At 46.4% G+C, this 288,358-nt stretch overlaps 3 protein-coding genes across 7 annotated transcripts in view; all 3 read right to left on the bottom strand.

The window, feature by feature from the left end:
• Positions 1-43,230: 43,230 nt before the first annotated feature.
• On the bottom strand, positions 43,231-67,862 carry REEP2 (receptor accessory protein 2). 2 transcript variants are annotated; one of them, XM_075009424.1, is made up of 9 exons: positions 67,814-67,862; positions 67,143-67,215; positions 60,666-60,742; positions 58,569-58,689; positions 57,560-57,673; positions 54,992-55,139; positions 53,023-53,183; positions 48,665-48,819; positions 43,231-47,644 (listed from the first exon to the last, which is right to left on the bottom strand). In XM_075009424.1, exons 1-8 carry the CDS (start codon positions 67,843-67,845, stop codon positions 48,745-48,747), a joined length of 801 nt encoding a protein of 266 aa, XP_074865525.1. In that variant the 5' UTR covers positions 67,846-67,862; the 3' UTR covers positions 43,231-47,644; positions 48,665-48,744. The 2 variants fall into 2 exon arrangements, with proteins under 2 accessions (XP_074865525.1, XP_074865526.1); XM_075009425.1 differs by having other exon boundaries at positions 48,685-48,819.
• Positions 67,863-98,496: 30,634 nt separating this feature from the next.
• KDM3B (lysine demethylase 3B) lies at positions 98,497-272,440 on the bottom strand. The gene is made up of 24 exons (XM_075009330.1): positions 270,594-272,440; positions 251,793-251,960; positions 231,610-231,723; positions 230,908-231,007; positions 222,593-222,717; positions 221,164-221,235; positions 219,309-219,875; positions 213,292-214,540; positions 212,283-212,484; positions 191,794-192,008; positions 182,443-182,595; positions 179,156-179,263; positions 178,452-178,579; positions 164,316-164,583; positions 160,794-161,050; positions 130,983-131,249; positions 130,274-130,445; positions 128,747-128,837; positions 128,501-128,631; positions 122,627-122,746; positions 122,083-122,222; positions 117,858-118,034; positions 111,192-111,326; positions 98,497-99,771 (listed from the first exon to the last, which is right to left on the bottom strand). The coding sequence occupies exons 1-24, from the start codon at positions 270,882-270,884 to the stop codon at positions 99,691-99,693; spliced, it is 5,331 nt and encodes a 1,776-aa protein (XP_074865431.1). The 5' UTR covers positions 270,885-272,440; the 3' UTR covers positions 98,497-99,690.
• A 10,026-nt stretch (positions 272,441-282,466) lies between these two features.
• Positions 282,467-288,358, bottom strand: part of LOC142020992 (C-terminal-binding protein 2) — a 13,901-nt gene continuing 8,009 nt past the window's right edge. For 2 of the 4 annotated variants that reach the window (XM_075009333.1, XM_075009335.1), the window contains exons 9-10: positions 287,635-287,755; positions 282,477-285,708 (exon numbers count right to left, since the gene is read on the bottom strand). In XM_075009333.1, the coding sequence (XP_074865434.1) occupies positions 285,537-285,708; positions 287,635-287,755 (293 nt within the window). In that variant the 3' untranslated portion in view covers positions 282,477-285,536. Of the gene's footprint in view, positions 285,709-287,634; positions 287,756-288,358 lie in introns of all 4 variants that reach the window. The other 2 variants (XM_075009331.1, XM_075009332.1) reach the window with 2 other exon arrangements.

Raw genomic sequence — 288,358 nt, 5'->3', positions numbered from 1 at the left:
CAAATTGTAAGAGGAATTCAGTATTACAGCCCGATTCTACTTCATCTTCGGCTAAGAGAACAACAGGAACACGCCCAAGCTACTCGCAGCTGATTAAAGAGGTCAGAGAGGAGGAAAAAGGGAGGCTGCCAGTGAGTTTTGGGAAGCCCGGATGCTTGAGCCAGCCAGTACAGCACCCCAACAAACAGCCGGTGTACTCATGGTAAACACCAGAGAAGACTTTCTCTGACAAGTTCGGGTCCTGACAGGACTGATGGCTGAGTTACAAAGCACCATTGACCAAGCTGAGATTTGCAGCGATGAGGAGCCTCATACTGTGGTGATGGAGAAGTCAGCATCTGGAGCCAACATCCCACACAGGAGGTGAGAACAGATCTTCTGTTACCAGTGTGGTCAAGGTGGGCAGAGTGCTGCCAATTGCCAAAATGAGGAAAATTCCGCTTTAGTTTATGGAAGGCTGAGGATCAGTTAGGAAGAAGTTGGGAAATAACCACAGTGTTTGGGAAAGGAGCAACATAAGCCCTCAGGAAATGAAGGCTCCCCTAGAAGAATCAGACTCACCGCAATCCCACAAGGACTGATTTTCTTGGCAGTCACTCGATAATGAGTAGCACTTCTTCATGTCATCTCCCCCGGCTCCCCCCGCCATTTGTGAGTCTATTCATGGCTGATCATTCTGCTTCTGGAGCCACAGATCTTCTCACACAAAAGGCAGAGGTTGGTAGCTGTTGGAGGAGGGTGGGGCAGTTTTTGACACTCTTTTCTTCTTCTCTGCTTCTCATCTGCACTGCGATGGAACTTCTCAAATTGTGCCAAGCCTCACAGATTACTGTTCTCCACTGGGGACTGTCTTGGGCAAGGTTCTCCCAAGTGTTAATGCCGATGCTGCAGTTTTTTCATGTGTGCCTTCAGTGTGTCCTTGTGTTGGTTTTGCTGGCCCCCATGCTCCTGTCCTTCCTCTAATTCGGAAAAGAGAATCTGTCATGGGAGGAGCTGGTCACACATCTGAACCACATGATCAGTCCAACAAAATTGTTGATGAATGATAATGGTTTCAATGCTGGTCATGTTCAACTCTTCCAGGACGCTAGTATTTGTGTGCCTGGCCTCCCAAGAGATATTTAGGATTCTCCTGAGGCAGCATTGAGATATTGTTCAAGTGCCTTCAAATGCTTCTTGTATGTTGTCCAGGTTTCACATGCATACAGTAGAGCTGGAACAACCACTGCATGGTATACAAGGAGCTTTGTCTTGGCATAGATGTCCCAGTTCTCAAAAGACCCACACTTCCGAAGCCCCTTCTTCCTAAAACCAAACAGAAAGAAGGGGCTTTCAAAGTCCAGGAGGTCCTTCCAAAAGGCTCTCGTATACACGGGTTGCATGCATTCCAAAAGCAGCACTTTCAAATCATGCACAGCTGCTATTATACTAATGAGGCACTGCATATTTATGTCAGCACCTCATTAGCATCTTCCAAACTGCCTCATTAACATGGCCCTTTCAAAAGGAGGGGGCTAGTGTAGACATAGCTCCTTTTTCTCAAGCGGGTGAAAGCAGAGCTTGCATGGGTCAAACAATGCTGGATTTCTGCATCAACGTCAACTTTAGCAGAAAGATGACTTCCAAGATATGGGAAGTGTTCTCCATTTTCCAGCAGCTCTCCATAGACTTCAACAGAAGGTGTGTGAGATTGTCCCGTCGGTGAATGTTGGTGGAGCACCTGAGTCTTTCTGATGTTCAGTGTGAGGCAGAGATTTTCATATACTTCAATGAAGGCACTTAAGATGGTCTGAAGAGCTGTGGGAGAAAATGCAGCAATCATATTGTCATCCATGTGGTGGAGCTCCATGACTGAGGTTGTAGTGATCTTGCTTTTAGCCTTCAGTCTCCTGAGACTGAAAAGCCAAATTTCATGTTACTCGGGAAAGCCAGGAAACTGATCAGAGCAGCACCTCTGGTCAAGTTTCCTGTCACCTGTGAGCAGCGGAGAGCTGAAGGCTGTGGGAGCTGGAGCCTGGCTCTCAGCTCCCTACTGTTCACAGGAGACTGGAAACTGACCAGCACTGCTGCACTGGTCATTTTCCCGGCTCCCACAAGTAATGCGAAATTTGACTTTTGTGGGGTTGCACAGACAACATGGGCCTTTAGTATGTGTGGATTTCCAACACCCCATCCCAAACATCTGCCACGGATGCATCATTAGCTTGACTGCTGTTCTAACTGATATGTGACAACTTGCATGTAAACATTCTCTCAATTAAGTGTCTACCTTGGCATAGTCTTGTGGATGCCCTCGTGAGTTTTCTCAGGCCCTTAGAGGGGAATTCACATGGATGATATAATCAGAAGTGTGATTTGCCTGGACAATAAATTCTTGGCTAGTGGGAGGATGTAAGGAATGTGTCAGAAGGAGCTCCATACTACTGAAGAAATTTGAGGAATGTGTCCTTTAGCGATCATTTGCATGAAAATGCAAAGGTCTGCATATACCTTGCAAACAAAGCCTAATGTGTAGCAGGTAAAGCAATGGCTTTGCATCTATTGTAGACAACACGTTGTTGTAAAGTCACAATTTATGTAAGAATTGTGAAGTCTCACCAGTTCTTGAAGTTGTTGTGGGGGAACAGGGTAGTCATCTTCTTTGTGTAAGATATGGATTGCACAGGGCTCCCTTCCTCTGAGCATTGCAAACCAGCAGGTGGGAGCTGGTTGAACCAGCTGGCTGGAAGCCTTTGGCCAAGCTGAGCCTTAGCCATATAGCCCTAAGACGGGTTAGACTAGTCCTTCCCCCCACTGTTCAAAGCTAAAACTCAAAGCTGGATGCTGGAGTCTGTATGTTTTGTGTGAGAGTCCACCCCAGTGGACACTGAGACTGGCTGTGTCTATGCTAGAGAGTTTTATCAAAAGAAGGGGCCTTCTGTCAACATAACTCAGGGACCACCTACACACATAAAGCATGCTACTGACAGAGTCTTGACAGAACTCAGCATTTGCCTTGGCAGTGTTGTCCCTCCAAAATTTGAGGAATAACAGTACTGTCAATAGACGCGCGGTGTAACCACGTCTGTCGACATAAAGGGCTACCAGTTGGCAGGCAGCCCTGTTTCCAGAGCTGCCGTTCCATTTTCTGTCATCAGAGAGCAGTGCAGACCAGAAGTTCTCTGTCGACACAGCAAGCTGTGTGCAGCAGCAATCTGTTGATAGAGGTTCTTTGAAGATTTCTCTATCAACAGTAACTTCTGTCGACAGAGGCTTCTAGTGTAGCTGTAGCCTTTGTGTGTAGATGCTCCACAAGTTTTGGTAATAACTGTTCTACTACTGACAGAAATTACAAGCAGCAACCAAATTTCTGAGAGGTTTGTAAGGAAAGCCCATTGCCCTAAGCTGCTCTTCTGATGCCTGCAAGATACCCCTCCAAAAGGACCCCAGCTCAGCCACAGAATTCTCTTTCATCCCCAAGAGTATTCCCCATCTCTCCCATGCAGGTGGCCCAGCACATGAATGTTATGGCCCCACCCATACATTTTATGAAAATTGGCTTATGAATACAAATATGCATATTTCTGAGATGCTTTGGACAAAATATCTAATGTACCCTATCAATGTTAATGTTAAAATCTGCTGCATCTGTGTATTCCATTTAACGTTTACAGGAAATGCAAGTCTGTGTATACTTTTAAAAGTGCTAAGGAGAGCCATGACTCTACACCAGAACCATAATGACTTGGTGATTAATAACTTGTAAACCACCTTGTTTGTTCTGTACTTCTAGAAGGTGGTTGACGCTAGAAAGACATGTGACCACACTACTTAGTACGGGAAGTCATATGAATCCAGTGATTTTTCCATGGGAAGTGGGGAAGCTTATTGCAGAGCAAAGGATTCCCATCCTTGGGAAAGTCAATTGAATCAAGGAGAAGCTACATTTTTGTCTTCAGACTGTATTGGAATATGCCCTTAGAGCCAAAGAACTATGAAAGGCCACTGATCCAAATCTGAGGAATTAGAAGAGCTCTGATAAGAAGATTTTAGCTGACATGAGAATAGCTCTTTAGGGTAAGAACTCTATGTAACATAATGAGTTTCTTCAGTGAAGTTAGAACTAGTTATGCATTTTCTTTTCATCTCATTTTAGAAACTAACTTTTTTCTTCTTATAACCATTTAAATTCTAATAAAAACTCTTTTGATTATGACCAAGCCCAGTATAAATAATTATTACCTGGGGGAGCACCACTACACATCACCCTTTCACTGAAAAAGGGCACTCACTTGATGAGCCTTCTCTGTGCAAAATTTTTGTGCAGAGAGAAATAGATTTACTTGGCTTTTTGATCCCTTTGGGAGGTTGGTTTCTTGAGTGCTGGGCCCTAGAACTATATCCTCCCAGAGCTGAGGTGGATCTGTGTCTCCATTGCTCTGCAGGGGGGCAATAACCCAAATTCTGTGCCTTGTCTGGAGAACAGAGGATCTGGCCCCGTAGTACAGGGTGGTGAGGAAGCCCAGAGAGCAAGAAGGTGGATGTCAGTGAAATTGTCAGCATACGGGGAAACAATCCCAAGGGGTCTTCTGTGATTGCACCCTGTCACAATCAAATCTCATAGATAGCCTGTATAAATCCAGGACCAGCTCAGACAAAGAGAATGCCAGGCTTATGATAATCCACTACACATCCAAGTCTGGAAGCTGAGATTCTTTTCAGTTCTCATGTGTCAGATAAATTCACCTTCCAATACTATTTTGGGTTGTTTTTTTGTTTGTTTTTTTTAAATTTTCTCTCAGTGAGCACAGAGCTTGCCTCAGCACAAAATTTTATGGTTGGAAATTCATTCTCAACTCTCAACTTGACGATTATCATTCTGTCCTGGCTATGCAAAGATTTACATATTCCTCTGGTTGAATGAAAGGATCAGAAGGGGATAGGTTCTATACTGCAGATCAGTCCAAAGAGAGTTGTTAAAAATGCAAAGAAAAGAAGAATTGGGTTTCTTTTCTTGTGCTGGTAACAAGGTATTTGCATGCTACACTATACTCATCAGTGCAGTGCTGTAAAAGCTTATAAATAAGATTTTAGCTGTTAGGAGTCCAGACAAACAACTGTACTAAGAATTGACAGCACAGTGAAGCTGATATTGTGTTTTAAACTGTACACGTGGTTTAAAATGGAAAAAGATTAAGTTTTCTGAGGGCACACTCCTTAAATCCACTGTTTCATAGAATCATAGAAAATAGAGCTGGAAGAGACCTAAAAAAGCCGTCGAGTCCAGCCCCCTGCTTTAAGCAGGACCAAACCCATCAGATCAGCCCAGCCAGGCAGGCTGTTTGTTCTGGACATAAATGATGGAGAGTGAACACAGCCGTGTCTACATGTGCACGCTACTTCGAAGTAGCGGCACTAACTTCGAAATAGTGCCCGTCACGGCTACACGCGCCGGGCGCTATTTTGAAGTTGAAATCGACGTTAGGTGGCGAGACGTCGAAGTCGCTAACCCCATGAGGGGATAGGAATAGCGCCCTACTTCGACGTTCAACGTCGAAGTAGGGACCGTGTAGTCGTTGCGCATCCCGCAACTTCGAAATAGCGGGGTCCGCCATGGCGGCCATCAGCTGAGGGGTTGAGAGATGCTCTCTCTCCAGCCCCTGCAGGGCTCTATGGTCACCGTGGGCAGCAGCCCTTAGCCCAGGGCTTCTGGCTGCTGCTGCGGCAGCTGGGGATCCATGCTGCAGGCACAGGGTCTGCAACCAGTTGTAGGCTCTGTGTATCTTGTGTTGTTCAGTGCAACTGTGTCTGGGAGGGGCCCTTTAAGGGAGTGGCTTGCTGTTGAGTCCGCCCTGTGACCCTGTCTGCAGCTGTGCCTGGCACCCTTATTTCGATGTGTGCTACTTTGGTGTGTAGACGTTCCCTCGCAGCGCCTATTTCGATGTGGTGCTGCGCAACGTCGAAGTTGACCATCGACGTTGCCAGCCCTGGAGGACGTGTAGACGTTACTCATCGAAATAGCCTATTTCGATATTGCTACATCGAAATAAGCTATTTCGATGTTGGCTTCACATGTAGACGTAGCCCATATGTGAATGTGAATCCTTCATGGTACAGGAAGTGCTAGAAAGACATTCCAGGTGCATTTCCAAGCAAAGGTTTGCATTATTCTTATGGTTTGTTCTAAAGTCATATCTAGGTCAGAGAAGGAGCAAAAATCTACCATGATTGGAACATTTAGTAGGCCTGATTCTGTCTCTCTTCTCAACTGTTCCAACTCTTGCAATCAGAGATCTGGAATTACTTTGAAAATATTTTCCTATTAACAAAGGTCTGAAAGGGAAGAGAAGCATAAGCTCCAAGAGAAGAAATATTTCCTAAGCATATTAGCTTACATCAAGCAGCCTGTGGGCGCCCTTGAGACAGTTTTAAATCTGCAGTACTATCGTATTCATAGAGAATTCCCATTTGACCTATAGATCCTGCAGTTGGAATTCATCATTTTTCCTGAAATATTTGCAAAGAATTAGTTTGATTAAAAAAAAAATCTGTCCATCAAATTCTTTGCAGCGCTATGTCTCAGTTGCCATGATCACCAATTACCATGGCAACCATTAGATACATCTACATTGTTAACCTATATTTGTTAGGGTGCCACACTGTGCAGTTCCGAGCAGTGATGCTGAAATACCAAGAAACACTTCACAATGAATGCAATAAACTGAAAACAAAGCCATGTACAAAGCTGCTGATTGAAAAGGCAGTTACCCTGCCACTGTCTGACAGGGCAGTAAAGGAATCTGAGAAAGGGTATCCTTCCAACCCCACATTCTAGAAGCAGAACTAACTTTCCAAGCAAGGGAATAATGGCAATTTCACTTGATGTTGCCCCATTAAAGCCCCAGATGCTTCACTATTTATAAATTGCAACCAATTTTACTCTTAAGTGTCCAGTCTTTACTTGAAAAGACATTGTGGCAGGGCCAGGGCGGAGGGAGCCCAAACAAGCAGAAGGGACTGCAGAGCACAAGCAGGGCAGTCACAGGCAGCTGGGCAGGAGATGGGCCAGCTGGCTCCATGATTGGGCTAATAAGAGGGCTTTAAAAGCCCTTCACAGGGGGAAGGGTAGGGGAGAGAGGACAAGAGGGGAGCAGAGAGATGCAAGGAGACCAGAGGAGTGGGAGAGAGCAGGTTTGAGAGGAGTAGAAGAGAGGATCAGGAACACCAGAAACCACAGAGGGAGTGAGGAGCTTCAGCAGATCAAGAGTGGGGATTTGCTACTGCTGCGGCCTGGAGATGGTACCAGGGGGAATCGTCTGGGGAAGTAGCCCAGGGAGGACAGAGGCTGTGCCAAGGGCTAAGGGAGTCAGCTCTTCCCACTAGCAGCTGTGTAGGGTCCCTGGGCTGGAATCTGGCATGAGTGGGCGGGGGTTGGATTCTCCCAAGACCAGCCCTCACCCCAGTGAGGGCAACCGAGTCTTTAAGTGGGACCAGTGGACGGAATAGAGGCCAGAGGCCCCGGAATAAGACTTTGTTGCAACATAAATTCAACCCTGGTTAAAAGTCAAATTCCAAACCAGTCCTTGACAATCATTTTGGCAAATCTCCTATCACAACTGCTTTAGTTGCTGTATCTGCACCATTTGCACTGGTGGACAAAAACCAGTGCTTTCCATCAACTTTTTATATCTGATCTTTGAGCTAGTTAAGTAGTTGGGGACTAACTGCTCAAACATCTGGGCCACAGGTAGGCTTACACGAGCTTTGTTAAGTATTTCCATACCAGAGTGGGAAGACAGTATGACTAAAAGGGTAACACCAAATCATTTACTGCTATGCTGTCTCATTCAGGCACTCAGTTATGTCTTTTCTGTTCCCTCTCATATTGTCAAAGCCATGACAGAGGCAGTATGTCTCCATATTTCCACAGCTCTCATGTGTTTCCCCTGGGGTTTTGCAATTCAAGGCATCCCATCCTAGAAAACAACACTTTGAAGTTCATGGCTTGGTGAAAGGATCACGATAATGTCTACACAGAATTCATCACTGCTTAAAATGTTGGGGAAATAATAATCACAAAATTAAAATAGGGGCGTATGTCAACTTAAAAAGCTGTGATAAAATGGCAGCGAGAATATAAAAGCTGTCATCTACTAAAGATTTAGACATCTCCTACCCACTGAGTAAAAATGTTCAAAGAGAGGATACATCTATACCTACTGAATGATTGACCTGGTTAGGTTCGGTCTTCCAGGGTTCAATTTAGTGTGCCTACTGGGATGAACTAAATCGAATCATCAGGGCTCAACAGCCGACCTTGGTATTCTTCATTTTCATGAGGAGTAAGGGAGGTTGACAGGAGCATTTCTCCCATCAATTTCCCTTTGTGAGGACAGCCTGATAAATTGTCATAGCTGGAATTGTGTATCTAAGATTGACTTTCAGATCTAGTATACACCTGCCCCAGACACAAGTGAATCTAATTCTGTACTCCTTCCTGATAAGGCTTCAGCTGGAGTACTGTGTTCAGTTGTGGGTGCTACATTTCAGGAAAGATGTGAATAAACAAGTCCAGAGGAGAGAAACTAAAATAAATAAAGGATGAGCCAGAGGGAGGATACAATAACAGTTTTCAAGTACATAAGATGGTTACAACAAGGAGGGTAAAAATTTTTGCTCTTAATCTCTGACACTAGTACAAGAAACAATGGTATTACATTGAATCAGTGCAGGTTTTGGCTGGACATCAGGAAAAACTTCCTGTCAGGATAGTTAAAAATTAGAACTAAAAGCCTAAGAAGGCTGTGGAATCTCTGTAAATAGAGGTTTTTAAAGAGAAAATTAGACAAAGGATGGTAACCTTTCCATACTAGTGCTCTTCAACATGTATTGCTCATGTCCATGCCACAGTAGGCATGTTTGCTCGCCACATACACTGGTGCTGGAAGTTTTTTGTTGAGCAGTAATAGTAGAGGAAGAGACCTAGTGACCCTGGGAGTGGTGCCTTTGTGGTGCAGCATGAGGAGCATAGCATGATTCCTCCACCCTCAGTCCTGTCTTGCTGGAAACTCCAACAGCAGGAAAGCGGGTGGGATGTGGAATGGTCTTAAGCAACACATCCTGAAGAACATCAGCTATGAAAAGGTAATGTTTTTTCTTCTTGGAGTGCTTACTCATGTCCACTCCACAGTGGATGATGCCAAGCCATTCCCCAGGCAGGGCAGGTAGGAGTTCAGGCCATGTTGACTATAGCACAGTTCTGTTGGGTAACGGCAGAGTGGGACGTGAATACAGTGACTGATGACCTCATTGCAGCCCTGCAGGTCTCACGGTTGGTGACACATGCTAAAGACTGCCAATGAGGCCAGAGCCCTGGTCAAGTGAGTTCAGATAGCAACTGGGGGGGAAGACCTTTGTGAGCTCATAACAGGAGTATACAGAAATTAATCCACCTGAAAAGCCACTGAGCTGGCACTGGCAAGTCTTTCAGTCTATTGGCAGTAGCCACAAAGAACTATGTTGATTTATGGAAAAGTTTGGTGTACTCCAAATAGGATGCCAACACCCTCCTAACATCCAGGGCATGGAGCCACAGTTGTTCTTACTTACGGGGCAGAAGACTAGAAGGAATATGTTCTTGTCAATGTGAAAAGCAGACAAGCCTTTGGCAAGAATGTCAGGTGTAGCTGCAGCTGAACCTTGTCCTTGTGAAAGGCTGTTTATGGAGGGGCCAAGTCTCTGAAGACACTCGGAGATTGGGAGAGATCATGGCTGATTGGAAAAAGACAAAAGTAGTGCCCATCTTTAAAAAAAAGGAAAGAAGAACATTAAAGCTACATCTAAACTGGGATGCTACATCGAAATAGCTTATTTTGATGTAGTGAAATCGAAATAAGCTATTTCAACAAGTAGTGTCCACACATCCTCCAGGGCTGGTGCCGTCAATGTTCAACTTTGACATAGGACAGCACTACATCAAAATGGGCGCTGCAGGTGGGGTGTCTACACACAAAAGCGCCCCAAGTCAAAATAAGGGTGCCAGAAAAAACTGCGAACAGGGTCACAGGGTGGATTAGCACTTCTGGGGCAACAGCAAGCCACTCCTTTAAAGGGCTCCTCCCAGACACACTCAGCCTGCACAGCATGCAGTGTGCAGAGCCACAAGCACGCACCCCCCGTGTAAGCAGCATGGACCCCCCAGCAGCAGCAGCCAGAGGCCCACACACCCACTCCGGGAGCAGTGTCCGCCCTGCTCAGTGCCATGGAGGAGACAGCTCAGCATCTTCTACTTTAGGAAGATGAGCTGTCCTCGGGGGACGAAGAAGCAGCCCCAGACCATGCTGCCCTCCCAGCCTTCCCCAGCCGGACACGCGGCCAGCTATGGAGGTACCCCACTAGCACAGACTGGTGGGAGCGGCTGGTGCTTGGCGAGTGGGACAATGACTGCTGGCTCTGGAATTTCCAGATGAGCAGGCAGATGTTCCTTGAGCTCTGCCAGGGGCTCACCCCTGCCTTACGGCACCAGAACACCCTCATGCGACACGCCCTCACCGTAGAGAAACGGGTCAGCATCGCTGTCTGGAAGCTGGCCATTCCAGACAGCTACCGATCCATAGGACAGCAGTTCGGTGTTGGCAAGGCCACCATCGGGGTTGTCATCATGGAGGTAAGGGAACCCTGGGGGAGCCCGGGGGAGGGGGAGCTTGGGAGGGAGCCCTGGAGGGAGGGAGGGAGGGAGAGAGAGAAGGCCAGACACAGCCTGCACACCCCTCACAGGTGCTCTCATGTACTTCCCCTGCAGTTGGTCTATGCAATCAATGCCCTGCTGCTCCACAGGTTCGTGCGGCTTGGGGACCCGGCTGCAGCCATTGCAGGGTTTGCCAGCCTGGGCTTACCTAATTGCTTCGGGGCTCTGGATGGGACCCATATCCTCATCCATGCCCTAGAGCACAGTGGAGGATGCTTCCCGAATAGGAAGGGCTACCATTCCGTGGTCCTCCAGGCCTTGGTGGACAGTTGGGGCCATTTCTTGTACATTTATGTTAGCTGGCCTGGCAGCACCCACAACGCCCAGGTGTTTAGGAACTCGGGCCTGTGCCACCGGCTGGAGGCGGGGACCTACATCCCCCAGCGGGAGATCCCTCTGGGGGACACCACTGTGCCCCTCTGCCTCGTCGCAGACACGGCATACCCCCTCCGCCCCTGGCTCATGTGCCCCTACACAGGCCACGTCAGTGCCACCCAGGAGCGGTTCAAAACCCGCTTGAACCATGCGCGCCAGGTGGTCGAGCGGACTTTCAGCCACCTCAAAGGGCGCTGGAGGTGTCTCCTCACCCGCCTGGACGCAGGTCTCCCCAACATCCCCCAGGTTGTGGGCACGTGCTGCGCACTCCACAACCTGGTGGAGAGCAAGGGAGAGGCATTTGTCCAGGGCTGGGCTGTGGAGGCTGGCAGGGCCTACGCCCAGCCACCTGCTGCCCCCCAGTCGCCAGGTTGACCCTGAGGGGATCCGTGTCCGGGAGGCCCTGAGGGCCCATTTTGAGCAGGCTGTGGGGTGAACGCGGGCAGGGCCAGCTGCTGGTGAGCCACCCACCACCCCCTCAAGCCCCTACTTGTAGCACCTCCTTCTTGCCCCAGAGCCCCAGCAGGTCCTGGATCTCGGTGTCGGACCAGGAGGGGCCCCACTGCCTCTTCCCCCACTGGCTGAATGGCTGGGAGCCCTGGGTCCCCTTGGGGAGGTGCCCTGTGGGTGCTTGGGGGGCTGGCTGGCTGCCATGGGTGCTGGGTTGGGGCTTTCTGGAGGGTGTGAAGGCTGTGCACGTGTCTATGCTGCTGCCTGCATGCTCTCAGCTTCCTGCCACAGGAAATAAGGGGGTGGGGAGCTTTAAGGGGCTTCCGTACGTGGTCACCAGAGAGCTCTGGGGCTGGACAGAGCATCTCTCAACCCCTCAGGTGATGGCCACCATGGAGGAGCCCGCTATTTCGATGTTGCGGGACGCAGATCGTCTACACATGCCCTACTTTGACGTTGAACGTTGAAGTAGGGAGCTATTCCCATCTCCTGATGAGGATAGTGATTTTCACATCTCGCTGCCTTACTTAGATTTCAACTTCGAAATAGCGCTCAGCACGTATAGACGCAGCAGGTGCTATTTCGAAGTTGGCTCGGCTATTTCAAAATAGCTGGCTAGTGCAGACGTGGCTTAAAGGAAACTATAGACCAGTCAGCCTTACCTCAGTCCCTGGAAAAACAATGGAGGGGATCCTCAAGAAATCCATTCTGAAGCACTTTGAAGACTTGTGGGTATGAGGAGAGATCCTGGATGATTGGGAAAAGGTAAATGAGCTGCCCACTTTTAAAAAAGGAAAGGAGGACAATGCAGGGAACTATAGACATAAGAACATAAGAACATAAGAATGGCCATACTGGGTCAGACCAAAGGTCCATCAAGCCCAGCATCCCATCTGCCGACGGTGGCCAATGCCAGGTGCCCCAGAGAAGGAGAACAGAAGACAATGATCAAGTGATTTATCTCCTGCCATCCATCTCCTGCCCTTGTTATGAAGGCTAGGGCACCATACTTTATCCCTGGCTAATAGCCATTTATGGACCTAACCTGCAAAAATTTATCAAGCTCTTTTTTAAACCCTAATAGAGTCCTGGCCTTCACAGCCTCCTCGGGCAAGGAGTTCCACAGGTTGACTGTGCGCTGTGTGAAGAAAAATTTCCTTTTATTAGTTTTGAACCTACTACCCATCAATTTCATTTGGTGTCCCCTAGTTCTTGTATTATGGGAAAAGGTAAATAATTTTTCTATATTCACTTTCTCCACACCATTCATGATTTTATATACCTCTATCATATCGCCCCTCAATCGCCTCTTTTCCAAACTGAAGAGTCCCAGTCTCTCTAGCCTCTCCCCATATGGGACCCGTTCCAAGCCCCTAATCATCTTAGTCGCCCTTTTCTGAACCTTTCCTAATGCCAATATATCTTTTTTGAGGTGAGGAGACCACATCTGCACGCAGTACTCGAGATGTGGGCGTACCATAGTTTTATATAGGGGAAGTATGATATCTTTTGTCTTATTATCGATCCCTTTTTTAATAATTCCTAATATCCTATTTGCTTTACTAACTGCCACTGCACACTGCGTGGATGTCTTCAGAGAACTATCCACTATAACTCCAAGATCCCTTTCCTGATCTGTCGTAGCTAAATTTGACCCCATCATGCAGTACGTGTAATTTGGGTTATTTTTTCCAACATGCATTACCTGACACTTACCCACATTAAATTTCATTTGCCATTTTGCTGCCCAATCACTCAGTTTGCTGAGATCTTTTTGTAGTTCTTCACAATCCCTTTTGCTTTTGACTGTCCTGAACAACTTGGTGTCATCTGCAAACTTTGCCACCTCACTGCTTACCTCATTTTCTAGATCATTGATGAACAAGTTGAACAGGATCGGTCCCAGGACTGAGCCCTGGGGAACACCACTAGTTACCCCCCTCCATTGTGAAAATTTACCATTTATTCCAACCCTTTGTTTTCTGTCTTTTAACCAATTCCCGATCCATGAAAGGACCTTTCCTCCTATCCCATGACCACCTAATTTACATAAAAGCCTTTGGTGTGGGACCGTGTCAAAGGCTTTCTGGAAATCTAGGTATATTATGTCCACTGGGTGCCCCTTGTCCGCATGTTTATTAACCCCTTCAAAGAATTCTAATAGATTAGACAGACACGACTTCCCTCTGCAGAAACCATGCTGACTTTTGCCCAACAATTCATGCTCTTCTATGTGCCTTGCAATTTTACTCTTTACTAGTGTTTCTACTAATTTGCCTGGTACTGATGTTAAACTTATCGGTCTATAATTGCCAGGATCTCCTCTAGAGCCTTTTTTAAATATTGGTGTTATATTGGCCGTCTTCCAGTCATTTGGTACCAAAGTGGATTTAAAGGATAGGTTACAAACCACTGTTAATAACTCCGCAATTTCACATTTGAGTTCTTTCAGAACCCTTGGGTGAATGCCGTCTGGTCCTTGAGACTTGTTACTATTCAGCTTATCAATTAATTCCAAAACCTCCTCTAATGTCACTTCAATCTGAGTGAGTTCCTCAGATTTGTTGCCTAAAAAGGCTGGCTCAGATTTAGGAACCTCTGTAACATCTTCAGCCGTGAAGACTGAAGCAAAGAAATCATTTAATCGCTCCGCAATGGCACTGTCTTCCTTGATCGCTCCTTTTATATCTTTATCATCCAAGGGCCCCACTGCTTTTTTAGCAGGCTTCCTGCTTCTAATGTATTTAAAAAACATTTTACTATTGATTTTTGAATTTTTGGCTAGCTGTTCCTCAAACTCTTTTTTGGCTTTTCTTACTACATTATGACAGTTAATTTGGGAGTGTTTATGTTCCTTTCTATTTTCCTCACTAGGATTTGACTTCCACTTTTTAAAAGCTGCCCTTTTCTCTCTCACTGCCTTTTTAACATGGCTGTTTAGCCATGGTGGTTCTTTATTAGGTCTCTTACTGTGTTTTTTTATTTGGGGTATACATTTAAGTTGGGCCTCTAGTATGATGTCTTTAAACAGTTTCCATGCAGCTTCCAGGGATTTTAGTTTAATTACTCTACCTTTTAGTTTCTGTTTAACTAGCTTTCTCATTTTAGTGTAATTCCCCTTTTTGAAATTAAATGCCAGAGTGTTTGACCGCTGCGGTGTTCCTCCCAACACAGGAATATTAAAAGTTATTATATTGTGGTCACTATTTCCAAGCGGTCCAGTAACAGTTACCTCTTGGACCAGATCCTGCGTTCCAGTCAAGACTAGATCGAGAATCGACTCTCCCCTTGTGGGTTCCTGTACTAGCTGCTCCAAGAAGCAGTCATTTAAGGCATCAAGAAATTTAATCTCTGAATCCCGTCCTGAGGTGACATGCACCCAATCAATATGGGGATAATTGAAATCTCCTATTATTACTGTGTTTTTTATTTTGATAGCCTCTCTAATCTCCCTCATCATTTCAGCATCACTATCACTGTCCTGGTTAGGTGGTCGGTAATATATTCCTAATGCCATATTCATATTAGAGGAATGAATTGTTATCCATAATGATTCTATGGAACATTTTGATTCCTTTAGGATTTTTACTTCATTTGATTCTATATTATCCTTCACATATAGTACCACTCCGCCACCCGCACGACCTGTTCTGTCTTTCCGATATAATTTATATCCCGGTATGATAGTGTCCCACTGATTTTCCTCATTCCACCATGTTTCTGAGATGCCTATTATGTCAACTTCCTCCTTTGATATGAGGTACTCCAGTTCACCCATCTTATTAGACAGACTCCTAGCATTAGTGTAAAAGCATGTTAGAAAACTACCACTATTTATATGTTCGCCTTTCACAGACGCGTTGGATTTTTTTATGCACGATTGTTTCACATCTGATCTTGCCCATATATTATTTCCCACGTTCCCTATCTGACTAACTTCTAGGGAATCCCTGTCTATGGAGCCTCGTGTAAGAGAAGTCTCCGTCCGATCCAGGTGCTCCCCCGCACCAATCGGCTTTCCCCCACCTCTTAGTTTAAAAACTGCTCTATGACCTTTTTAATGTTTAATGCCAGCAGTCTGGATCCACCTTGATTTAGGTGGAGCCCATCATTCCTGTATAGGCTCCCCCTACCCCAAAAGTGTCCCCAGTTCCTAATAAATCTAAATCCCTCTTCCCTACACCATCGTCTCATCCACGCATTGAGACTCTGAAGTTCTGCCTGTCTATCTGGCCCTGCGCGTGGAACTGGAAGCATTTCAGAGAATGCCACCAAAGATGTTCTGGATTTCAGTCTCTTTCCTAGTAACCTAAATTTGGCCTCCAGAACATCTCTTCTACCCTTCCCTATGTCATTGGTACCAACATGTACCACGACGACCGGCTCCTCCCCAGCACTGCCCATAAGTCTGTCTAGATGCCTCGAGAGATCCGCAACCTTCGCACCAGGCAGGCAAGTCACCATACGGTTCTCCCAGTCATCACAAACCCAACTATCTATATTTCTAATGATCAAATCCCCCACTACTAAAACCTGCTTCTTCCTAACAGCTGGCGCTCCCTCCCCCGGAGAAGTATCCTCGGCACGAGAGGATACAACATCACCCTCTGGAAGGAGGGTCCCAACTATGGGATGGTTTCCCTCTGCTCCCCTTGACTGCTCTCCTTCCCTGAGCCTTTCATCCTCCGTAACAGCCTCAGGACTGTCAGATTGGAGGTGGGACAGCCCTACTATGTCCCGGAAAGTCTCATCCACAAACACCTCTGCCTTCCTTAGCTCCTCCAGTTCAGCCACCCTGGCCTCCAAAGCACGCACTCGGTCTCTGAGGGCCAGGAGCTCCTTGCATCGAGCGCACACATACGCCACCCGCCCACAGGGTAGGTAGTCATACATACTGCACTCGACACAATAAACAGGATAGCCCCCACTCTGCTGCTGGGCTTCTGCCTCCATTTCCTACTCTAGTTATATATGAGGGTTAATTAAATGTTTCAGATAGAGGTTGTTATAAAGGATTTAGTTTAAGGGCAACAGAAGTCACTGGCTCCCTCCAAGCTCCCCCTCTAAACTCCCCTCTCCAAACTCCCTCCTGTTAGCACGCACCCTGTTCGCAAGCACCCGGTCGCAAAGCTCCCTGCTCGCTTACTAGCAGGGTTTAAGTGCTCGGCCTCCCTGATAGCTCCTCCCTCTGCCTACAGCTCAGCCAATCAGCACACAGTGTTTCAATTCAAACCTAATCAGCTTCCAACTGCCTGCCTGCCTGAGCACACGGCCTTTCAAACAAACAAACACTCAGCTCAGCACTCCAAACAAACAAACTCCAAACTCCAAACAAACAAACACACAAGCCCAAAACCTCCAAATATAAGCAGCCACTTACCCCAAGGTGCTTTTTAGTTTGCTCCTTCCTTCTCCTCCTCCAGGAGAGCCTCTCCAAACTCCCTCCTGTTAGCACGCACCCTGGTCGCGAGCACCCGGTCGCAAAGCTCCCTGCTCGCTTACTAGCAGGGTTTAAGTGCTCGGCCTCCCTGATAGCTCCTCCCTCTGCCTACAGCTCAGCCAATCAGCACACGGTGTTTCAATTCAAACCTAATCAGCTTCCAACTGCCTGCCTGCCTGCCTGCCTGCCTGAGCACACGGCCTTTCAAACAAACAAACACTCAGCTCAGCACTCCAAACAAACAAACTCCAAACTCCAAACAAACAAACACACAAGCCCAAAACCTCCAAATATAAGCAGCCACTTACCCCAAGGTGCTTTTTAGTTTGCTCCTTCCTTCTCCTCCTCCAGGAGAGCCTCTCCAAACTCCCTCCTGTTCGCGAGCACCCGGTCAGGACAGGTGAGCTTTTCCTCAGTGCCTGGAAAAATCATGGAGGGATACTCAAGGAATCCATTTTGGAGCACTTGGAAGAGGGGAACGTGATCAAGAGTAGTCAACATGGATTCACCAAGGGCAAGTCAGACCTGACCAATCTGATTAGCTTCTATGGTGAGGTAACAGGCTCCATGGACATGGGGAAGCCAGTGGGTGTGATGTATCTTGACTTCAGCAAAGCTTTGGTACAGTTTTCCACAACATTCTTGCACATAAGTTAAGGAAGCATGGATAGCATACATGGACTATAAGATGGATAGAGAGCTGGTTTGACAGACAGGCCCAACCGGTAGTGGTCAATGGCTCAATATCTCAATGGTGGTCAGTTTCAAGCGGCGTGCCCCAAGGCTCGGGTCTGGGGCTGGTGTTGTTCAACATCTTTATTAATGACCTGGATGAGGGACTGGATTGCACCCTCAACAAGTTTGTGGATGGAACTAAGCTAGGAGGAGAGTAGATAGGATCCAGAGTGACCTGAACAAATTGGAGGATTGTGCCGAAAGAAATCTGATGCGGTACAACAAGATGTGTAGAGCCCTGCACTTGGGACAGAAGAATTCCAAACATTGTTGTGGGCTGGGGCCCCAGTGGCTAAGCAGCAGTACAGCAGCAAGGGACCGAGGGATTATAGTGGATGAAAGGCTGGATATGAGTGAACAGTGTGCCCTTGTAGCCAAGGCTATGTCTACACTAGCACCACCCCTTCAAAAGGGGGGTGCTAATGAGACACTTCAGGATAGGCTAATGAGTTGCTGCATATTCAATGAATATGCAGCTCTTCATTAGCATAACAGTGGCCATGGCACTTCAAAAGTGCTGCTTTCGATTGCACACAGCTCGTCTATACAGGGTCCTTTGCAAAAGGACCCCACACGCATCAAAGTCTCCTGATTCCTATAACTAAATAGGCATAACTGGATTTCAAAGTGTGCAAGATTCTTTCAAAAAGGACCCCGTGTAGATGAGCAGCACGCGACTGAAAGCAGCACTTTCAAAGTGCCACGGCTGCCATTATGCTAATGAAGCACTGCATATAAATTGCATTACCTCATTAGCATATCCTGAAGTGGCTCATTAGCATTCCCCTGTCGAAAGGGATGGTACTAGTGTAGACACAGCCCAAGAAGGCTAATGGCATATTGGCGTGCATTAGGAAGAGAATTTTGAGCATATCTAGAGAAGTTGTTGTTCCCCTCTATTTGGCACTGGTGAGGCCACATCTGGAATATTATGTCCAGTTTTGGGGCCCCATTATAGAAAGGATGTGGATGTGCTGGAACAGGTTCCATGAAAGGCAACAAAAATGATTAAGGGGCTGGAACACAAGACCTGTGAGGACAGGCTGAGGGATTTGGGCTTATTTAGTTTGCAGGAGAGAAGGCTGAGGGGTGATTTAATAGCAGCCTTCAACTTCCTGAAGGGGAGCTCTAAAAGGAATGGAGAGAAGCTGTTCTCTGTGGTGACAGATTTCAGAACACTGCTCCCTCTTCTGCTGTTACAGAAGGAGAGGAGTAGGCTGAGTATTAAGAAAAACTATTTCACCAGGAGGGTGGTGAAGCACTGGAATGCGTTGCCTAGAGAGGTGGTGGAATCACCCTCCCTAGAGGTTTTTAAGTCCTGGCTTGACAAAACCCTGGCTGGGATAATGTAGATGGGGTTGATCCTGCTGGAAGCAGGGGACTGGACTCAATGACCTCCTGAGGTCCCTTCCAGCCCTATGATTCTATGATTCTGTAAGGTCAGAGTCACACCCTCTGTGCCAAGGTAATCACCACCAAGAATACCACCTTCCAGGACAGGTGAGACAGAAAGCAGGAACCAAGGGGGCTCAAAGAGAGGACCAGTGAGCTGGGAAAGGACAAGACTGAGGTCCCATTCTGGGACAGGATCCCCTAACTTACAGATAAAACTGTTCAAGTCTACACAGGAGTACACCATCAAGTTATTCAAGAAAAGTGTTTGTCCTTGGATTGGTTCATGGAAAGTGGAGAGTGTGGCCAGGTGTATGCTGATGGAGGGGTGTGCCAGCCTCTGTTTCTGGAGATACAGCAGATAATCAAGGATGGCCCAGACCAGGGCATGGCCCAATGAGATACCATGTTTGATAGGGTGTGGCCAGAAGACCTCTGGGGATTGTTTCCAACATGATCATCGTGCCACAGACACCCAACTTTTTGCTCTCTGGGGCTCCCCACCACCCTGCCCTGCTTGGCTAAATCCTCTGATCTCCCCCCAGTCAATTCACAGAGTTGGAGTTACGGCCCCTAGCAGAGCAACTCAGACACTGATTTACTGCAGCTCTGGGAGGATGCAGCTCTAGGGCTCAGCACACAGGAAACAAACCCCAAAAGGGATCAAAAGGCCAAATAAATCCATCTCTCTGTGCAGATGTTTGGCTTAGAGAGGTTTGATTGCATGAGCCCCTTTTATCAAAGGAAGGGAGCTAGGCACAGTGTAGCCCTTCCTTGTGGATTATTACCCTTCCTAGTCCTCCATGTAGGAACTAATGACACAGCCAAGAACACCCTTGAGAAGATCACTGCAGATTATGTAGCTCTAGGAAGAAAGATCAAGGAATATGGAGCACAAGTGGTGTTCTCATCCATCCTCCCTGTTGAAGGAAGGAGTCCAGGTAAAGATCATTGAATCATGGAGGTAAATGTGTGGTTGTGCAGGTGGTGTCGAAGAGAGGGCTTTGAGCTCTTCAACCATGGGACTCTGTTTTGGGACCAAGGATTGCTATATAGAGATGGGATCCATCTAATGGAAAAAGGAAAGAGCATCTTTGCAAGCAAGCTTGCAAACCTACTGAGGAAGGCTTTAAACTAGGTTCATTGGGGAACAGTGACACAAGCCCCAAGGTAAGTGGGGAAGGAGGAAGGAACAAAGGAGGACCCCTGATTCAAAAGGAGAAAGTCGGCCAATCAGCTGTCTAAGGTGTTTGTACAAAAATGCCCAAAGCCTGGGAAACAAACAGGAAGAATTAGAGGCTTGGCAGAGTCAAAGAAGTCTGAGGTGGTTGGAATAATGGAGACTTGGTGGGACGATTCGCATAACTGGAGCATGGTCATGGAAAGGTATAAACCATTCAGGAAGTACGGACAGGGGAAAAAAGGAGGAGGAATTGCACTGGATGTGAGAGCAGTATGATTGCTCAGAGCTCCAATATATGGAGGGAGAAAAGCCAGTTGAAAGTCTTTGGGTTAAGCTTAGAGGTGGAAGCAACAGAGGTGATGTTGTGGGTGGCATCTGCTAAAGACTGCCAGATCAGGTAGATGAGGTTTTCTTCAGACAACTAAGAGAAGCTTCCAGATCAGACCCTGCTTCTCATGGGAGACTTTAATCACACTGACAGACAGGATCCCTTGGGAAACAGATCTGAATGGGAAAGGAGTTCAGGAGAACTGGCAGTATTTTAAAGAAGTCTTATTGAAGGCACAGGAAAAAAACATCCCAACGTGCAAGTAAGAAAAGCAAACATGGTCGGCGTCCAGTTTTGCTTAACAGTGGAATCCTTGGCAAGTGCAAACTCAAAAAGGCTGTGTATAAGAAGTAGAAACTTGGACCGATGACTAAGAAGGAGTCCAAATACATGGCTGGAAAATGCTGGGGAGTAATCAGGAAAGCAAAAAGCACAGTTGGAACTGTACCTAGCAAGGAATGTGAAGGGTAATAAACAGTTTCTACAGGCATGTTAACAATAGCGGAGTGAGCAGAGAGGGTGTGGGGCCATTACTGGGTGAGGTAGATAACCTAGTGTCAGATGATGCAGGAAAAGCTGAAGTACTCAATGCTTTTGGTACCCCACTCCTCATGGACAAGATCAGTTCCCAATCTATAGCACTAGGCAATGCAATGTGGGAAGGAGCAGGGCAGCCCTCGGTGGGGAAAGAACAGGTCAAGAGCTACTTAGAAAAGCTAGCGGTACATAAATCCAAGAATCCAGATTTAATGCATCCCAGGGTACTGCAGATGTCATTGCAGAACCTTTGGCCACTGTCTTTGAAGACTTGTGGAGATGAGGGGAGATCCTGGATGACTGGGAAAAGGTAAATGAGTTGCCCATTATTAAAAAAGGAAAGGAGGACAATGCAGAGAACTATTGACAGGTGAGCCTTCCCTCAGTGCCTGGAAAAATCATGGAGGGATTCTCAAGGAATCCATTTTTGGAGCGCTTGGAAGAGGGGAAAGTGATCAAGAGTAGTCAACATGGATTCACCGAGGGCAAATCAGGCCTGACCAATCTGATTAGCTTCTATGATGAGGTAACTGGCTCTGTGGACATGGAGAAGTCAGTGGATACCTTGACTTTAGCAAAGCTTTTTGACAGTCTCCCACATTTTTGCCCGAAAGTTAAGGAAGCATGGATTGGATACATGGAGTGCAAGATGGCTAGACAGATAGCACCAATGGGTAGTGGTCATGGCTCAAAGTCTGGTTGGTTGTCGGTTTCAAGTGGAGTGCCCTAAGGACTGGTTCTAGGGCCAGTACTGTTCAACATCTTTATTAATAACCTGGATGAAGGGATGGATTGGACACTCAGCAAATTTGAAGATGACACTAAGCTAGGAGATCAAGTAGATATATTTGGAGAGTAGGGATAGGGTCCAGAGTAACCTAGACAAATTGGAGGATTGGGCCAAAAGAAATTTGATGAGGTTCAAAAGAAGTGCAGAGTCCTGTACTTGGGACAGAAGAATCCCACACACTGTTAGAGGCTGGGGACCAACTGGATAAGTAGTAGGGAATCAGAAAAGGACCTGGGCATTACAGTGGATGAGAGGATGGCTATAAGTCTGTGTGCCCTTGTAGCCAAGAAGGCTCATAGCATATTGGGATGCATTAGGAGAGGCATCTCCAGCAGATCTAGAAGTTATTTCCCTCTACTCAGCACTGGTGAGGCCACATCTGGAGTCTTGTATCCAGTTCTGGACACACACACCCCCCGTATAGAAAGGATGTGGACACATTGGAAAGGGCTCAGCAGAGGGTGACAAAAATGATTAAGGGGCTGGAGCAAATGACCTATGAGGAGAGGCTGAAGGATTTGGGGTTGTTTAGTTTACAGAAGAGTAGGCTAAAGGGTAATTTAATAGCCGCCTTAAACTTCCTTAAGGGGATCTCTAAAGCAGATGGAGAGAGGCTGTTCTCAGTGGTGACATCAGCAGAACAAGGTGCAATGGTCTCAAGTTGCAGGGGGGAGGTGTAGGTTGGTGTAGCCAGTTTGGGCTCCCAGAGAAGTTCCTCCCTCTCCAAGGCAGCGGGCGGCCACCCAACCCTGCTACAGGAGGGTGTTCTTCTCCTCCTGCTGCTGTCCCAGAGGAGACCCCTCCTTCCTGCCATCTGTCTGTCCGGCTGGACTGTTACCCTGATGCTGACCCTCTTCCCTCACACTGCTGCACCACCACAACCTCCACCTGCTGTTGCTGCTGCAAGCACATGGGGGGGGGGGCTTGCTGGCTGCTCCTCCTCCAGAGGAGGAAAGAGCAGAAAGAGGACCCCATTGCCTGCATCAACACCACCTCCACTCTCATTAGCAGTGCCCTGGGGTCCTGGCCAGCCCCCCAACACTGCTCAGGGGCCAAAGAGGGCCTTGCCCCTGGACTGTGGAGGGGGTTAGGGACTTTGTCTGCTTCTGGGGTGGTGGTAGGGACTTTGTTTGCTGAGTCAGGGGGTGGGAGAGAGGCAGGGAGCCCTCCCCCCAGGCCTAGCTGTCCCCCCTTGCACTTACACCCCCCAATGCGTCCTCCACCACTGCCCAATTTACCCCCTGGATGGCCTCTTTGCCCCTCAGCAGGGCTGGCTTCCATGCCCTCATTTTCCACCTAGGACTGTTCCTCCTGCAGCAGCGAGTGAGGGGCTCCATGCCTGCTTGTGGGTGCTCCCTCTCCTTTCTCCTGGACTTGTCCTCCCACCAGCCTCTGCTACATTTGGCTGGCATGCCCCATCCCTCATCTTCCCACTGCAGCAGTTTGTCCCCCGGTTTCTTTCCCCACCCTAGCCTCAAAACTTGTGTGCTTCTTGCCTCCCCTGTCCAGTCCCACAACTTGTTCCTGTCGCCCCGCCCACTCTAAGTTTGCATTTGCTGCCCGGCCCTAGCACCTGGTCACCCCTCCCCTCGTCTCTTCTGAGTCTGTCCTCCTGCCTCCCAAGCCTGCTGCTAGACCCACCCTGCCCAGTCCTGCCCCCGCTCAGCTTATCCCCAACCCCCGCCCATGCACCCCATCCCTTCCCCACAAGCCCTCATGCCCCCTTTGAGTTGCTCCCTCACTGCACTCCCTTGATCAAAGTTGACCCACCCCACCCCAGTGCAGCTGGAGAAGCTGGCCTCCTGCCCTGCACCCATTTGTGTTCCCTGAGTTCCCTTGCTTTCACCAGCACACTCCTCCTCCACCTTCAGCCTAGCAGGGAGCAGTGGTCCCCTCCTCCTGCTCTCCTGAGACACTGCTTCCCCCTCTTTTGGTGCCCTGCTCCACTGGAAGCCATTAGGCAGGGAGGAGTGGGCAGCCTTCCCTCCCACCTGTTTCACACCTTCCTCCTTCCCTTCTGCTTTGCAGGGAGTAGCAGCTGATCCACACCTATCCGATCTGCCCCTGCCCCATGATGGTGGACACTCCCACCCCCAGCTCTGCCCCCAACCCTGGTGACCCCCCCAAAGCCTTCCCCACCACTGTCCCCCAAAACCCCTGCAGCAAACGTCTCAGCCCCTAGTTTGGACTCTGCCACTGCCATATCTGATGCCCCCTCCACCTCTGGGGAGTCCCCCTCCCACCTGCTAAGAAGGGCTGGGGAAACAGAAAGGGAAGGGCCCAGCCCTACCTCCCAACCCCCCAAACAGTTGTGGCCCCTGCCCCCTTCTTCCCCTGCAGTCCCCTCCACCAGTGTGCCACCCGCAGCCCCCTGTGCCTATGCCCGGGTAGCCACTGCTCCCCCAAACACCGCCAAACCATCTGCCCTGCCCGCTGCCTCCATTTCCACCTTGAGTAGCTGCAGGCCCTTCCCAAACCTCCCCAGGAGGTTTGGAGTCCATTGCCTCCTGGTGACTGCTTCACCCCATGTAGAGACCTATGTGCAGGCTTTGGTGTGGATGCGAGTTCTGTTACCCTGGTGGTGGCCTCCAAAATGTATGATAAGATAGTGTTCTTCCTTGCCTCGAAGGCTGCAGCCCAGGAGGTGGTAGAGAGGGGCAAAGCAGTGGCGTGGGAGGGGTCTTTTCACCCCTGGAGCCACTAAAAGACCTGGCCTTCCAGTGGTCCTCACCTCCATTTCACCCTTCCTTCCCACCTCAGCCCTATTGCCTGCCCTCTCCACCCTGGGCAGGCTAATATCAACCATTAGCTCCCTCCTGCTGGGCTGCAAGGACTCTGCCTTTCACCATGTCCTGTCATTCTGCCAGCAGGTGCAGCTACAAGTGCCACTGGCGGCATGTGGCAGAGTGGCTTGGGTCCTTCCTGGTGCCTTTCCAAGGCACTACATACCAGGTCCACTATTTGACAGGGGAGACCCAGTGCTTCCTGTGCTAGGCAATGGGGCACATCTGGAGGGACTGCCCCATGGCATGGCCGGACAAGGAGTCCAGGCCCCATGGGACCCAGAGGGGCACTGGGGAAGTTCCCACCAGCAGTGGTGGCCTCCACAGCTGCCCCTCCTCCTGCTGCTTCCAGACCTGCCTGGGAATCAGGGGCAGCCCCCTGGTAAACCCCAATGGGTAGGTGGAGGAGACAGTGGTGTGATTACCACCAAGGGAGAGGGTGGGCCTGTCCCCAGGGCAGATTCCCCCCTTCCAGGTTGCCCCCCACCATCTTGCCCCCCTGGCCTGATGTCAACAGCCCCTGGCCCTGCTCAGCCCTCCACCTCGGAGGGCTGAATGCTTGTCCAGGGGAGGAAGAAGATGACCCGTGGCTTGAGGGCCCAGTCCTGCTCTCAACACAGAGGAATGGGGGAAGCCCCGCAAGCTAGGCCGGAAAGCTGCCTCCCTGGCCGAGTATCAACCGCCGGCATCCCCTGAGGTGGATGTGGCAGCAGAGGGGGAAGACACCAACGTCCCCCTCATGGTGTCCAAACCTCAGGAGGCCTCTAATGGAGCCCCCCTTGTCTCCATTTCATCTGTGCGCCCACTGCCATTGCCAGAACAATTGTTGCCTTGGGGACTGGTGGGGTGGTGGGGACCCAGGGACTGAGTGGATGAATTTTTGCCTCCATTTTCAAGAAAATCGAGGCCCTGGGTCTGACCCTGCTAACACAAGGCAGGGATGACCCTCTGCCAGGGGTCCTCTGTCTGGGTGGTGGCCCTCTTCCACTCCCCACTCCTGCCCCTGTTCCCCAGGTGGCTACCCCTAGCCTTGGGGAGCCCCGACCCTGCCTGCTGACCCGGCCATGGTTGGCATAATCATCTGAGGCCACTGAGCCCCTTGGAGCAGCAGCTGACACTGAGTGGCCAGGCGGCAGGACCCCACATTTGCCCTCGAGGAGGAACAGTCACTGTCTTTCCCAATGGAGGGTCCAGAACCTTTCTCCACCTCAGCTGACACCATAGCTTCTATGGAACCACTCATGCCTGGCATCAACAAGGACCCACCCCCGTCCCTGTGCCTGACCAAGAGGTGCCACACCCCAGGGACCCTAACCCTGGAGAGATGTTCCCTACCACAGACCCTGCTCCCATCCTCACTCCTGCTCCTACTGTCATCCCTAGCCCTGCTCCACTTCTGCCCTAAGACCTGCCCCAGGCCTGTGGCCATTGATGCACCTACACAGACCCCCATAGTTCCCTTCCTGAGCCCTGCCCCACCCCCAGCCCTCCCCCTCATCTGACAGCCCCCACCCCACCAGTGCCACCCCTGGGGTCCTAGTGTTTCTGCTTCCTGCAGACAACTCCTGCGAGGCAGTTTTCATTTCCCCCATCCCCAACACAACATGGGCTGCCATGTTCCCCAAGCTGCTCCATCCCATGCCAGGGTCAGGCCATGAAGCCTGTGCTGCCTGGGGAGCTGTGCCAGTTCCTCAAAGAAATCTGAGGAACCAAAGACAAGGTGCGGCTCTTCCTGTGGCACTGGAGTGACTTGGACAGCGTTTTACAGGTCACCAAGGCCTTGTTGCAGGTGGGGAGAGGGACCAGGAGGGAGGATCTAGTGGCTTAGCAGCAGACCTGCAGGTTCTACAAGGCTCTCCTAACCTTTAAAGCTGAGGGAGGCCAGCTGCAGGACCTGCCGGAGATTGACACCCCTCTCACCCGTGAGGATCCACTCCAGCCGTCATCATTAGCCCCTTATCCATCACCACCCTGAACACCCAAGGCTGCTCAGTGGGTCTCAGCAGGAGCCAGGTGCTCTCCTTCCTTAAGGAGTAGGAGTACTCTGTAATGCTCCTGCAGGAGACCCACACAACCCCAGCCGTGGAAACCACCTGGAGGCTGGAGTGGGGAGACAGGGCATTCCTTAGCCATGTTGGCACCTGCTGTGCCAGGGTGGCTACCCTGTTCTCCCCCAGCATTGGGCCTGAGCTGATGGGTTCAATAACGTAGTCCTAGGCCACCTGCTGCACATCCAGGTCCATGTAGACAGGGTGATAATGAATCTTATTACCATCTACATCCTCCCATGTGGGCCTGGAGCAGGTGGCTTTCTTCCAGCAGGAAGCCTCCTTTCTTAATACCTTGGATACTCACAAGTGCCTGGTCCTGAGTGGGGACTTTAAAACCACCCTTGAAGACCAGGATTGGCAAACAGCCAGGCGGCCACAGGCATCCTCAGGGAGATCAGACCATCACTCACTGGTGGACGTCTGGCATGACCACCACCCAGACAACACCATCACCTTCGTCTGGATGGGGGACAATCCATCGTGCCTCTCCTGGTTGGACTGCATTTATCTTTCCTGTTTCCATCTGGCACAGGCCCACTCCTCCAGCATTCAGCCGCCCCATTTTCTGACCACCACTTGGTGGTCATGATGGCCTCTCTCGTCATGCAGGGGCTGGGGCCGGCCTACCGGCATTTTAATAACAGCCTGGTGGAGGACATGGGCTTCACAGCAGGCTTCCAGGAGCTATGGCTGGCCTGGCATGCACAGCAGCCCGCCTTTCCCTCGGCGCAGGAGTGATGGGATCTGGGGAAGGTGCGTGTCAGGCTCTTCTGCCATGACTACACCAGGGCACCAGCCAGTGGAGGGATGTGGCGGTAGGGCAGCTGGAGTAGGAGGTCTTAGAGCTGGAGAGGCCTCTGGCAACCAGCCCCAAGGATTCACTCCCCTGCAAAGTGTACCAAGAGAAGCGGGAGGAGCTCCAGGCCCTGGAAGACCACTGGGCCCAGGATGTCTTCCTTTGGTCTTGCATCACTCTCCTTTGGGAGATAGAAGAAGCGGGAGCTGTGATCCATGTCCTGGAGAAATGGAGGGGAGCCCAGAAGCATGTCACCTGCATCCTGGTGGAGGACGGCTCCCCTTTGACAGAATCGGATATGCGTGGAAGGGCCAGGGCTGTCTACACCAGCCTCTTCTCCCAGGATCCAACTGACGCCAATGCCTGCAGGGTGCTCTGCAGCGAACTCATGAAGCTCAGTGTGGGTGACCAGGACTGGCTGGAGCTACGTCTCACTCTGGCCGAGTTCTCAGAAGCCCTCCATCTCATGCCCAACAACAAGACCCCAGGCATGGACGGGCTGAGTGTGGAGTTCTACTGTGAGTTCTGGGATGTCCTCAGCCCAGACCTGGCTAGTCTCTGGTCTGAGTCCTTACAGAGCAGGGTCCTCCCTTTGTCTTGCAGCCAAGCTGTGCTTGCCATGCTGCCCAAGAAGGAGGACCCCCGCAACCTCAAGAACTGGCGTTCCATCTTGCTCCTCAGCATGGACTACAAAATCATCACCAAAGCCATCTCCCTATGGCTGCAGTCTGTTGGTGGACATGCTCCAGCCCAACCAGACCTACACCATCCCGGGCTGTCCCATCTTTGATAATTTGTATTTGTTCTGGGATCTCCTGCAGCTTGGGGATGGGGATGGCTTGTTGTTTGCCCTCCTGTCCCTGGATCAGGAGAAAGCATTTGACAGGATGGACCATGGGTACCTCCTGGGCACTCTGCAGGCCTTTGGCTTCAAGCCCGCTTTTGGGGGCTTTCTCCGGGTGCTGTACACTTCACCAGAGTGTCTGGTCAGGCTCAACTGGATCTGGATCAAGCCAATCAGCTTCAGGCAAGGAGTAAGTCAAGGCTGCACGCTGTGGCTGCGTCTACACGTGCACGCTACTTCGAAGTAGCGGCAGTAACTTCGAAATAGCGCCCGTCACGTCTACACGTGTTGGGCGCTATTTCGAAGTTGAAATCGACGTTAGGCGGCGAGACGTCGAAGTCGCTAACCCCATGAGCGGATGGGAATAGCGCCCTACTTCGACGTTCAACATCGAAGTAGGGACGTGTAGACGATCCGCGTCCTGCAACATCGAAATAGCGGGGTCCTCCATGGCGGCCATCAGCTGGGGGGTTGAGAGATACTCTCTCTCCAGCCCTTGCGGGGCTCTGTGGTCACCGTGGGCAGCAGCCCTTAGCCCAGGGCTTCTGGCTGCTGCTGCTGCAGCTGGGGGTCCGTGCTGCATATACAGGGTCTGCAACTAGTTGTTGGCTCTGTGTATCTTGCACTGTTTAATGAAAGTGTGTCTGGGAGGGGCCCTTTAAGGGAGCGGCTTGCTGTTGAGTCCGCCCCGTGACCCTGTCTGCAGCTGTGCCTGGCTCCCTTATTTCGATGTGTGCTACTTTGCCGTGTAGACGTTCCCTCGTTGTGCCTATTTCGATGTTGGGCTGAGCAACGTCGAAGTTGAACATCGACGTTGCCAGCCCTGGAGGACGTGTAGACGTTATTCATCGAAATAGCCTATTTCGATGTCGCAACATCGAAATAAGCTATTTCGAAGTTGGGTGCACGTGTAGACGTAGCCTGTCAGGCCAGCTGTGTGCTCTTAGGATTGAGCCCTTCCTCTCTCTCCTCCACTGGAGTTTGGCAGGGTTAGTGCTTTGTGAACCGGGCTGTGGCTGGTCCTGTCAGCGCATGCCAACAACATGCTCCTCATGGTCCAGGATCCAGGGGACCTGGCGCAGTTGAAGGCCTGCCAAGCTGTGTACTCAGTGGCTTCCTCTGCCCTGGTCAGCTGAGTCAAGATCTCTGGCATGATGGTCAGGGCTGAGTGGCAGTCGAGCCACCTCCCACTCGTGCTTCAGGCTATCCAGTGGAGTGTGGGTCTGCTGCTCTATCTGGGTGTCTCTCTGTCTCTGCCATGCATCCCCCCGTGCCGGAGAACTAGCAGTGTTTAGAGGCCATGGTGGGCAAGCAGCTGCAGAGAGAGACAGGACTGCTCCGGTGTGTCTCCCTTTGGGGGAGGGCGCTGGTGCTGAATCAGATAGTCCTGTCCATGATGTGGCACTGGCCCAACACCCTGATGCCTCCCCCGGGGCTCCTGGCCTGGCTCCAGAGAATGGTCTTGGAGTTCTTCTGGCCAGGACTGCACTGGATCTCTGCAGGGGCTCTGAGGATCCCCCCAGAAGAGGGGGTCAGGGCCTGGTCTGCATCCACAGCCAGGTCCACACCTTCCACGTCAGGCCATGCAGAGACTCCTTTATGGTGCAGGTGGTCCAGGTTGGAGCATCTTGGCACACACCTTCCTCCACTGCCTCTGAGGGCTCCAGTACAACTGACAGCTCTTTTTTCTCAGCCCGAGAAGCCTTGTGTGAGACCCCTCAGAGCTGCTGGAGCTCTACCAGGACCTCCTCCAGCCTGGAAACTCTCTGCAGCAACCAGATCCTTTGTGGCCACCGAGGGGGTGGATCTCCTTGCGGATCCCCTGCTACACAATCTGTTCTTTCACGTGCAGGTGGCCGAGCCTCCCTCAATGTCCCAAGGGTTGGTCCTGGCAGCAGCCACTTGTGTCAGAGGCCTCCTGGACTATCCTGGGAGGTGCTGGGTGGGTCCCCAGGTAGTCACATGCCGCATGGGCTCACCACCATTTGCACCCCCTTCTACGTGCTCCAGAATGTACGGGCAGCATGGCTGCACCCTTCGCTTGCCTTCCTGGAGCAAGCCCCATGAGAGGGTATGGCCCACCCCCCACTCACTGCAACTCCTCTGGTGCTGGTTTTGGGGCTCCAATTCCACAAGCCCCCTGGCCTTGTGTCCCCCACCCCACAAACTCCCAGCCAGCTGCGCCAATTGCAGCTGGACTGTTTTTAGAACTGCACCAAGAGAACAGCTGTACATGCTCATGCTTCATACTGTCCATTTCCTCACCCTCCAGTCCCACCCTGGCACCAAATGGCAGGACTGCCTGACACCTACAGAGGGTGAGGAGCCCAGGTGGGCCAGCCTGTATTTCACCTTGATCCTGAAGCCCACTGGGGACATCAGTTGGCAGCTCCTTCACAGAGCTGAGCACGGGCCTGTACTAGTTGTGTTTCACCCCATCCTTGAAGCCTGACCCTTTTGTGGGATGAGGGAAAACCTGGCACATGTCTACCTAGAGTGTGCCAGGTTGCAGCCCTTGTTCAGGCTCCTCCAGAACCTCCTATTGAGGTTCTGGCTGCACTTCTCCCCACACCTGTTCCTGTTTGCCCTCCCTATCTGTGGCCCCACAAAGTTGTGAGACCTCCTTGTCCACCTCCTCTTGGCTCTCACCAAAGCTGCAGTATATAACACCATGAGGAACAGAGTGGATGAGGGGGTGCTCTGCAACTGTAGGGCCTACTTCCATTCCTCCCTTACCTCATACATCCAGGCAGAGTTCTCCTGGGCAGCGTCCACAGCCTCCTTAGCCAGCTTTGAGGAGCAGTGGGCACTGTCTGAGGTCCTCTGCTCAGTGTCCCCTTCCAGTCCCCTAGTTTTAAATCTGTGACCCACATTGCCTGCCCTATTTTTTTTTCTAATTTGTTCCCTGTATTTAGTTGAGTCTGGGTCCAGTAGCCCCTCTCACTACCACCAACACTAGCACTCAAACAGTGCCCCACTACAGTTGGATATTAGGAATATCTATTTCACCAGGAGGGTGGTGAAGCACTGGAATGCGTTGCCTAAAGAGGTGGTGGAATCTCCATACCTAGAGGTTTTTAAGTCCCAGCTTGACATAGTCCTAGCTGGGATGATTTAGTTGGGTGCTGATCCTGCTTTAGGTGGGGGCTGGACTAGAGGACCTCCTCAGGTCCCTTTGAGCTCTAGGATTCTATGGTTCTTGGTAATAATTACTTACACTTGGCTTGATTATAAACAAAAAAGGTTTTATTACGCAAAAATAGTAGGATTTAAGTGTTTGTAAGTGAAAACAGACCAAAGTTAAGTTACTAAAATGAAACAAAAATGCATAGCTACATCTAACTACCCAAAGAGACTTACTGCATACCCTAAAAAGCTGTTCTCAGGTCAGGTAAAATCTTCAAACCAGAGTCGTTCTTCTTTGATTTGAGTCCACCACCTTTCTTAGCTCTTTATTTTGTCTTAGGGTGCATCCAGCAGATTCAAAAGCAGACTAAAGACAAAAAACTGGTTGCTTCCCATTGCTTAAATAGACTTTTTCATGGGGTGGGAAATTTTTGTTTTATAACCCCTCCCCACCCATGGAAAAAACACTAGATCAAAATAGGTTTCAATAGCAGGTGGTATAAGCACGTCTTTCTAGCATCTTCTAGACCTACAGTACAAACAAATCTGCTTACAAAAGTTGTTAAGTTGATCATCCTGTCATTAGGGTTGGGCCCTTATTAGCACATTTAACCCTTCAAACAGACATACATGCCATATTTCTAACTTCACAAAGAAGAATGATACATGCACCAAAATAGAATATACCAAATCCAGCAGATGGTAACATTAAACTGGTGGGTTGCATGAAGTATTTTGTCCAAAGCATCTGAGTGATACATATTTATATCCTTAATCATAAAATATGGGGAGAGGAGGGTGTCCATCACACTTGGCTCCAATGCACACAGTGTGACTCTTGCCCACTTTGTTGGCTCTATCGAGCATTTCAATAGCTTCCTGCTACCCAGAAGTCTGCAAGGTCTGGTGCACGCTTGGCACTGCAGCCAGCAGTGTCAGGATCAGCGAGCTCTTCCCACCGTGGGAGGGTGAAAAGCAAAAAGTTGCAGCCTGCTGATGACCTGTGTCCTCATAAGTCAACCCCACCTCCTAGTGGTGCAGACTGGCAACTGCCTCCTTAAGGAGGTAGGCTAACAGGGCTCTGGCCGCCTTGAGAGGGATGGGCTCCACCAGGTTTGAAATCTGCCCAGGACAAGCCTCATGACAATTAACATAACTAACTCCATACTGGATCAGTCGTCACCCGGGTTAACAAGGACCACGCATTCCGTTGCCCACCAGGACGGTTGTGTTAAGTCAGCTACTGGTGAACCAAAAACCTTGAGCACAAGAAAATACCTATCCATAAGCATATGGAACGTAAGATCACTAAATCAGACAGGTAAATTTAAAGAACTAACCTATGAAATGAAAAACTACACCTGGCATATCCTTGGACTCTGAAGTAAGATGGAAAAATTTGTGGGAGCTCAGAACAGATGAAGGCCATTTGTTCTATTACAGTGGAGAAGAAGATAAACACCTTCATGGAGTAGGTTTCCTAATACATAGAGGCATCAAGAACTCAGTTCTAGCTTGCTGCCTGATATCTAGCAGGATCATGTACATATGCCTGAAAGCTTCACCATTCACCATTACCGTCATTCAAGTGTATGCACCGACTACTGACCATGATGATGATTACACAGAAAGTTTCAACAGTCATCTTCAGGACATTATAGATGCAATCCTGAAAAAAGATATTGTAATTGTACAAGGTGACTGGAATACCAAAATAGGCATGGACACCATAAACAACTGGCAGAATCTCATTGGGCTCTCCTGCAAAGAAGTGACTAATGACCGAGGCGTCCGATTTTTGGAATTTGCTGGCTACAACTTAGAAGTAGCAAACACACTGGCAGCCCATAAACCATCAAGACGTTGGACCTGGCATAGCCCTGATGGACGACAACATAACCAGATAGATTACATCCTAATTAAAAAGCATTTCTGGTCAGGTGTGAATGCACACAAGACATGTAGCTTCCTGGGAGCAGACATCGGGAGTGATCATAACCTGGTCCTAATGAGTTTTAAGATACGACTGAAAAAGATTATCAAACCAAAGAACAGTCACATTAAGTTTAATCTGGACCGGCTTAAAGACCCAAATACTGTCAATGAGTTCCAAGCTATGATAGGAGGGAAATTTGCTCCCCTGATTACACTTGAGCAAGACCTAGAAACACTCACTAAAAGCTTCAAAAACGTAGTCACAGAAACAGCTACAGAGATACTAGGAACATATCATCCCAAAAAGAAACAATGGATTACAAATGAGATTTTGAACCTTTGTGACCAAAGAAGGGACCTTAAGAAAAAGAAAAAATCAGCTGAAGGAGCAACACAATATAGGATAATTAACAACAAAATAAAAACCAGTATGAAAGCAGCAAAAGAAAATTGGATCAAAAACTGCTGTTTAGAGATTGAAGAGAGCCGAACACAAACAACAGTAAGAAAGTTACTAAAACTATTAAAGGGTTAAACACAGAATAAGCACTATACAAGACAAAACTGGCAACTGCCTCCCTGAAGAGAAAGACATTATAAACAGATGGACGGAATACTGCTCTGAGCTCTACAGCCATAACTCCCATGGAGATCCCAACGTTCTGAAAGTTAACAACCCAACAGAAGAAACAAACTTTTCCATCCTACAGGAGGAAGTTGAAGCAGCCATTAAAATCGCTACAGGCAGGCAAATCACCTGGCATAGATAACATCCCATCTGAACTTGTAAAAAATGGAGGCAGCAGTATGGTTGACATACTCATGATGATTTGCACCAAAATATGGCAGAGTGGAGAATGGCCAACAACTTGGATTCAATCACTAATTATAACACTTCCTAAAAAAGGAAGCATACAGTTATGTGAAAATTATAGGACCATCAGTTTAATTAGCCACCCTAGTAAATCATACTGAGTAGACTAACACCCCAGGCTGAGAAGACTATTTCTGAAGAACAAGCTGGTTTTCGATCAGGCAGGAGTACCATTGAACGGATTTTCAACCTATTTGTACTCTGTCAGAAATATAATTTACATCAGCAAGACCTGTACCTTGTTTTTATTGAGTTTAAAAAGGCCTTTGACAGAGTTTGGCACACAGCACTGTGGACAACAACGAAGCAATTTAACATGAACAGTAAACTCACTAACATAATTAAAAATTTGTACGAAAAGACCAGTAATGCAGTATTATTCAGTAGTGCCACTGGTGCCTGGTTCTGTACCACTGTAGGAATACGACAGGGCTGCATACTCTCTCCTACCCTTTTCAACATCTTTCTGGAACGCATCATGATAGATGCTCTAGATGACCACTCTGAAACCGTAAGTATTGGCAGTCAATCTATAACCAACTTACATTTTGCAGATGACGTTGTTGGACTGGCAGGGAGTGAAAAAGAACTAGATAACCTTGTTAAATGCCTAGATAAAACTTCAATAAAATATGGCATGGAAACAAACACAGAAAAGACAAAACTCATGACTAACAATCCTAGGGGTATATCCACACAAATATCCATAAAACAAGAAATTGGAAGTAAAAATTTAAATACCTAGGGTTGATCATCTCTGATGCAGGTTGCAAACCAGAACTACTCACTAGAACAGCAATAACAACCGCAGCAATGGCAAAGTTAAAACCAATCTGGAAAGACAAAAACATCCCTAAAGTCAAAAGTAAGGCTCATGCAAGCTCTTGTAGACTCCATCTATATGCTTGTGAGACCTGGACTGTGACAACAGAACTAGAGCGCAAGATCAAGGCCCGTGAGATGAGGCTATACTGCAAGCCTCTTAACATCCCCTACACAGCACATATAAGTAATGAAGAGGTCAGAAACATCATCAACTCAGCAGTAGGACCTCATCACGACCTACTATCCAGAGTGAAAAAGAGCAAACTAAGATGGTATGGACACACAACGAGATCATCAGGCCTGTCCAAGACCATACTTCAAGGCAGAGTCAATGGCAAAAGGAGACAGGGCAGACAGAAAAAGTAATGGGTAGACAACATTAAAGAATGGACAGGGATGAGCTCTGCTGCAACTCAAGGATTGGCGCATGACCGCCAAAGATGGAGAGACACTATAAAGAACGTTGTCATGAAAGCGCCCCAACGACCTCAGTCAAGGGACTGATGATAATGATGACAACAACCCAGAAGCTGCTGCACTTCCTCTAAACAGGTGTGCTCCTCATTCAGCCAAGGAGCATCCATGCTGAGAAGTGCAAAGACATGAGACTGGGCTGTAGATGTTGACCATGATCCTCTATTCTTCTATGCCTAAAGGTAGGTAGGATTATCGACACATGAAAATAGGTCTATGTCTAAATAGCAGCGTTGTTCCTGAATAAACTTCTGGGAAGGTATTCAGGAATAGCTTATTCCAAAATAGCACAGCTACACACACAATACATTTCAAAATAGCCTTCAGCTACTTCAAAACAGAGCATATACACACAACAGATCCTATTTCAAAATAGAGCCATTGGATGCACTATGGCTTATTTCAAAATAGGCTCTATTCCCTGTCTACTCAGCACTATTTTGGAGGAGGTGTTATTCCTCATGCAGGCTACGTCTACACTAGCTCCTTCCTTTCAGAAGGGCCATGGTAATGGGTGAGGGTGGAAGATGCTAACGAGGCACTGCCATGAATATGCAGCACCTCGTTATCATAATGGCAGCCATGGGAATTCGAAAGTGCCACTTTCAAATAGCATGCTGCCCATGTAGACAGAGTCCTTTAAAAAGGACCCCCCAGTCTTTGAAATTCCCTTATTCCTATTTGGCTTTAGGCATAAGGGACTTTTGAAGACTGGGAGGTCCTTTCGAAAGGACCCCATCTACATGGGTGGTGCATGATTCAAATACAGCACTTTCAAATTGCCGTGGCTGCCATTATGCTAATGAGGTGCTGCATATTCATGGAAGTGCCTTATTAGCATCTTCCACCTTCACGCATTACCATGGCCCTTTGGAAAAGAAGAGGCTAGTGTAGTAGTAGCCACAATGAGGTTTACCAGTTTCGCAGTAAGACATCTGCTATTTCTAAATTATTTTGAAATAGTGGTTGCATTGTGTAGATCCTCAGTTATTTTGGAATAGAGACTGATATTTTGAAATAACTTTGCTGTGTAGACATACCCTAGGGCTCCATCAACATTACAGCAGTCTTCCAAAAGAGAGTCTTCTAGAAGATACTCTCTGGAAGATTGTCTTTTGAAAGAGCACATCCACACACAAAAAGGGGATTGATCTTTCAATCTACTTTTTCAAAAGATCAGTCTGCTCTTTTGAAAGCATGTGGCCACACAGCCCTGCCTACTCTTGCAAAAGGAGCAGGAAATGTCATGGATGGGATCACATGGCTGCCAAGCCCTTCCTGGAGCCTCAGCCAGCCTCCCCCTTGAAAGCCCCCTCTCCAACACCCCTGCACACACTGAGACCTGCCCTGCTGCAGACAGCACAGCAGACCTTGTACAGGGACTGGATGCTCAGTGGAGAGCCCCATGGATCCCCAGCAGCTCTCCAGTGGGGAACCTCCTAAAATCTGTGGTCCACCTGCTGACTATGGTGGTTGGTGCCACCCCCCAAACCTCGTCCAGTGGGTGACCCACCCCCTACCACAGTCCTGCAGGGCTACCCCCATGGGGCCCCATCCACAACCCCTCCCCAGGTGCTCTGGCACCTATGGTGCTATCCCACCAGCTCAGAGAGCTCTTGGGCCAGGGGACCCTTGGAAACCAGAGGTGGGGGTGCCAAGGCCCTGGAGGGGACAGGGGCCCTGAAGGGAGGGAGCCAGGGGGGCTAGAGCACCCTGACACACACTCACAAGCATGTTCACTCTCCATCCCATGCAGGTCATCAGGGCTCTCAACACCATCTTCCTATGGAGGGTCATCCACTTTGGAGACCTTGACATTGCAATCTCAGGATCTGCTATGCTGGGGTTCCCCAGCTGTTTCAGTGTGCTGGATGGGATCCATATTGCAATGTATGCCCCAGACCACAGCACAGGCCATTTTATCAACCACTTGATGATGCTTCAGGCCCTGGTGGATGCAAAAGGATGCTTTATTGACATCTATGTGGGCTGGCTGGGCCAGGACCCTGATGCCCAGGTGTTCTGGAACTTGGGGCTCAGCTGGAGGAGGAGCTCGTGGTTGGTGACTTCACCATGCCACTGTGCATGGTGGCCAATGCCACCTACCCCTGTTGCTCACAAGGCCTACACCAGCCACCCAGACCCAACATAGGACCTTTTTAATATGCAGCTGAACCAGGCCCACAACCCCATGGAGTGTGCATTCAGGCACCTGAAGGGCCATTTTACATGCCGCCCCATGCACCTGCAGGTTGGCCTGTACAGGGTGTTTACCCTTGTCAGGGCATGCTGTGCTCTCCACAACATAGGGGAGAGAAAGAATGACCTTTTCACCCAGGGGTGGGCGCTGAGGCTGGCCCGGTTATGAGGAGCTAGCCGCTGCCTTGTGACTTGGTGCACAGGGAGAGGGTGCAGGTCAAGGATGCCTTCCACGAGGACTTCACTCAGGGGCCCCAGTGACACTCCCCCAGGCACCCCACTTGCATAGCTACATATCACTCCCCCCCGCCACAACACCCCACCCACCAGCACATCCACCACTCACTGCTCCTCCATCATTCACAAGGGACATGGGGGTGGTGAAGAAATAAACACTTTAACATAAAAATGTTGTGTGAATATAAAAGTTTGCACGCAGCTATGTATATTGTAGAACAGAGTAACTATGTATACTGTAGAATGGGAGGTAACGATTGTGGCAGGGTCAGTCTTGTTCTTGTTCCTGGGCCCGGGCCCGGGCCCTTTGTTCAGTCCACTGGCCCCACGATAGGAACCCCATCAGACTTGCTGAGGCAGAGGGGGTGATCTGAGGGGAACCTGATCCCCACCCACTCATTCCAGGTTCCAGCCCAGGGACCCTGGAGGGCTGCTACTGGCAAGGGCTGACTCTCTTCACCCTTGCCCCTGCAGCTGTCTCCCCTGGGCCAGTTCCCCAGATGATCCCACACACACACGTACCTCCTTCAGGTATTGAAAGCTGTGGCAGCAAGTCCCCTTCCTTGATTAGCTCCACTACCACCAGCTGACCAGTTCTCCACAGTCTCTGGTTGAGCCTCTGGGTCCCCTGCCCAGGATCGGGTTACTGAGGCTCTTCTCCTTCTCTACTGCCCCTGTTGTCCCTCTGAATCTCCTTCCCTCTCCTCAACCACCTCTCACTCTCCCCCCTTGCTCTGCATGGGAAAGGGTTTATAAAGTTAGCCCTGAGCAGGATCAGCTGGCCCTAACTGACAGAGGGCTGCCTACTCCCCAGCTGCTCCCACTCTGATTGTCAGCTCCAAATCTGCTGTTTTTACTTGTCTTTCCTCCCCTGGCCTCACCCTGCCACACTATGTACAGGGGTGGGTGCATGAGACAGAGGCTGGGTGCATCGGACTGGGGCTGGGGGACCTCAGTCCTTCAAGGGAGTGAAGGGCCATGAGCTGTGTTGGCCATGGGAACCCATATCGCCCTGGGTCTGGGGTCCTCCTTGGGGATGGGGCTGGCACCACAGGGAGATGGGGTGTGGGACAGGTGCAGCAGGCTTGGAGCATGGGGGAGTGAGGGGGCAGGGCCCACCTTGCCCATGAGTCTGTGGGCTAATTCCCACACGGCAGCCAAGAGGAGAGCTGAGAGGAGCGGGACAGGGGTAATGCGGGTCTGGAGCAGCAGGTTGGCGATGGCCTGGGTGAGGGTGTGCAAGGTTGTTGCCACCTCAACCGAGGCCATATCAGCCCTCCCTAGTGCCAACCAGTCCCTCAACGTAGCACTGTGCTGGCGCAGGGTAGCCATGTAGGCAGCAGCCTCCTTGTCCCACCCAAGGCGATATTGTTTCTGGCTGCAGACCTGCCTGGGCAGTGGTGTTGGGGGCACCCCAGCCCCCTCCACAGCTGCTGCCAGACTCCCTGGTTCCCAGTCAGGGCTCACCCAGACCTCAGACACTGGAGCTGTAAGGATGGAAGGAGAGAGATGACCCATCAGTCTTGCAGCCCAGCCCAGCCCAGCGGGCCATGCCCCCCAACCTCTGTGGGCAGGCCCCACCCCGTACCCCTGTCCAATGGCCCCATAGCCCTGTCGGATCCCAGGCACTGAGTCATCCCCACATAGGTAGGGCATGCACCAGGCATGGTCCAGCCTCCTCCACCCCCTCCCTGGGCATGCTGCTGCCAGTGCTGTCCACGGGAGCGGGTGCTCAGAGTTGCCAGTGGCCATCCCTGCAGGCTGGGAGGCCCAGCCACTTGGGGTGTGTCCAGACTGGGGTTGGTGGCCGTGTGACTGACCTGCTTCCAACTGTAGCAGACCCCGGCACCACTTCCCCATGCACCAGGGTGTGCAACATGCCAGGTACCTACTGGAGGGTCCCTTAAGGAATCTGGGGGAGACCCTGCTTGAGGGTGCCAGGCTGGAAAACCCCCACAGGATGGCTATGAAAAGTGCCCAAGACCCAGTCTGGCTCCATCTCCTGGGGTGTGGGGATGGTCTGGATGGAGGGTCTGGGCTGCTCCTCCACCTCTAGCTGTGGCTGTGGCTCAGGCTCTGTGGTGTCCAGCACTATGATGCAGCGGGGGCAGGGGTTAGTTTTCTTGGCTCCAAGGCAGCTGTCCAGCTCAGAGAAGGGGCAGGGAGCAGGTCCTTCCCTGACCTTCTGCCTGCTTCCCAGGCCCAGACATTTACCCCTGCCTCAGCTCCTCGACCTTGGAGCACACTTGCTCTTGTGTGTGGTCAAGGTGTCCCCTAGCACCAAGGCCAGCAGCCAGCTGGGCAAAGGCCGGGGTGTTCCAGTACCTGCCAGTGGTCTCAAGCAGGACCTCCTTGTCTCCTGAGGAAGTCCTGGAGCTCTGGCTGTGACCACTATAGGGCCCAAAGTTTGGTGTCCTGGTCCAGCTTCTAGGAGCCCCGAGCTGCTGGCCATTGTGGCGGTGCAGTGGCACTGTCTGCTCTGAGGGCATGCTCCAGGAAGCTCATGCTTTTGCTGCTGACAGCACGCTCTCAGCTTCCTGCCATGTGGTTTCTGGGTCCCTGCATCTTTAAACACACCTGGACGCAGGGAGCATGTAGCTCCACTAATGCTAGCCAGGGCATCTCCCCACGCCAGCTGGCCAGTGCCACAGAGGACTCCTCTTTCAAAAGAGCGGCCCATAGAGCATTTACACATTTTTGTTTTTTGAAAAATTCTTTCAAAAGGAGGTGCTCTTCCTGATCTGGGAGCAGAAATGTGCTTTCGAAAGCAGTGCCATATTTTTCCAATTTACTTTAGAAAGAATGCATTTTGTGTGTAGACAGGATCCTTTGAAAGAGCCCCCCTCTTTCAAAGGAACTTTCAAAAGAACTTGTTAGTGTAGATGTGGCCTAGGTGGCCTTCAGGTTGAGGGCAGCATACCAGTCTCCAGAATCCAGGGCAGATATGACAGATGTCAGGGAAACCCTGTGAAACTTGAGCTTTTGCAAATACAAGTTGAAGCCCATCAGGTCCAAGATGGGCTGCTGGTCACCCTTGGCCTTCAAGATTAGGAAATATCTGAAGTACAGCCCCCAGTTCTCATACGGAGCCAGGATGTCTTCCACCCCCACCCCCACTTGCACTAGCTTCTGGAACTCGAGTGAAAAAGATCATAAGAAGAGTCCCTGAAAAGGAATAGGGAAGGGGAATGGGTGGGGGAGATAGCTAGCAGCTGTTGGGTATACACCCCTGAGCAATAGTACTGAGAATCATGCACTCCAAAGGGATGGAGGCCCATTTTGGGAGAAACTGTGAAAGGTGAGAAATGAACAGGGTGTGTGTGGGGAGACAGTGGAGCCACAGGTGAATCTAGTATGTCACCCTCAGGTGTACCCTCAACACTTTTTCTTTCCCCCTTGCTTGTGGAGGGTGGAGCCCTACTGGACAGGTACTGAGGATTGGCTTGGCCTGAACTTGTGCCCCTTACCCTTTCTGACTGTGGACTCTTGCTAGGCCTGGCTGCCTAACCATCAGAGTGTACAGGCTTCTAGTGCTTTCTAGTAGGGGGAGGAAAGTATGACTCCCAGTGACTTCAGGGTGCAACGGGAGTTCTTCAACTCATTTAACTTGGAGGTTGTCTATTCAGCAAAGAGCCTGATTTGTCAAAGGGGAGGTCCTTAGAGTTCTGAGCTTCTGCTGACAGGACAGAGAAGCAACCAAAACGCACTGCACGTGGCGATTGCCAACACCATAGTGCAAGCAGCCGAATCCAGCACATCAGACACAGCTTGCAAGACAGCCTTGGCCACTAAAGCAACTTCCTTCAGGAGGGACTTTGAACTCTCTTCTGGACCTCAGACATGGCCTTCCACCTACTGAAGTCATGAGCAGTGAAGGAAAGCTTGGTGGTTAGCCATCTGCAACTGTAAGCTGCCTTATGAATAAACTTTTCAACCAAATGATGTTAATCCTTGGAGATTTTATCCTTGGGAGCTGCCTCGGGTTGTCCTTGCCTCTCCTTTATGTCAACTATCTTCTTCCATTATCAAGACAACGTCAGGAACAAGAATTCTATGGTGGTCTCCTACATGGCAGTATAGAGCAGTCCAGCCTAAGAGCTCAGCTCTGAATAGATGAAAATATTTTAGACTGAATTAATGTTACTAAAGTACAATTAACCTTTAAAAGACTCATTTTTTCAGCTTGCCAGCCAAAACAATAATTATGAAAGTAATTGGGTATAGACACTTAAGAATTAATTTCAGTTAAATCATTCACTATAGTTGAATTGCTGCTGGTAGCCACACACTTGCTCATTCACCTTGTCTTGACTACTACTTAAGCTTGTTCAGAGAAAAAATTCCCTGTACATCTTTGATGGAATTCAACATACACAAAAGTTATTTCTAATGCTTCTATTATCCCTATTAGGGACTTTTTTTCTGAAAAGGGTTATTAGGGGATGGGGTGGCAATTAGCAATAGAGGAGGTTCACATGTAATAGGGGTTAGATCACAAGTCTATCTCCTCATCTTTGCAGAAGGTTGGCAGCCCTGCAAGGTCATCAACTATACACTGATAGAAGTAAACAGAAAATTGTCTTCATTTCCTGTGGAAGCATTTGCAATAAGTAAAATTCACCCAGAACCAAAAGTTGCTATGAGAGATTCCAGAGCTATAGGCTGGTGCAAGAGATGCTGAAATTCAGCCCTAGGCCAAGCCCGAAGGCCATTCTTGTAGAATAAATGATGATGCATCCAATGACAACAGAATAGGACTGGAGACTACCATCTGGAAGATTGAACTTGGATGCTCACAGTGAAGCAGTGGGAGCCTGGCAGTGAGTGGCACAGACTCAAGTAGGAAAACGGTAAGCTGATAGGCAGAGTTTGTACTAGACTCTGTGTCTCAAACAGTATTAAAGTGGATTTTTGGTGCTGTTATCCAACAGACTAGATGTGCTTGTTTAGTATAAGGAAGAATGTCAGAAATGGACCTAGGAGATGAGAGGATGCAAAAAGAGCAGTACAAGTCCATGAATGGAAGAGTGTGTACATGAAACTTAGGAAAAGTTAGCACACAAACCAACAGCAGATTCACATTTACCTGCAACATTAAAAAGAAACAGAGGCAGATGTAGATTTTGTCTGTATTCCATATTATTTCTGATTTCAGCTCATCATTGCAAACAGAACAGTGGCAGTTTTGCTATTTGACTTTGTACACTTGTTCAAACATGATTCAACCTCAAAAGCCTAAAACTGAAGCATTACAGTTCATCATTTGGCCCCAAATACAGTTGGAGGTTTCCCCAGGAAAAATCCATTTTACAGTTTAACATTGTCACTGGGCATTTCTTCCTTCCTCTCAATATTTGCCCAGCATGATGTATCTGCTATATATAGTAACAGAAGAGACTCAGACCACCCTGCCCTCCCTAATTAGGGGTGAGGTCGGTAGTTAGGATCTAACCAGTGGGCTGCAGTGTGAAGGGCATGGTTAAGGCTCAGGATGATTCAGATTCATTCTTTGGATATACCCTTAGAGTTATTGTGACTCATTTTCCTGTCTCCACACACTATGCAAAAAGGTCACAGCCAATATATAAACTGAAAGGCTCACTCAGTCACCATACAAATCAGTTGCTCCCAAATACACACTGTTCTGGTCATCTTTAAAGACCTCTCTGTGGCCCCTTGGCCTTGAATTTGAAAGTCTTTAGGGACTCTAGGATTACTAACATTTATAAACAGTATTTCTAGAAGTCTTCCAGAATTTTTGCATAAACCTTTTCAGCTGAAATAGCATAAAAGACTCAGGAAGTAACACTGAGGGGTGTACATGCATACACTCTGGAACACAAACATGAACACTGACATCCTCTCCTCCTCTCCCCATGCACCCTCTAAGCACTTATACCAGAGATAGTCATATGCTGCTTCAGATTGCCAATACCATCACCTGGGCTTCCATTAGCCTATTTTACACACAAAATCATGAAGTAGCATGGTATGTGGAGTCCCAGTGGCCTGAGATAGTGATGTGGTGAGCAAAGCTGAGGTGCATCCCAGACAGAGGGATGGATTCTAATAGGGCATGATACAGCATTTTCCCATTAGGCTGCAGCAGATTTTCTTGCAGATGGACGATGGTACAGTACTCCCATTAGGAAACAGGCTGTAAGTACTGGCAACTGAAATACGGAGTTTCCTCCTTACACAGCAGCCCACAAGTTTCCTACAGTTCTTAAGAGTCATGAGGACTTGTATTTTCCCTATCAGGTAACAGAACGGGGGCTCTGAGAGTCTCACCAACATGCGGCATAGCATTTCCTAGTTAGACTACAGGACAGGGTGACTCGTGGGATGTTTTGTGGGCCAGCATTATGCTCCATACTGTTCAGATGGACACACTCAGGCAAACACTAAGGTGACAGGTATTTTTGTGGCCCCTAGACAGATGGGTGGATTTTATAGCATTGGGATGGGGAAAGAGAGGAGAGCTCTTTGGAAAAACCCTTACTACCATCAGAATGACAGTACTAATACACCCCGTCCACCTGACATACCCTACCATTAAATTTTTTATATATTCAAAGTCCATCTACAAACCAAAATTCCTCATCCATCAGATTTTTAAATAAAACAGGAGATGCCACAGATAATACAAAATGCACTAGGACCTTTGCTATCAGCAGTGATTTTATGTGGAAAGTGCTAAAATACAATGATAGGCAGCTATCTAAAACCTTCAGACAGATGGGCACAACATTTCCTCCTCCTCACGCTGCAGTGGACATGGCAAGGAAGTGTGAAGGACATATGGTAGTTGGAACGGTAGCATGCCTTTCCCATGAAGCAGGATGCAAGATCTCCATGTTTCATGTGTAAAGGAAAACATGGCTCAAGAGTTCTTTCTCCAGCAGCATGACAGAAACTCAAGGTGTGGAAGTATGGCATGTCCCCTTTATGAGTAGGAAGCAGCTTCACTGGTGGATCCTGTGCAGACAGCATGTTGTGTGCTATAGCTTACTCATTCTATGATTGGGTGCAACAGATTCCACTGCAAAGTAAAACTTTAACATGTAACAATTTACCTGCAACATTCTGAGACATGAGTAAATTATAGAACGTAGGGCAATCTCACCATTTTCTGCCATATAATGGTATTGTAGGCACAGCGTAAGTGTGTTATTGAAGTAGAAAACTTTCATTAAGGGAAGAGGTTATACACACTGCCACCTGTCCAGACTTAAAACCAAGGCTGGAACTGACAGTAAACTGCCACGTACATATTCAATGAGATTTTGACCTATCTGGACAAAGCCTTTACATTCCACATGAAGATCAGGACTAGTTCCCCTATGGTGCTCACTTTGGATCTACCAGCAGTGGACAGAAGCCATGCTGGAATTGTATTCTTGCTAAGAATAAGTATCCCTCTCTGTCACCTTCTGGCCCAAGACAGAAGTTACAAGGTTCTCATGGGTCAGAAAACGGTTAAAGCTACGCACTCAACAATGTGGGTGTGCACAGAATCAAAAGCAATATTTAACTGCATGATTACATACCAATTTGCTCAGAGAACCACTGCCCCATTCAACACACAGAACCGACAGTGCACAGTGAATGAAGCAGCTCTTTCACGGTTTTTTTTTTTATTATAGTTGTTCAGCTTATGGTCTCTTTCCCATATACTGCCACATCAGCCATCCCCCTTTGCCTTATTCATTGGATAAACTTACCTCTTTCAGGTCACACTCTCCAGCTTCTGGAGTGAGCAAGTCAGAGGTCTTGTGGAAAGCGACAGTGTGAGGATCATGTAATTACAGACTGCATGGCAATTAATATGTATCGAGGACAATGGGGTTGGGAAGTAGAATATAGGCTGCTTTATCCTTGGCATTCCCACACTTGAGTCCTTCACAGCTTTTAACACAGCATTTGGTATTAAGTTAAAAACAAAACTGATGAAATTTGATCATACAAAATATACTTAACTATATACAGCATAATTGCTCTGTCCTGCCTAATACAGAACACGGCTCCTTCACAGTCAAGTGTCTTTTCAAATGCACCTCCACATGTCATTACAGATCATAAAAAGCTCCTCTTCACTTTCGCAGTCCCAGGTCACAAAATGGTAAGAGATTGCATCCTGAATGAGAATTTCCACTTAGATACACACACATGCAAGTGCATTGCCAATGGAACACTGGCAGATCATTATTAATTAAGAAAAAATGCAAAATAATTTTTTAAATCTTAATGCCTCAGGCAAATCAATAATGACTTTCATCAGACCAAGTGATCCAGTCTTAGGGCTAGCATCCCTGACAAATTACAAGATTCTTCCACAGCCTGCTAAGATTTTAGGATGGGTCAAAGTGCTTGTTTGTTTGTACAGGCAAAAATTTTATCCCTTCACTCTTTGTACTTGAAAGATGAGCTTTTCATAAAACTTATGCCCAGGCCAAGAACAAACATGCAAAATTTTAGCCCAACAGGTGGCAGTCTTGACAAGTTATAAGGAAGCTATACTGGCATTCGTGCAACAACATAACTTGGTGACAAGTATCAGAGGGGTAGTTGTGTTAGTACATATCCACAAAAACAGTGAGAAGTCCTGTGGCACCTTACAGACTAACAGATTTTTTTGAGCATAAGCTTTCATGGGCAAGGACACACTTTGTCAGATGCCTTTGATGAAGCTGTCTTTGTCCACGAAAGCTTATGCTCCAAAAAATCTGTTCGTTTATAAGCTGTCACAGGACTTCTCGTTGTTAAAACAACTTGGTATTTTGGCTGAGCTGTCCCACGGGTTTAGAAGTTAGAAAGTAGGTTACAGAAAACAGGGGAAATCCAAACTCCTAAAATACAGAGAAAATGGTCTTTAATTGGCAACAAAACTCTGTTGGCAGCTAATCTCTCTTAAAAACCTAGACCACCAAATATTTCTCTCCAAGACTTTAGTCAGGAGACAAGATTCTACTCATCTTTTGGACTCTCCCCACTTCCCCCTCCAACACCAAGAAATATTAAGAAAGATCTACTGATGTGTGCAAGCTAGGGTGTATTCTTACCCAGAAAAGGGGTCAATCCCTTCATCTGTTCTCAACATAGTGGCGTCCAGTACAGACTGCAGTGACTCACCTCAAGGCCTTTCTTTATGTGGGAGCTACTGAAGTCCAACCCTCTCATTACATATCCAAATATTCAAATTTATTTCTGGCTTGAATCTTACATGTTGCTCAGGTTCCAGGAGACTGATGGATTTGGCACATTGTTAAATATATGAAGAGTTGTTCAAGGGCTGAAGTGTGATGCAGCAGAAGGATCAATCTCAGTACTGTATTCCCCCCCACACCCCCCAACTGAAGAGAAGGAGTCCTGGGATCAGGATAATGAAGTTTCCATACTTTAGTTATCTGTAAACTCTCATGGTCTGCGGATTGGCTCTGCAGGAGCCTTCTGAGTTGGGACAGAAAGGCCTCTGGATTTGTTCCACCTCACACTTACTCAAGTATGTCTGCAGACTGCATTGAGCCAGGTTTTCCAGTGTCATCTGTTAGAATGAAAGAATTTGTCTGATTAGTTCTAGTGTAACTACCAACAGGACACTGTGGAAATCCTCATAGTACACCCAACACAGTGCAAGGAAAGACTCATTAGCCCCTATACGGGGGGGTGTCTCTCTCTCTCTCACACACACACACACACCCCACACACGTTTTACATCATCAATACAGGAAAATGACTAGACTATGGAATCTGAAATAAAATTAGAGCAATTCTAGAGACAGGACCACAAATTCCAGGATAGCCAAGTAGTCAGTTCTCTAGCAGAGATACTTGCATAATACTCCAACATCCCATACACCCACTCATGTCCTCCTAGTCACTGGAGACTCAATTCCCTCCCTGTGCCTCCTTCTCCCTGAAAAAACAAAGCAAGCCATTCATCCTCACCTCCTTTGACTCCATCTGCAGCATATGCTGGAACCCTGACACAATCCCACTCCTCCTTCACGTCAATCATGACTGAAACTGGAAAGAATTGCCACATATTGCTTCAGTCCCCTTCCTGACAAGAATGGGCTTGAATTATTAAGAAACTGCTACCAGCCACTTTGCCATAGGAACTTCAGGGACTACAGGGACTGCTACCTTCCCCTCAGTAGCCGCAGGATGCTCAGGCTGATCCAAGACACTTTCAGGAGCTCGCCACACCAAATGGAACTTCGGTGACCCCATCCTAATTATTTTTTTCGGCCTCTGCCCAAGGGATGGCTCTAACTCTAATTAATCAACAGACCAAGTTTGGGGATGAATCCCAGACATGTGCCATTTGAGGCACATTGCACATATGTTAAAAAGAAGAATGAGTTCATTGAATGGAGTTTCCCTATTAGGTTATACAAAGAGGGATCCCAAAGCAACAGGCTACATACAGATAGATTGGCATTCCCTCCAACAGAGAGATAAAGACTACATTTCTGAGGATGTGCATCCTCCACTCCATGTGCTGAATCCCCACCACCCGCTTCTTTGGAATGTGCTCTACAAAGCAGTAGCTGTTATGTACATGTGTCTCAGCTCCTTTACTTTGGAAAGCGTCCCTTCAAAGTGACAGCCAAATCCTGGGACAGACAGATGGGGGTGTCCTTAGGCTGACTCCCCTGCAGCGATAGAGCCTGCAGCTTTCTTCTTGGGGCGAGCTTTCACACTCTTTAGTGGTGGCTGCAAAAGAAAACAGAGAAGCTATCAGTTCCATTCATGCAGGACGCAAGTACAGTGCAGAAAGGAGAGAGAGCACAGATCAACCAACACAGCAAGGAGGATTGTTAAGGTTCACTACCTGTTCAATAATTTGATATGTGACGCCTTTCAGGAGGCAATTGTCCAAATAGGGGAATATAGCCACTCCTGCCTTATGTTGAGGAGCTGTCACTATTGCAAGGGTCTTGGAGAACACTTTTGGGGCTGTCAACAGTCCAAAGTGAAGCGTCCCTGCACTGAAAATGCTGCTTATGTACTACAAATACTAGTCTAAAGGTTACTCAATGCAGAAGGAAAAGCTAACTATTGAACTATCTAACACAAAAATTTGGTGAGAAGGCACTGTGTTCTGACCAAAGGCAAAGGAGGCTGAGAAGGAACTGAGGGGCCAGTAGGCTGTGTACGCATATTAGTGGCACAGCTCACCAAGGACACTGCTAACATAAATCTCCAATTAGAAGCGCAGGGGCATGTACACGCACACACATACACACTTCTCAAAGAAGAGCAGAACAGGTCTACCACAGGGAGAAACTTACTGATCACAACACCACTGCAAACATGTACATACAGTGCTGAGAGCCATGAACCACACATCTTCCTGTAGGGGATTACTGATGCTAACATAACCAGACCACATTTTCAGCTGCTGAAGGACCAGAAGGAACTCCACCTCTCACCTTTCTTTGGGAATGAGGACATACAGAGAATAAAACCCCTCCTTCCTTGATACTGCGGGGAGACCCTCTCTATTGACTGTCATTGAAGAAGGGCGTCCTCCTCTTCCTGAAGAATACTGTGTGAAAGTGGGAACCAGGAAGGAGATTTGTGAGGGAAGGGAAACTCTACAGTGTAATCCTTAACTATTAATTTCCCAGACTCAACTGTCTGTGGTGATCAACTCCCAGTTGTGGGTGAAGAATGTAAGATGGTCATTCAAATACCTAAAAGGATATTACAAGGAAGAGGGAGAAAAATTATTCTATTTAGCCTCTGAAAATATGACAAGAAGCAATAGGCTTAAATTGCAGCAACGAAAGTTTACACTGGACATTAGGAAAAAATTCCTGTCAGGGTGGTTAATTACTGGAGTAAATTGCCTAGGATGGTTGTAGAATCTCCATCATCGGAGATATTTACCAACAGGTTTGATAAATATATAACAGGGATGACATAAATGGTGCTTGGTCTTGTGACAAGGGCATGGAACTGGACTTGATGAACTCGTAAGATCCCTTCCAGTTCTATAGTGACAGAGAGAAAGCCGTGCTAGTCTGTATACTATCGAAACAAAAAAGCACTCTGCTTTTTTACTTCCAGTTCTAGCATTCTATGGCCCCAAAAATGATGGAGTAAAAAGTGGGCAGTAGCAGTGGTGGCAAGCATGTCTCCTTGTTAACAGGAAATGACACTTTGTTCCTGTAGGTATCAAAATATACAGAAGACAAAGTTGTGGGTCCTGGACCTCCTCCACTGGCATCAGGAGGTCATTGGCAATTCTTTGCAGTAACTCCTGATATTAATTATGCTTGTCCAACAGAGATGAAGAGGAAAGAATGATCACTTAATCCAGGGGCAAGGACCTGATTCCTGTTGGCACCATCAGTATCCTCAGATAAGGGTTAGTATCTGCCTTCTTAGACAAATTTGAGAATCCAACGGTCCCTGATAAGGCCAGTAAAATGAATCAACCATTTGTAGGGAACCTCACAGGGTGGAGTACCTGCAGTCCCTGGGCAATTTTTATCTGCAGGGATAGTGACCATAACTCCTCAACTACCTGTCAGGGATTAGACTTGCCAAGAAGATGTAGTTGCAAACACCACCAAATTCAAAAACTGCTTCCCTTATAATGCAGGACACTGCTGCCTCATGGCTGGACATGAGAATTTCACAGGCACCAAAAGAATAATGTCCCTCTGGAATGCTGGGCCACAGAAGAGAGGAAAGGTGAAGATAAGGTGTTCTTGAGGCCAGTTGGTGCCAGCAGTTAAGAGGTGCCATGAGGTAGAATGGTGGGATGGATGGCTTCTGGAGTCTGATCAGTGCTGCAGAAAGTGGGTTTCAGGAATGGGATCAGTATTACAAGGTCGATATCCAGGATTGAGGTCTCAAGCAGCACCAGAACTTGCTGACTGCAGAGCTCCTCAAACCTGGAACAGCTCTGAGGGTCCAGGTTGCAAGACATGCTCAGAGCCAGACAGGTGACACTCCCAGGAGTGGTGGTGGGATTCAGAGTAGCACAGCAAGGAAGGATGGGAAGCAGATGGTCCCAATATCGCTGGTTTGCCTGCAGACAGAGCCTGGCAGAGGAGAGGCTGAGGCTCATCTCTGATGGTGGGAGACTTCACCACCATCATTACAATGAGACCTTTTGTGGCCTCAAAAGGTATCAGGTGTGGCAGGCACAACCACCTCCTTGACCTGTAAGTGCAGGGAGTTCAGAAGAATGGGGGTCTCAGGGTGGTCTGAAGCATGCAGGGTCAGGAGTAAGCAGGTCAATGGTCACATGCCCAAGGGCCTCCTCCACTCAGCGTCATCCCTGGACAGAGAAGTGGACATCAGAGCTACTGGTGCTCGCCTCCTCCCTTTTGTGTGCTTGGCCAGGGGAGTCAGAGCAGTGTGCCGAGTGGCTGGCAACTCTGGCACTGGAAAATGGCAATGCCATGACTGACGAGCTGAGTCCTTTCTTGGTACCACTCCAGGTGCTGCTGGGGATGTGCTCTGGACTGAGGCCCATGGTGCTGGATCCTGCAGCTGTTTGGGGTACAGTGCTGAATCCCTGAGGAGCTGTTTGACTCAAAAATCCTAGCACTTTCTGGAAAGTGGGTTAAAAGCCTTAAAGACCTTGCACTTGTCTAACTGGTACACCTCCCACAGACACTTAGGACAAGAATTGTAGGGGTCACTTCTAGGCACAGGCTTTATGCAGGTAGTGCAGAGTTTAAACCCTTGAGACGTGAACATGCCTTAAGTCCAGGGGGAACGCAAGTGGAAAGGGAAAACCCTCACACCTTCTTGGACTAGCACTATAGCCAACTGTAATTACTAGAAACAGACAAACACACACGAGAAATACTAGGAAGGAATGGAGGACTTGCTACACCAGAGAAAAACAGGTTCAACAACCAACCATCACAGGCAGGAAGGAGGAAATGAAAGTGGTCATATATTGAGTACCATACTGGTGATACTCCAGGGCCTCAATGGCCAGTCTCAGAGTTAGCAGCTAGGGAAAAACAGTCAGTCTTACACATGATGCATATACACCTACCTGGAATTTACTTGAGCAAGCACTCAAAGAAGAGTGAACACCACTTCCCTATTCGCTTCCTTCACACTTCATGATTTGATGGACTAGTCAACTTACAAAAGATGACCAAGCGGTACAAGTCTTCTTAATCCCTCCTTCATATGGAAGCTGTTCTATACCTCTGTTTTTCCCTTCTCTGTAATTTTCCAAGTCTACCTTTTCTGAAATGGGGCAACCAGAGCTGCATGGCCACACCTTGCATGGTGCATACTATGAGTTTATATAGTGGCTGCATGATATTTTCTGTTTTATTCTGTGTGCCCCTCTGTTGGCTTTTTGTTTTTGACAGCTATTACAAATTGAGTGGATGTTTGCAGAGAACTCTGCGGTCTCCAAGAACTTTCTTGAGTAGTAACAGCTAAGTCAGATGCCTTCTTTTTTCCACATATAGCTGAGATTATGTTCCTCAATAGGTATTCCTTTTCACTCATCAACACTGAATTTCATGTGATTTTGTTGCCCATTCTCTTTAGCAAGGTCCCTTTGTAACTCTTCACAATCAGTTTTCGATTCAAGTATGTTAATTAATTTAGTATCACCAGTTATTGATCTACAGGAGGACCTTCTAATGTACTCATGACCGCTTATTTTGTCTTTGGCAAAAAACCGTGTCTATGGCTTCCTGAAAGTCCAAGTACACTACTATATCACACTTGTTTACATGTTTGTTGAGTCCCTTAAATAATTCTAATGTCTGATGTGGCATGATTTCCCTCTACAAAAACCAAGCTGACTCTTCCTCAACATACTGTGTTTATGCATATGAAAAGACCATTCTTTACTATCATTTCAACTATATGAACTAGCTCCAGTCCAAGAAGTCATTTATACAACTTTATACAAAAGCTCACCTCCACTTTTGTCACTTTCTTAGGAGTTTTGACACTCTGCGTGCGTTTTGGTGTTCTTTCCCCTGCATCCTCATCTGAAGGTTCTGTTCTAGATTCAGACTGGGCCCCATTTGATCTTTGAGATGAACTGGCCTCTTCTCCTGAGGAGTAACACAAAGCCGCTAAGGACAAGAAGAAAGGAGAGCAGTATTAATAGCTCTTACTCAGAACTTAGGGGATACATGGCAAACATGCCCATAACCTGGAAAGGAAAGAGACGCATGCCCCACAACCAGGATGAATTGATTTGCAAACAATTTCAACCACTAATTTTCAATGTGATTTAAAATCAGCAACAGGAAATTAATTTTCCCCGCTCCTGTCAGGGATGATGAGAGTCAGACTGCTGCTCCTGAGAGGAGTGGCTTCCCAGCTGCTGTCGGGGCAGCAGCCGCTCTCTCAGTGGCAGAAGCCGAGAGTCAGGCTCTAGTCAGTTTTAATGCAGCAGCCTTGGTCAGTTTCCCTGCTCCTGTGAGAGGCAGAGAGCCAGCATGCCTAGCTCCTGGCAGCCCCCCACTCACAGGATCCAGGAAACTGTCCCAGGCTGCTGCTCTGGTCAGTTTCCTGGCTCCTCTGAGTGGCGGGCAGCCCGGATCCAGGTGCCAGCTCTCTGCCACTCAGAGTCGCATTAACCCGAGATTCGTGCAACTTGAATGCGTGTACCTCGGGGTTCTACTGTAATTTATTTTCCTAAACAAGAGTGGATTCTCACTGACAGTAACCACTGAAAACACAACTGTACTCTAAATATGGTATGCTTTGCTAAGTAAGTAGGATATACTACAGCTATATACGTGTATTTCAAGTTTAATTTTAAAATTTTGGATTTGAAACTGATTAAGCAAAGAAGGTATTACCTATAATTTGTGAATTGATCTGTGGTTTCTGTTCACCATATTCAAGATTTTAGACTTATTAGAGCTCATACATTAAAACACAGTGTTTATTCTTAGATTGGAAAAGGAAAATAAGCTTTCCTGACTTTACATTTTCCCAACTTTTCTTAATCTTGAAGGAACTAAACATTGAACTGAACTAATTGAATAAACTGCAACAAAGAAAATTATTTGTACCTGCCGAAGAGGATATTACTGAAAAAAGCTAGTTTAGAGCTTCAAAAACACTCTGGTTCCAAGTGCATAGCCAGCAACTTCCACTAGTTCAGTAATCTGGCATTCTTTAAAACCACTCCAAACACCCCCTTTTCCCCCATATAACTCATAATTCTGTGTTACACACAGCTTTGAAAACAAAATTCAAAGCTTTAGCAGTACTTAAATCACTATGCTGAAGCCTCTAGACAGCAGTGGCCAACCTTTTTTCATCAGGGGTCACATGGCATTTTTTTACATGTTCCAGGGGCTGAACACCAAATATCCCCCAACTCCCGCCCCCATCCCCAGGCTTAAACCCTCTGAGCCCCAAACCACCCCAGGCCCAGGATTAACTTACCTCACACAGGAGTTCTGCATGCTTCTGCCCTCTGCTGCACCTTTGCCAGGCTGCCATCGCCTCTTCACCACACCTGTGTGGCTCCCCACTGCCACCCTTCTACTCCCTTCCCCCCCCGCATACACTGCGTGGCTCTCTGCCCTGCTGCACTGAAATAAAGGGACTCAATTTAATTGGTTGAACAGCCAGATCCCTCCTGCTGGCCATTAAACCAATTAAATTGATTTCTGCTCTTTCAGTGCAGCAGAGCAGGAAGCTAAAGGAGTGAGCGAGCAGCGGCAGCATCTGGAGCTGCAAATGGCTCCTTAAATAGCCATATGTGGCTACTGAGCCTGCTTTCAAAATGGCGCTGCTGCTGGCTCCACCGGTCAGATGAAAAGGCTCCACAGGCCACATATTGGCCACCTCTGCTCTAGACCCTCCCCTTATTCCTGTTATTCAGCACGTCATAGAATGGTCTAACAGGAATACTATGTACCTGAATCCTCAATAGTTTCAAGAAGGCCACTACTGGAGGTGCGCAGCTGTGGCTTGGGACTCCGTAGATGCACAGTATCTTCACCCTGGATCAGAGTCAAATCCTGCATGCTGAAACTCCGTAGCTTCTCCGACAAAACTCCCTGACCCTTACAGGACACAACAGGTAAGAGCATAAGAACAGCTATAATAGATCAGACCGAAGGTCCATCTAAGCCCAGTATCCTGTCTTCTGACATACCAGTACAAGATGCCCCAGACAAAATGAAGAGAATTGGTAATTATCAAGTGGATAGATCCTCTTGCTCATTACCATCCTTGATAACCAGAAACTATGAACGCTATCCTTTCACATCCTGGATATTAGCCATTGATGGATGTATTCTCCATGAATTTACCTAGATCTTTCTAGAACTCTGTCATAGTTGCAGGCTTCACAAAATCCTCTAGAAAAGAGTTCCACAGGTTAACTGTGAAGAAATACTGCCTTTTGCTTGTTTTAAATCTGGTGCCTATTGATTTCATTTGGTGACCCCTAGCCTTTGCATTACATGGGGTAAACACCACTTCCTTAGCTACTTTCTCTACACCAGTCATGATGTTATAGACCTCAGTCACATTCCTACTCAGCTATCTCTTTTCCAAGCTGAAAAATCCCAGTATTAATCTATCCTCATACAAAAGCCATTCCATACCCTACTCAGTTTTGCTGCTCTTCTCTGAACATTTTCCAGCTCTAGTATATCTTTTCTGAGATGGAGTGTCCACATCTGTACATTGTATTCAAGATGTGGGTGTAATACGAATTTATAAAAAGACAATTCTATCTTATTACCTACCCCTTTCTTAATGATTCCCAACATTCTCTTTGCTTTTTTGAGTGCTGCAGCGCATGGAGTAGATGTTTTCAAAACTCACCACAATGACTCTTACACCACTTTCCTGAGGGATAACAGCTAATTTAGACCTCATCAATTTATATGCATAGTTGGGATTATGTTTTCCAATGTGCAACAATTTACACTGATCAACATTCAATTTCATCTGCTATTTTGTTGCCTAGTCACCCACTTTTGAGCAATCCTTTTATAACTATCTTGAACAGTTTTATGTCCTCTGAAATTTTGCCACCTCATTTTTAAATTCTCTCTCCAGTTCATTCATGAATTTTGAAAATGACTGGCCCCATAACAGTCCCTTTGGGGGACATCACTATTTATCTCCCTGTAATCTAAGCATTTATTCCTACCTTGTGTTTCCTATCTTTTAGCCAGTTACCAGTCCATGAGAGGACCTTCCTTTGCATGCCATGGAAGCTTACTTAGCTTAAGAACCTTTGGTGAGGGGCCTTGTCAAAGGCTTTCTAAAAATCTAAGTACACTATATCATTGGATACCACTTGTCCACATCATTGTTGATTTCCTCGAACAACTCTAGTAAACTGGTGAGGCATGATTTCCCTTTACCAAAACCAATTTTGACTCTTCCTCCACAAACAAGCAGTTCTGTAGCACCTTAAAAACTAATGAATTTATTAGATAATGAGCATTTGTGGGCACATTCTTCAGATTATTGGAGTAGTATTCCAATAATCTAAACAAATGGGTCTTACCCCACTCCATACACACACCAGGGTCAGTTGAGCAGGGCCAGCAGCTTGACTAACTGGAAGACTTGATTATCTAACATTCCCTGTTCCCCAGCTTTTTACTGCATTTGTCAAGCTACAGACTAACATGTCTACCCCTTTGAGACTATCCACAAATTATGGTCACCTATATGTCTGATGATATTACTTTTTACTATAGTTTCAACCAGTTTGTCCGGTAATGAAATCAGACTTATCAGCCTGTAACACCAGGATTACCTCTGGAGCCCTTTTACAAATTAGCATCACATTTGCTTTCTCCCAGTCATTAAATTGGCTTGTATACCCAAATGAGAGATTACAGACCACAGGTTAATAGTTCTGCAATTTCACTTTTGAAGAAACTCAAATCTCTTGGATGAATACCATTTGATTACGGTGACTTATTACTGTTCCAGTTATCAACTTGTTTCAAAACCTTCTCTAATAAAACCAGGGGTATCTCAGACATGATTTCTTTCACCTGGGATTCTTCAGAGACAAACTGGAAAGAGAGGGAAAATGTCCTATTTCAGACAAAGAGACTCATGAAGAGGAGAGATGTGCATGCACCAGCGACCAACAGAAAAGAAGACTGTCCTGGGACAGTCTCCTGCTCAGCCACTCCACAAGCTGACGTGCTGCATGAAGAATAATGCAAACTGAAGGCAGGCAGAAGAAAAGTGAAGTCAGCACTACCTGCTAGCTTCCGTCCAAGTTAACAGGGAATCAACTGGAGGGACACAGCAACAAAAACAAAAATCGCTTTCAAGCAGAATTTGATAAGATCATGAATGGGATTATAGACATGGTGGACTATGACAGACAGCAGGAAACTGCAGATGATGTGATCCTTTCCAATCCTATGTTCCTATCTGCCTCCTGGAGACAGAAAGGTGTTTCAGAGGCTAAGAAAGTGGATGCAGCACCCAGTTGTGTTACCTTTGCAGCTGCAGTAACTGCTGCATTGGCCGCCAGGTTTAAACCTTTCTTGCCGACTCGCATCATGGTTTCATAACTCTTGTCACGTGCCTGGGTAATATACTCATCAATCTCCTAGGACAGAAATTGGGAAACCCAGAGTGTAGATGACTGGTTACGAGCATGGACAGAGATACTCTGCATTAAAAATCTAAACCCATCAGGCACATTTCTCCAAGACTAAAGGCTCTAGCTACTAAGAAATACTTCTCTGTCATTCAGGCACTGTTTTCCGTTTTCTATTTATAGCAGGCTTACACCCACTGGAAAATTGCATTAGTAACTTGTCAGCAAGCAGAGAACTAATACCTAATTTACATAAAATGAAGCAAAAGGTAGCTGTCCTATCAATAACTTGAAGCTGTAGCCCACAGAGGTTACAGTTTCTGGAATGCAAGGTTTCCATCTTGAGTCAAACAGTCCATCACATCTGCAAGCCACACAGCTATACTAAAAATTACAGCTACAGGTAGAACCTTCCTAGTCCGGCACTGTCTGTAGTCCAGCATGATTTTAGTTAGCTGGATGTCCACTTATCATGGGTACGGTTAAGTTTCCTGTGGTCCCATAAAGTTTGTTTATAGCCGCCATTCCTGGCTCTCAGTGTTCTGTGCTGTTTTTGATCTATAATTTACTCCTAAATGTCTTCTAAGAGCCATGTAAGCAGTAGGAATGTTGGCGATGCTCCTAGACAATATTGACCTCCCATGGTTCGGTAAATTCTCTGGTTTGTCACTGGTCAAGTCCCAAGACTGCTAGACTAGAGAGGATCAACCTGTAGTACAGGTCAGATTACAATATTCCACAGGGTGCACTTTGTCCACCTTCTTTTGGAGGAAGTAACATCCTACAGCCTCTGTAGGCAGCACAAATACGACTTGATGCATCAGAATATTTATTAATGGTATAAAAAGGTCACAGGTTATCCATCTTCCACGGAAGGTCTATACCCATAACAAAGGAAAAGTACCTTCTCTTTACTGGAGAGTGTTGGGTGCACAAACTTCCTATAAAGGACACTGGATCCCTTGGTGTAAGGAGAGAGCAGCCAGATCACAAATGCGATTTTCAGCTCAAAATAAAATGGAAACCTGACAGAGATGAAACAGCTAGAATCAAAAGCAAGTCAGAGGCAGCTGCATATAGACAATCCAAAGCAGAACACACATAAGATTAGCAAACAGATGATTTAGAAATTGAATAGAATGACCATCACAAGGCCAGCAATGGAACAAAATCCTACATGAACCTCAGGATCACGCCTCCTTGAAAACACTCTGGATATATCTGCAATAGACTTGGGTTTGGGCTGCACAGACAGTGTTTGTAGTTATGTCTCAGGCTGCTTGAGCTCTGAAGACCACCAGGCATTTATTGCTAAATAAGGCAAAATGGTTAAATCAAAGCTACCTGTCACAATGTCTACAAAATGTACATATATATCTCCTTGGGTGGAACAGAGGTTACCGAGGTAACTGGCTCTGTGGACATGGGGAAATCAATGGATGTGACATACCTTGACTTTAGCAAAGCTTTTGACACAGTTTACCACAACCTTCTTGCCCATAAGTTAAGGGAGTACGGATCGGATACATGGACTGTAAAATAGACAGAAAACTGGCTTGATGTGGGTCAGCGGTTTGAGCATTGGCCTGCTAAACCCAGGGTTGTGAGCTCAATCCTTGAAAAGGCCATTTAGGCACTGGGGCAAATAGATGCCAGGGATGGTGCTTGCCCCTGCCAAGAGGACAGGGGACTGGACTAAATGACTTCCCAAGGTCCCTTCCAGTTCTAATGTGTATCTCCAATTATATTTATTTGATGGATGGGCCCAATGGCAAGTGGTCAATGGCTCAGTGGCTGGTTGGTGGTCGGTTTCAAGTGGAGTACCCCAAGGATCAGTTCTAGGGCCAGTACTGTTCAACGTCCTTATTAATGACCTGGATGAGGGGATGGATTGCACACTGAGCAAATTTGCAAAGGACACTAAGCTAGGAGGTCAGGTGGATACACACTGGAGGGTAGGGACAGGGTACAGAGTGACCTAGGCAAACTGGAGGATTGGGACAAAAGAAATTTGATGAGATTCATCAAGAAGTGTGGAGTTCTGCACTTGGGATGGAAGAATCCCAAGCACTCTTACCAGCCGGGGACTCACTGGCTAAGTGGTAGTGCAGCACAAAAAGGACCTGGAGCTTACAGTAGATGAGAGGCTGGATATGAGTCAACAGAGTGCCCTTTTAGCCAAAAAGGCTAACGGCATAGTAGGGTGTATTAGGAGGAGCACTTCAAACCGATCTAGAGAAGTTATTATTCCCCTGTACTCTGCACTTGTGAGGCCACATCTGGAGTATTGCATCCAGTTCTGGGCCTCCCCCAGTATAGAAAGGATGTTGACATATTGGAGAGGGTTCAGCTGAGGGCAACAAAAATAATTAGGGAGCTGGAGCACATGAACTATGAGGAGCACCTGAGGGATTTGGGCTTATTTACTCTGAAGAAGAGAAGACTGAGGGGCAATTTGATAGCAGCCTTCAACTTTGTGAAAGGGAGCTCTAAAGAGGACTGAGAGAAACTGTTCTCAGTGTATCAGAGGGGTAGCCGTGTTAGTCTGGATCTGTAGCAGCAACGAAGGGTCCTGTGGTACCTTATAGACTAACAGAAAAGTTTAGAGCATGAGCTTTCGTGAGTTAACTCACTTCTTCAGATGCTGTTCTCAGTGGTGACAGGTGGCAGAACAAGTACCAATGGTCTGAAGTTACAGAGGGAGAGATGTAGGTTTGATATTAGGAAAAACTACTTCACCAGGAGGGTGGTGAAGCACTGGAATGCATTATCAAGAGAGGTGGTGGAATCTTCACCCCTAGAGGTTTTTAAGTCCCTGCTTGACATAGTCATGGCTGGGATGATTTAGTTGGGATTGGTCCTGCTTTGGGCAGGGGGCTGGACTTGATGACCTCCTGGGGTTCCTCCCAGCCCTGGAATGCTATTATTCTGCTCATCCTAAAAGAGTATTTGAGTGCTTTCCATCCCTTTCCCATATGGAATAAATAACTAAGGTACTCACCAAGAAAGAACAATATCTGTTAATGTTTCTGCTGTGGTGAAGAAGGCAAACACTATCCAATACATCATCCACTTCACCTGTAAAAGGAAAGCTATTTAATTAGAAACCAAAACCCACAAACACTAAGATACAACCCCAAAGTCGGGATTTCTTTCTGGCCAAATGACTTTTCACATAAAAGATGTTAATTTTATTTTAAGAGTTAGGGTATGGCTCAGTAATTTAGGTTAGAATACACTGAATTGCTGTCATAACTTCCATAAAACTGAAAATTACGAACACACAAAATTGTCAGCTAAGGTTAACCTTACAAGAAATTCAAACTAATTAAGATATACAAATACACAGGAGCACCCAAAACAACTTTATCTCTATTACGTAGTAACACAATGAAATAACCAAGTGATTATAGCACTTTAATATTTGTAGTCCTAAACTAAATTCAGACTTTTTGACTGAAAGTTAGATTTTTTCCTCTTTTTGCCAGAAGTTATGACGTTTGGATTTCCTTCTCATTTTAACTTTGACCTGGAATATCCCGGATTTGTCAGTTTTGGGGATATATACAACAGCCATGTTACAACTTTCAATCTAAATTGATATGCACTCAACATTAATTCCATCCTTAAATGCAGTTGGTTTCAGAATTTTCATTTTAGTTAAAAGCTCTAAGTGACCGTTGAACAAGAAACCTATAGAAACTGCTACTATGCAATATTTCTGATTGATTTTTAACTTTAACTTTTAGACATATCTTTCTGTGGATCTTGTTTTTTGACACGGGAAGCCAAAAAATTTTCCACTCCCTGTTGAACTCGTCTACTGGATAATTTTTAAAAGACTTTTAGGATTAATGATTATTTTTACTGTTGTTCATAAGAGAAAGAACTGCTCTTTTTCAAAATTACCACTATGTCCTATTGTTTCCAACAGGAGCAAAGTCAAGATGCCCTCAGAAAAAAAGATAGGACTCCTGGGCTGTCAGGCACACTGCAAGAAACAGAAAAACTGAGGCCATGACCATCTTTGCTCTAGGTAACACGTAGTCTCACTAACCATTGTGAAATTGGGGAATTCTGCATGCAATTATCTATAAGAAGGATATATGCTGAAGTTTACATCTTCCTCTCTGATGAAAGAGTTTGAAGAATCATTTGGGAGAAACAAAATTAAGATCTGATACAGGAAGCTAACGAACCATCTTGATTTTTTTTATACTAACTTATGGAATTACTTGTAAAGTCTTAGAAAATTCATCCTATGTTCAACTAGTAAGTACTGTAATCCAGGATACACTGTATTTTTCTCCAAAAACAATAGAGAGTGAATCCCTGCAAATCTCAACTCAGCCTTAATTATGGAGCTACAGATGACACACCCCTTGACAATAGATTGAATGCCACTGGTTTCAATATAGAACTTCAGGGTGCCCCATTTAACCTTTTATCATGTTGCAAATTGGCCCTTTAAAGTTCCTACACTCTATTTGCCAGAACTGGGGAATGGGCAACAGGTGATGGATCACTTGATGATTAACTCTTCTGCTCATTACGTCTGAAGCACCTGCATTGGTAAGAGTGCCAGCTGTCCAGTTTTTGGTTTTTTTTTTTAACCAGAACACAGAATCAAAAATGAATCCTGGAGGATGTTAAACCCCCAGTGAGTGGAGAAATGGGGCAGGCAAGCTCTTTACCCAGTTCCCAGGAAGCAACTAATATGCCCAGCTCCTAGTCAAAAGCATAGCCATGAAAGCTGGATGTGATACCCGCATCTGCAGGTGCCTCCCCAAGTGCCGGTTCTGCCATTCCACATGGCTGGGAACTGTGAACAATGGAAGCTGCAAAGGTGGTACCCACAGGATGAGTCAGCACACAGTGCCTCCATCTAGGAATCAGAGAGAGATGTTGCTGCTTCTTGGCAGCTACCTGTGGTCAGCACCCCTGCGTCCCTGGCCCGGAGCCCCATCCCACATGCCAAACCCCTTTGCCCCACATGCTCAGCCCAGAGTCCACACCTGCACAACAAGCAACAGAGGGACTGGGATGGAATGGGCAGGGCCTCAGAGAAGGCAGAGGGTAGTCATGGAGCCTCAGGGCAGAAGCAGTTTTTTGCATTCAGTTTTTTGCAATCAGAAAGCTGGCAATCCTGGGCATCGGCCACTGTCAGAAGACAGGATACTGGGCTAGATGGATCATTCTTACACATTCCTATTCTTATTTTCTGACAAATCTTCTTAATTAGTTCCTCAATAGTCCCTTGAAGAGATTTTCAATCAAAGCCATTTTGAAAGCTGTAATTGGCCACAACTATGGTACAGCGATCTTTTGAAAGATGATCTTCTGGAAGATCATCTTTCGAAAGTGTGTGGCCACACACAAAAAAGCATATTGAAAGATTGATTCCCTCTTTTGATAAAGCATCCACACAGCTCCAGCTCTTTTGGAAGAGCAGGCCAGGGACCAAAAAAATCAAGTGCCATGAGGACTGCTCTTTTGGAAAAAAATGCCCACAGAGCAGCTATACATGCTTTGTTTCCCCCGAAAGAAGGTTTCGAAAGGAGGCACTCTTCCTGATCTGGGAATGGAAGAGAGGTTCTGGAGAAAGAGACGCATTCTTTCGATTTCAGATTGAAAGAGCACATTCTGTGTGTGGACATTCTGCATCTTCTTTCAAAAAAGGCCTGATTTTCCGAAAGAATTTGCTAGTGTAAACACAACCATTAAGTTTCAGTGGCTGGTTCTCTTTTACCCACAATTCTGGTGACTCAAAATTCTACAAAGACACAAATTTTTCCTTTAAAGAAACTGGGCTGCTTCATCCCAATCATTACTCCTAAAAGACAAATTGTGGGGCTGTACCAGAATAGATGACTTCACACAAACTGCACTCATGTTAACAGAACAAAGCAGCAGAAATGTAGCACTTTAAAGACTAACAAAATGATTTATTCAATGATGATTGGTTATCTGCCTGGACTGTTCAGTGTTGCAAAGGCAGAAGGTTTGGTGGAAGCTGCAGGGAGAAAAGCCAGCAGAGAAATTAGAAATCATTGACAGGGGCAGGAGGCTACAAACTAGAAGAAAAAGTATTGGACGAGTGGGTGACAGTAGACAAGTAAGGTACATGGAACATGTGAGGCAGGAATAAAAAATGTCAAACACAGGCAAAATTCTTCTTTTTGCTCTTTCCCTTGCCAGTATTATCTTTTTTTAGACTCAGTTTCTGCAAGACAAAGACTAGTTTTGCATTTTGTTTTTGCAGGTCTAAGTAACTGGCAGAATACTACTTGACAAGAACAAACAGAATTGTGTACTTTAGACCACCACTCTTTTAGGCAGTGTAAAAATTATAAACCAGAACCTATACTATAAATATTAAGGTTGTATAGTCAAACATTCACAAGTTAGAAATTGCCAGTTATTCAGATTCATAGGTCCACAACAGCATTTCCTAACTTCTGAGTGCTTGAATTTCCATTAACACATTTTTATAACCTATATTTGTAGAACAACATGTCTCGTGCTGGCAGTATTAGGATAGCCTTAGAATTTCTAAATATTAAAACGACAATTTCTCAACTCAAAGTATTGCATCCAACATGAGCAAATTCTATATGAGACACCACCTTGACAGCTAAGGAAGAACTGACAACAGAACCATAAGTTAGTCATAGCTTAAGTACAAGTGCTCATATCTTGATCACATTTGTTTTGTGCCAACAGACTGATATCCAAATCAATAATACTTGGTGCTACAAAAAGACTCCATTTCCCAAACTGAAAAAAATCATGAGCCAAATCAATTGGGTGATAATTTAAATAAGAATGTGATTATCAAACTGAGAATTGTTTAAGAAAATTTTACTAAATGCTCTCAAAAGAAACTAATCAAGACAGGCATCCATGTTAATTTAAAAAAGACCAAGTAACCAGGTTATAGAGGAAGTGAAAGCAGTTACAAAATATAAAAATACATTAAAGTGAAAAATATGGGAAGCTGATGGTAACAAATACAAATAAATTAGAAATTGTAAAAAACTGATAAGGGGAGCAACAGGACACAAGGAAAACTCTATGGCCAGCAAGAAGTAGGAACTTTAAGTGCTCCTTTTTATGTGTATTAGGAACAAAAATTCTTAACAATAGCACTGGTTCCTCATTGGATGAAAATGGCAGAATTGTGAAGTTACTACAAGATGGTTTAACAAGTGTTTGAAAGACCCTATGCAAAAGTCAGCATTTATCCAGGACTTGCTGTCAGACAGGGAGTACATATTAATGAAAGGTCCCAAAGGGATCTGTCCCATATACAGCAATGTTACATATTATTATTTAGACCAGGATGGAGTGGGAATATTTTAATAACTTATCTTAGCCACAGGCCATTGCACATAATAAATATGGAGTGGAGAGTATGTGTACAAAATCTGCAGATGACACAAAGCTTGTGAAGGGCTGTAATCCATTGGGAGGATAGGATTAGAATTCAAGATGTCTTGATAAACTGGAGAGCTGGGTATGAAATCTTCTGAACTTCATCTTAAGTGCAAAGTATTACTTAGGAGGAAAAAGTGAATGTAGAATGGTTTTTAATTCATTTAATGTGTGCCATGTTAATTCTGCATTATTCCATTGCCAATCATTTCTCTCTCAAACTGGCACTACTGAGTCACTACTGAAGTGTTCTGTATCCCATACAGTAGACCCCCGCCCCCAGTTACATGGAGGTTCCATTCTTGGCAAACTCCATATAAGTTGAATTTTCACCTAACTGGAGAGCCAGAAAACTGATCAGCGCAGCAGCAGTCCTGGTGCTGGTCAGTTTCCCAGCTCCCACCCTCAGGTGGGGAGCCAGGAACCAGGGGCAACCTGGCTCCCAGCTCCCCTCTGCAAGCAGGAGCCAGGAAACTGACAAGCACATCCATGTATGGAGGAACATGCAGATCTCCTTCAGGACTGGACCTTGATGGGTTTCAAGTGGAAACATAAAATGTGCTGCCAGAGCACTGCTGTTTTGATGAAGCATACTTGCCAGCTCAATCTAGTCTCTGCAGACAGGGCTTTTCTGTTTGACCCCATTAGAATATATTTATACCCCCCATCCCTTCCTCCCTATAAGCAAATCTGAAATACCACAGCTTTTTAAATGATTCATTAATGCAGGGGCAGGCAAAATATGACCCATGGAATAGATATGGCCTGCCAAACATTTGGATCTGGCCTGCTGTGGTCCAGCAAGATCCTCAGGTAGGCTTGCTGGATGCTGCAGACACAAAGAGGTCAGCTGCTGGGAACGTTCCTGGGGAGTGGGGCAAAAGCAATCACCAAGCCCTGCCCCCACCTCCTGCACCATCCTCAAAGCTTCCCATTAGCCCAAACGCAGACAATGGCAGCTGCAGGTACAGTGCTTGTAGGCACGTGCAACACATGGAGACCCACTGCCCCTGTGGCACACCACACACACTGGCCCCAGCAACCAAACACTGAGTGGAGTGTGGAGCTGTGGGAGCCAGGAAGCCTGTCCAAAGATCCTCTGGGCCACCAGCTAGAAGCTGCCTATCGTAACTGCTTTCTGTTCAGAGCGAGCACCTGACACCCTACCCCACTCCCTCCCACATATAAGCCCCCTACCCCAGGTTACAACCATCTACGCTCCCTCATTCAATGTTGCCCCAGGTCAGAAGCCCTTCCTGTACCCAAATTCCTTCCCAGATCCTGCATTCCCTCCATTACTATTGTAGAAAAGCACAGCTACTGACCACTTACCAAATTCCTGAAGTGGTTCACCACTGAAAATTATTGCCTACCCCTGCATTCACACCATCAATAATGGGCACCTGCAGAGCCACATGTTCAAGTGCTCAGCACCCATGGGTTTAGCCTGATTTTCAAAAGCTGTCTGCTTCCTTATCACCACATACACCAGATTTTCAATACTGCTCATCAGTCAACAGCTCCCCCTGTAATGCTTAAGGCCAAGATGCTTACAACACCTAATGCACCAAGCTCTTCTGAAAACCTGCCTCTTTGTTGCTTAGTGGAAGCTGAGGTCTTTTGAAAATCTTGTCTCAACTGTGTCAGCAGAATTCTCTTTGGAATGCTGGCCACAGTGCTTTACCAGACAACAGATTACTTTCACAGGTTTGTAAGGGTGGTATTCTCATTTTAAAAGCATAAGCAAATGGAGATGCAAGACAGCACAGACAGAGGAAGTTATTATATAAACTTAGGCAGTCTTAATGCAATCCATCTTTGCCTAGCCTTGTGAGTTTGGCCTCTAGTTCACTACACCCCATTGAGTGACAAGAGACAGGGTTTGCCCCAGCCAGAGAAGAAAAAGGAAGCTGGTGTTAGGAGGGAGAAAATGGTGGGATGGTGGTGGCGGGGGCAGGGGAGAGAAGCCTAGTATTCTCGAAGAAAGGATGAGTCAGGTTGTGGGGATTGCCAATGGGAATACAACATGGGGACACACACTTACATATTCTTTCACATTTTTTGTCTTCACTGCCTTGTAAGAGGAATATGCAGGGTACAAAGTGCCGAATATCAGCCTGGAATAAAACAGAGCCCATAAGAACTATTACACACTTTTGCCTACTTGATGGTGCTCCTCTTCTGGCTCACCACATTTAATTTTGCTTTACCCCCGCGCCCCCAGCCCTGCCTTTACTCTCAGACATCGATTCAGCAAGTGGATGTCACGGGCTCACAGCGTCTGACGGCCCTGCAGACTTCCACGGGCAACAAGGCCTCTGCCCATCTGGCCGGGGGACGAGGTCTTACACGGCGGTGACAGGCACGTCGCCAGGCGACTCACCTCCGGAGAAGCAGAAACACGCGTTCTGCGGCACTCGGGCAGCGCCTGCCCGGCGCGGCTGACAACCAGCAGCCGCATGGAACCACCAGCGTTGACCTAGAAAGCTCCCAGACACCGCCCCTACTGCCGCCGCCGCCGCCGCCGCGCCCTGCCACGGGCAGCTGATGCCCGGCTGGGGCTGCGCGAACGGCTGGCGCTCACCAGAGTCGCTTGCCCTGCTCCTACGGAGCCCCCTCCGCTCCGCTCCGCTCCCCTCAGCCCCGCCCGGCCGCCCTTCCCGCAATTCTGACAGGCCCCGGGATGCCGCAGAGCCGCCCGCGCGCCGCACTCACACCACGAGCCGGGAGATGATCCACGAAACCATGGCGGGGCCGGGGCAGCTGGCGATCCTTAAAGGGCAGGTTCCTGCAGCAACGATGGCCCTGCCGCTGGCTTTTAAAGGGGTGGTTTTGTCGGAGGGAAACGGGCCTAGGGCTCCTCAGCGCGAGACCCGCGCGGTGCGGTAGGTCTGTTACGCACCAGCCACGCAGCGTCCCGCGTACGCCCCCTGCGTCCACATAAACCCTTACGCGCTGCTACGCGTCGTCTTCTCAGCCCTCTGCGCACGTGACGAGGCAGCGGCCCCCGCCAGGGCCGCCCTGAGGTGGGCCGGGGGTGAGGGGCAGGTTTAACACGGATTCTATTCCTGGGGCTACTTAGGTACCTGTGTGGTCCCGCCGCCCCCGCAGTTGCTAACTTACCTGGCAGGAATAGTTTTCCTACTTCTTACATAAAGAAAAACAGCTGACACCACACTCCCCCCATTCGGACTCTTCGAGCATAAGATATTCCCAGTTCCAAATCTTGAGTTGTCAGTTGTAGGGCAGTAACACATCTGACATTTCGCACACTCCTGGAGTAGAGATCCATTAAACCAGCCGACCCTGGCACTCATTTTTAAAATGTCTAAAGGTACAAATCAAAGTCAAGAATGAGATTTCTTTTAGGAATGTTTAAAAGAATATAAATTTCTGAAAAATAACAATCCATAGGTCAGCTAAAGCGCTGGTCCCATCTTGGCAAACCTGTAAATGGCCTTACTGCTATCCAGGTATTGTCACGTTTCAATTCACAAGCCAAAGTTACCAAGTTGCTTAACACCCATCTCCCATTGTGGATCTTAAGTACTCCTTCACTCTCTTGAGCACAGAGAAGTACCTCTCCCTTGACACAAGAAAATGGAAGGTTGAAGGGGGAAAAGTGATCAGGAATAGACAACATGGATTCACCAAGGGCAAGTCCTGCCTGACCAACCTGATTACCTTCTATGATGAGGTAACAGGCTCTGTGATTCTATGATCTTCTGGACTAGCTCCTGCTGTACCTTCACAAACAGTTGGTAGTGTTTTTAACTACTGCTAAAGATGAAGTCCTGAACAAATGCAAGGACTTCTGACACTTGGGGATGCTGGAACATGTATCTGCAATAACAAGATTAAGTCTATGAGCATAGCAGTGTATGTAAATGTCATGTATTATCCAGTCCTCAATGTGTGCTTGCACTGCTATTAAATGCCTACCCAGCACAAAAGCTCCATCACAGGACTGAGCAACAATATACTTACCGTCAAGCTTCAAATGCTGTAGTTCTTCAATAATCTTTCTTGAAACAGATTCAGCATTTAGATTTGCTATGTGGAAGCAGCCCAGCACTCTTTCCTGAACGATTTGTCTGAAAATTACAATTCTTCCAAATTTCAGCTGGAAGCAAGTCAAGAACTACCACCAAGAGTTAATAAACTTCCTGAAGTGAAAAACACCACAAAGTAGGATTTATATGAACGAACAGGCTGGGAAAAATCAGCAAACATAGAATTGCCAGATTTCTAATGAATCAATAGCCCAGTCAAACAAAAAATTGTAGCCCAATCTATTTATTCTTTATTGCCACATGGGTATATACCTTTTAAAAGAATTACGATCAAGAGCATAATTAAACAATGAATGTTAGTAGCATAGATTTATAGAAAATTGTCAGCCAAATCTTGGCTTGAATTTGTTTATGTGCACTAAATGGTTTATGCAAATAATTATGAATAAAGGGTGGGAAGGAGGTACTAAGTGTGTTGCGCTAAGGACGTGAGTATAAACATCACCTCCTTAAAATGCGTTCTGGGAAAAAGTCCTAGAATTAAAAAGTGCAGTTCCAACCCTGCTGAGGAAGCAACATTTGCATCTAACAGTCTGTGTGGGTCCTACCTGGTAACCTGACCCAAAGCCCATTGTAGTCAAAGGAGAGATTCAGACAAGTGGGACTGAAAGGAAGAATAGATGGCCACCTGGGGTACTCCTATTCCCCTTCCCCTGCCCCAAATGGGAAAGTTGTGAAAAAATGAGAATGTTTTAAGTGTAACTTAAGCAATGCTTGTGGTCTGACAAGCTCATGTTTGTTTCTTGACAACAAGGAAAGGTCCCAGGTGGTCATTCTTTAGCTCTGCTGCTCTTGCAGCGAAGCCTTGAAACATTCAAAGGTGGGCTAACTTGACTATACATGGAGCAGCAGCCTGCTTCTCTGCCTGAGTGGCCTTGTCTTTTGGGAGCTTGCTCCTCCCAGACTTTGCAACACAGCAACTGGTGAGGATGACAGATCATGATGAATTCTGTAGTAATCTAAGATTCCTTTCCCCTCCACCACTCCCTGAGTCTGCTTGTTTCAATGAATTTGAAAAAAGTGCTGTAGAAGCTCCCAGCCCTGGTATTGGATCTGCCAGACACACTTCTGCATTCCTGTTGGTACAGCAAAGAGCCTGGGGATGGTGGGAGAGAAGAGTTGAAGTACCTTTTCAATTACTGTGACTGAGAAGGGAAAAGTGGGAGCCTGGAGATGAAGAGCTGCATAGCTAGCTTTTGGATGGCTAGTGAAAGGAGAGAGTAAGCCAAAGGAGGTAAGCAAACGTATCGTTAATTAGCTTGTATTTTGTATTTGCTCCCACAGTTTTGTTCTTGCCAGTAATGTGACTAGTATCTCAGGATCACTGTTTCTAACCTAGCTGTTCCTGATTTCAGTCAAAGGCCAAGTAGCAGTTTCGCATGGGTACTTGGGCCTTTTGTTCTGCTTAAGAACATAAGAACAGCCATACTGGGTCAGACCAAAGGTCCATCTAGCCCAGTATCCTGTCTGCCGACAGTAGCCAATGCCAGGTGCCCCAGAGGAGGTGAACCGAAGACAATGATCAAGTGATTTGTCTCCTGCCATCCATCTCCCGCCTTCGACAAAAGGCTGGGCACCATACCTTACCCCTTGCTAATAGCCATCTATGGACCTAACCTCCAAATATTTATCGAGCTCTTCTTTAAACTCTGTTAGAGTCCTCGCCTTCACAGTGTCCTCTGGTAAGGAGTTCCACAGGTTGACTGTGCGCTGTGTGAAGAAAAATTTTCTTTTATTAGTTTTGAACCTGCTACCCATTAATTTAATTTGGTGTCCTCTAGTTCTTATATTATGGGAACAAGTAAATAACTTTTCTGTATTCACTTTCTCCACACCATTCATGATTTTATATACCTCTATCATATCACCCCTCAGTCTCCTCTTTTCTAGACTGAAAAGTCCCAGTCTCTCTAGCCTCTCCTCATATGGGACCCATTCCAAACCCTTAAACATTTTAGTTGCCCGTTTCTGAACCTTTTCTAATGCCAATATATCTTTTTTCAGGTGAGGAGACCACATCTGCAAGCAGTACTCAAGATGTGGGTGTACATAGTTTTATATAGGGGAAGTAAGATATTCTTTGTCTTATTTTCTATCCCTTTTTTAATTATTCCTAACATCCTATTTGCTTTACTGACTGCCACTGCACACAGTGTGGATATTTACAGAGAACTATCCACTATAATTCCAAGATCCCTTTCCTGATCTGTTGTAGCTAAATTTGTCCCCATCATATTGTATGTATAATTGGGATTATTTTTCCCAATGTGCATTACCTTACACTTACCCACATTAAATTTCATTTGCCATTTTGCTGCCCAGTCACTCAGTTTGCTGAGATCTTTTTGAAGTTCTTCACAGTCTGCTTTGGTTTTGACTATCCTGAACAGTTTGGTGTCATCTGCAAACTTTGCCACCTCACTGCTTACCCCTTTCTCTAGATCATTGATGAATAAGTTGAACAAGATTGGTCCCAGGACTGACCCTTGGGGAACGCCACTAGTTACCCCCTTCCATTGTGAAAATTTACCGTTTATTCCTACCATTTGTTTCCTGTCTTTTAACCACTTCCCAATCCATGAAAGGATCTTTCCTCCTATCCCATGACCACCTAATTTACATAAGAGCCTTTGGTGAGGGACTGTGTCAAAGGCTTTCTGGAAATCTAAGTATACTATGTCTACTGGATCCCCCCCGTCCACATGCTTGTTAACCCCTTCAAAGAACTCTAATAGATTAGTAAGACACAGCTTCCCTTTACAGAAACCATGTTGACTTTTGCTCAACAAATCATGTTCCTGTATGTGTCTGACAATTTTATTCTTTACTATTGTTTCTACTTATTTCCTGGTACTGACGTTAGACTTACCGGTCTATAATTTCTAGGGTCTCCTTTTGAGCCCTTTTTAAATATTTGTGTTATATTAGCTGTCTTCCAATCATTGGGTACCAAAGCTGATTTAAAGGATAGGTTACAAACCACTGTTAATAGTTCCGCAATTTCACATTTGAGTTCTTTCTGAACCCTTAAGTGAATACCATCCGGTCCCAGAGACTTGTGACTGTTTAGCTTATCAATTAGTTCCAAAACCTCCTCTGACGACACTTCAATCTGGGACAGTTCCTCAGATTTGTCACCCATAAAGGATGGCTCAGATTTGGGAATCTCTCTAACATCCTCAGCTGTGAAGACTGAAGCAAAGAAATCATTTAGTTTTTCCACAATGGCATTATCTTCCTTGATTGCTCCTTTTATGTCTCTATCGTCCAGGGGCTCCACTGCTTTTTTTTAGCAGGCTTGCTGCTTCTAATGTACTTAAAAAACATTTTACTATTGTTTTTTGAATTTATAGCTAACTGTTCCTCAAAATCTTTTTTGGCTTTTATTACATTTTTACACTTAATTTGGCAGTGTTTATGTTCCTTTCTATTTTGATCACTAGGATTTGACTTCCACTTTTTAAAATATGCCTTTTTATCTCTCACTCCCTCTTCTACATGGTTGTTAAGCCATGGTGGCTCTTTTTTAGGTCTGTTACTGTGTTTTTAATTTGGGGTATACATTTAAGTTGGGCTTCTAATATGGTATCTTTGAAAAGTTTCCATGCAGCTTGCAGGGATTTTAGTCTAGTTACTCTACCTTTTAATTTCTGCTTAACTAACCTCCTCATTTTTGTGTAATTCCCCTTTTTGAAATGAAATACCAGAGTGTTGGACTGTTGCGGTGTTCTTCCCAACACAGGAATATTAAATGTTATTATGTTATGGTCACTATTTCCAAGTGGTCCTGTAATAGTTACCTCTTGGACCAGATTCTGTGTTCCACTCAGTATTAAATCAAGAATTGCCTCTCCCCTTGTGGGTTCCTGTACCAGCTGCTCCAAGAAGCAGTCATTTAAGGCATCAAGAAATTTTCTCTTTGAATCCCTTCCTGAGGTGACCTGTACCCAGTCAATATGGGGATAATTGAAATCCCCCATTATTAGTGAGTTTTTTTATTTTGATAGCCTCTCTAATCTCCCTTAGCATTTCAGCATCACTATCACTGTCCTGGTCAGGTGCTCGATAATATATCCCTAGTGCTATATTCCCATCAGAGGAAGGAATTGTTATCCATAGTGATTATATGGAATATTTTGATTCATTTAGGATTTTTATTTCATTTGATTCTATATTATCTTTCACATACAGTACCACTCCACCATCCACTCGACCCATTCTGTCCTTCCGATATATTTTATATCCCAGTATGATAGTGTCCCACTGATTGTCCTTATTCCACCAGGTTTTCATGATGTGTATTATGTCAATCTCCTCTTTTGATATAAGGTACTCTAATTCACCCATCTTATTAGACAGACTTCTAGCATTTGTGTAAAAGCACTTAAAAAACTACGACAATTCATATGCCTGCCCTTCCCTGACATAATGGATTCTTTTATATGTGATTTTTTTTCATCTGATCTGGCCCATACTCTATCATCTCCCTTCTCTTTCTGACTGAATTCTAGAGAATCTCCATCAATGGAGTCCTCGTCTAAGAGAAGTCTCCGTCCGATCCACGTGCTTCTCTGCACCAATCGGCTTTCCCCCATCTCTTAGTTTAAACACTGCTCTACGACCTTTTTAAAGTTTAATGCCAGTAGCCTGGATCCACCTTGGTTTAGGTGGAGCCCATCCTTCCTGTGTAGGCTCTCCCTACCCCAAAAGCGTTCCCTTGATGAGCTTGCATTCCTTTCACTCAGGTGAGCAAAGGGGAGGGAGAGAGCAGTAATCAAAGAAAATATCAGAGAGGTAGCAGTATTAGTCTGTAGCTTCAAGAACAACAAGAAGTCTTGTGGCACCTTGTAGACATGCTCCAAAATATCTGTTAGTCTGTAAGGTGCCTCAAGACTTCTTGTTGTAAACAAAGAAAATACCTGCATTCCCCTTGCTCCTGGCCAGAGTCTCTACTATGTCCTACTATGGTACAAGACTTGGAGTGGGGGAGAGGGGTGCTGCAGTCTTCCTAACCTGCCCCAAATAACAGCTTTGCTGTTCTGTGCTGCCATATGGTAGGCTGAGGGGCCACTGTAAGTGCCACCACACAGTACCCCCAATTCCTCCCTCCATGCTGCCATGCAGTACTCCTATACACCCCAGTGCCCCCTACTTCTTCCACATCACCACACAGAGCCCTCCACCATGCACTCCTTTACCCTCCCTTTGCCCACTATACAACAGTACCCCCTGTACTATCCTCCACACTGCCATGCAGCACACTTGTATACCCTCCGCACCCCGTGCCCTCCTCTGTGCTGCCAGCCTCCCAGTTCCCTATGTGACTACACAGCATCTTCCATACTCCCTCCACCAGTGCCCTGATGAACCACTCCTCCTGCGTGCCAGAAGAGCACCCCACTGAACCACCTGCAATACCACAGTGCTCCCCATACTCCTTCCCCAATTTACCACAGAGCACCCCCTATCCTCTTCCACTCCATATCCTGCTGAATCCTCCTGTGCTACCATACAGCACCCCACTATACTCTCCACCACATTACCACAGCACTCCTCATGTCAAAACAGAGTGCCCCTTGTATATCACCTCTGTGCTGCCACACAGCACCCTGTACCCCATCCCCATCACCATACAGCATCCACATTGCCACAATGTACCTCCCCCACTTCCACATACACCTATCTGACAGAGCTGGAAGGGACCTTCAGAGGTCACTGAGTCCAGTCCTATGCCCTCTTGGCAGGACCAAGCACCATCCCTTACAATGTTTTTTTTTTATTCTGTTTGCCCCAGACCCCTAAATGGCCACCTCAAGGATTGAGCTCACAACCCTGGGTTTAGCATGCCAATGCTCAAACCACTGAGCCACTCCTCCCCCCAGGATGGGATTTGAACCCACCTATGCAGAGTACAAGGAACTAGTAGTACATTGCCTTCACCACGCAGACACCTCACCTGAGCCACAATGCAACGACCTGCCTGGTACTCCCTACCAGTGCAGCCAAATAGCATAACCCTAATATTCTCCTCTATGCCTCCACACAGGGCCACCCATACAACCATCCATGCCGCCACACAGTTGCCTCCATACCTCAGACCTCTGCCTCACCATGCAGCACCACCTGTAGTCCCTCTGCCCATGCCACCACACAGCACCCCCCGTAACTTGCACACCCATTACCATCTGGCACCCTGTGCACTACCATACAGTGCTCCCTGTGCCTTCTTTCCCTGTGTCACCATACAGTGCCCTGGTACTGCAGCATGCCACCTCCATACAGTGATTTCCTTATGTACCCCTCTGCCACCATACAGAGGACCCCAATACCCTCTTCCCATGCCATACAGCGCACTCCAAACAGCTCCCTCTGCACCACCACAGTGCCAGCTGTACCTCTTTCTTGTGCCACCATGCAGCAGTTCCCCAGTACCAGTCTCTCCTGTCCCTCATGCAGCACCGTCCCAGCATCCTGTTCTGCACCATCACATAGCTTCTCCCAGGCTTGCTCTTCTTGTGCCATCACACAGCATCTCCAGTTCTACCCTCCACACTGCTACACAGCAACACAATACTTCCAGGAGTGTTCCTCCTCTTCTGTCACCACCCATACATCCCCCTCCACTCTACCACACAGCTCTCCCTGCTTGCCTCCATGTTACCACAGTGCCCCTGTGGAGGTCTAGAAGCTTAACAGACAAAATTGTTTGAAGTGATAATTACTTTTAGAAGTAATATTTACTGTATTAGTATATTTTGATTAGCAAGAAGAAATAATGCTTGGGTTAGTTTAGTTTTAGTAATAGTAAAACTGTATTAACAATTACCCCTCCTCTACTTAAGATACATTGATGACATCTTTATGATTTGGACCCATGGTACAGAGACTCTAGAAGAATTCCACAGAGACTTTAACAATCTACACCCCACCATCAACTTATGCCTCAATTACAACATACAAGAGATGCATTTCCTGGACACTACAGTACTAATCAAGCATGGCCCAATCAGTACCACACTGTACTGAAAACCTACTGATCGCTATACTTACCTACACCCTTCTAGCTTCCATCCTGCACACATGACTAGATCCATTGCTTACAGTCAAGCTCTTAGATACAATCACATTTGCTCTGATCCAACTGACAGAGGCCAAAAATTACAAAGATCTTTACCAAATATTCATAAACCTGAATTACCCACCAGGAGAAGTAAAAAAACAAATCGACAGGGCCAGACGAATACCCAGAGACCAGCTACTCCAAGATCGGCCCAAAAAAGCCAAGAACAGAACACCACTGGTCACCACCTACAGCCCCCAACTCAGACCACTGCAACGAATTATTAAAGACCTACAACCTATCCTTAATCAGGATGCCACTCTCCAAAAGGCCCTGGGTGACATGCCTGTTCTCTCCTACAGACAACCTCCCAAACTTATGAGGATCCTCACTAACAGCCACAGTCTATACCCCAGGAATACCAGTCCTGGAACCTTTCCCTGCAACAAAGCCCGCTGCCAGCTTTGTCCACATATCTTCTCTGGAAATACCATCACTGGACCTAATCAGGTTACTCACAGAATCACGGGCACTTTCTCATGCTTCTCTACTAACATCATATATGACATCATTTGCCAACAACCCCCAGACTTCTAACTCCCTTAGACAAAAGGTTAATGGGCACAAAACAGACATCAAAACACTCCAGATCCACAAACCAGTTAGTCAGCATTTTAATGGAATGGGGCATTCTATTAATGACCTAAAGGTATGTGTGTTACTGAAGAAGAATTTTCGCACCGGTCTTCAAAGGGAAGCAGCCGAGCTGGCTTTTATATTCAAATTTGGCACATTAACACATGGTTTAAACCAGGACGGGAACTTTCTGAGTCACTATAGGGGCTCGTCTGCATACTTGGCTTAATCTAATTCTTGACCTCCCCCCCACCCCTCCACTCTCTGATTTGCTCACCTTGACTATCTTTTTCTGATTTGTCCTCCTTGCTTACTGTTTTTGGTTCTCTGTGCCTTAAATATTGAGTCTGTTCTGGTGTGGCTGTGGTCTGAAGAAGTGGGTCTGTCCCACGAAAGCTCACCAAATAAACTATTTTGCTAGTCTTTAAAGTGCTACTTGACTGCTTTTTATTTTGATAGTGTATAGACTAGCACGGCTTCCTCTCTGTTACTGTATTAACAACTGCTTTCCTTTGCTCTGTAAGAAATCTTTGCTACTGTTTTTGTGAGAGTGGAGGAACATGATATGCTAACAGACGAGTAGGAAGTGCAACTTTCAGATCAGGAGGGAACTGAAGATTTGAAAGGCACAACTCCCACTTACTGGAAGGACTGAAGAAATGCAGATTGATGATCCTAAAGCAGAGGCATACACCCCCAAAGATGAGATAAAGAGTGAAGCCAGAGAGATAAAGATGATCTGCGAGAATTCCCAATACCCAACCGAAAATAATGCTGATTGGGAATAACCTTGTGGTACCAGCCAACATGACAAAACAGGGCCCACAAACTTTCAGGGTAAACCTATTAATATAAAAAGGCATATAACCACCAGGTCCTTGGATTCATTCTGCATCAAAATAGCAGAATCATACAAGTTCGACAGAGGCCTCAGCTCCTGACCAAGCAATGCTGAGGACTGGTAACTGTAATATCCAGCTGCAGAAACTTTTGTGCATGCCTAAATGCAAATTGAAGCATATGCATATAAATTGTATTCTTAATAAACATAATATGTTGTCCTATCCCCTTGAAAGAGAGTACATGCAGTTTTTATAAGCATAAGCATGAACAGCCATATCCCTACTCCCCATATGCTATGCAGAACCCCACACCCTCCCCTTCACACCACATCTCAGCCCTCCCCATACCTCCAGAACTTTACCCTCCCCATGTGGCTACAGCGCCACCCATGTCCCCTCCATGGTACCATATAGAGTGCTCACTGTACCCTTCCCTGCCACCACACAGCACCATCCCAGCACCACACCGCTCCCTGCATCACCACATAACAACCCCCGTGCCACCAAACAGGACACCCAATACTGTACCCTACTTTGTGCCATAGCACAGCACAGCACCCCATAATACTGTACCCCTTCCTGCACCAGCACACAGTGCTCCTTCCCTCTTTTGAGATACCTATGCCACTCTACCACACCATGCCCCATTCCACCTTCAGATACTCCCCATGCCGCAACCCAGAGGCCTCCCGTTCTGCTCTGTGCCATCTCCCAATATCACTCCATGGTGCCACACAGCACCCCTCTCCAGCTACCCTCCACATCACTGCAGAGCCCCCTCCTTCCCTCAAAGAACTCTGTGTTACCCCACAGCAACTACTTTCTTGAATTCCTCCCATTCACACTTCTCCGCACCACTACACACAGCTTCTACAGGATACCATTCAGCACCGTCCCACACCTTCCATGTTACCACAGAGTGCTGCTCCCAATATCCCCCTCCATATTACAACACACCCCTTCTCCTCTCCGGAATACAGCTTGAATGTATACAGGGGACCAGGGAGCAAAGCTTAAAAGTATTGAGGCGACCAGGGGAGCGAAGCCGACAGGGAGCTGCAGACAGGGGAGTTTAAGAGGGAGTTTGACACAGGGAGGCCTACCATGGTTAGGAAGACCTGCAACACATGTGCCAGCACTACTACTGTCTTCTCCACCTGTGCCTGTAGCCAGACAGACTGCCTGACCATGGATGCCTCTACCCAGATCCTGGTGTGGCTTTCCAGGGACTGTGGCTTGCAATTCCCACTCACTGATATCCAGGCTGGGGGGACCATCCAGTGTGAAAGGTGCCTGCTGGTGGAATCTCTCAGGCAGCAGATGGGAGAGCTACAGGAGGAGGTAGCCAGGCTGAGGAGTATCCGACTGCATGAGCAGTTCCTGGATAGTATGCATGTGGAGACAGCTGAGGTAACTGTCCCAGTACACAGGACAGCTGATAAACCACTGGTGGAGGAGATAGGTAGATCACTGGCAGCTTGTTACTTCTGGCAGTAGGCAGTGTTCCACCCCTGCTCAGAACCCTCCCACCATGGTACTATGAAACCATTATGCTGTACTTGATACAGGAGACAAAGAATCACCCCATACAGCAGAGGAGAAGCCTCGTGCCCCCAAGGCTGGGAAGTCTGCTGCCACCACTGCGATGGGGAAATGTAGAGTAGTGCTGGTCAGGGACTCTCTTCTGAGGGGGACGGAGATACACATCTGTCGCCCTGACACTTCATCTCGGGAGGTATGCTGCCTGCCAGGGGCCCGTATCCAAGATGTTACGGAGGCGCTGTCGAGGATTATTCGGCCATCTGACTACTATCCCATGCTTCTCATCCATGTGGGCACTAATGATACTGCAAGGTGTGCCGCTGAGCAGGTCAAGAGTCACTTCAGGGCTCTGGGGGCATGGGTGAGGGAGTTTGGGGTGCAGGTGGTATTCTCCTCAATCCTGCCTGTCAGTGGTAGGGGCCCAGGCAGAGACAGGTGAATGCCTGGCTTCGAAGATGGTGTTGCCAGGAAGGCTTTGGCTTCCTCGACCACAGGAAGCTATTCCAGGAAGGACTGCTAGGCAGAGATCAAAAAGTCTTGTGGCACCTTACAGACTAACAGATATTTTGGATCATAAGCTTCTCGAAGCTACAGACTAACACGGCTACCTCTCTGATACTTTCATTAGGCAGAGATGGCATTCACCTTTCGAGGAGGGGAAAGAAAGTATTTGGACACAGACTGGCTAACCTAGTGAGGAGGGCTTTAAACTAGGTTCGACAGGGGGCAGGGGAGCAAAGCCCATAGGTAAGTGGACAACATGGAAACCTGGGAGATGGGTCAGAAATGGGAGGCAGCATGGGCAACAATGTCAGAGTAAAAAGAGGGTCAGGGCAAAACATGGAGACAAGATCAAATCAATATCTTAGATGCCTATATACAAATGCAAAAAGTATGGGTAATAAGCAGGAAGAACTAGAAGTGCTAATAAATAAATACAACTATGACATCATTGGCATCATGGAAACCTGGTGGGATAATACACATGATTGGAATATTGGTATTGAAGGGTACAGCCTGCTTAGGAAGGAGAGACAGGGAAGAAAGCAGGGAGGCATTGCCTTATATATTAAAAATGTACACACTTGGACTGAGCTGGAGATGGACGTAGGAGATGGACATGTTGAGGGTCTCTGGGTTAAACTAAGAGGAGTAAAAAAACAAAGCTGATGTCCTGCTAGGAGTCTACTACAGTTGGCCTATCCAGGTGGAAGAGGCGGATGAGGCTTTTTTTAAACAACTAGCAAAGTCATGCAGGGCCCCGTATTTGGTGGTGATGGGGGACTGCAACTATCCAGATGTATGTTGGGAAACTAATACAGCAGGGCACAGACTATCCAGTAAATTCTTGGATTGCAGTGGAGACAATTTTTTATTCCAAAAGGTTGAAAAAGCTACCGGGGGGAAGCTGTTCTAGATTTGATTTTAACAAATAGGGAGGAATTGGTAGAGAACTTGAAAGTGGAAGGCAGCTTAGGTGAAAGTGATCATGAAATCGGAGTTCACAATTCTAAGGAAGGGAAAAAGGGAAAACAGCAAAATAGAGATAATGGATTTCAGGAGGGCAGATTTTGGTAAACTCAGAGAGTTGGTAGGTAAAGTCCCATGGGAAGCAAAACTGAGGGGAAAAACAGCTGAGGAGAGTTGGCAGTTTTTCAAAGGGACATTATTAAGGGCCCAAAAGCAAGCTATCCCACTGTGTAGGAAAGATAGAAAATATGGTAAAAGACCACCTTGGCTTCACCAGGAGATCTTGCACGATCTCAAAATAAAAAAGGAATCACATAAAAAATGGAAACAAGGATAAATTACAAAGGATGAGTATAGGCAAACAACACAAGAATGCAGGAGCAAAATTAGAAAGGCTAAGGCACAAAATGAGCTCAAACTACCTACAGGCATAAAGGGAAACAAGAAGGCTTTTTGTAAATATATTAGAAACAAGAGGAAGACCAGGGACAGGGTAGGGCCATTGCTCAGTGAGCAGGGAGAAACAGTAAACAGGGAACTTGGAAATGGCAGAGATGCTTAATGACTTCTTTGTTTCTGTCTTCAGTGAGTAGTTTGATGAAGGAATGCCTAACATAGTGAATGCTAGTGGGAAAGGGGTAGGGTTAGAAGTTGAAATAAAAAAATAAACAAGTTAAAAATCACTTAGAAAAATTAGATGTCTGCAAGTCACCAAGGCCTGATGAAATGCATCCTAGAATACTCAAGTAGCTGATAGAGGAGATATCTGAGCTGTTACCTATCATCTTTGGAAAATCACGGGAGACAGGAGAGATTCCAGAAGACTGGAAAAGGGCAAATATAGTGCCCATCTATGAAAAGGGGAATAAGAATAACCCGGGAAACTACAGGCCAGTCAGCTTATCTTCTGTGCCAGGAAAGATAATGGAGCAGGTAATTAAAGAAATCATCTGCAAGTACTTGGAAGGTGGTAAGGCGATAGGGAACAGCCAGCATAAATTTATAAAGAACAAATCATGTCAGACCAATCTGATAGTTTTCTTTGATAGGATAATGAGCCTTGTGGATAGGGGAGAAGTGGTAGATGTGGTATACCTAGACTTTAAAAAAGCATTTGATACGATCTCACATGATATTCTTATCAAAAAACTAGGCAAATACAATTTAGATGAGGTTACTATAAGGTGAGTGCATACCTGGCCGGATAACCGTACTCAGAGAGTAGTTCTTAATGGTTCTCAATCCTGCTGGAAAAGTATAACAAGTGGGGTTCTGCAGGGGTCTGTTTTAGGACCGGTTCTGTTTAATGTCTTCATCAACGATTTAGATATTGGCATAGAAAGTATGCTTATTATGTTTGCAGCTGATACCAAGCTGGGAGGGGTTGCAACTGCTTTGGAGGATAGGGTCATAATTCAAAATTATCTGGATAAACTGGAGAAATGGTCTGAGATAAACAGGATGAAGTTTAATAAGGACAAATGCAAAGTACTCCACTTGGGAAGGAACAATCAGTTTCAGTTTCACACATACAGAATGGGGAGAGACTGTCTAGGAATGACTACAGCAGAAAGGGATCTAGGGGTTTAGTGGACCACAAGCTAAATGAGTCAACAGCGTGATGCTGTTGCAAAAAAAGCAAACATGATTCTGGGATGCATTAACAGGTGTGTTGTGAACAAGACATGAGAAGTCATTCTTCTGCTCTACTCTGCGCTGATTAGGCCTCAGCTGGAGTATTGTGTCCAGTTCTGGGCACCGCACTTCAAGAAAGATGTGGAGAAATTAGAAAGGGTCCAGAAAGAGTGACAAGAATGATTAAAGCTCGAGAGAAAGTGACCTATGAAGAAAGGCTGAAAGAATTTGGCTTGTTTAGTTTGGAAAAGAGAAGATTGGGGGCGACACAATAGCGGTTCTCAGGTATCTAAAAGGGTGTCATAAGGAGGAGGGAGAAAACTTGTTCTTTTTGGCCTCTGAGGATAGAACAAGAGGCAATGGACTTAAACTGCGGCAACGGAGGTTTAGATTGGACATTAGGAAAAAGTTCCTAACTGTCAGGGTGGTCAAACAGTGGAATAAATTGCTAAGGGAAGTTGTGGAATCTCCATCGCTGGAGATATTTAAGAACAGGCTAGATAGATATCTATCAGGGATGGTTTAGACAGTACTTGGTCCTGCCATTGGGGCAGAGGGCTGGACTCGATGGCCTCTTGAGGTCCCTTCCAGTCCTAGTATTCTAAGAGTCTATGAAAATACATATTTGCTTGCACCCAAATCATTCTGTTAGTGACCTTTCCTCTCATTTATCATTCCCTGAAACTTTGTGTCATCTGCAAACTGTATCAATGATGATTATAATGTTTTCTTCCACACCCTTGATAGGGATCTACTACAGAGGTCCAGATCAGAAACAGGAGATGGATGATGCATTTCGAAAACAGACATATCACAAGATCTGGTTGTTATGGGGGACTTTTACTACCCAGACATCTGTGGTAGAAGTAACACAGCAAAGCACAATTTCCCATAAGTTATTGGACTTTACTGGGGATGCTTTGTTTTGGAAAGTGAAGAAAATAACTAGGGGACAGCCATTTTTGACATGATTCTGACCAACAGGGCAGATTGGTTATAATTATGAAGGTGGAAGGCTATTTGGGTGAAAGTGATGTTGAAATGATAAATTTCATCATTCTAAGGCAAGAAAGGGGGGAGAGTAGCAGCAGCAGGACAAAGACTAGATAGTAATTAATATATATCAGAAATTAGGACTGAAAGGAAAGCTAAGGGTCATGAAGGAAAGATCTATGTCTAGCAGAGCTAAAACACTACGGAGCACATTAGCAATGAAAACAATATTTACAATGATATTGGTCAGTTAGTAGCTGGAAATGGTAAAATCATCAGCAATGCAGAAAAGGCACTAGTATTTCTGTTCTATTTTTGAGGGGGGAAAAGGGCATAGGAAGCAGAGGATATAGTTTCATCATGTGATGGTAATGCTCTTTCCATTCCATTAGTATCTCTGGAGGATGTGAAACAGAAGCTACTGAAGATAGATGTGTTTAAATCATCTGGTCCAGACAAACTGAATCCAAAAGCTTTTTAAAAAGCAAGTTGATGAGCCCACAGAACCACTAGTGTTGATTTTCAATAAGTCTTTTAGAACCAAGCAAGTTCCAGAAGATTAGAGAAAAGCTAATGTTCTACTTTTTAAAGGGGTCAACAAAATGACTTGTGGAATTACAGGCCTATCAACCAGATGTCAATTTTGCCCAAAGTAATTAAATGGTTCATATGAAAGAATTAAAGAATGAAAGGAGAGTAATGTAATTAATGCAAATCAGAATGAACTTATGGAAAATATATCCTGTCCAACTAACTTGGCATTGTTGGTTGTGATTAGAAGTTTGACTGATAAAAGATAATAGTGCTGACATAAAATACTCTGACTTGGTATTGTATGTCCTTTTGATCAAAACACAAGAAAGATATAAAATCGGGGGTTCTCAAACTGATGGTGGGGACTACTGGAGGGTGCGGGGAGAGTCGCAAGATTTATTATCTGGGGGTTACAAGTGTCAGTGTCAAACACAGTGTCAGCTTTGCATCCAGTATTTATCATGGCACTGAAGTATATTTAATACATGAGGGGAAGAGGGTTGCACTCAGACTTGCTATGCGAAAGGGGTCAAAAGTTTGAGAACTGCTATATAAAAGATTAACATGGTGCACACAATGGGTTAAAAATTGACTAATGCATCTCAAAAGGTGATTGTAAATGGGAACAGTAATCAAAGCAGGTGTGTTTCCAGCGGGGCTCTGAAGAGAATCATTTCTTTGCCCTAGTCCAAGGGTAGCCAAACTCTCTTCATTGGGGGCAACATGGCAATTTTTTACATGTTCGAGGAGCCAAACACAAAATAGCCCCAAACTGCTCCCCCCCCACCTTAACCCCTCTCAGCCCCAAACTGCTCCCCCGCCCCAGCCTTAACCCCTCTCAGCCCCAAACTGCTCCCCCGCCCCAGCCTTAACCCCTCTCAGCCCCAAACTGCTCCCCGCACCCCCCAGGCTTAAATGCATAAAAAGTCAAACAAGTCACTTTGCTATAACATGGTTGGATCTAATTTCCTCCACATGCACATTTTTCAAGCATCATTGTTCAATTAGTATTTCATATTGTAAACAAGTAACAAGCATTTCAAGCTGACCCCACTCTCACCCCCAGGCTTAACCCCTCTCACTCCCAAACTGCTTACCCCACCTACCTCACTCAGGAGCTCTGCGCGATGCTGCTGCTGCCCCGACTGTACCTTCACTGGGCTCTACCTCCTCCTGAGGACAGCTGTGTGGCTTCCCCAAGCCCTTCTACTCACTTCCCCCACATACAGCACGGGCAGCTCCCTGCCTTGCAGAGCTGAAATAATGAGACTCGGTCTAATGGCCAGATCACTCCTGTTGGCCCTTAAACCAATTAAATAAGGTTCTATTAATTCAGCACAGCAGGGCAGGGACCTGGAGGAGTCATCAGTGGCAGCAGCATCCAGAACCGCAAGTGGTTCTTCAAAGAGCCACATATGGCTCTGGAGCTGCAGCTTGCTGACAACTCACCCCACAGCTGGCTTTCAACATGGTGCCGGTGCTGGCTCCATGGGCTGGATGAAAAGACTGCATGGGCCGGATTCTGGCACACGGGACACATGTTGGCCACCCCTGCTCTATTGTATTTAACATTCCTATCAAACATATAGGAAGAAAAAGAGAAGTTATTCGCTTCAAGTTGTAACAATGGTTCTTTGAGATGTGTCCCTATGCATGCTCCACAGTAGGCATTGGGCTCTGCCAGCATCAGAGCATGGAGACTTTTCGTAGCAGTATTGAGTGGGGCTGCGCATGCGTAATCCCAGTGTGCATCATTTGCAGCCCCGCTCTCTCCTCAATTGCTTTATTCATACCCTAACTATAGCTATTGCACCAAGTAGGGGGGAGGTGGGTGTGATGAAGAGCGCTTACTGGGGGATACAGCTTGAAAAACCATCCTTACAACATGAAGTGAGTAACTTTTCTTTTTCGAGTGCTGTCCCCATGGGTGCTCCATAGTAGGTGATTGTAGAGCAGTGCCTCCCTAGTTGGATGGTGGGTTTTGATCTGGCACATCTACCGTGGACAGTACTGCCAGACCTACTGCCATACCTCTGTATTGCAGTGCCATGCAGACATAGTGAGTCATGAACACGTGGTTAGAAGACCGCATGGCTGCCCGACAAATGTCCTGCCCTTTAGAAAGGCTGTGAATGTTGCTACCGATCCTGTGGAGCATGCCCTCGGAAACACCGACAATGGTCAGTTTTGGATGGAATAGCAGTGCGCTATGCATGTAGATATGAGCCTCGATATATGTTGGGCTGCTAGAGGCAATCCCTTTGATCTTTCTGCAATGGATAAGAATAATCTCTGTGATTTCCTGAACAATTGTGTTCATATATGTAGAAGGATATGGCCTTTCTAATATCTGGGGTGTGCAGTATGGCCTTCATGTTGGAAGTATGCAGTTTAAGGTAAATAAGTTAAATTATCGGTTCATTGATATGGAATTTGGAGCACACTTCCAATAGAAATGCCGCATGAGGTTGTAGTACCACTTTGTTTTTGTGGAAGGTTGTATATGGTGGGGAGTCGGGCAGGGCTGCTATCTTGCTCACTCTTTGAGCTGATGTTATTGCCGCTAAAAATGTGTGTTTTCATCATTTGCATGGCCAGAAAGCATGTGGCCATTGACGCAAATGGTAGTCCCATGAGTGTGTGAAGGCCCAGTTCCAAGTCCCAAGCCGAAAGAGGTACGTGAGGGGGAATGATGTTTTCTAGGCCTTTCCAGAATCTCTTTACAGTCAGGTGAGTGAACATGGAGAAGCCTTCTAAAGGTGAACGGAAGGCTGAGATCACCTAAAGGTGGATCCGAAGTGAGGACAGAGAGAGATGAGCATCTTTTAGGTAAAGGAGGTAGTCAAGGAACACATGCAGCAGGGCTTCTGTGGGTTGTCTGCCCCTTTCAGGGCAAAAAGGACGAGAAGTGCTTCCACTTGGAAAGGTAAGTTTTTTTTTAATTGTTTCTCATCTGCTCTATAAGAGCACAACTCTCACTTGCTGTGAGTAGAATTGTGCATGCTCTGGGATTCAGAGAGAAACCAGGCTGTCAGATGGAGGGTTTGTGACCTAGGGTGAATTATGGAACCCTCGTTCTGGGAGAGCAGGTCCAGATGGCTGGGAAGCAGGTAAGGAGGATGACAACATAGATGAAAAAGTAAAGGAAACCAGATCTGTCTGGGCCAAGCTGGAGCAATGCCGATGGTTCGTGCTCCATCTGGATTTTCCTGAGGAATCTGGCGATCAGAGGAATAGGTGGAAAAGCATACAGGAGGTGAGTACTCCAGGAGAGGAGAAAAGCGTCCCCTACAGACTTGTGCCACTTGTGGGCTCTCGAGCAGTACTGACTGCATTTGAAATTCTCCTATGTTGCAAAGTAGTCTACAGCCAGCTGGCACCACAGCTGGAAGAGGTGTTTGGTCACTTTGTGGTGGAGCTTCCATTCATGCTCCAGGAAGAAGTGAAGACTTAAAGCATCTGTGAGTGTGTTGCTCGTGTCTGGCAGGTATGACAATGCGAGGATGATATTGTGACCGATACACCAATTCCAAAGCTTTATGTCCTCTGCACAAAGGGACTGTACCCAGGCCCTTCCCTGACAATTGATATAAACCATTGTTGTGGTATTGTCTGAGAGGATCCAGATGGTCTTCTTTTGAATGTGCAACAGAAAATATTTGCAGGCATTGAAAACTGCACATAACTTGAAGAAGTTGATATGTAAACTCTGCTCATCTCTGGACCATCGACCTTGGAAATAATGTTGTTGATAATGCGCTCCCCGGCCAAGAAGCCAGGTGTCCATTGTCATTTGATAGACTGGTTGGGAGCGATTAAACTGGACCCCTACTAGAATGCTCTGTTCCTGAGTCCACCAGCGTAACGAATTGGTTACCTTTTGAAGTACCAGTACTTGTCTGTGAATTTGACATCTGCCGGGGGTATTCAGTGATGCTAGCCAATGCTGCAGGCAGCAAAGATGTAGCTGAGTATTGGGAAAACATAAGTAGTGGCTGTCATGTGGCTGAGGAAGTGAATGCATGTAAGCGTGGGAACTGGGGAGCTGATGGCAAGCTCTGATATCAAGCCCTTTATAGCCTCCTGGCACTGTGTAGGGAGATAAGCTTGAGCAGTTGTGGAATCGAGCCATGCTCCTATGAATTCGATGCATGTGGTGGGTTTCGTGATCGACTTACTACTACCACTACTGCTTAAACCTTGTACTCCGCGTGGAGCATAGGTCATCTGCAAGTCTCCTCCACTTCACACTTTCTTGGGACAAAACTTCTAGCTGACTCCAGGAGCACTCCAGTTGTTGTTCTTCAATCTTAGTAGACCTTCTCCATGTTGTCCAAGGTCTTCCTTTTTTGCATTTTCCTTGTGGGTTCCATGTGAGAGCTTGACAGACTATACTGGATGATGGTTTTCTGAGAGAGTGGCCTAGGCATCCCCACTTTTCTCTTGATTTCAGTGGCAATTGATTCTTGTCCTGCTCTGTTCCAACAGGCCTCATTTGTGACAAAGTCTTGCCATTTGATACGAAAGATAGCTCAGGCATCTGTTTGTGAATGTCTGTAGCTTGTGATTAGAACACTTTTTAAGTACACCAGGTATCACATCTGTACAAGAACGTGCACTTCACATTTGTGTTGAAGATCAGCAGTTTCGTCTTTGCAGATATTATTTGTGAACTCTATATGGGATGTAGAGTCTTGAATGCAGCTATTGCTTTACCTTTCCTGGCACTGATCTCCTTGGCTATGTCTACACGAGCCCCAAACTTCGAAATGGCCACGCAAATGGCCATTTCAAAGTTTACTAATGAAGCGCTGAAATGCACATTCAGCGCTTCATTAGCATGCGGGTGGCCGCGGCACTTCGAATTGACGTGCCTCGCCGCCGTGCATCTCGTCCCAACGGGGCTCCTTTTCGAAAGGACCCCGCCTACTTCGAAGTCCCCTTATTCCCATGAGCTGATGGGAATAAGGGGACTTCGAAGTAGGCGGGGTCCTTTCGAAAAGGAGCCCCGTCGGGACGAGGCGCGCGGCGGCAAGGCGCATCAATTTCGAAGTGCCACGGCCGCCCGCATGCTAATGAAGCACTGAATGTGCATTTCAGCGCTTCTTTAGTAAACTTCAAAATGGCCATTTGCGTGCCCATTTCGAAGTTTGGGGCTCGTGTAGACACTGTCCTTATCTGTTCATGCATCTATGCCCATAATACTCCCCAAGTAGGTGAACTCACACAGAGTCACAGAATCATAGGGCTGGAAGGGACCTCAGGAGGTCATCTAGTCCAGCCTCCTGCTTCAAGCAGGATCAGCTCCCACTAAGTCATCCCAGTCAGGACCTTGTCCAGCCAGGACTTAAAAACCTCGAGGGATGGAGAATCCACCACCTCTCTAGGCAATGCATTCCAATGATTCACCACCCTCCTGTAGTTTTTCCTAATATCTAACCTACACCTCTCCCTCTTCAACTTCAGACCTCCTTGTTCTGCTGTCTGACACCACGGAGAACAGTTTTTCACCCTCCTCTTTAGAGCTCCCCTTCAGTAAGTTGAAGACCGCTATTAAATCACCCTTAAGTCTTTTCTTCTGTAAACTAAACAAGCCCAAATCCTTCAGCCTATCCTCATAGGTCTTGTATGCCAGCCCCTTAATCACTTTTGTTGCCCTCTGCTGAACCTGCTCCAGCAAATGCACATCCTTTTTATACTGGAGAGCCCAAAACTGGACACAATATTCAAGATGTGGCCTCACCAGTGCCGAATAGAGGGGAATAACTAATTCTCTAGATCTGCTCGAAATGCTCCTCTTAATGCACCCTACTATGCCGTTCGCCTTCTTGGCTACAAGGGCACACTGTTTACTCATAACCAGCCTTTCATCCATAACCCTTAGGTCCCTTTCCATCGTACTGCTGCTGAGCTAGCCAGTGCCCAGCTTGTAACAATGCTTGGGATTCTTCCACCCCACGTGCAGGACTCTACACTTCTCCTTGTTGAACCACATCAGATTTCTTTTGGCCCAGTCCTCCAATTTATCCAGGTCACTCTGAGGATTCTGTCTCTACCCTCCAACATATCTACCTCTCCCCCTAGTTTTGTGTCATCCACAAACTTGCTGAGGGTGCAATCCAGTCCCTCATCCAGGTCATTAATAAAGATGTTGAACAACACTGGCCCCACAACCAAGCCTTGCGGCACTCCGCTGGAGATTGACCACCATCCAGATATTGAGCCGTTGACCACCATCTGTCAGGCCCGACCGTCAAGCCAGCTTTCTATCCATCTTATAGTCCAAGGATCCAATCCATATTTCCTTAACTTATGGACAAGAATGTTGTGGGAAACCACATCAAAGCTTTGCTGAAGTCAAGGTATATCACATCCACTGACTTCTGCATGTCCACAGAATTTATCATCTCATCATAGAAGCTAATCAGATTGGTTAGGCAGGACATGCCCCTAGTGAATCCATGTTGGCTACTTTTGATCACTTTCCCCTCTTCCAAGTGCTCCAAAATGGATTCCTTGAGGATTCCCTCCATTATTTTCCCAGGGATTGAGGTAAAACTGACGGGTCTATAGTTCCCTGGATTGTCCTCCTTTCCTTTTTTAAAAATGGGCACTATGTTTGCCTTCTTCCAGTCATCCAGTATTTCCCCCAATTGCCAAGAGCCTTCAAGGATACTGGCCAAAGGTTCAGCAATGACCTCTGTCAGTTCCCTTAGGTGCATTAAATCCAGACCCATGGACTTGTGTACATCTAGTTTTTCTAGATAGCTCAGAACTTGTTTCTTCCCCACAAATGGCTGCGCTCCACATTCCAATACAGCATTGTCTAGCACTGTCACACAGAAGTTGACTTCATCCTGACTGCTTCATATCTTCCAGGTCATCCCCTCCGACGGTGACTGTGGTGTTCTTGGACTGGTTGATTCTCATGGTCTTGGTCTTTTCCTTGTTAATGCTCAGTCTAGTCACTGAGGCAGTTTTATCTAGTGTTGTGACCTTTCCTTTCATGTTGATGTGAAAGGAGGTCGACATCATCAGTAAAATCAATGTCCTCTAGCAGTCTGAAAAGGTCAACTTGGCAACATTGATAAGGGACCCCAGAGATTGTAGTAGATGTTTCACGGCTCTGGTGATGTCTTGAGCTGGTCCCTGATGGAGGCAGTTGTTAAGGTATGGAAATATAATGATGTCTTGATGCCTGAGGTATGCAGCTACTGTAAAAAGGACCTTGGTAAATACCCTGGGGGCAGTTGAAAGCCCGAAGGGCAGAAATCTGTATTGGTAGTGTTGCGCTCCAAGAGCAAAGTGCAAAAAGTGTCTGTGAGCAGAGTGAATAGTTACGTGGAAATAAGCCTCTTGGAGGTCGAAGACCGTGAAACTTAGTCCCCCACCTCCGAGGTGCAGGGATTATAGCAGATAGAGTGGTTATCTTGAATCACTGCTTGCGAATGATTTGTTCGACTGCTGTAGGTCTAGGATGGGTCTCCAGCCCCATCGTCTTTCCCGTTAGAAAGTAGTTCGAGTAAAACCATCTTCCTTGCTATTATTGTGGAACTTAAATCTATGGCTCCTATTTGCAAGAGGTGTAGCACTTCAAGACATAGTAAGTTCTTGTGGGAGGGGTCCCTGAAGTGGGATGGGTAAGGGGGGGATATTTGTGGGATAGAGAATAGAGGGATAGTGTTTCCTTGGGCAATGCTATCTAGCACCCATCTGTCTGTGATTATTGACGTCCACTGATGGTAAAAGGGACGTAGGCATTGGTCAAATACTTGATAGTTGTGCACTGGAGTGTGTGGGAGGGTCAATGAGTCCTTGACCAAAACTTCAAACCCACTGTTTCGAGGTCAGTGGAAGGGCAGAATGGTTGTTTGGACTTTTGAGTTTCTGATTTCTTGGTTTGTTGACATTTGTACCAATCTTTGTGCCTCTGGAATGGACTGTATCTTCTTTTTCGGAATTGGGAAGCGTACATCCCCAGGGTATGCAAAGTAGCTCTTGTGTTCTTGCTAGAATGTAACATTTCATCTGTATTCGCTGCAAATAATTTCACTTTATCAAATGGTAAGTCTTCAACCTTTGTTTGGCACTCTTTTGGAACACCTGATGCCTGAAGCCATGATTATCTACGCATCGTAATCAATGTGGCCATGGGTCTGGCTGCTGTATCAGCTGAGTCCAATGCCATCTGCAATGATGTTTTTGTTGCAGGGTGGCCTTCTTGAGTTACAGATTTTTAATCGAGAGAGCTTGGAATAATTATCAATATCATGATTGGCTAACAGCACTGAGTAGTTGGCTATATAGTTAGCTATATGCAGTTGGAGGGCAGAAGATGAATAAGCCTTCCTACTGAATCTAGACTCTTAGGCTCCTTATCAGCAAAGGTGTTTTTGTATAATGAAGACTTTGCTCTGATTGGCAGGCATCTATTATTAAGGAGCTAGGTTGCGGGTTTTGAAATAAAAAGTCTACGCTCTTCACTGGAACAAAGTATTTTCTCTCAGGTTGTTTGTTTGTGGGTGTTGCTGTGGCAAGGTGTTTCCAGACCTCATCTGCAGCCTCCAATATAGCCTGGTCCTGGGGTAGGGCTACTTTTGCGGTTATAGGGAGTTGTAAATTCTTTAAAAGCTTGTGTTGTTTTTGCAACATTACTGACAAAATAATTTCTTGGCTGACTGCCACTCTCCTAAACAGATCTTGGAATTGTTTCAGGTCACCAGGAGAAGTCTGGTGAATGGGCAGAAGAGCTTCTCCATGGAAGGTGGCAGATTCAGCTGGTGGTGAGTCTGGGGGGGAAGTCATGACTCAGTATTGGCCAGCAGGTGTGTATCGTACAATTCTCTCTCTCTCACACTGTGTGAAATGGATAAAACAAGACATGGTGGTTGTTGTACAGAGGAGGGTGCTTGTGAATGACACCTAGTGGGACTGTTGTATGGGCAGGGAGGTTGATGTAATTGGGACCTGGAGTAGTACGATTCGTGACAGTAATGATTCGTGAAGGTAATGATGATAATGATGATCGTAGTGGTATTGTGCTGCCCAGGTAACACTCGAAGATGAATATTGTGATGAAAAGGTGTTTCTACAATCAAAGTATCTATTCAGTCTAGAAGACCATGGTGATAAAAGGGGGTTCACAAAATTGACCAGCCCTTGTAGGTGAGTGGTCCCGGTATTTTGCAGAGCCATGGGAAGGAGGTGAATGGCAATACCCTGGTGACCTGCAGTAATGGTGATAGTAATTCAGTGTGTCTGTGGTAGGGAGGACTGGGGGATGTGGTGTAAACACCTCCATGTTGACCTGATTAGTGATCTAGAGCTATAGTTCCCTGAGAGAACTCTGTCTTAGTTCTTGACTTCCATGGTGCCAGGGATGATCACTGCTGCAACTTATCTGTTTTCTGCCCTGGTGCTGGAAGACAGCACAGCACTGCAAGTTATTCAGACTTCATCTCTACTGGTGCCTGCTGCGCGCTCATCATGGCAGCTCCCACTGAGTCTGCCAGTGCCAGTAATAGCCGTAGTGCCGTGTCAGGAGCGGCTGGCACTGCAGGTGCTGAATCTGCTTTTACAGAGGAGCAGCTTTTAGATTTAGCAGCGTAAGCAGGCTTGGGCTTAGCTCATGTGCCTGAAGTGCCCAGTTTGTCCCCCCTGCTCACTCTGGGCAGGGAGCATATGGGGGATGGTTTTGAGTGGGAGTGGGTCCTCAATGGCAAAGAGGGAGCGTCCCTGACAGAAGGGACGCTTCCCGAAAATGGCAGCTCTGACAGTGGCTCGAGGGCTTCATCAAAAAGGTGCATTTTGAGCATTAGCACCCTGTCTTTCCTCACTATAGCCGTGTCTACACGTGCACGCTACTTCGAAGTAGCGGCACTAACTTTGAAATAGCGCCCGTCACAGCTACATGTGTTGGGCGCTATTTTGACGTTAACATTGACGTTAGGTGGCAAGATGTCGAAGCCGCTAACCCCATGAGGGGATGGGAATAGCGCCCTACTTCGAAGTTGAACGTCGAAGTAGGGCACGTGTAGACGATCCGCGTCCCGCAGCATCAAAATAGCGGGGTCCGCCATGGTGGCCATCAGCTGAGGGGTTGAGACACGCTCTCTCCAGCCCCTGCGGTGCTCTATGGTCAGCGTGTGCAGCAGCCCTTAGCCCAGGGCTTCTGGCTGCTGCTGCCGCAGCTGGGGATCCATGCTGCATGCACAGGGTCTGCAACCAGTTGTCGGCTCTGTGGATCTTGTGTTGTTTAGTGCAACTGTGTCTGGGAGGGGCCCTTTAAGGGAGCAGCTTGCTGTTGAGTCCGCCCTGTGACCCTGTCTGCAGCTGTGCCTGGCACCCTTATTTCGATGTGTGCTACTTTGGCGTGTAGATGTTCCCTCGCAGCGCCTATTTCGATGTGGTGCTGCACAATGTCGATGTTGAACGTCAACGTTGCCAGCCCTGGAGCACGTGTAGACGTTATTCATCGAAATAGCCTATTTCGATGTCGCTACATCAAAATAAGCTACTTCGATGTAGGCTTCACGTGTAGATGTAGCTTATGGCTGTTAGACTTTTACAGTCAGAGCAGCGCTATGGTATATGTGCCTCTCCAAGGCATTGGACACATTCAGCATGCCTGTCAGAAGCAGGCACGGGGTCCCGGTACTTTAAGTGTTTTTTTAAAACTTACCAGTGCCATGTTGTGTTCTTTCTTAATACTTTGTAGTTGACTGTTGTTGCATTCTTCTATTTTTCAGTCTCCTTCATCTCCCGCCCCCCACCCTGCTTTTTTTTTTTAAAAAAATGAAAAGGTCAGGTCAGGAAACTGACTATAAGCAAAATGAAACTGATATATACATAAAACATGCAACAACTGACTGACTATAATCAAATCTATCTACAGATCTGAGGGGAGAGGAGAGAAACTGTGCTCCATGTATAGCTGAGGGCAGCAACGAAGCAACCGAGGAGAAGGCAGGGCCGCATATGCTACCCTACTGGTATGAACAGCATGTGCCGGGATTGTGCGCACACAGGCCCACTCAATACTGCTACAAAAAGTCTCTGTGCTCCTGTGCTGGAGGAGCCCAACACCTAATGTGGAGCACCTATGGGGACAGCACTTTAAGAACATAATATTATTATAGGTAAAATTTGCAGATGAATCAAAGAATAAATAAGTAAGAGGACAGGTCACTAATCCAGAATAGTACGGATTATTTTGGAAATTGGATGGAGGAAAACAAAATGTATTTTAATATGACCAAGTGTAAAGTTATATGCAGTGTTATTGTAAAAAAATTGGTCCTAGGATATTTGAGAGAGGTGGGTGAAGTAACATCTTTCATTGACTCATCTTCTGTTGGTGAGAGAGAGAATTTCAAGCTTACACAGGGTTCTTCTTCAGATAAAGTGTAAAGTTAATACCAGGGAACAAATACCGTATGTTCTACTCATAGCATGAGGGACTCTACATTAGGAAACAGCAACTCTGACAAAGATTTAGGAATTGTGGTAGATAAGATGAACAAGAGGTTCTGGTACAATGAGGTGGCCAAAAGGACTAATGCAATCCTGAGTTGTTATAAACAGGCAAATATTCAGTAACAGGAAAAAATGGTTACTCACCATTGTAACCGTTCAAGATGGGTTGCTCATATCTAATTCAGATTACATGTGTCCCTGCACAGCTGTGGAAAGATCTTCCCTAGCAACTAGCCAGCTGAGGAACACCCTGGAGTGATGCCTATACAAAACCTATACATGACCCAGCTGACCTTAAACTCTTCGGTTCCTTTTATGATGACCATTTGAACAGTGGGACAGGTGGGAGGGTTTTCAATAAATAAGAGCAACAAAGCTCAAAGAAGTTACAAGAGTGAGTAACCACTACTACTTCAAGGGCTTGCTCATATCTATTTAAGTTACGTGATTCCCATGCTAAGCCCTGGAGGGGGAGTTCATAGTCAATGCATGGATGACTTTAGGACAGCAGCCCTAAAGGCTGTGTCTCATCTAGACTGCTGCACAATGGCATAGTGAGATGTGAAGGTATGCATAGAGGATCATGTAGCAGCACCACAGGTCTCCTGGAGAGGCACATGTTCCAGGAAGGCGAACAAGGAGGCCTGAGCTCATATACAGTGTGCCATCCCTGGCGGCATGGACACTTTTGTTAAGTCATAACACACCCATACACAGGATGTGATCCAGGAGGAGATGTGCTGTGATGACGGCAGGAGTCCCTTCATGTTCTCAGCAACAGCCACAAAGAGCCATGTGGTCTTAGGGAACGCTTAGTCCGGTCAATATAGAACACAAATGTTCATCTCACATCAAGGGAGTGCACCTGTTACGCCAGCTGGGAGTTATGAAGTAGAACACAGGCGGGAAAACAACGAACATGGAACCTGGAGACCACTTTAGATAGCAACACCACATGAGGGCAAAGTTGGACCTTGTATTTATTGAATACCACGAGGTCCCAGAGTTCAAATACCTTTCTGGGCAAAGGTGATAGCCAACAGAAAGGCCACTTTCCAGGAGAGGTAAAGGAGAGAATAAGTGGTCAGTGGTTCAAAGGGACGGCCCATAAACACCTGGAAGACCAGATTAAGGTCCCAGGCTGGGACCATCCAATGAAAAGGTTGGTGAAGTCCATGCCCTTGAGAAAGCACCCCAGCATGGGGTGTGCAAACACAGAATGCCTGTCATCCTGAGGGTGGAAGGCCGACATGCCTGCCAGGTGCACCTTGATGGATGAAGAAGCAAGGCTTTGCTACTTCAGGGACCCAAGTTAGTCTAATGACTGTGGGACAGACGTAGATAGAGACACTAGATCATGCTGGGTGCACCAACAGGAGACGCATGTCCACTTGGCCATGTAGGACTGTCACATAGACAGTTTGCAGTTGCTGAGGAGGATCTGCTCCATTGGTCCTGAGCAAGCCTCCTCAGCGGGTGTCAAGCACGAAGCTGCCACACCTTGAGGTGAAGAGACCAGGGGAAGTCAAATGGGTGGAAGCACAGAGAGCTCCATCAGTGTGAGGTACCACTGCTGAGAGGTTTTAATTGCATCCTCCTCAGATATAAGCTGTTATTCATATGGATCTGTATATTAAGTAGGTTTTCAAATTTGGAAAGATTTGCATGCACAGTCTGACAACAGATATTCACTAGACCAGGAGCAGGCAATAATTTGTGATGGGGGCAGGGCACTCCAAGATTCTGGTAAGTGGTCAAGGGCCACACTTTTCTATAGTCAGGTGCAGAAGGGAGCTTGGGTAGGGGACGGAGACGCGGGAGAGTGTGTGTATGTGCGGTGGTTGTGCCAGAGGGAATTTGGATGAAAGAGTGGGTTGTGACCTAGGGCAGGAGCTTGGGAGGATTCTGGCCTCAGGGAGGGGCATAGTAGGAGGTGCAGGGTGTGGGCAGGAGTTGTGACCTGGGGAGGAGGGATGCAGAGGGCTTGGCTTGGCTGGAGACCTGGGGCAGCTTAATGTGGCTTCCTGCTGTGTGCCTGAGGGTCCCAGCAGAGTGGTCCACTGGCTGGATATGGTGGCTTGGCAAGCCAGATCTAACTGCTAGGTTGTATCTCACCAACCCATGCACTAGACACTGGGGCATCGGAACAGATGCTGGAATCACCAGATCAGACCACCCTGCCTGGCCAGTTTCCTAGTCCCTTTGAGAGTGATGTGTCAAGCAAGACCATGGCCCTGAACTGCCCTGAGCCAAAGAAGCTCTTAGACAGATGCTTTGAAGGGAAGATTACAGAGGAGGCAGACACAGCTCAGAAACGAGTCACTCACTACCTGGAACACAGCAAGCTGCACAGAAGTGATGCAGCTGCCACCATCATCTCCCAGACCATGACCCTGTGGCACTCTGCGGAAACAAACAAGATGACCCATATCATGTAAAAATGGGCTGGGGGCTATAGAAGATGAACATGGGGGCCAGTACAGTGGGTAGAGGAGAAAAGGAAATATCACCCAATCTGAAGGGGAGATGGCAGAGTAGCAGCTACCTGTCCTGAGAGGGCAAAAGGGGTGTGCGTGGAAGCAGCCACCTGGCCTGAGTGGAGAGAGACAGGGCAGGCAGTGACAGGGCAGAACCAAAAGCAGAAGGACAAACTGTGGTCACAAGCACTGCCCCTAGCCTAGCTGGTCATGGAGACTCTGTATCCTAAACTCAATAACAGCTTCACTCCGCAAGCCAATAGTGCCTCCCCTCTGCCCTGTGCAGTGGTGGCCTTGCACCCATTTAGACCACTTGCAGAAGCAGACCTAGCATTCCTGCCATAGGGATGGAGCTGATCCTATCCTGTCTCTCTAGCTGTAGTGTAGAGAGCCAGAGCCCAGGGTGCATCAGGGCTATGACTGGTCCTGTAGCTCCCATTCAGCTGGGATCTGTGCCAGCTGGCGCACCCAGCCTTGGAGCACGACACAGGCAGCACAGCGTTCAGATGCTCTGACAATGAGCCCAGCTGGTGTCATGAAGGACTGTCCCCTGTGCAAATCCCCTCCCATGCATAAAATGGCAGCCTGCCTGTGTGGGGTCTGATCACTGTGAAGGCCAAGGCAAGAGACTGGCAGAAAGGTACAGGGACCAGCGGTACAGTAAATGATTTTTATTTTAAAAAGTGAACATATTAACAGGCCTGCAGGTGGTACTACAGTACAGCTGGGCACAAGGTAGATACATTTCCCCATGAACCCGGACAATGAAATCAGCGCTTCAATGCTGACATGTAGTTAATTTTGAATACATTTCTACTAAGCTGAATTTATTGAAAATATTTCTGGATAAAGCCAGTACTGAAAGTTAATTTTTCATCAGTTTTGGGAAATGAGACATCCCGAGCTACCTCTGATGCTTACTATTGCCTGGAGCTGCCTGCGTAGGGGGAGATGAACAGCATCTCCAAGTCACGACAAAATACATGTTCTGGTTTGCTTCTCACTTTGTGGAATCTGTAGGGAGTGAGAAGTCATTTTCTATTCCTCTCCTTTGGCTGATTTTGTGCTATTTTAGACTGATTTTTAGAAATCATTTCTTGATTTTATTGGAAGGAAGACTAAATGTAACATGCCTTTCCTTGTAAATCCAGTAACAGTTGTGATATTTCAAAAATACTAAAAATATCTACTTTCATGAAATATTAACTTTCACTACAAACCTAGTTTTTCACTAAATACACAGTTCTCCTACTCCTAGAGCCTCCTTGGAAAAGCAGTGGGTTCTCCCTGTATATCTGTATTCTACAGTGTATAGAGAAATGCCTACAAGAAGGGGAGTGTGAAGATCAGCTATAGCCCCTTTCTTTGTCCTGTATCACACTAGGGAGAGTTAATGTATCTGTGTCTCTGGTTGGACTCCTGTTGATCACACTCATTCAATTCAGCAGCTTCTCTATATAGGTCTGCAGTAGGATACACCACCTCTAGCACATTCCTTAAAATTTCTTGGAGACTAACTAGGCATGAGGAAAAAATGTTCACACTCTTATACCACTTCTAATCATAATATGGAGGAACACCACATGGTTTCCAGGCAATTCCAATTCACAAAAGGCCACAGGAAAGGGACATGGCACCTTTCATTAGAATAAGGAATTCTGCATCTGACAGTGTGATCTTCCATTAGACCTTCAATAGTGAGGCAGTGTAGAAAACAGTGGCTGTAGAGTATGTAATACTGACCACACCAGCTCTCAGTGAGAGGCCTCTGCTTCTGCAGAGGCAGTCATGTGCAGTCCCTGTATGTACTGTGAGAAAAGGCTTACATCACAGGGGTGGTTAGAATTAGCAACTCCTAAGACCTAGACAATTTGGATTCATGAGCCTTCAGTGTGCCAACAGCATCTTTTACAGCATGGTAGATAATGTTCTTCACCTGTAAGTAACAGAAAAAACAATCAATACAATCTTTGAAACCTGGCATAATGCGCAGCATCTCCACTCTACAGGAAGTCAAAGAACCACTGGATCACTCAGTCTGATCTGCATATTATAGGCCACCAATCCAATTTAGCACCCATGCACTAACCCAAGAACCCTTACTGCTCTATACATTTTTATTAGGCTTGGGGGCAGGAGGGCTGAAGATATAATAGATTTAAATGCTCATATGAAGATGTCAGAGAGAGAGGATCACACCAAAAATAGTGAATTTAACTTCTTGAAGTTTCAAGCAGCACTGTTATATAAATGTCAAAATTAGACTCCATTAAAAGTTAAATATTAAACAACTGCACTGTTATTTACCATGCTATAGCAATCCAAGAGTAATTTATTGGCTACTACCTTTCTTTTTAGATTTTAAGTTCCTCTTAGCAAGACCGCTAGATCAGACAAAATATTAAGTCTTTTATAGTAAACTCTTGGCCAAATGGGTTTGTGTGATCAGGATGCAAATTTCTCATAAATTCACACATTAACATCAGAATGGACTATGAAATCATTTGGTCTGACTGCTATATCACAGACCTACACATTTCATGCATTTTTCCCTATCCTGAGTATGAGGTTTTGACTAACGCTTCTCTTCTGGAATTAAATCATAACTGTCATTTTGGGTCAGACCAAAGTTCCACCTAGCCCAGTATTCTGTCATCTGACAGTGGCCAATGCCAGGTGCCTCAGAGAATGAACAGATCAGGTAATCAAGTGAACCAATCATTCTGCATGACTACCCTTGTCAACATTATCTACTAACTCTCTAATCCTTCGTCTTCCACCAGTTTTCTACATCAGGAGAGATTTTGTGTATTTACGTCAGATCATTGACAAGAAATTGTTGAATAGTTTGGGGCCTAGCACATGGCAACCCAAACAGAACATCCTCATCTGATGACAACTTCACACAGATAATTACTTTTTGAGCTCTTTCAGAAAAGTTTGTCTATCCATTTAACACGTATTTTGATGTTGTGCAGTGCTAGTTTTTGTAATGAGGACATCATAAAGTATTAAATCACACACCTCACAAAAGTATTTTACATCTATGGTTTCCACTTTCATCGATAAAAGTTGTAATAATCAAAAAGTTAAACTGGGTTTGTTTGACAAAACCTATTTTCAATCTCCTCTCTTGGTGGTCACTCGATAATGAGTAGGATATCTTCATGTCACTCTTCTATTTGTGAGCCCATTCATGGATGATCAGCCCAAATCTGGAGCCGCAATCTTATCACAAAAGGGGTAAGCACTGGAAGCTGTTGGAGGGGCGCAAGGCAGTTTTTGCCACTCTTTTCTTCTTATCAGCCTCTGCTGGTCTGCACTGTGGCAGGACATCTCAAATTGTGCCACCCCCTCACAAATTACCGTTCTCCAGTGGGGATGGTCTTGGGCAAGGTTCTCCCAACTGTTGGCACTGATGCTGCACTTTTTCATGTGTGCCTTCAGCATGTCCTTATATTGCTTCCGCTGGCCCCCAATGCTCCTCTGTCCTTCCTCCAATTCAGAAAACGGAATCTGTTTTGGAGGTGCTGATCAGATATCCAATCCATGTGACAAGTCCAATGAAGTTATTGATGAATGATAATGGTTTCAATGATGGTCATGTTCGAATCTTCCAGGATGCTAGTGTTCATGTGCCTTTCCTCCCAAGAGATACTTACGGTTCTCCTGAGGCAGTGTTGACGATATTGTTCAAGTGCCTTCAAATGATGCTTGTATGTTGTCCAGGTTTCATATGCATATAGTATCGCTGGAACATATCTTTATCTTGGGATACACGTCCCGGTTCCCAAAGACCCTTTGTCTCAGCGGTGCAAAAGTAGAGCTTGCACTGCTCAGATGATGCTGGATTTCCTCATCAATGTCAACTTTAGCAGAAAGATGACGTCCAAGGTATGGGAAGTGCTCCCTGTTTTCCAGCAGTTATCCATAGACTTCAACAGAAGGTAACAAAGAGGAAGCCGTGCTAGTCTATACACTATAAAAACAAAAAGCAGTCAAGTAGCACTTTAAAGACTAGCAAAATAATTTATCAGGTGAGCTTTCATGGGAGACCCACTTCTTCAGTGGGTCTGTCCCATGAAAGCTCACCTAATAAACTATTTTGCTAGTCTTTAAAGTGCTACTTGACTGTTTTTTGTTTCAATAGAAGGTGCATGAGATTGTCCCATCAGTGAAGGCTGGTGGAGCACTTTGGTCTTTTTGATGTTCAATGCAAGGCTGAGATTCTGATATGTTTCAGTGAAGGCACTTAAGATGGTCTGAAGGGCTATGGTAGAAAAAGCAGCAATCCGCTGGCTTGGCCACGTCCACAGGATGAATGATGGAAGGATTCCAAAAGACATCCTGTATGGTGAACTAGCCTCTGGCAAAAGACCTCCCGGATGCCCCCAATTGCGTTACAAAGATGTCTGCAAGAGAGACCTCAGAGAGGTAGACATCGAGCTGGACAACTGGGAAGATCTAGCAGACAACCGCAGCAGATGGAGGCAGGGGTTACACAAGGGCCTTGAGAAGGGCGAGCTGAAGATCAGACAGCTAGCAGAGGAGAAGTGAGTGCACAGAAAGCACAATAAGGACTTGCCAGACACCCACTACATCTGCAAGAGATGCAGCAAGGACTGTCACTCTCATGTGGGTCTTTATAATCACAACAGACGCTGTAAATGAAGTCCTCAATTGAAACTTTAAAGGGCGCGATCCATAGTCTATGCAGACTGAAGGATGCCTACTACTACTACTACTACATATTCTCATCTGCACAGTGGAGCTCCATGATCAAAGTTGTAGAGGTCTTGCTTTTAGCCTTCAGTCTCCTGAGACTGAAAAGCTTCCTGTCCATTCTACAGATAATCTTCACACCACCTGGAAGCTTGCCATCAATGAGGTGAAGGGTCATGGTCATGAAGATGGCAGTCTTGTTGTCATGAAGCAGTCTTAAAATGCTGATGATTTTTTGGGGGCAGACGATCTTTGAGAGGATGCTCTACAAGGTGCTATGGCTTACTGACAGTCAAATGCTTTGGTCAGGTTGATGAAACTTATACACAAGGCTTGGTTGTGTTAATGACATTTTTATTGCAGTTGCCAGGCAGTAAAGATCATATCCGCTAATGAAGATCATGTCAGCTGTTCCTTGGAATGGTCAGAAGCCACACTGGGGTTCTGGAAGCATTTCTTCCGAGAGTGGCAGGAGTCAGTTTGTGAGAATTGGAGCTAAGATTTTCCCTGCTGTTGCTGGGAGGGAGATGCCGTGATAGTTTCCACAGTCCGACTTGTTGCCCTTCTTGAAAAGGCTGATGATCAGTGTGTGTCTGAAATCTTGTGGTATCTACTCCCTACTCCAGATCTTGATAATCAAGAGATGGAGCTGTTTGTGGAGCTTTGGCCTGCCCTTTTTGAAGACTTCAGTGGGGATTCCATCTAGTGCAGTTGCCCTGTTGCACTTCATTGCCTTGATAGTAGCTTGGACCTCACTCAGGTTAGGAAGCATTGCAAGATTGTCTCAAGGCGGTTGCTGAGGAATTTGGTCAACGGGCAGTTCAAGGGGGAAGGACGGCTCAGTAGTTTGAGCTTTAGCCTGCTAAACTCAGGGTTGTGAGCTCAATCCTTGATGGGGCCATTTAGGGATCTGGTGCCCCACTCCCTGCCAAAGAAAAACCACACCAGGGATGGTGATAGGTTCTGCTGTGAGTGCAGGGGACTGTGAAGGTCCCTTCCAGATAAGACAGGTATATCTCCAGATATCGTTGTTGTTTTATTTAAGAGCTCATTAGAGTGCTCCCTCCAGCAAGAAGCAATGGCTTAATTGTCTTTCAACAGTTGGGTACCATCCTTTGATATTGGGGGATTAATTCCATGATTTCTCAGTCCATAAACAGCTTTGGCAGCCTTGAAGAAACCTCTTGTATCATTGATGCTCCGAGATGCTGGAGTTCATGTTCATCTTCTCAGTTCACCACTGGTTTTTCAGAGTCTCTCTTTTATATTATACTTCTGCCTTGGCCTTGACAATGCGCTTCCCTCCATCATGCAATTGATGTCACTTTGCCAGGCCCTAAAGTCGGAACTGTTTCCTCTGGATTCTATGTTTGGTGACAATCCTAATCACCATGGTGGATCAAACAAGGCAATGATTGGTCCAGCAGTCATCAGCCCTAGTCACTACATGTGTACAAAGAACATCACGCTGATCCCAAGCACAGATGACATAGTCTATGAGGTGCCAGTGCTTCGATCAAGGATGTTGCCATGAGGTCTTAAATTTTTCTGGCAGAACTGGGTTATCATGATGAATAGCTCATGTTCCACACATTCTGTAAGGAGGAGCACTCCACTGAAGTTGCTGTTGCTGACTTCTTTCCCAAAGGTGGTCTGCCAGTCTCTTCCAACCCTGGCATTGAAACTGCCCAAGAAAATAATCTCGTCTTCTTTGGGGGATGTCTTTCAGGACTGTATCTAGTTGTGTGTAGAACTTCTCCTTCACTTCATCTTCGGTTTCTAGAGTTGGTGCATAAGCACTGATGACAATTGCCTGTTTGTTTTTAGCAAACTTGAAGCAGAGAGTCATGAGATGCTCATTCATGATGATAGGGACTTCAGATATGATCTCTGTCAGTTCATTTTTTACGGCAAATTCTACTCCATGAATTTGTTTCTCTTCCTTTGGGGTTCCTTTAAAAAAAAAAAGCGTACCCTCTGCCTTCTTCTCGTAGCTGTCCACGTGTTTCTGCCGGGACAGTGATATTAACGTTGAATCAATGCAGCTCGCTAGCAATAATTGCTGTGCACCTTTCAGACTGCTCAATGTCCATTAGAGTCTGAATATCCCATGTTCCAAAGTTAACTGTTTGATTTCAACTGCATGGAGGTGAGCCCACTGGACACGGTTATCCAGTTGGGGGACTGAGGTGGACTATGGTTAGGGCACCTTTTCTAGCTCCCTCGCCATGTGGGGTGAGCAGAGTGGATCCTAAATAGGGCTGCTCAGTCATGGATGCAGAGAGCCAGAGCATTCTACTGCCTCAGTCCTCAAAACGGAATGACTAATACATATATCCACTGCCTACACGGTGGTTCACGACTAAAAGCTTCCGCATTTCACAACGTCACCATTCACCAGTCTTTGTAGGGCTTAAGTTTAGGAGAGTGGTACACAGAGGAACATGCCTGTGCATAACTTCTTTTAATGTGGGGCGACTGGTCCACTGCAGCCACCACATGGTTCTTGATTTACAGAAAACTGAGGTCCACTGGCATGGAATCCATGACAACTGGGAGTCCCTGTCTGCTGCACCCTTCATCTGCCTTCACATCTGCTGCAGCATTACCTTTGCTATCCTCCGCCTGTTCTGCTGTTGAAGACTTTTAAGATCATTCTTTGTCTGGACCCTCACCCTTGATCTTGTCACCACAGGTGATCCTGTTGGGAGCATGAGACTCCCTGCAGCATTGCTCTTGGGTTCACTGGAACACACAAGCCCACTCACCAAGACAAGATGATGATCTGGAGAGTAGGTATTTTCAATAAAACCATAGTGACTTGCACGATATTCTCATCCTTTAAATCTTTACTGATTGACTCCCATCAGCTTCTCCTTCATTTGTCAGGGACTAACAACACTCATTATTGCCCTTCTGAAATTTTCCTAGCATGCCAAAATTTATTAAAAATTAGCACTGGTAGACCACAGACCAGTTTCATCCTACTCTTGGATGACTTTTGTGTGCAAGTTATTGAGGCCTGCTAATTTAAAAATTATGTTCATGCCTTACGAGGTGCTTATCATTACCCTGATTTACTAATGGGTTGGAGAGTACATCAACCTTGTATGACAAGATTTAATCATCCCGCTTCTTTTAAGAAACGGAACAGAAATTTTTATTGAGCAAGTCTGTGTCATTAACAATTTCACCAGTGCCATCCTACAGACTAAGTTACCTAACAGGTAACTTATTTCATTATGCAACCTAATAAATTTATTCGTCTTTAAGGTGCTACAGGACTGGGGTGGTGGGGGGATGGCTGTGTCTACAGACTAACACAGCTGCCCTCTGAGACTAATATATTTGAACACCTTATGGCCCTTAGGATTTTTTCCCTAATGTCTTCCCTTAATTTTCTACCCTTCTTAACTTCTAATTAATACTGACTACTATCATTTTCCCTTTTTCTCAATTATAATGTATCAATTTTTATTTCTAATTTCACGGTTCACTTTACTGCTGAAACAGGTATGTTAGGCAACTCAGTTTAAACAAGTCATACCTTTTTAAAAAGCAAGTAAGTACCAGTATAAAAATAGAAGAGCAAGAAGGAATAAAAGTACTATCAATTCTAAGGCCTGTAGGATAGTTAATTTCCTCATGAATCACAGAATTTCACAGAATCATAGAATCACAGAGCTGGAAGGGACCTCAAGAGATTGAGTCCGGCCCTCTACTCCAAGCAGGATCAACCCCAACTAAGTCATCCCAGACATGACTACGTCAAGCTGGGACTTAAAAACCTCTAGGGAATGGAGATTCCACCACCTCTCTAGGCAACACATTCCAGTGCTTCACCACCCTCCTGGTGAAATAGTTTGTCCTAATATCCAACCTACTCCTCTCCTTCTGTAACTTCAGACTATTACCCCTTGTTCTGCTGTCCGTCACCACTGAGAACACTTTCTCTCCATCCCTTTTAGAGCACCCCTTCAGGAAGCTGAAGGCTGCTATTAAATCACCCCTCAGTTTTCTCTTCTGCAAACTAAATAAGCCCAAATCCCTCAGCCTCTTCTCATAGGTCATGTGTTTCAGCCCCTTAATCATTTTCATTGCCCTCCGCTGAACCGGCTCCAGCACATCAACATCCTTTCTGTACTGGGGGCCCAAAACTGGATGCCCATGCCCTGGCTAACCACCTAATTAAGTTTTCATAACTGCATTATGAAGCATACACACGTGCATAATCTCTTTGGTATGAGCTGTAGCTGACAGGTTTTATTTTGATCATGTGCTTACTTAATTTTTCAAGCCCTATGTATAACTTCCACATGATCAGCCATTACTGCCACAAAAGAAAATCATAAATCAACAGACATTCACTCTCCAATTCCTTCTTGACTTTAAGGCTATGTCTACACTCCAGCGTGCTTTCAAAAGGTGATCTTTCGAAAGCCACTCTTCAAAAGATCGCCTTTCAAAAGCCCACGTCTACACACAAAAGCGGATCAAGATTGCGATCTGCCCTTTTGAAAGATCGGTCTGCTCTTTCAAAAGAGCGTCCACACAGCTACAGCAGCCCTTTTGAAAGAATGGACCAAGGAAACACCACGGATGGGCTCGCATGGCGAACAAGCCCTTCTGGGCCCTGCAGCTAGCGACTCCCTTAAAGGGCCCCTCCCAAGCACCCTAGCCCTACACACACTGTGGCCTGCAGAGCTGTCACAACCCCTGCAGAGCCTGAAGCTGCCTGGAAGTAAGTTGTCATGGATGGCCAGCAGCAGCTCCTCATTGTCAAGGAGGCCACCTTCTCCTGGGGGCAACCCTCCACTCATGCTGGGATGCTGAAGCCCCTTGAGCCAGGATCCCGCCAGCATTCCTCCCAAGCACCCAGCTGCCTCTGGAGCCACTCCAGCAGCATGGACTGGTGGAAGTGGTTGGTGCTTGGGGACTGGGACGATCCCAGGTGGGTGCAGAACTTCTGCATGAGCAGGCAGAGGTTAGAAGAGCTCTGCCACTGGCTTGTTCCCATGCTGAGACACCAGGACAGCCACATGTGACCCAACCTTTCCCTCAGAAAAAATGGGTAGCCATCGCCATCTGGAAGCTGGCCACCGTGGACAATTAGCAGTCAGTGGGTCGCCAACCCGTGGTCGGCACGGCCACTGTCAGGGTTGTCACCATAGAGAAAAGGCATGCTCAGGGCATCAGTGCCTTGGCAGGATGCACATCCCTATCTGTGCCTCAGAACACAGAGCCAACACCTACATGAATAGGAAGGGCTACAACTTGGTAGTGCTCCAGGTGTTGGTGGACCCAAGGGGATGCTTCTGGGACTTTTAGGTGGGCTGGGAGGGCCGGACACAGGAGGGATGGGTGTTCTGGAATTCCAGCCTCTGCCGCCAAATGGAGGCTGGGACATACATCCCACCACGGTAGCACAAGTTCTGGGACATCACCATGCCCCTGTACATGGCTGTGGAAGCCACCTACCCCCTGCAGCCCTGGTTAATGCAACCCTATATACTGGCCACCCCAACCCCTCTCAGGAGCTGTTCAACATGTGCCTGAGCGAGGCCTGCCATGTGGTGGAGAGGGCCTTCAGGGCACCTTAAAGCCTGGTGATGGTGCCGCCTTGTGAGGATCAAGGTCGGCCTCCAGAATGTCCTGCAAGTGATGGGCGCCTGCTGCATCCTTCACAACACTGTGGAGGGCAAGGGTGAGGCATTCCCTCCGCAGTGGGCAAATGAGTCCAGCCCTGCCCCAAGTCCCACCAGGACAGGATCTACATTACAGAGGCGCTCCGGGGGGGACTTCACACATGGGACACAGTGACACCCCACCCCCAGCACCCCCCGCAGGCCCTACCGCACATACACCTCTCACCATCCCCTCATCACATCCCCCCCTCACCATCCCCCAAACAAGAGGACAGGACTCGGGGTGGTGCAAAAATAAAACTTAACAATAACTGTGTGGTTTGTATAAACAGCAACATAAATCTACCTACAGTGGGGAGCAGGGAGAAACTATGTACAATGGGGGGACTGGTCAAGGGAGAGGCGGTGCAACTGGAGGTGGTACTCAACTTGGGGGGACCTCAACGTAGGGGTGGGGGTGGATGGCCATGGATCCATCAGCCCCAGAATACCCTCCCACCCTGGCCCCGGGTCCCTGGTGGGGCTAGGAAGTGGAGCAGCACGGGGGGGGAAGGGGCATGGGCAGGCCTGGCAGAGAGGGTGGGGGCGGGGAGGCTCAGGTGGGAAGCAGGCGGGCCAGGAGCCCCAAGTGCTCCTGCAGGACCGTGGTCATCTCCCGCAGGTGGCTCAGCAGGTCATCCCATGTGGCTCTCCACCATCCATGCTGTGCCTTGTCCATGCAGAGATGTCACTCAGCCAGCTCTGTCTGGTAATGGGTGGCACTGTCCTTGCTGGACCGTTGTTGGGCCCTCCTACTCCAGGCCCGTTGCAGTGCAGGTGGGGGTGGTGAGTGATCCCCCATCTTCACTGAGCTGTCCAGGACCAGGGATGGGTTGGGGCTCTCCCGGCCCTCTTCTGGGGCAGCTGCAGGGATGGAGAGGAAGACACAGTCTGTCCTGTGCTATGGCACAAGGGCCATATCCCCCTCACACCCCACGGGCACCAGCTCCTGTCCAGCAGCAGGGGTATCATGCTTGCTGCAGGCGTCCCCACCCACATGGGGTGGTCCCCAGCCACAGTCCATCCCCATGCACACCCACCCACCCCCCCGTGCGTGTGGCTCACGGCACTGTCCAGGGGGTGGGTGCTGAATGTTGCCAGGTTTTAGTGTGCTGGGAGCCACAGCCACCTCAGCTGTACCCTGCCTGGGTCTGCTGGGCATGTGGTGTCCCACTGGCAGCTGTGGTGTCCCCACCCCATGGGCTGGGATGTGTGCCCAGCTGGGTGCTTACCGTAGGGTCCCTCACCAAGGTCTGGCAATGCCTGGCTGCCCATTGCCTGGCTTGATGAGCAGGATGGGCGCTCAATCACAAGATCCCCCTCGGCACTCGAGACCTCGATGGCTGTTTCTGGCTCCGGGTACATGGGGCATTCTGTGGGTCTGGGCTCCTCCTCATCCCGGGGTGCAGCTCATCTGCCACAGAATCCAGGACGAATGGCTGGGGGAGCTGTCGCTGGGCCCCAGCAGGCAGCAGAGCTCCCTGTATTAGGGGCAGGATACGGGATCTGTTCCTGGGTGTAACCCTGCCTCAGATCCTTCACCTTGCTGTGTACTTGCTTCAGGGTACGGGTAAGGTAGCGTCAGGCAGACATCCCTTTGCTAGGTGGGCGAACGCAGCATTCTGCCACTTCAGCCCCAATCTCCTTTAGGACCGCCTCTTCTTTCCAGAGCCCAAGCAGGTCTCTCAGCTCAGGCATCCTTCTTTTCGACGGCTGCTCAGAGTCCTGTGAGGGGGAACCTTGGGGCTCCTGGGGTGGCTGAAGGCTAGCATAAGTAAACGTTGCTGCTCTGTGGCTGCACTGAGGGCATGCTGTGGGAGCTCATGGGTTTGCTGCTCCTAGCACACACTCAGCTTTCTGGGTCCGTGCGGCTTTAAACATGGTTGGACGCAGTTACCAGAGAGCCTCACTGCCACTGGCGAGGGCATCTCCATGCACCAGCTGGCTGGCACCATCGAGGACTGCTCTTTTGAAAGAGTGGCCCATGGAGCGTCTACATGTTTCCTTTCAAAAGACCCTTTCGAAAGGCGCTGCTCTTCCTATTACGGAATCAGAGGAACACTTTCAAAAATGCCACCGTGTTCTTTTGATTTTGGATCAAAAGAGCATGTTTTCTGTGTAGATGCTCCATGTGCTCTTTCGAAAGAGGGATGGATTTTCTGCATGTACTTGCAAGTGTAGACAAAGCCTTAGAGACAGGAACCAGGTCCATTCAGACCAGTAAAAAACTCCTGTTTTAAAGAATGCAGAAACCATCTATTTTCACTAAATCTGTGCCATCTTATGTACCAAAAGATGAACTTGCACATCTGCATTATTATACCTGAAGAATAACAATCTACTACAGCAGTTCTAATCTGGGCATAAATGTATCCCTGAGGGTACAAAGAGGCTTCCAGGAGGTATATCAACTCATTCAGTTGCCTTCTTTTAAAAAAGGCTATAGGAAAAGCACTAGAAAAGTCATTACAAACTACAATTCCACTCAAGCAGTGTATTTTTTTATACTGCTCTATATACTCTATCAGTACTTATCAACTTGGGGTTTACAATTTATTTTATAATTATAAACAGAAGAGTCTTTGTAATGAAACAAATGTAAAATCCTTCTTGCCACAATGCTTCAGAGATTTAAATAGGTGGCTTGTGCCTTCCACAGTTTCCCCTCCTCAGAGTTTAATGACCTATGAGCAAAGCATTACGATCCATCCAGTAAAGTGAGAGTTGTCCCTGGAAAGTAACTCCAAGGCTAGTGCAAGTCCTTTGCTTAAATAGCTAAATCTCAAGATGTAGATTTTTGCCAAAATAGGGAACATGTCTATAAAATTAAAAGCTCCAAACTTGTGAAGTATTCATTTTTCCTGATTCACTAGCCTTATGCATGTTCAAAAACTTCCAACATAATAGATTTACCCAGAAAGTGTTCCCTTCAGATGCACTGATAGTTTACCTGCAGTTTATCCTCATGGTTTGTGTGAGTGTTAGATAGGTGCCTGAATTCCTGGGTCAGGCGGAAGCAGTGCTTAACATGTTCTGGAGATACAAAATCTTCTGCTACTTTAATGCAACTGTACAGATTATGAACCTGAAAAAAGCAGTTGTATTAGATCAGTGGTTCCCAACCTGGGGTCCGTGAAAAAAAGATGATAAATAATAATAATCAGAAAAAATAAGTTTTAAATAAATGGCAAAATTACAATCATTTCTTGTTTTTAAATTCCATATTTTCCAATAATGTTACTAATTGCTGTCTGAAAATCTATGCTATGGTTTCCTTTTTCATTTAGTGAAGTGTACAGAACGCCTAGAATTGACTTTGATGGGTGGGGAAAGGGAGCTGTGAAGGGTTTGCAGGGGGTGATAAGCAGCTGCACTAATGAAAAGGTTAGGAACCATTGTATTAGATGTTACATTCACAACAAAGACTGAATGGCCCAAAACAGAACTAATGCAAATGAATTCCACATGCAGTGAATTCTTACACACATACACACCCCTCTACCAGAAAGAGAAGGAAACACTTCCATTTTCTGAATGACAATTCACAGAATAGTATCGGAGGGGTAGCCATGTTAGTCTGGATCTGTAACAGCAATGAAGGGTTCTGTGGCACCTTATAGACTAACAGAAAAGTTTTGAGCACAAGCTTTCGTGAGCACAGACTCACTTCATCAGATGCTGGTCTTGGAAATCTGCAGGGCCAGGTATAAGTAAGCCAGAGCAAGGGTGGGGATAACAAGGTTAGCTCAGTCAGCAAGGGTGAGGCTTACTACCAGCAGCTGATCTGGAGGTGTGAACACCAAGGGAGGGGAAACTGCTTTTGTATTTAGCCAGCCATTTGCAGTCTTTGTTTAAGCCTGAGCTGAGGGTGTCAAATTTGCAGATGAATTGTAGCTCAGCAATTTCTCTTTGGAGTCTGGTCCTGAAATTTCTTTTCTGTAGGATAGCTACTTTTAAGTCTGCTACTGTGTGGCCTGGGAGATTGAAGTGCTCTCCTATGCGTTTTTGAATATTGCCATTTCTGATATCTGCTTTGTGTGCGTTTATTCTTTTACGTACACCCTCTCAGCAATCTTCTGGAGTCTGCCAAGGATGACGCGAGCGAACAGTTTACCAGTGACGCTTAGGAGGGAGATTCCACGGTAGTTGTTGCAGTCACTTCTGTCTCCTTTGTTCTTATACAACGTTACAATGTTAGCGTCACGCATATCCTGTGGAACCTCACCCTCTTTCCAGCACAGGCACAGTAGCTCATGTAGGGGTTCCAGGAGTGTGTCTGCGGCACATCTGATTACCGCTGATGGTATACCATCCTGACCGGGGCCTTTCCTGCTGCAATGCTGTTGATGGCTCTCTTCAGTTCATCCACAGTCGGTTCTTGATCCAGTTCGTTCATAACTGGTAGGAGCTCGACGGCATCGAATTGCAGTGCGGATTCCGCGCAGAGAGGTCTACCGTCAACATGGTCTTCTCTCTAAGGCAGCTACAGCAGAAGTGCAGGGAGCAGAGAAAGCCACTCTACATAGCCTTCATCGACTTGACCAAGGCTTTTGACTTGGTCAGCAGGGATGGTCTGTTCAAACTGCTCCACAAAATAGGCTGTCCTCCACGGTTACTGAAGATGATCCAGTCGTTCCACGAAAACATGAGAGGAACCATCCAATATGACGGCGCATTATCGGATGCTTTCAGAATCAGGAGCGGCGTCAGACAAGGATGCATGCTTGCTCCAACATTGTTTGGGATCTTCTTCGCACTCCTCCTGAAGCACGCCTTTGGATCTTCAACAGAGGGCATCTTGCTGCACACAAGATCTGATGGGAAACTGTTTAACCTTGCAAGGCTGAAAGCTAAGTCTAAGGTGCGAGAAGTCCTCATCAGAGACATGCTGTTCGCAGACAATGCTGCTGTAGTGTCTCACACAGAAGACCAGCTTCAAAAACTGCTGGATCGGTTCTCCAAAGTGTGCAAGGACTTTGGGCTTACCATCAGCCTAAAGAAGACAAACGTACTCCGTCAGGATGTTGCTGAATCCCCATCAATCAGCATTGACAACTATACGTTAGAGGTCATCCACGAGTTCATTTACCTTGGGTCCACCATCACTGACACCCTGTCGATGGACACCAAGCTAAATAGGGGGAATCGGAAAAGCAGCCACAACTCTGTCCAGACTCAGCAAGAGAGTGTGCAATAACAACAAGCTGTACACTCACACCAAAATGCAAGTCTACAGAGCCTGCATCCTCAGCACCCTCCTTTATGGCAGCGAGACTTGGACCCTGTATGCCCGCCAGGAAAAGAGGCTGAATGTCTTCCACTTGCACTGCCTCAGGCGCATCCTTGGAATATCATGGAAGGACAGAGTGACCAACACCGCCGTCCTCGAGCAAGCTGGAATCCCAACCATACACACCCTCCTCAGGCAGCGTCGACTCCGCTGGCTTGGCCACGTCCACAGGATGAACGATGGAAGGATTCCAAAAGACATCCTGTATGGTGAGCTAGCCTCTGGCAAAAGACCTCCCGGACGCCCCCAATTGCGTTACAAAGATGTCTGCAAGAGAGACCTCAGAGACGTAGACATCGAGCTGGACAACTGGGAAGATCTAGCAGATGACCATAGCAGATGGAGGCAGGGGTTACACAAGGGCCTTCAGAAGGGCGAGTTAAAGATCAGACAGCTAGCAGAGGAGAAGCGAGCGCACAGAAAGCACAATAAGGACTTGCCAGACACCCACTACATCTGCAAGAGATGCAGCAAGGACTGTTTACTCTCGTGTGGGTCTTTATAGTCACAATAGACGCTGTAAATGAAGTCCTGAATTGAAACTTTAAAGGGGGCGATCCATAGTCTATGCAGACTGAAGGATGCCTAAGAAGAAGAAGAAGAAGATTTTTTTATGTAGAGACTGTCCAGTTTGTCCGATGTATATAGCACAGGGGCATTGCTGGCACACGATGGCATAAATTATATTGACAGATGTGCAGCTGAATGAACCCACGGTGGTGTGGCTGATCTGGTTAGGTCCTGTAATGGTGTTGCTGGTGTAGATGTGTGTGCAGAGCTGGCAACGAGGTTTGTTGTATGGATGGGTCCCTGAGTTAGAGTGACTGTGGTGCAGTGTTTTGTTGCTGGTTAGGATTTGCTTCAGGTTGGCAGGTTGTCTGTGGGCAAGGACTGGTCTGCCTCCCAAGGCCTGTGAAAGTGGGGGATCATTGTCCAGGATGGGTTGTAAATCCCTGATGATGCACTGTGGAGGTTTTAGCTGAGGACTGTAGGTGATGGCTAGTGGTGTTCTGTTGGTTTCTCTCTTGGGCTTGTCCTGTAGTAAGAAGCTTCATGGCACACGTCTGGCTCTGTTGATCTGTTTTTTCACTTCCTCAGGTGGGTATTGCAGTTTCCAGAATGCTTGGTAGAGGTCCTGTAGGTGTTTGTCTCTGTCGGAGGGGTTGGAGCAAATGCGGTTATATCTTAGTGCTTGGCTGTACACAATGGATCGTGTGGTGCGTCTGGGATGGAAGCTGGAGGCATGAAGGTAGGCGTAGCGGTCAGTGGGTTTACGGCACAGGGTGGTATTGATGTGGCCATCGTGTATTAGCACCGTGGTGTCCAGGAAGTGGATCTCCTGTGTGGACTGTTCCAGGCTGAGGTTGATGTTGGGGTGAAAGTTGTTGAAGTCCCGGTGGAATTCCTCCAGAGTCTCCTTCCCATGGGTCCAGATGATGAAGATGTCATCAATATAGCGTAAGCAGAGACGGGGTGTTAGTGGACAAGAGCTAAGGAAGCACTGTTCCAGGTCAGCCATGAAAATATTGGCATATTGAGGGACCATGCAGGTACCCATAGCTGTGCCGCTGATTTGAAAGTATATATCGTCGCCAAATCTGAAATAGTTGTGTGTGAGGATAAAGTTACAGAACTCAGCCATCAGATGTGCTGTAGCATCATCAGGGATACTGTTCCGGGCAGCATTTATTCCATCTTTGTGTGGGATATTGGTATAGAGAGCCTCTACATCCATGGTGGCTAAGATAGTGTTTTCTGGTAGGTCATCAATGTATTGCAGTTTTCTCAGGAAGTCAGTGGTGTCTCAGAGATAGCTGGGAGTGCTGGTGGCATAGGGTCTGAGGAGAGAGTCCACATAACCAGACAGTCCTTCAGTGAGAGTGCCAATGCCTGAGATGATGGGGCGTCCAGGATTTCCACGTTTGTGGATCTTGGGTAGTAGGCAGAATAGCCCCGGACGGGGCTCTAGAGGTGTGTTGGTATAAATCTGTTCTTGTGCTTGTGTAGGGAGTGTCCTGAGCAGATGGCGTAGTTTCTTAGTGTATTCCTCAGTGGGATCTGAGGAAAGTAGCCTGTAAAATTTGGTATTGGAGAGTTGTCTGGAAGCCTCCTTCTGGTAGTCAGACCTGTTCATGACGACAGTAGCGCCTCCTTTATCTGCCTCTTTGATTATAATGTCAGGGTTGTTTCTGAGGCTGTGGATGGCATTCTGTTCTGCATGGCTGAGGTTGTGAGGCAAACGATCCTGTCTCTCCACAATTTCTGCCTGTGCACATCGGCGGAAGCATTCTATATTTAGAGGTTAGGGTTAGGCACAACTATTTCAGATTTGGCGACGATATATACCTTCAAATCAGCAGCACACCTATGGGTACCTGCATGGCCCCTCAATATGCCAATATTTTCATGGCTGACCTGGAACAGCGCTTCCTTAGCTCTTGTCCACTAACACCCCATCTCTACTTACGCTACATTGATGACATCATCATCATCTGGACCCATGGGAAGGAGACTCTGGAGGAATTCCACCGGGACTTCAACAACTTTCACCCCAACATCAACCTCAGCCTGGAACAGTCCACATAGGAGATCCACTTCCTGGACACCACGGTGCTAATACACGATGGCCACATCAATACCACCCTGTGCCGTAAACCCACTGACCGCTACGCCTACCTTCATGCCTCCAGCTTCCATCCCAGACGCACCACACAATCCATTGTGTACAGCCAAGCACTAAGATATAACTGCATTTGCTCCAACCCCTCCGACAGAGACAAACACCTACAGGATCTCTACCAAGCATTCTGGAAACTGCAATACCCACCTGAGGAAGTGAAAAAACAGATCAACAGAGCCAGACGTGTGCCACGAAGCCTCTTACTACAGGACAAGCCCAAGAGAGAAACCAACAGAACACCACTAGCCATCACCTACAGTCCTCAGCTAAAACCTCCACAGTGCATCATCAGGGATTTACAACCCATCCTGAACAATGATCCCCCACTTTCACAGGCCTTGGGAGGCAGACCAGTCCTTGCCCACAGACAACCTGCCAACCTGAAGCAAATCCTAACCAGCAACAAAACACTGCACCACAGTCACTCTAACTCAGGGACCCATCCATACAACAAACCTCGTTGCCAGCTCTGTACACATATCTACACCAGCAACACCATTACAGGACCTAACCAGATCAGCCACACCATCGTGGGTTCATTCAGCTGCACGTCTACCAATATAATTTATGCCATCATGCGCCAGCAATGCCCCTGTGCTATATACATCGGACAAACTGGACAGTCTCTACGTAAAAGAATAATTACGCACACAAAGCAGATTATCAGAAATGGCAATATACAAAAACCCATAGGAGAGCACTTCAATCTCCCAGGCCACACAGTAGCAGACTTAAAAGTAGCTATCCTACAGAAAAGAAATTTCAGGACCAGACTCCAAAGAGAAATTGCTGAGCTACAATTCATCTGCAAATTCGACACCCTCAGCTCAGGCTTAAACAAAGACTGCAAATGGCTGGCTAAATACAAAAGCAGCTTCCCCTCCGTTGCTGTTCACACCTCCAGATCAACTGCTGGTAGTAAGCCTCACCCTTGCTGACTGAGCTAACCTTGTTATCCCCACCCTTGCTCTGGCTTACTTATACCTGGCCCTGCAGATTTCCAAGACCAGCATCTGATGAAGTGAGTCTGTGCTCACGAAAGCTCATGCTCAAAACTTTTCTGTTAGTCTATAAGGTGCCACAGGACCCTTCATTGCAATTCACAGAATTGTATACTCAGGGATGCAAAAACCTCACTACATCGCCTATCTCTCCATAGTATATTCTATAGCAAATGTTACCAGTTCACATATTACCTTCTTAAAAATGTGCTGTAAAGTAAATTCATGGAACATCAAGCTCATATACCTGCAGCTTGGGACATCATGGTATAGTATTCTAGCTACCATAGATTTAGATGGTCAAAATGATGAGGCTCCTACTACTTCCTTTGGTGTCTCTTTGGTGGCCTAAGGAGATCTCCATATCAGAAAATTTTTCATTCACATTAATCCTAACTGTTTCCTTTCTTAATTTCATCCCATTATTTTATACATCCACCCACAATATACTGCATAATTTAGTTAGTTATTTATAATGCGCTCAATATGATGCTTTAGAACTATCAAGTAAGTCGTGTAGAACTACCAACAGCCTTATTTCAGAGTTCTTTCGGGATCCAAAATATAAGTCCAAACTACTACTGCTCTGTAGTGTTCCAAATTTACTTGCTGTCATCTTTATGTCCTGTAAAGCATGACATTTACCTGGTGGGGGGCACCTGCAGGAATAAACACAGCATCTCCCAGGAACTGCACTATTGCCCAGCCTTGTACTCCATACTCCTCATAAAGACGTTTACGTAGGGTTTGGTCCAGGTACCAACTTTGGTCATGAATTGGATCATGATCCGGGGGATTTTCTTGGCCTTGTTCTTCACCAACCTAAAACAAATACACAAAAACATTTATAGTTATAGCAGTTGGTGCTACTTCTCAAAGTATTTTGCATCAACACACTGGGGACAAACAGGATTGTAAGCTACTTCACTATGTGACACTACCAGCTCTCACCATAAACACTTTTAAGGTCAAGGCATATGTACCAGTAATCATCCCTTCCACACTCACCCAAGGCGTTAGCCTAGGGTGGAAGGTGAGGTTACCCTGTGAAGTAACAGGAGTTCTTTGAGATGGCTGTCCCTGGGAGTGCTTCACCTTAGGTGTGTCAGCACTACTGTGCACATGGGCCGAAGATTTTTGCAGAAGTACCCCTCAGCCAGATGCCCGTGTGCACACAGCACAGGCTCGAAACGGCTGACAGCTATTGCGTATACATGGGCAGCCTGTCACCTCTGTTCTTCTCCGATCCAGACACCTAGGTAGAAATCCAAAGCAGAAGGGAGGTGGATGGGGGTGGAGCACCCACAGGGATAACTAGCTCGAAGAATGCCAGTTACCGCACAGGGCAAGTAACCTCTCCTTCTTTGAGGGGCCCTGTGGGTGTTCCACCTTCGGTGACTACAGAGCAGTTTCAAGGTTCGGAAGTGGAACCTTCGGCTGCTGTGTGTCGGCTGATAATAGTATGGAGTGGCCGAACTTAGTCTGAGTCACAGTAGGGTTGTATGGCATAGTGACATGTAAAAGTATGCACGGAGGCCCACACTGCTGGCTCTGCATGTCTTCTGTGGATACTTCCTGGAGAAAGGCAGTAGATGCAGGCATTGCCCTTGTGAAATGTGCCTGAAGGTTCACAGGAGGCCACTGATTAGCATTAGAGTAGGAGAGTCTTATGCAGCCGGAAATCCACTTAGAGAGTCTCTGCTTGGAAATGGGCATGTCATGGGACCTGTCGGCCATGGAGGCAAACAGTCGAGTCATCTTATAGAAATCTTGTGTTCTTTGCAGGTAAAAGGCCAGTGCTCACCGGACATCCAGGGCACATAGGGACCTGTGCTTGTCACTGGCTTGTGGTTTGGGGAAGAGTACCAGTAGGTAGACTGGCTCATTACTATGGAACAAGGTGAGCACTTTCCCAAGAAACTTAGGGTATGTATATAGTACTATTTTGTCTTTGTAAAAGATTGTGTAGGGAGGCTCTGACCTCTCGCACCCTGCATGCCAGTGTTATTGCCACACAGAAACCTACCTTCATGGAGAGATGTAGCAGGGAACAGGCGGCCAATGGTTTGAAGGGTTTCCCTATGAGAGATGTGAGAACTGAATTAAGGTCCCATGCTGGTGTTGGGTCCTTAATTGGGGGAACAAGTTTTGAAGACCCCTCAGGAATCTTTTGTCTGAAAGGTCAGACAAGACTGAGCAGTCCTGAATTGGTGGATGGAATACCAATATGGCAGCTAGGCGGACCCTAATGGTGCTTACTGATAGGTTCATTTGTTGCAAGTGGGTCAGGTAAGCGAGTACTTGTGGAATCCCTGATTCATAGGGTCGCATGATTGTGATTGGCATGCCATAAAATGCTGCCATTTTTGAGAATAAGTCTTTCTTGTTTTTGGTCTTCTGCTATTTTCCAGGAGTATGCGAATATGCAGGGGGCATAGGAGCTCCAGATCCATCAGCCAACCAGGTACAGTGCATGCAGGTGTACGTGGTCGAGAACTGGGTGATGAATTGAGCCACTCTGCTGAATGAGGAGTATCAGAACTGGAGGGAAGCAGCAAGGATACCTGGAGAGGAGCAGCAGGTTGGAGAACCAGGTTTGTCTGGGCCATCTGACCATCTTTGTCCCAGGGCTGACCCTGTAATTGTGTTGCTTTCCCCTCTGCTTTGCTACATCCATTATCAATGAGTTGCAGCATGGGTGAGAGGAAAGGAATTCTCACCCAATGAGGCAATGTAGTATTTGCACTCTAGCCTCTCTGAAGTGGGCATGATCAAGACTGGGGTACTCCAGAGGAGTATGGCTGGATCTAGCAGAGCCTCGTTAATTGGTATTGCCCATCTGATGTGTGTAGATGTCTGGAGATTGTCAAATTGTGTTTGACGTCCCCTGATGTTCAAAGGGGTATTTCAAGCTTGTCTGTGACTCTCCTAAACATGTCCTGAAAGGACTTGAAATCATCACCTGGGTGGCAGGTTGCACCACTGTAGCAGCCAAAGCCAGAGAGGACAGGTGTGAAGGAAAGGGGGAGGATGAGCGATCCTCCCCCTTGAATGTGAGGCACATTCTTCGGTATCAGATAGCCTAGACTTGGTAGATGAATGCTTGCTGGTGCTGGGTCTGCCCCTCAGTGCCAGGAAGGGTTGTTGCATGGGCTATGGCAAAGGCTGCTGTCTCTGAATGCTGCCCTGGGGTCTCAATATGACCAGCTGGGTGGGAGAGGTCGGAGTGCCCAGTGGCATTGCCAGTGTTGTGGCTGTGGCAACTTAGGGCGCCTCATTGTACTCTTCTGAGGACGAATGTTGTCCTCTGCATCTGAGGAACTAGAAAATCTAGCTGCCTGGGTGTCAGGATAGGAGAGCCTTGGGCTATGTAAAAAACTCTCACTCCGGGAAGGAGTGCCTGGAGCAGAGGTAACAAACAGCTCTTCCATAGAAGTGTAAGGTAGGACTGGGGGGTGTGGGAGGGGCACGGATACCGGAGGCCCCTGTGCCATTGGTACTGAGAGAAGCGGCTATAATGACTGGCAGAGTTTTGGTGCACTTCTCCGGTACCGGCTTCTCAGTGCTTCTCCCTGCACACACTGGAGAAGTGAAAGCAGATGCCAGTGTACTCTGGTAAATTACCAGCTTATTCTGCTGATCTGAGGCAGAGGGCTTATCAAAGAGCCTCACTGCTTTAGATAAGGAGAGTTGGGACCTCTCCCCTTCTTTCACCTCTTGGGCAAGGATACCTGGGCTGCCCCCTTAACTGTAGGGAGGGCGGCAGCGCAGTGTTTTGAGGCAGTCCATTGCACTCTCAGGGACACAGAGCCCGATGAGACATGAGACCTCTTCTTGCCTCTAAAGGATTCCCTCTCTTTGTAGGGCTTGCCCAAGGCAAAGCCCTGTCAGTGCTCTCGACCCCCTGTGGGATGCACCTGAGCGGGGCTGCGGGAGCCAAAGCCTGCTCCATGAGCCAGATGCAGAGCTGCTGCTCTCTGGCTCTGCGAACCGTTCTGAAAGTCTCCTGCAGTGAGGACAGCCTTCCCTTTTATACTGGTGTCCCAAACACCGGACACAGCAAGAGCGGCAGTGTCACAGGGATTGAGACGGCGCAGGCACAGTGCCTTTTAAAGCCTGGAAAACCAGATATGAGTGAATGGCTGGCTGCACTTTAAAGAGGAGCTATCAAACGGCTGTAGCCACCTGAGGAGAACTGTGTCAGTGGCTCTCTTTGTTGTCAGCTTTTTCCTTCTCCTCCTTTGTTTGAAGCTTTCAGAGTGTGTCTGATGTTTACAGAGTCTGTTTCAAGACTCTTCTTATCTCTGATTGATTGTCTGTTTTTTGGGTCTGTGGTGGCTGAGGGAGCATGAGGGAAGCACGATCAGAGCCCGCAGCAAGAAGAGAAGAACCGGGGTGACAGGCTGCCCATGCATGCACAGTAGCTGTCACAGGCATCTCAAGCCTGTGCACTGTATGTGCAGGCAGCTAGCTAAGGGGCACTACTACAAAAGTCTTTGGCTCGTAGGCGCAGTGGTGATGACACACCTAAGGTGGAGTACGCACAAGGACCCTCGAAAAAGTAATTTATATTTCTCATGTTTGGGCATAAACTCATTCACAGTTTTCTCAAATTGTGATATGGTGCCCACAGAGATTTACTAATACAAATCATATCCAGGCAGCGTGATAGAAATTTGTCAGTGAATACAGAACCAGACGTACATGTCATGCACTCAAAACACATTAACCAAAGAGGGAAACATTAGGGATTTCTGTACATGCTTATGAACATCAACTGCAACAGACTCAACTTGAATCTTAACAATCCTTCACTGTGAAACTTTCCAGGACCCTGTTATGCCACAAACTCCTTCAAATCACCATCTACCTTTCGGAGAAGCTCCCGGATCTTCTCAGCATCCTTGGCAGCATAGATGTGCCACAGTGCTCCAGGCTTCTCTTTCCCTTCATGGATACGCTGTTTTGTCACATCATCAGCATCTCCCTCATCAATTGTTTTCAGCACTTCTGAAAGGAAGACACACACAAAAGCTGAACGAGGTTGCATGAACTTACAGCTCCTGAATTTAACATGCAAAAGTCCGCATAACAATCTTTGACCTTGCGCCTGCTAACAGTTAACTGGAAGGAAGCAAGATAATTTAGTCATAAGAAATCTCTAGTTTGAGACTACATTAATTTTTATTTCCCTCTCCCCAACCCAAAACAAGATATCGATCACCACCATTGTTTTCATAGTAATATCCTGGAAAAACCATTAACAAGCGCACCTGTGGATGTTTACTGAGATATAGCCCAAGTAACTAAGGCATTTGTTATAGCTGGAAAAGAATTCAAGGCCCTTTGAATGACCCATGAATGACCTCCTTCCATACCCCAAAATGTCCAAAGACAATTATCTAAAACATTACCATCATCATGGGCTCCATCCCCAATGGGAATGCCAACATATACCATGACGTTAACAGCATCAGACACATCCAAGTGGAGATTGGTTGTACCAACTCGTCTGTCTTCTGCAGTTATTAACCCTATGGAAAAAGAGGGTGGTGAAATGATAACTATTGTAAAACAAGCAAGCTCTAATTCCTACAAAAATGCCATAGGCTTAGAAAGGTGGGAATGCTTCCCACTATGGCTGTGTCTACACTAGCTCCCTACTTCGAAGGGAGCATGGTAAGTAGGGTGTCAGGAGATTATTAATGAAGTGCTGCGGTGCATATGCAGCACTTCATTAAGCTAATTCTCCCCCATGGCAACTTCGAAGCTGGCTTGTGTGTAGCTGCAGCTAACCTGCCGGTACTTCCGTGGAGGAGAATTAGCTTAACAAAGTGCTGCATATGCACTGCAGCACTTCATTAATAATCTCCTGACACCCTACTTACCATGCTCCCTTCAAAGCAGGGAGCTGGTGTAGACACAGCCTATGCGTGCTAATCTAGCGTTCTGCTATCACCTCAGCAACAATGGTTAACTTAAAATAGAGCTGAAAATATTTATTTTTCATACTTGGATCAACATGAAAAAATGCAAAATTTACCAAAGGCAAGTTAAAAGTTTAATACAAAAACAGTATGTTAGAAATTTAGTCTGTCCCTGTTTACAAGAGGGATAATTAACTCTTTGAAGATAGAAGTCTGAATTTGTGCTCTGCAACTTTTTGCATCTTCAGGTGATGTGTTCCCAGCTATAGCTAGACTTGCTTTAGCAGTGCTGGAAGCAAAAATTCCTTCTCCCCTGCTTTATTGGGTACTTGCATTTACAACCTCATTTTCTTCTCTTCTCCCATTTTCTGTCCCCTCCCCTTCTTTTTTCTTTATCTTCATTCAGGAAACCTCCTACCAAAAAGCACTATGCAAAATTTTTCAAAAAAGAAAAATTAACAAAGCCAATTTGATACTTGCAGATCATCATGGTGTTACTCTGTTTATCTTCTTCACAGAACTCTGTGTTTCCTGTCTATTTAAACTGTACATTCTTGAGAAGAGCTTTTCTTAGGGCTTGCCTTCATATACTGCACAGCTGCACTACTCAGGGGTGTGGACTGATAACTTTCTAACTTCCTTGTCTCTGAATGTTAACTGAGTGTTGATGTCTTCAGGCCACTGTTTTTGATTAAGCACACGAGTACATTGCGTTAAATCAACATCTTAACTATTGAGCAACCTTTTTTCAATCAAGTCTTTTTTAACTGTGTGTTAAAACCATCTGGACCAAATCGGAAGATAATATTTGTCAGCTTTGATGGCATTATCAGAATAAGGGCCCAGGATTGTGTGTCTTTCTTCAAACACTTGTACAAGGGGTTTTCTCTTTTGATCTACTCTGCACGAGTCCATATTTTGCTCTTGCAGGTCCCAAGCTCAATTCAGCTAATTCTTGGGAGAGCATCACACATCTATCCTAGATCCAATATAAATTCTGTAGATATAAAACTTTTCACTGTAATCCCTCATATGTACATTTTTCTGTTTTGTCTCTCGTAGAATCCTGCTTTGCTTCTTCAACATGTTGTACCAAAACTTCATAGTTTTCCCACACTGCTGAAGCTGACCAGACACTAGGCGCCACCATTTTTAACAACCGAACCTCCAGCAAGCTCGCACACACTTGCAATTCTTTGGCGATATGTGAAATGGAACATAAAGCCTATCAATAAATACTTTAACTCCTGTTGATTCCTGAGACTCTCTTTTTTACCATACCACCAATCGACAGTTCTAATCTGTGATTAGCACAGTTCAACACTAGCAAAGGAAATTTGTTCTTCAGTAGTTTATTATGCCACTGTTATACCCCAACATCACAGATGCACCATAACATACAACACCAACTAAATAATTTTTCTAGTCGTCTGTAATCCCATAAATCTGACAACAATCAAGTAAATCAAAAATTCCCTTTGCACTAACACTTTGAAGTTTGACCAAACCCAAAAATAAATTTACTGGTGTGTTCATTCCACTATCTATGACACAACTCTAACGTACACAGTTAGGGTAGATTTTTGGCTTAGGGTAGTTGACTCATCAATTATCAATGAAATTTTACTTTGTGAGCTGATGGGTTTTTTTAAAACTAAATTTTTCCTCATCTCATGTGATTTACTATGTTAATACACATGTTGGTTGAATGAAGCAACCCATGCCAATTCTGTGTAGTTCTTGCAAAACACCTTCAGATTCAAAATTATTAAATCATTGGTTTTCTTTTGCCACTTTGTGTGCCATACAAAAATTTGTCAGGGTAATCACTTTTTCCATGAACAGTAAACAGAGAGGTAGCTGTGTTAGTCTGTAACCCACTTTTTTTTAAAAAAAGCACCACTCTCAAGGGTTTCTGTCCGCTTCTGCAACCAATTTTAATGCAGCTTTATGTCCCATGGTTTCCTCGTGACCAAAAAAAATATTTTTGCAAAGACATAAGCAGTTGCTGTTGATTTTCACCAAAGCATGTTACTTCATTGTTTGCCCATTTTTTAGATACTTTCGATTCTGGTCTTTTTTTTTTTCTTCCCAAGAGTTCCAACTTTTCGGAGGGCATACAGCCAAGTATATTATTGAAAACAGATACCCAAATGTATTTCATACAAAAATAATGTTTTGATCCAAAGTCCAGCCATTAAGCCTAGCTTCTGAGGGAAAGAGCTCCTGAAACTTGGAAAACATGATCCAGTAACTGAAGACATACCAGCTGGGGCCCACCTGTTCATCTGAGACCTGCGACTGGTGAATAAACCTTGTGCACAAACAAGTCCCGCATCTTGGCATCTTTATTTTATAGGACAGCAAAGGGCTGACCTTGATGCTCATGGTGATTTACAATGTCAATCACCATTGACAGAGGAAGGGTGTGTGTGTAGAAATGCTCCTAATCCCTCTGAGGCATGAAGTAGTGCTGCTCACCCCCTTTGGCTGGGAGCACAATGGAGGCTGGTATCTGCAAGAGCACTTGGTGGTGTTCTACATGGACCTAATGAGGGGCAAGGCAACCCACGCCAAACCCTCAGGAAAAAGAACATTCATAATTGGGTTGAACACTTCAACCACTTCCTCTGCCAGTAAGTTATGGTCCTGGGCCACCCTCCTTCACAGGTCCTGTTGGGGCTTAGCCATGGAAGGAGGGGACAAGGAGGATCCAGCTGCTGTCTCATCTGGTGACGATAAGAACAAAGCCACTGGGGGCAGGAATAGGGGCTTCTGGGCCCAATGGTCTATTAACATCCACCTCAGGTAGAAGGTCAGGGAGAGTTGTCTGCAGCCATGGAAGGTATGTTCCCACTTTACCCCATAGAGCAAGGAGGAGAGTCATGGGCCACTGAGGAAGCAGAGGGTAGGGCTTGAGCTGAAGGCTTGCGCTGGACGTAAGCTCAGAGTCCAAAAGGGCCATTGAATGGACACTGCCTTTTGCAGGAGGCCACGACTGTGTGTCACAAGCACCTCTGGATACCAGTGAAGAGCGTTCTACTGGGAGCTCTGGGACATTACAGACTCGGCCTCCAATTCAAATGTGTTCCAAGACGCTGACCGAGGAGGACTGGAACCAATGGTGCCACTGACCAGTATCGAGGGGAGTGTCCATGGCTACTCATGACAGCAAGATTTCCACAGTGCTAGCAGTACCAAAGACATCCCTGGTACTGGAGATGGAGGCTTACGTGGTGTCCCGTATGTGGGGAGAGGCACCGTATGTGGGGAGATGGAAAGGCGCCAGTGCCAGGTGAACTACACAGGGCGGTACTGCTGGTGCTGACACTGAAGGCCCAGCAGAAGACACCACAGTAGACAATACCACTCATGCCACAGGAGTAGGGGGCAGGTGTGCCTCGAATGGAGCCTGTTCAGTGAGTTTGATAAGGTCTCCAGTGGCCTCAAAAGTGTCCAATATAGAAGGAAGATCCAAGTCTTCTTCCACCACTATTGGAGACACCGTAGATACCAGACCTCAACAGACGCATCCATGGGCCTGGAATCAACAGTGCTGGGGCCAAGAGACCTGCTCTTGGTAGGCTCAGTACAGTGCAGGCTGACTCTGGGTCCTTACTAGGTTCTCCTGGAGGAGGAAAGACCCCAGTCAGTTCTCTTCTTTTTCCATGGCATCAAGAAGTAATTTTGGTGCTGAAAGAAGTTCATCTACCACATAGGAGATTGGTGCTAGTGATCTCTATGCTTGTCTGCACCTGGTGCTGAGACTTCCAGCACTGAGGACAGCGCACTATGCGCTAATGGAGCTGGGGTTTTGACTTTGGCCTAAGTGCCAATCTCATGAGGGCAAGTTTAAGCCATTGGTCCCATTCTCTTTTAGTCCATACCTTAAGCACCCTGCAAAGACTACACTTATCTTGCAGGTGCCTGCTCCCAGACACTTTAGGCAGGCAGCGTGTGGGTCACCCCACACATATGCTTGCCACACATCACAAACTGAATTTCTGGGGCTTCTGCATGCCCCAGGAGCATGAAAAACAGAAGGAGGATCCCCCACCCACTCACACCTAACTACTGCTAATAGAAACAAACTAATCTAAGATAGTGGCAAAGAGCTACTAAAAACTGCAATGCTAGAGGCTAACTACTTACACAGGCAGAAAGATGGAACTGAGCAGGAATTGGTTTGGGGCTGGGACGGTTATATATGCAACGCTGGGAGTCATCACAACAGGGGCCACCACAGCCAACCAGACAGGTATTGCTAGGCAAAAATCCTCAGATGGCCATGCACATGGTGCACGCACATGCACATATTGGAAAACACATGAGTAATCACTCAAAGAACAGTTCACTTTGTGTTGGACATGAGAACAGACATTGATATATTTGCAACTAATCACCACTTATGATATAGTGAACTTCAATAAGTAGGTTATAAAGTTGTTCAGTTCGGCTATATTTATCCATCAGTGTTTGTAGGCTAAAGTGGGACTTATGCTCCTAAATCACATAGGTGACTGAAAATTCCACACTCCTCTGTCTAGATATGGGATCAGGAGTCTAACTTCATTTTTTCTGTTTGTGTTTTTTTAATATTTTGGACACTAAAAAGTTTTAAATAACTTCTTTAATGTAATGAAGACCTAAACTTTTCATTGTTAACACTGAAGACATTGTTTTGGGAAGATGATGATTTTAGAACATTAAGAAAAAAATTGGATAAATACACAGTTCTCGACTGATACGTGGAAACAGTTCCATAATACTTAATTTTATGCACATAAGCACTTCAATCACCAAAATCCGCATCTGCAAATACTAAGAGAAGTCCTCTGGCACCTTATAGACTAACAGATATACTGGAGTATAAGCTTCCATGGGCAAAGACCCACTTTGACAGATGCATCAGTAGGTCTTTGCCCATGGAAGCTTTGTCTCCAAGCATTTCAATGCTGCTATTCCCTGTGAGTAAAGGTATTTGTATGGACTTGCAGAAGTATCAAATTCTCAATACGGAGGTCACCAGGTTCTCCCAGTGCCTTAAAAAGAGTTGCAGACTATAAAGCTACATATCACTATTCTTGTGCACATTAATATTGTTTTTGCGTCACTACAAATTTAAACACCTTTCTAAGGCGTTAAAATTATACTTGAGATCTTTTGGAGAAAGAAAACAAGAAAAATTGAAGGCACAAATCTCATATTCAACCAATTATGATAAAAGTTGACACATTGCAGGACAGCTTATTGCACTCATTTCAGTCTGTTCAAATTATTCACTGGCAACAGATCAAAGGATAGAGACAATGTGGCAAAGAACAGTGAAAGCAAGCCATCTCCAGACCTTGTCACACATACCATATGCATTGTACATTTTGGGACCCAAATCAGGCCGTACGAAGTAACTTGGCAGCCTAGAGGCCAGATTCAATCTGCCATCCCTCTTGGTATATTCTGGGAGAGGGAGGTTCTCCATCAAATCCTCAAACCTGAAGAGGAACATCAGAGAGAACACGTGTAGGGCAACAGCACCAACAGAACTATATTGCTGAATAACCAAGTATAACAAAGGATCCAGGAGGCACTGCTGTTCAGTTCACTTACCTCGTAGGCATCATGTCTCTAAAATCCTCCCCTGGCGGCCAGTCCTTTAGCTTCAATACCATTGGCTGCCCATCATCTGACCTCAAACGCTCTGCAAGAGACAACGTTTACTAGGCAGGTTACATCCCTTTCCACTGACCTTTGTCTTATTTGTTTAGATTGGAAACTGATTTTGAGCAGATGTTTTGTATATTGCCCAACGTACAACTGACCCTGACCTCAGTTTAGGCTCTCAGGCACTACTAAAATATAGAAACAAGAACAAAAAGAAGTTTTGACTAATCAAAAAAGGGGGAGAAACACCCCACTCTCAAAGCAGAGGCTGAGGGATCCCACTGACCTGCTAAATCTCATCCTGTAGGGTTTGTCCTGTGTCTGAAAGGTGTAGTTATTTTTAAACCATTCATTCAGCCTTACTGTTGTTTCCATTGAGTCCAAAGATATTTACTACTGACTTCCAACAGCAGAAGACACAGATTGATGTTGAATGACTTTGAAAATCCCATCTTACGAAATTTTTGCCAACTTGGACTGGTTCTATGCCACCCGAAAATCTTTTCCTCCTCGTGCAAAAAACAACCGTATATCTGAGTGACGCTCTTACTCAAACATAAAAACCAATACACTGAACACAAATGGAGTGTATAGTTCCCTGTTTCCCAGAACACAGCATATTCACAGAGCAGGACATTTTAGAATTAGACAAGGACACTAAGTCATATCTTCTGATGTGAATGCATGCCCATTGTGGCACATGGAAGATGTTAGAGAGCGCATCCCTTGTGACAATATGATTCCTGCTCTATAGTTTGCTGCCAACATACCATAGTTTGCCCAAGAAATCATTCCTTCCTGTTGCCAAACCTCCCACATCTGAAAGAGGTATTCAATAAACTAGCAGAAAGCCACTCCAAAATACTTGTGCTCCACCAATATGCCTTGACTACCACATACAGAGCTCTGCAGTTGCCTGCGTCAAGGATGAAGAGTGGAAGACAGCGACAAAGGCAACTTTTGGGAACTTACTACCAGTGAAAGCAAAAAATAGAGGCAATGAGCTTTGTTATCAATGTAAAACGTAAAATTAACTTCAGTGTAGCTTACTCACTATAACAGCACAGAAGAAAGGAGGTAAAGACAAAAAAGCTGTGAGAGAAATTAGAAGCCACTGCCGCTCCCCACCCTCTCTGCCTCTAAGCAAGAATATTAGTATACTGATAACCTAGGATAATGAACCTTTGTTAGGTGCATCAACATGCAGTGTTATATTGTTGTAAGACTGAGTTCTCTGCTGTGTGAAATATTTTGATAGCCTAAGCTACACTTGGCTGAGCCTTATTTTCCACCATTCCATCATCCACTCTGCAGTGAACCCCACAGAAGGGAGCAGCACGGAGTTTACAGCAAGAGGGGGCATCTGTTAGAACACAAAACAACCCCCTACTTTCAGGGGGAGCAGAGAAGGGGGGAAGATGGAAGAGGGAAGTAAGATAATGAAATGTGCCACTTTGCCAGGCCTGCACTTACTGGAAATGATTTCAAAGCCATCCCAGAAGTCACGCACTTTCACATCTGAAATTATGGCGCAGTTCCTGCAGTTCACCAGATCAACATCCTGGTCTCCAAATTCCAGGCTGAAGGCCTCTGGTTTCCAGAGCTCTGACTTCAGCTTCTTATGGACTCCAGAAACCAGCACAGGCTGAGGAAAGACAAGCATGTACTCATTTCACAATTTGCCAGATTTATTACATACCCAGCCAAATCTTTCTCATTCTCAAATCCTATGAAATGTGTGACCACCATCACAAAGAAGAAAGGCACCAGAAATCATCTCTCTTTTGAATGTACATTTAATCCTTGCATCTCAAGCACAAAAGCTATTGAGAGTAAAGTCAGTAAAAAAAAAAATTAAGTTTCAGACCTTGGAGGTTAGTCCAATTACACATCCTCCCCAACCCAAGTGGATCTGATAAAGCAATGCAATGCAATTATATGAATCTACATTTCTAATCTAATGGTATCTGTTGCTATATGATAAGAAATATTCCTGTCAAATAATCATATGGAACGCCACAAAATTCAGCTCCATTTTATACCCTTCCTCATGCCTCACACAATCTCAGACCTTCAAGAACAGGAGTAGAATACCTTTTAAAGCACCTTATAAGCTATGAACACAATTCTACTTTCAAAATATCTGTATCTCCAATGAGTAAATCTAGCTATTTTCTCTTACCTGGCCTTGCTTCCAACACTCTCTGAAGATCTTCCAGTTGTTTTTGTTGCTGGGGTCATGGAGACACAAGAGCCTTCCATCACAGAGCCAAGAATGGGAAGTATGTGGATCCAGCACATTTAATCCCATTACCATTTCCTTCACCTCTCTCTGTGTATCAACCAAGTTACTTGCTCGTTTTGCAGTATCAGATGTCTTCTTATTCTCCACCACAGAAGCAATTATATGATCCAGGAAGTTGGGGAGACTGGCTTTGCTCTTGGCCCCCTAGAAGATACAAATCCACAGGACAAGTTTAGTCTTACATAATGTATATAAAGATAACATCTCTTTGGTGTAACAGTGTCTTGTCTTTCAGCCAAGGAAACTCAGTTAGCAGAAGAATCCGTGAACAAGTCAGCATGGAGTGCTATGGGTCATCCTATGCAGTTAAAGCTTGGAAAAATTTCTGAATCGTTTGTTAACCTAAGTAGTAAGCCTACCAACTAAGATGAATAACACCTATGCCTGAAGCCAAATCTCAGTCCCTTTTTATTTTTAAAAGTTCTGACATGTTCACTGTCCACTGTATCCAATTGTATCATTTTTATAAAAAATTAAACACACTAAGTGTAACTTAGATTTTTTGCTTTGTTGTTCCTACTCCCCCACAACACTCAGGTAAGAGAACATATGTGACCCTTGTATGTATAAATAGGGAAACACCAAGTAGGAATAAAGAGGCAGTATTATTTCTGAACACAGCATTAATAAGACCATTACTTGAATACTGTGTCCAGTGCTGGTGCTCACATTGCTAAAAGGACTTTGAAAATTTGGATATAGTTTCAAAATAGATTAAAAAAATGACCTTAATTCTGAAAATCATGGCCTACAGCAGGAAACTTAAGATCAATCTAGTTAATGTATGCAAAGGAATATGAGATCAGTTGATCATGTTATACAAGCAACTTCATAAAGAAGACATTTCTGATAGCAAATAGTCCTTTAGAAGACAATGCATAAATTGGAAGCCGAAGAAGACAAATGTAGACTTTAGAAACAAGACCATATTTTTTTACAAAAGTAATTTGTCACTGGAACAATTTTATGATGGACATGGTGGATTCTCCATTAGATTAAATTTTTAAATCAAGCCTGGAGATGACATTAAAACAGAGTTACTCAAATAGATGTTTAGACTTGATAAAGAAATAACCAGTAAGATTTTATGGCTTGTGTTATGCAGATCACAAGATCATTCTAAACAAAATCTAAACGATTTTCCCCTTTTTGGCTTTAAAATTAATCTGTCCAGAAAAGGGACTATTCAACAATAATTTGCTCCTCCGAATGCATTATGAGAACAGGTATTAAAGGCTGTAACACACTATGTTTTAATTTGACAGGGGCGGGGGGAGGAGATGAGCCCCACTTTTGGAAGATCAAGTGGACAACGCGAATCAGCCACTCACAGAAGTGGCAACCAAGGTGGTACACCAACTGGTTCTGGACTGTCAAGTAGATAGGGTGCCTCCAAGGAAAATCAAGTGGACTATGCACAGCTCTTCAGAGCAGAGTGGGAGGAATGCCTCCTCCCCAGTTGATGTAATACATGGCCATGGAACTATCAAGACAGACACAGCAGTCATGGAAATGAAGTAGAAATGCCAGGCAAGCGAGAAACAGCCTGGAGCCTGCACATGCTGATGTAGAGAGAACTCCTCCGCTGTCCACATTGTCTGAATGGTAAGACATCCCAGGTGGGGCTCCCAGCCCAAAGTGAGGGGTCACGGGGCGTGAAAGGGAACACCCATAAGAATTTTCTGTGAATATAAGAACTAGCAAAAGGAGTTGTAGACGTGGGAAGGCATTGTGACGACCATGTCTAAGCCATTCCAATCATGACAGCTTGCTGAGGCCAACCACAACTGAAGATGGGGGAGACAGAGCCTGATGAACAGAACCACGAACATACATGCTGCCATATAATCCAGCAGCTGAAGATGTGTGGAGCACAATGATGGGGACCTTGGAGAGAGTGTGGGAGCTAGTTGAGTGCTCCAATGAACTCTATGCGCTGAGTCAGGATCAACGAGCACTTTGCTGGGTTAAGCAGTAGACCCAGCTTGTCCAGAGTCTCCCTGGTGAATGCCACCTGAGCCCACAACTGTCAGAGCAGCCCTGCAGGAGGCAGTCATCCAGATATGGGTAGACCTGGACACCACTGTGATGGAGGAAGGCGGCCACTACTGCTTAGCCAGTCAGTCCCCAACCTTTAGCAGTGTTTTGGATTCTTGTGTCCTAAATGCAGCCCTCATCAGATTTCCCATGGCCCAATCCTCCAATTTGTCTAGGTCACTCTGGACCCTATCCTACCCTCCAGCGTATGTACCTCTCCCCCACCTTAGTGTCATCTGCAAATTTGCTGAGGGTGCAATCCATCCCTTCTCATCCAGGTTGTTAATGAAGATGTTGAACAAAACCAGCCCTAGGACCAATTCTTGGGAGAGACTGCTTGAAACTGCTCACCAACCAGACACTGAACCATTGATCACAAGCCATTGAGCCCAATGATCTAATCAGTTTCTATCCACCTTACAGTCTATCCAATCCGTACTACTTCATATTGCTGACAACAATATTGTGAGACACGGTATCAAAAGTTTTGCTAAAGTCCAGGTAATTTCACATCTACCATCTTCTCCATATCTACAGAACCAGTTACTTAATCACAGAACGCAAATCAGACTGGTCAGGCATGATTTGGCTTTGGTAAATCCCTGTCGACTATTCCTGATCACTTTCCTCTCCTCCAAGTGCTTCAAAATGGATTCCTTGAGGAACTCCTCCATGATTCTTCCAGAAGACAGGTCTGTAGTTCTTTGGATTCTCCTTCTTCCCTTTATTAAAGATAGGCACTACTTTTGCCTTTTTCCAATCATTTGATAACTCTCCCAATAACCAGTTTTCCAAGACAATGGTCAACGGTTCTGCAATCACATCAGCCAACTCCCTCAGCACGCTCAAAAGTGTTAGATCCAGACCCCCTGGATGTGTGTATATACAGCTTTTCAAAAGAGTTCTGAACCTGTTCTTTCCCCACCAAGGGCTGTCCACCTCCTACACATACTGTGCTGCCTGATGCAGCAGTCTGGGAGCTGACCTTGTCTGCAAAGACAAAGGCAAAAAAATATTTGATTATTTCAGCTTTTTCCACATTATGGCTATGTCTATACTAGCCCCCACCTTTCGAAAGTGGATGCTAATGAGACACTTTCGCACATGCTAATGAGGTGCTGCAATGAATATGCAGTGTTTCATTAGCATAATAGCAGCTGTAGAACTTCAAAAGTGTTGCTTTCGATCATGTACAGCTCATCTACATGTGGTCCTCTTTGATAGGACCCCACGCACTTCAAAATGCCCTTATTCCTATAACCAAATAGGAATAAGGGGATTTCGAAGTGTGTGGGGTCTTTTTGAAAAGGACACCGTGTAAATGAGCCAGGCACAATCAAAAGCAGCACTTTCGAAGTGCTGCAGCTGCCATCGTGCTAATGAGGTGCTGCATATTCATTGCAACACCTCATTAGCACACCCTGAAGTGTCTCATTAGCATCCCCCTTTTGAAAGGCGGGGGAGCTAGTGTAGACATAGCCCATCTGTCACTAAGTTACCTTCCTCCTTGAGTAACAGTTCCTGCTGTTACAACATAAAGGGTTTGCATAGCTGGGGTGTGCATGCCCAAAGACCTCATGGTACTGTACGAATCCTTCAGGCTATGAAGACAGGAATTTCTTGTGTGAATAACCCTACGCAATCAAAGTGGAAGTTTTGGATCATTCGCTGGACCTCTGTCGGAAGGCCCGATGATGGTGTTAGCCAGGCACCAAATGCATGGTGATAGATCGGGCTGCCACATTATCCACATCTAGAGCCGCTGGCTGGCAGGTTTGCAATAGTACTTTACCCTCCTACATAAGAGCTGGAAACTCCACCCTCAGGTCCCTGAGGCAAAGATTTCTTGAACGGTGACACAAGCCCTGAGGTAAATGGGGAAGGAGGAAGGAACAACAAAGGAAGACACCTGATGCAACAGAAGGTCGGCCAATCAGCTAAGTAGCTAAGGTGTTTGAACACAAATGCAAGAAGTCTGGGAAACAAACAGGAAGAATTAGAGGCCCTGGCACAGTCAAAGGAGTATGAGGCGACTGGAATAACAGAGACTTGGTGGGATGACTCACATAACTGGAGCACGGTCATGGAAGGCTGTAAACTGTTTAAGGATAGGCAGAGGTGCTTCAATGTATGTGAGAAAGCGAGCCCCAGTAGTTGGAGGGAGAAAAGCCAGTTGAGAGTCTTTGGGTCAAGCTTAGACACAGAAGCAACACAGAGATGTTGTGGTTGGTGTCTGCTACAGACTGCCAGATCAGACAGATGAAGTAGATGAGGATTTCTTCAGACAACAAAAAGAAGATTCCAAATCACAGGCCCTGGTTCTCATGGGAGACTTTAATTACCCAGACCATTTGTTGGGAGACCAATACAGCAATGCATAGACAATCCAGGAGATTTTTGAAGAATGTTGGGGATAATTTCCTGGTACAAGTGCTGAAGGAACTGATCAGGGGCCATGCACAGCTTGGCTTACAATAGGAAAGAACTAGCAGGAGAAAGAGATGTGGGTGGCAAAATCAGCTTCAGCAACCATGAGATGGTAGATTTCAGGATTCTCACAAAAGGAAGAAAGATGAGCAGTAAAATGCAGACCCTTGATTTCAGAGAAGCGGCCTTTGACTCCCACAGAGAATTGACAGACAGAATCCCTGGAAAGCTAACATAAAGGGAAAAGGAGTTCAGGAGAACTGGCAGTATTTTAAAGAGCTCTTACTGAAGGCACAGGAACAAACCATCCCAATGCACCATAAGAAAAGCAAATATGGTACGCAACCAGCTTGTCTTAACAGGGAAATCCTTGGTGAGCTCAAACTCAAAAAGGGTGCATTTAAGAAGTGGAAACTTGGACAGAAGTCTAAGGAGGAGTACAAATATATTGCTGGAGAATGCCAGGGAGTAATCAGGAAAGCAAAAGCACAATTGGAACTGCAGCTACCAAGGAATAACAAGGGTAGCAAGAGCGGTTTCTACAGGTACGTTAACAATAGAAGGCTGATCAGAGAGGGTGTGTGGCTGTTACTGGATGAGGGAGGTAACCTAGTGACAGATGATGCAGAAAAAGCTTTTTTTCGCCTCAGACTTCACAGACAAGATCAGTTCCCAACCCAGGGTACTAGGTAATGCAGTATGGGAAGGAGGTAGACAGCCCTCGGTGGAGAAAACAGGTTAAGACATACTTAGAAAAGCTTGTGGTACACAAAAATCATGGGTCTGGATTTAATGCACCCAAGCGTACTGAGGGAACTGGCAGATGTCACTGCAGAGACTTTGACTATTACCTTTGAAAACTCATGGAGATCAGGAGAGATCCCAGATGACTGGAAAAAGACGAATGTAGTGCCCATCTTTAAAGAAGAAAAGAAGGAAAATCCAGGGAACTACTAGACCGATCAGCCTTACCTCAGTTCCTGGAAAAATCATGGAGGGGATCCTCAAGAAATCCATTTTGGAGCACTGGGAAGAGGGGAAAGTGATCAAGAGTAGTTAACATGGATTCACTAAGGGCGAGTCATGCCTGACCAATCTGATTAGCTTCTATAATGAAGTAACTGGCTCTGAGGACATGGGGACGTCAACAAATGTGATATACGTTGACTTTAGCAAAGCTTTTCATACAGTCTCCGACAACTTTCTTGCCCATAAGTTATGAAAGTATGGATTGGATACACGGACTATAAGATGGACAGAAAGCTAGCTTGATGGATGGGCCCAACGAGTCATGGTCAATGGCTTTCTGTCAGGTTGGCGGTCGGCTTCAATTGGAGTACCCCAAGGATCAGTTCTAGGGCCAGAAGTGTTCAACATTTTTGTGTGTGACCTGGATGAGGGGATGGATTGCACACTCAGCCAATTTGCAGATGACAATAAGCTAGGGGGTCAAGTAGATACACATTGGAGGGTAGGGATAGGGTATAGAGTGACCTAGACAAATTAGAGGATTGGGCCAAAAAAACATGATGAGATTCAACAAGGAGAAGTGCAGAGTCCTCCATCTGAGACAGAAGAATCCCAAGCACTGTTACAGGCTGGGGACCGAGTGTCTAAGTAGCAGTGTCGTAAAAAAGGACCTGGGGATTACAGTGGATGAGAGGCTGGACATGAGTTAACAGTGTGCCCTTGAAGCCAAGAAGACTAACGTCATATTGGGGTACATTAGAAGGAGCATTTCCAGCAGATCTAGAGAAGTTATTATTCCCCTCTATGCCGCACTGGTGATACCACATCTGGAGTACTGGGTCCAGTTATGAGCCCTCCAGTATAGAAAGGATGTGGATGCATTGGAGAGGGTTCAGTGGAGAGCAACAAAAATGATTAAGGGACTGGTGCACATATGAGAAGAGGCTGAGAGATTTGGGTTTATTCTGTTTGCAGAAGAGAAGACTGAGGGACGATTTGATAGCAGCTATCAACTTCCTGAAAGGGGCTCTAAAGAGGATGGAGAGAGACTGTTCTTAATGGTAACAGATGGCAGAACAAGGAGCAATGGTCTCAAGTTACAGAGGGAGAGATGTAGGTTGGATATTAGGAAAAACTATTTCATCAGGAGGGTGGTGAAGCACAGAAATACATTACTGAGAGATGTGGTGGAATCTGCATCCCTAGAGGTTTTTAAGTCCTGGCTTGACACAGTCACGGCTGGGATGATTTAGGTGGGGTTGATCCTGCTTTAGACAGGCGGCTGGACTAGATGACCTCCTGGGGTCCCTTCAAGCCCTAGAATTCTATGATTGAGGGCCATAACCCAGGAGTCACAGTTGTACTAGCTTAGGATGACCAGCTGGTTAACAGTATTCACATCCAAGAAACAGGGCAGAGGGGTGGCTGTAGATGTAATCATACCCCTTGACAGGAGTAAATTATTTACACTCCACCCCATGAGCAGTGGGGGAAATGGAGGCTGGTGTTTGCCATACGCTGGAAGTGCTGGCCATAATGGTCTTGGTAAAAGGGAGGACCACACGTGAGGGTCCCTCCAAGGTAAGTATTTGCAGGTAGGATCAATGGACTCAGCAACTTCCTCTGCAGTGAGATTGAGGCTGGTGGCGGCATGCGAAAGAAGGTCCTGGGGCACTCAGAAGTCCCTGGTCGGAGGCCCCGAGACTGATGCACCTACCACCACCACCTCCTCTGAAGAGAAGCTGAAAGATGTCAACAGATCTGGCTGATGAGGTAGGGTACAGGGTGCCACCTCTGGAGGAGTAAGACAACAAGAACGTGTAGGTGGGTGGCTAACAGTAGCCTCAGGACCCCTTGAGGTAGCTATTGTATGCGAGTGAGCAGGGGCCATGGTGCCCTGCACCCATGGGGTCCAAAACTGCCAATGGGAGAGGTGCCGGAATCCTATTGCAAGCCAGGCCTGCACCAGGCCAGAAGGGCCAGACACACAAAGCCCTCTGGAAATGAAGCAGGAGAGATTGACTAGGAAGGCCATGGAGGGGCTGACCTGGCTGGAGCCATTGGAGGAATGTGGACAGCATTGAGCTTGGGTCGCGTGAGCCTGAGACTGACTACAGTGAGTGAGAGCAGCGAGAAGAGTGCCACAGAACAGAGTAGTACTGCAACAAGACAGGAAGAGAAGAAGCAGTTTAGCATCGGGACAGGGACTAGCATGGGGAATGAGATTGGTGCTCAGACAAAGAACGGTGTTGAAGGCTAGCGTGGCACTGAGAATAGGACCTGTGCCAGGGTGAAGACCTGCGTCAACAGCAAGATCATCCCTGTAACCCCTCTGAAGGGAAAATGGCAGGAGGAGAAACTTTCCACACCAGAGGACTACCTGACACTGACTGAGCTGAAACAGGGGTTATGCTAAATAAAACTATTTACAACTTATTTACACAAGAGAACTAGGGAGCTGTGGGTAGGAACAGATACTCAAGCCACAATACTAACACCTACATTGGCAGCAAGAAAGGAACTGAGGGGGCGCTGGGTCAGCTAGGTCACATACAGGCTCCGCACAGGCGCCACTCCAGGGGGCTCCCTAGCCATCTGGACTGGCATTTGCTAGGGAAAAACTTTCCAACAGCTGTGCATGCACGTATACATGTGCACCTAACAACCAGATACAAACACAAAGAACTAGTAAACATTTTGGGAAAGGAGGAGTCAATACAGCAAGGATGGGAACTTATCTAAACTAAAACAGACACAGACTGCTGCCATGTAAATTTAAAAGCTACTAGAATAGCTTGAAAACTATGAGCTAAGAGAAAGCCAATAGGTGTGGAGTAGCACACAGCTGGGACAGAGACATCCCTGAGGAACTGACAGATTGTGAATAGGTTACAGAGTGTTCAAAGACAAGATAGAAGCTAAAAGTGCAGACAAACTGAAGAGAAACAGTCAAATGAAAGTGTCTTAACATTCTATTACATCATGTGAAGGAAGACAACTAAACAGACACCAGTTTTGTAAGTGTTTGCATACATATACAAAGATACATAGATGGGTGAATTTGGTTCTAAATGATTATACTGATATGATGGGCATCCCCAAAACTTGATGGAATGAGGATTATAGGTAGGAAATAGTAACAGCAGTACACAAAATATATTAGAATGACAACACAGGTCATACTTCTGGAAGAATGGCACTATATGTGAGAGAAAGCAGAATTAACTGCTGTTTGTGATTTTGCTCTGCGAATATGTAAACCACCATGGTATGTAACCAGGCCTGATTTCTGCTAACTTTACTTTATATCAGAGCCAGATCACTGCTTTAGTTCAGCTATCACATATCAGGCCTCATAGGTCAGGACCCCTTTCTACTACAGTAAGTATAACTTCTTCAGTACCAGGCAAAATTGTTAAATATAATAAAGAACAAAATTGTCAGACATATAACTAACACAGCATGTTGGGGAAGAGTTCATACAACTCTTGTAAAGAGATTGCTCAGGCACAGTTTCCATAATTCTTTGAGGCAATCAGCAAGCGTGTGGACAAGGGAGATCCAGTCATACAGCGTACCGAGATTTTTGGCAAGCCTTTGTAAAGGTTCCTCACTAAAGATTCTTAAGCAAAGTGAGCAGTCATGGGATAAGAGAAAAGGTCACCTCAGAGACTAGTAACTGGGTAAAAGACAGGAAACAAAGGGTAGCAATAAACGTTCATTTTCATAACTGAATGATGTAAATGGGGATAAGTGTAAAGTAATACACATCGGAAAAAATAATGAGCCAACAATGCCCAGATGCTTTGTATATTGGACAGACTACAAACTCTCTTGGGTAAAGAATTAATGGGCACAAAACTGACATAAAAACACTCCAGATCCACAAACTAGTCAGCTAGCATTTTAATGGAATGGGCCATTCTGTTAATGACCTGAAGGTTTGCATCTTGCTGAAGAGAAATTTTCACAACAGATTGGAAAGAGAGGCTGCTGAACACTCTTATATTCAAATTCGACACATTAACGCGTGGTTTGAACCGGGTGGGAATTTTCTAGGTCATTATAGGGGTTCTTTTGCATACTTGGCTTTATCTAATTCTTGACCACCACCCCCACCTTTTGTCCCTCTGCTCTCTGATTTGCTCACCTTGATAATATTTCTCTGATTTGTCAACCTTGATTACTATTTTTGGTTCTCTGTGCCTTAAACACTGAGTCTGTTCTGGACTGGCTATGATCTGAAGAAGTGGGTCTGTCCCACGAAAGCTCATCACCTAATAAATTATTTTGTTAGTCTTTAAAGTGCTACTGGACTGCTTTTTTGTTTTCAAGGAAAAAATAACCTCAAGTATACATACAATATGATGGGGGCTAATTTAGCTACAACTAATCAGGAAAGCAATCTTGGGGTTATCATGGATAGTTCTCTGAAAACAGCCACACAGTGTGCAGTGGCAGTCAAAAAAGCAAATTAGATGCTGGGAATTATTAAAAAGGGATAGAAAATAAGACAAAGAATATTTTACTGCCCCTTTATAAAACTATGGCACGCCCACATCTTGAACACTGAGTACAGATATGGTCTCCTCACCTCAAAAAAGATATTTTGGCATTAGAAAAGATTCAGAAAAGGGCAACTACAAGAATTAGGGGTTTGGAATGGGTCCCATAGGAGGAGAGGTTAAAGAGACTGGGACTTTTCAGTTTAGAAAAGGGGAGACTGAGGGGGGATATGATAGAGGCATATAAAATCATGAGCAGTGTGCAGAGGGGTGAACAAAAAAAAGTTATTTACTTGCTCCCATAATATAAGAACTAAAGGACACAAAATGAAATTAATGGGTAGCCCGTTTAAAACTAATAAAAGAAAGTTCTTCTTCACAGAGCACACAGTCAACCTGTGGAACTCCTCGCCAGAGGAGGCTGTGAAGGCTAGGACTATAAGAGAGTTCAAAGAAGAGCTAGATAAATTCATGGAGGTTAGGTCCATAAAAGGCTATTAGCCAGCTGGTAGGAATGGTGTCCCTGGCCTCTGTTCGTCAGATGCTGGAGATGGATGGCAGGAGACAAATCGTTTGATCACAGTCTTCAGTCCACCCTGGGGCACCTGGCACTGGCCACTGCCAGCAGATGGGAATGCTGGGCTAGATGGACCTTTGGTCTGACCCAGTAATGGCCATCCTTATGTTCTAAACAGCAGGTTCTCACAAAAACATACAGCAGGACCTATGCTGTTCAACGTATTCATATATTATGTGAAAAAGGGGAACAACAGTGAAACGGTAAAGCTAGCAGATGATACTAAGCTATCACAGACAACGGTGCTCAAAGTTAATCGCAAACAGTTACAAAGGGATCTCATTTAAACTTGGTGACAAGGCAACAAAGTAGCAAATGAAATCTAGTGTTGGTAGGTGTGAAACAACGTGTAACCTACCCCCGACCCCCCAAAAGTCCTCAATGGCAGAACAGGCAGAGGATAGCAAGGGCAATGCTGCAATGGCTGCAAAGGCGGATGAAGGCTGCAGCGCACAGGAGACACTCGACTGTCGTGGATCCCATGCCACTTGACCTAGGCCTTCTATTCACCAAGGATTGTGTGGTGGCTGCATTGCAACACCCCCCCCCCACCCCCCATTAAAATAAGTCACAAACAGCCGCCTTCCTCTGCATACTACTCTCCTCAACTTCAGCCCTGCAGGGACCACCAATGAGAGTAGGGCTGTGAAATCTGGAGCTTTTAGTCATGTACTAGCACGTGGGTAGCGAATGTGTGTAACAGTCATTCCGTTTCAAGGACTGAGGTGGTAGAACTGCCTGACTACTGCACCCATGACTGAGCAGCCCTATTTAGGGTCAGCTCTGCTCACCCCACATGGGGAGAGGGCTAGACAAAGTGCCCTAACCATAGTCCACCTCAGTCCCCTGATCAGGTAACCACGTCCAGTAAGTTCACTTCTATGCAGTAAAAATTGAACAGTAAACTTTGGAATATGGAATGTTCGGACTCCAATGAACAACCCAGCAGTGGGCGACCCAAAAGATAAATGGCAACTATTGCGTATGAGCTGTGATGACTGAACATTGATATAGCTGTCCTGGCAATATGGGCTCCACTCACCACTCGTGGTGAACAGGAAACCGCATTGTAGTGAATGGGGCTCTTGGAGCATGAGGCCACAGCCCAAGCCTTTGCTGCAGGGCTGCACCAGAGTGCGGTGCTGGGGTCAGAGCCCAAGCCCCTGTCACAGGCCCCTGCTGGAGCCCGGGGCTGTGACTGGAGCCCGAGGCCTTGTCATGGGGCCCCTGCCAGACCGTGGGCTGGGGGCAGAGCCTGAACCCCTGTTGCGGAGTCCCTGCTGGAGAGTGAGGACAGAGCCTGAGCCCCAAGCTGTGAGGTCCCCTTTGGAGCACAGGGTCAGAGCCTAAGCCTCTGTTACTGGAGCTCTCTGCAGTGGATCCCCCACTGGTAATGGGAGATGCAGGGCAAAGTGGTGGGGAGGCCTAGGCAGGCACTCTGTGTTAGAAAGGTTGCTGACCCCTGTATCTACGGGTGCCTCACAGTGGGAGGTGAAGGGCATTTATTGGGGGGTGGGGAGAGGGGAGAAATGTGGTGAATAAGGAAAGATGACTACCACAAGTGTGGCGATATTCGAACTCCTATTGGACACCACTGCCACAGAAGGACAGCTAAGAGAAGAAGGCAAAGGACATACCTTTTTCTGGCAAGGAACCCCAAAACAAAACAAAAAAAATCAGGGAGGCAGATTTGCAATCAAGAACAAATACAAAGATCCTAAGTGACGTCCCTGTTGGTATCAATGAGCAGCTCATGAACCTCCATTTGAAGTCTGCCAAAAATCAAAAGGGAACTGTCATGACTACTAATGCACCAACTCTAGACACCTAAGATGACATGAAGGAGAAGTTCTTCACCCAATTGGATCTAGTCTTGAAAGACATCTACAAAGACGACAAGATTTCTCTCTTGGGGGATTTCAATGCCAGGGTTAGAAGACACGAGGACCTCTGGCAGACTACAAATGCTAAAAGAGTCAGCGACAGCAATTCCAATGGAGTGCTCCTCCTCATGAAATGGATGGAACACAAGCTTGCCACCATGGACACCCTCTTCTGCCAGAAAAACAAATTTAAGACCTCATGGTGAATTCATCCTCGAGTGAAGCACTGGCACCTCATAGACTATGCCATCATCCATAGTCAGGATCGGTGTGATGCCCTTCTCACATGTGCAATGGCTAGCTCAGTTGACTGCTGGACTGATCACTGCCTTATTCGATCTACAATGGCAATTACAATTGTCATCAAATGAAGAACTCAGAGGAAACTGATCTGATGAATGATCAACGTCCAAGGCTTGAGGGACCCCATCAGACAAGCTGACTTCCACACAGCACTCCAAAGCAAGCTGCTGACAATACACCCAGAAGATATGGTAGAACACTGGCGCCAAATGAAAACTGCCATCATTGGAACTTGTGGAGAAACCACTGGCTATCAGTCCAGCAAGCATCAGGACTGATTTGATGAGGACAATATGGAAATTAAATGCCTGATTGAGGCAAAAAAGGAAAGCCTTTAGGGCCTGGCAAAGTGGCATCAACTGCACAATGAAAAGAGAAGTACAAGTAAAGGCAGAAATCCAGTGTGAAACAAGGACTCTGAAAAGCCAATGGTGGACTGAGAAGGTGCGAGAACTCCAGCATTTCGCAGACAACACCACAAAAGGATTCTTCATTGCCACCAAAGCTGTTTATGGACCAAGAAACCATGGAATCAATCCCATGACATCAAAGGATGGTACCCATCTCTTGAAAGACAATCCCCCCTCACTCTTCTCTCTTGTGTACACTAGACTTCCATAGATAACAATGAGAGGACAGAGAATTTGAACAGGAGTAACTGAAAATTTTAGTTACTAAAATAAAAAGACCATTAATTCCTTTTTTTTTGCTCCAAAAAATGACCCATTACACAAGCAACAAGTAACAAAAAAATTGAGACACTAAGACACAAAATGAATTACACCTAGCCATGGACATAAAACACAACAAAAAGCGGTTCTATAACATGATGGGCAACAATTTCGATAGGCAGACTACTCCATGAATTTGGAAAGTGGTCAAGGACCACACTCCTTCCATGAGGATATGCGGAGTCTGGGATGGAGGTTGAGTGCAGAATGGAGGTTGGGGTAAGGAATTGGGGTCCAGGAGGGAATTTCATGACAGAGGTGGTTGTGACCTGTGGCATGCGCAATGGTTTGGGTTGTGACCCAGGGAGGGGTGGGTGGGTGTGAGAGAGAGAGAGAGAGAAAGAGAGACAGACAGACAGACAACTGGAGTGCAGGAATTTGGGCTGTGACCTAGGTGCAAGGTCTGGAAGGGGTGTGGGTACAGGAGGAGAGGCAGAGGGTTTGGGTTTTGTGAAACAGGGAAGCAAGGGGTGGGGGGGCAGAGAGGGATGACCTGGAGTGCCAGAGACAGGCTCTGGCCAGGAGGCTTATCCGAGAGGCTCCCAGCTAGCAGCCTTATGAGGACAGCTCTCTGCCTGCTGCAGCACCCAAACCACTCAGAAGTGTTGCCTGACTCATGTAGCTCTCTGCTCCAGGTGCTAGGGGGAGGGGGAGACTTTGCATGCTACCCCCGCCCCCCTCCCAGAAAAATCTCTCTTCTACTATTAGTTGGAAAATGGAAAAGAAAGGTTACTCACCATAGTAACGGTGGTTCTTCGAGATGTGTCCCCGTGGGTGCTCCACATTAGGTTTCGGGCTCGCCCGCAGATCGGATGTTCCAAGCAGTTTCTGCCGGACCGCGCATGCGCTGGTGCGCGCCGCTCCCTTGCGCGCTCCTGGCCACGTCCGCAATCCAGTCCCCGCCAGTTCCTTGACCAACCGCCTCGGATGCTCCTGCAAAACACTAAACAGGGATCCGAAGCGGGGAGGATGGGCAGGTAGTGGAGCACCCACGGGGACACATCTCGAAGAACAACCGTTACTACGGTGAGTAACCTTTCTTTCTTCTTCGAGTGTCCCCGTGGGTACCCCACATTAGATGACTACCCAGCAGTAACCCAAGATAGGAGGTGGGTAATTGGATTATGTGCAGCTTGTCCCCGAGAGGACCGCTGTCGAGAGACGGGTATCCTCTTGGAATACCCTGTGAAGGGCGTAATGTTTGGCGAAGATGTCATAGGATGACTAGGTCGCCGCTCTGCAAATGTCTTTTAGCGCAACGCCCTTGAAAAAGGCTATTGATGCCGCCACCGCCCTAGTGGAATGAGCCCTGGGCGTGGCCAGTAAAGGAGTCTTTTTGAGTTCGTAGCACATTTTTATGCAGGATATGATGTGCTTTGAGATTCTCTGCGAAGAGAGAACTTCTCCTTTCGATTTGGGAGCGAGAGAGACTAGGAGTCTATCCGTTTTCCGGAAGGCCCTGGTCCTGTCTATATAGAAGGCTAGCGCCCTCCTCACGTCCAGGAGATGTAGGCGCGCCTCTTTGTTAGAGTTATGAGGCTTTGGATAAAACGAGGGTAAAACGATAGGTTCGTTAATATGAAACTCAGAAGAAACTTTAGGAACAAAGGATGGATGCAGCCGTATGGTTACCGCCTCCTTGGAAAAAACAGTGCAGGGTGGCGTTGCCATAACTGCCGCAAGCTCACTCACCCTGCGAGCTGACGTGATTGCGAGAAGAAAGGTCGTCTTTATCGTAAGGAGGCGGAGGGAAACCGTGGCCAAAGGCTCGAACGGTGGTCCCGTTAGCGCATTTAAGCACCAGGTCCAAGTTCCACGAAGGTGGAAGCGGTTTCTGAGGGGGGTATACGTTTACCAACCCTTTGAGGAACCTGGTAACCATGGGATGGGCGAACACCGTGTGCCCTTCCTCTTCGTGTCTGAACGCCGAAATGGCGGCAAGGTGGACCTTTAACGAGGATAGTGAGAGTCCTCCTCTCTTGAGGTCCAGTAAATACTCTAATATTACAGGTATAGGCACCGAAAGGGGGGCTAGCTGTTTGGTAGAACACCATGCCGTGAAGCGAGTCCATTTCTGCTTGTAGGTCTTCCTGGTGGAAGTCCTCCTGCTACTTTCTAGGACTTGTTGCACTTCCTCCGTACATGTGCTCTCTAGGGAGCTGAGCCATGGATTAACCACGCTTGTAGTCGCAGGCCTTGGGGGTGCGGGTGCACTATGGACTCCTGGGCTTGCGTGAGCAGATCCGGCGCCACCGGAAGGGGCATCGATGGACGGTCCGACATGCGCAGGAGTAGGGGGAACCATTGCTGTCGATCCCACGTTGGGACTATCAGGATCATTCGGGCTCCTTCCCTCCTGGCTTTCTGCAAGACTTTGTGGATCAGCACTGTGGGAGGAAAAGCGTAAAACAGGGGGCCCCTCCAGGAGATCGCGAATGCGTCCCCCAGGGACCCCCATCCCAGTCCTGCCCTGGAGCAGAATCATGGGCACTTCTTGTTGTATTGAGTAGCAAACAGGTCTATCTGGGGAAAACCCTATGCGTGAAAAATCGGTCGTAGCAGATCGGGACGGATCTGCCACTCGTGCATGAGTGCAAAACGCCTGCTCAGCTGGTCTGCCTTCACATTGTGAGCGCCTGGTAAGTACGAAGCTTTCAAGGCTATATTGTTGGCGATGCACCAGTTCCACAACCGGACTGCTTCCACACATAAGGCACGGGACCGAGCTCCTCCTTGCCGATTTATATAAAACATGGTGGAGGTATTGTCTGTACTGATCCCGACTACTTTGCCTTGTATATGGTCTCGAAAGCGTCTGCAGGCGTTGAACACTGCTCTGAGCTCCAGTATATTTATGTGCAGTGACTGCTCCGTGGAGGACCACAGCCCTTGCGTCACCTCTTCGCCCATGTGCGCTCCCCACCCTATGAGGGAGGCATCTGTAGTCAGAAAAACCGACATTTGTGGTTGGTGGAAGGGTACCCCTGTTAGCAAGTTCTTGGGGTTTACCCACCATTTCAGGCATTTGCACACCTCTGTTGTGGGCGACACCACCCTGTGAATGGTGTGTGCTGCCCGTCTGTATACGCTCGCCAGCCAGTGCTGCATGCTGCGCATGTGTAACCTGGCGTTCTGTACTACGAACGTCGCTGCTGCCATGTGGCCCAGCAGCTGTAAGCATGTCAGAACCGGCACCGTAGGGCTGAAGGTGATGACTTGCACGAGGGAGCCGATGGCCCGAAAGCGTGTCTCTGGTAGATACACTCTCACTGTAATAGAATTTATGCGTGCCCCTATGAACTCTATGTCCTGTGTGGGGTCTATCTTTGATTTTGCCAGATTGATAACCAGGCCGAGCGAAGAGAACGTGCCTGCTGTGATGCGTATCATGCGTAGTACTTCCTCCTTCGAAGCCCCTTTGAGTAGGCAGTCGTCCAGATATGGGAATATAAATACCCCCTGTCTGTGCAGGTAGGCTGACACCACTGCCAAGGTCTTGGTGAAGACTCTGGGGGCCGAGGAGAGGCCAAACGGTAGGACCTTGTATTGAAAATGTTCTTTGCCTACCATGAACCGGAGGAATCGTCGGTGAGCCGGACGGATAGTTATGTGAAAATAGGCGTCTTGTACGTCGAGGGCTGCGAACCAATCTCCATCGTCCAGTGCCGTAAGGATGGAGGCGATTGTGATCATCTGAAAGCATGGCTTGCGCAGGTACCGGTTGAGGCCTCGAAGATCTAAGACGGGCCTCCAGCCTCCTGTCTTTTTCTCTGTGAGGAAGTACCTCGAGTAGAACCCTTTCCCTTGCAGTTGTTCTGGCACTCTTTCCACTGCCCCTATGAGCATGAGATGGTCTACCTCCTGCTTGAGCCTCGCTACATGGGAGGCCTCCTGGAGGTGGGGCCTGGGTGGAGGTCGTGGCGGTGGGAGCGACTGGAAGGGGATGGCATACCCCATGGCTATGATCTCCAGCACCCATTTGTCTGTGGTGATCCTTTGCCACTGGTCGCAGAATGGTCGGAGGCAATGGTGGAATAACCGCTTCGGATGACCTTGTGCGATGGTAGTGATGGCGCAGCCCCGGATCTGTGTGTCAAACTTGTGGCCTTTGGCCCTGTCGCGAGGACGCACGGCTCTGTTGGGAACGTCGCCTGGGAGTTCTGTACTGCTGGTGCTGTTGATGTCGCCCTTGCTCGTAACCCCTGTGGTACTGGGGACGCTGTTGCTGGTACTGGTACCGTCTTTGTTGAGGGTAGTACTTCTTTTTTCTGTATGGAGGGGTGTAAATCCCCACGGTCCTCAGTGTGGCTCTTGAATCTTTACTGGAATGAAGGACCGAGTCAGTTGATTCAGCAAACAGCTTCTGCGAGTCGAAGGGAAGATCGACGATCTTTGCCTGCAGATCCCTCGGTATACCCGAAGTCTGGAGCCAGGACTCCCTTCGCATCACCACTGCCGTAGCTGTGGAGCGTGCTGCTGTGTCCGCAACATCCAGGGCGATCTGAACTCCCGTCCTCGAGGCCGCGTAGCCTTCTTGCACGATGGCCTTGAGCACCGGTTTCTTGTCCTCTGGAAGCGAGTCCATGAGGGAGGTTAACCTAGTGTAGTTGTCGAAATTGTGGTTCGCTAGATGCGCTGCGTAATTTGCCATTCGCAACAGTAGTGTGGAGGAGGAGTAGACCTTTCTGCCGAACAGCTCTAGCTTCTTGGCATCTTTGTCTGTTCCCCCTGTCTTGAATTGAGATGTCTTTGACCTTTGTTGCGACGAGTCTACCACCAAGGAATTTGGTTGTGGGTGGCTGAACAGGAACTCCATGCCCTTTGCCAGCATGAAATATTTCTTGTCCGCTCTCTTGTAGACAGGCGGAATAGTCGCAGGGGTCTGCCATATCATAGTGGCGGACTCCAAGATTGCTTCGTCAAGCGGTATTGCTATTTTGGAGGAGGCCAGAGGTCTCAGATTTTTGAGGAGCTTATGGTGTTTCTCTTGCACGTCTGCTGTCTGGATGCCTTGCGTGAAGGCCACCCTTTTAAACAGCTCTTGAAACTGTTTGAGATCGTCCGGAGGATGGACGTCGCCCGGGGCCGTAGCCTCATCCGGGGAGGAGAGCGAGGAACCACTAGGATACGCCTCTCTGGACCCTTCCGGTTCCTGTTGGAGATGGTACATCCGCTCGCTGGAAGCTTGCAAGGGAAAATCTCGGGGTTCCATAACCAGTTCCCCCTGAGATAATTGAGTCTCTGTCCCCGTTCGCGATTGCCCTTGGGGATACGGGACCATCTGTGTGGATCTTTCCCTGGTAGATTGCCGGTGATGTCTATGCCCCGCGTGACAGGGACGACCATGGCAGCATGGGCACTGTTCTTCGGAAGGTGACCTGGACCACTCCCTTGGTGCATACCCTCTGCGTCTGGGGGAGCGAGATTGTCGAGAGTCCTGGTACACTGGAGAGAGCGATTTGTGATAGTACTCCAGCGGCTCAAACTCAAACCCCAAGAAGGGTGAAGGTGGTCCCAGCCAGGGCGAGGCTGGTTGTAAAAATGAAGACGGGGGCTCCGGGTAGGCTAGGGGGGACCCCTGCCTTCTAGTTGGAGTCTGCAGCATGAGCGGAGGGCTGAGAGAAAGCAACTCTGCAGCCCTGTCTGGAGAGGGGCTGCGGTGCCTTGTTTTCTGTGCAGCCTTCCTCCTCCCTTGAGGGGGTGGCTCCGCCCCCTGACGTGCAGGGGATCTCGGCCCCATCCGCGCCGTGCTCGGCACGCTCATGGGCGGCGTCCTCCGGTGCCTGCAGGCTGCGTGCCTGCGCACTCTGCACCGCCGGTTCCCCGGGGGTCGGTGCCACTGCCTGAGGTGCCGCCGGTACCGGCGCTTGTTTAGCCGCCGCCCTGCCTGCGGTGCGGGGCGGCTGTTTGATCATCCGAGGCTGAGCCGCCTCCACGTGGTTCTCTGTGCCGCCGCCGATCAGCTGTTGCTGCGGCTGGGGGCTGTGCGCTCCTCCCGTCCCACTCGCTGTTGCTGCCGACAGGGATCGGGTTGGGGAGACTTTCCTCCGTTTTTGCGCTGATAGGGTGAGGGAGGCAGCTTTCCTTTTGTGGGCCCCAGAGGGTCCCTCCTGCTGCGGCCGCTCCGGCATGTCCGGCTGGAGGGCCTTGTCGAATAGCAGCATTTTAAGCCGCATCTCCCTGTCCTTCCTTGCTCTGGCTGTTAATTTTGCACAGAAGGAGCACTTCTGCGTGACATGGGACTCCCCAAGGCACCTTATACAGTGACTGTGCCCACCAGACGCTGGCATTGCCTCTCGGCAAGACTCACATTTCTTGAATCCTGAAGAGGACATTGTTGGTGAGTCTTTTAGTTGTTAATGGGGTACTTAGCACCTTCTCGGTGCTGTTTTCCCCCTCTCCGATAGCCTGCCGTGGCAGGAGGGCTAATGGCCCTAGGCTCCTGGCCTCCGGTGCTCCGCTTGTTACTAGGACCGGACTGAATTCCGTCCCGCTTGTTGTTTCTTGGTTTTTTTTTTTTTTTTTTGAAAATAACAACTGGCTAACTTAACAATAGACTAAGAACTTGAAAACTTTAAAGAAAACAGCTAAAAATCATTGAATACGCTAACTTGGCCGTAGCCTAGTCGGATTCCGTCTGCAGCCAACGGTGGTTAAGAGGAACTGGTGGGGACCGGATTGCGCACGTGGCCAGGAGCGCGCAAGGGAGCGGCGTGCACCAGTGCATGCGCGGTCCGGCAGCAACTGCTTGGAAGATCCGATCTGTGGCGCCGGGCGAGCCCGACACCTAATGTGGAGCACCCACGGGGACACTCGAAGAAGAACTAGCCATTAGGAGCTGAAATATTTTGCAACAAGAAGGGAGCAGGTCAGATCTGATGGCTTGACAGGCTGGATCCAACCTGCAGGCTGTATTTTACCCACTCCTGTTCTACAAAGAAATTAGTAACAAGAGAAAGACAAAGACAAAGTGTTGGTCCACTACTTGGAAGGAGACCTAATAGCGGCAAAGTTTGCAGATGACACCAAGTTGTTCAGGACAGTCAAAACCAAAACAGATTGTGAAGAACTACAAAAAGATCTCAGCAAACTGAGTGACTGGGCAGCAAAATGGCAAATGAAATTTAATGTGGGTAAGTGTAAGGTAATGCATGTTGGAAAAAATAACCCAAATTACACGTACTACATGATGGGGTCAAATTTAGCTACGACAGATCAGGAAAGGGATCTTGGAGTTATAGTGGATAGTTCTCTGAAGACATCCACGCAGTGTGCAGCGGCAGTTAGTAAGGCAAATAGGATGTTAGGAATTATTAAAAAAAGGGATCGATAATAAGACAAAAGATATCATACTTCCCCTATATAAAACTATGGTACGCCCACATCTTGAGTACTGCGTGCAGATGTGGTCTCCTCACCTCAAAAAAGATATATTGGCATTAGAAAAGGTTCAGAAAAGGGCGACTAAGATGATTAGGGGCTTGGAACGGGTCCCATATGGGGAGAGGCTAGAGAGACTGGGACTTTTCAGTTTGGAAAAGAGGCGATTGAGGGGCGATATGATAGTGGTATATAAAATCATGAATGTTGTGGAGAAAGTGAATATAGAAAAATTATTTACCTTTTCCCATAATACAAGAACTAGGGGACACCAAATGAAATTGATGGGTAGTAGGTTCAAAACTAATAAAAGGGAATTTTTCTTCACACAGCGCACAGTCAACCTATGGAACTCCTTGCCCGAGGAGGCTGTGAAGGCCAGGACTCTATTAGGGTTTAAAAAAGAGCTTGATAAATTTTTGCAGGTTAGGTCCATAAATGGCTATTAGCCAGGGATAAAGTATGGTGCCCTAGCCTTCAGAACAAGGGCAGGAGATAAATCACTTGATCATTGTCTTCTGTTCTCCTTCTCTGGGGCACCTGGCATTGGCCACCGTCGGCAGATGGGATGCTGGGCTGGATGGACCTTTGGTCTGACCCAGTATTGCCGTTCTTATGTTCTTATGACATCAGTAAGTGTTTAAAACTTGCTTTGCTTCAATCCTCATTAAAATAGTTAATTGTGAACCAATATTCAACACAATATTGACAAGAAGACAGACAAGACAAAATAAGGAAACCACAAATTAAAGAATATTAAGATAAACAAAAATTGGTGGGCCTCATAAATTTCATACTAGGATACTTAAAGAATCTCAGAACTGCTTGTGATTATCCTTGAAAAATCATGGAGGGCTGATAAGACCTGAGAGGACTGCAGAAGAGCAAACAGAGCATGTATCTTTGAAAAGAAAACCCAGGTACTAACAGGCCAGTCAGCTCAACTTCTGAACCTGGAAAGAAACTGGAATTAAACAATTCTTAAACACCTGAAACTGCAGTTTGACCCTTTCCATTCCCTTCATGAACCCTTTCACCACAGGGTCCAAGAAGACAATGACAAACCCAGTCCTGGGTGAAAAGCCAAAATGGCTGCTAAGTGCACTTTCAGAGAGGATAGTGACAGCCCTTCCTGGCTCAAGGATATCAAGCAGTCTAGAATACTTGGTATCGGGGCCTGCCCCGGGAATAGTCCCCTTTGAATTGCCCAGACACCAAACCTTTTCCATTTGGCTACATAGGTTGCCCTCATGGAGGGCTTCCTGCTGTTTAACAATACTTCCATGTCAGATTCGGAGCAGGACAGCTAGACCACACTCAGCCATGGAGCTTCCATGCTGTCAGATGTAGCACCAGAGATTGGGGTGCTGCAGTCACCCCTCCTCTTGTGTCAGCAGGTCTGTGCGTGATGGAAGAACCACTGGGTCACAGATAGCCATCTCCAGGAGGGTTAAGGACCAGTGTTGTTGAGCCCATGCTGGGGCCACGGGGATAACCAATGCTTGGTCTGACCGAATTTTGAGTAGGATTTGGTGGATGATGGTATTGGAGGGAAGGAGTACAACAGAGGGCTCGACCGGTGAATGCTGAAGGCTTGCTCCCAGGAGCCTGGGCTTCGGTTCTGGTAAGAGCAGAATGTCAGGCACTTTGTGTTGAGATGGGTGGTGAAGTGGTCCACCTGGGGACATTCCAACTTCTGGAAAATTAAATTCAGTATTTCTGTGTGTAATGACCACTCGTGGTCCATGAAGGACCTGCTGAGATGGTCACTAGGGAGTTGTGAGCCCACGGTAGGTAGAACGCTTTCAGGAGAATCTGTGCTGGGTGCAGAAGTCCCAGAACACAAGGGCCTCAAGATACAGGAGGGAAGAATGTGTACCCCCTTTGTTTGTTTATATAATACATTGTCGTGGTACTGTCTGTGCTGACTGCAACACACTGCCCCTCTAGGTTGCTCTGAAACACTTTGCACACCAGCCGAACAGCTCTGAGCTCCTACACATTTATGTGGAGCTGGGTGTTGTTCTTGCTCCACAGGACCTGGGTCTGGCGGTCCCCCAAGTGCGCTTCCCAGCCCAAGTCTGAGGCATCTGCAACTAAGGAGAGGGAGGGTTGAGGGGGACTGAAGGGCACTCCCATGAATACCAGCTGGGCATCCAACCACCAGTGTAGTGCCCCTAGCACTCATGAAGGAGCTGTCACTAATTTGTCTATATTATCCTTGACAGGTGTGTATACTGAGGCGAGCCACAACTGGAAGGCGTGCATTCGCAACCTAGCATGCTGGACTACGAATGTGCATGCACCCATGTGGCCCAGCAGCCTGAGGCATTCCCTGGCCACTGTGGTTGGGAACCTGATTAGTTTGAGGATGCAAGAAGCCTGGGCTTGAATCCCGCTCTGAGGCAGTAAGGCCCTGGCTTGCTCTGCATCTAGTCAGGTGCTCCATAACCTGAGCTGGGGTTAGCACTGACTTTGCCTCGTTTACAATGAGGCCTAGTGTGTCAAATGTCTGTTGTATCAATTGCATGTCGCGCCACCTGGCGCTGCGATCGACCCTGGATCAGCCAGTCGTCCAGGTAGGCGAAAAGGTGCAGCCCCTGTCTGCGCAGTAAGGCTGCCACTGCTAACATACATTTGGTGAAGACCCTTGGGGCCAAGGAAAGGCCAAATAGAAGGATTGTGAACTGATAATGGTCCTTCCCCACCACAAAATGGAGGAACCTCCTGAGAGGTAGATAAATTGCTATGTGGAAATATGCGTCCTGTAAGGCGAGAGCAGCAAACCAGTCCCCTTGTTCCAGCATCAGGCTAATTAGGCCCAGGGATATCATACGAAACCTTATTTTTCTCACAAATTTTTTCAGGTTTCGCAGGTCCAAGGTTGACCGCAATCCCCCTTTTGCTTTCAGGATTAGGAAATAACAGGAATAAAACCCCTGCCTCTGGAATTTTTGGGGGACTTCTTCTATAGCCCTCTTTTGTAGGAGGGACTTTACCTCCTGCCTGAGCAATGTCTCGTGAGAGGGGTCCCTGAAGAGGGACAGAGAGGGAGGGTGGGAAATGTGGTAAGAAGAAAATTGGATAGCATATCCCTTTTCTGCTCTGCGAGGTACCAATGGTCCAATGTTATGTTGCACCACACACAGTAGAAAGGGAATAGGCTGGATGAAAATAAAAGCTGAGCTGGAACTGAGGTGGCAGCTGGTGTGTCGCTCCCAACCACGCTATGAAAACTGTTGTTTAGACCCCACTGGGGTTTTTTGATGACCCTGGGTCTGGGTCTGGCAGCCCTGATGTCTCCTATTGGAGCAGCCCCTTCTCCGGCTACTGTGCTGGTGTTGTTGCAGGAATTGCCTGAACTGGGGGTCTCAGGGTAGAGCGCCTTCTCTGGGTCGCCAGTGTGTGTAGATCCAGCAAATGCAGCGTGGCCCCAGATTCCTTCATACTGTGAAGTCTCTTATCCCACTTTTTCGGAAAACAGGGAGGGCCCCTCGAAGGGAAGGTCCTGTATCAACTGTTGCACCTCATAGGGGAGCCCTCAGACCTGTAGCCATGCTCCCCTTCGCATGGCTATACCAGAGGCCATGACCCTGGTGGACGCATCTGCTGCATCTAGCGCGGTCTGCAGTACTGTTTTAGATATGAGTCTCTGCTCCTCCACCAAAGCATCAAACTCAGTCTTGCTCTCTGGTGGGACCAGTTCTGCAAAGCGACTCAGGAGCTGGCCATATTATATGCATATCTGATAACCAGGGCCTGCTGGTTAGCGATCCTTACCTGAAGGCCACCTGTAGAATAAACTTTCCTACCATACAGGTCCAGTCCTTTGGCCTCTCTGTTTTTAGGGGAAGGCCCTTGAAACACCTGTCTCTCTCTGTTGTTGGCTGCATCTACCACCAGGGAGTCAGGAGGAGGATGGGTGAACAAATGTTCATTACCCTGGGCCAGAACAAAGTACCAGCGCTCATTCTTTCTGACCATGGGTAGGGTAGACGCTGGGGTCTACCACACTGCTTTCACCATGTTGGCAATTGTCTTAATAATGGGCAGTGCTACCCTAGTGGGTCCAGATGTTGACAAAATGTCTGTGACCGGGTCTGCTTTGTCCCTGACCGCCTCCGCCTGTACTCCCCAGGCCCTGTGCCACCCTTCTTAACGGCTGGTATGCCCTTCCATCCTCCATTACTGGGGATGCTGAGGACCCAGCCAACGCCTCCGAGACCACCAGCCCAGGGGGTTCAAGTTCTTCTGTTTGAGTCCCTGGCACCATGGTCTGCAGTGCCGTGCTCGGTACCTGGGGTGGGGTGCTCCATAGCGATGAATGCTGCGGTGCCATCAAGGTGGAATAGCTCAGCACCTGGGACAGGCACTGGGCCTGCCAGTGCTGACACCAACAGCACCATAGGTTGGTGCCAACTGCACTGGTGCAGGTGCCAACGACTCTACAGGCACCTCTTACACCATCAGCTCCTGAGCCTACTCTTGTGGGGGCGCTCCCAGCAATGCAGATGGTGCTGATCTTGGCACCTGGGGAGTGCCAGACACCCTAACAGGGAGTCCCACAGCCTGCCCCTGTGCCTCGTGGATCGCCCATGGAGTCTAAAAAGGCCATTGGATGGCACCCTGAGGGGGCATCTGCTAATCCCCCACCGCGGGGAGCCGGGACTGGTGCCAATGTCCACTGTGCTGGGATGACCTCGTACTCCCGCTCTGAACCAAGCTGGAGTAAAAAGAGTCCGATTCTGACACCAACGACCACAGCAGTGCCGTGGGGCCCAAAGTGCCTGCCGGCTCCTGTGTGCCTTGCACCGTGAGACACAGGACACTGAAGGAGGTAACCGTCTACAGGGGTCACATACGTTGCAGGAACCGTGCTGGTGACCTTGCAGACTGCTCTGGTGCCTGTGTCTGAGGTGGCAACGAGGACTGCTGGCACAGCGTCGGAACCGGCATTATTTGTAAGAGGCCCTAGTAGTAGCCATCCTTCAGTCTACGTAGACTATGGATCGCACCCTTTATAGTTTCAATTTAGGACTTCATTTACAGCGTCTACTGTGACTATGAAGACCCATGCAAGAGTGACAGTCCTTGCTGCATCTCTTGCAGATGTGGTGGGTGTCTGGCAAGTCCTCAGTGTGCTTTCTGTGTGCTCGCTTCTCCTCTGCTAGCTGTCTGATCTTCATCTCGTCCTTCTGAAGGCCCTTGTGTAACCCCAGCCTCCATCTGCTGTGGTCGTCTGCTAGTTCTTCCCAGTTGTCCAGCTCGATGTCTACCTCTCTGCAATGCTGTCAATGGCTCTCTTCAGTTCATCCACAGTCGGTTCCTGATCCAGTTTGTCCATTACTGGTAGGAGCTCGACGGCGTCGAGGGCTGCGTCAACCACAACGTTCTCGCGTGAGTACAGCTCGAAGTAGTGCTCAACCCTGTGCTCCATCTATTTGGCTTTGTCAGCGATAACTTCACCAGATTTGGATTTCAGAGGTGCCATCTTGTTCTGGGTGGGTCCTAATGCCTTCTTCATACGCTCGTACATTCCTCTGAGATTACCAAAGTCGGCACAGGTCTGGATGCTGCTGCATAGCTGGAGCCAGTGGTTGTTGGCACAGCGCCTGGCTGTCTGCTGTACTGTTCTTCTGGCCGCTCTAAGTGCTTGCTGGGTACTCTGGCTCAGTGAGCGTTTGTACTCCAGGAGTGCAGTGCGCTTCTTTTCAATGACTGGAATCATCTCATCGGAGTTAGCTTCGAACCAGTCGTTCGTGTTTCTAGCTTTTCTTCCAAACACTGACAAGGCCATGTTGTAAACTGTATCCCTCAGATGTTGCCATTTGGATGTCACATCAGCGCCCCCGGGGCCGCTGCGCAGATTTTCCTGGAAGGTCTTTCTGAACTTTTCAGCTTTCTCCGAGTTTGCCGTCTTTCTGGCGTCAATGCAGGGCCTTCCAGCAGGTTTAGAGCGGTACAGCTTCTTGGATCTCAGCTCGAGCTTGGAGCAAACTAGCGAGTGATCTGTATCACAGTCAGCACTATGATAGCTGCGTGTCAGAAGGACATTTTTGAGGTTATTACGCCTAGTGATGACCACGTCTAGTTGATGCCACTGCTTCGAGCGTGGGTGTCTCCACGACACTCTGTGCTGTGGCTTTGTTTGGAAGAATGTGTTTCTGACGCACAGATTGTGGTACGTGCACAGTTCAAGGAGACGCTGTCCATTGTCATTCATTTTTCCCACAACGAAGTGTCCTAAGCAGGAAAGCCATGAGGCCCAATCAGCTCCAACTCTTGCATTGAAGTCACCCAAGATGTACAGTTGTTCATGAGCAGGTATTTGCGCTACAGCAGCACTAAGCACGTCAAAGAACTTGTCTTTTACTTCTGGTGTAGCGTACAGGGTTGGAGCATAAGCGCTAATCAGGTGGACAGGACTGGCGCAAGTTTGAAGCGTGATCCGAAGAAGTCTTTCTGATCCGCCCATCACTAATTCCACCATTTGTAGAAGCAAAGCCAACACCATGCTCTCTGGGTTCTTCTTGGGCTTTACCGTGCCAGAAAAAGGTGTAGTCCTTTTCCTTTAAAGATCCCGAATCTGCGAGTCGTATCTCTTGCAGTGCAGCGATATCAACTCGGAGCCTCTTCAGTTCCTCGTTGGTGACAGCGGTCTTTCAGGTGTCACTGATGGCCTGAAGATCTTCAGTCAAACCGGTCAGCATGGTCCGCACATTCCAGCAAGCAAGGTTAAATTGGTGATGTTTCTCATTTCTTGTTGATTGTCTTATTTGTTTGCCTGGTGCCCAAATTTCAGTCACTTGTCAGGTTCAGGAACCTTAAGCCTCACGCACCCAGCGAGGCAGGTGAACTGTGGCGGGACGGTACCCTACTGGCTGGGGGCTGCCCAGCTTGAGGCGGGCGGTGACTGTCCAGTGAGATTGAAGGATCTCCCCCACCATCGAAGGCAATCCCTGGTGCTCGTTCTCTACGCCAATCGAGCAAGAGCTTATAACTGGTACCTGTTGCCTCCCATGTTGATGCAACGCTGTTCAGCGATGCCAGAGTACCTCTCCGGGCGCGAGCCTGGGCACTTATTATGGAGACTCTGGGCTGCCCAGACACCAGTGTCCCCCTCTCGGCTTTACTGATATAGTCCAAAGGAGAGGATAACCTCCACGTCTCAGCTGCAGGAGTTGCTGGGACAGTGCCAGAAGTTGACACCGAACCGCCTTCAGACTCCACTCCGGATTTTCTGTCAGGGTTTACTCCCTTAGCCTTGGATAACCCACAAGGCAGTGGGGTGTGGAGAATGTGGTTAAGGATCCCACTACTTCATACCTCCCTGTCACCTCGAGTCACCATAGCTCCCTGTGGAGCAATAACCTCATATCCCTGGGACCCTCCTCCCCACCTTTCGTGCCCCCCCCAGCTACCATCACCATAGGACCCTCCCCAACCCACTACCCCCATCTGCTCCCATGCCCACCCTCCTCACTGCACTGGCCCCTCTCCCCCCAGCTGCTCTCAGTGCCCCCAGGTCCACCTTCCCCCATCGCTCTTCAGAGACTCTTCTCTTCAGAGCCTCCTTTTCCTGATAGTGCTGCCTTGCAGGGCACAGGTGGCACACCATACCCAAGCGCTGAAAGCCCCTGGAGTTGAGGGCAGCCTCAGAGAGCACGGGCTTGCGCCAGAGTCAATGCCAGCACTTCGCAACCCCGGTCACGGTGCGATCTGGCGGACTCCTCAAACGGTTGCTGTCTTTTTGCTCTCTCGTGGAATCGACCCCAATCTCGCCTCTTCTTCTCGCGAGGCACTGGGGATTGGCTCCTATGGCATTGAGTAGCGCTAGGTGTCAAGTCCTGTTCTCGGGGTCGGGAGCTCCCTGACAGCACCAACGATGCACCACTCTGAGCTCCCACTGGGGAAATGCCTGGACACAAGGCTGCCTTCAGCAGCAGCACCTTCAGCCACTGAGCCCCATATTTCAACGTTCTAGGCTAGAAGGCCTTGCATATAGAACATAGCTCCCGGAGTTGAGCCTCACCAAGGCAGCTCAGACAAGTCTTATTGTGGGTCACTTTTGGGCATTTATTTGTCGCATTTTGAGCAAGTTTTAAAACCTGGAGAGCTGAGCATCCCCTGGCACCGAAGCGCCAGGGGTTAGAGTCCCGCCTCGGTTCACTAACTGTTAAGTAGAACTATTTACAAGTAAAAGACAACTATCTAAACTATTTACAACTGTTTACACTAACTATCAACTAATTTACAAGTAAAGACTATCAGTGATACACAAGAAGTGAGAGAGCTCCAGTAACCAACAGCGAGGGGAGAAGGAACTGAGCGGGGGGGGGGCAAGGCAGGCAGTGCATATATGGGCCACTATACAGGCGCCACTCCAGGGGAAGCTGTGCTAACCCTAGGGCTACTGGCTAGGGCAAAAAGCTTCCAGCAACTGGGCATGTGCCAGAGCACACCCAACTTGGAATGCACATGAGCAATCACTTGAAGAAGATTGCCTGTTCCCTGAAGAACATGAAGGAACAATAATGCACCTGGTCTGCTGGCAGGATTACCAGGGAGCATATATGATTAAGGAAAATGGGTTGAGTATGGGATATTACTAGCTGAACCTTCAAGCAATCATCTTTGCTTTGAAGCACGTGATCAGATCTGCACTACTGTTTAAGATATGTAAAAAAGTATAAGTGGGAAACTGAGTTTAAAATCAACTTTTTTTTTCTTGTTGATGTAAATCAATCCACCCTGGTTTCTACCAAGTGTCCTGAAAGAATTCTGTTATATGCAGATAAAACTGAAAGACACCAAAGAATTCACCTTAAAACAATCCCCTCTGCAGAAAGAAAGGCAGTAAAGACAACATTACTCACCATGGAAGCTGCAGAAAAGACTGGAGGAAAAGGGATTCCTGTATCCAGTGGGACCTGGGGCAGCTTTCCTGGCCCAGAGTGTAGCAGATCTCTGAGACTGGAGCCTTCAGCTTTGTTACTAGATGCAACTGGTCCCAACAAGAGACTATTAAACAGTTTTGGAGTTAATGGAGAAACCTTTGTACTGGAGTTGAAGGAATCCAATCCAAAGGGCGAATGGGATTCTTTACTGAGCACCGATCTCAGGGATCCAGCTTCTGTACGGAAGATAAATCACAACTGGGTGAGACCAACATAATTAAATATCCACAAAAGGGGAAGTTCTGTGAAGATGACTGTCCAAGTATTATCCCCCAATATAAACATGGCTACAATCCTGTGCAAACCACTGTACAATTATTTGGATGAGGCTCAAGAAAGATACTGTACAATGCTGGCTGAGATACTGAGGCATCTCTCGTAAGCTAAAGCATCCTATTTCACCCATGCCTCGCCAACAGCCTTAGTGCACTATGGTGGGCTAAGAATCTGAAGGGTCCAGCAAATTAGCAGCACCTGAAGTATTTAATTCACAATTAAATGGGAATTACTATTAAAGAAGAATCATATTCTTGTTCAAATCAGATGCTCACTAACCAACCCTTTTGCCTTCTAAATTAGTTCTTGATTCTTTAGACTGAACAAAGAACTGCTTTGCAGGATGTTAACCCGCAGAGAAAAAATGGTTACTCACATTCTCTTAACTGTTGTTCTTCAAAATGTGCAGTTTATGTCCATTCCAATCAGGTGTGTGCACATTCACAGAAGCCAAAAGATTCTTCCCCTAGCAGCTAGCTACAGAGTTAGTCCAGGCTCCCCTTGGAGCAAGGCCTTCATAGTGTCCAAAAGAGAGCCCAGCTGACCTACCTCTTCCTAAGCTCCTTCTTGCCAACTACCAGATAGGGGAAGGAGGGTAGGAATTGTCATAAGCATGAACATCACATCTTGAAGAACCACAGTTACAAGAAAGTGAGTAACCATTTTACTTTGAGTGTTTGTACATATGTATTCCAATCAGGTGACTCAAGCCCAAGTTCAGGTCAGAATCTAGCACTGATGAGTGATTGCAGTGTGTGTAGCAAAGGTGTAGATAGAAGACCAGACCACCACTCTGCAGATCTCCTGAGTACAGATCTGAGCCAGGAAGGCTGTGGGTGAGGCTTGCATTCTGGTGGAGCGTGCAGTGAGTGCACATGGAGGCATTCACGCAAGATTGTAGCATTCCCAGATACAGATACACGCAACTATACATGATGAAACATGCTGGGCCAGTACTAATTGACCTTTCATTCTGTCTCCCGCTGCTAGGAATAACTGTGTTAATTTCCTCAACGGTTTTGTCCTCTGAATATAAAAAGCCAATTACCTACGAACATCAAGGAAGTGTAATCTCTGCTCCCAGGTGCTAGAGTATGGCTTGGGGTAGAAAGTCGGGAGAAAGATATCCTGATTCATGTGGCATTGTGACACCATCTTAGAGAGAAACACGGGATGTTAGTGCTGCAACTTGTCTTTACAGAATACAGTATGGAGGTTTCTGATGTGAGGGCCTTAAGCTCTGATACCCTCCTGACCAAAGTTATCACCACCAGCAATTAGACCTGTAAGTGAGGTAGAGGAGGAAACATGTAGAGCAGAAGTGGGGAAATTAATGCACCAGTTCCAGCTTGTGACTTGCCTTGATCTGGCCTGCAAAGCTTGGGGCTTGCCCCCTTGCCAACAGTGACGTGAGCCAGCACTGGAACTCCAGTTGTGCAGGGGGCATTGTGGCTGGAATGATGGCACTGGCTCCCCGCTGCAGAAAGGGGGAACTCCAAGGCTTGGGAGGCCAACCAAATTAAGCTTCTGGCTGGATTTGGCCCACAGGCTCTGCCTGGCCGGGGGAGGAAGCAGCTCTGGGAGCTGCCAGGAAGCACACTGTGCAGGCACTGCCCCTCACAGGTCCCACTGGCTGACAACTGTGGCCAATGGGAATGAAGCCACATAGGCACCCCTATACCCTACCTCCTCCCACCCAGACTCCACAGCCCCACACCCAGCCCACTCCTGCACCTATTTCCCACCCCGTCTTCAAACTCCCACACACTGTCTGCTCCTGACACTACCCTCCAGCCCAGACCCCATGCCCTCACCCTGAGCCTGCTCCTCAGCAGCTCTCTCTTGCATACTGAAATCCTCATTTTTGGCCTCACCTCAGAACCTGAGGAGTCCCACAAAATCTACTAGCCCTGAGACCCCAGAACAGTTAATCTGGCCCTGGGGGGTAAGCCCTAAGTGTCAGTGCCTCCCTGCCCCCACCCCAGAGCCCACACCCCCAATGACAGCCCTCATCCCAATCTCTCCCTAACATTTTAAACACAAAGGTTGAGAACCACTTCTGGTCATACACTTGCCACAGTTAACTCCAGGCTTCAAAGCCTGTGTAATGTGGGAAGAATAGACCTCCCAGAGGGAAACTTAATTGTGACACTAGATAGCTAACAACTACAACAATAGGGAATGAAATAACAGAGTCAACAGATTGTTGCAGCACTCAGTTCCAACTAACCATCACCTGCAGTAAGAAGGACCTAAGGAGGGGCAGGTCCACTGGGCTCTCAATTGGGTGCCACAAAGATGCTGCTCGAGGACACACCTCGACTAACCCTCTGGCTAGCTACTAGGTGAAAAATCTTCCTGTTACTATGCAAGTAAGCATGCAAACACCTGACTGGAATGCACAGGAACACACACTTGAAGATGAATGCTACTGCCTAAAGAATTAGGGAAACATTAGTGAACATGACAATGAAAAGCAAAAACAAACGATTTTCCAGGATTGTTAAAACAATGTCTGCATCACTGATAATCATGAACAAAATATAAAATTGTGTTATAAAAACCCGTACTTCAAGGTAGGTACAGTATTTAAGAGGTAACCCAAACTGTCTTGAATGTAATGCTGCCTTTGTGAACAGCCAATACTCTTGATAGTTATATCCTGTACAACATATTTCTGCAATGAAATGTTTCTCTGTGTTTAGTTGTATGCGCTTTGTGGGTTGTTTTTTTTTTTTAATCTTCAGCTGGAAAGAATGTTTACACCCCTTTCTTAAATATACCTTCAGCCTCCAGATACTTAGGTAATACACTCTTTATATTGCAAGCCAAATACTTAAATTAATTTTACCACCAATTTTCAAAAAACAAGTAATTCTTATCCAAAGTGAGCATTAGTCAGATTTATATCAGATTACTTTTTATATTCTCTCTCAGAAAAATGCAGCATATGTAGCAGAATAAGTACCAGATAAATATGCCCACCCCTCCAGATTCCCTCCCCACTCCCATATGACTCCAATAGTTTACAGTCTCTCAGAAGGTTTCTACATTCTTAATGCCTCTTTAAAGAAAAAAGATCTAACAGGCAACTGCAGAGGAATGGATGGTAATAAGCACAAACTCCTTTGTTCCCACACATTATGGGGAAGATCTTTTGCTCACCTTTTGTTTCTTCTTTTGCTTTTTGTGTTGCTAAATCTGCAAGCCAGTGCAAGGCTGATGAAGGGGATGTTTCTGGACACAGAGGCCTACTAGATTTTGTTTCATTGGGGCTGCTGGAAGTCAATGTCTCTGTTTTTGAAGACTCCTCAGTTCTTCCACTTGTGGCTTCAAGTTTAGGATCAGCGTCCATTTCTAGTTGCTCCAACCCCGCTGCCCCTGCCCCACTGGAGAAGGTGCCCTCACTTCCAGAGGTTGATGCACTGGGAAGCTAAAAATAAAGATAAAACATTCTGGCTTTGGGGAAGGAGTTACATTTTTGACAGACTAGAGAAAAAATGAACCAAACAAGAATATAACATGGTAAGAGTCTATTATTAGGGTAGGGTATAAGGTTGGGTAGAGCTTAAAATGTTTCATCATAAAAGAATGCATATTGATTTTCTAGCTCCAAAGCCACAGAGATCTTTGAAATGGCTTGAGGACCTTCATGACTTGAATATTCTGTAACCCATCAGATCTTAACTTTTGTAAACACACTTTAAAATAGTGAATTTTTAGAATATACAATGAATCATAGGGCTGGAAGGGACCTTAGGAGGTCATCTAGTCCAGCCCCCTGCTTCAAGCAGGATTAACCCCCACTAAGTCATCCCAGCCAGGACCTTGTCATGCTGGGACTTAAAAACTTTGGGGGATGGAGAATCCACCGCCTCTCTAGGCGACGCATTCCAATGCTTCACCACCCGCCTGGCGAAGTAGTTTTTCCTAATATCTAACCTACATCTCTCCCTCTTCAACTTCAGACCATTACTCCTCGTTCTGCCATCTGACACCACTGAGAACAGTTTCTCACCCTCCTCTTTAGAGCTCCTATTCAGGAAGTTGAAGGCTGCTATTCAATCACCCCTCAGTCTTCTCTTCTATAAACTAAATGAGACCAAATCCCTCAGCTTATCCTCATAGGTCTTGTGCTCCAGCCCCTCAATCATTTTTGTTGCCCTCCGCTGAACCTGCTCCAGCACATCAACATCCTTTTTATACTAGGGGGCCCAAAACTGGACACAAAATTCCAGAAGTGGCCTCACCAGTGCCAATTAGAAGGGAACAATCACTTCTCTAGATCTGCTCAAAATGATCCTCCTAATGCACCCTACTATGCCATTCGCCTTCTTGGCTACAAGGGCACACTGTTTACTCATATCCAGCCTTTCATCCACTAAAATCCTAGACCCTGTTCCGCTGTACTGCTGCTTAACCATTCAGTCCCCAGCCTATAACAATGCTTGGGATTCTTAGAGTCCCAAGTGCAGGACTCTACACTTCTCCTTGTTGAACTGCATCATTTTTCTTTTGGCCCACTCCTCCAATTTATCCAGGTCACTCTGGAATCTCTCTCTACCCTCCAATGTATCTACCTCTCCCCCTAGTTTTGTGTGATCCACAAACTTGCTGAGGGTGCAATGACCTCATCTAGGTCATTAACAAAGATGTTGAACAACACCGGCCCCACAACCGAGCCTTGTGCAATTTTTTGTTGTGTTCACCATTCTAGCTCTCAGTATGCTATTTTATACTGTTAGTACTCTGGGGCAGAGATTATAAGTACCCATCTCTATCACCTGATACAGTGGTGATAGGTGGTATGAGACTGGGAGATCCAATCCCAATAAATATTAATATTGTTCAAATGTTACAAGATAGATGGAGGAAAAAAGCAATGGGTCAAATTGCAGCAAGGAAGGTTTAGACATTAGGAAAAACTTCCTGTCAGGGTAAGAACATAAGAATGGCCATACTGGATCACACCAAAGGTCCATCTATCCCAGTATCCTGTCTACCAACAGTGGCCAATACCAGGTACCCCAGAGTGAGTGAACCAAACAGGTAACAATCTGTCTCCTACCACCCATTTCCACCTTCTGACAAACAGAGGCTAGGGACACCATTCTTTACCCATCCTGACTCACAGCCATTTATGGACTTAACCTTCATGAATTTATCTTGATCTTTTTTAAACTCTTTATAGTCCTAGCCTTCAAAGCCTCCTCCAGCCAGAAGTTCCACATTTTCACTGTGTGTGGTGTGAAAAAGAATTTCCTTTTCTTTATTTAAATCTACTGCCCATTAATTTCATTTGGTGTCCCCTAGTTCTTATAGTATGGGAACAAGTTAATAATAATAATAATTAATTAGTAATAATTTTTCCTTTTTCACTTTATCTATGTCTACACCACATCACGCTTTCGAAACGAGATCAACTGGAAGAGCTCCTTTCGAAAAAAACACATCCATGCACACAAAAAGTGGATCCCTCTTTTGACCTGCTTTTTCAAAAGATCGCGTCCACACACAAGCTGCAGACTGCTCTTCCGATCTGCTCTTTTGAAAAAGAGCATCTGCACAGCTAGAGATGCTTTTTCAAAAGAGCGGAGCAGGAAATGTCATGGATAGAGTTGCATGGCTGACAAGCCCTTCCAGTGCCCACAGCCAGCCGCTCCCTTAAAGGGTCCCACCCAAGCATCCATGCCCCACAGGAGGGCTGCTGAGCTTCCACAAGGCATAGCAGACCCAATGCACCAGCAAGATGGACCCGCAGGAGCAGCTAGACATCATTAAGGCCCTAGCCATGGTCCTTGTGGCTGCCCCAGACCTCCTCCCAGCAGTGGTCCTCCCTGTCAGTGTTCCAGAGCCCTTCAACCCAAATAAGTACCCCTCTCCCCCTGGAAAAGAGGGTAGTAATTGCCCTCTGGAAGCTGGCCAACCCTGATAGCTACCAATCTATGGGGCACCAATTCAGGGTGGGCAACGCCACCACTGGGGCTGTCCTCATGGAGGTAAGGCCTGCCCAGGTCAGGCACCTGCCACGGGGAGGGGGAAGGAGGCTCCCAGGAATTAGGGATCCCAAGCTGTTGAGGGCCCAGGGAGAGGGTGCCCAGCACAGCCAGGCATGCCCTCCATCCCATGCAGGTCATGAAGGACATCAACACATTGCTGCTCCAGAAGGTCATCCATGTAGCACACCTGAAAGCAGCCATCCCCAGCTTCAAGGAGCCTGGGATCCCAATCTGTTTCGGTGCCCTGGACGGGATGCATACACCCAACCTTGCCCCAGAACACAGCACTGGGACCTATGTCAACTGCGAGAGCTACCACTCAGTAGTGCTCCAGGCGCTGGTGGGCCCAAGGAGACACTTCCGGGACATCTATGTGGATCTGGCCCATCCAGCCCACAACACCCATGTGTTTTGGAACTCTGGCCTCTGCTGCCATATAGAGGCCGGAACATACGTCCCTGCCATGGGAACTCTCTTTTGGGGACCTGACCACGCACCTTCTGCATGGTGGCAGATGGCGCATACCCCCTGGAGCCCTGGCTTATGCAGACTTACACCAACCACCCCGACCCCAGCCAGGAGGCTTTTAATGCCAAGTTGAACCAGGCCCGTAACATGGTAGAACGGGCCTTCAGGTTCCCAAAGGGATGGTGGCACTGCCTGCTCACGTCGCTGGAGTTCGGGCTACGGAACGTCCCCCAGGTGGTGGGTGCCTGCTGTGTCCTCCCCAATATCGTTGAAGGCAAGGGTGAGGAGTTCCCTCCAGGTGGGTGGCCAAGTCTGGCCCCAGCTACAAGCAGCCGGCCCCTGCCCCAAGCTGCCAGGCCCCCTGGAACGGGATCCTTCATGCAGAGGCCCCAGTGATTCCCACCCACAGGCACCCTGCGTAGCCACCACTGCACATACATCCTTCACCATCCTCCCACCACGATCCTCTCTCTCTCTCTCTCTCTCTCTCTCTCACACACACACACACACACACACACACACCCCTCCCCATGAAGAACACACAACACAGGGGTGGTGCAAAAATAAAACTAAGAATTGTGTTGTGTGTCCAACCAGCATACAAAACACTACTTACAGCAGTGAGCAGGGACAAACTATGTACATTGGGGATTGGTCAATGGGGGGCCTCAACCTGGAGCAAGGTGCTACTCCAGGGCAGGGATGGATGGCCACAAGCCCTGTCAGCCCTAGGATCCCCTCTCACTCCTGGTATAGCATCTGCAGGGGAGCTGGGAAGGGGTGGGCATCATGCGGAGGTAGGGCCATGGAAGGTGGTAGGAAAGGGGTCAGCAGGAAGGGCAGGAGCAGGCCTCATAGTGGGGCCAGAGCAGGTGCAGCGGGGTGGAACAGGTGGGCTAGGAGCCCCATCTGCTACTGCAGGTTCCCCATGATGTTGCCCAAGTGGCACATCAGGACGTCCCCAGTGGCCTCTGCTGTGAGCGGTCATCAACCTCGTTCATGCGGAGGTGTCACTCCGCAACCTCCGCCTGGTCACCCACTGTGGGCCACCGACACCCCTTCCTGCTCCAGGCCCCTGGTGGAGACTGGTCCTCCTCCTCTGCTTGGCTGTCCGGGATAACAGATGGGTCAGGTCTCTCCTGGCCCTGCTGCAGTGCAGCTGCAGGAAAGGGGAGGTAGATGGTCAGTCCTGTGTTACTGGTAAGGGGAAAAGCCCTCCCACCCCTTTGCGGACACCAGCTCCCATCCAGCAGCAGGAGGCCATAGGGTCTCTCGCATGCTGGGAGGGTCCCTGCCCATGTGGGGTGGTCCCCAGGCGAGGTCCGGCCCCACCCACCTGCTCCCCACACATGCAGCTCACGATACGGTCCACGGGGGTGAGTGATGAGTGTTGCCAGTAGCTGTGGTAGTATGCTGGGAGCCACGGCTGGCTGGGCCATGTGCAGGCCTGGACCCACTGAGCATGGGGGTGGCCCGCTGGCAGCTGTGGTGCCCCCACCCCGCAATCTGGGGTGTGTGCCCCAGTGGGTACTTACTGGAGGGCCCCTTGCCGAAGTCTGATGACATCTGTCTACCCGTTGCCTTGCTCGAGGACCAGGAAGGCAAGTCGATAACGAGGTTCTCCTCCTCACTAGAGGCCTCAGTGGCCTACTCCAGCCCCTGGCGTGTGGGGCAGTTCTAAGCTCCCAGCTCCTGCTCCTCCCCAGAGTACGGCTTTGTCCACCGAGGTGTCCAGGATGGAAGGCAGGGAGCAAGCTGTCCCTGAGCCCCAGGAGACTGCGGAGACCCCAGTAGTAGGGGTACAATGGGGATCCTGCCCCAGAGAAGCTGTCAGTGTCCTGGGCCTGAGCATAGCCCTGCCTCAACTCCTTCACCTCATTCTGCACCTGGTCAGGGTTGCAAGCAGGATGTCCTTGGTCGGTAAGGCTGGTGGTGAGCCAGGCGAAGGAGGATGCATTGTGGCACCTGGTGCCCACCTCCCTCAGGAACTCCTCCTCCTCCTCCCAGGCTGAGGAGGTCCCACAACTTACAGTCCGTGCAGCAGGGGGCCCTTCATCTAGGGGCTGCCCAGCTGCCTGCGAGCCTGGTGAGGCCTCTCGGGGGACAGGGAGGGAAGGAAAGAGCACGATGAGGATGACTGGGACTCCCAGGGGGCTGAATGATGGCCATGTGGAGTGTCTGGCCTGTGACGATGGCTTGGAGTGCATGCTGTGCCAGGCTCGTAGTCTCCCTGCAGCCAACATGCGCTCAGATTCCTGCCACAGGGTTTTGGGGTCCCTTCAGCTTTAAACATGGCCAGAGGCAGGGAGCATAGAGCTCTGCTGCTACCAAAACAAGGCATCTCCATGCACCAGCTAGCCAGCGCCATGGCGGACTCCTCTATTGAAGGAACAGTCCGCGGTGTGTCTACACACATTTGTTTTTCCAAAGAAGCTGCTCTTCCTGATCCAGGATCACAGGAGCGCTTTCAGAAGGGGTGCCGCATGCTTTGTGTGTAAATGCTATGGGCACTCTTTCAAAAATGCCCCGTTATCGATTTTCCTTTCGAAAGACCATGCTAGTATAAATGTAGCTTTTCTCCTCAGCACTCATAACTTTATATACCTCTATGTAATATCCCCGCCTAGTCTCCTCTTTTCTAAGCTGAAAAGTTCTAGTCTCTAATCTCTCTTCAGAGGGGACCATTCCAAACCCCTAATCATTTTAGTTGCCTTTTTCTAATACCAATGTATTTTGTTTGAGATGAGGTGGCCCCATTTATACACAGCATTCAAGATGTGGGCGTACCATGGTTTTATATAAGGGCAATAAGACATTCTCCGTCTTATTGTCTATTCATTTTTTAATGATTCCTTAAATCCTGTTTGCTTTTTTTGACTGCCTCTGCACACTGCATGGATGCTTTCAGAAAACTATCTATGATGACTCCAAGATCTCTCTCCAGCTTAGTTGTAGCTATAGTAGTCCCCACCACATTATACATATAGTTGGGGTTTTTTCCAACGTGCATTACTTAACATTTATCCACATTAAATTTAATTTGCCATTTTGTTGCCCAATCACTCAGTTTGGTGAGATCTTTTTGAACTTCTTCACAGTCTGCTTTGGTCTTAACTATCCTGAGCACTTTAGTATCATCTGCAAACTTTGCCACCTCACAGTTTACCCCTTTCCCCAGATCATTTATGGATAAGTATCAGAGAGGTAGCCGTGTTAGTCTGTATCTTCAAAAACAACAAGTCATCCTGTGGCACCTGATAGACCCACTTCATCAGATACATGGGCGGGGGGGGTCAGAGCTTTTTGCCCACGTCTTTGTCCACGACACCTTATGCTCCAAAATATCTGTTACTCAGTAAGGTGCCACAGGACTTCTTATTTATAGATAAGTTCAACAGGATTGGTCCTAAGACTGACCCTTGGGGAATGCCATTAGTTGTTACCCCTTTCCATTCTGAAAATTTATCAGTGTATCTTATCTAATGCTCAATCCATGAAAGGATTATCCCATGACAACTTAATTTATGTAAAAGCCTTTGGTGAAGGAACTTGTCAAAGGCTTTCTGGAAATTTAAGTACACTATATCTACTGGATCCCTCTTGTCTACATGTTTGTTGACCCCTTCAAAGAACTCTAATAGATTAGTAAGACATGATTTCCCTTCACAAAAACCATGTTCACTTTTGTCCAACAAATTATGTTCTTCTATGTGTCTGACAATTTTATTCTTTACTATGGTTTCAGCTAGTTTGCCTGGTACCAACGTTAGACTTACTGGCCTGTAACTGCTGGGATAGCCTCTAGAGCCCTTTTCAAACATTGGTATTATGTTAGCTGATTTCCAGTCACTAGGTACAGAAGCTGATTTAAACAATAGGTTACAAACCACAGTTAATAGCTCCACAATTTCACATTTGAGTTTTTTGAGAAGCCTGGGGTGAATGTCATCTGGTCCTGGTGACTTATCACTGTCAAGTTTGTCAATTTGTTCCAAAACCTCACCTAATGACACCTCAATCCTGGACAATTCCTCAGATTTGTCCCCTACAAAGGATGGCTCAGGTTTGGGAATCTCCCTAACATCCTCAGCAATGAAGACTGAAGAAAAGAATTCATTTAGTTGCTGCGCAAGGACTTGATCATCTTTGAGCACTCCTTTGTTATCCTTTCCCACTGCTTGTATAGCAGGCTTCCTGCTTCTGATGTATTTAAAATATTTTGTTACTGCTTTTTCATTTTTTTGCTAGCTGTTCTTCAGACTCCTTTTTGGCTTGTCTTATTACATTTTCACACTTAATTTGGCAGTATTTGTGTTCCTTTCTATTTTCCTCACTAGGATTTGACTTCCACTTTTTAAAAGATGCCTTTTTACCGCTCACTGCTTCTTTTACATGGTGGTTAAGCCACTGGGGCTCTTTTCTGAGCTTCTTACTGTGTTTTTTAATTTGGGATATACATTTAAGTTGAGCCTCTATTATGGCATCTTTGACAAATTTCCAGGGATTTTACTTTAGTCACTGTAACTTTTCATTTTTGTTTTACTAACCTCCTCATTTTTGCATAGCTCCCCTGTCTGAAATTAAATGCCACACAGTGTTGGACTGCTGAGATGTTCTTCCCACCATAGGAATGCTAAATGTTATTATATTATGATCACTATTTCCAAGCGGTCCTGTTACAGTTACCTCTTGGGCCACATCATGCACTCTACTCAGAACTAAATGAAGAATTGCCTCTCCCCTTGTAGGTTCCTATAACAGCTGCTCCATGAAACACTCATTTAAGGTATCAATTGTTTGTAATATGGAGATATACCTAGTGCATAGAACTGGAAGGGACCTTCAGAGGTCACTGAGTATAGCCCTCTGTACTCACAGCGGACCTATCACCATGCCTGACAGATTTCTTTTTTAATCAATTTGCCCCAGATCCCTAGATGGCCCCCTCAAGGACTGAACTCACAACTCTGGGTTTAGCAGGCCAATGCTCAAAGCACTGAGCTACCCCTCCCCACAAGAAAGTTTATCTCCATATCTCATCCTGAGGTGACATGTACCCAGTCAATACAGAAACAAATGAAACCCCACACTATTCAGCTTTTTCATTTTTATTGTCTCTCTAACTGCCCTTAGCATTTCATAGTCACTATCACTGTCCTGGTCAGATGGTCTTTAATATACCCTATTACCATCGACTTATTTGGGCATGGAATTTCTATGCATAGAGATTCTATGGAATATTTTGATTCATTTAAGATTTTTAATTCATTTGATTCTACATTTTCTTTCACATATAGTGCTACTCCCCCACCTGCACAACCTGGTCTGGCTTTCCAATACATTTTGTACCCCAGTATGATTGTGTCCCATTGATTGTCTTCATTCTACCAGGTTTCTGTGATGCCTATTATATCCATATCCTCCTTTAATAGAAGGCACTCTAGTTCACACATCTTACTATTTAGACTTCTAGCATTTGTGTATAAGCACTTTAAAAACTTGTCACTATTTGTTCGTCTGCCCTTTCCTGATGTGTACGATTCTTTTTCATGTGATTGTTTTTCTGATCTGGCCCATGCTTTGTCTTCTTCCATCCTCTCCCCCAACTAAAACCTAGAAAACCTCCATCAGTAGACTCTCCTCTAAGAGAAGTCTCTGTCTGATCCACGTGCTCCTCTGCACCAATCGGCTTTTCCCCACCTCTTAGTTTAAAAACTACTCTACAACCTTTTCAAAGGTAAGTGCCAGAGTCTGCTTCCATTTTGGTTTAGGTGGAGTCTATCCTTCCTGTATAGGCTCTCCCTATCCCAATAGCTTCCCCAGCTCCTAATAAATGTAAATCCCTCCTCCCTATACCATTGTCTCTCTCTCTCTCTCACACACACACACACACACACACACACACACACACTCTCTCTCTCTCACTGGCTCCTCCCAGCACTAAGCATAAGTCTATCTAGATGCCTCAAGAGATCCGCAAACTTCACACTAGGCTGGCAAGTAACCATACAGTTTTCCTGATCATTGCAAACCCAGCTAGCTACGTTTCTAATTACTGAATCTCCCATTACTAACACCTGCCTTTCCCGACTGACTGGTAAGCTCCTTCCCATGGAGCAGCATCCCCAGTGGGAGAGAACACCACATCATCATCTGAAGGAGGGTCCCAACTATGGGATGGTTTCCCCACTCCTTCCATTGACTGCCCTCCTTCCCTGAGCCTATCATCCTCCTTAACGTAGGGGCTATCAGATTAGAGGTGGGACAATTCTACAGCATCCCAGAAAGCCTCATCAGCATATACCTATCCGCATGTCTTAGGCCTCCAAAGCACGCACTTGGCCTCTGAGGGCCAGGAGCTCCTTGCTCCAAATGCACAAACAGGCCACCTGACCATGGGTAGGTAATCAAACATGTTACAATGAATGCAATAAACAGGATAGCACCCACTCTGTTGCTCGGCTTCTGCCTGCATTTTTTATGGATAATTAGATTATATATGTGGTTATTATTTAAATAAGGTAGTTTGGGAAATAGTTTTTAGCATAAAAGTTTCAAAAAGACTGTCAAAAGTAAATAGCTCCCCCTCAACTGATCCTCTAAACTACCATCTCAAAACCCCCTCCTGTTTGCAATCATCCTATTCACAAGTTCCCGTGGTCGCTTCCTACCAGGTGTTATATAGCTCTGGCCTTCCTTAGGCTAATGATCAGAGGGAGCGCGACGAGCTGGAGCTGCAAACAGGTGGCTGCTAACAAGGGAGTTTGCCAGGGAGAAAAGGTGAACCCCCACTGAACCAGGTGAGAGCTACTGAGTATGTTTGTTTCCTTGTCTGTCTGTCTGAATTTGATTTTCAGTTACTGATCGATCTCAGCTACTTGTGGGTGAGTTTGACTGCTAGGCTGATTTTTTGAATTTGAATTTCAGTTTAATAATCTGACTGCCTATGTGAATTTGAACTTGAATTTCAGTTTGCTAGGTTGATTGTCTGTGTGAATTTGAATATCAATTTTGATTAGTGATTGAGCTCAGTTACTGCAGCGGTTAGTAGTGTGCCTGATTGAGCCTCTCCCCATTTGACTCACCCAGGGTATGAGGGAACAAAGGACAGAAGGCTTCACAAGCCAGGGCTAGCAACTAGAGAGATCGTGACCAGCTGCAAACAGTGGGCTGCTAACAAGGAAGTTTCCCTTGGGGGAGTCCCGTATTATTTGGTCTTTTAAGTTTTTTTCTCTTCTGCCCTTCAAGGCATCACTAAAATCATCTGAGGGAACTCTCTGAAGAAAGGGAAAAATGGATACTGACAAGTCTAATGACAAATCAGCTGTTGTGACCTGCACAGAATGTGCCACGTTTGTCTTTCTCACGGAATATAGAAGGGATTTCATCCACACCAAGTGCAAGCTGATTGCCATATTGGAAAAAAAAATTAGAGGACTTGAGGCGCAAATATCAGCCCTCTGGTCCATTAGAGAAGAAGAATTCCTCAATAGAAGGTCCTCCAGGCACAGCAGGCTGGGCAACCAGTGAAGGTGTATAGAACAAGGAAGAAAATTGGCAGAATGTAACCTCCAGGAGAAGAAAGCCAGTTGAGATATCTCCAATTCCAGCTGAGGGAAGCAACCGCATTCAGGCTCTCTGCACGGATGATACAGTGGAGAATGCTGTGGCAAAGAGGTCTCATGGATGGGATCACAAAAAGACACTACTGACTGGAAGGCATGGGATGCATAATTCTAGGGATCGGGAGTCCTATGATCACCACCCCCAAACAAAGATGACTGGAGGTGGTGGCCACGGTCTCCCTCCCGAGAGGGAGGCAATCATCCATCTGCCATCCAGACCTGGAATTTCAGGAAATTTGCTGCTTACCAGGAGCTAGAATCCAGGATGTGACACAGACTTCCAAAAAATCATCAGACCTGTGGATTATTACCCACTTCTACTTTTCGATGTAGGAACTAATGGCACAGCAAAAAATGACCTTGAGCAGATCACTGCAGATTATGTAACCCTGGTAAGGAAGAGTAAGGAATATGGTACACAAGTGGTGTTCTTGTCCATCCTCCCTATTGACAGAAGAGATCTAGGAAGAGATTGTCAAATCATGGAAATAAATGCATGGTTGCACAGCTACGGTCAGAGAGAGGGATTTGCTTTCTTCGACCATGAGATTCTGTTTCAGAAATGAGGATTGTTAGGAAAAGATGGGATATACTTAAAGAGAGGAAAGATCATGTCTGAAGGCAGGCTTGCAAACCTAGTGAGGAAAGCTTTAAACAAGGATCAGTGGCACAGGCTTGGTGACACAAACCCTGAGGTAAGTGGGGAAGAAGGAAGGAACAACATAGGAGGACCCCTGGTTCAAAAGGAGCAAGTAGACCAATCAGCTAACCTTAATCACTCATTAACGTGTTTGTACATAAATGCAAGAATCCTGGGAAACAAACAGGAGAATTAGAGGCCTTGGCACAATCAAAGTAGTATGAAGTGATTGGAATAATGGAGACTTGGTGGTATGACTCACACAACTGGAGAACTCTCATGGAAGGGTATAAACTGTTTATGCAGAGGAGAAAAGGAGGAGGAGTTGCACTGTATGTGAGAGACCGGTATGATTTCTCAGAGCTCCGGTATATGAAAGGAGGAAAACCCAGTTGAGTCTCTTTGGGTTAAGCTTAGAGGTGGAAGCAACAGAGTGAATGTCGTGTTTGGTATCTGCTATGGACCACCAGAGCAGGTGGATGAAGTAGACAAGATTTCTTCAGACAACTAAGAAAAGCTTCCAGATCACAGGCCCTGGTTCTCATGGGAGGCTTTAATCACCCAGACATTTGTTGGCAGACCAATACAGCAGCACACAGACAATCTAGGAAGTTTTTGGAGAAGGTTAGAGATAACTTCCTGGTACAAGTCCTGAAGGAACTGACCAGGGGTCGTGTGCCACTTGACCTACTACTCACAAATAGGGAGGAACTAGTGGGTGAAATAGAGGTTCATGGCAACCTGGCCTGCAGCGATCATAAGATAGTACATTTCAGGGTTCTGACAAAAGGAAGAAACATGAGCAGTAAAATACAGACCCTTGTTTTCAGAAGAGCAGATACTGACTCCCTGAGAGAACTAACAGACAGGATCCCCTGGGAAACTAATACCAAGGGAAAAGGAGCTCAGGAGAACTGTCAGTATTTTAAAAGTAGTATGGAAAGGAGGCGTGCATTCCTCAGTGGGGAAGAACAGGTTCAGAGCTATTCAGAAAAGCCACACACCCACACCCCCCCCCCACCCCAGATTCAATTCACTCAAGAGTACTGAAGGAGTTGGCAGACATCATTGCAGAGCTTTTGGCTATTTTTGAAATTTGCAGAAGATCGGGAGAGGTCTGATGACAGGGAAAGATGCAAATGTAGTGCCCATCTTTAATAAGGGAAAGGACGACAACCCAGGAAACTATAGACTGGTCCACCTTCCCTCAGTTCCTGGAAAAATCATGGAGGGGATCCTTAAGGAATTCATTTTGGAGCACTTGGAAGAGGGAAAAGTGATCAAAAGTAGTCAAAGTGGATTCACCAAAGGCAAGTCATGCCTGTCCAATATGATTAGCTTCTATGATGAGGTAACTGCTTCTGTGGACATTGGGAAGTCAATGGATGTGATATACCTTGACTTTAGCAAAGCTGTTGATACCATCTCCAACAACATTCTTGCCCATAGGTTAAGGAAGCATGGATTGGATACATGGACTGTATGACAGACAGCAAGCTGGCTAGAAAGTCAGAGCCAACAGGGAGTGATCAATGGCTCTATGTCAGATTGGCAACCAGTTTCAAGTGGAGTGCCCCACAGACTGGTTCTAGGACTAGTACTGTTCAATATCTTTACTAATAACCTGGATGAGGAGATGGATTGCACGTTCAGCAAATTTACGGATGACATTAAGCTAGTGGGAGAGGAGATACACTGGAGGATGGGGATAGGGTCCAGAGTGACCTATATAAATTGGAGGACTGGGTCAAAAGAAATTTGATGAGGTTTACCAAGGATGGAAGAATCTCAAGCATTGCTACAAGCTGGAGACCGACTGGTTAGGTAGCACTGCAGCAGAAAAGGACTTGGGGATTACAGTCGATGAGAGGCAGGATATGAGTCAACAGTGTGCCCTTGCTTCTCCTCCGTTTCTCTTTTCCTTCTTTTCTTTTTACATAACTAATAAATGTGTGTTAACAATAAACTACGTGTATGTCTACACACACACACACACACACACAGAGAGAGAGAGAGAGAACCAACTGACTGCCTATAACCTAAATCCTATCTACAGGTCTCAGGGGAAGGGAGAGGAGAGAGGCCGCGCTCCATGTGTAGCCAAGGGTGGTAATGAAGGAGATCAGGAGAAAGTGGAGCTGCATGCACTACCCTAGTGGCGCGAACAGTGTACATGGGGATTGTGCATGCACAGCTCCACTCCATACTGCTAGGAAAAGTCTCTGTGCTGTGTGAGACCAACACTTACCATGGAGCACCCAGGGACAGCACTCAAAGAACTACTATAACATCTACAGAAGGAAAAGAAAAGGGGGTGGGGGGAAACCCTAGCTCAGACATTCAGGTAGCAAAGATTGGGCACAATATGCTCCTCACAACTCTACAAACTTCTGGGTGCTAGGAGCAGTGATGATCTCTGAAATCCTGAATGAGACAAGACATTCAGCAGAACAGGCTGAGATTCTAAGGCCCATGCAGTACAGAGGTCAGACTAAATCATCTAGTTGCCTCTTTGGCCTGAAAAAGGTAAAGCATGGGAATTCTATCCACAGATTCCCAGCTCACATACCTGTGAGATCCCATTTGTGACAGCAGGTCTCAACACAGATTTGTTCTGACGGTTAATACATGGACAGTTGGCTTTAATTCCCCATTTGCCTCGGGCTGCATGTACCATGTCTCCTATGTTGTAAAGAGCTAAAAAGAAAATTTCAAATTTTAGTATTATATTCCCATGAAAACTAGGAAGAGATGCCTCGACTGAACTTCAGGACCTGGTTTTCTCCACATCCACAACAAGAATCCCAAATTTTGAGGCTTCCATGATAAAGACGTGTGTGTTAATCTGACAGCACTACACAACCAGCTCACATAGGACTGTCTTTCAAAATCCACTCAGAAATGTAAGTATTCAGTCTTATAATGGCATTTTCCTTCAGAGGACGAGGACACACACAGCTTCCTCACTGATCAATCATCTTTTGAAAAGCCTTCGGAAAATTAAAACAAGAATTGTGTCCTGCCTCCCTGCAAATCTTAGGAGCAGCATATTGGAAATATTTTATTACCTTGGATTACCAACTCGTTCTCATCTATTTCTCCCCACCTTCCTAAGAGAATGTGTCCCCCCTCCCCACTGCCCATATTACTTCCTCCCTGATCTCTCCCAAATACAGAGACTGCTAGAAAACAAAACTATCACACAGCCTTATCTCCTGCTTCCCAACATAAAGAAGGTATCTAGACACCAGATGAAAGCAGTTCAAGTATTACCTGTACCAGGGATGATCTGTGTTGGCATAAGATTCTCTGGTTCGTGGGACTGCCCCTTTGCACACTTTAGCCACGAGAAAACCTCCTCATCACCAATCTCCTCTGTCTCTGAAATGGATAGAACAGCATTCAGTGAAGGCCCTCAGATTACAGAAAATATGTGAGCACACTGGAGAGTGTCCAGTGGAGGGCAATAAAAACGACTGGGGGGGATGAAGCATATGATTTAGAAGGAGAAGCTGAGGGATTTGGGCTTGTTTAGTCTACAGAAGAGCACAGGGAGCGGGGATTTGATAGCAGCTTTCAATTACCTAACGGGGTCGGAGCGGGGTTCCAAAAAAAGGATGGGGAGAGGCTGTTCACAGTGGTGACAGATAACAGAACAAGTAGTAATGGTCTCAAGTTGCCATGGGGGAGGTCTGGGTTGAATATTAGGAAAATCCATTATACTAGGTGAATGGTGGAGCTCTGGAATGGGTTACCTAGGGAGGTGGTAAATATTCCTTCCCTAGAGGTCTTTAAATCCAGGCTTGACAAAGTCAAGGCTGGGATGATTTAGATGGGATTGGTCCTGCTCTTCACAGTGGTTGGACTCAATGACTTCCTGACGTCTCTTCCAAACCTAGGATTCTGTGCACTTTGCACACTGAGCCAAGTACTATCAGCCCTTGTGCTCCAGCAGGGCCACTGATCATGTTATCAAAACAGCACTGCAGAAGTCGGTACAGCCTCAGGTGCCCAATCTCACCAGTGATTCTTCAGCAAGAGCCTGACTTTCTTTTCTATTATGGCAGAATAGCCTTGTGGGGACCACGTGGGGCTTGTTCATGCCTGTGTCCAGCACCTAATTCTTATGCTGCAGACTCATGTTTTGAACAGGAGGACTGGTATCTGAGTTTGGGGAGATTGGTACCACAATGGAGACTGTTTCCTCAGTGGAGGGCACAGGGATCTGCACTGCGGAAAGGGTCAGTGGGAAGATGACCATTTCTGGTAATATGGTGACGATCTGCATCACAGGGAACTGACCGCAATAGGGTGCCACTGATCTAAGACAACGTGCACAGGAGCTGTATCACGAAGCTGGAGATCTGAAGCACAGATACTGAGCACAGGGGAGCTCATTATTATTGTACAAAGCCTTGGCAGCTTCCTGCACTACACGACGTTAGCAGAGGCCTCTTCTCACTGGACACAGGAACAACCTGGGAAGACAGGAGTCCCACTGCAAGCATAGGTCCCTTTCTGCTCCCAAGAATCAGCAGCAGATCCTCTGAGAGACTACGGAGGTGTATCCACGTGGCTCTGGTGTGGGCGTGCAACCCAAACTGGATCCTTTGCCTGATGTCCCATGGTCTTTCTTGCTCGGTGCTGGGGAACCATCTTTCTTAGATTTCCTCTGGGGCTCTAGCAATGAAGAGCAGAGGTACTCACTGAAACCAAAGTGCTAGAGGGTAGAAGCTGGCTAAGAAGGCTCGGAAGATAGGCGGACAGCTGTCTTCATGAAAAGGTTCCTTTCAGGGTCCTGGCTTGAACATTTTTACAGATGTGACGCTTGTCCTTCACATGCCATTTCAGACAGCTGCTACAGGAGTCACTAACAAGCATAGATCTGTTCAAGTCAGAGCAGGGATTAAAACCAGGAGACTCAGGCATGCCCTGCCCAACGTGAAGTATCCCTTGAGACTCTAACTTGTAACTTAACAGCTACCTAAACATGGACTGCAACAAACTATTTACAAAGCCCTAAGGCTCACAGACAGATGAAACTGCTAGCCCTTCCTAGGCAAGAAAAGGGGACCCTAACTAATCTCCAGGGGTGGCAACGAGCAGAGAAGGTGCAGGGCCAGCAGCACGTAGCATATAAATGCATGAGCGAGGCACTCAAGAGAGCACTAGTCAATCCTACTGATACCTTTAAGGTAAAAATAAAAAGCCATGCAACATGGGTGTACATAGACCTAGAATGGAACTGACATGAGCAAGCACTGGAAGAAGAACTAAGCATTATGACAGCTTTATCTTTCAGGTAAGACACAGAAGTTAGCTTTGTAGTCCTCTACGTATTCTGTTCGGTGCATCCATTGAAACCTTTCTGAAGCAGAACACTTACTATCCTGAAGAACTGTCTATTAGGTAACTCCCCATAAGAATGTGGGTCAAACTTATAGTACAGGTAGTCCAGTATCCTTTCTTTTGGCAGTTGCTCGTGCCAGATGCTTCAGAGGGAACGAACAGAAGAGAATATAACTATAGAGCAATCCAGCCAGTCACCCAGTCCCAGCTTTTGGAAATCAGATGCAACCTGCATCTCTAAGAGTCACTTGAAACTCTGGATGCTGCCACAGCTGACTCCTCTCGTGGTTCCCTGCTCTGCTGTGCTGAAATAATGGAACTAATTTTAATTGGCTTAGTTCCATTATTTCAGCATGGCAGGGCAGGGAGCCACCCATGCTGCATGTGGGGGAACTGAGGAGGACAGCTGGAGGGAAGGGGAGGCCAAGTCTGCTCCTTCTGGAGCCATGCAGCTCCACTGAGAAGGAGGCAGGGGAGAAGCAGCAGAGGAGGCGGCAGGAGTGGACAAGTCTGTCCCTGCTGAATCCACACAGTGCCACTGAGGAGGCAATGGGGGAGCAGCAGCAGCTGGAGAAACTCATCCATCTGAGGCAGGTTAATCCTGGGTTTGGGGCCGAGAGGAGTTAAGCCTACAGACTGGGGGAGGTGTGAAAGTAACAAACTTTCTAATTGGCACAAATCATTGTGTATGTGCTGTTCTTAAAATAGGAATTACAAAAAGTATGATTGGATGTTATTTATTAAGAACTGTCTCAAATTCACTTGCATCGTGGTTCTTGAAATATTGATTTTGTAACTAAATTTGAAAAAGAGGCTCTTCTCACTATTTCGGTTGCACAGCCCTGTCCATGCCCAAGACCTCTCTTATAACTGAAACCAGTTTTCATAACTTTTTAATCACCTGCAAAAAATGCTGTTCTCCCTTCCACAGCCCCTGAAGCTACACGAACTCAACTGAGCATCCTTTTTTTTCTGGCTTCAGAGGCAAGTCAAGAACAGACAGGGACACACTGTATGTACCATTCAGGTAGTCTGAAGAACAGAAAAGATAGGATAGCAGCATGGAAGGACAGGGGAGAACAGAAAAAAAAAACCTCCCATAGGCACCTTCACCACTCTATCAAATCCCTCCAAACTCACACTAGTACTCCTTAACTCACCCTCAAAAACCCAGTCAGTTAAGGAGGGGCCATGGCAAATCCAGAACTCACCACTACGTGGACGGTTTTTCCTCAGCCGATAACAGTCCAGACAGACTCCAAAACCACATTTGCGACAAACCCAATGAATATTGAAGAGGGTTGTCTCACATACATCACACATCTCCCTCACACCCCGAACAGCACGCTTCCAGGCTACTTTCTCTACAAAGAAAAAGAGGAATATTTCAGGAATTAATACTTAGCTAATGGATTGTACAGCTCAGTGCATAACCCCATATAACCAAGCATAGGACAGTCTTCACTAGAGTATGTCTCTATGCAAAAAGCAATTCAGAATTACTGAAGGAGACCCATGGGCAGCAAAGCTTCAAAGAGAGTGCTTTAATTCCATTTCTCCAAAGTGAATTTGGAAATATTTTAAGAACATCACAAATTGAACCTTTTGTGTCTCAACAAGAGTTTCTGAGAGGGGAACATGGGAGAGAATAGTTTGCTGTCAGATACATCTAAAGCGCTGGTTTTGTGACACTTATTTCTACCATTGGAAAAGGGAGGGAAAAAAAAAAAAAGAGCCTTCAAGAGCTTTAAGCCATCCAGGGGTATTTGTGCGATACAGTTTCAGTAGAAGGTACATGTAAATTTAAACTATTCCAAAATTAGAACACTTTATATTAATTAATAACTGTAAATGAAAGTTTTGAAGCTTTCTGCAGATGATAACCAGATGGGTTTAGTAATTTTTTTCTGAGTTCTCAGACTCACACCTGCACAGAGAATTTTCTGCAAGTGGCTACTTTTCTCCCTTCCCCTGTATCAGTGGTTCTTAACCTTTACTGTAGCCTGAACCCCTTTGGTTCTCAAAATATGTTCTCACACCCCTTATCAAAAATCAAATATGTTCTCGCACCCCTTATCAAAAATGGAGATGGGGGGCCTATACAATTTTAAATGACTATTAAACGTATGTAAAATAGTTTTATGTTATTGCTCGCCACAAATAACAGTACAGTAGAAATACAAAAATACACAAGTACCACCCAGAGATGTTGTGGAGTTTTGCTGTGGAAGTAACAGTTAGTGGCTAACTGAATTCAAGGAAAGCCAGTGCACTGCCATATCATCATCATCTGTTTGCATATTATAGTAATCATTAAAAAATGCATAATGTTAATAAACACAGATTTGATGAAACTAAGTAGTTGTATTTACATGCCTGTGCTTAATTCGTGTTTTCAATGATTCAACTTTAAAACACATCTGGCATGTCTCACACTCCCAAGAAAGGGCATCACACACCCCAGGTGAAGAACCACTGCCCTATAACCAACCTTCACGTTTAATCATGTGATTGATTAAATCCCACATATCAAAAGGAAAGCTCAACACAGGAACGGAACTTCCCCTTGCAGGCAGTGCTGTATCTAACATAGCACAGTCCATTAGCCAAACCAGACTTTACTGGATGTGGGAAGTAGTGTGTGTTTCCCCAGAAGATCCTGGTGCTGTTTTAAGATGTGGCTGGAGTCACACAACAGGGCTACCCACCTAGAGATACCAGGATGGGAGAACACAGGTCTTCACACAAGAGAAGGGATATGGGAGGGGAATAGGAAGCATACCAAAAACAACGCAAGCGGTAAAGATTTGGCGGTTAAGAGAGGGGAGGAGAGTCACCAGGCAACAGCCACATTTGTTTCAAGTTTGGAATCTTGTTCTCCCTTCTCCCCCTTGACAGAAAGGTCACAAAGAGGAGGGAGTGTTCTAGGAAATTTACCAACTGACTAGGATATCAGGGGTTAAGCAACAATTTCACTAATGAGGCAGGCGATAGAAGTATTTTCACTCTCTTCATCATCCCCAGTGAGACCAGAGGCCGAAAGAGACAAAGATAGGGAGTGTCAACGTGAACATTTCACCAGCACTCCTGTCTTTTGTTTATATGTCTAGAAGACAGGAGCTTCACCTGCTGCACATGTTGAAAGATAAAGTTGTTTATCAGCATATGCAGCAGCTCCCATTTGCTGCCCCTTCCTTTCAAGTAGGGGAAAGGCAGCCAACTGATGGAGATTACACATACTAAACCAGTGGATGGATGAGTAAAGCACTGTCTCTGGGTCACACACAGGCTGTGTCTACACTTGTATGCCTCTTTTGATAGAGGAATGCAAATGAGGGAAATCGAAAATGCAAATGAGGTGCAGATTTACATATTATAAAATAGCTTCTTTCAAAAGAAGAAAACCAGTGTAGACACTGCACTTTCGAAAGTAAACTCCATCTTCGAAAGAATCCTTCTTCCCTTTATTTAATGGGAAGAAGGATTCTTTCGAAGATGGTGTACTTTCAAAAGTGCAGTGTCTACACTGGTTTTCTTCTTTTGAAAGAAGCTGTTTTTGTAATAAGAATATGCAAATGAGATGTCACATGTAAATTTGCACCTCATTTGTATTTTCAATTTCCCTCATTTGCATGCTTCTTTTGACAGAGGAATGCAAGTGTAGACACAGCCATACAGTAAACAAACAGGGGAATGGGTAGGACAGTAAGCTAATATGAATAAAAAAACCCATGAGTTTACCTGAATGTATGTAAATATAAACTAAAACCTATAGGAAAAAAGTCTGTAAATTTTGGTAAGTGAGCCAAATAACTTGGCGCCAGTTTTGAAAAAGTGAAGTTATTTGCCTCAGTGCAGTAACTATTGTTCTCTGAGATGTCCCCCCGTGCTCCACTGTAGGTGCTGGGCTCATCCTGGGGCCACATATCAGAGACTCTTCAAAGCTATACCTAGCTGGTCTGAGCATGCGCTGCCGCCACGTCTCTGTTCATGCTCTTTTAATCATTTGCGCAGACTGGCTCAAGTCCATTCCTCAAAACTGCTCTGGAATCTGAAAAACAGACAGATAAGGCAGACTCCGAAGCAGGGAGGAAGGTGGGTAGTGGAGTGTTCACAGGGGGGCACATCTCAAAGAATGACAGTTACTTCAACGAGATGAGTAACTTCACTTTCTTCTTCAAGTGATGAACCTGTGGGTGCTCCACTGTAGATGACTGTCCACCACTTCCCCAACAATAGGGGAAGGGAGGAGTCGTCATGTAATTGAAGTGGAGAGGACCACTGTGGCTAGTGAAATGTCCATAGCCCATTGGTTCTGGATAGTGTAGTGCCTCACAAAGGTGTCATGGGATGGCCAAGCAACCGCTCTGCGGGGGAACTCTCTTCAGAAAAGCCAACGAAGCCTCCACTACTCTCATGGAATGAGCCTGTGGGTGCATCGGGAGAGGCATCTGGCTGGAAGAGCAGCACTGGAAGATGCATGCAGTAATGATATCAGTTATCCACTGGGACGACAGAGGTTCACCCCTGGAGTGCTCCACCAATGAAACCAGAAGGCGGTCTGCTTTCCGTAACGTTTTCATCCAGTCTATATAGAAAGCAAGTGCCCAGCGTATGTCTAGAGTATGAAGCGCTGTTTCCTACAGTGATGAATGCAGTTTAGGATAAAAACGGAGGTAAGACTATTGGTTTGTTAATGTGGAAATCCAAACAAATTTTAGGACTGAAGACTGGGTGATGTCTGAAGGTTACTCTGTCCTTAGAGAAGATTGTGTACGGAGGCCCCGCCATAAGTGCTGATATTTCACTGACTGTACGGACGGATGCAATGGCGAGAAGAAAGGCTACCTTCATGGTAAGTAACTTCAGATGGGTAGTAGCCAGGGCTTCATCAACGCCTGAAGTAGTAAGTCAAGGCTCCACGGGGGAGGAGATGGTTTGCGTGGAGGGTACATGTTCATGAATCCTTTGAGAAATCTTTTAGGTGGTTGAGTGGGCAAACACTGGAGAACCGGTCTATGGGCTCTCTGAATGCTGTAATGGCAGCGAGATGCACTCTTAGGGAAGTTAGTGCCAATCCCAAATCTTTTAGGTGCATTTTGTAGTCCAAAATAGCATGAAAGGGAGACATCAGCAGTTTCACACACTGTACTGAGCACCAGGCTGGAAACTTGCACCACTTAGAAAGGTAAGTGGTCCTAGTAGTTTGCTTCCTGCTATACTCTAAGATTTCCCTGACCTGTGTTGAGCAGAGGAGTTCAGATTCACTGAACCAACTAAGAACCAAGCCATAACGCATAGCCTGCATATCCAAGGATGTTGTAGGATTCCCTGGTTCTGCGTTATAAGATCTGGTAGGAGGGGCACAGGATCACAGGGCTGGAAGGGACCTCAGGAGGTCATCTAGTCCAGCCCCCTGCTTCAAGCAGGATCAACCCCCACTAAGTCATCCCAGACAGGACCTTGTCCAGCGGGGACTTAAAAACCTCATGGGATGGAGAATCTACCACCTCTCTAGGCAACGCATTCCAATGCTTCACCAACCGCCTGGTGAAGTAGTTTTTCCTAGTATCTAACCTACAGCTCTCCCTCTTCAACTTCAGACCATTACTCCTTGTTCTGCCATCAGACACCACTGAAAACAGTTTCCCACCCTCCTTTTTAGAGCTCCCCTTCAGGAAGTTGAAGGCTGCTATTAAATCACCTCTAAGTCTTCTCTTCTGTAAACTAAACAAGCCCAAATCCCTCAGCCTATCCTCATAGGTCTTGTGCTCCAGACCTTTAATCATTTTTGTTGCCCTTCGCTGAACCTGCTCCAGCACATCCACATCCTTTTTATATTGGGGGGCCCAAAACTGGACACAATATTCCAGATGTGGCCTCACCAGTGCCGAATAAAGAGGAATAACTACTTCTCTAGATCTGCTCAAAATGCTCCTCCTAATGCACCCTAGTATGCCATTAGCCTTCTTGGCTACAAGGGCACACTGTTTACTCATATCCAGCCTTTCATTCACCATAACCCCTAGGTCCCTTTCCATCATACTGCTGCTCAGCCAGTCAGTCCCCGGCCTATAACAATGCTTGTGATTCTTCCGCCCCAGGTGCAGGACTCTACACTTCTCCTTATTGAACCACATCAGATTTCTTTTGGCCCAGTCCTCCAATTTATCCAGGTCCCTCTGGATTCTCTCTCTACCCTCCAACGAATTTACCTCCCCCCCTAGTTTTGTGTCATCCACAAACTTGCTGAGGGTGCAATCCAGTCCCTCATCCAGGTCATTAATAAAGATGTTGAATAACACCAGCACCAGAACAGAGCCTTGCGGCACTCCACTTGAAAGAGACTGCCATCCAAATATTGAGCCATTGACCGCTACCCGTTGGGCCCGACCATCAAGCCAGCTTTCTATCCATCTTATAGTCCAAGGATCCAATCCATATTTCCTTAACTTATGGACAAGAATATTGTGGGAGACCATATCAAAAGCTTTGCTGAAGTCAAGGTAAGTCACATCCACTGACTTCCCCATGTCCACAGAGCTTGTTACCTTATCATAGAAGCTAATCAGATTGGTCAGGCAGGACTTGCCCCTGGTGAATCCATGTTGGCTACTTTTGATCACTTTCCCCACTTCCAAGTGCTCCAAAATGGATTCCTTGAGGATTCTCTCCATTATTTTCCCAGGGATTGAGGTAAGGCTGACCGGTCTATAGTTCCCTGGATTGTCCTTCTTTCCTTTTTTAAAGATGGGCACTACGTTTGCCTTCTTCCAGTCATCCAGTATCTCCCCTGATCTCCAAGAGCCTCCAAGGATAATGGCCAAAGGTTCAGCAATGACCTCTGCCAATTCCCTCAGTACCCTCGGGTGCATTAAATCCAGACCCATGGACTTCTGCACGTCTAGTTTTTCTAGATAGCTCAGAACTTGTTCCTTCCCCACAAATGGCTGCCCTCCACCTTCCCATACTGCATTGTCTAGGACCGTCATGTGGAATTTGACTTTGTTCGTGAAGACTGAGGCAAAAAAAGCACTGAGTACTTCAGCTTTTCCTGCATCATCTGTCACTAGGTTACCTCCCTCATCCAGTAATGGCCCCACACCTTCTCTGATAACCGGTTTATTGTTCACATGTCTGTAGAAACTCTTCTTGTTACTCTTCACATCCCTTGCCAGCTGCAGTTAAAATTGTGCTTTCGCTTTTCTGATTACTGCCCGGCATTCTCCAGCCGTATGTTTACACTCCTCCTTAGTCAACTGTCCACGTTTCCATTTCTTGTATGCATCCTTTTTAAATTTAAGCTGACTAAGGATTTCCCTGTTAAGCCAAGCTGGTTGCCTACCATGTTGCATTTCTTACTATGCAGCGGGATTGTTTGTTCCTGTGCCTTCAGTACGACTTCTTTAAAATACTGCCAGTTCTCTTCAACTCTTTTCCCCTTCACCTTCGTTTCCCAAGGGATCCTGCTCATCCATTCTCTCAGGTAGTCAAAGTGTGCTCTTCTGAAATCAAGAGTCTGTATGTTACTACTCACCTTTCTTACTTTCGTCCGGATCATGAACTCGACGATCTCATGGTCGGTGCAGCCCAAGTTCCCTCCCACTTCTATTTCTTCTATTAGTTCTTCCCTGTTTGTGAGCAGTAGGTCAAGTTGCGCATTACCCCTGGTCAGTTCCTTCAGCACTTGTACCAAGAAGTTATTCCCAATATTCTCCAAAAACTTCCTGGATTGTCTGTGTGCTGATGTATTGGTCTCCCAACAAATGTCCGGATGACTAAAGTCACCCATGAGAACCAGGGCCTTATGATTTGGAAGCTTCACTTAGCTGCCTGGAGAAAGCCTCATCTATCTCATCTCCCTGATCTGGCGGTCTATAACAGACACCAACTACAACATCACCTCTGTTATTTCCACCTCTAAGCTTAACACAAGGACACTCAACTGGATTTTCTCCTTCCTCATACTGGAAGGATATGGAGGGTAACGTGACATTCCCTGCAGGACGGAAACCAGTGCTGCCGAGCCCATGCCGGGGCCACTAAAATCATGGTGGTCTCGTCCACGCTGGCTTTGAGAAGTACTCTCGGGATCAGTACTGTGGGGAGAAAGGCATAAAAAAGAGGGCCCTTCTGTGTCCTTAAGAATGTGTTGCCTAGTGACCTGTGCCCCACTCCAGCTCCGGAGCAGTAATGGTGACATCTCTTGTTGCGATAGGTGGTGAAGACGTCGAATGTAGGAGAGCCCCAAGGTTGGACCAGGGAGATGACAACTCCGCTGTGAAGTTCCCACTTGTAATCTGGTGCGAAGCATCTGCTCAGCCAATCTGCCCCAGAATTGTTGAGCCCAGGTAAGTAAGATGCCACAAGTGTGATGTCAATCCAAATGCACCAATTCCACTGTCGGATTGATTCCACACAGAGGGAGCATGAACAGGCCCCTCTCTGGAGATCAATATAGTACAGTAGGGTCTCAACATCTGCGAAGCTATGGTTTGCGAATTCAAGTATTTGCGAGCGGCTGCTTCCCCGGGACTCGGGGGGGGGGGGGGGGGGGGGGGCACAGAGCACCAGCAGCCATCACTTCCCCCGGGGCCCCAGGCAGGAGCCCCAGGCTCCTGGTAGGAGCCCCAGCAGCCAGGCTCCAGGTGGGAGTGGCATTCGCAAAATTCAGTGTTCTCACACAGAACCCTCGCAAATGTTGAGACCCAATTGTACATTGCTGCCACGTTGTCTGTTACTATTTTTACTGTAATACCATCTGAGGCATTTGATGCATCTGGTGCATCTGATGAAGCAGGTCTTTGCCTATGAAAGCTTATGCTCCAAAATATCTGTTAGTTAATAAGGTGCTGCAAGACTTCTTGTTGTTCATCTGAGGCAGACATTGCTTTGCTGCACTGTTCACATTTCTTAAAACTTTGTGAGCCAGGCACAGTGAGAAAGTTCAACGAGGGCCAGTTTTTGTCACGGTTATGTAACTGGCAACAATAAATGGCAGACAACTGAAATCCAAACTTTAACTTGGGTCCATAACAAAATCTTAACTGTAGACTTGTACCATTGTTCAACTTTAAGGTTTAAGCACTACAAACAGACAAACTTTGAACAGTAGCCTATCTTTTCTTTTCTTTCTTTTTTTTTAAGGAAACAACTAACGAACAACAACTGAGGAACTTAAGTAAGAAGAACTATATGCAGAAAATGGAGAGCTTTTTGAGTCTCACGGTATCAAAATGAGGAGAGGCAGATAGCTCCATCTGCAGCCTGGGGCAGTTGAGAGGAACTGACTTGAGCCGGCCTGCACACGTGATTAAAAGAGCACAAACAGAGATGCAGCAGCAGCACATGCTCACACCGGCCAGATACAGCTTTGAAGAGTCTCTGATCTGCAGCGCCAGGATGAGCCCAGCACCTACAGTGGAGCATCCACAGGGACATCACTTGAAGAAGAAAAGGCAAGTTATTTAAATCTAGGTGACATTTACATCTCTGCTGAAAAACTATGTATAAAAATTGGACAGAAACTAAAAGCCCACTATTACTAACTCTTAAAGAGATAATACTGAATTACAAAATATTATTTCCCCTTTAATATACTCAATTTCTTGAAATTATTCTTTCAAAAGCTTTCTGTTCATGGTTTCTGCACAAAAGCAAAGCTAATTTATGTAAGTGTGAAGAAAATTTTGAACCATTCAAGTGAAAAAAAGTGCAACTTTAACACAGAGAAATAAGTGTTCAAGTATATTCTGACAGGGTTGAACCAAAGCATCTTAAAATTTGGTGCTGAATCCCTGAATGGAGTTTAAACAGAGAAATGTGCTGTTCTGCTACACTTGATATTTCTTGGTTTTGAGGAAGGTTCAATGAATGCATTCTGAACACATGCCATTGAAAGTTTGCAACTGCAGATGAGCACTTCAGCAGACATACACTGACATATCAGACTGTCAAACCCAGAACCCTTAGCCTCCCAACAAATTGCCAAGTTCAGATGCCCAAGAAAAAGCTGAGGTGGCAAGATAGTGTAGAGCAAAGGAATGAATTCTGGTCATACAGGCAGTCAGCAGTGGTTTCAAGAAGTTCAGCATAATTAGTCACCATGTATTACTTATCAGAAAAGGTTACTAGAACTTAGGAAGAGCATTGTAACTGTGTAGCAAATAAGAAAATCACAATAAATAGCATATGCATCCATGATCAGTGGTCCAAAGTCTAACTCCATCTCAAAATAGAGTTTCCAATGTGACCAGCACATTACATTCATTTCTCTTTCATAATGGTCTTGCGTCAGTTACAGAAGGAAGATGATTTTAGCATTTTCTTATTTAACATTCAATGAACAGTTTGACAACTTTTTTGATCTTTCATGGGACACAAACTGTTCTGACTAAAGAGAATACCCTGTGAACATGGCCCTAGCCTTTAACACACAACTTTCTCTTCAAAAGAAGGAAAGCAGACGTGTTACAAAAGGGCCCTAAGTTTAATCTTCAAGTCCCATTCCACTGCACTGTACACGTACTACATTACATAAAGAAATAAAACCAACAGCTTACGATGTGGTTCCACCATCATCATTGCTTCCTTCTCAGACATAACAAGTTGGCAAAACTGGTCCCCAACATTGGCCAGGATATACTTAGAGGTCTCCAGATCAATACCCTCTGCAGGAGAAGATGATGGAACCCACAGGCTCATGGCATCAGGGTCACTCTGCTGTGGGTTTAAGAATCCCTCCACTCGTAGAATACCTTTCCGAGTAAATATCAGTCTGAAACAAAAGAGGATAAGCGAGTCAACAAGAGCACAATGGTTCCTATCTACCTTCTTCAACCATTCATATTAAAATATGCACCCAGAAAGGAGAAGAAAGGTTTCCTCTACACTGATCTTCTCAAATCAGTAAAATTAATTTCTATGCCCAGAACGGCATAGCAGGTTATGCTAATGCAACAGCAGTAGACAGCAAATACATCCACAAACAAATGGTGATGGGGACCTCAATGTGAGAAACATCCAGGTTTTGAAAAAACAGTACTGAAAAGTGTTGAGGAACAAAGGTGAAACAAGTCATCCGGAACAACAAGAAGTCTTGTTGCACCTTATAGACTAACAGATATTTTGGAGCATAAACTTTCATTGGCAAAGACCCGCTTCATCAGATGCATGAGTGGGGGGGGGGGTTTCCCAGAGGTGTATTTAAAGAGTGGGGTCCCAGTAAGAGGGAGCGCCAGAGCTGACAAGGTCTGTTCAGCAAGGTAGAAATGGCCCAGTATCAACAGTACTTATCAAAAGAGGAAAAAAAAAGTCAGATTAGACAGGGGGATGTGAGCCTTTGTCAGAGTCTAATGGGGAGATATTAACACCCAGAGCAGAGAAGCTGTCTTTGTAAACTGAGAGCCACTCCCAGTCTCTGTTTAATCCATGGTTAATGGGGTCAAATTTGCAAATAAATTGCAGCTCACAGATTTCTCTCTCCATTTGATTTTTGAAATTTTTTTGTTTCAGGACTGCCACCCTTAAATCTGCCACTGAGTGTCCAGGGAGACTGAAGTGCTCTCCCACAGGCCTCTGTACATCACCGTTCCTGATGTCTGATTTATGCCCATTTATTCTTTTACGGAGAGACTGTTCAGTTTGGCCAATGTAAATTGCAGTGGGGAATTGCTGGCACATGATGGCATATAAATCATCTGGAGTTATCTAGTCTGGTAAGTGACACTGTCTGAAGTCCTCTTCCGGGCACACCCTTCTCCATTCTCCCTCTTTCCAAGACAACTGCAGTCCTCTGTCCACAAACTGTGGGGCACCAGCTGTGTCGCTTGAGGGTGCCCTGCAGGACTGCACGAATTCCCAGAATGGTCAACAGGAGTTGACAGCAGCGATTACCACACTATAATAATGACTCACAAGCAGCACCTCAGGAGGTGGACTCTGAGTTCATGGATACACTGAATATAACACTGTTCTTCCGAAACAGTTTTTGTCTCAAGCCTATTGTGTCAGGGTGTAGTAGGATGCAATGGTAACCATCAATGATGAAGTCGCCACCCTGCAGATGACTTGGATTGGGACTTGTGTGATGAATGTCACTGAAGAGGAGTGAGTAGTTAGGATAGCCAGATGTGTGATGTTTGCCTGAACATCTGAATACCTGAAAGCCTGAATACAGGAGGTTACCCAGGACAAGATTCTCTGGACTGATACAGGAAGTCCTTTCTTCTTTTCTGCTGCTGCTGCTGCTGCTACTACAAAGAGCTTTGTAGATTTGTGAAAGGGTTTAATCCCCTCAACATAGAAGGTGAGCGAAAGCCTAATGTCTAACGCAGTGGTTCCCAAACTTTTCGGCATCATGCTCCCGCTTTTGATTTTTGAGAAACCCTCATGCCCCCCCACCTTTTTTTTTTTTTTTTTAAACTGTGGGCCAGCCACCCCAGCCTCCCGTCAGCTGCCTGCCTGAGCCCCTCCCCTCCCCTAAATCCAGGCACCACTAGCCCCTCATCTAAAAGAAAGGTTACTCACCGTAGTAACGGTGGTTCTTCGAGATGTGTCCCCATGGGTGCTCCACATTAGGTGTCGGGCTCGCCTGGCGCCGCAGATCGGATCTTCCAAGCTGTTTCTGCCGGACCGCGCATGCGCTGGTGCGCACCGCTCCCTTGCGCGCTCCTGGCCATCTGCGCGATCCGGTCCCCACCAGTTCCTTGACCAACCGCCTCGGATGCTCCTGCAAAACACTAATCAGAGATCCGAAGCGGGGAGGATGGGCGGGTAGTGGAGCACCCACGGGGACACATCTCGAAGAACAACCGTTACTACGGTGAGTAACCTTTCTTTCTTCTACGAGTGTCCCCGTGGGTACCCCACGTTAGGTGACTACCCAGCAGTAACCCAAGATAGGAGGTGGGTAATCGGATTATGTGCAGCTTGTCCCCAGGACGACCGCTGTTGAGAGACGGGTATCCTCTTGGAATACCCTGTGAAGGGTGTAATCTTTGGCGAAGGTGTCATAGGATGACCAGGTCGCCGCTCTGCAAATGTCTTTTAGCGCAACGCCCTTGAAAAAGGCTGTTGAAGCCGCCACCGCCCTAGTGGAATAAGCCCTGGGCGTGGCCAGTAAAGGAGTCTTTTTGAGTTCGTAGCACATTTTTATGCAGGATACGATGTGCTTCGAGATTCTCTGCGAAGAGAGACCACCTCCTTTCGATTTGGGAGCGAGAGAGACTAGGAGTCTATCCGTTTTCCGGAAGGCCTTGGTCCTGTCTATATAGAAGGCTAGCGCCCTCCTCATGTCCAGGAGATGTAGGTGCGCCTCTTTGTTAGAGTTATGAGGCTTTGGATAAAACGAGGGTAAAACGATAGGTTCGTTAGTAAGAACTCAGAAGAAACTTTAGGAACTAAGGCTGGATGCAGCCGTATGGTTACCGCCTCCTTAGAAAAAACAGTGCAGGGTGGCGTTGCCATAACTGCCGCAAGCTCGCTCACCCTGCGAGCTGACGTGATTGCGAGAAGAAAGGTCGTCTTTATCGTAAGGAAGCAGAGGGAAACCGTGGCCAAAGGCTCGAACGGTGGTCCCGTTAGCGCATTAAGCACCAGGTCCAAGTTCCACGAAGGTGGAAGCGGTTTCTGAGGGGGGTATACGTTTACCAACCCTTTGAGGAACCTGGTAACCATGGGATGGGCGAACACCGTGTGCCCTTCCTCTTCGTGTCTGAACGCCGAAATGGCGGCAAGGTGGACCTTTAACGAGGATAGTGAGAGTCCTCCTCTCTTGAGGTCCAGTAAATACTCTAATATCACAGGCATAGGCACCGAAAGGGGGGCTAGCTGTTTGGTAGAACACCATGCCGTGAAGCGAGTCCATTTCTGCTTGTAGGTCTTCCTGGTGGAAGTCCTCCTGCTACTTTCTAGGACTTGCTACACTTCCTCCGTACATGTGCTCTCTAGGGAGCTGAGCTGTGGATTAACCCCGCTTGTAGTCGCAGGCCTTGGGGGTGCGGATGCACTATGGACTCCTGGGCTTGCATAAGCAGATCCGGCGCCACCAGAAGGGGCATCGGTGGCTGGTCCGACATGCGCATGAGTAGGGGGAACCATTGCTGTCGATCCCACATTGGGACTATTAGGATCATTCGGGCTCCTTCCCTCCTGGCTTTCTTCAAGACTTTGTGGATGAGCACTGTGGGGGGCAAAGCGTAAAGCAGCGGGCCCCTCCAGAAGATCGCAAATGCATCCCCCAGGGACCCCCGTCCCAGTCCTGCCCTGGAGCAGAATCGTGGGCACTTCTTGTTGTGTTGAGTAGCAAACAGGTCTATCTGGGGAAAACCCCATGTGTGAAAAATCGGTCGCAGCAGATCGGGACAGATCTGCCACTCGTGTGAGAGTGCGAAACGCCAGCTGGTCTGCCTTCACATTGTGAGCGCCTGGTAAGTACAAGGCTTTCAAGGTTATATTGTTGGCGATGCACCAGTTCCACAACCGGACTGCTTCCACACATAAGGCACGGGACCGAGCTCCTCCTTGCCGATTTATATAAAACATGGTGGAGGTATTGTCTGTACTGATCCCGATTACTTTGCCTTGTATATGGTCTCAAAAGTGTCTGCAGGCACTGAACACTGCTCTGAGCTCCAGTATATTTATGTGCAGTGATCGCTCCGTGGAGGACCACAGCCCTTGCGTCACCTCTTTGCCCATGTGTGCTTCCCACCCTATGAGGGAGGCATCTGTAGTAAGAAAAACTGATATTTGTGGTTGGTGCAAGGGTACCCCTGTTAGCAGGTTCTTGGGGTTTATCCACCATTGCAGGGATTTGCGCACCTCTGTTGTGGGCGACACCACCCTGTGAACGGTGTGTGGGGCCGGTCTGTATATGCTCGCCAGCCAGTGCTACATGCTGCGCATGTGTAACCTGGCGTTCTGTACTACGAACGTCCCTGCTGCCATGTGGCCCAGCAGCTGTAAGCATGTCAGAACCGGCACCGTAGGGCTGAAGGTGATGACTTGCACGAGGGAGCCGATGGCCCGAAAGCAAGTCTCTGGTAGATACACTCTGGCTGTAATAGAATTTATGCATGCCCTTATGAACTCTATGTCCTGTGTGGGGTCTATCTTTGATTTTGCCAGATTGATAACCAGGCCGAGCGAAGAGAACGTGCCTGCTGTGACGCGTATCATGCGTAGTACCTCCTCCTTCTGAGGCCCCTTTGAGTAGGCAGTCGTCCAGATACTGGAATATAAATACCCCCTGTCTGTGCAGGTAGGCTGACACCACTGCCAAGGTCTTGGTGAAGACTCTGGGGGCCGAGGAGAGGCCAAACGGTAGGACCTTGTATTGAAAATGTTCTTTGCCTACCATGAACCGGAGGAATCGTCGGTGAGCCGGACGGATAGTTATGTGAAAATACACGTCTTGTACGTCGAGGGCTGCAAACCAATCTCCATCGTCCAGTGCCGTAAGGATGGAGGCGACTGTGATTATCCGAAAGCGTTGCTTGCGCAGGTACCGGTTGAGGCCTCGAAGATCTAAGATGGGCCTCCAGCCTCCTGTCTTTTTCTCCGTGAGGAAGTACCTCAAGTAGAACCCTTTCCCTTGCAGTTGCTCCGGCACTCTTTCCACTGCCCCTATGAGCATGAGATGGTCTACCTCCTGCTTGAGCCTCGCTACGTGGGAGGCCTCCTGGAGGTGGGGCCTGGGTGGAGGTCGTGGCGGTGGGAGCGACTGGAAGGGGATGGCGTACCCCATGGCTATGATCTCCAGCACCCATTTGTCTGTGGTGATCCTTTGCCACTGGTCGCAGAATGGTCGGAGGCGATGGTGGAATAACCGCTTCGGATGACCTTGTGCGATGGTAGTGATGGCGCAGCTCTGGATCTGTGTGTCAAACTTGTGGCCTTTGGCCCTGCCCTGAAGACGCACGGCTCTGTTGGGGACATGGCCTGTACTGCTGGTGCTGTTGATGTCGCCCTTGCTCGTAACCCCTGTGGTACTGGGGACGCTGTTGCTGGTACTGGTACCGTCTTTGTTGAGGGTAGTACTTCTTTTTTCTGTATGGAGGGGTGTAAATCCCCACGGTCCTCAGTGTGGCTCTTGAATCTTTACTGGAATGAAGGACCGAGTCAGTTGATTCAGCAAACAGCTTCTGCGAGTCGAAGGGAAGATCGACGATCTTTGCCTGCAGATCCCTCGGTATACCCGAAGTCTGGAGCCAGGACTCCCTTCGCATCACCACTGCCGTAGCTGTGGAGCGTGCTGCTGTGTCCGCAACATCCAGGGCGATCTGAACTCCCGTCCTCGAGGCCGCGTAGCCTTCTCGCATGATGGCCTTGAGCACCGGTTTCTTGTCCTCTGGAAGCGAGTCCATGAGGGAGGTTAACCTAGTGTAGTTGTCGAAATTATGGTTCACTAGATGCGCTACGTAATTTGCCGTTCGCAACAGTAGAGTGGAGGAGGAGTAGACCTTTCTGCCGAACAGCTCTAGCTTCTTGGCATATTTGTCTGTTCCCCCTGTCTTGAATTGAGATGTCTTTGATCTTTGTTACGACTCCACCACCACCAAGGAATTTGGTTCTGGGTGGCTGAACAGGAACTCCATGCCCTTCGCCGGCACGAAGTATTTTTTTATCCGCTCTCTTATGGACTGGCGGAATAGTCGCAGGGGTCTGCCATATCTTAGTGGCGGACTCCAAGATTGCGTTATCAAGCGGTATTGCTATTTTGGAGGAGGCCGGAGGTTTCAGATTTTTGAGGAGCTTATGGTGTTTCTCTTGCACCTTTGCTGTCTGGATGCCTTGCGTGAAGGCCACCCTCTTAAACAGCTCTTGGAACTGATTGAGATCGTCCGGAGGATGGATGTCCCCGGGGGTCGTAGCTTCGTCCGGGGAGGAGAGCGAGAAATCACTAGGGTACGCCTCTCTGGACCCTTCTGGTTCCTGTTGGTGATGGTACATCCGCTCTCTGGAAGCTTGCAACGGAAGAATCTCGGGGTTCCATAACCAGTTCCCCCTGAGATACTTGAGTCTCTGTCCCCGTTCGCAATTGCCCTCGGGGATATGGGACCATCTGTGGGGATCTTTCCCTGGTAGATTGCCGGTGGTGTCTATGCCCCGCATGATAGGGGCGACCATGGCAGCATGGGCACTGCTCTTGGGAAGGTGACCTAGACCACTCCCTTGGTGCGTACCCTCTGCGTCTGGGGGAGCAAGATCGTCAAGAGACCTGGGACACTGGAGAAAGCGATTTGTGATAGTACTCCAGCGGCTCAAACCCCAGGAAGGGTGAAGGTGGTCCCAGCCAGGGCGAGGCTGGTTGTAAAAATGGAGACGGGGGCTCCGGGTAGGCTAGGGGGGACCCTGCCTTCTAGTTGGAGTCTGCAGCATGAGCGGAGGACTGAGAGAAAGCAACTCTGCAGCCCTGTCTGGAGAGGGGCTGCGGTGCCTTGTTTTCTGTGCAGCCTTCCCCCTCCCTTGAGGGGGTAGCTCCGCCCCCTGACGTGTAGGGGATCTCGGCCCCGTCCGCGCCGTGCTCGGCACGCTCATGGGCGGTGCCACACGGGCGGTGTCCTCCGGTGCCTGCAGGCTGCGTGCCTGCGCGCTCTGCACCGCCGGTTCCCCGGGGTCGGTGCCGCTGCTTGCGGTCCCGCCGGTACCGGCGCTCGTTTAGCCGCCGCCCTGCCTGCGGTGCGGGGCGGCTGTTTGGATTATCGGAGGCTGAGCCGCCTCCACGGGGCTCTCCGTGCCGCCGCCAATCAGCTGTTGCTGCGGCTGGGGGGCTGTGCGCTCCTCCCGTCCCGCTCGCTGTTGCTGCCGGCAGGGATCGGGCTGGGGAGACTTTCCTCCGTTTTTGCGCTGATGGGGTGAGGGAGGCGGCTTTCCTTTTATGGGCCCCGGAGGGTCCCTCCTTCTGCGGCTGCTCCGGCACGTCTGGCTGGAGGGCCTTGTCGAAGAGCAGCATTTTAAGCTGCATTTCCCTGTCCTTCCTTGCTCTGGCTGTTAATTTTGCACAGAAGGAGCATTTCTGCCTGACATGGGACTCCCCCAGGCACCTTATGCAGTGACTGTGCCCATCAGACGCTGGCATTGCCTCTCGGCAAGATTCACGTTCCTTGAATCCTGAAGAGGACATTGTTGGTGAGTCTTTTAGTTGTTAATGGGGTACTTAGCACCTTCTCTGTGCTGTTTTCCCCCTCTTCGATAGCCTGCCGCGGCAGGAGGGCTAATGGTCCTAGGCTCCTGGCCTCTGGTGCTCCGCTTGTTACTGGGACTGGACTGAATGCCGTCCCGCTTGTTGTTTCTTGTTTTTGTTTTTGTTTTTTTTTTTTGAAAATAACAACTGGCTAACTTAACAGTAGCCTAAGAACTTGAAAACTTTAAAGAAAAACAGTTAAAACCATTGAATACGCTAACTTGGCCGTAGCCTAGTCGGATTCCGTCTGCAGCCGACAGCGGTTAAGAGGAACTGGCGGGGACCGGATCGCGCACGTGGCCAGGAGCGCGCAAGGGAGCGGCGTGCACCAGCGCATGCGCGGTCCGGCAGAAACTGCTTAGAAGATCCGATCTGCGGCGCCGGGCGAGCCCAACACCTAATGTGGAGCACCCACGGGGACACTCGAAGAAGAACCTGCTCGCCCCCTACTCCCCCAACCCACACTCACTCACCTTTGTTGGAGGCAGCTAGCTCCACGTGGACCTTTGCTGGCTTCCTGCTTTTTACAGTGGCTGTGCCAGGTTGCCCTGGGAAATGGCAGGGGCTGAGTGCTGGAAGAAATGGCCGGCTCTTTCTTGGGTGGGGTGGAATGACTGGGGGGGGGGGGGGCCTGGGGTTGCTTCGCACCCCCGCCTGGAATTTCTTCAAGCCTGCCAGGGGGGCACACCCCTCAGTTCGCGAGCCATGGTCTAATGAGTGAGGCTGCTGCTCCTCAGAGTTCTTGTGAAGCTGTGGGAAGAAGACTGGGAAGAAAAGCCTGGTTTGTATGGAACTGTGGCACTAACTTTGGCAGGAAAGCTGGGGGTGTTCCAGCTGGACCTTATCCTTGCAGAACACCATGTACACAGGGAATGTGATAGAAGGACCCTTTTGATGTCAGAGCCCCTGTGGCTGAAGTGATTGTCGCCAGGAAGATACCTTTCCAAGTGTGGAGTAGCAGGAAGCATAATACTACTGATTCAAGGGGAGGGCCCATGAGCCTAGATAGAACCAGTTTTAAGTCCAATGAAGGAATCAGTTCACAAACTTGAGGACAGAGTCCTTCTGGTGTACTAAGGAACAGGACTGCAATTTGTGAGAGAACACTGATCTGCCATTGACCAGCAGGTGGAAGATCAAGACTATTGCCAAGTGCACCTTGACAGACACAAGACAGAACTTTGCTGCTTCTGATGGAGCAAGAATGCCAGACAGTCCGAACGAGAGATTTGATAGGGGAGAGATTTCAGTGAGGCACCCATATCAAGATAGGCATCCCTAGTGGATGGCTACCTATTATTTAGCAAGAACTGGCAAACTTGCTCCAAACAGGCCTATTCCTCTTGGTTTGGCCACGTATAAATCACGCAACTGACTGAAGGGAGGTGACGTGTACTTGAAGAAGCCAGCTGTGGTCTTGTAAGAGTAGTTCTGGACAGAGCAAAGCCAGCAGCATGTCAGACCAGCATTGCAGTGGTCAAGACAAGGCTAGGAGAATACTCTCAACTTGTCCCATTTGATTTTCAGGACTACCTTGGGAATCAGGAGGACTAGGGGAAGAAACATAGTGCAGGAGCCCTGTTCAAGAGAGCAGACAGGCACTGGATTGGGGAGCCCATGCTGTCCCCATGCAGTGAGCAAGTTAATGGCATTTCATGTACTCTTAAGAGTCAAGAACAGGTCTACCCAATTGAGTTCCCAACCTTTGGATGATGAACTGGATGACCTCTGGTGAAGCATCTGCTCAGATGATTCACCAATGCATTCCAGGTTCCTGGAAGATGTGACATCTCGAGGTGGAGAGAGTGTTTCACAATCAAATCTCAAAGAGGAATGGCCTCCTGACAATGGTAAAGGATGGAGCTCCTCCCAGCTTGCTGATATAAAACAAGACTGTAATGCTGTCCATCAGGATTTGCACCACCTTGCCTGAGATCTGGGGAAAGAACGCTTGTCAGGTTAAGTGCATGACCTCAAGCTCCCTGATAGCTATAGGTAGGGAGAATTCTTCCTAAGACCAGAGGCCCCGAGTCCTGCAGCTGCTGAGACGAGTTCCTCGATCTAAGTTTGAGGCAACTGAAGCTAAAGACATGCGTGGTTGTGAAATAACAAAGGAAATTCCCATTACTGTTACTGGTGGTCCTTCCGCCACTCAAGGGAGTTTGGACCAAAGGTGGAAAAGTGAGCAATGAGTCCAAGTGGCGTCTATTTGGACAGCATACTGATGCTCTCTACATTTGCAGAGGCCAGAGACTCACCTTGTATTCTGAACCATGGAAGCACATGCAACCATGTTTGACATGGACCATGACTTTGGATATCGGATCCAACAGCCTGGAACTGAGTCTCTGGAAGGAAGGCTCTGGTTTAGGTTGAGTCGAACATTGCCCAAATAAATTCTAGATGATTTTTTTTCTCATTTATCCATAGGCCCAAGTCCTTGGATCAGGCTGATACAGTTCTGTACATAAGGCCGTGATCAGCCGGTTGTTAGTCAAGGTACAGGCTGACCTCACTGCCTTGCCATCTGAGGAGGCTGCAAAAACTTCTATGTATTTCATGAAAATCCAAGGTGCTGTGGATATGATGAACAGGACAGCAATGAATCGGTAGCCGCACTGGGTCAAATAAACCTGAAAAATCTTGTGCCCATGGGAGCCAGAAATGTGAAAGTAAGGTTCCTTTAAATCAATGGCAGTATTATCAGTACTCTAGATCCAGGGAGGGAACGATGCAGATCATGAGGAACTGCATTTTCTTGAGACACAGCTATAAAATGGGCCAAAGCACTCCTTGGTCTTTGGGAGCAGGAAATATTGAGAAGAAGGAATTTTACTTCCAAGTCTTGACATTCTCCATGGTCCACACCTGCAGGAGGGACTATACTTCTCACAAGCAACTCTTTACCCAAGAGCAGCCCAGGAAGAGGGACGGGAATGGGAGAGAGGAAAGGTCAGATGTAACTAAACAGTATAGTGGATTGCAACTGTTCTTCACACCCAGCAATCCAATGTTATGCAGGACCACACCAGGCTGAAGTGAGACAGGCTGTCCAAAAATAAAGGAAAGGCAGGATTCAGAAGCAAGAAAGCAAAGTTGCTCACCTCGGTGCAGTAACTGTTGTTCTTCAAGATGTGTGTCCCCATGGGTGCTCCACTGTAGGTGCTGAGCTTGTCCTGGTGCTGCAGATCAGAGACTCTTCATAGCTGTATATGGCTGGTCTGCACATGCGCTGCTGCTGCGTCTCTCGGTTTGCACTCTTTTGATAACATGCGTGGACTGGCTCAAGCCCATTCCTCGAAACCACTCCAGAACCTGCGAAAAAGGATAGACAGATAAGGTGGACTCCAAAGTGGGGAGGAGGGTGGGTTTTGGAGCACTCACGGGGAGACACATCTCAAAGAACAACAGTTACTGCCCTGACGTGAGTAACTTCATTTTCTTTTTCAAGTGATTTCCCCGTGGGTACTCCACTGTAGGCAACTGTGTAGCAGTTCCCCAGTAATTATAGGAGGGAAAAGAAAAAGAAGTCATCATATAAACGGAGCAGAGAGAACCACAGTGGCTAACAAAGTATCTGCAGCCCATCTGTCCCGCATAGCATAGTGTCTCACGAAAGTATCATGGGATGATCGGGTGGCTGCTCAGCCGATGTCTCTATAGGGAATTCCCTTGACCTTGAGAAAGGCTGTCAAAGTCACCACCACTCACAAGGAATGAGCCCGTGGTTGTGTTGGGAGAGGCATCTGGCTGGAAGAATAGTATTGGGAGATGCACGTGGTGATGATATGAGCTATCCATTGGGACGATAGAGATTCGCCCTTGGAATGCTTTGCCAAAGAGACCAGCAGGAGTTCTGTTTTTCGGAACTTTTTTGTCCTGTCTATATAAAAGGCAAGTGCCCTGCAGACATCCAGAGCATGTAGCACCACTTCCTGCAGTGATGAATGGGGTTTAGGATAATATGCATATAAGACTATTGGTTTATTGATGTGAAATTCACAAGAGACTTTAGAAATGAAAGCCGGATGATGTCTGAGGGTCACTCTGTCCTCAGTGAAGATCGTGTACGGAAGCCCCACCATAAGGGCGGATATTTCACTGACTCTACGGGCAGATGCGATGGTGAGAAGAAAGGTTACTTCATGGTAAGTAACTTAAAAGGGGTAGTAGCCAGGGCTTCAAACGGCGGTCTCATCAATGCCCGTAGTATTAGATCAAGACTCCAAGGAGGAGAAGTCGGTCTGTGCATGAGCCCCTTGAGAAATCTCTTAGTAATCAGGTACGCAAACACCAAGAACCCATCAATGTGCCCCCCAGTGCCGTAAATCTTTTAGATACAGTATGCAGTCCAGAATAGCATTGAGCGGAGACAACATCAGTTCCACTTGATGTACTGAGCACCAGCCAGCAAACCTGCACCATTTGGAGAGGTAAGTAGTCCTAGCAGTTTGCTTCTGGCTGTGTTCTAAGATTTCCCTGACCAGTGCAGAGCAAAGGAGTTCAGACTCACTGAACCAACTAGGAACCAAACCGTAAGATGTAGCCTGTGTATCTGAGGATGCTGGAGGGTTCCCTGTTCCCATGTTAGCAGATCCAGTAAGAGGGACAAGAGGACACAGAGGGTACACAGACGTTCACTGCATGAGGGGGAACCAGTGCTGTTGTGCCCACACTGGGGCCACTAATATCATGGTAGCCTCGTCCACTCTGACTTTTTGAAGTACCCTGGGAACAAGAACCATAGGGGGAAAGGCATAAAGGAGAGGGCCCCTCCATGTCCTCAAGAATGCGTTGCCTAACAATCCCTGCCCCACTCCCACTCTGGAACAATAATGGCAACATTTCATGTTGCGACAGGTGGAAAAGAGGTAGATGAGGGGAGAGCCACAATGCTGGAACAAGGAGTGGACAACTCCACTGTGAAGTTCCCACTCGTGGTCCGGTGCAAAGCATCTGGTCAGAGAGTCTGCCACAACACTGCTGAGACCAGGTAAGAAAGACACCACTTGCATGATGTCATTCCGAATGCACCAGTTCCACAGTTGGATTGACTCCACACAGAGGGAGTGTGAGCAGGCCCCTCCCTGGAGATTTATGTAATACATTGTAGCCACATCGTCTGTTAACATTTTTACCATTGGACCCTGAATGTATCGTTGGAAGTGGTCAGGCCCTGAGAACAGCTCTGAGGTTGTTGTGTAGCAGGCTTTCTTGCAGGGATCATCGCCCTTGAATGGTGAAAGTGCCCGTGAGCTCCCCACCCTAGCAAGGAGGCATCCATGGTAATGAGTCAGGATGGTTGTTTGGAATGAAACAGGACCCCAGAAAGAAGATACTCCCCGCTCTGCTACCCGTGAAGAGACGTAAGAACATGAGGCAGAGGTACCACCAAGCGGTGAAGGCTGCAGCGAGTGCTGTTGTAGATAGTAGCCAGCCAATGTTGCAGCAAACGAAAATGGGGTCTGGCATGGAGCACTACAAAGGTTGTTGCTGCCATGTGGCCCGAGTCTGAGGCATACCACCACTTGGACTGTGGGGCTGCCCTGAGGAACTCTACAAGGTCCTGAATCACCTAGAACCTGTGGAGGGATAAATACGCTCTCGCAGTGGTTGTATCGAGTCAAGCCCCAGTGAATTCTAGATCCTGTGTAGGTTGGAAGGTCGATTTTTTCTCGTTGATGAGAAAGCCTAGAGAGTGAAAGACCGACTCTATAGTGTGCACCGTGCATGGTCCCCAAAGGAGAGGGGCCTTTTATTATGCAGTCGTTGAGATAGGGAAGTATCAGGGCACCTTGACACAAGTAAGCTGCCACTACCGCCAGAGTTTTAGAGAACATCTTGGGGGCTGTTGTGAAACCGAATGGAAGGACCCTGTACTGAAAGTGTTTCACCCCACTGTGAATCGTAGGAACCACGTGCAAGCAGGATGAATAGTGATATGAAAGTAGGCATCTTGGAAGTCAAGACTGCACACCAATCATTGAGGCCAATATCACCATCTTGAGCCGCTGTTTGCGCACATACCGGTTCAGTAGACACAATTCCAGTATCAGTCTCCAACCACTGCTCTTTTTCTGCATGAGAAAGTAGTGGGGATACCTTTGACCCTGAAATTATAGGGAGCTTGTTCCACTGCTCCTACAGAAAGGAGACAGCTCACCTCCTCACACAGCAGACTCTAATGAGAGGGGTACCTGAACAAGGACAGGGTGGGTGGTGTGGGAGGTGGAATGGAGATGAATGGAACGGCGTTACCTGATTGTACGATCTCCTGGACCCACTTGTCAGTGGTGGTGGAGGCCCACTGATGTAAAAAGGGCCTCAACCAGTGGTGGAACATGCAGGGAGTCTGTGAAGTGACAATGGTGACTTTGCTGCTCCAGACCGACAAGTCAAACTTGCTGTCTGGTGGACTGAGAAGATTGATTATGCCCACCTTGATTTCCACGCCTCTGGAGTCTCTGTTGAGAGCAGGGTTGGTTGTAAGGCGTGGCTGGCTGATAAGGCTGAGATTTATAAAAGCCAGTTTCACAGCGCCTTTGGTAGGGGTGATAGCATTGCCTCCTGTAGGGTGGGGTATACATCCCTAGAGCGCACAGTCTAGTATGGGAGTCCTTATTAGCGTGGAGGACAGCATCCATATTCTCGGGAAAAAAAATTATTTTTTATCAAAGGGCAGGTCCTCCACCTTCGTCTGCAGTTCTTTAGGTATGGCAGTGGCTTGTAAATATGAGGGATGCGGCATCACAACTGCTGTGGCTCTTGCCACTGTGTCAGTTACATCCAGAGCAAGCTGAACAGCTGTCCTGGCAGTGGTACAGCCCTCCTTAACCAGCGATTTGAGGACAGGTCTCTTAGATTCCGGTAGGTATTCTAATAATGGCATCAGTTTAGAGTAGTTGTCAAAGTCGTAGTTTCAAAGGAGAGCCACGTAAGTTTGCTAAACAAAGTAGCAAAGTGGCCGGAGAATATAGTGTCCTGCTAAGGATGTCAAGTTCCTTGGCTTCCTTGTCTGTTGCTGCTCCCCTAAACTGTTGTGTGCACAATCTATATAGCACAGCTTTGACTATTAAGGAGTTTGGTTGTAGGTGTGCAAATAAAAACACCATCCCCTTCACAGGAACGAAGTATTTCTTATCCAACCTCTTATTAGTTCAGAAGCACGGGTCTGCCATATTTCATCAGGCATCTCTACAATGTTTTCTTCCATTTCTTCCATTCTTTCTTTCTTCTTTCTGCCTACTCTAGAAAACTATGCTGGTTGTAAGTTTCTAAGCGGTCGGCGCCATTTCTCCTGGACCTCAGCAAGTGGCTAATGGCCACCCTCTTAAACAACGTGTTGAATTGCTTTATATTGTCTAGGGGCACAATGTCCCCTGGAATTACAGCTTCATTCGGTGAAGAGGACAACTGGCCAAGAGGAGACGTGGCAGGTTCCCACTCCTCTGTATCTGATGCGAGTGCTGTCTTCACTTCCAAGCCCTGGGGTGATGGAGATTGCAGCAGTGGAGATGGGGCTGAAACAGATGATAGCTGAGGAGAAGCATGGCCTGGCATAGAAGGAAGACGACAGGACAGAAGCAAAGAGCATTGCTTCACAGTGACAGCAAAGGCCATTGTCTTGGCTGCTGCATCAGCTGCATCCACAGCCAGTTGAAGAGATGTACTCGTGACATTCTTACCCTCTTCTGAGTACAGGTGTTACAGTGAAACCAGTTTACCATTTATGGTTAACTGGTAAGGGCTGGATCAGCCACCCCTACCTCTGCCCCGCCGTAGGTCACCATAGGCAGGGGTACTGGGCCCAGCTGCAGTACCCCTTTCCCAGTGGCCCTGGGGAGGAGCAGCTGAGAGGCCATGGACCAAGGACTGCTCCAGCCCGCTGAAGCACTCCGACCCCATGCCAGGGCTGTCACAGATGGCGACTGCTCCAGCCAGGCCAAAGTACCCCTGCCCACAGTGCTTCCAGGCCAGGCCACTGCAAACAGGCGCTGCTCTAGCAACACTGGACCACCCCTCCTCCCCCAAACCCTGGCAGTAGTGGTGCAGGCAGGGATGCTTCAGCCAAGCCAGAGCAGCCCCAGTCCTCGGTGCACTGCAAATGGGGGTGCTCTAGCCTCACCTCTCCAGCCACCCCTCATGTCATCCTTGTTTAATCAGTTAACCAGTTAAAACTAGCATTTAACCAGTTAGGATTTAATATCCCTAGTTCCAAGAAGGCAAAGAATTTTTGCCTGGAGTCCTGAAGCAGTGATTTTAAACTTGACTAAGGAGTCCCATATACTGTATTTGTACCTGAAGGACTTACTGGGGAGATTAGATACATGCAGGTCTAAGATACCCCGTAAATAAACTTTTCTCCCAAACAAGTTCAGATTACAAATGCTCTCCTATTTGGGGGGTAACCCTCATCTGGTCCACCTGCCAATGTCACCAGTAGCCAAAACAACAAGGGATCTTGGTGGGAAGTGGGAGTATATATACTCATACCGCCTTGCTGGCACAGATCCCGATGAGTCATAACGTCATACTTTGGAAGTGCATTACTTGGCTTCAAGACACTCTCATTCAGTCAGGAGGAGGAGGTGGCTTGCACCAAACGAGGGGCTCCTTCCTGCTCATGGCCATTTGCGCTGTCCTACCCAAGTCAGGGGAACCAGGAGGAAAAGTCAGACGCGGGATGCTGAAAAGGCTTCAGGGATCAATGGAACTATCTGATTACTGATGCCACAATAGTTACCGTGGGGCAGCTGAGGGCCCCACACTAGACTCAATGCTCTTGGCAGAGTTGACAGTACCACCACAGAACCAGACTGAAGATGTGGCCTAACGCAGGTTGCACTCTGCTGTTTTCCTTGAGTTTGTCCTTCTTTTGCATTGGCAAGTGTCCTCTGTCAAGGTGTTGCTTTTTGTGCTTCTTCCTCGGCACCAGTGTGAACAGTGCTGCATAAGTGCTTCACACCAAGGCTGAAATTCTTAGCATTAAATCGGAGAATCCTGAGACCAGTCTGAGGGTACATCTATGCTACAAAATAAAGCTGAATTTATCAAAGTCTAAATTTGTACCACTGAATTTTATAAAGTCAAAGTTGAGCGTCTGTATCTGCTGTGTTCCCACTAACTGACGTTTGACTGTTGTAGCAGTGTATTGTGGGACCCTATCCCTCAGTTCGCTAAGCCCCGTTGCATTCTGGGTATTTTTGCTGCTGCATTCTGGAAAAAGTTTCCCCGCAACTGGTTGTGGGAGTGTGATGTGATCTTCCCACATTGCACTGCCCTCAAAATAAACAGCCATTTTGCAGAAGTCTCTTCCCGTAATGAGATACTGTTTCAGTCATCTGCATCACAAAGCTTTTAACCAAATGTGCCCTGATAGTGCCCACTGTCATCTTCCCAGACTGCATTGCCTGCATTCCCTCCCTCTGAAACCAAATGGCTAATTTTCAGAAGGAAATCAGGAAAAGTGGGGAATCCCAGAGGGCATTGGTATAAAATGGTTAGCATCACTCAGAAGAAAAGAAGGAAAGACAGAGTGCCTCACTTTCTAGTGGTTAGGCTCCTTTCCTCCATTGAAAATCATGTGAACAGGCACCCGGTAAAAGAAAACCTTTAATTCCATATCAAAACAAAAAGCAGTCAAGTAGCACTTTAAAGACTAGCAAAATAGTTTATTAGGTGAGCTTTCGTGGGACAGACCCACTTCTTCAGACCATAGCCAGACCAGAACAGACTCAATATTTAAGACACAGAGAACCAAAAACAGTAAGCAAGGAGGACAAATCAGAAAAAGACAATCAAGGTGAGCAAATCAGAGAGTGGAGGGGTGGGGGGGAAGATCAAGAATTAGATTGAGCCAAGTATGCAGACGAGCCCTTATCGTGATGGGAACTTTGAGTCACTATAGGGGCTCGTCTGCATACTTGGCTCAATCTAATTCTTGATCTTCCCCCCCACCCCTCCACTCTCTGATTTGCTCACCTTGATTGTCTTTTTCTGATTTGTCCTCCTTGCTTACTGTTTTTGGTTCTCTGTGTCTTAAATATTGAGTCTGTTCTGGTCTGGCTATGGTCTGAAGAAGTGGGTCTGTCCCACGAAAGCTCACCTAATAAACTATTTTGCTAGTCTTTAAAGTGCTACTTGACTGCTTTTTGTTTTGATAGTGTATAGACTAGCACGGCTTACTCTCTTTAATTCCATAGTGGATTAAAGCCAAATCACATGCAGAAAAGCAGAGAGAGAATGCCAGTGGGTTAGATGCATAGTAAAGTAACTGCCTGTGTACGAGAAGGAAGGAACAGAGAAACCACACAAGCTTCATTCACAGGGCAGCAAGACAGGGAGCTAGCAATCCCACAGATTTGGGTGCCTGTCTTCCAGGTGTCTGTGCCATGCTAACAGGAACCTCAGTGGTCCCCTCTGGTGAAAGAGCACCTTTCATGGGGCAGGGTAGCAGGCCAGAAAGCTGCTTTCCCCCTGTTAAAATGCAGCAAATAGAACACTGCAGAGATTGTGTGACTTCCCCAAGCCACACGTTTTGGGTAGTTGGGAGCAGGGGGCGGGTAGGAGGCCACAATATGGTTATTTGCAGCGCTGGCCCCTCCAAACCTTGGCAGACAGGGGCTCACTCGAGGCTCCTGTTAGAATTGGGCAGGCATCAGCATATAGGTAAGGCCCCATGCAGAGAGTAGCCAGGGGGTTCTGTTGATGACCCAGGCAACAACCCCCCAAACATCTTTGCCATGGGGGTGAGACTACTCCCAAGTGACAGCCAGTCCCCAAACACCTTTGCTGAGGGGAAGGCTTCCCCCTGGTTACAGCCCCCTCCCCTTGTCTCCCCCAGTCTTTCCACTCTTGAGCTTTCACCACATGCAAGCCAGGACATGCTGCTCTCTGCAAGCAAGGTCCACACTGCACCACAGGTGCATATTTTTATTGGGTCAGGGGCTAGTCACGTGGTGTGGTTGGGCAGGTGATAGACCCCGGATGCATGGCACCTGTGGGAGTGAGGGGACTGCTCCAAACAAATGTAAACCACAGAAAAGAAATGTATTGGCCTCTCATGCAAGCATGACCCCCAGAGACTAGCCACCACGTGTTGTGATGAAGCAAGGGCTGGCCCATATGGTGCCTGGGAGGGGCTTGCTGCACGGTGAGGTGGGGGCTAGATCCCCAACTGCATGGTGTCTGTCGGGGAGCAGGGCCTCCATGTATAAATGTGAACCACTGAAAAAAATCTCGGCCTCTCCTGCTATATCCTGTGCAGGAAAGAAGCCTTCATCCCACACAGGACATGATGCTCTGCTATCTCATGTGCCGTTGTATGGTCCTCACAGCCAAGCAACCATGTGCTGTGGTAGGGCGAGGGTTAGCCCACAAGATAAACTCAGACCCTGATTCTCCTGATGGCTGCATGCTTGTGCTCTCTAAAGTGGCTAGATACAATCACCAAGCTGATCATAAAGAAATGGATTCAAAATGCTGGGCTTCCTGTTTCCTACTTCCTGCTCACCTGGAGCAATAACCTGAAAAGACACCTCAAGGGGCACTGTGGGAGTTTCCACGGCTAATAAAATTGATTTTAATCCTGGTTAATCTACATTGTTTTTAGCATGACATTGCAAATTTTATTTTTCAAGTAACTTCATTGAGAAGTCAGCAGTATGCAAGTTGGTGTTCAAGCTGCTTAGAATCTACTTATTGAGCGCTGGGATGTAGATGGAGAGTTTTTTTTAAAAAAAACCAATCAACCACAGAGCCGTACATGCAATTAAGTGCAGACTAGCCCCCTGAGTGACTTCCATTAGGACATCCTTGACTACTTTTCAATCTTTTTTATGAGCATGGTCCAATAGTCCCAACAAATCTGGGAACTGGTCCCTCACATGAGTTTCTCCCAATCACTGCAAACAGCTGGAGTGTGGTCATTCACAGGCACAGATTCACCACAACTGGCACATTGTGCTGGGACCACAGCATGCCCTGGGGCAAAAGAAGACTTTCAACAACTATGACTCAAAGTTCAAAAACCACTGAAAAGTGGTCTTGCTGAAGCAAGAGGGGTCATTCCAGCAACTGTCACAGGCAGTTAGAAGGAATGGTGAGGGAGCGTGGCTGGCAGCTCCCCTTATACTGGTGGATTAGCACATGGCACCAAAGGATGCTAGGGCCAGCCTGATCAGGAAGAATCTCTGAGAAGGGTGCACATGGAACATATGTGAGCAAGTACTTGAAGATGATTACTACAGCAGTATTCTGTGAATCAGTCATCGGTTTTTAAAATTTAGCTGCTTATCTTTCTCCAAACCATGCAAGCACACAGTCAGGAGGGCATGGTTATGGAGATCAAAAGACAAAACTCTTTAAGGAGCAGCATGACTGGCTGGTGTACCTTAGAGAGAAACAGAGCTACCCTTAAGGACAGTTACATATTTTCTCCACATTAGCTTTAAAACTAGCTACCTTCAGTTAGTTGTTAGTTAGGTTAAAAACCCTAACTCAGTTCCAAACTCATTAAAAAAAGAAGAAAAAAATAGCTGTTTCAGTAAAAAGCATTACTGTTCAGCACTCAAGTTTTACTGAGCACTGGAAATAAATTCTGCCCCTTTGGACCTGGCATGAAGCCATCCAGTAGGGGCACATAGCTGTAGTTTTTGAGTTAGCTGACATATGATTATAGGAATGGCAGCTGTTCTTTTAGGATGACAGAATTCCAGCCATGTGACAGTTTTTGGAAATGGTCAAAACCTTCTTTAGGGTACCCAGGCAAATTAAAAAGTGCAAGAACAAAACACTTTGCACACTACACATTTGAAGTTCCACATAGTTCTGCAATTACATATGAAGCAAGGAAAGATTCAGCACCTCCGAAAATGGAAAAAGCGGCAGGCCACGGTTGAGTCATCCTGCTCCAGCTCCTTAAACTTGCGGTACCGTTCCAGACGACACTCCCGGCACTTGTGCAAATGAGGGGCTACATTGATGCAAGATCCATCCTGGAGGAAAGGCTCTCCTGACTGCTTCAACTTCCTCACCTTACTCATGTCTTTCAGCACAGACTGGCCAACTATACGGAAGGGTTAAAAAACAGGAACCCATCAGTCAAACTACAACACCAAACAGACAACTTCAAGAAGCACATGTTCCAAAATCTCTGAGAAGTGCAGTCCTTACAGAGCAATTTATGCAAGGTTATCTCCTGCACAGCAGGTTGCTCCCTCTCGTTTTGTTGGAAGCTACCTACACAGTAGGCTTCACAAACATGCCATACCACTTCAGTGATAGGTAAAATAGGAAGAAATAATACTGCAGAACATGAAAAACAATTTCACTGACTAATGTTGTATACACTCAAAATGCTGAAAAATTAGCAAAAGGGATCTACAGAAATTCCACTCCTTTGCCCTTCTCATGCCCAACACGGCACAGAGTCTGCCAAATTGGTAAGACCCAGAGAGTAGGTATACAAGCCAAGTCCTCTCCCTCAGACCACTGGCTACTACCATATGCTTCTAATAAAAGCATAAAATTGTCTTAATAGAGTTATGGAAGAACAAACCCATTGGCAAGTCTGTTAATGATTATCTTTAGTGCTGAAGCACAAGTCAGTTAACTGTGCCCTGAACTTGATAAGCTTGTCCATCTTTCCCTAGTGAACTTACCCACAGGTTAATTACATCAAATATCACACCTGTAAATCCTGCAAGCTTTTATGACCTTAATAAAATTTTGTGCCCATGCTCGCAATGCAGGGTTTGTACCACGGTGAAAAAAACTCACAGGGTTTGCCATACAGAACATGTTCAGTGAAAAAAAACCAGTATCCCATCCCTTCATTTTCTCATGTATTTCAGCCCTGCCCTGAACGCTTCACCTTTCAGGGGAGCTGTGCGAGGCCGGCCCTTTGGGGCCTGCTTCCCTTTCCCTTTTCCCAGCAGCAGTTCAGCATTCCGCTCTCCACTGGGGCCAAGTTTGCCAATCAGATGCTCTGGAATTCCCTTCAGACAAGCCTTGGCCTGCAGCTGCTCCTCAGAATCACTCAAGTCTGACAGGTCACTGTTGGTACTAGAATCTGAGTCCTGTCTAGATGTCATACTGCGCTCGTCTAGAGAGAACCTTTTCACAGCTTCAAAGGGGGCTTTGTTCTCCTGTGCAAACTCTACCTGCGAAGAGAAAAAACCAGGTGGATGCCTGCCAAACACATTAGAAAAAGTTTTCAGGAGAGGATTGTCTTGTTGCCCAGGCCCAACAGATGGCTTTTCTTCTGTTGGGCTGGAGGAGAGTGTGGGCATCTCAATAGGCTGTATGAGGCTGCCAATAGGTGAGCTGGAACGGCCATTCCCTGGAGCGGGTGGACTCTGAATGCCAGCAACAGCAGCCGAACTAGGAGCATCAGAAACGATCTTGGAGGAATCAGTTGTTATGAACAAGGTTTTCTTCTTAGCTAGAGAAGAGTCTGTTGAGGTCTGTATTTCTGGCCAGGTAGAAGTAGCCTTGAGACCCACCCCTGAAGGCGGGGCTATAGACACCGTCTGAGATGCAGATGCAAAGCTGCTGAAAGGACTGAGCTCTGCCTTCTCAGCAAATGCCAGGAAAGGATTAGAGGGCTCCTCTCGAGACAGTTTTGGAGGCTGTAAAAATAGGTTTTCATGATTATCTGTGGGTCGACTATTCAAGAGGCTTCGTGAAAAGGCTGGAGTGAGGGTTGGCATAGACTCCAGTGGCAGCTTCCGGTCCACAGAACTGCCAGATGGGGCTCCAGGTTTAGTGTCTGCTACAAGAAGAGATTTACTTTTACAGAGCCCAGAGCCCAGACTATCCGCACTCTGCTTGAATGAGTCCTCACTAGAGGGCTCTTCAGCCAAACTTTCTGAGATGACTGTGAAATAATTACTGGAGGGCAGATTCTGAGACATGCACTGAAAAAACAAGTTCTTTGACAGATCAGGGTCTTTCTGAGTCTCTTGCCCAGCACTACAACCAAATGGAAACCCAACAGACTTGTTTGCTGGAGACAATACTCCATTTGATTGGCTTCTTCCACCCCCAAATCCTGCAGGCTGGGGTGCAGTTGGAAGAGATGTTCCAAATCCAGAAGAGGTCAGCAGTGAATTTCGGGAATTCTGAAACAAAATTCAAGTACATTAACTAATGAAATTACTTCCTCTAATAAGACGCTCAAGTAGCAAACCCAGCAGAACTTTCCTAATCACCACTCCTTACAGAATCAAATCCGTCTTGAGCCCCTCCCATACCTGACATAGGAAGTTACAGCAGAAGTTACTACTTGAGCCAAAGCAGCTCTCTCTAAATTTAAATTTTGAGAATTTCTATCAAAGTAATACATACCAAAACCTCCCTTCCTCCATCTCCAAAATAAGCAGCTATAACTAGCCAATTCATGGCAACTACAAACTAAGTGTTGGCAGACCAATCAAGTTTTATTAATGCCTTGTCACATTGTGAAACACAGACTTGATATATGAACCGTCTGTCACCGTCTAACATGGAATCTTATCTCCAAGAACCATAAATGGTACATATTTCACAGAAAAGCCTGATGTTATAACATACAAAGTCAAGAAATATCTTCTCATGGTACCATATTGCACCTAGCCCTCAGATTGTAATCTATTTATAATTTTAAATATAAATGTATAATTTCTGTAATTGTACCATAACTAATGTTACTATAGAGTCCATGATTCTCGAGAATTATTTTACCTGATATATTCCAATAGCAATTGTTTTAGACTACATATTATAGAACAGGTATTTGTCATCAGTTTACACTTCTTTAACATTTAGTGAATTTTGATCTATTATGGGAAAGCAAGTACTCAATCTTTACTATGCTTTTTTGGGGTTCTTAGTTTTTATTCAGAGTTAATATCCTTTTAATTAACTGTCTTCAGTTGCCTGGGAAACATTTTCCTAGAAAGAACCATACTCAGAAACCAGCATGCTTATCCCTTCCTTATCTTAAATAACTCTATTAATCACTAACCTATTCTTTACAATAACACTGACCAGTTTATTTTTTATTTTATTTTTAAGTCCCTAGCACTGAGGCTTCCACCACTTTCCTAGAAGAGACTACTCCACAACCCGATTCCTATCTTTATTCGCATCCCCACACTAAATTCTTTACTATTCGCATAACAGAAGAGTCAAGGTCACCCAATAAAATTAAACAGGCAGATTTAAAATTAAAATAAGCATATACATCTTTGCAAAATACACAACCAACCTGTGGAACTCATTGCCAGCATAGAATGTGAACACCAAAAGTATGATTGGGTTTAAAAAACAAAAAGCATTAAATTCATGGATGATGAATCCATCAATAATTGCTAGCCAAGATGGTCAGGGATGCAATTCCATGAACCTCCAGGTCTCTTTAAATCTCTGACTGCCAGAAGCTGGGACTTGGGGACATGGGAGATATATCACTCAAACTACCTGTTCTGTTCACTGCTTCTGAAGCACCTGATGCTAGCCACTGCTAGACTGGATACTGGGGGTGGACAGACCATTGATTTGACCAATACCCCATTTGTTATTTACGTCCTTAATTTGTAGGCTTCTATAGCTACCAGGTTCTTCCACTGCACACATCGTTGTGGTATCCAAGTTTTTGTTTAATCACTCAATCAAGATATGCATAACTAGATCTTTTAAGACTGTCTTATGAGTCACAGAACTCCTTGATCATTTTTGTCTTCATCTCTGAATTCCCAATTTAACAATCTTGTCATAAACACTGTGCCAGAACTGCATGTAGTTTTCTAGATGTAGGTACCTCAGAGCCATATCAAATGGAACAACTGCCTCTCCACTTCATAACACTTTTGCATATGCAGCCTAATAGCCCATCAGCATTGTTGGGGCCAAACGACATGGCAAAAATGTTTAACTTGCTGACCATGATCAAACTTCATTCTGTTACTACATTACTGACTCCCAGCAGTTACAAAATGTAGGAGGCTTGAGATTACCTTTTCGTAGGTGTATTAGCTTAATTTCCCCAGACTGAATCTCTTATGGCATGTTTCAAATCTGTTCATGTCAGAGGATAATTTCTGTCTTTGTGACCATGGTTCCTACAAGTTTACTGTATCAACAATTCAATTAATTACACTATGAATGCAACACAAATTAATGGTGTTTCCTTAATGGGCTCTTCCATTAGCCTGCTCTGGAAGTCAAAAATTGCATCAGTTCTTCTTCTATTAGTTCCCCCCTCCCCCCCGGCCCCTAAAGAATTTTAATAGGCTATAGAGGAAAGTCTGGACCTTACATACTATGGGATCACGTGCGTCTTGCATTTTCTGCTTATATGTAGGCTTATTATGTAGCAACCCTGGACAATAATGTATCTTTGAAATGGAAACTTTGTATTACTATGTATCTTTGCATCACCTTATATCTTACACAGACTTTTGTATTACTCTTTAGATTTGTTATACTACTTTGTATCTTTGTATTACCCTTTATATTCGTTATTTTATATTCAAAAGACACTTTGTATCTAAGACTCCATTTTGCTGTCCTATTAGTCTGTAAACACTGTGTTATCTCTGTGTGATAATGGGTGTGTAAGAGAACCACCTAGAAATATGAATGTGGATGCTTAGTGAGTTACCCTCTATTGTCCAGACAGGCTAGCTCCAAAAATTTGGTGGCTGAAAAACAATGAAAAGTGGAGTCTGCAGCAATGACCCACCTGAAGAGGAAAATTAAGTCCCATCTGTAGGTGATGACACACAGAAACATGGGCCATGGGAAAGGATCAAACCCATGTGCCACTGCCTGGGGCAATGGGACAGAATCAGAACCATGGACTAAACCATATAAAAGATGCATGCACCATTACAGGGTTGGGTTCTTCTCACCTTGCCAACATCAGAGAATTGATCCAAATCAACAGAACCTGGCTCCTCATTCACATCTAATCCACCTGCCCAATGGATTAGAGCGAGCAACTTTGGGTAATCATAAGCAACCACAAGACAGGCTGTGTGCCCCATGAGTAAACTAAGTATATTGTGTGCATATAATACTACAGTGCAGTATTTTCAATAAACACAGCGTTCTTGCCTTATCCCTCTGAAAAGATCCCATGTGCTTCTTATAACAGAACGCAATTTTTTATTTAATAATTTTGATAGAGAATATCAATGAGGCCATTTCAAATTTCCCTACTTAGACAAAATTATGAGGGTGTTAGACAATACTGGACTTGGACACTAATTGTTTAGGTACTGCCAGTGTTAAGATTCAAAAAATTAAAGTTGTATACTTGTTAAAACACAAATTGTTGACATCATATATTAAAACACACAATATAAATATCCTTAACTCTAAGAGGGTCTGACATAGCATTTTTCTTACTTTGCTTATCTGTACTTTTCAATCATCAATGGATGTTTTTGTTTCTGTATATATAACGAAATCAACATTTACTGACATTTTCCAATAAAATGTAAGCCTTCCATGCCCGTTTATACAGAAGTTGGATCAAGTAACATTTCAGATATTTTTTCAGGTTGATTGCACATTAAAGAAGAGGATACTATTCATCATATATATATTCATCATTCACCTTCTTAACCATCCATGTAAATGACATTCAGCTTCTAGATCACAGTTCTGAGGACCTCTGTGCTTTATATATTATCAAGGTTGGCAAATCAGAAAGGCAGAGGTATGATGTTGGGGGGAGGGAGTTAAGAGTTAGATAAAACATCAACATATGTAAAAGAGTCCTTATAATGGGTCAGGTAATTTCTGTCCCTATTCAAACCACATGTTAATGTGGCAAATTTGAATATGAATGTTAGTGCTGAGCATTCCCTTTGTAGATGGTAAAGTACCTTTTCAATACAACACAAACTTTCAGATCTTTTACAAAACGTTGAAGTTAAAAGTTAAAAGCCATTAAAGTGCTGGTTGACAGATTTGTGTATTTGGAGTTTTTTGATGTCTGTTCTATGTCCATCCATTCTTTGTCAAAGAGTGTTTACAGTCTGTCCTATACATGGATGTGGGCATTGCTGGCACATGATGGCATATATGATGTTAGTTGAGGAACAAGAGAATGTGCCCATGATTCTGTAAATAACGTGGTTAAGTCCAGTGACAGTATCTCCAGAATAGAGATGGGGGAAAAAGTTGGCAACAGGGCATGTTGCAAGGAAAAGTTCCAGGATTAGTATTATGGTGGTATAGCCTGTGGTTGCTAGTGAGAATCCTCATAAGATTGGGAGGTTGTCTATAGGAAAAAACAAGGCTTGTCAAAAAAAACTCCAAATACACAAACCTGTCAGCCAGTACTTTAAATGGAGTGGGTCGTTCTGTTAAAGACCTGAAAGTTTGTGTCTACAGAGAGAATGCTCAGCATTAACATTCATATTCAAATTCTACACATTAACATGTAATTTGAATAGGGACAGCAATTACCCGACCCATTTATAAGGACTCTTTTGCATACTTGGATATTTTATCTAACTCTTACCTTCCCTCTCCCACCCCTGCTGTCCCTCTAACAATTCTGATTTGCCAACCTTGGTAACAATTTTTGGCCTCTGTGCTTTATATATTGAGTCTGTTCTGGTAAGGCTATGATCTGAAGAAGTGGGTCTGTCCCACAAAAGCTCATCACCTAATATATTATTTTGTTAGTTATTAAAGTACTACTTGACTGTTTTTTCATTTCCACAGGGTCAAAATGTATCACATTATGGAGTGGAAGGAAAGGAGGGAGTGAGATGACCTAGAACTGTAAAGCCAAACTCAAAGGCGGGAATTTACTGTAATAAGTTTCTTTAGAAGTAACTTTGGAACATATCTCGTTGTACTTTGAAATCTTCTAGACTGCAGGAAACTTACCTCTCCTTGAGCTTGTGACCAGCTTGTTTTCTGTTTCTCTTGTCCAGTAACTGCTGACATGCCAGTATCAGAGATCCTCACAGTTGTTGGTGTCAAAGCAGCTGTAGTAACAGCTGCTGGAGAAGCCATGCCTTGGCCAAGCTGTTCCAGTGATTTTCCTCCCTCTCTACATCCAGCTCCAACCATCAATGTCAGACTAGAAGCTGAAGAAAAGGAAGTGAAGGGTACAGGTGTTTCTCCACACACTGGCTCATCCTGGACCACCAGAGTTCGGCCATTCTCTTTGGTGTAAGTAGCAAAGCGAATATTGCGATTAATCTGAGGAACAAAAGGCGGCTGCTGCTTGGCCCTTGTATCCAGCCCTGGTTCACTCCCTTTCCAAGGAGGCCTGTTTGCCTCACCTCCATCACTCCCATTACTATCCACTTCACTCCTCTCTTTTAGCTTCTTTGTTGCAGGATCACACCCAGAGTCTGAAGCATTTTTCCTCCTTCGCCCATCCTTTCCTTCTGTATTCTCTCTTTTCTTTTTCCCTTTTGAAGATTTAGCAGCCTTTAGTCCCCCACCCTAGAATAAATAAAATTATGTAGTCACAACAGGCAAAGAGTCACCCCGCTTGTTAGAACAGAACCAGAAGCTCCAGTTTCTTCCCATCGCTTAATGGAAAAAATTTCATTTGTTAGAATAAAGGATTTGTTTCACTATGTTAAACTCAAAGATCTACTTTAGACATATACTGCAATGTAAATTTTTTAATATATAAAATTGCATGCACGGAGGCCTGCCTCTATTTCTGTACATTAGAACTGTGTCCTCCAGAGCAAAACAGTCTCATTTACTTATTAATTGGACTAGGTTGCCATACGATGTGGTACATTGACAAAATGGACATTCGAGACAGGATAACAGTAAGACACAAAGGGGAAATTCCTCTTATAAGCTTATTATCTTGGAAGTAAAACTGATTTTTAAAATATTTGCATACTGATGTATTTATATCACTGGAATGTATGACTACCTTTTTCCTTGTTACTTGTCTAAGACTGGAAGTTCTGACTTTTACATCCTCTAGGCATCCTGCACTTCAAATCAACAGAAAAAGCAGCCCCAAATTTCAGAAAAGACTGCAGCTAGGGAAGGATTGATGTAGCACAAAATTACAACGAGTCTGCTGCAAAAGGACAAACCAGGACCCTTTTCTGACCATGTGAGAAGAAGAGATATTTCCTGAAATAGGACAGCCTTCACAATGCACCACATTAGAATGAAGCAAGACCACACTTAGGCTAGGTCTACACTAGCCGTGGAAGATCAAATGCTTAGGTTGAATCTTCTGGGGCACCATTTCACACACGCGCACAACGTCACATTCCAGAATCAACGTCAAACCTGGAACTCCTTGGGAGCCATAAGAATTAAGGAATGTTGGCAGGAAGAGCACTCCTGTCAACACTCTGCAGTGATGACAGTGACCAACGTCAACGGCTGCAAAATTGATTTTAGGTACACAATTGGCGTATCTAAAATTGCATAGCATCCATCAACATTCCCAGTAAGTGTAGACGTAGCTTTAGACGCCAATAGCCCAATTTTCTCTTCAATTAGAGTAATTCCAAACTTAATAAACTCACAGCAAGCCTGTGCTGACAAAAATGGACTTTTACAGGAAACTAGGTGGATATTTTGACTATTTTATTATGCACAATAGATATACAGAAAATCCTCCTCTCCTCCACTGAACTTCTCAAATGTTCTCAGTGAACAGAATTCCTCTAAGTTGTTTCCTCCTAGGTGATCACAGGATACTTTCTGAAGCTCCTGATTACATATATAGAGACATGACACAATACAGTACCTCATTTGGTGGAGCGGAACTGTCCATCACGACATGAACCAGTCGGGGATCCACGGACTTTATCTCACCAGTCTGATTTTTATGAGATGGGTGGCAATAAAACAAGGAAGAAAAAGCATTCAAATTACCAGCTCAGAGAAAGCAAGGAACATAAGACATCATGCAGCCCCGCCTTTCCCTCATTTGTCAATATGTTTTTGCTTTCACTATGCCCTTTCACTACCCTCTCTCAACTTGTCTAGCCCTCAGGTTCAATGCTACTTTGGTGTCATTTTTATGCCTCCATTTATTTATCTGTCCTGTCAAGCACCACATGAGACAATTCTATCACAAAGTCCCCTTCTGTCAATTTGACTTCATTTCCTTCCAGTTCTGTCTTTTCTCTGTTTCATTCTAAACGGCTACAAAATGTTTCAGTTTATGCCACCCATTCTCTATTAGCTTACCTCCACACACCACCCCTCCTTCCCAAGAAAAGGGAGACTGGAAACAGTAAGATCATCAATGTCAGGTGACTGTTTTTTGACCCAAATTATCACTTCCTTACTTAACAGAGTCACCATGCTCTCACACATGGAAACAATTAAGAATCTTTTCTGATAATGGACTCCCTATCTCTTAAGTAATGTTCATCCATCAGGAGATCTAATGAATTGGCTTGAAAAGGAGTGTTCTGAAGCTCCTCCTGAAAACCATATTCCCTAAAATTCAAGCAAAGAATATTCTCTACCTGTCCAGAATTAGCGCTGCCTCCAAACAAATTAAAAAGTTCAGTCTGAATGCAAATGATCTTATTGTGAAAGATTTAAAAATCTCACAGCAAAGAATACACAACTGTTGATGCTGTAGACAATTACGACTCACCATGCTACCCACCACTCAGGTGTGTTGATTGGGAGTTTGTGAAAACAAAGAACTGATGCCTGGACTACTGCTCAGCCAAAACTACATATTCAGAAGATGGGTCTCAGTGTGAGATTTTGTACCCTAGTACCTAGTCAGCCTCCTTCATGTTCACCTGTTTCACAGAATGTGTACACCGTATGAGGAAGAAGCCAAGAAAGATAGCATTGACGGCCATAATATGACAATAATGGAAAAGTAACCTCCTGTGTCTACCAATATCCTCTCCTCCTTTGCAACCTCTTCCTACAATAATTACAATACAATTTCCCTACAACATTTTGTCCTCACCAAGCATCTTTCCACACCTTCCCCAAACTGAAGTGTGCATTGTTTATTTTGTAACTTGATTCCTGTGGGGTAAGAAAAGTGACTTGTCCATAAAGAACCATGTGATTAAACATCTTTCGAAGACATTAGTCAACAAACAACAAAATTAAAAAATACTGTGAAGAATGGAATGTTCACCAAGTGAGGCAGAGAATTCAGGTTTTAGAAGCCCAAACAAAGTGCTTCAGGACTTCACCTCAATCACAGACACTTCCATAAGACGAGTGACAGGATCTTGACGGGTCACAACACCACAGAGCCAGCTATTTTCATCCTCTGGTTGGTACACTTTAACCCTTTGACCTTGGACACTGTAGGGACCTGAAAAAAAGCCAGATCAACTGAATATACCTGCAGACAAATTATTTGCACTGTACCATTAAGGGTTCGCAACAGTGTTCCCTCTTTTGTCTCCCCAACCCCTCAGCAGAACGAATTTTTTTATGTGCAACACACTGTCTTCAGCTTAATGCACATAAGACTCATATGGAGGGGTGGGGGCAAAGAGTTCTTGGTGCGATGGAGGGATAAGGCCTGGGGCAGAGGACTGGGGTGCAAAAGTGTGAGGATTCCAGTCGGTGGTGCAGGCTCTTGCATGGTGCTGGGGTTGAAGGGCTCAGGGCTGGGATAGACTGTTAGGGTGAGGAAGAGGAGGGCTCCAGCTGTGGATGCAGGCTCTGGGATGGGGTTGAGGATGAGGGTTTGGGGTGAGGAAAGGTGTTCCCAGGCTACTATGAGGAGAGAGGACTCCTCCAGCTCACACACTCTTTCCAACAGCACCTGGTCTGGAAGGGAAAGGCGCCTCTCCCAGCAGGATATGCATCCATTCCCTTGTAGGTTCCAGACAGGGTTGGGTTGGAGTTGGGGGACAGCCGCCTGGGCTACAGTAGGGGAGCTCCAGGGCCAGGCTACAGTTCCAGGTCAGGCCAAGGGAGAAGCACTGGGTTCAGGCTCTCCTTCCACCAGTCACAGCAAGCTGGAGGCCAGGTCAAGGCTAGCTTGGAGATGTGACGACATTCTTCCCCTCCTTCAGCAGGTGTCTTGAATGCCTGGCCCATGCTAACTATGCAGCTGAGTGGCCACACAGCTTTTAGGGAACATATGTGCACAATACAGCCAGTAATGCATGTTAGAGTTGAATGCACTCATCTCCTTGTGCAAGGACACAGATTACCAGGTTTTGTAGAACTTTTGCCCACAACAAACACATCATCTCAGCACAGTTCTATTGGAAGAACATGATCAAAATAGAATCATGAGGCTTTGTGCATGTGTCAATGATTGTTATGTTGAATTTGACCAATTTACAAGTAACATTATGTTTTGAGAAGATCTGAAAAACCCAGCCTTAGAAACTCAACCTAAAGCTAGAAACAAGCCAACTCTGATTTCCTCCTAAATAGTCATTTTTGCTCTGGTCAATCCAGACAGACACACATCATGAACAAACATGTGACTTTACTGCGACCTTCTTGTGAAATCTCACCTTCAATTTATAAAAAAAAAAAAAAAAGACACCTCATCCTGTGCAGTAACTGGAGTTCTTCAAGATGTCCCCTCCCGTTGGTGATCCACTTCAGATTTCATGCACCCCATGTACCTTGGATCACAGACTTTTGATAGCAAAGCCCATTTGGTCCATACATGTGCCTTAAACATCCTTGAAGTTTGCATCAAGGCTACAGAGTGATGCTCAGGTGAACTGCCATCAGTTCCTTCTCCCCAAAGCTGACGTACAGGGCAAGGAGGGAATGTGGTGGAACACGTATAGGGAGAACCTCTGTCCCCAAAAATCATCCAGTTATTTAAAAGGGTGAGTAACCTCTCCTTTAAAAATTGTCCCTGTAGGTGCTCCACTTCAGGTGCTCCCTCCACCCAGAAGCAGCTTCAGCAGGAGGAGTGAGGAACTCAGTGTTGTAGATAACACCACAGACTCAAAAAGCAGCATCTGAACTGGAATCATGGATTAGCACACAGTGTTTTGAAGAAGTGTATATGGAAGCCCGAGTGGCAAGCCCTAAAGATCTCATTGTTGTAAACTTTCTGGAAAAATGCCATTAGGACACAGACATTCCTTTGTTGCAAGGTTACAACCCCAACAGGCTGGTAATGATAAGGAATGATGCATGAGTGAAGGACAGAAAACTGTAAACTCCTTAGAGTTGTCAGCAACTGACACAATCTGGCAGAAAAGAGTATAATACCCATTTTGTCATCAAACATATATAGTGCAGCACCTTCCTTAGTCAAATGTTATTTAGGGAAGGAAAAATGAGAAATAAATGACCTGTTTAATATGGAATTCAGATGAAACCTTATGTAAGAGTTAAGGGTGTGAGCAGAGCAAAACCTTATCTTTGAAAAACATTGTGAAGGGAAGGTGTATAATTTGGATTCCTAACACTTCCAGTCTTGGAGCAGATGTAATGGCTACAAAGAAGATAATCTTTATATACAAGTTCAGTAGAGAACAAATTACCACTGGCTTAAAGGAAGGCATCTGTGGGGGAAAATTAAGATCCAACATGGATACAGCTTGTTTGATTGGAGGGGAACGTTTTCCTACACTTTTAAAATCACAGAATACTAGAACTGGAAGGAACCGTGAAAGGTTAAGTCCAGTCCCCTGCACTCATAGCAGGACCAAGCACCATTTAAACCATCCCTGATAGATGTGCATCTAAACTGCTCTTAAAATCTCCAATTATGGAGATAGCAGTGCCTCCCTGGGCAATTTAATTTTGATAAACCTCATTGTGATATCATGAGTTAACAGTGAGAAATCTTTGACCGGAGAATGACAAGCTATTATAGCTGACAAGTAAACCGTGATAGGGCTTATACATAACCCCATCTTCTTTAGTTCCAGGAGCTAATCCAAAAGACTTGACAGTAAGGAAAAAAACAGGTGAGATGACACTGATCACACCAGCAGCTGAACCTTGCATTTCTGAAGGACAGGTATTGCAGGCAAACTAATTTCTACTGTTTAACTCTACTTGTGCCTCTTGCACACAGCATGTCATTTCTGTCCCTGCAAACAATTGATGAGCCACGTTATGAAATGAACTCTTAGGCTAGTGAAGGAAAAGAGATGGGGAATGGTCTGGAGGGTTACTGTTTGACAAACTGCCAGAAGCACATTGTAAGAAAATTGTTGGTCTCAGACATGTTGGGATCTGGTCTTGTCCTATCTTATCCTTTTCATCACCTTCACTAGTAAAGGTGTTGGGGGGAAAAATACATATAGCAGTCCCAATGACCAGAGTAGGAGAAACAGTCCCCCAGGAGCACTGGCCCAGCTCCCCTTTCAAACAGAAATGAATGCACCTTTTTACTTGGTCATGGCAAAGAGGCCTGCCTCTGAGAGACCCCAAATCTGAAGTATGTGAACGAGTCCAAGCAATCAGACTCCGTTCATTATCCTGGGAGAAATGTTTTCTGAGAAGGTCTTCGTTGGTATACAGCATGGTCTTGTTAGGAGAACACCTGCCACAAAGATGATGAGTGTCCAGGTGTGTTTCCCAATAGAGTCTTGTCGGTTGTCACTTTCTTACTGTAACTGCTGGAGGTGGCTACTTAAACAGGACACCAGTGCAGACCTGGTGGGAGTCTTTCCACCAATCAAGGGAGTCCTTTACCAAAGAACATGACGACAGCCACATTGGTTCAGATGAATGATCTATCTTGTCCAGAATCCTGTCTTCTAAAAGTGGCCAGTGCCAGATGCCCCAGAGGGAATGTACAGAACAGGTAATCAATTTGGCCCATTCCCACATTCTGGCAAACGTACGTTAGGGACACTACAAGAGAGAACTAAAACTTGTGTAAACTATCTGTTTGGAAACCAGATGGTTCTGAGCCATCCATGGAGGGAGCAAACATGCAATCTCACAAAACTTACTATGAAGATACAAGTTCCCATAAGACCCAAGAGTCAAACACACTTTCTCACTGATATCTGAAGGCCGACCTGGACAGTAGTGGCAAAAGTTTAATAATGTCATAAACCTGTGCATTGGAAGGTAGACCTTGGTGGTTATCTTATCTAAGGATGTCCCTGTGAATTCTAAGCCTTCTTCAGGAGTTAAAGTAGACTTCTGGGCTACATCTGCATGAGAAGCATCTGTCAACAGAAGTGACTGTCGGAAGGAACTTCCACAACAGATTGTGTCTACATATAAAAGCAGATTGCAAGAGCAATCAGCTCTTTCAACAGAAAGAAGCCAGACTGCCTGGCCCTCTCTGACAGAATGCCTGACTGGAAGCTCTGCAAACAGGGCTGCCTAGTGAACCGGAAATCCTGTCTAACAACAAAAGGGGCCTGGAGCATCTACATGGCTGTTTGGTTGACAGGAAACTGTTAAGAAAGGTGTTATACCTGAGTGCAGAGAGGTAAAATACTGCACTGGATGTGTCAAGTTTTGTTGACAAACTGTCAAACAGTACATGTGTGTACACATGTTCTGGGGGTTTTTGCGACAAAAGCCCAGTTTTGCTGGAAAAACCCTCTCATGTAGAGGAAAGCCCTGGAACTTTAGCTGATGCCCTTGCTTGAGAAACAGTGGCTACCATCTCCCTGTGGAGATAGGTGGCAACCACTGCAAGATACCCTTGAGAACAGAGGAGATCAAATAGGAGTGCCCCATACTGGAAGTGACCTTGGCCTATAGTAAAAAACAAGAAACCCTCCTATGGCAGAGAAGATATATATGAAATACATGTCTTGTAGATCAAGGGCCAAGAATTAACTAATAGCTCCAAAAGAGGGATTATTGGTGCAAGGGTTACCATTTTGAATTTTTGCACCTTCACAAAATTACTGAGGAGCCTTCACCCTCTGTTCTTTGAGACTAGGAAGTATTTTGAATACAACCCTTTCCCTTCAGTCCCACTTTCACAAGGTGGACAATTTCTTATCTTAACAAGAGTTCATGAGAGGGGTTCCTGGAAAGAGATGGGAAAAGGGACTGGGGATCTGGGAGGGAGGCAGGCAAACTGGTTAAGTATCCTGCTATAGTCTCCAAGACCCATTTGTCATAGGCTGTGTCTACACTAGCCCAAAACTTTGAAATGCCATTTGAAGTTTACTAATGAAGCACTGAAATAATATTCAGTGCCTCATTAAAATGCTGGCAGCTGCAGCACTTTGAAATTGGCACAGCTCGTCCAGACAGGGCTCCTTTTTGAAAGGACCCCAACAACTTCAAAATCCCCTTATTCCTAACAGCAGATAGGAATAAGGGGATTTTGAAGTTCTGGGGTCCTTTCAAAAAGGATCCCCGTCTGGATGAGCCGCACAGCAGTGAGCTGTGTCAATTTCGAAGTGCTGCGTTTGCCAGCATTCTAATGAGGTGCTGAATATGTATTTCAGTGCTTCATTAGTAAACTTCAAAATGGCCATTTGCTTGGCTTTAGCCATAGTGATTTGCTTCCACTCTTGATGGAAATGGGAAAGGCAGTTGCCCCAGTAGAAGGAAATCATATGATCTATTACAGCTAGAATACAAAAGATGGGGATGACTTAATCCCTTTACCAGCCTATCAAAACCAGTGTTTAAATCACAGTGAGGATTGCCAGGTCAGTCCAGCTGCGATGGTTGCTCTCCTACTGTGGAATGTTCTCAGGGGCTCAGATCATCTTTGAAACCCAGAAAACAAAGCAGGACAAGTCCTCTGAGCTGTCTGGGACTTTTAGCTCCTACTATTTGCAAGTGAGTAAATTCCCAAAGAGCACAGAGGCACCCTGGAGTCTTTCAGTGCATTCAGAAACACATCCATATTTTCAGCAAACAGATTCAAACCATTAAAGGGAAAGTCCACAACTACACACTGTACCTTCTTGGGAAATCCCAAAAGCTGGAGCCAGGAAGCCCTTTGCATGATACCTGCTACAGAGGGAGAGTGGGCATTGTCAGAGGCATCTAGAGAAGTCTGTAAGGATGCTCTGTTCCAGACACTGAACCTCGAGTATGACTGCCTGAAATTGCTCACTTTACTAAACTGAAAAGCACTCAATAAAAGGAAATAAAAACTTACAATAGTAGTTGATTTGGTTTTACCTTGCCAAGAGCTCTTGATAGTTGGAAATCCTGAACTGCAAGTAGGGCTTATGCTCAAGGCATTTGTTCACTGTTGTGTGGCATTCCTTTAGATGGTGCTGATTTTCATGCGCATTTACCATCTTGATGATCAGAGAATTGAGAGAAGGGTGTGAAAACAAAAACTCATGAGTTCTTTGGGGACTTACAAAAATGTCATGCTGAGGCAAGAAGAGCACCAGCTTCCCAGAAACCGGTCTATGGGAGAGCATGGGATTCCCTGGCTTGGGTCGTTAGCAGGCAGAGTGAATACTTCATCACAGGAGTCCCAATTTGATTTCTTGGTTCTTCCTGGCCCTAGATTTAAGTGTCTGACAGAGGTGGCACTGCTGTGGAGATGTTTTGTCTCCAGGCAACAGACATCTTGGAATGCCTGTTGCTCAAAAGAACCACCTTCTAGTATGGTGGGCAACATTTATACTCCACAGAATTAGATGTATGCTCTCCGGAGGGACGGAAAAAAACCCTAACCAACTAATAATAAACTAAAATAAGAGCAAGGGGAAAAAAACCACTAATGAGGTACGTTCAAAGTAGGCTCTGCTGAAACACCATCTCATGCCAAGGTGGGAGAAGGCATAGAACATGGTTTGCCTGCACATAACTATATAGCCACAGTGAGGTGATCCATTATGTGTAGGGCACATACACAGGCCAAATAAGCAGGGTTACCAAAAAGTCTCTGATTAAAAGGTCACCTGACATCAGCCACTGTCGGGACAGGACAGAAAGCTAGACAGACCTCTGATCTGACCAAGGATAACCATTCTTATGTAAAAGATCATGAGGCACATGCATACCTGAAACAGAACAACCATAAGGCTACCACTTGAAGAAGGACCCTCATTTATATCCTGTCTGAACGCAAACTGTAAGCAAAAAAAAAAAAAGCCAAGTTCCCAGAACCAACTAATATGCCTAATTACCTGGACATGTATGCACAATTCTTCTACAGATGTAAGGAAATTTTCTACTGCACATGTCCAGTGTGCTGTTTTTCCCAAATCTTGGAACACAGGAATTGCCAGATGAAATCAAATCACTGAGGTCCATCTACTCCAGTACGCTGACACTGATAGTGACCATAACCAAATGCTTCAGAAGAAAGGGCAAGAAATTCCACACTAGACAGTTAATAGAGTAACCAGCCCGCATGAGACGTTTCTCTCTAACATTCATATATTTGTTAAATCATGCTAGTCCCCACCAAAAACTATGTTCCTACCAATGTAATGTGATGCCCAGAAGATCATCAGTAGCAGGGTTCAAACTCTGCAGCCCCTGCATTGAAAATAGTGAGCCTCTACTGCCTAAGCTAAGACACGCAGGATCCGTTAGCAGGTGGCAGACACAACCCTCTGTTTGGTCTAGCCATTGGAGGAGGTGAGAATGCCATAATGAGTAAGAATAATGCAGTCATGCTTAAAAAGGCATCATTAGAATCTGAGATGGCAAATAAGGGGGTTTTCAGCTTTGAGATCTCACAGAAGTCTTAAAGGATTAAGTTTTATTTTTCAGAAGAATTTACCTTCAGGCAGAACAACATTTTAAATTTCAGCTAAAAGGGTGATATTTTGGGACGTTGCAAATACATGAAGCTGGATCATAACGGAAACTGTTTTGCAACTTTAACTACAGGCATTGTGAATGAATAATAACTACAAACAATTCCAGTTAAACAGCAGTCTCTCTTTCCAATTAACTGCAAGAAAGCAATAATTAAACTGTTCTCAGAAAGAATTCTGAGGTAACAGAGGTAATCATGTTAGTCTGCATCCTAACAAAACAAAAAAGCAGTCATGTAGCACTTTGAACATTAACAAAATAATTTAATAGGTGATGAGCTTTCATGAGGCAGATGCACTTGCCCCAAGAAAGCTCATCATCTAATAAATTATTTTGAAAGAATTTTGGATACATTTGCTATGTCTACACTTGTACTCCTCTCCCTAAAGAGCTATACAAATGAGGTGCATATTTACATATCTGACACCTCATTTGCATATTCTTATTTCACAATAGCTTCTTTTGAAAGAAGAAAACCAGTGTAGACACTGCTCTTTCGAAAGTAAACCCCATCTTCAAAAGAATTCTTCTTCCCATAAAAAAAGAGAAGAAGGATTCTTTTGAAGATGGAGCTTATTTTCAAAAGAGCAGTGTCTACACCGGTTTTCTTCGTTCAAAAGAAGCTATTTCAAAATTAGAATATGCAAATGAGGTGTCAGATATGTAAATATGCACCTCATTTGCATACCTCTTTCGAAAGAGGAATGCAAGTATAGACACAGACACTAACTATATGGAGTGGAACTTCCAAAACAAATAGTAATATCCATTGTTTGGACTCCTCCCCTGAACACAAACCAATGCAGAATGCAGGCTCCCCAAGTTGCAAGCCAGTTGAGCTTACCTCTGCTAAATATTTCTTGAAGTTTCTGGTCGCTAATTAATGCATTGACAGAGTCTCTCAGTGCAGACTGCTCCTGCAGAACTTGGCTCTCTGTTCCCATCTGTCAATGACATGAAAAAGTTCTGAATGCAAGAAAGCCAGGAGATAACACAGTAGTTACATTACTAGTGGCCACAACTCTCTGGCCTCTCTCTATTCTGAAGTCTCTGAAGGAGAAGACTATCTGGCCTCAACCAAAACAAGAGTGAGCAAGCTTCCTTAAAAGGTAGGAAACTAATCAAGATCACTAGGCACAAGCAGATTTAGAACTTCCATAGCAACAATTCCCTCTGGATGGGGAGGGTCTATACAGCACTCAGCAACCAGCTCCGAAAACAAAGGATGGGGAAAGAACTGAGACCATAAGATGTTCTGCATGGAGTCAGAGGACACAGCCAATTCTTGTGTTTTCACACCCTCTCCATCAATTTAATACCCAGGAGGAACACCACACATCTTGAAAAAGAATCAACTTGAAAATCATGGTATGAAGTAGAATCTGTACTCTGTCTGGGTATGTCTATATAGTAAACCCTCAATTTAACGGACTAATGGGGGAGGGTTGTCCGCTATTCCCAAAAGTCCATTAAATGCAAGGGTTTACTGCCCCCCCCCGCCCCGCCAGGCTCCCCCACAGCCCCAGTCCTCCCCCTCTTCAAATACCTGAAACAGACTTAATCCAGTGGCATCAGACAGGAACCTCAGGTCTCGGTCCAGAAGAAACTCCACAGGAACTACAGAGCCTAAACCCAACTTATCTACTAAAGGAGTGAAGGTCTGTGAAGAAGAAAATTTGAATAAATGGTCTAGAAACAGAATGGGTACACATTCAGACCCAATACCCTTCTGCAGTGGATTCATATCTCATAGGGGATAACCCAATAGTTCATAAAATATTTTAGTAACCAAAGAAGTTAACACTGTACATAAGTAATTTTTAAACAAATGCAGCATAAATTCCAAAGACAGACAAAATTAGTCCAAGGAAAGTTATTTGCACTTCCCAGAGCCTGAATTTTCAAAACAAGGCAGAGCCACTGCCAACAATTTAATAAATGGGTAAACAACATTTCATTTTTTCCAAATCATCTAGCAGTCAACTTTCCTTATAAAGAACCAGAATTATACTAGGCCTATGTCTAGACTACGAAATAAAGTTAAATTTAATAAAATTTACTGTAATACTAGATTTTATAAGTTTGAAGTTGTCTATAAATGTTCAGAAAGTCGACTTACCACTTGTCCATTGCCTTACCTATATTTGACTACATAAGCAAGGTATTGTGGGTATCTATCCCACCCTGCCTTTTTCCCCGTGGTATTCTGGGTTTTTGTGCCAATGGCTTATGGGAAAAAAAATTGTGCCAGAAGTGCTTGTGGGTACCTGATGTCAACATCCCAGAACGCAAAGCACCCCCACCCACTGGAAAACAAACAGCCAATTTCACGCCATTTTTTCCCAGCTGTTTTCCAAAGCCTGCTCCTGGCTCATGCCACTGCGTGGATCCTCAGCTGCTTCTAACCCTTCAACAGAGCATTACGGCTACGTCCCATACTGTCATGGAGAATTTACTTAGATAAAAACAGTGGGAGGATGAGATGGATCTGGAGGAAGAGGATGCATTGGATGATGAAACTGAAGAACTAGAGACCAGGAATTTAGACCTGCTGGCTGCCCTGGATACATGGCTTACAGTAGAGCACCATTTCTGGAGACATGAAACCAGCATGAACTGGTGGGACCACGTGGTTTTGGAAGTCTGGGATGACCACCAGTGGATGAAAAACTTCTGCATGCACAAGGCCACTTTCATGAACTTTGTGATTTGCTGGCCCCTGCTCTGAAGTGCAGCAATGTCAGAATGAGATCTGCTTTGACAGTTCACAAGCAAGTATCAATCACTCTGGAAGCCTGCAATGCCCAACAGCTTCCAGTCAGTGACAAACCAATTCGGGCGGGCAGATCTACAGAGGGGGCTGCAGTGATGCAGGTAGCCAATGCAATCTGTCACCAGCTCATGCAGAAGACTGTGATCCTGGGAAACATAAAGCATTTATTGGACAGTTTTACTGGCATGGGGTTTCCTAACTATGGTGGGGTGACAGACAGAACAAACATCCCCATCATGGCCCCAGAATACATAAACCACAAGGGCTACTTCTCCATGATGTTGCAGGCATTGGTGGATCACAGGGTCATTTCACTGACATCAACGTGACATGATCAGGAAAAGTGCACAATGCGTGCATCTTTAGAAATTCAGGTCTGGACAGAAAGCTCCCGGATGGGCCTTTCTTCCCAGACCAGAAAATCAACATTGGTGATATCAATATGTACACAGTGATACTGGGAAACTCTGCTTATCCTCTCCCCACTTGCCTCATGAAGCCATACACAAGCACCAGGGACCGCAGTCAGGAATGCTTCAGCTATAGACTGAGCAAGTGCAGAATGGCAGTGGAATATGTCTCTGGACATTTAAAAAACAGATTCAGGTTCCTTTTGACCCAATTGGACCTTTCCAAAACCAACATCCCCAACCTTGGTTGCAGGACACTGTATTCTACATAATATTTGTGAATCAAGGGGTGGGGGGGAGACTTTCATGCCAGCCTGGGTTGCAGAGGCAGATGCCATGAGCAGGGTTTATGCACAGCCAGCCACAAGGGCATTCACCAATGCACATACAGAGGCAACTGCAATCAGGGAGGCTTTGAAAAACAGTTTTATGAATGAGCAGACAGCAACGTAATTTTGCTGCATTTAACTACCATGCTACCCACCCACCCCACAATAATGCATGTACCCCACCCCATCTGAACTGATAAGTGAAACTGTGGTTTTCATAAAAAGAATATTTTTATTTAATGGTGGGAGGATTAAAGTGCAGGAAAAAGAAGGGATGTCAAGAGCAGCAGAATGGCCTTTTGCTGTGGGGAGAAGGCACAGGGGTGGAGCGAGAGACTGTCCTTGCCCTCTCCCTCCCCCCTGAACGTTTGGGAACCCTGACAGGGATGCAGGGAGGGGGGTTCAGCTATATCTAGGGGAACCCAAACAGCAAGGTGTGGAGTCGGCATAATAAGTCCTGCATTGGGTATCCTTCTACAGCTCCAGTATGGAACACAGGACCTTGGTTTGCTCTCTGACAAGTCCTCCTTCCCTGCACTGGAGTCCTACGGTACTGCAGGACACTCTGGAACCACTCCTCTGTCAACTTTTGGTTAACAATGGCTGTGCTGTCAGACTCCTCAAGCTGCTGCAGGATAAGATCCTGTTTGCATCTTTTCCTTCTCCTCCTCGTGCCAACCTTATCTCCACCACTGAAGCACCCTGCTGAAGAGTGAAGGTCAAAATTTAGATATAATTGACACAGAGCTCTTACCCATAGAATGAATGGGTCTCTGTTTGAAATATCAATACATCACCGCCCCCGCCCCCCCCAACAACTTTTGGCTTCTTAAGGATGGCAATGGATCAACTTCTGCATAACAGAAGCTATTACTTACCCAGACCATTTCATTGTGGACATGGTATGATCTTACTGGCTTAAGAAGGGAGTGAGGGAGGGTGTTTGAAATAAAAGCCATATAAACTCTAAACTGCAAAGCACATGGCGGCGGGGACAGGGTCAGGAGAAGCTGCCAGCCACGCCGAATGGGGGAGACTGAGAGCCCACCAGCTACATGGTACAGTAGGGTGATCCTGAGAAACTGAAACGGCCAGGAAGCAGTGCGAAAAAAAACTATTTCAAAATTCCCATGCTTCTTTAGGTTGCCAAAAGAGACATCAGACTCCTAAGAATAAGACTGAAAAAAAAAAATATGCTCATACTGTGTGAGCAACAAGGCTGGAAAATTTGCCAAAATGCTGTGTGGTGCCATGATGATAGATTACTTTCTGGTTGCCTGGAGTGGCAAGGTGTGCTATGATGCAAGCCACAATAAGTCAGGCCTCGCCAAAAACCTCATGTGAAAAATAAAAGTACATGGCAGAGAACTTCATGGAGATCTCCAAAAAGGGTAAGTGCTCCATTCCCAGAAATATTAATAAGCTGTTCTGAGGGCCTAGCTCCACCATGCCTGGCCCACAATCTGCTTGTAGCAGTTTAAACATGTGCTCCACAGAAACAAACCTATACCTAGCCCAGCCACAATCTGCTTGTAGCATTCTTAAAAAAAACACTCACCAGAAGAGCTGGTCCCCAGAGGTTCAGGTGGCAATGAAGAAGGGACTGGCTCGAGGTTGAGGATGAAGAGTCCCAGGCTGGCAGCATCAGCTTCATCGGGTCCCTGCTGATGACTGTCCTCTCCATTGGCCTCTGCCTCCTGCTCCCCATCTCAGCTCCCACTGGAGTCCTGAGTATGGCCTCCTGAAGAGTCACAGTTAAGGCAGGGGACTGCAGCTAGGTCCCTCCCAAGAATGGCATCCAGCTGTTCGTAGTACCAGCATGTCTTGGGAGATGACCCAGATTATGTGTTGGCTTCATGAATTTTGACAGTTCTGCAGGAGTTCCTTCACTGTCACCCAGAATTGCGGAGTGTCTGAGGAATAACCTTTTGTGATCATCCCCCACAAAACCTTTTCATAAATGTCTGCATTTTGCTCACAGACTAGAAGTTTGCTCGGCACTGGCTCCTCTCCACAAAGTGAATAGAGATCCAGAATTTCGTTATGGGTCCATGCTGCAGCTCTCCTGCAACTCTGAAAACTCAGATCAGAAGAACCCTGAGTGCCAGATGGCTCGATTAGATGGCTAGAGATGCAATGTCCATACACAATGGATGTCTCCTGAGGTGTGCTCAAAACGAAAATGAACTCAAATTATTACTGTTATAGGCTGGGGACCGACTGGCTAAGCAGCAGCACAGCAGAAAGAGACCAAAGGATTATGGTGGATGAAAGGCTGGATATGAGTACACAGTATGCTCTTGTAGCCATGAAGGCTAATGGCATATTGGGGTGCATTAGAAGGAGCATTTTGAGCAGATCTAGAGAAGTGTTTGTTCCCCTCTATTTAGCACTGGTGAGGCCATATCCGGAGTACTGTGTCCAGTTTTGGGCCCCCCCCAGTACAGAAAGTGTTGGAGCAGAAACCCTTGTTCTCTCTACATCCATATTTTAAACCCTTACTCTCTTTACATCCATATTCTAAATTTGGTATTACAACACTAGATTGTTACAGACTAACACGTTTAGCAATTTGTTACTGTTATTAATTACTTTTGTTAATCTTATTAATTGTAGTCCTGTAACATATCATATATGCCTCTGGTTTATTTAGCTTAATAAGGAAAAAGTTAGAGCTTCTAGTATTGTGCCCACGGTAATGAGATTAGAAGAATGCTGGAGGCCAAAGCCTAGATGCTTGAAATACTAGGTAATTTGGAAGTCCTTGTAACACTGATTGTGCATGAAAGTGGAATGCCTGTGTTGAGATAACAACAGAGAGGAAGCCGTGCTAGTCTATACACTATCGAAACAAAAAGCAGTCAAGTAGCACTTTAAAGACTAGCAAAATAGTTTATTTGGTGAGCTTTCGTGGGACAGACCCACTTCTTCAGACCATAGCCAGACCAGAACAGACTCAATATTTAAGGCACAGAGAACCACAAACAGTAAGCAAGGAGGACAAATCAGAAAAAGATAATCAAGGTAAGCAAATCAGAGAGTGGAGGGGTGGGGGGGGGGGCAGGTCAAGAATTAGATTAAGCCAAGTATGCAGACGAGCCCCTATAGTGACTCAGAAAGTTCCCGTCCTGGTTTAAACCATGGGTTAATGTGCCAAATTTGAATATAAAAGCCAGCTCGGCTGCTTCCCTTTGAAGACCGGTGCGAAAATTCTTTTTCAGTAACACACATACCTTTAGGTCATTAATAGAATGCCCTGTTCCATTAAAATGTTGACTAACTGGTTTGTGGATCTGGAGTGTTTTGATGTCTGTTTTGTGCCCATTAACCCTTTGTCTAAGGGAGTTAGAAGTCTGTCCAATATACAAAAGTATCTGGGCATTGTTGGTACATGATGGCATATATGATGTTAGTGGAGGAGCATGAGAAAGTGCCTGTGATTCTGTGAGTAACCTGATAAGGTCCAGTGATGGTATTTCCAGAGAAGATATGTGGACAAAGCTGGCAGCGGGCTTTGTTGCAGGGAAGGTTTCCAGGACTGGTATTCCTGGGGTATAGACTGTGGCTGTTAGTGAGGATCCTCATAAGGTTGGGAGGTTGTCTGTGGGAGAACACAGGCATGTCACCTAGGGCCTTCTGGAGTGTGGCATCCTGATTAAGGATAGGTTGTAGGTCTTTAATAATTCGTTGCAATGGTCTGAGTTGGGGGCTGTAAGTGATGACCAGTGGTGTTCTGTTCTTGGCTTTTTTGGGCCAATCTTGGAGTAGCCGGTCTCTGGGTATTCGTCTGGCCCTGTCGATTTGTTTGTTTTTTTTTACCTCTCCTGGCGGGTAATTCAGGTTTTTGAATATTTGGTAAAGATCTTGTAGTTTTTGGTCTCTGTCAGTTGGATCAGAGCAAATATGATTGTATCTAAGAGCTTGGCTGTAAGCAATGGATCTAGTCATGTGTGCAGGATGGAAGCTAGAAGGGTGTAGGTAAGTATAGCGATCAGTTGGTTTTCAGTACAGTGTGGTACTGATCGGGCCATCCTTGATTAGTATTGTAGTGTCCAGGAAATGTATCTCTTGCATGTTGTAATCGAGGCATAAGTTGATGGTGGGGTGTAGATTGTTAAAGTCTCTGTGGAATTCTTCTAGAGTCTCTGTACCATGGGTCCAAATCATAAAGATGTCTTCAATGAATCTTAAGTAGAGGAGGGGTAATAGGGGACGAGAGCTGAGGAATCGTTGTTCCAGGTCAGCCATAAATATATTAGCATATTGTGGGGCCATGCGGGTGCCCATAGCAGTTCCACTAATCTGGAGATATAAATTGTCCCCAAATCGGAAATGATTGTGCATGAGAAAAAAGTTACAGAGGTCAGACACCAGATTGGCTGTGGTGGCATCAGGGATGGTTGAGATAAGTGTTGAGATAAGCGTGTGAAGAGTATCCTTAAAGCCAGACAACCAAGGAGGGGCAAAGCATGGGTGAAGATAGCTTCAGCAGGACATCAGGAAAGAACCATCCGTATAAGGAGTGGGGGGACTGGCAAACTCAGGACTCTAAAGAATGGAACAGACACCCCTAAACACAATTAATTACAAAATGAGCCTCTCAGAAATGTTTTGGGAACAACTGATATCAGAGAGATAACTACCAGTCACAGACTAAACACAGCAGGTTCCACCAACTTCAACAAGGAAAAAGGATTATAAAAACTGGGTGCTTTGCCATGGGACTTTGGGTTTGTCCTGCCACCAACTCCAGGAGAGCATTGAATCACTGACAAGGCCCTGCTCCCCCTCTCTGATCGATCTAGCTGGCCGCTAGATTGATCCAGACACTGGATTGGAACTATAATATTGTCTGGCAGGTAGCATAACAAAAGGATGTGGATGTGCTGGAGCAGGTTGAGCAGAGGGCAATGAAAACGATTAAGGGGCTGGAGCACATGACCTATGAGGAGAGGCTGAGGGATTTGGGCTTGTTTAGTTTGCAGAAGAGAAGACGGAAGGGTGACTTAGCAGCAGCCTTCAAGTTCCTGAAGGGGAGCTCTAAAGAGGACAGAAAGAAACTGTTCTCGGGGTAACAGATAGCAGAACAAGGAGCAATGGTCTGAAGTTAAAGAAGGAGAGGAGCAGGTTGGATATTAGGAAAAACTACTTCACCAGGAGGGTGGTGAAGCACTGGAATGCGTTGCCTAGAGAGGTGGTGGAATCTCCATGCCCAGAGGTCTGAAGTCCTGGCTGGGATGACTTAGTTGGGGCTGATCCCGCTGGAAACAGTGGGCTGGACTTGATGACCTCCTGAGGTCCCTCCAGTCCTATGATTCTATAATTTCTGGGCTTCCTGTTGTCTATTTCCTTTGCACCTGCAGAGCAGACAAGATGAAAGCAGACAGAACAGAGAACTCTAGGGCATTCGAGAACAACAAAGAGTCTTGTGGCACCTTATAGACTAACAGGAAAAAACAAGTCAGATCAGACAGGGGAATGTGAGCCATTGGCAGAGTCTAATGGGGAGCTATCAACACCCAAAGCAGAGAAACTGTCTTTGCAAGCTGTCAGCCACTCCCAGTCTCTGTTTAATCCATGGTTAATGGCATCAAATTTGCAAATAAATTGCAGCTCAGAGATTTCTCTCTCCATTTGATTTTTGAAATTTTTTTTGTTTCAGAACTGTCACCTTTAAATCTGCCAGAGAGTGTCTAGGGAGACTGAAATGTTCTCCAACAGGCTTCTGTACATTACCGTTCCTGATGTCTGATTTATGTCCATTTATTCTTTTACACAGAGACTGACCAGTTTAGCCAATGTAAATTGCAGTGGGGCATTGCTGGCACATGATGGCACATATTATATTAGTAGATGTGCAGGTAAAGGAGCTCCTGATAGTATAGTTGATGTTAAGTCCTGTGATGATGTCACTGGTGTAGATATGTGAGCAGAGTTGGCAGCGAGGACTGTTACAGGGGCTGGTTCCAGGCATAGAGTCACTGGTTTGTGATTTGTAGTGGCTGCTGAGGATTTGTTTAAGGTTGGCAGGCTGTCTGTAGGTGAGAACAGGCCTGCCTCCCAAGGTCTGTGAGAGTGAAGGATCACTGTTCAGGATGGGTTGCAGATCACTGATGATGTGCTGGAGAGGCCTTAGGTGGGGGCTGTATGTGATGGTCAGTGGTGTTCTCTTGTTCTCCTTGCGAGGCCTGTCTTCTAGCAGGTGGCTTCTGGGTACCCATCTGGCTGTATCAATCTGTTTCCTCACTTCCTTAGGTGGGTATTGTAGTTTGAGGAAAGGTTGGTAAAGGTCTTGTAGATGTTTGTCTTTGTCTGATGGACCAGAGCAAATACGGTTGTACCTTAGTGCCTGCTGTAAACAATGGATTGTGTAGTATGCTCTGGATGGAAGCTGGAGGCGTGTACATAAACATAGCGGTCTGTGGGTTTGCAGTATAGAGTAGTATTTATGTGACCATTGCTTATCTGCACAGTAGTGTCCAGGAAGTGAATTTCTTGTGTGGACTGGTCCAGGCTAAGGTTGTGGGACACCTCTGAAGGTCAATATAACTGATCTGAAGAAATGCTATTTCCACACTAGTATTATTTTGACCATTTAAATTCGAACTTGGCATTACACCAACTCGGGTGGTCCATGTAAGAATGTCGACCTTCGCGCTCCCTAAAATCAACCTAATGGTATTTCCAGTAAAGACAGTAACATTATAAAATCAACCAAAGTGTATTAAAAATCAATTTTATGCTGTAGTGTAGACATAGCCCAGGACTTATCAGTGCTCAGTTTCGATAATTCTAGGAGTCCCAGCAACATAGCAAAAACATCATTAACATCACTACTTGAAAGGGGCACCTTTAAACTTTAATGTCATGTAGAAGTAAATACTATTCTGGATTTACAAAGGGAAGAATTTTTTGCTACTGCCATTTTCTGGCAAAACTAAATGAACATCAGGTGTATCATTAACACAGCAGACAGGAGACAAGCAGCAAAAAAGAAATTCCCAGGATCAAAAATTCTTTGTATTCTTTAATGTTTTGCAAATCTATGAGCTGAAGATCAGTTAGATGTTTAAAGGTTTAACAATAAGCTGCCTTTCTTTACAACTAACTTTAAACTCATTTCAATCACTGAGAGAGGTAAAACTTGTTACACTTTAACTGTTTATTAATGGCAGACTGTCATATTTAGATAACTTGGCTTGATAATCAGCTATCCTTGTCTATAAGGATACTACAGAGTAAACTTGTTTTCCACAAAGATCCAGTCTCTTGGATTCTCTCTCTCAAGAAAGAAAAGCTAATTGGCTGCAGCAACAACCAGAAACAATAGAGTCAGAGCAGTGTAAAAGTACTCAAAAAGACAACACCGATGACCATGATCAGCATGCTCTGTAGTAGCTAAAATGGAAGAAAGGGTAGCTCAAAGATATTTTTATGGATCCAATATTCCTTCATTAACAGGCAGCGCAACCATGCTTCAGGAAGTGAAACATCAAAAAGTTTATTTGCTTTTTCCTACATACTCTCCAAAAGTAATTCTGGTATTTTTGCCATTTGCTTCCATAATTCCTGTAGTTTTTAAAATCAGCTGAAGGTAGTGCAACCTATATTTCATCACATGAAATCTCTTGTTCCCTTGCATCTTGAAGTTCATATTAAGAGTGATCAAAATGATAAAAGTTTGTAGCATGTGACTCATGAATATATTCTGTAAACTGTGAGATAACTTGTCCCTGAAATTGCAGACACTGAAACCAGAACAGTCAATATGACTATCGTTGTGAAACATATGGGAAAGATCATTTGGTCAGTTAGAAAAGAACTAATCAGTACAATAAGAATGAGCATCCTCAGGTATGTTACAAGGTTCTTTTCCATATTCCTCCCTAGAATTATTTTCTTCCCACCCATAAGACCTCCTTTTTGATGAAGGACTCCTGTCTTCAGAGGAGTCAAGAATCTTGACCTGTAATGTAGAAGCCAGGACAGCAGAGTGAAAAATTTTAGTGAGACTCAAATCCTTAAATGAATTAATGTGCGAATTCAAAGAAATTTTTACTAGGAGTTAACCTTGCTTCTTTTTGAGAAGGCTCTCTGCCTATTACTGAGACCAGGAAAACCTCTGGGAGTCGTGACCCAGGATCGAAGCAACATCAGGGTCTGGTGAAGACAGAAAAGAAACTTTTCTCCTCTCTTGATGTTCACAACTCCACATTAACTGACAATAATGGGCAACATCTACCCTAGCTGTATATACCTTGTCAACTCTGGCCCTCCCCTTGACTGAGACTCCCTCTTTAAATCTTCCTCTGAAAACTCCCCCACTCATGCATCTGACAAAGCGGGTCTTTGCCCATGAAAGCTTATGCTCCAAAATATCTGTTAGTCTATAAGGTGCCAGAGGACTTCTTGTTTTTTCTGAAGACACAGACTACCTCAGCTACCTCTCTGATTTTGGGAGATGCAAATTTAGTTGTAAAAAGTTCCTGCAATAAGGATACTGTAGGTGCCTCTCTCTATTTTGAAGCTTCCTCTGCAGCTGAAACCACTGGTTTAGAGCAGGCATTACTCAAAGCTGCTGGTACCAACAAGTGTAGTACTGTAGAAGCCTGTCTTGAGGACATTCACGCCTAAGACAGTGCTACTGAAGCTAGTGCTGAAGAAAAGCCAGACTCTTCTGAACTCCTTTTTCCACTGAGATCTTTTAGCTGGAAGAGAAGGAAGTGGTAACATGGTCCTATACCAGTGGTGAGCAACCTGCAGACCTTTGTCCGCAAGGGATCAACCAGGCTTGTCTGTGTGGTCCAGGAGACATTTTGTTTACAGTTGCACACAGGCAAGGATGACAGATCCTGCTAGTTTCTGTCTGCATAAGTTTTTTCCTGCCAGCATTACTAGAGAGACATGCACACAAAGCAAGGGCACATCAAGTGAGATGCTTGCTGATCACACCCAACGGTGACTGTGCTAGCTGGGTGCTCCCTCTGCATACAAATCAGACCACTCCACGAATTCTAGGAATCCAAGCTCAGTTAGCAAAACTACCCTATCCTGGGAGACATTTTGGATAGGACAACCTTGAGACCCAATGAGATGAAGGAGGGCTGTGACCCACTAACTAGCCTAAGCTGCTCATTGCTGTTCTATACCCAGCACTGTCCTGGTCCCAATTTTTCCCTCTTCAGAGGAAACTGCTCCTTGAAGGATTCCTTTTCACACTCAGCACCAGAAGAAAAGGCTCTTCTGAAGAGCTCCTGTGGACTCTGTGCCACGAAACTGACTTAGAATCATACACTTAGTTATCAGAGGCCAGCAGCCCTTGACAACTCAGTCTTTTTAATTTGATATATGTAGCTGGAGGAAAGCAGAAGAGAAGGCATTTCTACCAATGCTATCAAGTCGCTTCCACTCCTTAATAGGAGGAGCAGATTTAGTTAAAATCTGTTTAGCCCTCTGGTTGGAATCAGCAACAATGAAGGAATAGCAGGGCTGTGTGTAAAAAGGAATTACATACTCTGCAAGGCAACCTGTTTCCTGTCTGCCTTATTGCCCACTGGCAAAATGGTGGCTGGTGTTTGCCATGTGTTTAGCCAGTCCCATGAGGGCAATGCCAATTTTACTGACGGTGTGGCAAAGAGTATGCTGGTGAGTTTATGTTGGGTATCAAGCTACGATATTAGTGGAATCTTTAGTGTGTCAGCCACTCTCCTAAAAAGATATTGGAATAGTTTGAAGTCATCACCTCTAGAGGGAGGCGGTAGCATCAGTGTATCCTCAAATGAGGAGAAATGCAATCGAGTATGTGATGGATCATAGTAGTCATCATCACTGAGTAACTGGTCTGACTCAGTTTTATCTTCAGACACATCAACAGATCTGTCTGAAGTTGGGCTCTAAAGGGCTTAGCAGCATGTTGATGTTGTTGCTGCTCATGTGTTCTGAGAGGTGCCCAAGAATCCCAGTAGGGCCAGGCAAAAGGTATGGACATACCAGGTGGCTGCCACTGGCCAAGGAGTCAATGATCATGGCTGATGTGTCCTTTTGCTAGGGGAGGGAAGCCTAGGTGAGGCAATGTTTGATACAGACACCACTTCCTCCTCATTGTATAGGGAAGGTGCGGGGGCTGTCATGATTGACGAATACAGTGTGGTCAAAGATGCAGACGCATCACTACCAAAAATGAAGTAAAAGATACTGCGGTTACCCTTAACCTGGTCCCAGCAGGTGAAAGGGTACACGTGATGCACAGAGGGAAGGGCAGTACCGAGGCTCTGGATGCTTACCACATCATGCAGCGGGGTAGGCACACATGCTGACGGGGTCAAGCATAGGGCTCTGTTCAACCCACTATTTTTGCCAGTGGCAGAGCATGGTGTTTGTGACAGAGAAGCCACAGCTTTAGATTTTTGAGCCACCTTGGATTTAAGCTTTCACACTTGTTTGGGTCTTATGATCCTCAGGGCACAGTAGGAGACAGCAAGCCCTACAGGGGAACAGAGCCGGCTTGGTATCAAGGGAACCTCGTCTCTGGGGTGAAGGGGATTCTCTGTTAGCATCTGCATTCTTCTCTTAGGTGGTTTAGAGGATGCAGAGTTCATAGCTGGAGATCGCAGCTGCTTTATCTGACAATGCTGAATCAATAATGTAGACAGGATGGAGAGAAAACACAGAAGCAGCGAAGTGATGAGGTGAAATAACTGCTGTGCTGTGAAAATGCTTAGACAAATGGGGCTCACTCAAGAACACACGGTGTGCTCAGCAACTTCCCCTTCAGACAAATAAAAGACTCTAGCCTGGTAAAGATAGGCAGGTAAGAGCACTAAAGTATATGCAGCAGCAGCTGAGATAAGCCTGAAGTAAAGTGGCTGGGGGCGGGGAGAGAGAGGAGAGCAGGAGGTGTAGGGATTGAGGGGACTGGTCTGAGATGGTCTCCTCAGGTAAAAGAAAGAAAATGAAAAAAACTTGGTTACAGCACTGCTCGGCGCTGGAGTAGCAGGCAATGGTGTAGCAGCCCTGTGGTCAGCCATTGTAGGCTTGGGCTTCTCTGAATGCTTAGACATGTTGGCCAGGGTCCTTAGATCCTCAGGGAGGTGGCAAACACTGTCCCAATATCAGAGAGGTCGTCTGTAGCTTCCCAGTAAGCACTTGTCTGAAGCCCCAGCAGGGGAACTGAGCTGGCTTACAATTGAGGGAGTGTCCTCTCTTTATGTGAAGGGCATTCCCTCTTAGCTGCTGAATGTGGTCTCCTCTGTTTGGAAAAGAGAGCAGGCAGCTGAGGCAGGGGGCACTGCTTTGTCCTACATCACCACTCACAACAGTGTCAGAGGGGATGCAGGGTGACCAGGATCTGATGCTGGTCTGAGGGAAGAGTGGAGGGAAAACAGTTTGATTGGGGGTGGTGAGAGGGGAGAACTACAAAATGCTCTCCAAGTTCAAACTGACTGTCTGAGGCACAGTTGGCAATCTTGGGCCGTGTCTACACTAGCCCCAAACTTCGAAATGGCCATGCAAATGGCCATTTCGAAGTTTACTAATGAAGCACTGAAATACATATTCAGCGCTTCATTAGCATGCGGGCGGCTGCGGCACTTCGAAATTGACGCGCTTCGCCGCCGCGCGGCTCGTCCCGACAGGGCTCCTTTTCGAAAGGACACCGCCTACTTCGAAGTCCCCTTATTCCCATCAGCTCATGGGAATAAGGGGACTTCGAAGTAGGCGGGGTCCTTTTGAAAAGGATCCCTGTTGGAACAAGCCGCACGGCGGCGAGGCGCATCAATTTCGAAGTGCCGCGGCCGCCCGCATGCTAATGAAGCGCTGAATATGTATTTCACTGCTTCATTAGTAAACTTCGAAATGGCCATTTGTATGGCCATTTCGAAGTTTGGGGCTAGTGTAGACACGGCCTTGGAGAAAAACAGCATTTGGTGGGGAGGGGGGGAAAAGCTGTTGTACCGTGTAAAACACAGATAAAATAAGGGTAACTTAAAAACACCCCTTGGCCTCAGTGACACCCCTAGAATAAAAAGTCTCTAGACTGGTATATAAGAACATAAGAATGGCCACACTGGGTCAGACCAAAGGTCCATCCAGCCCAGCATCCCATCTGCCGACGGTGGCCAATGCCAGGTGCCCCAGAGAAGGAGAACAGAAGACAATGATCAAGTGATTTATCTCCTGCCATCCATCTCCTGCCCTTGTTCTGAAGGCTAGGGCACCATACTTTATCCCTGGCTAATAGTCATTTATGGACCTAACCTGCAAAAATTTATCAAGCTCTTCTTTAAACCCTAATAGAGTCCTGGCCTTCACAGCCTCCTCGGGCAAGGAGTTCCACAGGTTGACTGTGCGCTGTGTGAAGAAAAATTTCCTTTTATTAGTTTTGAACCTACTACCCATCAATTTCATTTGGTGTTCCCTAGTTCTTGTATTATGGGAAAAGGTAAATAATTTTTCTATATTCACTTTCTCCACACCATTCATGATTTTATATACCTCTATCATATCGCCCCTCAATCGCCTCTTTTCCAAACTGAAAAGTCCCAGTCTCTCTAGCCTCTCCCCATATGGGACCCGTTCCAAGCCCCTAATCATCTTAGTTGCCCTTTTCTGAACCTTTTCTAATGCCAATATATCTTTTTTGAGGTGAGGAGACCACATCTGCACGCAGTACTCAAGATGTGGGCGTACCATAGTTTTATATAGGGGAAGTATGATATCTTTTGTCTTATTATCGATCCCTTTTTTAATAATTCCTAACATCCTATTTGCCTTACTAACTGCCGCTGCACACTGCGTGGATGTCTTCAGAGAACTATCCACTATAACTCCAAGATCCCTTTCCTGATCTGTCGTAGCTAAATTTGACCCCATCATGTAGTACGTGTAATTTGGGTTATTTTTTCCAACATGCATTACCTTACACTTACCCACATTAAATTAAAGTAGGCAGGCAAGAGCTGTAAAGTATGTGCAGCTGGAGCTGCTACAAGCCTGAGGTAAGACAGAGTGGGGGAGAGGGGGAGGAGGTTGAGGGGACCGGTGTGAAGCAGTCCCCCGAGATTTAAGAGAAAAATGGCAAATATCCCCCTGATGGAGGCATATATGGCTTCCCTGAAGCTGTTGCCTTGGTAATGCCAACCAATGTGGCAAATTTAGCCTTTGCCTCAAGCTCTCCTGGCTGATGTTGACTTGCTATGAAGAGCGTACCAGTGAAGCCTTTCCAGCTTGAGAGCCTTTGCAGGATGATACGGCTGCCCTGTCAGAGGGCTTTTGCAGCACACACATCCTCTGGTTTGTGTCTTTATGGTAAAAGAGACTTCTCCCACAGTATAGCCTTGATTGTTGCCGGCAGAGGCAAATGTAGCTTCTCCAAAGCTGAAGCTTCCGTAACACCATCTGATATGGCTATTCTGGTCTCCGTCTCAGTTGTTCTGGTTGAGGCTGACCTCCTTTTATACATGGTGCCAGATACTGATGGCATGGGGTGGGAGGGGGAGCAGGGATCTTGGCAAAGCCAATGAAGAGCATGCTGGGGAAGCCTTAGCAGCTTGGAAGTCCTTGCAAGATGACAGAGCTGCCCTTTCAGACAGCTTTTGAGACAACCACATCTCATCTGGTTTGTCCCTTCACAAAAGAGACATTTCCCAGAGAGTCAACTTTAACCACATTTTACAGTCTTTCCTGGCCCTTGCCGGCATGTTGAGGCAACAAGGGCACTTGCTGACAACATAAACTTCCCCTCGCTTTACACATGAGGCATGCCCATCGAGGCTCTACATAAAATACATTTCTTAAAGCGGGGATAGTCCAGCATGTTGAAAAGAAAAAAGCTGCTGCCACAGCAGCTGCCACTTTTTTGTAGTAATAGTGATAGAAAGGTAATAAAATTAAAGTTCTGAGGTAAAAGCCTAAAACAAAGCATGAATTTCTAGGTTTTCCTGTCAGGAAACATGGAACTGCTCTGAGGTTCGTCTCAGACGGGAACAGTAGAAAAGGAACTGAACGGTGTTCTCACTGCATACGCACTCCACAGAGCAGCCGGAGTGCGTGATGCTCAGTGCACATGCGCAGAGCGAGAGGTACTGCCCTGAGAAGACTTTCCGATCAGCAGCACAGGGGCACAGCAAGACCTGAGTGGAGCACTGACAGGGACCACTCGAAGAAGAACTGAAGTTTCTATAACATGCCCGTTCTGAGAGTCCAGATCTCATGTATCCTTCCATTAGAAAAAGCTTCAGTCTGGCTTGCCTCTCCTTTTACATGCACTTCCTGTATTGCAATTACATACTTGGTGATATGTTCCTCACTCAGACTGTAAAGGCATCTGTTGTTGGTGCCTGTCAAATGAACAATCTCCGTCACATGGAAGGCATGGCTTGAAACCTGGAAAGGTGGGCTCCACCATTTTTCAAAAAGTCTGCAACTAACAAACCAATTGACACAAGTATGCTACCTGTGAACAATTTAACTATCAAGTTAATTACAAAGTAACAAGACTATTACAGAGGTACATTACATTCAGGTCCTAAAGCAGTCTGAATAACAGCTGGGGTTACTGAGCCTTTTGTATTCTTCCAGAGGGGGAAATGGGAAAGAGTGAAGAACAACAACGCTGGAAGCAAAAGCAACCAGGGCCATCCTCAACTTCCAATGAATGCTACTAATGAAGTTGCTCAATGTCCTGTGCTGCGGCATGTAGGCATCATAAGTAGGAGCCACATTTTCAGTAAGTCAAAGCAAAAAGAGAGAGAGAGAGAGAGAGAGAGAGACAGGTAACTGTTCCTTAACTAGCGTTCTTGGAGATGTGTTGCTCATGTCCATTTCATAGTAGGTGTGCGTGCTCACCACGTGCACCAGTGCTGGAAGTTTCTCCTCTCGTGGTACCCAGAAGGGAGTGCCTCTAGTGAGCTTTGTAGTGATGCATCCATGGCAAAGTATAAGAAACACTGTGCACTCTCCCCACCGACAGCAGGGAAGGACAGTGTGGAATGGACATGAGCAACATCTCAAAGAGCACCAGTTATGGAAAAGGTAACTGTCTTCTCTGAGTGATTGCTCATGCACATTCCACAGTAGGTGACTCCCCAACACTGAAGTGGGTAGGACGTCAGAAACAAGTAGGTTGCAGCACAGCTCCGCTGAACCCAACATCATCCTAATAATGAAGTGAATGTGTGCACTGAGGACCATGTAGCTGCCTGACAAATGTCCTGGAATAAAACGTGAGCCAGGAAGACTGCTGAAAAGGCCTGCGCCCTTGTCAAACAGGCTATCACTACTGGCTGCAGTGAGATCTCCTTTAAGTCGTAGCAAGTGTGGATGCACCTGGTGATGCAGTTTGAAATTCTCTGATTGGAAACTGGTTGGCCCCTCATCCACTCTACTGTGGAGATAAACAGCTGGGTAGATTTCCAGGATGGTTTAGTCCAGGGCCCTGCTCACATCTAGCATGTGAAGGTATGTTTCCTTGCTCAATGTGTGGGTCTTGGAACAGCAGATTGTCAGGAAGATGTCCTGACTCAAGCAGACCCCACTTTGGGGAGAAAGACTGGTTGTGTCCAAACCCGGACCTCATCCTTAAGGAAGGCCATGCACGGAAGTACAGACATCAAGCCACAAAGTGCGAGACCCATCTGACCAATGTTATAGCCATGAAAAAGGTCACTTTCCAGAACAGGTGGGACCAGGAGCATGTGACCAGAAGCTCGAGGGGAGACCCTGTGGGTCTGGGAAGGACTAAGTTCAGGTCCCACTTGCAGACTGGAGGCCCTGACCTGAGGGAAGAGTTGCACCAGGCCTGAGAAAAATCTTTCCATCAAGTCATGAGAAAAGACAATGTGACCCTGAACTAATGGATTAAAGGCAGAAATAGCTGCCTTGTGCACTTTGAGTAAGGAATGCACTAGACTCTGATTCTTCCAATGGAGAAGATAACCCAGAACTGACTGGACTGGAGCATCCAATGTGGAAATACCACAAAGAGTTGCCCAATGTGAAAAGCTCATCCATTTTGCCATGTAGGCCTGATGGGTTACCTGTTTGCTGCTCTTGAGGAGGATCTGGGAGATGCCCTCCAAACAGGTCTGTTCCTTAAGGTCCAGCTGTGCAGCCTCCAGCATTGTGAGGTGGAAGTATACAAGGTTAGGGAGCAGGAGGCCTGGACAATCTAGCAGCAACCACAGCAGGTAGCACTGCCAGGCCTGAGAGGGTCCCCAGCCAATGTTGACAGGCCCATGCAGGGGTGATCATGATGACCAGGGCCTTGTCCCTCTTGATCATCTGCATAACCAAGTTGATGAGTGGGATCAGGAGAAACACATAGCAAATCTCCTATTGACAACCCCTTCTTGAGCAGAACTGGGTGCATTATTGGTTCTGGCTGGTTGCAAATATATCCAGTCAGAAAGTGCCCCACTCATAGAAGATCACATGAGCCAAATCTGCATGCAGAATCCATTTGCGGTCAGAAGAAAAGTACCAGCTCAAGTGACACACGAGACCTCTAGGCACCAGGGAGGTAATAGGCTTCTAGGTCAATGTCAGGACTGATGCAGAAGTCCCACAAGTTGAGTGCACCCAGGCAGGGGGATGAAGAATGAGCTCTCCCCTGCCTCTTGATGAAGAGCATCAAAGTAGTGTTCGTGAGAACTCTGATCACCCTGCCTGCCAGACAAGAGCAGAAGGCCATATATGCAAGATGGAGTGCCCCCAGGTCCTTGGTGTTTATGTGCAGTACCATCTCTCCTGGAGATCAGAGGCCTGAGTACTGATATCCCCAAGATGGGCTCCCCAGATAAGGTCTGATGTCTGACATTATGGTGGGAGAACTCTGGAATGTGAACCCTTGAAAGTTAAAAAATGCCCTGTATGTGAGATAACTAAACCAATTAGTCAGTCACAAATTAAAACATTCTTTTAGTGAGCTATGGAGGCTTTGCTATGCTCTGTTTTTTTATTCATGTGTGATATCTAATTATTAGTAGAAGAGAATTCTTACACACAAATACTAACTTAGGGAGAGCTTGGCTAACAATTCTAAAAGTGTTAAACTAAAAGTGGTGTAGAATACTATTCTAACAAGTATTGAACTAGGTGGTATAGAATACAAAGTGGTATTTCAAATTATACTACTTAACAAGTCTTAATACGATTAAAATAATACACCCCCATGAGAAACACCTTTCTCTGCTCCTCCCACTCTAGGCATAGCATTAGATCCCAAAGCACTTCAGCATCCAACAGCCTCAAAGCACTAGAAGCCACAAATTACAAACATGTTAGCTGTTATGCAGAATATTAGCATCTCTTCTCTCAAAAGCTCTCCTGAACATAAGACCCTGTGTAGACAGTGCCAGGTCAACAGAAAAATTCTTCCATCAACCTAGCTACCACCTCTTGGCGAGAAGGATTACTTAAACCAACAGGAGAACCCCTCCAGACCGTGCAGATCGGTGTTTCTTAAAACTCTGAAATCACAGAATACTAAACAATGTTTTTGTATGGAACACCTATGAAAATTGTCTTTAAAAAAAAAAAAAAAAAAAAAAAAACCCAGAGGTAGCCATGTTAGTCTGTATCTTCAAGAACAAGTAGTAGTCCTGTGGCACCTTATAGACTAACATATTTTGGAGCACAAGATTTTGTGCTCCAAAATATATGCTAGTCTATAAGGTGCCACAGGACTTCAAAAAAATTGTCGTCAGATAAAAAACCCCAAAAACAGCAACACAGTGAAGTAATTTAATCAGATATCATACCAATGAAGTACTAACATTGAATCTGGTTTTATTAACAGAAAATATATACCATCAATATAGGATATCAAAAAAGTGTCAGATGCTCACAGCACACTTGCGAGTTGTTCATGGGACATAAGTGTTCTGCGGAACATAGTTTAAGAAACACTGGTGTAGGTAGTGTCTGCACTGAAGTGCTATAACGTTGCAGCTGTGCCACTGCAGCATTTAAAGTTAGACGAGGCCTAACATGTTTAAAAAGATTAGACTGGGGGCAGGAGATATGAAAAATCCAGAAGTTCTCACAACTTAAAACATATCGTCCAACTCCCCTCCGCATCTTTTCCAGTTCTCATAGTTTTCTCTGGCTGAGGGCTTCTAGAAATACAAGGCAGCTTAAAAAGGTATATAGCAAGCTAGCCACAACCTCAGATATAAAATGACTTCTGTACGTAGTTTAACTGTTCTGGCCAAATACTCACCAGTGCAGGCCACTGTGCAAGTGACACCTGTGTTCCCTGAAGTAGAACTGGATCACTTCTAGGAGCCCATACCAGCGATCCTTCCAGCAGTAATACTATAACTTCTTCGGCATGAACTTTCACCCAGGCATGTTGTTTCCAGTCGCACCCATCAAACTCCACAAAGATCTGCAAGAAATTCCAGAAACAGATTTAATAAGTTTCAGACACTGTAGGTGGGTGGAAATCCCACAAACCCACATAGAAAACACTTAAACTTTAGTCAAGAAAATTAGTATTACCTGATGATACTCTCTACAGAAGTATCAGACCGCTTCCTCCAGCCTGCTCCTGCACCATCTTCTCAAGCCACGGCTCACGCGCGCATGCACACCGTCTCCCCTTGTTTTTGGCCTCACCCCAGAGCTACCACTTCTACTACTGAGAGGGCTAGACAGACTGTGGCTGGCTGTAGTATTTTTACACTATGACTGTGTTCAGAGTAGATATAAGAATGACAATAGTGTCTTGTTTATTCTACCTGATCGCTGCTGCTAGAAAATTTTGTGGAAAGAGGCTAGTGTACCAAGTCATTAAACTACAGAACTCTACTACTGCTGCTTGGAGTGACACAAGCAGAGATTTGCTCAAGTTCCTGAACTCCCCACCCTATGCAGTAAGTCTCCCTTAGGCTCTAATCCACACTAAAACTGTTTCTGATAAAAGTTTCTACCACCAACATATATGGAGTACGCAATTTCTATAGTGTAGGAATAACCTAGCAGACAAAGCTGTATACCCATTTGCACTATTTATTGTTAACAGCAATGGGGAGCACACAAGAGCAAATAAAGAGCTAAAATTGAGCTTTTGCCTCTTTTTTGAATCTTTATAATGTATGCAGACAGCCTGGAAGGCCTGGGTAGGAAACAAGTTCTTTTTCAGCTGGTTACTTACATTAGCATTCACATCTTCTACACTATGGAAGACTATGGCCTTGTCTTCTGTGGGTTTACTCCCCACCACAGATTTTCCCACCAATTTGTCTGCTCCACCCACAACAGCAATAGGAGGTTCACAAACGTAAAACATTACACTTAAATACACTGGAGGCCTGTTGGTGTTCTCAAAAAAAGTTTAATGTAAATGTAACTTGTGATAAAACAAGTATAAAAAACATAAAAGGGCAAAAACATTTAATTTTGGGAATATCATTTATATCACCTTAATTATTTAACATTCTGAAATTTTAACTGTTAAAATCAAGAGTGGTCCAGTAGTGAGAGGCTAGCCAAAGACCTCAGTTCAATTTCCTGTCCTCACAGGCTTCCTGAACAACCTTGATCAAGTCAACTAAGATATGCCTAAACTAGCAACTGCAAATGCATACCCAAACCAAAACACTGAAAGCATGCTTCTGAGGAGGAGCAGAAAATGAGCAGCCCTAAATGCCTAAGGAGTGTGGTTAAGTCTGCAGCACACCCTCCACAACCAAGCACTTCCAGTGCACAGTGGATTATGCAGCCTGTACCAGGACTCAATTTTCCAGCAGTCCTCCATTTCCAATCCCGCAATGCACTGAACTCTTTTCTTCCCCACCTTACTAAGGCTAAATCTACACTGGCACTTGATTACCAAAAGTTCTGTCACTCATGGGTGCTTAACATCCTCCCACACCTGCAAACCACGAAGTTTCGCCCCAGCATGTTCAAATGTGAATGCTGCTTTGTTGGCAGAAGTTGTTTCCTATGGACAAAGCAAAAGCTGCTTATAAAGAGTGGAAGTATTTTGTCAGAAAAAAGTGCCAAAAATAGTGTTCTCACACTGACTTTTAGCAACAGGGCTGTGACGACACAGCCTTGATGCTAAAAGCTGTGTAATGCAGACATGGCCCATATACCTGTCCCCTGTATGCTCCCAGAGTAGTGTGCTGTTCCATTAGAAAAGATAGTTAAAGGAAAAAGTACAGTAGGGCATGTGAAGTGTAAGTTTTGTTGGAAGCTATGCAAATGCCTTGAAAGAATGCAACTTATTTGGAAAAATTTAACCCAAAAGATAAATAAGGTAAAAAGAAAAGTCCTCAAACACACCTTTAAAATTATAGAAGATTGTTACAAACTGGTAACAAGTAGTTCTGTGATGAACTTTTAACATTTCAATCTCATCTTACAGAAAGAGGCCCCATCATTAAGTTTTGTCTATTTCAGGCCTTAGAAAAAGGGTCAAACCCAAGCCACCTAAAACTGGTTCTATGCTAGAGACCAATTAGCAATGACATCATCACTCGTGTGTGAATTAGTAGAAAAAGGAGATCTCTTAAAGAATTCACTACTAGAGTCTATGCTGAAACCAGCCTACACGAAGTTCAGCACTCTAGACCTACTCCTATGGTAAGTACAGTTTGAAACTCTCTATTCCAGCAACCTCTGGTCCAGAAATACCTGTCATCATCAATAACTGTGAGCTCAGCGCCCATTGGTGTCTGATGCCTCTCTCACTATTTCCTTCCATCTTTCCCTATCCAGTGCAGAGTGGTTTAGTTTCTGTAGACTAGCTCCGCACCAATCTACTACGTCATCTATCCATTCTCTGTGGGGTCTGCCTCTCCTATTCGAGCCGTCTATTATGCCAAATACTAGGGTCTTGATTTTTCGTTCGTCGTTCATTCTGCAAATATGTCCAAATAGTTGTAGCTTCCGTTTTATAACCTTCTGCAGCAGGTTCTCTTTCGGCTGTATCTTCCTATATAATTCCTCATTGGTGACCTTCTGCATTCATCCTATTCTCAGAATCTTTCTATAACAACTCCTTTTGAACTCCAATATTCTTCTTTTTGAATCTTTTGTTATCACCCATGTCTCAAATCCACACAATATGCTGCTGAATACACACGTTTGCAAGACACCCAGCTTCATTCTTAAGCTAAATTGCTTTGCTTTGCTTCTCCAGATCTTATCCATTGCCTTCAAACTCGCTCTTGCTTTTGCTATTCTAGTCGCTATCTCCTTCTTACAGAAATACCTGTGGTCAGGCATTATTTTAGTTAGCTGGATGTCCACTTACCATGGGCAATGCCAAATTTCTCACAGTCCCATAAAGTTTGTTTACAGATACCAGTCCTGGCTCTCTCTGTTTTGTGCTGTTACTGAACTCTAATTTACCCCAAAATCAAAACAAAAAGCAGTCAAGTAGCACTTTAAAGACAAGCAAAATAGTTTGTTAGGTGAGCTTTCGTGGGACAGACCCACTTCTTCAGACCATAGCCAGACCACAACAGACTCAATATTTATCAAATATTGAGTCTGTTCTGGTCTGGCTACGGTCTGAAGAAGTGGGTCTGTCCCACGAAAGCTCACCTAATAAACTATTTTGCTAAAGTGCTACTTGACTGCTTTTTGTTTTGATAGTGTATAGACTAGCACGGCTTCCTCTCTGTTATTATCCCAAAATGTCTTTTAAGAGCCAGTAAGCAGTAGAAGTGCTGGTAATGCTGCTAGACAACTGACCTCCTGAGATTTCACAAATTTTCTGGTTTGGTGCTGGTCAGGTCCTGAGCATACTGGACTAGAGAAGTTCAACATGCACCTGATCTTTGCTGACAACTGTATGCTGGTATGAGAGTGATGTTTATTTAAACATTTAATGCATATTTAAAGCAACTGTATAAACAGAATTTGGCCTTTGAAATTAATAAAAGAATTTATGATTAATTTAATGTTTGGTGGTATCAGCAAATTTCCATCATGCATTGACAACCTCAAAAGAATAACTTCCTATCATACTTTTTCACAGAGTACCAGCATACCACAAACAAAGCGTCAAAAGCAGTTGCTTGACATACCAACAATTCCTGGGAACTACATCATCAGGACAGGGAGTCTGTAGAGCTCCACAATTTCGGATGGAGCAACTGTGATAATTTTTTTCTGTTACAGACAGACATCCTGGATAGCAAAGCACTGCAGTAACAAAATGAAGCACCTGAAGTTCCAAGATTGGAGGGCCTAATACTCCAGTGAGCCAGGCAGGCTGGAGATATCACCATTTATGAAAAAATGGACCAGGTGCTGTCCAGCACACCTGCTATTGATTCTGATGTGCTTCACAACGTCCTCAAAAATCCAGTAGGCCTCACTGTCCAGAAGACCACAGGAAGCAGAGAATGAGGAGTCAGAAGGGATCCTGGTATTGCTTGTGCCAACCCCGGCACTCCCATAAGCCAAGGGAGGCAACAAGGTGAATCTCCACACATAACCAACAAACTTTTTTATGATGCCAGAGAATGACGAGGGTCAATTGGTGCTGCAGCAGAAACCAGAACCAAGTCAAAGTACCCCAATCCTCCTTACCAATATATCCTATCGTGGATATATTCCCAATTGTAACAGTGAGGATATCTGAACTAACGCAGAACTGCTTTTGCAGCCTTCTTCCATACAGCATGCATGGCTCTTTGTATGTTAGGGAGTTCCTTGCTGAAGCTGTGGCATTGTCTACCCCAGGGTGGCCAACCCGTTCTCATCAGGTGCCACGTGGCAATTTTTTACATGTTCCGAGAGCCAAACACAAAACAGCAGCAAACCCTGCCCTCCCATCCCCAGGCTTAACCTGCACAGCCCCAAACTGTCCCCAGGCTTAACCCCTCGCAGCACCAAACCACTCCCCTCACCCCTAGGCTTAACTCCTCACAGCCCAAAACTGCCCCCTGCATCCCAGGCTTAACCCCTCGCAGCCCAAAACTGCCCCCTGCATCCCAGGCTTAACGCCTTTGCAGCCTCAAACCCAGGCTTACCTCACACAGGAGTTCTGCAAGCTTCTTCCCCCTGCTGCACCTTCACCAGGCCACCGTTTCCTCCTCGGTGTGACTGCACAGCACCCTCTAGCCCTCCTACGCCCTTCCCCCACATATGGGGGGGTAGGTGTCTCTCTGTCCAGCCACGTTGAAATAATGGGACTCAATTTAATTGGTATAACAGTTGGATCCCTCCTGCCAGCTGTTAAACCAATTAAATTGAGTTCTACTCTTTCTGCACAGCAGAGCAGGGACCCAGAGGACGACTGAATGGCAGCAGTGTCCACAGTCACAAATGGATCCTTAGAGAACCACACGCAGCTTGGATCAGCCCAGCTGGCTTTCAAAATGGCACCAATGCCATCTCTGCAGGCTGAATTCTGACCTGGGGGGCCAAGTGTTGGCCATCCCTGGTCTACCCTATCCATCTTCCCAAACCCCTTCAAATTCCCTAATGTAACCCAGCCAATGCTGCGCTCCACACTGAAATCTTGCTGAAGCAAAACAGTTATATATCAATCATTTTATTCATTTCAGATGAATCACACCCCCAGAGTATGTTTTTATTTCAACATCAATTTTTGAACACTTAGCAAATTAAAAATTATCGTGCCCCACGATAAGGTGGATAAAAATCAATGATTAAAAAACCCACGTTTCTATTTAAATTGGATTTTTTCATATTGCTAATCAGTAAATACTAAATTTCCCTCCTGTTTAAAAAATAAGAGTTACAATTAAATTTCATCATACACATGCTAAACCTGTTTGGACAAACTGGCATTATTTTCTCACTGTTCATCTCTGACATATCTCTGCTCATACAGTACACACCATAACCCTGGCCACACGTGCCTGTGTTTTCAGTGCAGGCTTGCTATTATTTCACCTTTTCAGTTCCAAAAAGGAACTTAACAGCTTCTTACAATTATTTAAAATTAAGGGAAATGATTATACTGACCCTATACCAATATAATTATTACTTTTCTAACGTTAATGTTTCAATTTAATTTCTGTAGTTGCCACCATGTTATTTTCATGATCACTATAAATCACTGGCTTACGCAATCTGATTAAATGTTCTTAACTCAAGGCAGGAAGACTTCCAAGAGGGTGAGTCATTTTGCATTCTTCAACCACAAGCGTGTGCCTGCTCACATTGACGTAGCAGTCAGCCTCTAAAATGCCACTGAAATTCAGCACAATTCCATGTCTGGTATGAAGTCAGTTCACAAGGCTCCACTGAATTCACAACAAACCAAACCTAGGTTGATGTTGACTGCCATCTGAGACAAGGTAGTTATTTGTCACTTTCTCTGCATACTATGAAGCTACCAGGTGTCCTCTACTGTGAATTCCTCATCCAGTAAACTTATCCTTAATGGGCAACATAAGGGCAGACAACCAAGAGGTAGCTTAAACAAGAATTTAATGGCTAATGTGGCACATTACACAATTTTGTCACGAGCACAGCTACACTTTCCTCTCTGCAAACATTGGACAGAGTAAAATTGTGGACAACCAGTAACCATGGTAGAGGAGTAAATTTAAGTGTGCCTGAAATAATATGCACAGTGGAATGAAGATGTATATTGATCTCTTTTGTGGGAGACAAGTGACCCGCCCCCACTGGAGGGCAGCGCTCTGCTATTAAGTAACAGAGTGTTGAGGCTATCTGTAAGTGAGTCTGTCTAAAAAAAATACTATATGGTTGTGCAATCAGGCCTCATTCTTGTGTCACTGCAATCTCCAGGCAAGAGAAACCAACTCAAAAACATGGGTTGAAGGAACTTTTTCTGAAGAATGATATGCAAACAAGGACCACAGTAGACAACACTATCATTCCAGTACTAGTCCCAGTTTCCCTAGCTGCGACAATTATTATTCTGCTGTTAACTTGGACTCTGGAATAAAGAAGTGGTAGTAAGACATCAAGAGCTCTGTAAGTGTTACAGCTGTCATCCTGTTCTTCTCTACCATTAAAGCTTACATGATCAGGCTTTTACGAAGCACTACCATTTCAAAAAAGTTCCTACTCCCTAGGCAGGGACGGAAGCATGTTTTCAGCACAACAAAAAGCAAGAGCTCCACAGTGACACCACCAGGTGCTGCACAATGGCAGTAATAGCTACCCAGGGTACTTCTTGAAAATCTCCTCCCATGTAGTGACTGTGCAAGTTGGAAAGCTCAATGGGAAAATGCTGCATCAAGATAATACAGCAGGGTCTCAACATACACAAGGGTTCTGTGTTCAGAACATTTGCAAATGTTGATTTTCGCGAATGGGGAGGGGAGGGAGGACTTGGAGCCCCAGGAAGCAGTGGCTGCCAGTACTCCCCGCAGAGCTCTGGGAAAGCACCAGCTGCAGACACTCCTGCCCTGGAGAAGCCGCGTCAGCAGCCAGCACTCCGGGCCCCGGAGCAGCAAGGCCATTTGCGAATGGCGAGACCCTACTGTATTTAAAACTCAGTTTGCTGGCACTAACTGAAAACTGTAGAAAAACCCATACCATGCTTTTTTTCGCCTACACAAAAAGGTGCCAGAACTCAAGACCCAAACCGTCCCCTCAGGCTAAATGCTCCCCTACAGCCCCAAACTGCCCCCCAACCTCCCAGTTCAGCCTCCCCTACAGCCACAAACCTCTCCCCTGCAGCCCCATTCCACCTGCCCCCCCGCATTCAACCCTCCCATGCATCCCCAGCTCAACACCCCACCAAACCCATCCTATCCCCCGGCTCAACCCCCTGTGCGGCTGCATGGCCCAAGCCTAAACCCCTGCACAGCCACACAGTCCCAGCTCAAACTCCCCTGCTCCGGCTCAACCCCACACACAGCCGCATGGCCCCACTCAACCCCACATGAGGCCATGTGGCCCCAGCTCAACCCAACCCACTCCACCCCCTCATGCAGCTGCACAGCCCCAGCAGCCCTGACCTAGGCACTGAAAGAGCAGGAGTCAACTTAATAAGCTTAATGGTCTGGCTGGCCTTTAAACCGACTAAATCGAGTCTTGCTCTTTCCCCTACAGGCCGGGAGCCAGAGCAGAGACTGTGCTTTTTAAAAATGGCACCAGGAAAAAAGGTGGCAGAACACAGTTCTCCTGCGTTCTGCTAGAAAGGAAAGGCCTAACCCTGTATAAAATTAAGGCTGGGATGAGCTGAGAGCAGCATCACTTGACGAGATCATGACATCCTCCTCACCAGAAAAAAAAAGAAAAAGCTGCTAGAATCTCAGCTCTGCTAAAGTAGGCATCCTTCAGTCTGCATAGACTATGGATCGCGCCCTTTAAAGTTTCAATTGAGGACTTCATTTACAGCATCTGTTGTGACTATGAAGACCCACACGAGAGTGACAGTCCTTGCTGCATCTCTTGCAGATGTAGTGGGTGTCTGGCAAGTCCTTATTGTGCTTTCTGTGCGCTCGCTTCTCCTCTGCTAGCTGTCTGATCTTCAGGTCGCCCTTCTGAAGGCCCTTGTGTAACCCCTGCCTCCATCTGCTGCGGTCGTCTGCTAGATCTTCCCAGTTGTCCAGCTCGATGTCTACCTCTCTGAAGTCTCTCTTGCAGACATCTTTGTAACGCAACTGGGGGCATCCGGGAGGTCTTTTGCCAGAGGCTAACTCACCATACAGGATGTCTTTTGGAATCCTTCCATCGTTCATCCTGTGGACGTGGCCAAGCCAGCGGAGTCGACGCTGCCTGAGGAGGGTGTGCATGGTTGGGATTCCAGCTTGCTCGAGGACGGCAGTGTTGGTCACTCTGTCCTTCCATGATATTCCAAGGATGCGCCTGAGGCAGCGCAAGTGGAAGACATTCAGCCTCTTTTCCTGGCGGGCATACAGGGTCCAAGTCTCGCTGCCATAAAGGAGGGTGCTGAGGATGCAGGCTCTGTAGACTTGCATTTTGGTGTGAGTGTACAGCTTGTTGTTATTCCACACTCTCTTGCTGAGTCTGGACAGAGTTGTGGCCGCTTTTCCGATCCTCCTATTTAGCTCAGTGTCCAACGACAGGGTGTCAGTGATGGTGGACCCGAGGTAAACGAACTCGTGGACGACCTCTAACATATAGTTGTCAATGCTGATTGATGGGGATTCAGCAACATCCTGACCGAGTACGTTCGTCTTCTTTAGGCTGATGGTAAGCCCAAAGTCCTTGCACGCTTTGGAGAACTGATCCAGCAGTTTTTGAAGCTGGTCTTCTGTGTGAAACACTACAGCAGCATCGTCTGCAAACAGCATGTCTCTGATGAGGACTTCTCGCACCTTAGACTTAGCTTTCAGCCTTGCAAGGTTAAACAGTTTCCCATCAGATCTTGTGTGCAGCAAGATGCCCTCTGTTGAAGATCCAAAGGCATGTTTCAGGAGGAGTGCGAAGAAGATCCCGAACAATGTCAGAGCAAGCACGCATCCTTGTTTGACGCCGCTCCTGATTCTGAAAGCATCCGATAATGCGCCATCATATTGGATGGTTCCTCTCATGTTTTCGTGGAACGACTGGATCATCTTGAGTAACCGTGGAGGACAGCCTATCTTGTGGAGCAGTTTGAACAAACCATCCCTGCTGACCAAGTCAAAAGCCTTGGTCAAGTCGATGAAGGCTATGTAGAGTGGCTTTCTCTGCTCCCTGCACTTCTCCTGCAGCTGCCATAGAGAGAAGACCATATCAACGGTAGACCTCTCTGCGCGGAATCCGCACTGTGATTCGGGGTACACCCTCTCAGCAATGTTCTGGAGTCTGCCAAGGATGACGCGAGCGAACAGTTTACCAGTGACGCTTAGGAGGGAGATTCCATGGTAGTTGTCGTAGTCGCTTCTGTCTCCTTTGTTCTTATACAACGTTACAATGTTAGCGTCACGCATATCCTGTGGCACCTCACCCTCTTTCCAGCACAGGCACAGTAGCTCATGCAGGGGTTCCAGGAGTGTGTCCGTGGCGCATTTGATTACCTCTGGTGGTACACCATCCTGACCAGGGGCCTTTCCAGCTGCAATGCTGTCGATGGCCGTCTTCAGTTCATCCACAGTCGGCTCTTGGTCCAGTTCGTCCATTACTGGTAGGAGCTCGACGGCATCGAGGGCTGCGTCAACCACGACATTCTTGCGTGAGTACAGCTCGGAGTAGTGCTCAACCCAGTGCTCCATCTGTTTGGCTTTGTCAGCGATGACTTCACCAGATTTGGATTTCAGAGGTGCCATCTTGTTCTGGGTGGGTCCTAATACCTTCTTCATACCCTCACAAATTCCTATGAGATTACCAAAGCCGGCACAGGTCTGAATGCTGCTGCACAGCTGGAGCCAGTGGTTGTTGGCACAGCGCCTGGCTGTCTGCTGTACTGTTCTTCTGGCCTCTCCAAGTACTTGCTGGGTACTCTGGCTCGGTGAGCGTTTGTACTTCAGGAGTGCAGCGCGCTTCTTTTCAATGACTGGAATCATCTCAACAGAGTTAGCTTCGAACCAGTCGTTCGTGTGTCTAGCTCTTCTTCCTAACACCGACAAGGCCGTGTTGTAAACTGTATCCCTCAGACGTTGCCATTTGGATGTCGCATCAACGCCCCCAGGGCCGCTGCGCAGATTTTCCTGGAGGGTCTTTCTGAACTTTTCAGCTTTCTCCGAGTTTGCCGTCTTTCTGGCGTCAATGTGGGGCCTTCCAGCAGGTTTAGAGCGGTACAGCTTCTTGGGTCTCAGCTCGAGCTTGGAGCAAACTAGCGAGTGATCTGTATCACAGTCAGCACTATGATAGCTGCGTGTCAGAAGGACATTTTTGAGGTTATTACGCCTAGTGATGACCACGTCTAGTTGATGCCACTGCTTCGAGCGTGGGTGTCTCCACGACACTCTGTGCTGTGGCTTTGTTTGGAAGAATGTGTTTGTGACGCACAGATTGTGGTACGTGCACAGTTCAAGGAGACGCTGTCCATTGTCATTCATTTTTCCCACAACGAAGTGTCCTAAGCAGGAAAGCCATGAGGCCCAATCAGCTCCAACTCTTGCATTGAAGTCACTCAAGATGTACAGTTGTTCACGAGCAGGTATTTGCACTACAGCAGCACTAAGCACGGCATAGAACTTGTCTTTTACTTCTGGTGTGGCATACAGGGTTGGGGCATAAGCGCTGATCAGGTGGACAGGACCGGCACAGGTTTGAAGCGTGATCCGAAGAAGTCTCTCTGATCCGCCCATCACTAAATCCACCATTTGTAGAAGGGTGTTTCTGACAGCAAAGCCAACACCATGCTCTCTGGGTTCTTCTTGGGCTTTACTGTGCCAGAAAAAGGTGTAGTCCTTTTCCTTTAGAGATCCCGAATCTGCGAGTCGCGTCTCTTGCAGTGCAGCGATATCAACTCTGAGCCTCTTCAGTTCCTTGTTGATGACAGCGGTCTTTTGGGTGTCACTGATGGCCTGAAGATCTTCAGTCAAGCCGGTCAGCATGGTCCACACATTCCAGCAAGCAAGCTTGAATTGTTGATGTTTCTCATTTCTTGTTGATTTTCTTATTGGTTTGCCTGGTGCCCAAATTTCAGTCACTTGTCAGGTTCAGGAACCTTAAGCCTCACGCACCCAGCGAGGCAGGTGAACTGTGGCGGGAGAGTACCCTATTGGCTGGGGGCTGCCCAGCTTGAGGCGGGCAGTGACTGTCCAGTGAGATGCGAGGATCCCTCCCACCGTCGAAGGCAACCCCGGCACTCGTTCTCTACGCCAATTGAGCAAGAGCTTATAACCTGTAACTGTTGCCTCCCGTGTTGATGCAACGCTGTTCAGCAATGCCAGAGTACCTCTCCAGGCGCGAGCCTGGGCATTTGTTATGGAGACTCTGGGCTGCCCAGACACCAGCGTCCCCCTCTCAGCTTTACTGATATAGTCCAAAGGAGAGGATAACCCCCACGTCTGGTACCAGCTCAGCTGCAGGAGTTGCCGGGACAGTGCCAGAAGTTGACACCGAACCGCCTTCGGACTCCACTCCGGACTTTTTGTCAGGGTTTACTCCCTTAGCCTCTCTCCTTCCCAGGATAACCCACAAGGCAGTGGGGTGTGGAGAATGTGGTTCAGGATCCTACTACTTCATACCTCCCTGTCACCACGTCACCATAGCTCCCTGTGGAGGGCCCGGGTATGGTGTTCCACATGTGCCCTGCAAGGCAGCACTACCAGGAAAAGAAGTCTCTGAAGAAAAGAGCCTGAAGAGTGATGGGGGAAGGTGGACCTGGGGGCACTGAGAGCAGCTGGGGGGAGAGGGGCCAGTGCAGTGAGGAGGGCGGACACGGGAGCAGATGGGGGGTAGTGGGTTGCGGAGGGTCCTATGGTGATGGTAGCTGGGGGGGGGAGGCGAAAGGTAGGGAGGAGGGTCCCGGGGATACGAGCTCTGCTAAAACTCTGATGAACAACATATACAGTTACAAAAACTGTCCTTCCACAAGTTGGCTACAGAGAAAGGGCCTGAAACTCCTTCCCTCTTTAAAAGTATTCCCAGTGAAGGATGTATTACTGCTTTTGGAAGACATGCCTGTAGAACAGAAACACACTATAGCAATCTTTCCTTAAGCACTAGCTTACAATTAAAGCAACCTGAAATAGTTAAAGAACTTGTTAATGAATATATTGGACCCACTGATCATGCAGCCCAGAACCACCACCATGCCCCCACCCATGTGCGTATGCACAAAAATCACATTTTCAGCATTTTCTTTATGTTTATCCTGAAATGCAAATACCCCACACTTGTTCTAGATGCCCAAAGACTGTATTCAGTTGGGAACATCAGGTCATTTTGCTTGTTATTTTTTAACCTTCTAAAAGTCCCGACACAAGCCAAGAACCTCAACACAAAACAATGCATCTACTGCAAATAGTACACAAACCAAAAAATGACACCAGCAATCACTGCCAAAAAAGGTAAGGGGAAATCAGTAAGACCTGGGCAAATTACCACATTAAAGGGAATGGTAAACATCCAAGCTTCATAGCTTATACTGACAGAAGTGACCATTGTAATCATTTAACCCAGCATTTCCTCAATTTTCTTTTTTTTTTTTTTTTTTTATAAAGTACACCTTTAAAAAAGTTATAAGTACCCCCAGACTTCTCTTGAATACTACTGGTTGAGAAACATGGTCCTAAAATAACGTGAGGTCTTGAAACAAGCATCATTCAACCCTTCCAGATTATTATACTCTCTTCAGGATTCAGATTTGTTTCACATACCACCAAGTTGCACTTCACTTAAAAACTACTTACAAAAACATGCAGACATCTCTCAGAAGACTACTACTGAAAACTTGCTGACTTTCTACCATCTTATTGTCAAATAAGTGAATTGAAATAGAAATATTGTACTGACATTTCAACATAAAGCATATGAAACAGCAGAAACAAGTCACTGAATGAACTTTTAAATTGCATTGACTATACTAGTGTTTTTTATGCAGCCTAATGTAAAAGTAGGCAAATATCTAGATGAGTTGATGTATCCCCCAGGGAGATCTCAGTGTACTCCAAGGGTACATGTACCCTTGGTTGAGAAACACTGATCTAGCCTGACCTCCTGAACAGCACAGGTCATAGAACCTCTCCAAAATAATTAACATCAAAACTTGATATAAATGTTGTGAACCATTGCAACAATTCAAAGAGCCATGGCTTAACTATTCTCTCTGTTAAAAATTTACTCCTTCTTCCCAGAACGAAATTGTCTAGCCTCAATTTTCAGCCACTGGCGATGTTATACCTTTCTCTGCTAGAATGAAATGCCCATTATTAAATAGTTCTCTGGTTAAGTTCTTACAGACTGTAATTAAGTCCTACCTTAACCTTCTCTTTATGAATCTAAATAGATTGAGTTCCTTGAGTCTACCACTGTAAGACATATTTTCTAATCCTCTGAACATTCCTGTGACCGTTTACTGAATCCTCTTCAAATCATCAACATCTTTTTTGCCCTGTGGGCACCAGATCGGGACACAGTTCTAGAACAGCAATTTCACCAACACTAAACACACAGACATAAAATAACCTATCTATTCCCGTTTGAGATTCCCCTGTTTATGCAGCCTAGGATCTGAACAGCTGAAAATCAACTCCCAGTATAAAGAAATGGGCTAGTAGGCTGACTCCAAAATGTTTTTCAGAGTCACAGCTTCCAAGAACGGAGCCTCCAAATGCAAGTATGGCCTACATCATTTGTTCCTAGATGTACAACCACACTTCTTATAGGTGAGATGACACACAAAATTCCTGCCACCAGAGACTATAGGAAGGAGAGAAGAAAGTAAAGGTTATCAAGCCTGATTTCACAGGCAGAAGGGAACACCAAGAAGAAGAATAAAGGGAGAACAAGTATATGCTGTAGAGCACCAAAGGCACCTTTGGGGTGCACAGAGAGCACATGACCCCCGCAGCCAGCCACTCAGAGCAGTGGGAGGGAGCACAGAAGTCAGGGAGCCTGACTGAGGCTGCCTCAAGTCAGCACTATGGTGGGCAGCTGAATCAGGCCCAGGGGTTGTATTCTGCCTGCCCTTACACTACATGCTGCCTATGCTAATAAGCAAATCTTAACAAAAACAGCTATTCTGTTTTTAAGGTCTTATGCAGCTGGGTACTAGAAAGGCAACCCACAAAGGTATTTAGGCACCTACATCCCACTTTTGACTCCACTGCAACCCACAAAACTGAAACCTCATAGACAGCTAACGTGCCTCAATGCCTAAGATTTCGGGATAAAAGTGCCCCCATTGGTTAAGCTTCTGCCCCTGAGCACATACACTTCCACTTTGCTATAGGCATCTGGACACATATCTCCCACCTAAGCACCAGAGAGAATCACAAACCAAAGGAAGACAGGTGTTTACTTGCACGAAGGGACAATAGGACGAGCAACTTTTAAGTAAGCCTAACAGATTGGGTCCCATCCAAAATCATAGGGCTGGAAGAGACCTCAGGAGGTCATCTAGTTCAGCCCCATGCTTCAAGCAAGATCAACCCCCACTAAGTCATCCCAGCCAGGACCCCATCAAGCCCGGACTTAAAAACCTTGAGGGATGGAGAATTCACCACCTCTCTAGGCAACGCATTCCAATGCTTCACCACCCGCCTGGTGAAGTAGTTTTTCCTAATATCCAAACTACACCTCCCCCTCTTTAACTTCAGACCATTACTCCTTGTTCTGCCTTCTGACACCACTGAAAACAGTTTCTCTCTATCCTCTTTAGAGCTCCCCTTCAGGAACTTGAAGGCTGCTATTAAATCACCTCTAAGTCTTCCCTTCTGTAAACTAAACAAGCCCAGATCCTTCAGCCTATCCTCATAGGTCTTGTGCTTCAGACCCTTAATCATTTTTGTTGCCCTCCGCTGAACCTGCTCCAGCACATCCACATCCTTTTTACACTAAGGGGCCCAAAACTGGACACAATATTTCAGATGTGGCCTCACCAGTGCTGAATAGAGGGGAACCACCACTTCTCTAGATCAGCTTGAAATGCTCCTCCTAATGCACCCTAATACGCCGTTAGCCTTCTTGGCTACAAGGGCACACTGTTTACTCATATCCAGCCTTCCATCCACCATAACCCCTACGTCCCTTTCCGCTTTACTCCTGCTTAACCAGTCAGTCCCCAGCATATAATAGTGCTTGGGATTCTTCCATCCCACGTGCAGGACTCTATACTTCTCCTCGTTGAGCCACATCAGATTTCTTTCAGCCCAGTCCTCCAATTTATCCAAGTTACTCTGGATTCTCTCTCTACCCTCCAACGTATCTACCTCTCCCACTAGTTATGTGTCATCTGCAAACTTGCTGACGGTACAATCCAGTCCCTCATCCAGGTCATTAATAAAGATGTTGAACACCACCAGCCCCAGAATCAAGCCTTGCGCCTCTCCATTAGAAACCGACTGCCATCCATCTATTGAGCCATTGACCACTATCCATTGGGCCTGACCATCGAGCCAGCTTTCTATCTATCTTATAGTCCAAGGATCCAATCCATATTTCCTTTACTTATGGGCAAGAATGTTGTGTGAGACTGTATCAAAAGCTTTGCTGAAGTCAAGGTATATCCCATCCACTGACTTCCCCATGCCTATAGTGCCTGTTACCTCATCATAGAAGCTAATCAGATTGGTCAGGCAGGACATGCCCCGGTGAATCCATGTTGGCTACTTTTGATCACCTTCCCCCCTTCAGGTGCTCCAAAATGGATTCCTTGAGGATCCCCTCCATTATTTTCCCAAGGACTGAGGTAAGGCTGACCGGTCTATAGTTCCCTGGATTGTCCTTTCTACTACTAGAGTACTAGAGGAAGTGATAATGGTGGTAGAATTTGCCCACCTTACAATTTTCACTTCAGTCATTAGAGCACTTACCTGGGACATAAAACTCACACTTTCAATTCCCCCCCTCTATACTATGCCAAAGAGAAAGAAGAGACATCATTGTTCAAATCACTTCTTTCGATCTGGCAAAGAAAGGAGACTAAGTTGGGCCTTCCACATCTCAGATATGTACTCTAAACACTAGTGTTTATACTGTGGGCACCATCAGTTCACTCCCAGCGTGTGGAGAAAGGCAGGTGCTTAACTCTCGCCAGCAAGAAATGCATTAAGTACCTAATCCACTTGATTCTATGTGGCAGGTTCCTACCAATTCACAGATCAGAAAGAACAACTAGGTGCTTCACTGCAGCCTGGACCTCTCTCTGAAGAAAAGGAAAGACTTAGCATACACCCTGCTCCTTAGTACCTCCACTTGGCTAGCTTAGGCAGCTCCCTGCCTAGTATGCTAATTTTTATGGATCATGTTCTTGGACACTTAGCTCTTCCCATAAATTATACAGAAAGATAAAAAGACTAACTCGGGTTTATGGATCACTGCGTTGTTAATGTGACTTCTTTTAGCTACCTCAATGCTAAATATTGCAAAGGGGGGAAGGATAGCTCGGTGTTTATAGCATTGGCCTTGTAAACCCAGGGTTGTGAGCTCAATCCCTGAGGAGGCTTTTTAAGGTTCTGGGGCAGATTAGATTTGGGGAAAAAAAATCTGTCAGGGATGGTGATAGGTCTTGCTGTGAGTGCAGGGGACTGGACTCGACCTCTTGAGGTCCCTTCCAGCTCTGAGATGTGTATATCTATGTTTCACTCTTAGAGATCCACAGATCTCACCCTAGCAGATGATCTGAAACTGCCCATTTCCATTACCGAAAAACATTTCTCACAAATACCGCAGTTGAGGATTTTATAGGTAACTTAATAGCCAAGCTCTTTTTCCCCATGATACACTTTACTCAAGTGAGACAACCATACCACCTGAATCAATCACATAGTCAGCCCATCTCCACCCATTGTGGTCAGACTCTTCAGAAGTATGGACATATACACCGAACAGGGATTCCCAACCTATAAATCATGGCCAAAACATGGGTCACAATTAGATTTTTCTGACGGTCGCCAGCTCAGCTCTTAAGGAGCCATTTGCAGCTCCTGAGCTGCCACTGGACTCCTCACTGGCTCCCAATCCCTGCTCTGTGGTGTTCAAATGTAATTCAATTTACTTGGTTAAACAGTCGGCAAGAGAGATCCCACCCTGAACCACTTAAACTGAGTAACATTTAAGCCTTCAGTGGAGGGAACTGCCAAGCTGCAGGAGGAGTGAGTGAGTGATAGGGCTAGGGGGAGCCAGGCAGAGCCCAATGAAGGTGCAGCGGGGGTCAGGAGGGCAGAACAACTCACCTGTGAGGTGGGGGAGGGCCGGGGGGCTTAAGTTTAAGCCTGCTGGGGACCGGGGGGATTGAGAGCCAGTCAGTGCTCCCAAGCTTCAAACTGCAGGACAGTAGCAGATCCCCCTGCACCCAGCTGGGGTCCCCCACGGCTGGCACTACCAGGTAGGGCTCCCAGGCCCAGCTCGCTTTAAGCTGTGAGACAATGGGGGATTCCCCCCACACATGGCCAGGGTCTGGCACCTGGTACGACCGGCCAGGGTTCCCAGTCCCATCCAGCTTCAAGCTGTGGGACAGCAGGGGATCCTGCCACACCTAGCCAGGGTCCCACAGCTGGCACTGCTGGCTGGGGCTCTACACCCCAGCTGGCTTCCAGACATGGGGCTGTGGGGTCCCTGCCCCCACTACTCCACTGGGTTTTGAAAATCTTATGCAGGACAGGCATCCCAGGCTGGGAATCCCACAGGCGGTTCTGCCTGTCCTGTGTAAGTGTTCCAAAAATCTGGAAACTCAAGCTGAGGGGGGATTAAGCTGTGGGGGCTGTGTTTTTCTCAGGAGAGAACTTCCTCTCTCCCCCCATTTTGAATTGCCTTGAGTAACCAAGTCTTCCTGAATTTTCAAAATGGATCCCCATCTTGAAAAGGTTGGGAACTGCTCATATAGAGAGTGACTGGAGAACTTCACTGCAAGTGTCTTAAGTCAACGCACTGTGGGTGCACAATACGCTATTTTCAAGTGTCCATACTGTATTTCAAACTGAAGATACTAAGTGACATTTAAGGCTTTAGGAAACGCTAGCAGTAATAAAATTCCTCTCAGCTCTGCAGAGCCTCGCTGAGTTAAACCCAAAAGTAAAGCACTGAAAAAAGAAACTTGCTGAGCTAATCCAGAAATAACTTGGGTTAAACCTTCCCAGATTTGTCTGCCTGGCCCAAACCCTCCAGAACTATGCTAGCGCCTGACAACTAGAGGGAAAGTCAAAGGTGAGCCGTAAAAGGCGAGACACCCCCCACAGCCCTCCCAGAAACACCGGGCGGAGGAGACGCAAAACGCCCCTAGCGCGCGACCCCCCCCGCCGCCAGCTTGGGCAGGAGCGCGAAGGAGCAGGAGACGGTGGGGGAACTGTACCAACCTGCGCCATCCGCCAGCGCCGCGGGGAGAACAGCCCCGCCCACGAGCGGAGGGGGACAAAACGCCCCAGCTCTTCCCTCCCCCCAGCGCCGCAAGAGAGCTGGGGAGGGACGGAGGCCAGGCCCCGCCGGGATCGCTCTCTGTCTGTCCTACCCTCCCTCCGGCTCCAGGCTTCCCATGCTCCGCGCCGGCTCTCACCGCCAAGTCCTGAGGCACCGCTCCGCTCATGGCCCGCACGGTGCCGCTCCGCCAAGCCCGAGAGGGAAGGGCAGGCCCCGGGTCCAGCCCCACCGCTTCACCGTCGCTCGGATTGGCCGCCAGGAGCAGCAGGAGCCGCTTCCCCACCGGGGAAGCCGCCGCGTCCGCCATCCCCGCAGGACAGGAGCCTTCGGAGCCGTCCCAACGGCCGCCGCTCCGCGAGACACCGAGCGAGCAGCCGCCCAACGCTGGGCCTCTGAGTCCGAGCACCGCCTGCCCCGATCCCGGCATACACCGCGGCGACACCAGCTCCCCCTTCCTTCTCTGATCCTAGCATGCCCCGCACTAGCCCTACCCGCTCCCAGCATGCACCTCGCCCGGCCCACTTCCCTCCCAATCCCAGCGTGCACTGCGCGCCGCTTTCCTTCCGACCGTTACCGCGGCGCAGCCGTACGGCCCCCAGGCGGGAGCTCGGGCCGAGGAGTGGCCCGCGGCTGCTGCGGGGCGGAGCGTTCTGCCGGGGAGGCCGAGCGCGCCCTCATGCCGGCGCTCTGGCAGGCAGCCTGGGCCTGGCCTACGCGGGGCCGGCTGCCAGGAAAGTCACACTTCCGCGATGGCAGTCCCCCTGGCGTGGGGACAGTGACTAGCAGCAGCGCAGGTGCCTCATGCGCTTGCTCTAGGAACTGCCGTGAACGCTAGTAGCGACGCACCTCCTCCGGGCTGAGGTGCATCTCTCCGAGGAGCGTTTGCTGGATGGGGTTATTCTACTGCCAGACCCTAGGGTACGTGACAGAGACAGTGCTGGTGGCATTGATGGCTGGTGCTGCTGGGGACAAGCAGATGGAAAACGCTTCTCCGTGCTATTTCTTTCAGCACCTGTTGACACCGAGACTTGCCAACTCTTTCAGTTGTATCACGTCTAATAATGTTGGAGGGGTTGTTACGGTATTCTATTTCATCCACCCGTACTCACCATTTTTGGGCTTAATCAAAATGATTGTTTCCCTGAATACTTAACAACATTGGAATTACGGGTTGACCTCAGTAACGATGCCCGTCTTTTTTTCTGTAATCTGTCTATGTTACATGGGAAAGAAAAGCCATCACTTGCAGTTGCTTTCAGTCTAACTGGAGACTGCCTGCCACCTTCCCTGAGAGGCTTGTGGAGTGAGAAACTGAAGAGGGGAGTGTGGGGTGTATGTCAGGGACATACAAGAGAGGAAGCATATCAAGGGGCCCTTGAGGAATGTGGGGATAGGAAGAATATTAATGTCAGTATGGAAAGAAATGGGCACAGAGTAGTGTTAAAGGAGTTGGGGAGAGAGGAGACTGTGGCGACATGGGACAGAAAATATGAGGGGGAAGCAGACATGGTGGGGCAAGGACAGAATCAACATAGTGCTATCATGGTGTACGTGCGAACAGATAGTTTGGGATTAGAAGAAGATAAATCAGATAGTGTCCCCCTCCAATAGTGATCTGAAAGTCACATTTTTGTGTATGCATTAATGATAGATTTTAAACCTGAAATCACACAAAAATTGAGGGTGGACAGCTTTTCTCTAAAATCTAAGAAATTGGAAGGCATTTTGTAAAACAATATTAAAGTAATCACATGATTTATTAGGGTTTGAATATTTGGAGTTAGAAATACTAGACACTACTGATTACAAGGTATTGGCAAATTGCCCCAAACTGGGATAATTCTGGGATATCTCAGTAATTTATATATTCATAAAGGCATTTACTTCAGAATTAAGATATTAATGTCCTCTCGTAATAAACTTCACAGAGGTAGCCATGTTAGTCTGTATCTTCGAGAACAACAAGAAGTCCTGTGGCACCTTATAGACTAACAGATATTTTGCAGCATAAGTTTTTGTGGGCAAAGACCCGCTTCACCAGATGCATGAGTTTAAAGGTCATGATTAAACAGAGACTGGGAGCAAGCTGGCCCCTTACAAAAACAGTTTCTCTGAGATAGAAGTTCATACCTCCACATTAGAAACTGACAATGGGCCACATCCCCCCTGAGTGATCTGACTTGTTTTTTCTCCTCTCTTGATCTATGCTACTGATAATGGGCTATTTCCGCCCTGACTGAATAGATCTTGTCGGCTCTGGCTCTCCCTTTTACTGGCACCCCAATCTATAAATACTCCTCTAAACCCCCCCACACATGCATCTGATGAAGAGGGTCTTTGCCCATGAAAGCTTATGCTCCAACCTATCTGTAAGTCTATAAGGTGCCACAGGACTTCTTGTTCATGATAAACTTGTTTTCCTACAGCCCTCTGGTGGAATACTGCAAGGCACAATCCCATCTCCTCTAGTTTTCAACATACCTGGGAAACTTCTACAGGAGCATAGGACATGCTATGGGACTGCTGTGCCAATAGGCAGATGGCAAGCACCTTTTTTTTCCTGTGGTGGTAGTTAGCCTCGTCACATTTTGTAATGTAATGCCTAGATGAGATAATTCATCATTTTATCAGCCACTTCACCCCACATCAGAACAAGGAGCTGCTGATAGCAAGAGGAAAACACTTTGGAGAAGCTAGACAGGATACTAATCTCATTCTTTGCTGGGGGCAGTATCCTATCTCAGGGTTATATAGGATTTACCACTCCTTCCAGTAACATACTTAGGGTATGTCTACAGTAACACCAGCATTGCTATAGTGCTGTTGATCTAGCCATATCTTCATTGGGTAAGGTCACTCACAAATTTTTTGACAGCCCTGAGCAACACAACTAGCTCAATCTACATTTTAGATATAGAACAGGCTTTAGCAGCCATGTTGAGAAATACTTCTGTTCATCTTTGTAAAAACAAAGATAAACAGGTCAGATTAATGATTCTTCTAGTCCAGTATCCTGTCTCTGACAAGGACAGTACCAGATGCTTTGGCAGGAAGGAACAGAAGAGGGCAATTTCAAGAGAGTCTTCACATCTTCCAGTCCCAAGAATTTGGCCTTTAGGGACATACAGAGCATGAGATTATATCCCTGATCATCTTGTCAAACAACCAAGAGGCCTGTCTTCCATGGCATTATTATCCCTCACAACCCCTCAGTTTTATGTTTGGCCTTCACAACAGCACCTAACAAGTTCCATGGACTGACTATGTTACGTGAATAACTACAGTAAACCCTTGAGTTATGCAAGTGTTGCGTTCTTGCAACCCCCGCGTAACTCAAATTTTTGTGCAAGTCCAGGGAAAGAGGGAACCAGGCTGCTGCCTGCTTTCCAGCCCCATGGGCTTGCAGGAGCTGGGAAAAAGACCAGACCACTAGGCTGGTCAGTTTGCTGGTTGCTTCTCCCTGCCTTCCTCCAGTGGTGAAGCTGTCACCCTGTCAGCCACTTCACTGCGGGAAGGGAGGGAGAAGGCTTTTAGCTCACCTATCTGTCTGCAGCTGCAAGCAGCTAGGTATGCTAAAAAGAATAGTTACTCACTTGGGTAGTAATGATGGTTCTTTGGGATGTGTCCCCATGGGTGCTCCACATCAGGTGTCAAGCTCGCCCCAGCACCACATTTTGAAGATTTTCAAGCCATAGTTAGTTGGACTGTGCATGTGCAGGAGTGCACTGGGCCCTTCATGTCCTTTTAGTCACGTGTGCAATCTGGGTCAAGTCAGTTCCTCAGAGACCGCCCCAGGAGCATCTGGAAAACATAAAGCAGAAACTCCAAAGCAGGGAGGAACGGGTGGGTAGTGGAGCACCCACAGGGACACATCTCAAAAGAACCATCATTACTACCCAAGTGAGTAACTTCTCTTCTTCGAGCAGTCCTGTTGGGTGCTCCACATCAGGTAACTACTCAGCAGTAACCCCAAAACATGGGGGCGGGTTACCAGAGTTATGTGTTGCTTGCCACTGGAAGCACCGCTGCCGGAAGGCGTGTGTCCTCCTCCATATGACAATGTATCATATGTTTAGTGAATGTGTCATAGGATGATTACGTTGCTGCTCTGCAAATGTCCTTCAAGAAGACTCCTCTGAAAAAGACTGTCGAAGCTGCCATTGCCCTGGTAAAATGAGTTTTGGGCGGAGCTGATAAGGTGTTTTACATAATGAGTAGCGCATCTTAATATAAGACGTAATGATGTTCGAGATCCTTTGTGATGATAACCCTTCGCCCTTCGATCTCTGTGTGAGGAATACAAGTAATCTGCCCGTTTTGCAGAAAGATTTTTGTTCTGTTTATATGAAAGGCCAAGGCCCTCATCACATCAAGTGCATGGAGCCTTTTCTCCCTATTTGAAGCATGTGGCTTAGGACAGACAGATAGTAATATTATCAGCCTGTTTATATGAAACTCCCAAGGAGACCTTGGGAAGGAGCGCAGGATGTAAACGTAATATCACTGTGTCCTTAGAGAAAGTTGTATAGGGTGGAGTCACCATTACTGCAGCCAACTCGCTGACTCTATGGGCTGATGTGACAGCTATAAGAAATCCATCCTTAAGGTAAGTAAATGTGGTGAAATGGTGGCTACAGGCTTGACAGGTGGTCTAGACAGCATGTCCAGCACCAGGTCCAAGCTCCATGGAGGCAAGATTGGCTTACGAGGAGGGTATAAGTTTATGAGGCCTTTTAGGAACCAGGTCGTGATAGGATGAGTGAAAACCATTGACCTTTCTGTAGTGTGTCTGAAAGCCAATATGGCTGCAGAGTGGACCTTTAGGGATGGTAGAGTGACCCCTCCTTATTTAAGGTCCAGTAGGTAATCTAGAATTGTAGGTATGGGTGCCTCTGGAGGGTGTAGTTGCCTGGACAAGCACCAGAAGGTAAACCACTTCTATTTGTAGACATAAGTCCTTTGTGTGGAAGGTCATCTTCTACATATCAGTACTTCTTTCACCTGCTAAGAGCATAGGTTCTCTGAGGCGCTGAACCAAGGATCAACCATGCCATAAGTTGTAATATTTGTGGTTGAGGGTGAGTCAGAGTCTCTCGATTCTGTGTGAGGAGGTCTGGAACGATAGGGAGGGGGCGTGGAGGGCAAAACAACAACATTTGTTGTAGCAGTGGGAACCAGTGTTGATGGTCCCACGCAGGGACTACGAGTATCAGGTTGGCCCTCTCTATCCTTGCCTTTTCTAAGACCTTGTGAATAAGTACTGTTGGGGGAAAAGCATAAGGTAAGGGTCCTTTCCATGGTATGAGAAAAGCATCTCTGAGCGATCCTGAGCCAAGACCAGCCCTGGAGCAAAAGGAGGGCATTTTTTGTTGTTGTAGGTTGCAAATAGGTCTATTTGAGGAAAACCCCAACTGCTGAAGATGGGCGAAGTATATCAGGACAACTCTCCCACTCACGATGCAGTACAAATTGTCTGCTTAGCAGGTCTGCCCTGACATTGCTGATGCCCAGTAAGTATGAGGCTCTCAGGATTACATTGTTTGCAGTGCATCAGTTCCATAGACAAACAGCCTCCACACAGAGCGTCCAAGACTGGGTTCCACCTTTTCGTTTGATACAGTACATCATGATAATGTTGTTGGTATTAATGCTGACTACTGAGCCCAGTATATACGGTAGGAAGTGTTTGCCTGTGTTGAACACCATTTTTAGCTCCAGCATGTTTACATGTTGGGCCATTTCCTATTGTGACCACCGTCCTTGCACTGATTTGTCTCCGATGTGTGCTCTCCAGCCTATGCTGGAAGCATCTTTCGTTGTAAAAATGGAAGTGTAGGGCTGGTGAAAGGGACCCCCCCGATAGTAGGTTTTTGGGTCTCATCTACCACCACAAGGATTTTAGAACCTCTGCAGTTGGCAACACCCTCTTGTGAACGGTGTGTTTGATTGGCATGTATACTGTCACGAGCCAGGGTTGGAGACAGCAAAAATGGTCTGGCAATTTGCACCACAGATGTAGTGGCAACCATGTGGCCCAAAAGCTGGAGACAAGTTATCACCTGTATTGTAGGACTGTGTATCAGGATTTGTATTAGTGATTGAATGGTGTGAAAACGAAGAGCGGGTAGGTACACTCTCGCTGTGGCGGAATTGAGGCGGGCCCCTATAAATTCTGTCTTGTGTGGGTTCGTTGGTTAATTTCTGGACATTGATAAGACTCAGAGACTGAAATGTCTTCGTGGTAATGCTTACCATATGAATGACATCCATACGTGAGTGGCCCTTCAAAAGGCAATCGTCCAGGTACGGAAAAATGACATCTTGGCAATGTAGGTAAGCAGGTACTACCAAGAATGTCTTTGTGAAAACTCTGGGCACCGATGACAGGCCGAAGGACAGGACTTTGTACTGAAAATGTTCCGTGCCCAGTGTGAAATGGAGAAAACGCCTGTGGGCGGGATGAATAGTTACATGGAAGTATGTGTCCTGTAGGTTGAGGGCTGCAAACCAATCCTCATTGTACAGTTACTATAGAAGTAATGGTGACCATCTTGAAATGCTGTTTGTGAAGATAACATTTGAGAGCCCGTAAATCTAAGATTGGCCTCCACCCCCGTCTCCTTTTCAGGAAGTAACCAGAATAGAATTCTTTTCCCCTGAATTCGTCAGGTGCCCTCTCCACAGCTCCTATCAACAGGAGGTGATCGAACTCGCGTTTGAACACAGTCTTGTGAGAGGGATCCCTGCAGAGGGACTGGGTGGGGGAGGTGGTTGGTGGGAGGGTGTGGAATTGAATGGTATATCCCGCAGAAATGATCTCCAGCACCCATTTGTCTGTGGTGATGGTCTCCCACTGCTGGTAGAATGATCTGAAGCGGTGGTGAAACAGATAGTGAGATGGCTGGTTGCAATGGACGATGAGTGACGTGTCACAGTCCTCAACATAGTATTCAAGCCTGCTGCCTCGTTGTTTGTGGCACAGGGTTGCACCCTTGCAGATTATGCCACCTTTGCAGTCTCTGTTGTTGTTGACACCCTGGGTCATAGCCACGTTGATGATAAATTATAGCAGTTGAGGCTGGTAATTGTAGTGATGTTGATATGGGTAATACCTCTTCCTCCTAGTAGTAGTAGTAGGCATCCTTCAGTCTGCATAAACTATGGATCGCTCCCTTTAAAGTTTCAATTGAGGACTTCATTTACAGTGTCTATTGTGACTATGAAGACCCACACGAGAGTGACACACGCAGCATTCTCAAAGTAGTTCTCGATTCTTTACTAGAGTGTAGAACAGTATCTGTAGACTCAGCAAACAATTTCGACTTATCAAAGGGGAGGTCCTCCACCTTTGTAATTCTTTGGGGATGCCACACATTTGTAACCAGGAGACTTGCCTCATTACCACTGTGGTAGCAGTTGATCATGCAGCTGTGTCAGCAATGTCAAGAGCAATTTGGACTTCCGTACGTGAGGCAGTATATCCTTCCTGGACTATTGATTTTGGAATGGGTTTCTTATCATCAGGGAGATATTCCATTAGGGATGTCAGTTTTGTATAATTATCGAAGTTATGGTTGGAAAGGTGTGCAGCATAATTAGCCATACATAATAACAAGGTGGAAGATGAGTCCACTTTTTATCTGAATAGGTCAAGTCTCAGCTTCTTTGTCAGACACCGTAGATTTATATTGCGGTGTCTTTGACCTCTCTTGTGAGGACTCCACCACAAGAGAGTTGGGTTGAGGGTGGTTCAACAAAAATTCCATAACCTTATTGTTGTTGGGATGGAGGCAGGAGTCTGCCAAATATTGTCAGCAGCTTCTGTAATAGTGTCATCTAATGGAATGGCTATCTTGGATGATGTCAGGGGCCTTAGGTTCTTAGGAACCTATGCTGTTTTTCTTGTACTTCCATGACCTGTATGTCCTGTGTCTGGACGATGCTCTTAAATAGCTCCTGAAATTGTCTAAAGTCATCAGGATGGATATTTCACCCGGGACATGTGACCTGGGACAACTGCCTTGTCTGGAGATGAAGAAGAAATGGTTTGATAAGCCTCTGTCCGTTCCTCCACAATTTCTTCCAATTGCTCCTCTGTGGGTTCTGGGGGAGCGGTGAGCACTGCCTCCGAATGTTCTCTTGAAGAGGAGAATCGGTGTCTCTTTGGAGGTGGAGATGTAGAATGTCTATATGAGGAACATGATTCTAGAGATCTGTCCCTAGACCTATGAGAGTAATGTCCCTGATGATAGCATTCACAATGATACGAGCGCAGGTAATAGCAAAAACATGATCCCAGGAAGCACTCAAAGAGGAAAACCCTCTTCCCCATCTTCTCACAGCCATGCACGGATGTCAGGGGGACAGCTGCAGAGTTGGGAGAAGACAGGAGAAGGGTTAGGGTTAGCTGTGGAAAGCTAAGTAAGCTAAAAGCCTTTCGCCTGTTTTCCTCCAGCCACGTGGCTGTCAGGGTGAGAGCCACACCGCTGGGAGAAGGTAGGGGGAAGGGGCCACAGAGCATCTTCAGGTTGTGCTTAACTTACATTAAAGCCAGTTATGCATAACCTGAAGTTGCATATTTCAAGGGTTTTCTGTATATTCTTTAAACCTAGCTAGACAGTTGCATTCCTTATGCTTAGCTAATTATCATCCACACTTTTGTCATCTTCATCTTAGTTTGCTGTAATTTAGCATATCAGAGTGGGACTGTGAAGGCCATACAGAAATTGACATGCTTCAGCCATCATTTAGGGGAAAATCCATTCCCAAGAGAGTGCAACATACCGTTCTCTGCTCACTCCAGGCACAGTCTATTTGATTCTGTAAACATTTCAAGATCTTTGTGCAAATGGAAAATACTGGGCCTATGCCATTTTATGGCTTCCTTGGAATGTTACAGAGGTCAAAAAGGTTCCTATTTTTAAGAGAAAATAATACAGTAAACCCTCAAAATAAATGGCTTCCAGTTGTGCGTAACTCACTTTAACATGAGTTATGCACAACTTGAAGCTGCTCTGTGGCCCCTCCCCCCAGCCACACAGCTGGGAGAAGACTGGGGAAGGGACTTTTAGCATTCTTAGCTGCAGGCTGGTCAGTTTCCCAGTCCCACAAGCGGAGGGGAGCTGGGAACCAAGTGGCAGCCTGGTTCCCTCTCCCTGCAACTTGCGCAAAAATTCAAGTCATCTTGGGGTTGCAAGAACACAACCACCACATAACTCAAGGGTCTACTGTAGTTCCGATTATTTATTCAGGATGTTTTGTCTACTGTGGAAACCTCCAGACAAATGCAAAACTGACAATGTATAATATTGGAACTACCAAGGAAATTACTTACTGATTACAAAACCTGATGATTGTTTCATCTGTTTCAAATATTTTCATTGTAGCATATTTAACTTAAAAACTCAGCAAAAAGAAGTATGTAAAAAAAAAAAAAAAAAAATTCAATTTCTTTACCGTGCTGGCCACTAAGGCTGGAAAAAACCCTTAATGATTCATTCAAGGAATCCTCCAGCAAAACAAGGGAAAGGGTGAGAAATTTTTTGCCCATTTAAAAACATCATTCGTAACATCTTTATATATCAGAAAGCAGCAAGAAGTCACAAAACCCTTGTTGTATTTCTACTTTGTAGATGATGTTTAAGGGCCTAAATGGTCAAGGGAGTAGCTATATTGGTTAACACCCTTCTGTTCTCAATACCAAGACAGCTGTGTTCAAAGCAAAACGGGTGGAACTCAAGGTGAAGTTTTTGAGAGTAGGCTCACCAAAAGGGATCAGAAGTGTAGCACACACTTGTGTGTTTTCAGAATTTCTATCCTCAGTAAAGCAAGTTGAAAAGCAACCAGGCATAATTAATTCACCATAGGGAGAGCAAAACTGGAAAACAAAACAAAAACAAAAAAACCAAAAACAATCAGAAACAAAAAAAAAACAAAGCTGGTGGAAAAGGCAGGAATAGAAAGCTGAAAAGCGTACAAAAAGGTGCAAAAGCTATCTGAGATCTGGAAAATATGCCTTACAATGAGAGACATCAGGATCTCACGTAATCTCAAATAGAAGGATAAGAGGCAACTTGGTCAGAGTTTTAAGTATCTAACCAAGAAGATATTCAGTACTATTGGGCTCTTTAATGGAAAAAAGCATAACGAAATTCAATGATTGAAGCTTGAAGCTAGAAAATGTCAGCCATAATTGTAATTTTTTCCACCACTACAATGTTAAATATGGAAGAAAAGCCTCCAAACAATAGCATCAAATAGTTCATATACACAGTTCTTGGAAACAGCACTATGGGTCTTAACAAAATAATGAAACTGAGTATTGTTTTCCTTTGGACACTCCAGACATTGCAACTGGACTGGGACTCTCAAAGATGGTATGGAGTTGGAGTTGGCCAGTTGGTGTTTCCATGAAAACAAAATAAAAAAATGTAGTGGAAGAAAACTTAGGAAACTCTTTTGAAAGAGCGAGTATGGGCAGGTACCTAGCTCTCCACCCAACTGTGTAAATGCTTTATTCCCGTGCATTTTCTAATTTATGCAAATAGCCTGACACAAACAGACATTAGTGATTTTTAAGTGGTACAAAATCCCTTGTGCAAGAATTTGGTCAAAGCCACTAGTAAAAGATGAACCCAGTGCTTCTCTATGCTGAGGTTGTGTGTGTGTCTTGGACCAAGGTGCCTGATGTCGTGCTGGATCCCATTTTTGTGTGGTGCATGACATGTGGTGTGGTGCATGATGCTTCTTTAGCTCAACATTTCATTACAGCTAGGCTAAAGTATCCATTTCCATTACAGTTTGACCTTCTCCACTCTGCTACAGTTTTAATAAGGGGCCCATTCTTCATGGGATTCACACATGTAGTGCACTGAAATAGATTAGAATTAATGAAAGATGCCAACTTCGTAGCCCTGGAGCAAAATCCTACAATTAACCCCTTGAATTCGGAGAATATTGGCAATGCAAGCTTTCCCGGTGTTCCCAAAAATCAGTTATAGGTACCACATTTGAGAGGGGGAAGCAACAGCCATATTTCTTGTTTTTTCGGCTGAGATTACTAGTAATGCCAGTAATGAAATAACACAACTACCCACCATCTTTCAGAAGGTGCTAGTATTTCTTCTCTTTTCATATTCAAAAACAAAAATTGGCATGCTGAATTTGATCCATGGTTCAGCCAAGCCCATAGGCCATCTCTAACAGAGGCCAGTACCCAGAGCTTTCAAAAGTACAAAACATCCTACAGAAAACAAATTATGGTATAATCCAACATCCACCTCCATTAATGGTGCTTTTATGCACTGAAACACAAGGATTCATAGACCATATTTTAAAAAAAAAATCAAATGTAAAAGTGGATTCTCCTAACCACCTAAATGTCTTTTTTTTTTTTTTTTTTTTTTTTTTTTTTTGACTCCTGCAAGGCTCTGGACTTCAATCATATCTTGTGACAGTGAGTTGCATGGGTTGATTTTGCTTTCTGGAAGTAACTATTCATTTTTTTTTCAAATATAAGCTTGCTTTTTATTATAACGAAGGGTAAATAGGAGTGCCCGATTCACATGGTCCACCTTTAACCCACCTACTGAATTAAAAGACGCTGTATTCCATTGCCACATCTTCACAGTCCCCATCACATCCTTTAATCATGGAAAGACTGATACCAATATAGAAAAAGATGGTGATTAGCAGGTCCTCCTTCTGATTTTACCCGCTCGCACTCTCCTTGAAATTCTGTCTTCCACAAAATGTCAAGGAAACAAACCACTTGCCAGAGTAAGTCTAATCTAGGGAATGACATCTTACATGAAATTGGCTTGTGAAATAAGGTGCTTCAAAAGTGAGACCGATAGAGCCATTGATTCATATTGATTTCCCAGTTTTAGTATGCCCAGGGTGTGGTGCCACCCCCACCACCAAACTGCAGCCACATAGGTTGGAAAATGTTATTAAAATATACCTGAGAAATAAATGTTTCTAAAAAGAGCCAGGAGAGGACTGAAATGAGAAAGACATTCATACAGAGAACAATTATGTAGAGGTTTGTTTACATGCTTTATTTTAAAATGTTTCACAGTTCAGTCATTCTCTACAAAAATATATTTCTGAAACTTTGAGTCCTCTGTAAAAAAGCTGGTCAGCAGCAGTGAACCCAACAAGCAAAATGTACCTTAGGACAGAGTGAGCACCTCCTATAAGCAGATCAGTGTGACCAGGGCACTCCTGCCTCACCCTGGAATAGAAGGCTTTTTTCTTTGGGATTAAGCTCCATATTCATTTTGCAGGAAGGCAATTTAAGAAAAATACATTTTCCTTCCATCCCTCCAGGTTGCATATACCTGGGATAGGGAGCTGTAGATCAGTATAATACTCAGAAGAGGATGCTGTGAAAGGAGAACTTAACCTCATGGAGAGGGGAACATGACTGTGCTTTAGGACTGGAATCCATTTTTCTCTTGAGACTCTGATCACAACAGCCCCTTTCTTGACAATGGCCAGCCCCTGGCTAAACAATACTAAACAGGTGCTATCCTTAGGTATGACTGGAATAGTTCGCCAGCACCTGAAGAGCACTTGCTTGGTGTAAGGGGAGGATTTAGCTTGATTTTAGGTTAAGAAAATCTTGCATTTGTACCTTTCATTATGGTAGCTCTGACCAACAGGAATTCCCTCTCATTTCCAAATGCAGGTGTATGTGGCACTGGATATAATGGAACCAGTATTTTAGGGCTAAGGCTTAGGTCAAGTTTATCAGCATCAAGAACTGCAACTAGCAGTCCTCAAATTTCTAAATATGTATTCCTAATATACCAATCTCCATGGTATCTAGGCACCAACTACAAGAATTAAGAGGCTCAGTATCATTCAAGGTGATATCCTTCCCACTCCTCCCTCAAGGAGGTTATACTGGATAGATCTTCAGAGATACTTGTGAATAAAAAATAACTTAAGTGTCTTGCATTGCATTCAAAAAGACACAAGATGAATAGATCCTGTGTTTAGAAATCCCACAGACGGGAATGCCATAACCAAAAATAATCTGCCTTCCTGGGTCTTTACACCCAAGGCAGGAGTTTCAGCAGCAAGTTGAGAAAATAATAGTTAAGGACAGAGAAACCAGTATAATACAGTAATTACACTTGCAATCAGCTCTATGAGTCTTTAAAGGAACCTCTTGCTTCCCATGCCTATTAGGAGAGCAGCTTTCTAAGTTACAGCCTTGTTGAGTTTTTAAAGAGTAGATTAGCAAACCACTGAAGGGAGAGGAAAAAATGCTATTTTCACTTCCAATTAATTTTTTTCTGAGCTACAGGCTTTGCTCAAAGGCTCCTCCTCATGACACATGCCTCTCACTAACCCTAACTACTGCGCCCCACTTCAACCTTCTAAAATCCTGAGCAACTAAGAAGATATGTGAATTTTAAACTGGATCAGCATCATCCAGAACAGAGAACCTGAGTGCCTTCATCAACCTTAGCAAATGGCCAAATTCATCTTCATAACCAAAAAACACGGAACTCCAAAGAAATGAATCACATCCACTAGAACCAGACAGTCATCCAGTCAAAGTGGAAGTCCAAAAGGGAAAACTGAACGATTCTACTCATTAAAAATACTCCTTCCTCCCTGGCATTTACTTCAAATTAAAAAGTTACTCCAAGATGCCAGCACTAGATTTACAAAATGAACCAGTCTTTGGCAACAGGATTGAAGATTGATTTAAAACTATGAAAAAATGAGAAAACCTGAAAAATTACTTGAGAAGTTCTACATGTTCATTCAAGTCCCCAAACTAAACAGTTAACTAATTTGGGGGTTCCCCTGTCCCTTGGCCAATTTCCTGATTCCTTCCTTCAGAAAAAAGGGACAATCTGTTTCTCAGCAGACAACAGAAAGATCTGACTATCTCCTCATTAGTTATATCCACAGACTTGTTCTGCTTCCACATACCCAGCAAGATTCATGGACGGCACTTACTTTGAAGTACCTAAGCAACAGGAATAAAAAGAACTGTTATAGTCCAAAAGAGTTGATGCTTTTAGATCCGCTTGAAATACTGAAGCATGTAAACCCAAAGAATGGAGCAGAATTATTGTATGTGGGACCCAGAGGATATAAATAGGAGTAATGGGGTAAAAGACTACTAGGAAAATCTTCCTGCCGTGGAGCCTAGTAAGCTGAAGAATTATATCCACCAGGACAGCAGCTAATGCCCCAATGCTTGTGGCATTTAAATCTGAACTAAACACTGAAGAAAACAATCCTGCCTTGGCCTTTGGGAATAAGATAATGGAAACCTAGGCCTCTTCCTTCTCCAATTGTGAGAATCCTAGTATAATGTTTTTCTTGTGGGTAAACTGCATTAGCAGCATGTGAGGTACAGTCATCTACAGGAACAGGAGGGAACAACGTCACAACTCTTTAACCTCTGCCACCTCCCAGTGCAAATTTCATCTTGCTGTTTTGCAATGCAGTAACATTACAAGAGCAAAACTTCACACTGTCAATTTGCAGCAACCCTGGCTATGCCTGTGCTCAGAGGCACCTGGGTCACAAACAAGGCACTGCACAGCACTGGGTATGGGCTTACTTTTCCCTGCAATGCAGCCCACAAGATCATGTGCCTAACCTCTCTTCAGATTACTAGTCTTGCCTGAACACTTCCCACATCACCCATACTTTGAGACTGCAAGCCACTCCTGAAAATCCGCACCCAGTTTGGTATTGGAAACACTATGAGCCCTCCTTGTTCAGCCAGCTTCTGGTCTGCTGCATTCAAGCCCATGAGGGTGCCTTCCTGTGAAATAGAGACAGGTTCATGGGACACTACATGTTAAACTAAATTTCAAAAGGTCACTGCTCCTGCCACAGATAAAGAGAAAGATCCACCAAGAGATTAAAAACTAAATGTGTTACAAAATATCTGTTGAAAGGCAAGAGCTAATGTTTGCCAGTAATGAAATGCGTTCTCCTGTGCTGCACAAACAGGAAACAGTCTCAATGGGGGCTAGAAAAGGTCCTAGCAGGGAGCTCTCTCCCTACTTTTTATGCTGCCAGAGAAGCAGGAGAGAAGATGCTATTGGTCAGCAGGCATTTCTCTGTCTGGGTCCTTTTTGCTTGTCTCTCCTGGGGAAGGGGTACGTGGTGTAGAGTGAGACACAGAGGGCATCCCATGAGCTACAATCCCCTCCACAACCGCTGGCTCCGGCAGCCCAGGGGCTGCTACTCCCACTACTCCTGGAGGAAACCTGAAACCAACAGAAAAATGTGGCGATTACATACCTGTCTAAGGAAGATCACAGCAAAGAGAAAAGTCAACAAAGCTATGCCCTAACCCACACATCCTGAACTGACTATCACAGGTTACAGGAAATGCAAGTCACAATGCTGCACTGAGCAAATATTTCCAAACAAAACTGCTCTGAGTCAGGACCACAGAAAATACTGTCAGGACTGAATGTGTCCAGTTATGCGTTGGTCCAAATGGCACCTATTCCCAGGCAGCCACCAGCACAGTGATTAAGGGCTGAGATAGCCTCTGTGTCACACTAACCACAGAAAATTCTGAGGTTTTGTCTCTGTTAAGAAGACAGAATGCCTGACACCATTCATTCATATTCACACTCTCTCACGCTGCTGAATATACCTTCCTGGAATATGATAAGGAGATCAACTTCTAAGCAAACTTTTTTTTTTGTTCCCATTATCATGGACTGTTTCTTTGGGAAATGTGGTAGTGATTCACCTCTTGGAACTGAGCAAGCATTAACAATCTTCATAGCACACATATTACTGAGGGGGAAACAAATACAGAAGGGAAGCAACCTGCCCAAGCAGCACACAGTAAGACTATAGCAACAAAATAAAACCCTAAAGATTTGTTGATAGTCTCTTGCTCAATCCATTGGACCATGATGCCTCTCATTTACAGTCCAGTCATGGGGTGGGCGGGGGGTGGTGTTGTATGCAGACAATAATTCTGTGCTGGTGTGTAGAACTTCCTTTCCAAGATTTAGATCCCTTTTCATGGACACAGCAGGGTACCACATACTAATGGGTCTCTCTAGCACTTAACTTCTCAAAATCCTTGCAGAACTGGTGCCCAGCAGGTGTATTACACAATCACCAAATCCTGAATATCCAGAGCTGGTACGGACTATCGCTTTAATTTTCAGAGAGTGCAACTTAGTGCTTATGGGTCAGCTAAAGAAGCACGGCAGATTTCTGAAGAAAACCTACCCGCATTCATCATGTAAGACAGTGGTGTCCAATACTCTCTTCACCACATGTAGCAAACTGGACAGCATGACGTGGAAAATGTGACTCAGAGCCGCACATGGAGGGCCCTCCGCCACGCACCCCACCGCTTTGTGGGACAAGCATGGCAGCAGCAGCAGAGGTAGCTTGAGTGGCTTGCTCCAGTCGCAGGACAGGTCGGAGCTAGGCAGCGTGGCTCTCCAGGCTGGGCTGAGCTGGGCTGGGCTGGGCAGCTCGGGCGGCACAGCTGGGCAGCATGGCGCAGCTCTTGGGACGTGGCATAGCTCAGGGCGGGGCGGTGCAGCTGAGGCAACACGGCTGAGGGCTGGGCTTGATAGCTCGACAAGGATCTTGGGGCTTGGCATGGTGCTGGGCTGGGCAGCGCAGCTCAGGCGACGCAGCTGGGGGCTAGGCTTTGACAGCTTGGTGCAGCTCCTGGGGCTTGGCGAGACTCATGTCTGGGTGACTCAGCACAGCTCTTGGTGCTTGGCACAGCTCAGGGCTGGGCAGCATGGCTCTCTGGGGCTCTGGTGGTGCAGCACAACTCGGGCAGCTCTGCAGTGCAGCTATCTGGGGCTTGGGCGGCACAGTGCAGCACAGCTCAGGTGGTTGGGAGCTGGGCGGCTCCAGTGGCAGCTCCGGTGAATCATCAGATGTGAGGGGTAGGGTGCCTAGCTGCGGGGGATGGATAGGGTGCTTGGTGGTGGGGGCAGCACCTGCCCAAGGCATGTGGTGATCATTTCAATTGCTTTTGGACACCACTGGTATAAGAGATATGCTGCCAGGCAACAGCAATTCTCAGAAGTCTAAGAAAGGTCTCTATCCAGGATCCTGGGGTCTTTATATACAAGATAAGCGTCTAAGTAAGTGACCTGCACGCACATTAAGCAGGAACTGAGAAGGCCTGCTTTTCTCACCTGTAAGCTGCAGCTCCATTGAGTTCTGGGTGGACAGCTGCAGGATCAATACTGGACCACTGAGCCGCTAACAGCAAATACTCCTTATTAACACAGTTCCTCAGAGTATCAGGTATGTGACCTGTGGTGACACCAAGAATGGCAGAGAGTAGCAGGAGACAAATAGCAAGTGCAAAGATGCCCCACTATTTGCACATGAAAGCAGGAAAGAAGGGACACAACAGACCCTCCCACCTCAGTACCACAGAAGAGAGGTGAAGAGAGATCTAAGTTAAGATCCTGCACACACAGCACCAGAGGAATACACAATAAAATGATGGTCCCACCCATAGGACCTCAGGCTCCTTGTGTTGCACCTGTGGTCCCCACCTTTCACAGAACTCACTGGACACAAATGTTCTCAAGAGAAAATTGGTGCACAGTGCATCCACCTGTGAAACCATGGGGGAGGGGAAGGGAGCACAGAGGAGATGCCACGCCCCCAGAGGGGAGTATAATACTATACTGATCATACACAACTTGAGGCAGAAAGAGTAAAGAGTCTATCTGGCAGTAGTTATGAGTCCCTCATAAATCACAGGCAATCAGTGACTTGTATTCCAGCTCCAGAAATGAGTCAGCACCATCCCAGCATATCTAGCTTTAACAGAACAGTCAACAGTTACTATTTCATAACACTGACTCAGGAAACCAATGATTGACTTCCATCCCAGCAGCAGCTGCA

This window comes from Carettochelys insculpta, chromosome 15, assembly GCF_033958435.1.
Source record: "Carettochelys insculpta isolate YL-2023 chromosome 15, ASM3395843v1, whole genome shotgun sequence".
NCBI lineage: Eukaryota > Metazoa > Chordata > Testudines > Carettochelyidae > Carettochelys > Carettochelys insculpta.
This window is presented reverse-complemented; position numbering and strand designations above follow the sequence as displayed.

What these genes read in the sequence shown, in the direction of transcription:
- REEP2 (XM_075009424.1), bottom strand. Translation starts at nt 67,845, where the DNA reads ATGGTTTCGTGGATCATCTCCCGGCTCGTGGT. An exon ending in ACAGATATTGTTCTTTCTTG is followed by an intron (nt 58,690 to 60,665) that starts GTGAGTACCTTA and finishes CATCTCTGTCAG; the next exon opens with GTTTCCATTTTATTTTGAGC. An exon ending in CACTCTCCAGTAAAGAGAAG is followed by an intron (nt 57,674 to 58,568) that starts GTACTTTTCCTT and finishes TTTCTGTCCTAG; the next exon opens with GAGATTGATGAGTATATTAC.
- KDM3B (XM_075009330.1), bottom strand. Translation starts at nt 270,884, where the DNA reads ATGCCGGGATCGGGGCAGGCGGTGCTCGGACTCAGAGGCCCAGCGTTG. An exon ending in TGGCTTTGAAATCATTTCCA is followed by an intron (nt 128,838 to 130,273) that starts GTAAGTGCAGGC and finishes TGTCTCTTGCAG; the next exon opens with AGCGTTTGAGGTCAGATGAT. An exon ending in TCCGGGAGCTTCTCCGAAAG is followed by an intron (nt 118,035 to 122,082) that starts GTAGATGGTGAT and finishes TATTTGTTTTAG; the next exon opens with GTTGGTGAAGAACAAGGCCA.